Source organism: Panthera pardus, unplaced genomic scaffold (genome assembly GCF_024362965.1).
Source record: "Panthera pardus isolate Hobbes unplaced genomic scaffold, ASM2436296v1 HiC_scaffold_11, whole genome shotgun sequence".
NCBI lineage: Eukaryota > Metazoa > Chordata > Mammalia > Carnivora > Felidae > Panthera > Panthera pardus.
Genome location: NW_026526666.1, coordinates 69932710 through 70152478, shown reverse-complemented (window position 1 = coordinate 70152478; position 219769 = coordinate 69932710). Strand labels below are relative to the sequence as shown.

Here is a 219769-nt window from a genome sequence, read left to right as displayed (position 1 = left end):
CAGCTCAGAGCTGCTTCAGTTCTTTTATTCCCCCCTATCTACCTCTCCCTTGCTCATGCTTTCTCAAAGATAAACATTAAAAAATAAGAAGAAACGGGGGTGCCTGGGTGGCTCAGTTGGTTAAGCATCTGACTTCAGCTCAGGTCATGATTTTATGGTTCATGAGTTCGAGTCCCACATCGGGCTCTGTGCTGACAGCTCAGAGCCTGGAGCCTGCAGCCTGCTTCAGATTCTGTGTCTCCCTCTCTCTGTCCCTCCCCCACTTATGCTCTCTCTCTCTCCCAAAAATAAACATTAAAAAAAAATTTTTTAAGAAGAAATTGATAGCTTTTCTCCAGAAAAATTTATAGATATGGAATCTGCTTACAAAGTACCCAAAGGGGGGCGCCTGGGTGGCTCAGTTTGTTAAGTGTCTGACTTTGGCTCAGGTCATGATCTTGCAGTTCATGAGTCTGAGCCTTACATCAGGCACTCTGCTATCAATGCAGAGCCTGCTTATGATACTCTGTCTCCATCTCTCTCTGCCCCTCTCCCACTTGCTTGCTCTCGCTCTCTCTCAAAAATAAACAAACATTAAAGGGTGCCTGGGTGGCTCAGTTAGTTAAATGTCTGATTTCAGCTCAGGTCATGATCTTGCGGTTCATGGGTTTGAGCCCCGTGTCGGGCTCTGTGCTGACAGCTCAGTGCCTGGAGCCTGTTTCAGATTCTATGTCTCCCTCTCCCTCTGCCCCTCCCCTGCTCATGCGCGCTCTCTCTCTCTCTCTCTCTCTCAAAAATAAATAAAACATAAAAAAATTTAAAATAATAAACATTAAAAAAAAAAAGTACCCTAAGGACCACAGATCCTTGTTCCTACAACTCCATCTTCAGCCCAGTCATAGCCTCCTGAATGATGCCACCCCAGTTCTGTTTCACTCACTTCCTTTCCAACCCCCTTAGACTCACCTGCTCTCCCATCACCTCCCCTAACGCCAAGTATCCCTTTTGCTCTGTTGCTTCATCTCTGGAGACCGGTACCTAAACAGACAAGCTAGGCAGGTTAACTGCCTGATGGGAAGAGGCTTGGGGTGGCTTCTGTAAGCTCAGCCCCAAGTACAGTGAGGCTAAGGTCAGGCTCAGCTGTCCTAAGGTGGAGCTTAGGGAAAAACCTTGGTGTTTGAGACTGGGGCATCCCCTGGTGGCCAAATGGTGCCAAATGGAAGCTAAACTCTGTGGAGGACAGTAAGGAAAACTCATTATCCATCATGACCATTCTCTCTCCTACCCATCTCTCTCTCTTCCCCCTCCCTCCCCCCCCCCCCCCCCCCAGTCACACCATCATAAAACACATCCCCAGAGGTTTTCTTCTTTTTTAATCAATGACCACCTTATCCAGCTTTGGAAACCTGGACAAAGAGGAGGCTGAGAAGAGGCCTGGTTCAGTGTCTGAGGGTCTCTGAGTGAGTCTGCATCAGCAGGTGGGCCCCAGAGGGCCTGTCCATGGGTTGGGCACAGCAGTTTCCTGAGTAAGAGCCAGCCCCACCCTCAGGGCAGCACCCAGCCAAGAAAGGAATCAAGGCCCTCCAGGCTTCAGCCTTTTCCCAAGGTCCTCAGGACAGTCAATAAATAGGTTAGATTCTGAGCCAGGCTTGGGAGGAGGGAGTGTGCAAAGGGCAGGATCAGCTGCCCAGGGACCCCGATGATTTCCAGGTACTATCCTGCCCCTTCCCACAAGGAAGTAAATAAATAGACCTCCAACTCAAGAACAGGGGCGTTGGAGCAGGGGAAGCCTCCCCTTGAGTTAGTAATTAAGTCTCATGTTAAAAACAAACCAGCCCCAATCCCTGCCAGTGTCTACAAAATCCTACAGGATGGGGTGAAGGGCTAGCCTGCCTGGGGGTACACAGTACCCAGCCCTGCAGGGTCCTGGAAGAGGTCTCATGTCTGTTCTGCAGCTCCTGGGGCTCCCTCTTCCTTTGGGGGTGGCTCCAGGAAAATTGGGATGATGGATGGTGGCTTCTTCACCCTGGAAAGATAATTTGAAAATGTATAGGGAAAAGGTAATTAGCTATGCCTGCTAATCCCACTAGACTCTCATGTCCCAGGGCAGAAAAGAGTCACTCACGAGTAGGGGGAGGCTGGGACGCCCACCACCAGGAAGTGATTCTTCTTCCGAAACAATCTCCACAGGCCCCGGTGGTTGCCACGCACATCCAGGTCCCAGATATGGAGGCACTGGTAGGAGTGGGACAGAGTGAGAGGCAAGGGTCAGAGAGCTGTGGGGAGGGGCCACTGAGGACCCTTGGCTCAGCCTCCAGCCCCTCAACAGTCTCAATTTGTAAGAGGTAGCATCTTCTAGAATATGGAATTGGACAAAGGGTTTGAAAGAGGGGTTCCCAGAGGATGAAGAGAAGGTTCTGAGGTAGAAGATTCCAGAACAAAGGCTCCCTGTATCTGGTGGGGAGGAGTAAGCCTGGGGTGGGTATGTTAGTGGGGCACCTTGGCAAGCTGGGTCCAGGTGATAAAGTCATCATCTTTCTCCATTCGGATGAAGGCCACATAGGTGTGGCCCTCTGTGTCTGGCAGGAAAGAGTCTTCACAAGGGTTCTTGCTGTGGTCCAGAACCTCAGCTTCGCTGCAGCAGAGGGTAGGGGAGAAAGGCCACGACAGAGCCTGCTTCATTGGTGTGTTTTACAAGGCCCTGTGCTTATTTTAAAGCTCTGCTATTGCTGTCTTGAAATTCTTAATTTTTCAACAAGGTGTCCTGCTTTTCATTTTGCAGCAGGACCCAAAAATAATGGGGCCAAGACCCCCAGTATTTGCCTCCTCACTCCCTGCCATATATCCCTACTGCCATAGGCCATACCTGAGCAGCCTGTGAATTTCTGCTTCATAAGCTTCCTTCTTCAGACTGAAGGAGAAGGAAAAATGGGTCAGGGGAAGGGGTAACCCCTCAGGTTCCAGGGGCAAGGCAAGGGATTACATGGGAATTGGGTGGCAGCAAGCCTGGGGTAAACAGCAGGCCCCAGGGTTGGAGGGGAATATTGGGGATTGGTCATCAAGGCTCCTAGATATCCTCTCCTCTGCTCTGTCCCCATCCCTGACCTGTCCACGTTCCTGAGCTGGACACCTGGAACCGTGTTGAACTTGTGCTTCTTGAAGTAGGCCTCCTAAAGTGGGTGTGAAGGTGAACATCAGGGCATTACACTGTCAGGCCCACACCCGCCCATTGACCCACCACATAGCTACAAGGCCCACAGATGAAGTCCTGGACCCACAGAGGTCCCCCTAATTTCCCTCCATCTTCCCTATCCTCCTCTTTGTAGCATCCTTGGCCGGCTCTCATAGCCTTTTTTTTTTTTTTTTTTTTTAAGTTTATTTATTTATTTTGAGAGAGAGAAAGACTGTGAACAGGGGAGGGGCAGAGAAAGAGGGAGAATCTCAAGCAGGCTCTGCACTGTGAGTGCAGAGCCCAATGCAGGGCTCAAAGAAACTGTGAGATCATGACTTGAGCCAAAATCAAGAGTCAGATGCTTAACTGATGGAGCCACTCAGGCGCTCCTGCTCTTACTAGCTTTAATTTCAGCTCCCCCATTGCTAGAGACCTCATGCCCACACCAGCAGCTCATGCTCCTGACCCCTGGGTTAGTCCCTATTCCCAGTGGTTCTCCCCGGGTCTGCTGTTGTAGAGCCACAGAAGCCAGAAGCAGGCCCTGTGGGGACCAGAGGGCAAAAGGCCAGGCTGAGCTGAGACGGAGGAAAGTGCTAAGACCAAGGTACTGAAAGTGTCAATGCCTGCCCCTCTCTGGGAGATGAGCAGGGTCTTGTATAAGCCAATCTTTCAGGGTCCTTCTGGAATCTAGGAGGTTCTAAGCTGACCATATGTTCCTTTGGGCTGGCCTGTCTCAATGCATACTCTTGCTTAACCCTAACCCTTTGGACACAGCCTTGTAAAGCATGGAGGCCTGGGGACCTCCCTGTTCACTTTGGGCTGAGGCTTGGGCCCCTCCACTTGCAAGGACAGGAGAGGGCAAAGCTTCCAGGGCTGCATAAGCGCCTGGTGGCAGAAATCCCCTCCCCACACCCACAGTCGGGTGCTAAGAATAGTAATAATAAAAAATATACGAGCTAACCCTTATATAATGCTTGCAGTTCAAAGCATTTTACATATATTAACTCATTTAAGCCTCGTAACCTGGAACCCTTGTGATAGGTAGTATCTTTATCCTCATTTTACAAATAAGGAAACTGAGGCCAATGAAGATAAGGAATTTTCCCCAAAGTTAATAAGTGGCAGAGCTGGGACTGCTCTAGAGTCCATGTTCTTGCTCTATCTACTATTCTGTGCCCACCTCCACAATATCCCTGCCTCCCACTCACATGGAAGTAGCCATTCATGTTGAGGCCAACAATGCCGAAGTGATAGGATCTGGAAACATCAGGGATGATGCACTCTCGGCCTCGGCGTTGTTCAGGCATCCGCATCCACATGTCCCAGTCCCAGAGCTGGGGGCATGGAAGATTATAATGGTTAAGAGGTTTGGAGCTGGGAGGGGACTCCAGCCCACTCACCCTACCCTGCCAGGGCACCTTTTCCGGTGTGGGCCACTTGGGCTCAAGCTCCTCCTTATACAGGGACTTCCTGAGCACCCAGCCCAGGCCAGGCATGGTCTCCACACGGTACAGCAGTGCTGGGTCCTCAGCTGTGTGTTCATATCCCTGGGGACAGGGGTGTCATGGTGGGAGGTATCAGCTTGGTGCTTGTGCTGTACCAACACCCCAGCGGACCCCTGGCCACTTGGCTTACCTGGTCGTTCCAGGCAGAGATACAGTACAGGCTGTCATCCTCTTCTAGTAGGTGGATGGACTGGCTCAGGAAACTGAGACAGGCAGGGTCCAAGGGTTCAGGGAAGGACAAGGACAAACCCAGTCACACAGTGATGCTGGAGGAGCTAGAGATGGGACTCAGGAGTCATGCCTGCTTGTCCCTTTCCCCAAATCCCCACTGTCTCTACCCATCCTTCTACTCTCTACTCCAACCCCAACACCTGCTGTCCTACCTTTGCAGGCTTTCCCCCCACTTTTAAGCTTATTTCCCTCAGAAAGCTCTCCCAGACACCCCACTGTCTTCTTCCCTGGAGACCCAGTTAAGCAAAGAGGCCCAAGGAAGCCTATAGGAGCTGAGTGGAGAGGTACTTATGGAAGGGCACTCCCCTCACCTGAAAAAGTCCACAGCAATGTCCAGGTCCTCTTCCAGAACCACGGCAAACCTGGCTTCCTGCAGGGGGAGGGGGACAGCATGACCCCAAGGGGGCCTTTCCCATCCTGTGCCTCCTCCACCCCCATCTTATTTCTCAAGCAGCACTACCCCTGTTTTCCAGATCAGGAAGCTGAGGTCCAGAGAGGAGAAGAGCTTGCTATATAATAAGACCAGACCTTATACCCATGTTTCTCCTCCCTAGGTCCAAGGACTTTGTCCTTACTACTCACCGGAAACAGGTTGAAAGTGGCAGTGAGGCTGGCTTTGTAGTGCTGGGTGGGGAGCGGAAAGAGGGCACGTGAGCTTTGGGGTGGATGGCAGGGTCAGGTGTCTGCCCCTTCCATCCTTGCCTAGGCAGTACCTGAGACACACGGGCATTCTTGATGCTGATAGGAGTGTGCTGGATGCCCCTTAGACCAAACAGGGCCACCACATCCATTGGCTCCTAGAAGGCATGGCCACTGGTCACCATGTGAGCCACCTCCCCCTGCCCACCTTGCAGGCTCCGCCATGCCAAACCATTCACATTTCACAGCCCTTGCCTCGGCCGTCTCTTGTGATCATTGCTACTCAGCACCCACGGCCCTGAGCTCTGCTCTTCCCATAGCCCCCAAACCCCACTCACCTCATAGTAGCCATCGATGAAAACTGTTATCATCTGGGGAGACACCCCCTGGGCTGAGAGTAGAGAGCGCAGCATCCTGGGGAGCCCAGGGATGGGTTAGGTCTCTGTCACCCAACTCTGGGTTCCCCTGTGCTTATAGATGGGTCCACATCCCCCTGTTCACCCACATGGGTGAATGGGCCTAGAATCTGTTGCCTTTCTGCCCACCTCAAGAGTTCCTCCTGCAGGCAGATAAGCTTGAGGGTCCCACTTGCTAAGCACCCTCCTGTTCAGTGCTGGATACAGCCCACTCCCAGGCTCACCTGTACAAGTAATTGGGCCGGTTCCCTGCAATCACAGCCACAGGCACATTAAGGACCTTGTTGTCTGGGAGCTGAGGGAGAAACAGCTTTTAGTTCTTGCCTCACTCCCTCTTCACATTGGGATGCCCACCTAGGGAAGAGTTCTTTGGGGAGAAGGCGACTCCAGAGTAGAGAGGGAAAAGGCAGAGGGTCTCCCTGTCCTGGCCCTCCCATACACTCAACCCACATCCAACTCCAGGCCTTTGTTCACATGGCCTACTCTTCCCCCCAACAGGATGCCCCCCCGTCTTTCAGAGCTCAGCACAGATCCTCAGGTCCTGGTTCCCTCTCAGACTGAGGTAGGGAAAGTCCAACCTGGCTCTTTCCTAGGGCCTCTGGCCAAGTTGAGAAGGAGTCCAAGCCTCACTGTCTAAGGCTGCACTCACTGGGTCAGGGCTGAACTCGATGGGTGTGGGGTCCTTGCAGCTGCACACACTCCCATAGCCTTCAACTTTGCTGCAGAAGCGCCGGCGGCGACGGTTCAGCTCTGTGTCTGCCCAGTGGCACTCAGCCTCTGAGGGAGGGATGGGGTCAACAGGATGAGGCATGTAGGGGCAGAAGACCAGTGTGGTTTACAAAACCCCAGGCACTCAGTCAAGAGAATAAAGCTCCATTAAGAGGACCCAAATCCCCACCTCCAGCCCAGGCACTGCCCTGGAGCCCAGACCCCACTAACCCCACCTTCAGCTGAGCTCAGCGGCACATCTGTCTTCAGCAGGACTGGGTCCCCCCAGGAGGAGAGGGCAGGTGACTTAGAATGTTTCTCCCCAAGGACAGGACCTAGCAGGGGGCAGGAATGAGGGGCAATGGGGGCCCAGGCTCCAGTTTGAAAGCTTCTTCCCAACTCTCTGCCCACTTTCATCCAGCCCACCACTTCTGGCTCTTATTTGCCCCCAACCCCACCCCATCTCTTGGTGTTCTGTTCCTTCCAGACCTGTGATACTTTAGGGTGGATGGCCCATGGTGCCGGTACCTCCTTTCCGTCCCACGAAGGCCCAAGTGTCCCTCCAGCCCAGGGCAGGGCCAGCCTGACTGCCCAGGCTCCTCAGCAGAGCCTTGGCCGTGTCCTTGAGGTGGAAGGAGCCCTCGTCCTGGGAGACCAGAGAAAGTGGTCAGCCTGCCTGCCATGGTTCTGGGTGACCTGGCTTCATGGAGCACTCGCTATGTGTCAAGCATCACACAAAACCTTTTATTTAAATTAGCTCGTTAAATTATCCCAACAACCCTCTGAGGATAGTAACCACAGTTAAGAAAACTGAAGGTTTAGAGAGATTCTGAGAATTATCCAAGACGGCCATGCTAGTAAATCCTTACCATGATCCCATACAATCTGCATCTCTCCGCTCTTTTCCCACCACTCCCCTCCCCTCCCTTAGTTTGCTCCAGCTCCACTGGCATCCCTCCAATTCCTCAAGCATGCTAAGCACCTTCCCACTTCAGGGCCTTTGCACTCATCAATCTTCTTCTCTAGAACACTCTTCCTCCAGATAGCCACCTGGCCCTCTCCTTACTTCCTCCAGCTTTCTGTTCACATGTCACTTAACAGACACCTTCCCTTTCTAAAATGCATCACCCATTATTCTGTCTTCCCTGCTTCACTATCTTCAGTAAGTTATCATTTCCTGACATCACACGTTTATCTGGCTTTTTTGTTGTTGATCTTGCCCCGCAGAATGTAAGCTCCATAAAGGTTGCTTCTGATTGTAGCTCTAGCACCCAGATCAGTGCCTGGCATGCAGTAGTTGCTCAATAACTATTTGCTAAATAAAAATGACAAGGCTAAGATTGGAACCTGTATTACCTTCCTCCAGAGGTTCTTCCCACTATGCTTTATGAGGGGTATAGAACCCAGGGCCATGAGCAAAGTTGGAATTGGGGGCATTGGGAGAAGGACCAGGGCAGAGTCACTGACCTTGACAGTGCAGATGAGCACTCGGCCAGGTGCCACCATGTTGAGGAACAGCACCATGGCCTCATCCTCATGAGGTGAGTATGTGTCAAACACACGCTTTGCCATCACATGGCCCTGGCAGGGACATACCTCTCATGAGTTAATGTCACCAGCAAGGTGGGCTCAGCTTCAGCCCTCCAGGTCCCCCACCCCTAGAACCTCACCGTGGCCTGGTTGAGAACGATGACATGGATGCCCCGGCCTTGCTCCCGAGCCTCGTCCTCCAGCACCTACAGAGTGGCAGAGACAAAATCCAACTCTTCATGGTGGCATTCAAGGTCTCTCTGTCTTATGGGAATTTAAAAAATCAGCTGCATGAAACCTCTCCTCCTGCCTATGCCTCTGTTAACAGTTCTTTTCTGACCCAGCCTGAATGCCACCTCTTCCAGAAAACCTCCTTAAGTTATCCATTAGAGAGATCAGATCTTTCTAGAAACCCTCCTCTCTACGGCTTTCAGACTCTTAGAGCCCTAACGTCTCTTCCTCGTGCTGGAGATATTATAATCCATCAGATTAAGCCCCTCGAACTGGGGACAGCTCTGATTACCTCTAGGTCCCCAATGCCTGGAACTAGGCTGAGGTCAAAGAAGGGACCAGAAAGCAGTTATGGGATAAGTCAATGAATTATCTACCTACTGATACTAACGATCACTTTGCATAATATTCCACTACATGCAACACATTTCACATACTTTTCTTTTAATCCTGACAAGGAGAAATCATTAGTCCCAGCCTTTAGATAAGGAACTGAGGCCTCCAGAGCCACATAGTTTGAAAGTGGCAGAGATGCAGTACCCACTTAGGCAGTGGATCCCAGAGCCACGGACCCACACCCTGAGTAGAATACAATGACTGTACACCTGACACTGGCCCACTTACCGTAGTGCCATCCACAGCTACATATACTTTGCTGCGGCTTGAGTACACCTCCACATCCAGAACCCGTCGGGGACCACTGCCCCTGCGCCGTGACGGCTCTAATCGGCCCAGGGCCTCATCTGTAGAGGTGCAAAGGTCAGGGAGATGGTCTTTCCAGCAGCATCTCATCCCTTGGGATCTGCCTACCATTTCAGCTGTGAGATCCCGGGGGACCCCTCCCCCACCACCACTCCACCTCAACAGCCAATCCCATCCTCAGCCTGGCCCCACCATAGTCTTGTTCTGGCTCCGAGTCTCCATTGGCCTCACTGATTGCTCGACGCGTGTCCAGGATCAACTTGATGTTGACAATGACGGTCACCAGTAGGAAAAGCACTGCCCCTGTCTGAGAGGAGTGGTAGGGATGACTAAAGAGGGGCACCCCCTCCAGATCATTGAGGGTCTTCCTGAAAGGAGGGCCCTGGCTGCAGTGAGGACACAGGGAGATCCTGGGGCCTCTTGTCCCTCTGTCCACCCAGTTCTACTCCCCCCAGCCAGGGTCCAGTTTCACAACCACCTCCTCCTGGGAACCACCCCTGACCCTTCTCTCTTCATCAGGGCCCTTCCTACCCAGAGCTCCTGTATTCTTCCATTTGAGGCCCTGATTTCCTTGGTCCCCTCCACAATTAGTTCCTAGAGATGGAGCCAGTCCCAGAGAACCAAGCTGGGGATCAGAAGACCTGGGTCTTAGCTCTGACTGCCTGACAGGTGTGTGTACCCCTGGGCAAAGCCTTCCTGATTAGACTTCAGGTTTTTGTCAGAAGCGTAGGAGGTTGTACTTGGGTTCTGATTCTAGAACTCTGGGCCCATACCACCACCTCGTAGCGACGTGACACAAAGAGGTTTCCTCTCTAGGAACCTGCCGCCCCTTTCCAGGGTTGGGGGTAGCCAAGGTAAGTCCCAGTGCCAATAGTCTAGGCTAGGGTAAAGCTGGGAGGGAGCCCCTAGGAGGTTTGGTACATTTCTATACCTGACAGAATCTCCGCAGGGCCCGCTGGTTGGTCAGTTTATACTTCCAGGTAAGATACCAGCTCCGCTTCTTCCGAGCCCCAAAGGGCTTGATGAGGGAGCTGGGCTTCCAGTCGTCCATGCCGGATTGGGGAGTCACCACTGTCCTGGCCAACCCATGCCTTCAGGAATCTGAGAAGACCAGAGGGTCACATGGAGTAAGGTGTTCCTCCCAAAGTCTGATGCCTTCTAGGGAGACCAGGGAGGACCTCCCAGCAACGCTTCCCTGAAGACATCCACGCTGTGTGACCTGAGAAAAGTGGCTCAACTTCTCTGGAGAGGAAACCTTCAGAGGGGTCAGATCACCTGGAAACTCCCCCTGGGGCTGGGGTAACTGACACAGCTGCTCGGGGACCTTCCCCCCCCGCCCCCCCCCGCCCCCCCCCCCCCGCCCCCCGCGCCGGAGAAGGGGCCAAATAATCGGCTCTCGAGGTTTATCAGCTCCTAAAAGGGCCAAGCTCCAGGTCTTCCTAGTCCTGTTGTGGGCAAAGGGCGGAGACAACCCCCTTCCCCAGCCCCCAATCCTCCACCCCTTTGCGCCCTCGCCCTCTCCTATCTGGCCCCATTCTTCTCCTCCCAGGGCTCGGGCCGCCTGAGGACTCGGGAGACCTGCCCCGGCCGCGCCACCCCTCCCGGACTCTCGCCCAGAGGCACTCACGGCTCAGGGGGCCCGGGCCCCACTCGGGCCCCTCTCGGGCCCGCACTGCTCGGCCCGGCGCGCCGCGGCCTCCACCTCCTCCATGCCGTTCGCGGCCCCGCCCCGGCCCGGCCCGGCCCGCCTCCCCGCTTCCGCCGCCGCCGCCGCGGGGTGAGAGGGCGGCGGGCGGCGCTTAGGGCGGCGGCGACGAGTGTCAGCAGCCCGCGAGTGCCGCGAATACTCAGCAGCCCCCGGCTCGCAACCAGCGGGCGGGGTGGCTGCTGGGGGAGAGCAGATCCGCCCCCCCCCCCCCTCCCGATGTCTTGGTCCCCAGCATCGCCGATGGCAAACTGGATTAAAGTCGGAGTCCTAGAGCTTTGGACTAGACCACTCGGGATTCCAGGGTCATAGGGCCTACAGGCCTCGGACACAGCTACCTGCTCCCCTTGCTTGGCCAAGGCTGCATGCACCTAGGTCTAGGGTATGCAGGCCTAGGGTATGCGTTTGGAGGCTGAGGGGAATTAAAAACCTGCTTCTACCACGACCCTAGACCTTGGGCAAGTCACTGCAAGTTTCAGCCTAGGTTCCCTCATCTGTGAAATGCTTACTCTATATGATGCTTACTCTATGCCAGTCACTGTTCAAGTACTTTACTTCCATCAACTCATTGAATTCCACAACCCCATGAGTTAGGTGCTATTACTAATGAGGCCCAATGTCACAAAGCTGGGAGAGCTAGAATTCAAACCTAGGCATCCCAGCTCCGGATTTTACTCACAACCCCTGCCCTATACTGACAAGAAAAATACAGAGTTGTTGTGAAGGTTTAATGAGATAATACATATAAAGCACTTAGCTTAACATAGTAATTCTCAAACTTTACCTTGCATCAGAATCACTTGGAGGGTGTCTTAAAACACAAATTGCTGGGCCCCATTCTAAGAGTTTTTGATTCATAGTCTGGGGTAGAGCAGAATACTGCATTTCTAACAAGTTTCTAGGTGATGGAGATGCTTATTTGAAGTGAATGGGTAGCTATGCAAGTTGTAAGCAGAGGAGCAATATAGTCCCATTTAAGAGAAGCTTTACTGTTTTGTGAAGACTGTTTTATTTTTTATTTTTTATTTTTTTTTAAATTTATTTTATTTTTGAGACAGAGGGAGACAGAGCATGAACGGGGGAGGGTCAGAGAGAGGGAGACACAGAACCTGAAACAGGCTCCAGGCTCTGAGCTGTCAGCACAGAGCCCGACGCGGGGCTCGAACTCACGGACCGTGAGATCATGACCTGAGCCGAAGTCGGACACTTAACCGACTGAGCCACCCAGGCGCCCCTTGTGAAGACTGTTTTAAAAGGAAACAGAGGAAGCCAGACCAGTTAGATTTTTTTTTTTTGAGCTCTCCATATTCCACCTGCTCCCTACGTGGTGGGATGGTATCCCCCCCCCACACACACCAAATGTTAACAGTTCTTATCTTAGAAGCTAAGATAATAGGTGATTTTTCCTAATAAGTATGTATTAGAGAACAGAAGAAAATGCAACACATTTTATTAGCATTTGAAAAAGATGTCCCTCAGGGCTCCTTCCTGATCTTCACTCCTCAATCTCACTTTCTATGGAAGATCATATCCACTCTCTTGACCTCTGTAACCACCTAGATTCTTACACTCATATCTGCAGTCCTAATATTTCCTGAGCTCCAGGCTGACCTGTATCTAATTGCCTGCTGGACATCTTCACAGGCCCCTCCAACTCAATGTGACCCCTGCTGTAATCATCTCTTCCCACTCTTAGATCTCTTTTGGGGTTCCCTTCCTTGGTGAATGACAGCAGGAACAGCTGAAATCATCCTTGACTCCTCATCTCCAACAACCAGCCGAGGTGTCTTTACTCACCAGCATACTCTCTGCACCACGCGCAGTGGCTAGCAAATGGTAGATGCTCCATAATATTTATTGAAATCACTCGTTTCCTGAGCAAATACTCATGAATGCCACTATAAACAAATAAATGTAACCAGTCACCAACTCTTGTCAGTCTTACCTCCTTAAGAGTCCTCCATTGTGGTCTAACTGTTCTCCAATCTCACAACCTGCCCCTCCCTGGTCCAGGACATTTCAGTTTCTTCCCTTCCAACCAGGTTCCTTGACTCCAGATTTGTACCCCTCCAATCCTTTCTCCTTGCAAAATCCAGAGCAGTTTTCCAAAAAGGTAAATCTGGTTTTTAACCTCTGATTTAAAACTCTTCTGTGGATCAAGAGATATCAAGGAAAAACACATTACTTAAGGTTACAAGGTAACCATTAGATGACCTAAAAATAGTGATAGAAATATTTAGGGTCAGTGGAAGAAGGGAAGTACAGAGTGTGAGATAAATCTATATTTATCATAATAGAAGTCAGTAGATGATATTTAAAATTAATAAATAGTAGTACTATATAAGCATATGTAGAGTTATGTGTATAAACACCAGAAAAAAAAAAAAAGCTGAACATCATTGTCTTTGGGGTGTGGGTATAGAGGTGGGAAAAGATAAAGCAGGGTTTGCATTGTAAATCCTTCTGTGACTATGGGCTGAAATAATTTGTATTAAAAACCCAAATCAAGCCAAAACAACAACAAAAAAAGTTTTTCATGGCTCCTCATTGCTTATAAAACATAATCCAAGCACTATAGAACTATCTTCTACAGTTCTACAGCAGCATGGCCATCGCCTGGGAGCTTGTTAGAAAAGAAGAATCTCAGACCCCATCCCAGATCTACAGAATTACAATCTGCATTTTAACAAGATGTGCAGATAATTCATATGCACAGTCAAGCTTAAGAAGCATCAGTCTACAGGATCTGATCTGGCTGGCCCATGTGGACCTTTCATCTTTCATACTGATTTCTTCTCAGTGGCCAGAAGAACGTTACTTTCTTTCTTGTTTGTTTGTTTGTTTGTTTGTTTGTTTAGAGCGAGCAGGGGAGGGACAGACAGAAAGGGAGAGAGAGAATCCCAAGCAGGTTCTACACTGTCATTACAGAGCCAGATACGGGGCTTGAACCAACAAAACGTGAGATCATGACCTGAGTCTAAACCAAGAGTCCCTTGCATAACCAACTGAGCCACAAGGCACAGAATGTTACTTTCTATTTCTTTAATCTAAACTCAGTGGCTGGGAGGGGTGGTGGTGGTGCCTGACTGACTCCCTCTTGATCCCCGGTTGTGAGTCTGAACTCCACCTTGGATGAAGAGATTACTTACAAACAAACAAACAAACTTAAAAAAATAAATTCAGTGGCTACACTGAAAGTGGTGTGTGTGTGTGTGTGTGTGTGTGTGTGTGTGTGTGTGTGTAGGTAGCTAAATTCTGACCACTGTTTTAGACCCAGCCCTTCTACTCCAGGAAGTCTTTCAAAAACCTCTGCAGATCTCTTAATTTCCCAAATTCCTGAGGATGCTTATTTTGCCTTTGTTCTGCAACACTTACGGGGCGCCTGCTGTGTGCCTGGCTAGATTTAGTTGGAAGAGTGGGCAGAAGGCACTGAACTCTCCTAGCGCCCCTTCAAGTACAAATCCAAGTACAAATCGCCGACCCCCACCCATTCCAGGGCCAGACGTTCAGACGTGTGCACAGCCCTCGATCGACACACACACATACACACGCACACGCACACGCGCGCGCGGCTCTGCGCTGCTTTTCTGAGTGTTACGGCGCCCTTCGACCGCCCCCGCGCGGCGCGGGCGGGGACCCACCGGTTCCGCTCGGCGCTAGCCGCGGAGAAAGGAGGACCCCTGGGAACAAGATCCCGCCGTCCGGTCTCCCAGCACTTTTAAGCGGTAGGCCGGCATGGAGGGGACTGCGGAGTCCCAATCGCCTGACCTTCGAGATGTGGAGGGCAAGGTGGGCAGGAAGACCCCTGAAGGGCTGCTCCGCGGGCTGCGAGGCGAATGGGAGCCAGGAACCTCTGGCGCCCTGCTGCTCCCGGGGGCGCCCAACACGGGCCACGGCCTGGGGGACAAGATCATGGCGCTGAGGATGGAGCTGGTGAGTGTGGGCTCCATGGGCCAGGGGATGGAATCCCCAGCTAGGGCTGAGGGACAGACTTATGCCCCCAGAGTTGGACAGGAGAGGAGAACATTAAAATTCCCCACCTTACTCTTCAGGGTCCCTTCCAGATCAATCCTTAAACCCTGGGGTCCATTAATTGCCCCTCCCAAGGGTAAGTGGGGTGTTGATGGGTCCTGAAGACTTGAGGTGGGAGGCATGGGCTCTAGGAAGTTTTTACTGCCAAATAATTGGGAGGGGAGAGGTGAGGATTGGGAAACACTGAGAACCTAGCACAGCCCAAATCTCCTCCACCCCACCCCTCCACCAGGTGCCGTCTATCCCCCGGCCACCATTAAAGGGCAACCAGTTTCTTCTCTTCCTGCAAACTGGGTTGCTCCTCTGAGGCCTCAGTGTTCATGACAGGATTTAGCACAGAAGAGATCTGGGTGAAAACCTCCTGGACTAGGGCCACTAAAGACATCCTCCCTTCCTGCAATGTTCTCCCACCCCCACTTAAAATATTTGGAAGTTCCTAGAACCTGAGCAGTCAGAGTAGCAGCACCATCAGCATTGGCTCCATCATCTCCGAGCCCCCCAAGGATATTTATATTTTATCTGTAACTTCTTGGGGAGAAGAGAAGGAAACAGGCACCCTCCCCCTCCCCTGTTGCTGCTGGTCTAGATGCAGAGCCAGAAGGGCATCTGGGGCTGCCTAGGCTCCCCAAGGCCCTGGTTCCGGTGAAGGGGGTGATTCACACCTGCCACCACTTTGCAGCCAGTTCTGGGGATCCGAAGAATTTTCTCTGGCTTAGAACCAGGAGGCCATGGTGAGTGTGTCAGTTAATAGGTTTTCCTGGAGCCCTACTGTCTGCCCAGTTCTGTGCCAGGCTGGGCTGTGAGAGAGCAGAGAAGGAGGGCATGGGAGCTCCTAGACAGCCTGCAAGTCTGAGAGGAGAGCCTTGTGGGCAGAGTAATCAGGGAAGGCTCGTGGGGGAAGGATTCGAATGCCATGTGTGCACTTGGCCCTGAAGGTTGGAGGTGAGTGCCAGATTCTTCAGGGCAGGGCTGTGACTGCCCACCTAAGGGAGGGGCTCGAATTTGCCTCATTGTACAGAGTGGTGCCAGGTATCATGTTGAGCACTTTACAAAATATTCGCTTAATACTCACAGCAACCCTATTTGGCAAGTGATCTTTTATAGATAAAGAAACTGAGGCACAGAGAGGTTAAATAACTACTCAAGGTCATATAAAAAGTAAAATGCAGAGCCAGGCTTTGAATCCAGATGATCTGCCTGCACTTTACATTTTTACCGTTGAGATCTGCTTTGTGCCAGACACTTTAAAGACATTTTACGTCATTGAAGTGAGAAGAGCAGTCATCATTCCTCCATAGGATGAAGCATGCTTGCAGGTGTTCAGGGGCTTGCCTGGGCTCACTCAGGAGCTCCGTGGTGGAGCCATGCCTCCTCTCTGGCTCAGAACTCTTCTGCCTTTGATGGAGATTTTCTGGTTGTAAACTTTAAGGGGGTGCATTTAACTTCTGATCAGGTCTCTGCATTCTGTTTTTTAAATTTTTTAATGTTTATTTTTGAGACAGAGAGAGAGAGAGAGAGACAGGGTGTGAGTGGGGGAGGGGCAGAGAGAGAGGGAGACGCAGAATCTGAAGCAGGCTCCAGCCCCAGCTGTTGGGCACAGAGCCAGACCCTGGTAATGACCTGAGCCTAAATTGGAGCTTAACTGACTGAGCCACCCAGGAGCCCCACGTCTCTTGCATTCTTGACCCAGCCTGGTCTAGGACCCTAGGCTGCCCATTAAAGGCACAAAGGAGGGCGCTTGCTTGGGGGCCCAAACAGTGAAAGGTCACTACCTACCCCATTCCTTTCTCTCCTTGGTCAAGGTGTCATTGATATATTTGCGTACTCTGCCCTGCCCACTGGGTTGCACCTAGGGAGGACAGGACAGGGCAAGGGGTTTCCCTTGGAGCAACTGGTGGCAGTACTGGTCCAAGCCCTCTAAGCACTGTCTTTCAACTGTCCCTCTCCCAGCAATCCTGCAGGGAGGGGACAGGCCTGCTCTTGAGGCCAAGGTTATTCCTGCTTCTAGGCTCTTTTCCTCTTGGTTCCCTCCCCCTCTCACACGTTGAGTGAACCAGTCAGAGTCTGGGGTATGTAGGAAAGGAAAACAATAGCAACCTTCCCTACTTAATCCACCCAAAGAACTGTTGCCCCCACAGAGCCCCCACAGAGCAGCTTGAGAAAAAGCTTCAGGCAAGAAGGGGGAGAAGACCTGGGTTCAAGTCCTGGCTCAGCTCCTGAATCATTTTGAGATCTTGAGCAGGGCCCTGACTTTCTTTTGGCCTCAGTTTTTCTGCCTCTTGGAAGATGAGAGGACAGGAGCTTGTGGGACCAGATAGTCCTAGTAAGAATAATCTGAGAATCTCAATCTGTGGCCGGGGAGCTGGGCCTGGAATCTCCGGGCTTTACCCCAGGGCCTGATTTGTATTGAGTGATGAGGGAGCCATACTTGTGACCCCAGGGCTGGGCCGAGAGTCTAATATGTATGTGTTAAGTGGGGGAGTGGGGAACCTGAATCCCCCTGGGAAGAGAATTGGATTGTGGTGGCCTTTAAGGCTGCATCTCTCTGAGCTATTTATACCTTTCTGTTTCCAAAGAGACGGTGTGGAATGAGTGTTTCTTTTTCTGGCAAGAAAAGCCTTGCTTTTTTCTATTCTGGGGAGTGATGCTGTCACAGTCAGGGAATCCCACTGTCACAGAACTCATTTTTCATCAGCATGGTAAAACCCAACCCCCTGAATCCTGGAGACCTCCAGAGGGGCCAAGGATGGTAAAGGCAATAGAATCACAAAGTCTAATATGACCTAGGCTAAGCACCATAAATGAACTGTGCAGGACCTACTCTCGGGGAGCTCACAGTCTGAATTCACAGGAAGGAGGGAGAGAGACTAATAACTCTGGTACAGGACCATAAGTGTTATTGGAACACAGCATGGGCTTCCTGGAAGAGTTTTCATTAAGGAGTGACATGGTCAGATTTGTACTCTGGAAAGGCTACTTTTTTTTTTTTATGATTTACTTTTTAAGTAATGTCTGCATCTATCATGGGGTTTGAACCCTCAACCCTGAGATCAAGATCCTTACACTCTACTGACTGAGCCAGCCAGGCACCCCTGGAAAGGCCACTTTGAATTGGAGGGGTTACATGCTGTTTACTCTGGTTGGAATGTCTCTCTCCACCGCTTAGTCTGGCTAAGTCCTACTTAACCTTCATGCCTCGGCTGATGTACCTTATTCTAGGAAGCATTTTCTTACCTCCCTTTGTTGGGTTAGGGCCCTCTAGGTACCTGTGACCCTCTATATAGCAGTTGTTTCCCCTAGCATTTACTACATTGAATTTTTAGTGCTTGTGTCATTGTCTTATCTTACCCATAGATTGTGAACTCCCTGAAGCTAAGAAATGGTATCTTTTCTTCCTTTAACACAATGCAATGCCTATAAGAAACACCCAGTAAATATTGTTTCATAACTGAATGGATTAATTACATCGTGAGGAAGAGCAGGGAAGACTTCCTAGAGGAGGTGGCATTTGAGGCTGGGGCTTGAAAAATGAATAAAGTCAGTGGGAATTCCAATTCAAGATGGCAGATTGAACACATGCATTTACCTTCATTTCCTTCTGAAACTTCACTAAAAAGCCAATAGAAGGATTATTTTAAAGGCCATGAAACCATTATGACAACAAAAATAGGAGAGAAGATGATAGGAATAAAATTTTGGAAGCTAAAGATCAGAAGGAAGACTTGTAACTTAGTAGACCTGAAAAAAAAAGCTGAATTTCAAGCTAGCAGCAAGGAAAGCTGAAAAGCAACACATTTTGCACTACAGAAACCCTCAAAGGTCACAGGAGTTGGAAGCACTGGGTATTTCTAGAACTGAGGGGCACAAGTGAAGCTGAAAACAGAAGGGTTTGTGAATGTCTGTTTAAGAATCATATTCTAAGATGGGGCGCCTGGGTGGCTCAGTTGGTTGAGCGTCCGACTTCAGCTCAGGTCATGATCTCACAGCTCGTGAGTTTGAGTCCTGCGTCGGGCTCTGTGCTGACGGCCTGGAGCCTTCTTCAGATTCTGTGTCTCCCTCTCTCTCTGCCCCAACCCACTCACATTCTGTCTCTGTCTCTCTCAAAAATAAATAAACATTAAAAAAAATTTTTAATAAAAATTAAAAAAAAAGAATCATATTCTAAGATCTCCTCCCTAACTGGGCAACCAGGTGCCAGCCACTTCTTTATCCTAACAGAAGATTGGAGATGTAAGTTTTGGAAAAGAATAGTACAGAAGGAAGGGAAGAAGGGGAAGGAAGGAGAGAAGAAAGGAAGAAAGGAGGAATTATAGCAGGAGAAGCATTTTTAGTATGAGAAGTTTTATTTAATACATCTAGTTTGGTTTTGGACTAGGGCTGTTGGTTTCACTGTTAACTTATTTGTCCCCAGTATGAAACAATTGAAGATAATCTTCTTTATCATATGTCAATAATCTGTATAGTCTGTGGCATTTCAGTTGTTCATGTTTATATCTCTTTATTTAAAAAAAATTTTTTTTAATGTTTATTTATTTTTGAGAGACAGAGACAGAGCATGTGCAGGGGAGGGGCAGAGAGAGAGGGAGACACAGAAGCTGAAGCACGCTCCAGGCTCTGAGCTGTCAGCACAGAGCCCGATGTGAGGTTCGAACTCACAGACTGCAAGATCATGCATGACCTGAGCAGAAGTTGGATGCTTAACCAATTGAGCCACCCAGTTGCCCCTGTTCATATCTCTTTATTGAAACTGCAAGTTTCTGTTAAGTAGGGACAGTTTCTCCATTATCTTTGTAATCATTAGACAACTCAGGAACCAAATAACCATCTGTTTCATTGAATTAGAGTTGTGATATTATTTCAAAGTCACAAATAATTTCAGGTACAGAATTTTGTTCTGTGCTTATGCCATGGTAATTAGGTTTACCATAGTAATATGTAAAGTTAAATAGCTACCATTTATGAACTAATACTTGTCAGGCAGTATCTTGTGCATGTTAATGCATTCCTTCCATTTATTTTTATTTTTTAAATGTTTATTTATTTATAATGAAGGAGAGAGAGCAAGAGGGGGAGGGGCAGAGAGAGAGGAAGAGAAAAATCCCAATCAGGCTCTATGCTCAGCACAGAGCCCAACACAGGGCCATCTCATGAACCATGAGATCATGACCTGGGCCGAAATCAAGAGTCAGACGCTTAACTAACTGAGCCACCTAGGGACAACCTTCCGTTTTTTAAAATAAACTTTTTAATTAGGTAGTGTCCTCGGTGCACCTGGCTGGCTCAGTTGGTAGGGCATGTGACTCTTAATCTCAGGGTTGTGAGTTCAAGCCCCATGTTGGGTGTGGAGACTTTTTAATTAAAAATAAATAAGTTAATTAATTAAATAAAAATTTAAAAAAATAGTATCCTCATTTTACAATGAAGAAATGAAGGTTTAAAGGGGAATAAAAATTCCAAAATCATATGGTTCATTAATGGCATAACTGGAGTTTGAATCCAGATCTGTTTAATTCCAGTGCCTATATTTTTCTCAGTGTACAAATACTTGGTTATATTCTGGTTTATCATTCTAGATGTAAAACAATCATTTACTGAATAATTCAATAAACATTTATAAATTGTTATTAAAAAAAAAACACCTAGAACCAAAGGTCTCCAGATTGAGAGACAACAAAGTTGAAGGCAAGAGGGATTAAGTAAAAATGTATTAAATGTTATGATATACCCTTCTAGCATTTCCCCCTACTTGGCAGCTTTCCTTATATTCTCAAGATGGGTATAATATGGTGAATATGGTGAACCTGAGAGAAAGTAACCATAAGAGATACTGACTCAGGGCTAACCCAAATAGCCCAGCCAGATAATTGCCAGTTTGCGACCAGCTTTTTAGAGACCACTCTGAAGTATGAGCAGCTACTAAACACTGTAAGAGACCTGATGAGACCCTCTAACTGTACAGATGTAGATAAACAGAAAAAAACAACTTGAATGAAGTGGAGATAATATTGGAAGATGAGAACTTATAAAAAAATCATTAACTATATCCCTAAAAAGATAAGATAATATTGCAGCCATATCAGGAAGCTCTAAACAGGAAAACATTCAGAGAACTAGAACAACTCTTAGAAATAAAAACATGATAGGAAAATATGAAAAACTCAGTAGAAGGGTTGATAATGTTGAAATATTTCAGAAACTAGAACAAATATAGAAAAAGATGGAAGAGGATTAAAAAAAAAAAAAAAAGAGAGGATCCGTCCAGGACACCCTCTATTCAAATAATAGGATTTCCAGAAAGATCATAGAAATAGTGGAGGAGAAATCAAGAAAGAAATAAAGAAAATCTCTCAGAACTGAAGGATATGAGCCTCCAGATTAAAAGGATCCATCAAGTGGCCAATTCAATGTATGAAAATAGACCCACGCCATGGCAAATTATTGGGATAATTTAGAACACTGGGAACAGGGTGCCTGGGTGGCTCAGTTGGTTAAGCGTACAACTCTTGATTTCAGCTCAGGTCATGATCTCACAGTTCATGGGATCAAGCCCCACTTTGCTAGCACAGAGCCTACTTGGGATTCTCTCTCTCCCTATCTCTCTGCCCCTCCCTCACTCATACTCTCTTTCTTTCAAAATCAATAAATAAACTTAAAAACAACAATTAAAAAAAAAAAACATTGGGAACAAAGAGAAGATCCTAAAAACTTCCAGAAAGAAAAGGAAGATGGATACATACAAACAATCAGGAATCATAATGGCATCATACTTTTAAGTTTAACGCTGGAAACTAAAAGACAATGGAACAATGCCTTAAATCCTGAGGAAAATTTATTTTCAACCTGGAATTCTATACCCATCAACTGTCTATGAGGGGAGGGGAGGAAAACAGCATTTTAAACATGTGAAGCTTCAACAAATGTACCTCCTATGTAGATTGTTGCAGGAAGCTACTGAAGGAAAAGCACCACACACACAATAAAGGAGTGAATCAAGAAAGAAGAAGACATAGGATCAGGAAACAAGGGATCCAACTCAGGAAAGAGGCAAAGGGAGTCCCTAGGATGAGAGTGAAGGGGTATCCCTGGAGGATAGTTGTGCAGCAGGTACAGATTGGGGCAGATCAGAAGGCTCCTGGGGCGCCTGGGCAGCTCAGGTCATGATCTCATGGTGCATGAATTCCATCCCCACTTGGGATTCTCTGTCTCCCTCTCTCTCTGCCCCTCCCCTACTTGCTCGTGCTCTCTCTTTCTCAAAAATAAATAGATAAGGGCGTCCTAGTGGCTCAGTAGGTTAAACATCCAACTTCAGCTCAGGTCATCATCTCACAGTTCATGGGTTTGAGCTTCAGATTCTGTCTCTCCCTCTCTCTCTGCCCCTCCTCCACTCACACGCTGTCTCTCTCTTTCAAAAATAAATAAACATTAAAAGTTTTTTAAAAATAATAAATATTAGAAATTTTATATATAAAAAAGAAGGCTCCTGAAGAGCTGTCTCTAAGAACATGGAATAGATGGAAGATGTGATATGTTTAAAAGCCTTGAGAGGAAAATTCAGACAATTGGGAGAGGGTTTGAGGCTGACTTACTGATGATTATATAGCAAACTAAGCAAAAGAGTAGTAGTAGTGTATGTAGTAGTAATAATATGATAATAACGTAATAATTATGTAAGATGATATATATCATTTATTATTATTCTAAGGCATAATTACAATAATATTATTATTCTAAGGAAAACATGAAGTAAGAAATGAAAAGTAGCCATAGTAAACTGTACAACTTGGCCGCGAATAGCATTTCCAAATCCTAATAAGGTAAATACTGAATAATTCATTTTATCGCGTATGTTGGAATACAGAGAGAAAGGTGTCTGTATGGCAGAGGATCGGGGAGTAGGATGAAAAAGTTAAATCCTTAACCTTCTATCGTATGGGAAGGCAGTAGAAAACACCTAAAACTTAAAAGTCAGTAAGTGGAATGTTATTTGGAGATTAGAATCTAAGTACCAAAATAAGCAGATAAAAAATGAATAATGGTTGTTTCTGGGAAGAAAGATTTAGGATTAGGATGGGGGACTATTACTTTCATGATAAATCTCACAGAACTCTTTGTGTCTTTAATCTATGTGCATCCATTACTTTGCCTAAAAGGAAAATTAAATAAATATGAAATCAGAAAGTCATGTGTGACGGGACTGGGGGGCTTCCAGGGAAGTATGCTAAAAGTGAAGCTGGAGAGACAGGCAGGGGATGTATTATGACAGCTTTTGAATGCCTGCTGCTAAAATATTTAGATTTTATTCTCTAAGAGCTGTGCAAAGCCCAGAAAGTTTCTTGAGCAAGGGAGGGACAGATTCAGATTGGTATTTGCGGAAGATAACTTAGGGGATCTGAGGTGGGAGGGACCTAAAGATTACCTGGTAAGTCAGATTTACTCCCAGTACAGACACCCTAGACTAGTGTGTGGTGAAGAGAAGCCCTGCATCTGTAGCCAACAGGATTCTGACCCTTTGAACAACTGCTACCCACACCCTGAAGGGACTGTGGGGCCAGGTGAGCTCCCTCTTTATTCCCCAGCTCCTGCCTCCTTTTGGCTCAGTCTACTTCCTAATTAACACCAGACTCCCTATCAGGTTATTCTTTGATTCTGGACTGGTTCAATAGTTAATGCCCTATTCTATGAAGTTCAAATCTCAGTGGGATCGGATTTCGATACTAAACATTTACTGAGACCTAACTGTGTGTCACGCACTGTGTTGAATACTTAAATTTTTTTTTAACGTTTATTTTTGAAAGAGAAAGAGAGAGACAGAGTGTGAATGGGGGAGGGACAGAGAGAGAGGGAGACACAGAATCTGAAGCAGGCTCCAGGCTCTGAGCTGTCAGCACAGAGCCTGATGCGGGGCTTGAACTCATGAACTGTGTGATCATGAAGTCAGATGCTTAATGGACTGAGCCACCCAGGTGTCCCCAGAACTGAGATTTTAAACTGCAATCTGCGGCGTCTGGGTGGCTCAGTCTGTTGAGCATCCGACTTCGGCTCAGGTCATGATCTCACGGTTCATGAGTTCGAGCCCCGCATCGGGCTCTGTGCTGACAGCTTGGAGCCTGGAGCCTGCTTCTGATTCTGTGTCTCCCTCTCTCTCTTTGCCCCTCCCCTGCTCACGCTCTGTCTCTCTGTCTCTCAATAGTAAATAAACGTTAAAAAAAATTTTTAAAACAACAATTGCAATCTGTCTGCTTCTAAAGCCCACACTCTAAATCAACCATACTTCTATTCCCATGCTTCTTAAAATTGAGGCATGGTTGGTTGGACCACAAAGTGGGGTCTCTAGAAACATTTGGGAAACCCATGGCTCTGAAGCTCAGACTGATTCCTTCTCCTACTCCCCCAGGCTTACCTGCGAGCCATCGATGTGAAGATCCTGCAGCAGCTGGTGACTTTGAATGAGGGCATCGAGGCTGTGCGCTGGCTGTTGGAGGAGCGGGGGACATTGACCAGCCACTGCAGCAGCCTCACCAGCAGCCAATATAGTCTGACAGGCGGGAGTCCAGGCCGCTCAAGGCGAGGCAGCTGGGACAGCCTGCCAGACACCAGCTCCACTGACCGGCTGGACAGTGTCTCCATCGGCAGTTTCCTAGACACGGTGGCCCCCAGCGAGATGGATGAACAGGGCCCCCCTGGGGCTCCCCGTCCTGAGATGGACTGGGCAAAGGTTATACCCAGTGGGGACAGGGCCAGGACTGAGGTGGACCTGACAGCCACCAGGCTAGGGAACTTGAGGGCTGTATGGAAGCCCCCAGGGGAGGGGCTCCAAGGTGGACCTCCTGAACCACTAGAGGATGAAAGTGTTACGCTTGGCTTTGAGGCCCACTGGTATTGGGGGCAGTGCCAGGATGATGTGACCTTCTTGTAATAACTTTCCCGTCCTTTCATATTTCTATAACTCTTTCATCACTAGGTCCTGGTCTCCCTAGAAATTTATTCTCCCTTATTCTGGGTCTAGGAGGAGGCTGCATTGAAATCCAGTTACCGTGGAAACCTGGCCTTACCATCTTTCTGGCCCCTAAGGAGGCTCTGCCTTTATCCTTCAATTATTGGGACCCTAGAGCTATTTACATAGATACAATGACTCTAGAGGCTTGACCTGTAGCTTCTGGTGTGATAGTATCTCTTCCCCTTCCCCCTGCAACTACGTAAGGATTTGAGGGATTTAGGACCCATAGGAGATCACTGATGAAGAGATGGGGGTGTAATTACCTCACCCAACATCTAGGAGTCTTGGCCCCCCTCTTGGCCAAGATGGAGAATTGTGGAGGGACATGGACATTCAGGGCCAACCTTCCATGGATTGGCCCTCCTAGAAGCCTCTGGGGTTGGTAGAACCATCCCTTCCTGTCTGGTGAGTGATGTCATTTCCTGCCAGGATGGAATAGACTTTCCTCTGTACCAGTCTTTTAGTGGTGATAGGGCAGTATAGGGTTGTCTGAGCCCCTGCTGCTAAGTGAGACCACACCATTTATTCTCCATACCGTTACTTCTTGCTAGGGGGATCATATCACCCCTCCTGGTAGGAAAGCTTCTCACTGTCAGATGTTTGTGTTCCTTTTCAGAAAGGTTCTTACTTTTTAAATTGGGTGTTCTCATTTTGTTCTAGGGGGTCTCACTTCCTCTGTGACCACATCCGTATCTGATGCCAGTATTCCTACATCTGTGCTTTTAGGGAGGGAAATTCAGGGGCCTCTACCCACGGCTCAAAAGTTTGTTTGGCCTGCCCTGCCAGTCCCCTGTCTTACCCCTTCCCTGGGTTGCCCCCATTTTTGTATTCTGGCTCCAAAACTGTCTGCCAGGAGGTTTAGCCTTTGTGTCTCCACACCTTCTCAGTTTCCACTTCCACTTCTTCAGGGCCTCTGGCCTTTTATATGCAGATGAGTCCCCCATCTACCCCCCTCTCTCCCCATTGCTGATGGGAATCAGAGGGAGAAGAAGCTTGAAGAGCTCTGGGGGTGTATCATAATTTCCAAAGAGGGGAGGTATCTTCTCTGATCCTGTGATTTCCCTTCCCCCATCCTGCCCCGGACCTTCTACCATTTGGTCACAAGGATGCCTGCCAGAGGCTGAGACACAAGAAATCTCCTTGTCTGGATTACAATGGGAGTGTGGGGGTGTGGCAGGGAAAGACAGAGGCTCTTTGGTCCTAAGCCCCACATCCTATGAGGGGCAGAGATAGAGGGGAAGGCTGCTTTCCTTCCTCCCTTAGAGCAAGCCCTAGACCCCTGGGACCTGAGGTGGGAGCAGGGAACTGGCTCTGAGCCTAGGTCCTAAGGCCCTAGTGAATTACAGCAAAGAAGGAATTCAAGGAGGCTGCCAACCTGGGGCCCAAGGAGAGGACAAGTGGGGGTAGTGGGGGGGGGTGCAGTTGTGAAAGAAGGGCTGTGGCTGATGTCAGAGAATGAATTCTTGGAGATTAACCCTTTGAACCCCAGCTAACTGCCTATATGTTGGTCTTTGTTTTTCCTGGGGCCTGAAACTAATCATTGGAAGGCAAAAAAGAGAGAAAAGGATGTCAGGTGATCCTTGCCTATTTGCTGTGCCTTCCACCGTGGAGGAGGAGCTTCCCCAAGTGCTATAATAACTCCTGCAATTTCTCTACCTTTTGTTCTATGCTGGAGAAGGGAAAGAAGACAAGTTAATCTCCACTTTCCCTAAATTTCTCAAGTTTTGTTCTGCAACTCCCACCCCAGTCCTTTTGGGGCAATGTGTTCATTCCATAGCTCCCCCCTAAGGACTCGCTCTTCTCCCATCCCCTCAAAGTGATCAAAATCTCTAAAGCATATTCTTAGCCTTTCCTCCTTTGCTACTTACCAGCCCTCTCCTTAACACCTCTTCTGGTCTTGGGGCTCCTGACTTCCCCTTAGGGTGGCAGTTCAAATGCCCTTCTCCAGTTCCTACTCTGTTGCCATTTTGTAGCATGCCTGGGGTAAACTACCTTTTCACTTAGAAGCTTTGTGTTCTTTTTTGAAGCTTACTTGTTTGGTTAGGCTACAAACTTCTGAGCTGAAGAGGATGTGCGCCATCTTGTGGCCATTGTGTGCCATAGCCGGGGTAGCTGCCTAGAATCTCAAAGCTCAAGTATAGCCTTACAGAACACTGGACCTTCAGTGCACAGACAAGCTAGAGAGACAGGCCTAGAGAGGGCAGAGATTTGCCCAGTGTCACCCATTGTAGATCCAAGGCAAGACTCTAGAGAACCCAGATTTCTTGCCTGTCTGCCCACAGTGCCGTCACTTGGCTAGACTGTTCCCCCATTCCACCCAGTTAACACCACCCAAAGGACAGAAAGCAATTTTTCCTTGTGTTAATATTTAGGTTCTTAATCCTACTCTAGAGAGGCAGCTCAGGGTTTAGAGAAAGTGCTATAGGCTCTGAGGAAAGAGAACCTTGGACCTCGACTAGGTAAAAGCTGCATGAATCTGGACTGCAGATATAAGAAAAATCATCCTGGACAAACCCTTTTCCTAGGGAGGGCCAGTAGGCCCAGACATTATGGAGGAAGAGCTCAGCATTTCAGACCTGGAGGTTAGAAGTAAGGTGGGGGTGGGGAGCTTTGAAATTAGGAAATCCGGATGGATCCTGTGGAGTTGGGGAGCTCCGCAGGTCTAGGGAGTACAGCACAGTTGGATAGGTACAACTGGGTAAAGGCAGAGATGAGACTGCTCCTGGAAGCTGCAAAAACAATGCCTGGGAGGGTAAAGGGTGGTGCTGACAGGATGAGCCCATCGAGGAGATATGAGACCTTGGGAGTGGGCAAGTGTAAGAGCCTGCATTTAGGATGGAGCAGTAAGGTTGAGTATTGGACTGATTGGAAGCTCGGTGGCAGCTTAGATGAGAAATGCTTGGAGCTTGTAGCAGAGAGGCTCACTGTGTGTATGGGTTCCAGGCACTACTTGGTGTTCAGTGACACCTGTTGAATGAATGGAAGAACGAATGTGTGTAAACCCACAAGGAGATATGACTTGTTTTTTAAAAAGTAGCTAATTAGGTCATAGTAGGTAATATAAATATTATTCTATTTAATTCTTAGCAACCCTCTAAATAATGCATTATTAATCATGTATTGTTGCTTAGATATATGTCCATGGTGAGATAGGTAATAAATCAACTATAATAGGAACCTGGGTCAGTCTGGCTGCAGGGGCTTCCCAGAAGTCTTTGATTCCCCACTCCCTACTGTCACAGACCTTACTCCCCTAGGAGAACAGGTTATGCTGCCTAGCAGCAGGGCTAGTATGCTAGTTTCCTCCTGCTGCTATCATGAATTACCACAAACTTATTGGCTTAAAACGACATAAATTTATGGGAATGCAAGCTGGTGCAGCCACTCTGGAAAACAGTATGGAGGTTCCTCAAAAAACTAAAAATAGAACTACCCTACAATCCAGCAATTGCACTACTAGGCATTTATCCACGGGATACAGGTGTGCTGTTTCAAAGGGACACATGCACCCCCATGTTTATAGCAGCACTATCAACAATAGCCAAAGTATGGAAAGAGCCCAAATGTCCATCGATGGATGAATGGATAAAGAAAATGTGGTATATATACACAACGGAGTATTACTCGGCAATCAAAGAGAATGAAATCTTGCCATTTGCAACCATGTGGATGGAACTGGAGGGTATTATGCTAAGTGAAATTAGTCAGAGTAAGACAAATATCATATGACTTCACTCATATGAGGACTTTAAGAGACAAAACAGATGAACATAAGGGAAGGGAAACAAAAATAGTATAAAAACAGGGAGGGGGACAAAACAGAAGAGACTCATAAATATGGAGAACAAACAGAGTTACCGGAGGGGTTGTGGGAGGGGGATGGGCTAAATGGGTAAGGGGCATTAAGGAATCTACTCCTGAAATCATTGTTGCACTATATGCTAACTTGAATGTAAATTTTAAAAAATAAAAAATAAAATTTAAAAATAAATAAATAAACACTAACAAAAAACAAACAAACAAAAAAATGACACAAATTTAGCATCTTACAGTTCTGGAGGTCAGAAGTCTGAAATCAGTTTCACCGGGCTAAATTAAAGTCTGTATTCCTTCTGGAGACGCCAGGGGAGAATCCATTTCTTTGCCTTTTCTAGTTTCTAGAGGCTGCTTGCATTCCTTGGTTCATGGTCCCTTCCTCTATCTTCAAGGTAACAGGATAGCATCTTCTCTCGTGTTAATATTTAGGTTCTGACCTCTTCTTCCATTCTTTCATCTTCTTTAATTCTGTCTTTTGAGGATTATATTGTGATTACATATGCTTGTGATTATATTGGGCCCACTGGGATGATCTAGGATCATCTCCTCACGTCAAAATCCTTAATTTAACCTCTTCAAAGTCCCTTTTGTCACAAAAGGTAAAATATTCACGGGTATTGAGGATCAGAAAATGAACATCTTTGGAGTAAGAACCATTATTCAGCCTACCAAAGGCAGAGATGGAAGGTGGGCAGATGGATGCACCCAGGCCCAGAATGAGCCTGTATGCTTTGTCCAGCCTCCCTCAGCCTGGAGTGAAGGGTGGTGGGAAAGTGGTGGCCAAGGGGAAGGTGGCCAGGTCCAGGCCCCATGTCTGGAGAATGGCAAGTGCCTCTTGCATCATCACTACCAGGCAGAGCTGAGATTAAAGGGAGAAATTCTCAGTTTAGGGAATTTTCAGGCTTGACACTCTCCTAGTGAACATGGTGGAGGGTTCCAGCAAGCTCTGTCTTCAACACTGCCTCCTCTCCAGAACCATTCTGTGCAAGGCGGAAGGTAATTACCAGCGAACTAGGCTGGGCTCTCTTTAGAAAGGGTAGATTTGTTCTCTCCTTTTTAAATTAGTTTTTATTCCTTAATAAGTTAAGCCATGCTCCTCATAGTGTGATGAACTCTCATCCTCAGTTGATATTAGGCCCCTTTATTGCTTTATTTTCTTCTTTTGATCCCTGATCCCTGTTCTCATTCCTCTTCCTGACCTAGGCATATACTCTGATGTGTTTAGTATGTGTTCGGATATGTTTGTATCTTTAAAAAAATAGATAATTGTGCGCTTATATGTTGAGATATATATATATATATATGTATATATATATATACATATATATATATATAAATGGTATTATTTTACAATAAGCTAACTTCCATAACACATTGCCCCATATTTCAGTGATTTAATACAATAAACATTTCCTTTTCACTTACACAGGAGCACAGGTATTCCCGCTTGGACGGCTCTCTTCCCCTGGCCATTTCAGGTTTGAAATGGCTCCTTCCATTTTCAGGTGGTGATAGCCTGATTCTGTGTCATAAAATTCCTGTCAACTTTTTGGCAAATTGTTTTAACATCTATTAATGACCATTTTATAAATTGGTTATTTTATTAGAGATTACAAAATGATGCCTTTTCTAGTAATATTATTCCCTCTGTTATTCTAATTCTACACATAAAACCTTTTTCACATCCTCTAGGACCATTACATCGTCTAGGACCATTTGGTTAACCTAAAATAAAGTTTATACTAGAATAGCAAGATGAATGCTTAAATCTCTTCCCTTATCTATCCTTTTAAAGTAGTGAATTGATCCCCTAGCAACTTAGAGTTCGATGATTTTGTTTTGTTTTGCTCTCACTTTGTTATTATTGTGAATTTGTAGTTTTTAACATATTTAATGTCTTTTAATCACTTGCAGTTACTTTTTGTTTTATATCACATAAAATTTAAAACATAGACACAAGTAGAGAAAATAGTACAGTTGAACCTTGAATAATGGCATAGGTTAGGGGCACTGACCCCCAGCGCAATTGAAAATCCACATGTAACTTTTGACTAAAACTTAACTGTTAATAGCATACTGTTGACTGGAAGCCTTAGCAATAATATAAGCAATTGATTAATACATATTTTGTATGTTATATATTTTTCTTACAATAAAGCAAGCTAGAGAAAAAAATGTTATTAAGAAAATCATAAGGAAGAGAAAATATAATTACAGCACTGTACTGTATTTGTAAAGACAAAATCCGGGTATAGGTGGACCTGCATAGTTCAAACCTGTGTTTTTCAAGGGTCAACTGTATACTGTATACACCCACGCACATACACATACATATATACATGTACGCACAAACATACATATGGTGAAATACCTCATGAGTACATATTGATACTTTCGCTTCAAATTCAAGATTAAAGAGCTTTTACTCAATTTCTTGTCTAGCTTCTTTTTTCTGTACCAAGAATCCTGGTTTTCAAGGACATAGGTGATAACAGAATTAGAATAATCCATAATTACTCATTTCTTTTATCTCCTATACAAAGCACTCTCAGAATAACAATATTTTTAATTTTATTTTTTATTTTTTAAAATTTACATCCAAATTAGTTAGCATATAGTGCAACAATGATTTCAGGAATAGATTCCTTAGTGCCCGTTACCCATTTAACCCCTCCAGTCACCCTCTGTTTGTTCTCCATACTTATGAGTCTCTTCTGTTTTGTCTCCCTCCCTGTTTTTATATTATTGTTTCCCTTCCCTTATGTTCATCTGTTTTGTCTCTTAAAGTTCTCATATGAGTGAAGTCATATGATTTTTGTCTTTCTCTAATTTCACTTAGCATAATACCCTCCAGTTCCATCCACGTAGTTGCAAATGGCAAGATTTCTCAGAATAACAATATTAATACTACCACTGATATGATTACTGAAAACATTAAGGAAGTATTTTGCAAATGCGTTTCCCATTCTCTACATTAAAAAACTTTGTAGTAAGTCTGTATTTTCTTCTTCTTAGCCCTTATATAGTTTTAGTTCCACAAGTAATCTTATAATTAATACTCATCTCTAGTCTTTGAGTCATTCTACTCACTTTGGTTGTCTGAAGCTGATTTTCTTTTTCTTCTTCTTTTTTTAAAAAGTGCGTGTGTGTGTGTATGTGTGTGTGTGTGTGTGAGAGAGAGAGAGAGAGAGAGAAGAAGAGAGAGAGAGAGAGAGAGAGAGAGAGAGAGAGAGAGAAGAGAGAGCACAAAGTGGGTAGGGGCAGAGAGAGGGAGAGAGAGAATCCCAAGCAGGCTCTGTGTTGTCAGTGGGGCTTGAACTCATGAACCATCATGAGTCATGACCTGAATGGAAATCAAGAGTCAGACACTCAACCAACTAAGCCACCCAAGTGCCCTTGTAGCTAATTTCTGGTCAGATTCCTCAGGTAGGGCACTTGACAACAGTATTCTTTGAGATCTTTCATGTTGATATGTTTGTGCCCTTTATACTTATAAAGTCTGTTTTGCTAGGTTCACACTTTTCTATCTTGAGTCTCTTAAATGTTCATTTTCTTCTGGCATAAAGTGTTACTATTGAAGTCTAATGATCATTTAATTTTTTGTGTGTATGGGGTGCGTGTATTCAGATGCCCAAAGGATTTTTTTCATTTTCTTTACAGTTCAATCATTTTAGGGGTGCCTGGCTGCTCAGTTGGAGGGCATACAACCTTTTTTAAAATTTTATGTATTTATGTATTTATTTATTTAATTTGAGAGAGAGAGAGAGAGAGAGAGTATGTGCGCACAAGTGTTGTCCCCATCCTAATACATTTTGATTCAACTCCAAGCAACTTCTCCTCAGTGTGGGGCAGGGTACTAGAAGGCAGCCCTGGTGGGTCAGTTTTGACAGTTCATAGGAGCCAGACCTGCCCCAGCCCCTTAGAGCTTCTCACTGCAGGCCCTCTGCACTCACCTGCTATCTTAGACAGCAGATCCCTCCTCATTTCATTTACTGTTCTCAAATGGCCTGTCTTGATTTCAGTGAGTACCTATAGGCTTGTTCAGGTTCTCCTGTTCTTATTCTGTCAGAGGCCATTCCTTTATTTTCTTCTTTCTCTTGCAGATGCTGATCCTGTATAGGTCTGGTGGCTGTTGGTGGTTTGCTCCTACTTGCTTATATTTGGGGGCTGTGGAGATAGCTTGGTCCCCAAATTTTGTTGTAAATGTTGTCCATGTTTTTTTCTTTCTAATTTTACTCTCTAGTCCCTGCATTGATTTTTATGTGGGGATCTGAAGAGATAGAAAAACTATGGTGTCACCGTTGCCATCATCTTCCCAGAATCCTCTCCCTATTATCCTTTGATGTCTGTAAAATCTGTAGTCACATCCTCTCTTTCATACTTGATATAAATAATTTGTGCTTCCCTGTTTTACTCTTGATCAATGTTGCTTGGCGTTTACCCATTTTATTAATATTTTTAAAGAACCAACTTTTGGCCTTGTTAATTTTCTCTATTGTTTGTTTTGTACTTCATCAAATGTTACTCTAATCTTTATTTCCCTTATTTTATTTTGGGTTTAATTTGTTCATCTTTCTCTAGTTTTTTAGGTGAAAACTTAGATAATTGATTTTTTAAGCCTGCCTTTATAATATAAGCTATAAATTTCTAAGCACTGATTTACTTACATACCACACATTTTTTATATATTTTATTATCATTCAGTTAAAAGTGTTTTGTGATTTCCTTTGCTATTTCTTCTTTGGCCTATGAGTTAATTAGAAGTATAATGCTTACCAAATACTTGGGGCTTTTTATTAAAAAAAATTTTTTTTATAATCTTTATTTATTTTTGTGAGAAAGAGAGAGAGACAGAGCCTGAGTGGGGAGGAACAGAGATAGAGGGAGACACAGAATTGGAAGCAGGCTCCAGGCTCTGAGCTGTCAGCACAGAACTTAATGTGGGGCTTGAACTCATGAACCGCGAGATCATCAGTCAAATGCTTAACCACTGAGCAACCCAGGTGCCCCACTTGGGGCTTTCTAGAAAGCTTATTGTTATTGATTTCTAATTTAAGTCCAGAAAATATACTCTGTAAGGTATCAATTTTTCAAAATTTATTGGGACTTTTTTATGTCCGGAATATGACCTTTCTGGGTGAATTTCCATAGCCCCTTGAAAAGAATGTGCATTTTGCAATTGTTGTGTATGATGTTATGTAAATGTCAATTAAGTCAAAGTATTTGATAGTATTGGTTTAGTATATCCTTGATGAATTTTTATCTGCTTGTTCCATCAACAGATTAGACAAATAGAAAACAAATAGCAAATGGCAGTCTTACAGTGTAAGTGCATTTATAATTGCACTGCAATTTAAAAACAGAGAATGGGGGGTGCCTGGGTGGCTCAGTTGGTTAAGCGGCCGACTTCGGCTCAGGTCATGATCTCGCGGTCCGTGAGTTCGAGCCCCACGTCGGGCTCTGTGCTGACAGCTCAGAGCCTGGAGCCTGTTTCAGATTCTGTGTCTCCCTCTCTCTGACCCTCCCCCGTTCATGCTCTGTCTCTCTCTGTCTCAAAAATAAATAAACGTTAAAAAAAATTTTTTTAAAAAACAGAGAATAGGGGCGCCTGGGTGGCTCAGTCGGTTAAGCGGCTGACTTTGGCTCAGGTCATGATCTCGTGGGTCCGTGAGTTCGAGCCCCGCATCGGGCTCTGTGCTGACAGCTCAGAGCCTGGAGCCTGTTTCGGATTCTGTGTCTCCCCCTCTCTCTGACCCTCCCCCGTTCATGCTCTCTCTCTGTTTCAAAAATAAATAAACGTTAAAAAAAATAAAAAAAAAAACAGAGACTATAAGTCTGAATAAAAAAGCAACATCCAAATATATGCTGTCTACACGAGATGCATTTTAAATACAAAGATGTAAATAACTTGAAAGTAAAACTATGGGAAAAAATATCCCATGCAAACGCTGATCCAAGGAAATGTCAGGCAAAATAAATTTAAGACAAGGAGAATTACTAGAGAAAGAGAGAGACATCTCACAATGATAAAAGGATCAATACATACGTGGTTTACATGTAAGCCACGTATGCACCTAATAAAAGAGCTTGCAAATTATGTGAAGAGAAGAATCGGCAGAAGTAAAAGGAGAAAAACCAAATTCACAATCCTATTTGGAGTTTTGTTTTTTAAGTTTGTTTATTTACTTATTTACTTATTTATAAGTAATCTCTACACCCAACGTGGGGCTCAACCTCATGACCCTGAGGTCAAGATTCACATGCTCTTCCTACTGAGCCAGCCAGGTGCCCCCCCTATTTAGAGATTTTAACACCCCTCCCTCACTGATTGATAGAATAAGTATTCTACTCCTTTACAAAACATAGAAATCTTGCAGCAGTGTGGGTTCATTTTCCAACTTTGGTCCCGTCTTTTGAGCTACTATAGTCAGATGTACTATATCTGCATGTGTTGTTAACTGCAGAATATGGCTTATAGTGATCATTTTAACATGTAATAAGCATTTTAAAGAGATTAACAGAAGAAAAAAAATTTAAGCCAGACTTTTATATTAAACCACAGTATTAGTTTCCTATGTCTGCTGTAACAAATTACCACAAACTTAGTGGTATAAAACAATGCAGACTTACTACTTTACAGTTCGGGAGGTCAGACAGTTTTGGAGGTCAGAAGTATGAAATGAGTCTCAGGCTAAAATCAAGGTGCCAGCCAGGTTGCGTTCTTTCTGGATGCTCTAGGGGAGAAACTGTTTCCTTTCCTTTGCCAGGTTCTAGAGGGTATCTGCTCTTTGACACAGACTCTTCTGCCTCCCACTTCCATTTATAAGGATACCTGTGATTTCTTTGGACCAGATAATCCAGATGATCTCTCCATCTCAAGGGTCATCTGATTAGCAACCTTAATTCCCTCTGCAACCTTAGTTTTCCTTTGCCAGGTCACCTATCATATTCACAGATTCTGGAGATGAAGCCAAGGACATCTTTGATAGGCCATTATTCTTCCTACCACACCCACCTATTTGTCATTTCTGGTGATCTTCATTCCTTCCTACAGATTATTTGGTGTAATTTTCCTTTAGTCTAAGGAAATTTCCTTAGCATTTTTTGTAGCACAAGTCTGGTGGTGGTGATTCTCTGTTTTTGCTGACCTGAACTTGTATTTATTTCGCCTTCATATTATTTTTAAAAAATTAAAATTTATTGAGGTATAATTTACATATAAGAAAATGAACCTACTTTAAGTATATAGTTTGATGAGTTTTGACAATGTATACATGCACGTAATCATTATTACAATCAATACATAGAACATTTTTATCCTTTCCAAAATGTATCACCTGCCCCTTTGCAGTTAGGCTCTCTCCTACCCTGGTTCCAAGCAACCACAGATCTGCTTTGTGTCAATCAAGATTAGTTGCTTCTTGTTTCAAAATTTCATATAAGTAGAATAATAAATTTTTAATCTTTCATGTCTGTATTTTTTTGTTCAGCATCATGTTTTTAAGATTCATACATGTTGTATTTATCAAGAGTTTGTTACTTGGTACTGCTGAGAAGTATTCCATTGTGTGAATATACCACTATTTGTTAATCCATTCACCTATTGATGGATATTTTAGTTGTTTCCAGTGTGTTTGGGTTTTTTTTTGCTCTGAATTAAGATTATGTGAACATTTATGTACAAGACTTTTTGTCAACTTTTTTTTAAAGCATGTGTTTCTTGAATAAATATCTCTCTTGAAGAAATACCTAGGAGTGTAATGGATAAGTTATATAGCAAGTATAAATTTGTAAGACACTGCCAGTGCTTTACCATTTTACGTTCCAAAAGCAATGTATGTGAGTTTCAGTTGCTCTGCATCCTCAGCAACCCTTAATATTGTCAGTCTTTTTTAATTTGAGCTCTTTTAATAGGTATGTAGAGGTATCTAATGTGCATACATTTTCCTTTTTGTCTTTGAAACTATTAATAACAGCTGCATTAAAATTCATGTCTGCTAATTTTAATACCTGTGTCATCTGGGGGGAAGTTTTTATTTTTATTTTTATTTTTTAAGTTTATTTATTTGGAGAGAGAGAGAGCACATGTGCCTGCTCACAACTGGGGGAGGGGCAGAGAGAACGGAGAGAGGATCCCAAGCGGGCTCTGCACTGTCAGCTTGGAGCCTGATGCAGGGATTGAACTCACAAACCATGAGATCCTAAGCCAAAATCCAGAGTCAGACACTTAACTGACTGAGCCACCCAGGCACCCCTTGGGGAGGTTTTTATTAACTGACTTGTGAGTCACATTTCCTGTTTCTTTATATGTTTACTATTTTTTGTTGGATGCTGGGCACTAGGAATGATATGTTTTAGAATTCTGAATTCTGTTATGTTCCTTTGAAGAATGGTTTTTGTTTTATCAGGAAGCTAACGTGGCTAGACTTTGACTCCAAATTTTGTCTCCAGCAGTGGACAAAAGCTGAAATCCTCACCCCGTCTGAAATGTTGAGAGAATTAAAAACATGTGACAGACATGAAGTGAGCAAATGCTGTTGGAAAGGTGGTACTGATAGACTTGCTTGACACAGGATTGCAAGAAACCTTCAATTTGTAAAAAACCCAGTATTTACCAAGTGCAGTAAAGTGTAGCTCAATAAAATGAGGTATGCCTATGTAGTTGGAGACTTTAACACCATTCTCTAACAGAACTAGACAGAAAATGGGCAAAAATATTAGAAATAATAATATTGTCAACTAACAGGATCTAATGGACATGGCATAACAATCCACCAAACAACATTGAAATATACGTTATTTTAGGGCACACACTGAACATATACCAAGACATGTCCTGGGCCATAAAACAAATATCAATAACAAAAAAAAATTGAAATCATATTGAGTGTACTCTCTAGTCATGGTGGAATCACTAGAAATCAGTAACAGATAACAAAATTTATTAATACTTGGAACTAAACACATTTCTAAATAATCTATTGGTCAAAGAGGAAGTTTCAAGGAAAAAAATATATTGAATGGAATGAAAATGAAAATACAAAATATCAAAATTTGTGGGACACGGCTACAGCAGTGTGGAGAGGGAAAGTTATGGTATACATTAAAATGTTTTTTAAGTAGGCTCCATGCCCAATGTGGGGCTTGAACTCGTGACCCCTAGATCAAGAGTCACATGCTTTACTGCCTGAGCCATCCAGGCACTCCTGGATACATTAGAAAAGAGGAAAAGTCTCAAATCAATACATTTCTACCTCAAGCATCTAGAAAAAGAAGAGCAAAATAACCCAATGAAGGCAGAAGTAAGAAATAATAAAGACAAGAACAGAAAACAGTATAGTTGAAAACTGATTAACAGGTCTTAATTTATAAAGGTGACTGATAATACAGAGAAGTCAATGCCACTAAAAGAAAAGTTTAATGTTACTATTCATAATTCCCATAGAACAAGAAGCACAGCTCATCATTTAGGACCATGGGGGGAAGCACCAGTGTCAATCAGAGGCAGAAAGGAGCAAAGGGAAGGAATAGGCCATAGTCTTCACTGGAGTTTCCATGGAAATGTAGGGCATGTTGGGGTAAATAGTTAAGGATTGGTTAATTTGAATAATTCTGGTGGGCTCTAGGGCATAAGAGCTGCCTCTGGTTGTCTGGTACCTGGCCCCAGTTGATTTAGGGTAGGGCAAATATTGGTTTGATGTGTGGTTAAATAAAGGAAGTGGTTGGGGGTATAGACTTGGGATTACGGTTTGTAATATGATTTTCACATGTCTGTGAAAGCTGGATTGCAGAGGCGATGTAAACTTTGGTCATTAGTTTGGCCCTGTGATTAAAGGGTGCCAAAAAAACAAATGCAGAATCTAAGTAAACACAGAACAAAAACAGAAATAGAGAAAATCAATTAAACAAAGAGTTGGTTCTTTGAAAAGATCAATAAAATTGATAAATCTCCAGCAAGACTTATGAAGAACAAAAAGAGAAGACACAAATTAATAATATTAGGGATGAAACAGGGAATATCACTATACACCCTGTAGACATAAAAAACACAGTAAGGGTATACCACAAACAACTCTACACACATAAAGTCAACAACTTAAACAAAATGGACCAATTCCTCGAAAAATACAAACTACCACAATTTATTCAATGTGAAATAGAGAATTTGAATAGTCCCTGGTGCGCCTGAGTGGTTCAGTTGGTTGAGCATCCAACTTCGGCTCAGGTCATGATTTCACAGTCCGTGGGTTCAAGCTCCCCATTGGGCTTTGCACTGATAGTACAGAGCCTGCTTCAGATTCTCTGTGTCCCTCTCTCTCTGCTCTTCCCCTGCTCATGCTCTCTCTCTCTCTCTCTCTCTCAAAAATAAACATTAAAAAAATTAATTGAGTAATCCAATAACTATTAAGGAAATTTCGTTCATAACTTAAAAACTCGCGTAAAAGAAATCCCCAGGTACAGATGGTTTCACTGAAGAATTCCACCAAACATTTAAAGAAGAATTAACACCAATTCTACACAATTTCTTCTACAAAATAGAAGAGAAGGGAACAGTTCTCAATTCATTTTATAAAGTTAGTATTACCCTTATACCAAAACCAGACAAAAACAGTACAAAAAAAGACACACCACAGACTAATATCCTTCATGAATGTAGATGTAAAAGTCCTTAAGAAAATATTAGCAAATAGAATTCAATAATATATAAAAAGAATTTTACATTATGACAGAATTGATTTCAGGGATGCAAGTCCAGTTCAATATTCGAAAATCACCATATTAACAGTTTAAAAAGAAAAATCACGATTGTATTAATTAACACAGAAAAAGAACTTGACAAAGTTCAAAAGCCATTCATTATAAAACCTCAAATAGGAATAGAGGGGTACTCTTCAACTTGTTAAAAAGCATCAACAAAAACATAATGGTCAAAGATTGTTTTAAGTTGGGAACAAGACAAGGATGTCTTCTTTGACCACTCTTACTCAACATGGTGCTGGAAGTTCTAAGCCAGTGCAATAAGGCAAGAAAAGGAACTAAAAGGCATACACACTAGAAAGAGAAATAAAACTGTCCCTGTGTGTAGATGACAAGATTGTCCATGTGAAAATCCCAAGGAATCTACAAAAAACCTAGAACAAGTAAGTTCATCAAGGTCACAGAATATAAAATAAACATAAAAAACCAATTGCATTTTGGGGCACCTGGCTGGCTCAACTGGTAGAGAATGCAACTCTTGATCTTGGGGTTGTGAGTTTGAGCCCCACATTGGGTGTAGAGATTACTTTTAAAAAAGTTAGGGTGCCTGGGTGGTTCAATTGGTTGAGTGTCCAACTCTGGATCTCAGCTCAGGTCTTGATCTCAGAGTCATGAGTTTAAAGTCCATGCTGGGCATGGAACCTACTTAAAAAAAAAAAAAAAAAGAAAAAAGTCAATATCCTAGCTATGCCCACATGGCTACTGAAAATAAAAATATAATATTGTTTATAATTAAGAGAAAAAAGAAAGAAATACTTAGGTGTAAATGTGAAAAAACATGTACAAGGTGTGTGTATACTGAAAATGACACAATGCTGATGAATGAAAAAAAGAACATCTGTATAAATGGAGAGATATACCTTGTTTGTGGATTAGTAGCTTCAACCCAGTAAAGATGTCAATTCTCCACAAACTGATACATGGATTTAATTAAATTCCTATCAAAATCATAGCAAGATTTTTTTGTAAACATTGACAAGACTATTTTCAAATTTATATGGAAAGGCAAAGGAACTAGAATAGCCGACATAGCTTTGAAAAAGAAAATAAAATGAGAGGAAGAAATCTACTCAGTTTCAATACTTACATACACCTACAGTAATGAAGACTGTGAAGGGGTACCTGGGTGGCTTAGTCAGTTGAGCGTCCGACTTCGGCTCAGGTCATGATCTTGCACTTGGTGAGTTTGAGCCCTGTGTCGGGCTCTGTGTTGACAGCTTGGAGCCTGGAGCCTGCTTCAGATTATGTGTCTCCCTCTCTGTCTGCCCCTCCCCCGCTCATACTCTGTCTCTCAAAAATGAATAAACGTTAAAAAAAAAATTAAAAAAAAAAAAAGACTGTGCAGTGTTGGTGGAGGGTTAGACACATAGATCAATGGAATGGAATAAAGATCCCAGAAACATACCACACAAATATCCACAATTGATTTGTGGCAAAGGGGCAAAAGCAACTCAGTGGAGGAAAGATAGACTTTTCTTTTTTTTTTTTTTAATTTTTAAATGTTTATTATTTTTGAGAGACAGAGAGCAAGCAGGGAAGGGGCAGAGAAAGAGGGAGACATAGAATCGGAAGCAGGCTCCATCCAGGCTCTGAGCTGCCATCACAGAGCCCGATGTGCCCCAGACTTTTCTTTCTTTAAAAAAAAAAAGGGGGCGCCTGGGTGGCTCAGTCGGTTAAGCAGCCGACTTCGGCTCAGGTCATGATTTCACGGTCCGTGAGTTCGAGCCTCGCTTCAAGCTCTGTGCTGACAGATCAGAGCATGGAGCCTGTTTCGGATTCTGTGTCTCCCTCTCTCTGACCCTCCCCTGTTCATGCTCTGTCTCTCTCTCTCAAAAATAAATAAACGTTAAAAAAATTAATTAATTAAAAAAATGTTTTTTAATGCTTATTTATTTTTGAGAGAGATAGAGCGCGAGCAGGGGAGGGCAGAGAGAGAGGGAGACACAGAATCCGAAGCAGGTTCCGGGCTCTGAGCCATGTGCACAGAGCCCAACATGGGGCCTGAACACAGGAATCACGAGACATGATCAGAGCTGAAGTCAGATGCTTAACCGACTGAACCACCCAGGCACCCCAAGACAGACTTTTTAACAAATGGTTATTGAAGTAAATTTCTAGGCCCAAGTTGGAGCCAATCCTGCCCAGGGTGCCAGATCAGCAAACAGAAACTTAGATAACTTTCACGTCCCTGTAAATGCTCTGCTTGACCAGAAACACAGTACATCCACTCAGCCAATCTCTAAACACCAAGCCAACTCTGGGCTCTATACTTATTTTCTTGTTCCTTCCCACCCCAAATAAGTTTCACTATGTTACCCCAGCCAATCAGATATTTTATATTTTTCTCTTCCTTGTTCTTTAGTCTTTATCCTATAAATGCTTCCTGCCTTCTGTCCCATTTCACAGTTCTCCAAATGGAGACTGTCCACTTCATGAAGTATTAAATTAAGTTTGTTTGTATCACCTAAATCGTCTTCTTTAATGATTTTTTTTTTTTTTAACATGGTACTGGAGCAATTGAACATCCATAGGCAAAACAGTGGATTTGTACCTAAATGTTACGTTATAAAAAAGCAATTCAAAGTGGATTACATATTTGAATGTAAAATATAAAACTATAAAACCTTTAGGAAAAACATAGGAGAAAAATCTATGGTTAGATCTAGGGTTAGACAAAATGTTCTCAGACTTAACACCAAAATCATGATCCATAAAAGGAAAAATTGATAAATTATACTGTGTCAAAGTTAAAAATGCTTGTTCTGTGATAGATTCTGTTAAGAGGATTAAAAAAAAAAGCTACAGAATGGGAGAAAATACTTGCAAACCACATATCTGACAAAGGACTAGAACATATAAAACATGCTCAAAACACAACATTAAAAAACAAAGAATCCAATTAGAAAATGGGCAAAACATATGAGATATTTCACTGAAGAGGATATACGGATGTCAAATAAGCCCATGTAAAGATGTTCAATGTTATGAGCAATTAGGAAAATGCAAATTAAAATCACAAGATATTACTTCACACCTATCAGAATCGCTAAAGTAAAAAATAATAACAGGGTGCCTGGATGGCTCAGTCGCTTAAGCCACCCACTCTTGATTTCTGTCCAGGTCATGATCTCATGGTTAGTGGGTTTAAGCCCCTCATTGGGGGTCTGTTGACAGCGTGGAACCCTCTTGGGATCTTGGGATCTTGAGATTCCCTTTCTCTCTCAAAATAAATAAATAAATTTAAAACAAATCAGTAAAGGGGTACCTGGGTGACCGAATCGGTTGAGCTTCCAACTCTTCTGCTGGAGTAATGATCTCTTAGTTCATGGGTTTGAACCCCAGATCTGGCTCTGTGCTAATGGTGCAGAGCCTGCTTGGGATTCTCTCTCTCTCTCCCTCTCTCTGCCCCTCTCCCATGTGCGTGCGTTCCCTCTCAAAATAAATAAATAAACTTTAAAAAATCAGTGAGTAAAACATTATTGCCCTCCACCGCCCAAATAGTAAAATTATCATCAGAGGCAGATTTACCATCAAGCTAAAGGTAAGCTTAGACCCTTAGACTCCTGTCTGCATAGCCTCTGGGAGTGCTGGAAGTTACTAGAGATTTGTAACCAGTGTTCTAACTAGGAAGAAACCAGACTGCAACAGGAAGCATTTCTAATTGCCTAAAGAGGTTTCAGAAGAAAGGGACCCACATTTCCAAGATTCCATAATTGGGTATTTTTTCCTTTATTCTCAGTAAATATTAATATGTGTACCTAATTTTAACGTGTGCCTAATTTTAGAGGGTCTCAACAAGTACTTACAAAAGCTTTAGGCCCCACAAAACCTGGCTCTGACCCTCCTTAGCATGGTGGCTAAGAACAATGACTCTGGAGCCACACACTACGTATGTGGCTTTAGACAAGTTACTGGTTTCTCCGCACCTGTTTTCTTCACCTATAAAATGGGGGCAATAATAAACCTATCTCATAGTAACGAGCATTAAATGAATTATATGTAAGAAGCTTGGAAGTGCTTGTAGTAAATGTTATGTATACCCTTATTATAATTAGTGAGTACCTAGGTTGTGCCTGGCACTGTGTTTTTATTTAAAGATGTTATTTTATTTATTTTTAAAGTAGGCTCCACACCCACCCACACTCCGGGGATCGAACTGAACCCGGAGATGGAGTCTCACACTCCACCAAAAGAGACAGCTAGGCGCCCTCTGTGTTGAGTACTTTCAACACTAATTTACTTAATTCTCAGAATAAGATACAGAACATAGTATCTTCTCAGGGGAAGATACTAATAGAAAAAAAAAAAAAAAGATACTAATAGAATGCACATTTTAGATGTGCAGAAACTGAAGTTTTGAGAGATTGAATCATTAAGTCTCTGGGATCAGGCCTGATTCCAAGAACCACACTTCCACCAACTTGATTTTGCCTAGCAAAGAAACAGCTTCCTTCAAGAAACCCCGGACCAAACAAATTACTTCCCCTGAGGGCTCTATCACTGCGGAGTAGACCTGGTGATAGGTAGTCCCGGCCGAGTGACTATCCCCATCCAGAGAGTGGGCGAGATCTGATTCCGACCCTGGACCACAACTCCAGGTCCAGCACAGGGGAAGTGCAGACACGTGCCGTCTTTCATAATACCCAGCCTTCCGCCGACAGGGGGCAACTCCTCCGCAGTCCAGTCTGATGCAAATGTCACTTTATTTGCCTGCAAGCCCCGCTTGCTCCGCCCACCTCGCCCAACTGCGCACTTCACTGTTGGCCCCGCCCGTCATCCCTAAGTCCCACCTCCTAGCAGGTCGGTTTAGTCGGCTCTCCGGAGGAGTCTCGGCCCATCGGTGACCACAGCACTAGGCCCACCCCCTTCCTGGGGCCGCGAGCGCCGAACTCCTCGAACGCAGCCAATGGGTGATGCGGCGGCAGCACCGCGGGAGGTTCGATTCACTGGGCCTGGCGCGTCCGGAGAGTCCCGGCGGCTGTTAAGGCGCGCTTTGCGAAGAGGAAAGTTAAGCCGGACTCCCTGGGCCCGGATTTACTTCTGCGGCTCTTTCCAGCTCTTCCTGGGATTCCCCTCCCAAGCCTGGGTGTTTTACTTGTTCTGCCTGGACCCCTGCTCGACCTCCCCTAGTCCTGGCCTGGCTTCCGCGCTCCAGACCTGGGAAAAACCCCTCCGCACTCTAGCGCCTAGCCCTCCCCAGGCCTCAGCTTTTCACCCCAGCCCCTTTCCCCTGGCCTGTGATTACTTTTCCCCCTCAACTACTGCCTGCCATCACGTCCGCTTGGACCATTATCCCAACTCTGCCGAATCTGGCACTCCATCTGCCTCCTCCCTCTATCCCAGACTTTTGCTCACCTTTCCTTGGATACTTCCTCTTTGGCCTGCTCTCCCGCCTTGGCTAACTGGCGACCGACACTCTCACAGTTTGGGCTCAAACTCCAGCCCCTGGCTGGATTCCCTCCATCCACACGCCCTCTTTAATTAGCTCATGCTTTCAATAATACAGCAGCCCGCTTTAATCCGCCCTGCTTCTGCATTCTCAGCTGTTGGGTGCCTTTGATATTTGGCTGATGGGTACTTGACATTTTATGATCCTGAGCCCAGGATGGTAAGTATGGGCATAAGGGAGACTGTGGGGAGCCTTGTGTCTGGGTCTAGTGGACTCAGGCTGCAGGATCTCTGGAGATGCTCAGTTTGCATTTTCCCCTTACAGAGGAAGAGCTTAGCTCCTAGCCAGTTGGCCAAGAGAAAACCGGAAGGCAGACCTGGTGATGAGGAAGATTGGCAGCCTAGGACAGTGGTGAGTACTCTACCCCACAGGGGTATAGGACAGGTGGGATGCAGGACTCTTTGGACAGAAAGGAATCCTGGACTTGGTTTCTGGGGTTACACGGAATGAAGCTGGTCACCTCCAGAAACCTCTTTGGTAAACTTTTAATGAGTGCTTACTTTGCATCATGAGGCATTGAACAAGATAAAATCTTTGTTCTCAAGGTGCTTACTAAAAGCTAACATAGCCTCAATTTTTCTGATAGAAAAGGATATTTCAAAGCCAAAGAGTTGGGCTTGGGTTGGGCCTTTTGGCTTCCTTGGGGGAAAAAATGGCTCCCCAATAGCAACTAGCTGCCTGCTTTTTTTCCTCTTTGTCCCCTGCCCAATATCACAGAATAGTAGAATACTATAGGGCCTGCCTTAGGGTCCTGAGCTCACTTGGGCTTAGATCAGAGGAGTGGTGCCCTTCTGGTCCCTCCTAATACTCAAGTACAGTTTGATTTTGATCTGGGTCCTGTGCTCTGTTGCCTGCTTTTGAGGCTTTCTGGGGTTGGCTGTGGGCAGGACCTATATAAATAAAAATCAACAGGATAATGTAGCATGTATTTCAGAGATAGAGAGGAGTTAAAGAAGGGCTTGGCCACTGGAACTTTGGAGGAAGGGATTAGCTAAGGAAGGTCTAGAAGACAATTTTGGGCAGGGGCTGTATGTGAGAGGGGAAGAGACCCGGTGTTTGTTTCAGGTGTGTCTCGTAGGATCATTGAAAGTTCAAGTACTTTTGGCAAGCTGCTACAGGCTTGCCTGATAGTTCCATGGGGTCTTGCTCTGTAGTTGCACCATTGCTGGTGTGTAGGAGGCTCCTCTACCTGTGAGGGACAAGGCTGCCCCTTGTTACTCACATGGGTCTCAGACTTGAATTTGGGGCGGCACTTCGTTGCAGCTGGGTCATAAATGTTTGCGGCTGGTTGCTACTAAAAAATGCTTTCAGTGCTAGTGTCCTCACTGCCTTGGTGTGGGCTGACTGGCTCACTTCATTCACTTCATCCAGTACCCTTCTTCAGATTGGACAAGTTCTGTAACCTCATTAACCTAAGGTTTTCTCACCTGCTAAATGAGTATAATAAATATTTATCATAGGATTACTGTGAAGATGATACACGATAATACATGTAAAGAGTTTAGCACAGTGCCTGGCATTTAATAAGTGTGTTAAATGTAGTTGTCATTTTGGTAAACTCTGTGGTCTTCCAGATTTCACCTTTCCCAATACTCTTCTAGACTCCCAAGAAACAGAAATCCAACAGTGGGACCCAGAGCAAAGAGTGTTTCCTGTCGCCTTTTCGGAAACCTTTGACTCAACTAACGAATCGACCACCCAGTCTGGACAGTAGTCAACATGTAAGTCAGAATTGCTACCTGCTGGTAAATGTGTGTGCCCTGTGGGGGCACCTTTCTTGCTTTGTCTAGGGAGGCTTCTACTGTGGGTCCACCCACAGCCTCGAGGGCCTGGAAGAGTCCTGGCCTCTTGCCTTCTGAGATATGTTCCTGACTTGGAATTTCCCCTTGTTTAGAGCTATTTGGGCACCAGATCTCAGGTGGCTCAGATTCCTGAGGAAAGGGAAGGCCATGGCAGGGTATTGGAACCACGATCCCCATGCCAGCTCAGTCTCTCACTCAGCCTAACTTACAGGTTTCACGTGTTTCCTATAGTAAAATCAAATGTAATCTTTACTATGACAGGTTCTGGACATTATCTCATGTAACTCATTTTTTAAGATGAGGAAACAGTCTCAGAGGGATTAAATAATGTGTCCCAAATTACAATTGCAGAATAGTCAGAGCTGCTTAGTTTCACCAAAGCTTTTTCCACCAAACTTTCTGAGGACTGTTGTATTGAGCTCTGGCCTGGACCTCCAAAAATGTTTGGAATTTCTTAAGTGAATAAGTAATAAAGGTGTCTTTTATTATTCATAAAAAACCCTTTCAGCTACACCTGAGTTTATGTTAATGAGATTTCATTTGTAAAGTGCCTAACCTTGATGGCTGCTTGCTAGGGGAACCAACCCACCAGTGGCCAATGTTTAATCAGTCATGCCTATGTAATGAAGCCTCCATAAAACCCCAAACGGTCATGGTTTGGAGAGCTTACGAATAGGTGAACAGGAACTCATCCATGTGCCAGGAAGTGGCACATCCCAAACTCCAGAGGGACAGAAGCTCCTGTGCGCAGGACCCTTCCAGACCTTGCTCTATATCTTCTGGCTGTTCATATCCTTTATTTTATTAAAAACATTTTTTTTAATGTTTGCTTATTTTTGAGAGAGTGTGCTCACGCGAGCCGTGGAGGGGCAGAGAGAGAGAGGGAGACACAGAATCCAAAGCAGGCTCCAGGCTCTGAGCTGTCAGCACAGAGCTCGTCTCGGGGCTCAAACTCACGAACTGAACCATGAGACCATGACCTGAGCGGAAGTTGGATGCTTAACCAACTGAGCCACCCAGACGCCCCTGTTCATGTCCTTTAATAGCCTTTGTGATAAACTGGTAATCTAATGGGTAAACTTAGTTCCTGAGTTCTGTGAGCCACTCTAGAAAATGAATTAAACCCCAGGAGGGGGCTGGGACCCTCTGATCTAGAGCTTGTTGGTCAGAAGCACAGGGAGCAACCTGGGTTTCAGATTGGTGTCTAAAGTGGTGGGGAGAGGCAGGCTTGTGAGACTGAGCCCTAACATGTGGGATCTGATGCTATCTCCAGGTAGGTAGTGTCAGAAATGAGTTAAATTATAGGACACCCAGGTGGTGCTGAATAATTTCTTGTATATAGAAAACACATCTGGTGTCAAGTGAAGTACTGTGGTAGAATGGGGGAGACATATAGGAGTGTGTTTTTCCTTTACAGGGACGTTTTGGAGGAAAAATGGGAATATATAGTGGACATTAGTTATTTGTGCGTTCAGCAAACATTTTAAAACATTTTTATGTAATACTTGATAAATACAAAGGAATATGCATATAACATGTGAGATAAAAAACACCTGTGAACCCGCCATCCTTCACTAAAACATCAAAGTCATAATCCCTTTTCCCATCCTGAGAGGTAACCCCTATCCTGAATTATCTTCATCATCCCTTGCTTTTGTGATAGTTATGTGTATATAATTCACTAAATAATACATTGTTTAATGGTTTACTGAGCCGTTAAAAATGGTGTGTAGTTCTCTGGGACTTTTTTTTTTCTTTTAATTTTTAAAAATTTTAAAATATTTTTTTTTAATTTAGATTCAAGTTAGTTAACGTATAGTATTGGTTTCAGGAGTAGAATTTAGTGATTCATCACTTACATGCAACACCCAGTGCTCGTCCCAAAAAGTGCCCTCTTTAATGCCCATCACCCATTTAGTCCATCCCCCCACCCAGCACCCAGCCAGCAACCCTCAGTTCTCTAGTTTTAAGAGTCTCTTATGGTTTGCCTCCCTGTCTGTTTTAATCTTATTTTTCCTTCCCTTCCTATGGGACTCTTCATTCAGGATTCATTCAAGTTGTCCTATGTAAGCATATGACATAAGTGCAGGTGTAGTGGGAGTATACAACAGGCGTCTAACCACCTGGAGGTTGGTGAAGACTTGAATCTGAGGGGTAGGACGATTAGGTTGAGTCCTCAAGGATATGAGGAGTCAGCCAGGTGAAGAGAGTGGGGAGTGTTCTAGGTGTGTTCTAAAGGCAAAAGTGCCTCAGGCCCAGAAAAATCTTACAGTGCAGCCCTGGGGATGAGCACTTAGATGTGATGTGTTTTGAAGTCTGGTAGGATATCTAGGTTTGGGGATAGTTGCAAGTATAGGTAGGTGTGGAGCCTAAGAGGAAGCTGGGGACTGGGAATAGATTTGGGATCCTTAGCATAGAGATGATATTTGACACCTCCAAAGTGTATTGGAGTGTCACAGTGAGTGTGCATTCAGGAGCTGAGAGACAAACCCTGAGCCCTGAGAAACACTGACTTTTAAGGGGGTTAAGCAGAGAAAGAAGAGCTCATTAGGGGGCTGAGCATGAGGTTTTAGGTCCTGACCTAGAGGTCAGAATAGTAGGAGAGTGGTGTCATGGAATTCAAAGGCAGAGAATATTTGAGAAGAAGGAGTGGCCAGCTTTGTCTTCTACCAACATAAGGATAGGGACATGTCCACTGGAATTAAGGTCATGTAGGCCATTGGTGATCTTGGCCAGTCATTTCAGAGGAGTAGAAATGGCAGAAGATACGAAGAGTGGAAGATTAGAAAAGGGAGGCAGACAATTTGTAGCAGTTTGAAAGGGAGGAGATAAGAGGTCAAAGGAATTTTTGTTTTTAAGATAGTTAAGCATGTTTTGAACGCTGGTGTGAAAGTGGTAGTAGAGAGGGAGAGGCTGAGATACAGGAAAGATCTAGCAGAACTGATTGAGTGAATCTCTCTGGAAGAGGGAAGCTTTGACCTTGGTGGGAAGGAGGGATACTCTTCCTCTTCTATCAGAAGGAAGGGATGGTATGAATTTTCAGTAACTAAACAAAGTGAGAGCATGCTCTCTCCCCTGCCTCTGTCAGTCTTACCAGACCAGATTTTCTGAAGCAGGCCATTGCAAGTCTTACAGGCTGTGCCCTCGTGTTTTTGGCCAGGGATGCTCATGCTAGTTGTACAAACTTGCAGTTCTCCCTGCGGACTCTATGGTTACTGGGTTTTATTGAAAGTCTTGCTTTTCAAATCTGTGCATAAGTTTTTGGCTACCCTGAGCCTCAAATCTAGCCTTCTGTATTGAACATATTGAAAAGAAGATTTCAGTTTTTTGGGGGTGCCTGGCTGGCCCAGTCAGTGGAGTGTGAGAATCTTAATATTGGGGTTGTAGTTTCATGCCCCACATTGGGACATTGAGTGTAGAGATTACTTTTAAAAAATCTTTTTTATTTCATTTCATGTCATGTCATGTCATGTCATGTCATGTCATGTCATGTCATGTCATTTCTTCTTAGGGGGAGGTGCAAGTGAGTGAGGGGCAGAAAGAGAGAATCCCACAAGGGGCAGAGAGAGGGAGAGAAGCAGGGCTTGTGCTCACCCAAAGTGGGGCTCATGCTCACCCGAAGCGGGGCTTGAGCTCACCCAATGTGGGACTTAAAAAAAATCTTAGGGGAGTCTGGGTGGCTCAGTTGGTTAAGCATCCAACTTCGACTCAGGTCATGATCTCGCAGTTTGTGGGTTCAAGCCCCATGTTAGGTTCTGTGCTGACAGCTCAGAGCCTAGAGCCTGCTTTGGATTCTGTGTCTCTCCTTCTCTCTCTGCCCCTCCCCTGCTTGCACTCTGGCTCTCAAAAATAAATGTAAAAAAAAATAAATAATTTTTAAAAAATCTTTGAAAAAATTCAGTTTTAGAATTGAAGCTAAATTAGAAAGGAAAGTAGAGTCCATCTCCTTTCTTTTCCTCTCCTTTGAAGAGTAACTTTTTGATAGCATTGCTCATATGTTTCTCATTATCATTGCTATTCATAATTATAATAAGCATAGTCAATATGCTTATTATAGTCAATAAAAGATTTTATTCAGCTGCAAAGAAATATGCAATTAACAGAGAATTTGGGCCTTCCTCCAACCTTCCCTTGTCATGTTATTTAATGTGATGAAGTTCAGTTCTCCACATTCTTTTTCTGTCTTCCAGTAGATTGTCAAATGTGTTCATTACATTTTTCCTATTTAAAGTACACTGAGTTTCTAGAAATTTATGATCAGTATAGCAGTGGGTCAGAATAAAAAGGTAAAAAATTTCAGGGCAAGACAGGTGTGCTTTTTTCCCTATTAAACCTTTTTGTTTGAGGGGAGTATTTTTCATTATTTCTTTTTCCACTAATGTATTACCCATTAAAACTACTGTGAGGAGTTCTGTTTTTTCTCTTTGCTATCTTGGGTTTTAGCTCTTGTTTTGTTGAGGTTCACAGGCCATTGTAATTCCCCAGAGGGCTCAGGGACATTACACACACACACACACACACACACACACACACACACACACACACACACCAACCCCAAAACTTTAATGGGAGTTGTCAGAGTTGGCTCAGGGGCTGGTGCTATGGACTCCCCTACCTTCTCTCCTGCCCCAGCCTGACGTGGGTCTTGAACTCATGAACTGTGAGATCACCACCTCAGCCTAAACCAAGAGTTGGATGCTTAACCAACTGAGCCACCCAGGCACCCCTCTGGTATTTTCTCCTTAAGGTGCTGCACCCTAGGGAATATTTAATTGTCCTCACTGACATGGCCTTTCATGAGCGGATGGGTCTAAGCCTTGTGGTTGATTGAGGTTGGTTACTTGCCAGTGGCACTCTCCTCTCCCTGAGTATTTGTGGAATCTTATGTAAAGCCTCAAAGATGAAAGCTGTTGTATAAAACCTAATAACCTAATAAGGAACACATGTCCTTATGTTTTTTTTTTCTTTTAAGTTTTTATTTATTTTGAGAGAGAACACATGCATGTAATCTGGGTAGAGACAGACAGAAAATCCCAAGCAGGCCCTGTGCTGACCAGGGGTAGGGTGGGGTGGGGGAGCTCAGTCTTATGGACCATGAGATCATGACTTGAGCCGAAATCCAGAGTCGGACGCTTAGGTGCTCAGGTGCCTAGGTGGCTCAGTTGGTTAAGCTTCAGACTTCAGCTTAGGTCATGATCTCCTGGTCCTTGAGTTCCAGCCCGCATCAGGCTCTCTGCTGACAACTCAGAGCCTGGAGCCTGCTTTGGATTCTGTGTCTCTCTCTCTGCCCTTTCCCCATGTGCACTGTCTCTCAAAATAAATAAGCACTAAAAAAGTCAGACGCTTAACTAATATGCCCCTCCTTATGTTCTAAATGCATCTGAGTGAGATGTAATCAAAATATAATACTCTGAATGTATTTATTATCTTTAAATTTTAGACTGCATTTGTAGAAATATTATCCCCAAACCTCACCAATCAGTCCTGAATCCCTGTTTCTTTTTCTTTTTAGGAAGCCTTTATTCGAAGCATTTTGTCAAAACCTTTTAAAATTCCCATTCCAAATTATCAAGGTAAAAATAGAGACTTTTCTATCTTTTGAATCAATCATGTGCAAATGTATGATGAAATGAATAGAGGAAAACCTCTCCTTCTGTAATACATGCTTACTTTGGAATTGAAGATGCCAGCCCAGTGGTGTCTGTGTATGGAATGGCTACAGAGGCTTGCATGAAGGCTGTATTTGATAGTTTGAGCAAGGGCTGCCACACCTGACTGCCCCTCATCTCCTTGGTGGGGATGTGCCTGTGCTCAGGAATCTCCTGGTGGGCCCAGGTGGTTGACGGGCCCAGGCTTCATTCAGTCTGAGTAATTTCAGTAGCATCTTGTGTCTGAGGTTGGCTGTGTCTGAGACCTGGGTTCTACAGCGTTTTCCCTGACCTTTGTAGAGCATATTATTGTGCTAAAACTGGGACTGGAGAGGGAGGAGGCCAACTTTCAAGAGCCCTCCATCTTGAAAGGCCCTTTGGGTTCCACACCTTTCTAGGATTGACTTGAGATGAACAAGACCCAACCCTCCAGAAGTTTATAGTTAAATGGAAGAAACAAAATGGGGAAAAACTGATCTGAAGCAGGTTGGGATAATGGTTAGGTAGAGGTGCCCCGCTGGGTTTGGAGAGGTTCTGGGAGAGAGAAGGTCATATGCAAGCTTAAAGGTCATATGAAAGATAAGTATTTAAGCTAGGCGTGCTGATCTCAATATAGAGCCCCAGGTGACAGATTGTTGGTTTCTAGGTCCTCTGGGCTCTCGTGCATTGGGCCTCAAAAGGGCTGGGGTCCGCCGGGCCCTCCATGACCCCTTGGAAGAAGGTGCCTTGGTTCTGTATGAGCCTCCCCCTCTGAGCGCCCACGACCAGCTGAAGCTTGACAAGTATGTGCATTGGTATTTCTTGAACAGGTTTGGTTTTCTGTTAAGTGCACATACCTGGGAGGGCAGAGGGAATTTTGGTGTGACTTTTTTTTTCCCCCCTTGGGATTGGCATGCTTTCAGAGTGCTGTCATGACCACTGCATCATCTAGAGAGTGGGTAGGTGGGGAAGGAGAGTGTGTGGGGAAGAGCTTGTGGGCATGTCCAGTTGGTGGGGGTTCCTCACCCTTCCTGCCAAGCTTGCTCAAGGGAGCAGGAGGGATTGATGACACAGGGAGCCCTCTCCTCACCTTCTAACTCCTGGAGCAAAATTTTGCTATGGTTTGATTATCAGGCTAAGAAGGTCTTCTCTTAGGCAGCTGCCTCTGGCCTCTGGATCAGCAGGACACAACTTCCTGAGGGTGTGGCCTTGCACATGTCTGAGCACTATATTTTCTTTGCTGTGTTTTCTCAGGGAAAAACTCCCTGTCCATGTGGTTGTTGATCCCATTCTCAGTAAGGTCTTACGGCCCCATCAGAGAGAGGTAAGGGGAGCTGGGGTAAAGAGGTATGGGATGGGAGGCTGTCATCCCTGGGGCTGCAGCAGTGTGGATCAAAGTGGCCTGAATGCTGTTGTTCCCCAGGGAGTAAAGTTTCTGTGGGAGTGTGTCACCAGTCGGCGCATCCCTGGCAGCCACGGCTGTATCATGGCTGATGAGATGGGTCTGGGCAAGACGCTGCAGTGCATCACGTTGATGTGGACGCTTTTGCGCCAGAGTCCAGAGTGCAAACCGGAAATTGACAAGGCAGTGGTGGTGTCACCCTCCAGCCTAGTGAAGAACTGGTACAATGAAGTTGGGAAATGGCTTGCAGGGAGGATCCAACCTCTGGCCATTGATGGAGGCTCTAAGGACGAGATAGACCAAAAACTGGGTATGGAGCCTAACTCTTCCATAGAGCTTGCTTGCTTCTTGTGTGTATGCTCACTGATGGCCAGCAGGTTGAGGGCACTGAGGGGGTGGAAGAGAATTCCATGGAAAATAATTGAAGTAGTTTCAGGCTAAATTAAAGAACCGTGAAACTTTTTTTGTTTAAGGTATTCTAAGATTTGTTCCCTTGACCTGTTTTCTGTTGTAGAAGGATTCATGAACCAGCGTGGAGCCCGAGTGCCTTCTCCCATCCTTATCATTTCCTATGAGACATTCCGCCTTCATGTTGGAATCCTCCAGAAAGGGAGTGTTGGACTGGTCATCTGTGATGAGGTACTTGCCTCTCAGCAGTCTGGGTGGTAGGAGGAAGTGTTGAAATCTCCTAATAACTGCCATCCAAAGGCTGTGCCAGTCACCAGGGAATATTAAGGACAGAGCTTGTTGCCTTAGAGGACGCAAGTGCGAGGGAGAGCCTTTGATACCAGCCTGCCAAAAGGGATTAAGCAGTGCTTGGAACTTGAGGAGGGTGAGGTACTGTGGGCTGTTTGATTGCTTCCAGTCAGTATTCTTAGACTGAAGAAGGACTTTGAAGGATGAGAGGGATTTGGATAGGTGGAGACAGACTGTAAGTGTTTAAGGGAACAGGTTCTGGAGTCAGACTAGTTTTGTTTGTTTGTTTGTTTGTTTTTTAATATTTATTTTTGAGAGAGAGAGAGACATGGAGTGTGAGTGGGGGAGGGGCAGAGAGAGAGAGGGAGACACAGAATCTGAAGTGGGCTCCAGACTCTGAGGGGTCAGCACAGAGCCTGATGTGGGGCTCCAGCCCACAAGCTGTGAGATCATGACCTGAGCCAAAGTCAGACACTTAACCGGCTGAGCCATCCAGGCACCCCAAGAGTCAGACTTGTTTTCAAATTCTAGCTCTTCTGCTTACCAGTAAAATGACGTCGGACAAGTTACTTAACCACCCGAGCCTCTATTTTCACGTCAGTAAAATGGGCTTATAATATTTGTTTCATGGGTTATTGTGAGGGTTAAATGAGGTAAATGAGGGAAAGCTCTTACCAAGTGCCTGGTATGTCCTAAGACTTTGGTAAAGGTCATAGAACTCTGTTTTTTATTCTAGGCTGGGGGAATGCATATGAACAGAAGCACAGAGGTAGGAAAGTCCAGTGTGGACAGTCCATACACCTTACACCAGTCCGTATTGACTCGCTGGGACAGAGGGAAATATGGCAGTAGTTACTTACTAGCCTTTTCCACCACTATGCATGAATGGTGGTAATGATGCTACTACTTAGAAAGGAATGAGGGTGGTGGGAGCTTCCCAGTATAAAGAATTTTCCAGGGGCACCTGGGTAGCTCATTCAGTTAAGAGTCCAACTCTTGGTTTCCGCTCAGGTCATGATCTCATGGTTTGTGGGTTTGAGCCCCACGTTGGGCTCTGCGCTGACAGTGCAGAGCCTGCTTAAGATTCTCTCTCTCCCTCTCTCTGCCCCTCCCCCCTGCTCGCGCTTTCAAGGTCTCTCTCAAAATAAATAAACTTAAAATATGAATTTTCCAGGTTTTCAGGGTGCTTGGCTACCCTGAGGCTGCTACCATTATTTGTACCTCTTGGGAAGAATTAAGGCCACCTTGCACACCCCTGGGTCTTTAGTGGAGATGTGGCTGAAAGACTTGGCCCCCATTTGTCAACTGATTGGGAAGCTTGACTGTGCTCTGGGAATTGTAGGTTATTAGCTCAGTATCCGAGGGACTTTTGGGACAGGACAGAGAAGAAAGGCTTACTTTTGGGATGCCATGCTTGCTACTTATAAGCTCTTTCCCAATTAGGCTTTTTCCTTAATAAAGAGTTAGTCATTGTTGGGCAAGTGTGCCAACTTCTGATACCTTGATGGGCTGTTCTTGTAAGAGTAAAGGATATAGGAGGTTGAGGTAGGGTATATGTGTGATAAACCCTATGAAGCTCAGGGTCCTAGCCCATCTGGATTTTATTCTGCTCTGTAGTGTTTCTTTTCTTTCTCATTCTCTCTTGTTTTCTGAGCTGACTCTGCAGGGCAGAAGGGACCAGGCTGCTGCTTGTCACACTTAGCATCCTGGCCTGCCTTTTTACTCATCTACCTTTTATTTGTCAGCAGTTTGTCAATTGTCAGAGACCTGAGGAAGCCAGTCCTGGAAGACTGCCTACTCTAGGAGGAGTTTGTCCTGTTCATACCCACAACTTCCTTCTAGCTGATGGGTCTTTCTGGAACACAGAAGTGCTGCGTAATAACTCTGTGTACAAAATCTTTGATCCCTCACAGTAACCTGAGCTAGGCAGGGCAAGTCAGAAGACATGGGGTCAGCCTTGGTGTTGCCACTTGTAAGCACAATGCAGAAGAGACTGCTCAGAGACTCAGTGACTTCTGTACAGTGGATGGCACAGGGTATACCTGAAAGGGACACGATCCTGATCAAGAGAGATCTATGGAAGCATTTTGGAAAGTGTATGAATAGGTGAGGGATTGACATCATTGTCATCTCCGTTTTGGAGGTTAGGAGTGCAGTGACTTGCCTAGGGTTTCCCCTGTGAGGACCTAGTGAGCTGGGACTTGAATTCAGTCCTGGGGTTTTAAGACCGGGCTCTTATCCCTTACTGCCTTGGATATAATCCAAAACGTGGTATAGGAAGCTTGGCTTAGGTATGGAAAGACTGGCCCTTTTGTCTTTAAAAAGGATAAACGGAGAACTCTGCCAGAATAGAAATTCAGCAGCAGCTTATTAATAAGAGCTCTGACAGCTTTTCATCTGGCCAAATATTTGATTTGCTGAGATGCCAGAGTTTGGGTCTTATTTTTATTATTTTTTTAAAATTTTATTTTTAAGCAATCTCTAACACGGGAGCTCAAACTGAGGACTCTGAGATCAAGAGTAGCATACTCTTCTGACTGAGCCAGCCAGGCAACCCAGAGAGTTTGGGTTTTAAATCTGTGGGTGATGGTGGGAGGAGCTGGGTCTGGAGCTGGGGTGTTCCCATAGGGAGCTGGTATTGGCTTTCACTTCCACAGAGACCCACAGGGATAGTGTGTCAGCCCAGTTCATTTGTTGGATTATTTATTAAGTGCCTGTCATGCATCAGGCCCTGGGAATCCCATTGATATCTGCCCTCAGGGAGCTTCAGTTTAGAGGGACCCAATTGTTGACCCCTATTTCCCTAGGGTATTTTTTGGGTTTTTCTGTTTGTTAAAAAAATTTTTTTTCTAATGTTTATTTTTGAGAGAGAGAGAGACAGAGCACAAGCAGGAGAAGGGCAGAGAGAGAGGGAGACAAGAATCCAACGCAGGCTCCAGGCTCTGAGCTGTCAGCACAGAGCCCTACGTGGGGCTTGAACCCAAGAACAGCAAGATCATGACATAAGCCAAAGTTGAACGTTTAACTGACTGAGCCACCCAGGTGCCCTTCCCTGGGGTCTTTTGGGGAATTTCCTCACAAGCTTCAAGTTTTATTTCCCTCTTTGACTCCAAAGTCTCAGCCTTCTGTTTTCAGGACTAGTGCTTGGAGCCTCTAATCATTTTTTATTTTTTTGTTTTGGATGTCTTAAAAATTATTTTAATTGAAATGTAATTGACATGACATTGTATTAGTCTTAGGTATACAACATCCAGTCATTTTTTTTTTTTTTAACGTTTATTTTTATTTTTGAGATAGAGAGAGAGACGGAGCATGAATGGGGGAGGGTCAGAGAGAGGGAGACACAGAATCCGAAACAGGCTCCAGGCTCTGAGCTGTCAGCACAGAGCCCGACGCGGGGCTCGAACTCACGGACCGCGAGATCATGACCTGAGCCTAAGTCGGCCGCTTAACCGACTAAGCCACCCAGGCGCCCCCATCCAGTCGTTTTTAAAGATTAAAATTCTATGTCTAATTCTTCTTTAATAGCAACGTTGGTTATTCTTTCATTTAACAAACATTTACTGAGCAGTTCTCTGTGGGGGACTCTGTCATGTACACCAAGTTATATAAAGGCAAATCTGACATGGTCTCTGTTTTAAGAAGTTCCTGTCTAGGTGAGGAGATTGAGTACATACAGTAGAGTATGATTAGTACTCTGTGTAGCAGTAGACGAGAGGCAGAGTAGTACAGTGCCCAGATTTTGGAATCACACAGACCTGAGTTCAAATCCTAGTTCTGCTACTTCCTTAAAAAAAATTTTTTTTTATGTTTATTCATTTTTGAAAGACAGAGAGCACAAGCAAGGGTGGGGCAGAGAGGGAGGGGGCACAGAATCCGAAGCAGGCTGCAGGCTCCGAGCTGCCAGCACAGAGCCCGACGTGGGGCTCGAACTTATGAACCGCGAGATCATGACCTGAGCCGAAGTCAGACACTCCACCGACTGAGCCACCCAGGCACCCCCTAGTTCTGCTACTTTTTACCAGTGTGGGATTTTGGTGTGTTCACCTTTCTGAACTTCATTTTCTCTAAAATAGGTATTACAATTCCCACTCATCTAATTGTTATCTGGATTATAGAAGAGAATATACAGGAAGTGCTGCTTATTAGTCCAGTGCCTGGCACTTGGAAAAGATTTAGTAAACAGCTATTATGTACAGAGTGCCATAGGAGCATGGAAGTGGGAGACACCAACAGCTTGGGGTCAGTGAGGAGGGCTTTGCCTCGGAGGTGACATTGAGGAATTTGCCTGTGGGAGAGAATTCTGGGCAGAGGAATGGCATGGGCAAAGAGACCTAAGGAACTCCAACATTAGGAGTGAGGAGGAGTTATGGCTTCCTGGACTAAGACGAGCTGTGAAGACTTGTCACAGAAGTTAGCTGGGGTCTTACTGAGAAGTGCTAAACTAATGAGCTTGGACTTGATCCTAGACACAGGAGGGTCAGTAGAAGGTCTGTGTTTAATTTCATCGTACAAGGCTATCCAGAGGGAGCATGCTGACTTGTTTGTCCATTCTTTCATTGGTGGTTGCATTTGGGGCTGAAATGGGGACTGTGGATAGAACAGGCGCAGGCTTGATCTTGCCCATGTGGTTCTTGGGGAAAGAGGGAAGATGATAGGGTCCTTTACCACTTCCTTGAAAAGGGCTTAAAAGAGAGAAGTAACAGGGTGTGTATGAAGGATGGGTGACGAATTGGGGACGAGATACAAAGGGAGGAAGAGAGGCTCTTAGGATTCTGCAGGGAGCAGGAAGGAGGAGCCTGGGCCAAGTCCAGAGGGACTTGGACTCTGACAACCCACACATGGCCTGTAAACCAATCCAGAAAGCATCTGGCTCAGGAGGTGTTCTGGGTTGGTTTGGCTAGTGGGAAGGGAGGATTCCCTGAAAGCATGGGTCACTAATGTGGCTGAATGTCTCTGAAGAGGATAGGCAGGCTGCTAGGGCTCTGGAGGTTAGGGCAGGGAAAAGGAGGTGAGGTAATAATCCAGGGAATAGTTCTTTTATGGATGGATGTAACACGAGTGGTCTGGAAACTGAAGGTCTATCTCTTGAACATGACATTTCTCCGTAAGCAAGCAGGTAGGTTCTCATTCTTGCTGTGCCCTGCCCAGTTCCTAAGGCCCCAGAACCTGTAATGTTTGATTCCTCTTTCCTCTTTTCCTGTCTACACAAGACTTTGCTATCATTAGGGATGCCTTATCATGCCCAGGCCTGAATGAGAATTAATTTCCTTGCAGGGACACAGACTTAAGAACTCTGAGAATCAGACTTACCAGGCCCTGGACAGCTTGAACACCAGCCGGCGGGTGCTTATCTCTGGGACCCCCATCCAGAATGATCTCCTTGAGTATTTCAGCTTGGTACATTTTGTTAATTCGGGCATTCTAGGTAAGATTCCAGCCTTGTCTGCTACATTGGAGAGGAGCCTTGCCTTGGCCTTGGGAGTATAACTCTAGCTGAAGGGAGAAAGGAGAGAATGCTAGTTATAACATGTGGGTCACTAGTCACTCTTGTAGGAAGGCTTCTCTTGTCAGGGAGTAGCAAAGCCATTGGGAGACCGTGGTTCTGCTGAACAGCTCAGCAAGGACCACTGTAGCCATTTTTCCAGTACAGAGGTAGCAGGGGCTGTGCACAGTATGGTGTCACTATGAGCTGGGGGTGGAAACACTACCCCTAGGCATTTTTGCTCACTGCATTGTAGCTGCCTCATGAGAGCTTTGGCCTCAGAACAGACTGTCTTAGGCTGTTTTGTTTTGTTTTAAACTACTTTTTAGTGTACAGTTCAGTGTCCTGAAATATACTTACATTGTTGTGCAAATATCACCACCATCCATCTCCAGAACTTTTTTCATCTTTCAGAACTGAAACTCTACCCATTAAATAATAACTCCCCATGTCCCATCCTCCCTCACCTCCCAGCCTCTGGAAACCACAGGTGGACAGTTCTTGCGCTTAAATATCTATGGGAGGATGTCTTAGTGCCACCTCAACTTGCTGTTGCTCAGGAAGATGGCTTTAGGCAAGAACCAGCTAAGCAGTAGAATTTTCATGTGAACACATTTGTGTAACCACTATCAGATCAATTACTGCCACCATCTCAGCGGCACCCCCTTCTAATCATTATTCTCACCTTTTCCCCCAGAAATCTCTTCTGACTCAAGATTGGTTTGTTCTATTTTTGAACTTTTGTAAATGGAATAATACAGTCTTCCTTGGCATCTAGTTTCTTTTTGTTCATTATGTTTGTGAGATCAATCCATGTTGTGCAGTAGTTTGTTTTCTTGTTTGTGTATTTCATTTTCATGAATATACCAGGCTTTATCTGTTCTGTTGGACAGTTGAGTTTCCAGTTTTTTATTCTTTTGAATAATGATGTAAACATTTTTGTACATGTCTTTACCTGAGCATAGTATGCATTTCTGTTGTGTACATATGCATTCTCTGTCCTATGAGTGGAATTTCTGGGGTATGCATGTGTTTAGTTCATGTGTTATGCATGTATTCAGCTCTAGTAGATACTCTGGCTTTCTTTCCAAAGTGTGCCAGAAGTGTATGAGAATTCTAGTGTCTCTACATGAGGGGTCAGTAAATTTTTTCTTAAAGGGATAGGTAGTATTTTAGGTTTGCAGGCCTGTCTCTGTTACAACTACTCAATTCATACTGTAGTATGAAAGCAGCCATAAAGTATAAATGAATGGGCATGGTTGTGTTCTAATAAAACTTTATTTACAGAAACATGTGGCTGACCCATGGCTGTAGTTAGCTCACCTCTACTCTATGCCATGACTAATATTTATCTTAAGAAAAATTATTTCTGCCCTCCCTGCCCTCACCATGGTCTTGTCAGGGCACTGATGAGCCGAACTTCAGGGCCACATGGGGGCCAGTCTGTGATGCACTCTGAGGGGAGGGGCCTCTTGCCTGCATTGAACCCGGTGAGGGCCCTGGCGGCTGACGTTTGTCTCCTGTTTGTAAAGCTCAGGTGTCTCTCGAGTCCTTGCACCAGGCAAGGAGAAAAATTAAAGATTTGGGGTCCCCCCCCAATTTTTTTTTTAATTTTAGTAATTCTAGTGGGTGTTTAGTGATACCTTATTGTGTTTACCTGATGTTTAATAAAGTTGAGTACCTTTTAATATGTTTATTGGCCATTTAGAGATCTCATATGTGAGATAACCTGCCCTTTTTATTCCTGGCCAAAAGAAAACTCTTTACCCATTAAACAAGTATTCCCTATCTCTCCTTAACCTCAAACTCTGGCAACCACCAATCTTCTTTCTATCTCTATGAATTTGTCTATTCTGGACAGTTCATATAAATGGAATTCTACAATATGTTACCTTTTGTGTTGGTTTCTTTTACTTAGTATAATATTTCAGCTGCATTGTAGCACGTATCATACATGCTACTTCATCTCTTATGAGCAGCATATAGATGGGCTTTAAAAAAAAAAAAAAAAGCCCGGTCTGACAATTGTATGGTCTTTTAATTGGATTATTTGGTCCATTTATATATAATGTAATTAGTTATATATTTGAGTTTTAACCTATTTGGCCTTTCAAGTCTCCACTGCTTTGGTTAGCTTTCTGATCCATTCAAACAGAAATTGCCTATAATTTGTTCAGCTTTGTTCTTGGCAGGAAGGTGGTCTGTAACAAAGCAGTCTGTCATTATTGGCAGTGGGATAATCATTCTGTTTTTGTTTTGTTTTGTTTTGAATTAAAAATTTTAATACAGTTCTAATCAGTGTGCCAGGTTCATTTCAGCTCCTTCACTGCCAGACCTGGGGGTAGGGATTGCTTCAGTTTCTCTGCCTTTTTTTTTTTTTTTGTGATGACCAAGCTGCATGAAACTTTCACCTTCACATTATCCTTATGTTTTCCTTATGTTTTCAATTTTTTTAAGAAGGAAGTTGATATAGTATTTTTTTTTGTTTATTTTTGAGAGAGTGCCAGAGGGGCAAAGAGGGAGACACGGACTCTGAAGGAGGCTCCAGGCTCTGAGCTGTCCACACAGAGTCCCATGAAGGGCTTGAACCCCTGAACCATGAGATCATGACCTGAGCTGAAGTTGGAAGCTTAACCAACTGAGCCATCCAGGCACCCTTTTTTTTTTTTTTTTTTCCCTTGAGAAAGAGAATCCCATGAGGGGCAGAGAGGGAGAGAGAGAGAAGCAGGGTTTGAGCTCACCCAAAGTGGCACTCGAGTTCACCTAATGTAGAACTCAAACTCACAAACTGTGACATCATGACCTGAGCTGAAGTCAGGTGCTTAATGACTGAGCCACCCAAGCGCCCTTACGTTTCTTGATCTTGGCAGATTTGGCATCCTTTCATTTGGCTGTGAGCAAAAAGTCCTTGATTTCTTCAATTTTGTGAGGCCTGGCTAGGAGGGGTGCAGGGGAACACATGGCAAAAAGAGCAAGTGGCTAGAAGTGGGATGTAAAAGAGCGAGACTCCCCCACTTTTTTTTTTTTTTTTTTTTTTTTTTTTTTTTTTTATATGTAGTACTTTATTTTTCCCTTCTCTCTTGTCTTAGGAACTGCCCATGAGTTCAAGAAGCATTTTGAGTTGCCAATTTTGAAGAGTCGAGATGCAGCTGCCAGTGAGGCTGACAGGCAGCTAGGAGAAGAGCGGCTACGGGAGCTCACCAGCATTGTGAATAGGTAATGGCGGGGTGGGTGCTGGGCTAGGCAGCAGCACCTTTTTTTTTTTTTTTAAAGTGTTTATTTTGAGAGAGAGAGAGAGGGAGAGACAGAATCCCAGGCAGGTTCTGCACTGTCAGCACAGAGCCCAACTCGGGGCTCAGACTCATGAACCATGAGATCATGACCTGGGCCAAGACCGAGAGTTGGACACTTAACCGACTGAGCCACCCAGGTGCCCCAACAGCACCTTTCTTTGGGATTTTCCCCCAAGTTAGGTCATCAGAATTGCCTACTAAACTATCCAAGTCCAATCCTTTGGTGCTTTGGCCCATGAGGCTGGGAAGGGAGTGGGATCTGTGCCCTGACTATAGCCACTGAATAAATGGAGAGGTCTTGCAAGCCAAGTTCCTGCTTTCTTCCTGGCCTGGGCCCTGTGGTCTGGCTTTGGGCTGCTTAGCATCCTGCTGAGGAAGCTCTTCTCTCATGCTGGTCTCCCTGAACAGAATATCCCTTGGAGCATTGTTAATACTTCACAAGCTTCCTGTCAGTCAGTCTTAGACCTAAAGCACCAGGCTTCCCTTCTCAGACCCCATAGTCTTCTGTGACAGGTAGAAATAGATCTGACTGATGGGTGTGGCTCCCAGACTAAGAGGGCTTTTCCATAGGGTCCACATAATCCAAAAGGCAAGTACATTCTAGATTCCCTGTTGTAGGTAATACACTTGATTTATATCCTGGAGTCCCGCCCTCTCTCCCTCCCAATTTTCGATGGCAGGAAGGAGAGTCACTATATTCTTAGGAGCTGTTCCTTAGGTGTCTGATCCCTGTCCTTCCTGGTTGGCCAGGAGGTATGGGCTTAATTTCATTGAACCTTGGGCCATGTGGTATTTGGGCAAGTGCAAGTAGAAACTCCTCTAAGGACTTGGTGGTTTGCAGCTTCCTTCTCCTGTCTGAGCACCAGGCTTAATGGGAGATCTTGGCCTTCTCTTGAAGACTAACTAAACTTTTGAAGAGGAAGAGTTGTCACTGTAAGCTAGACTGTTCGAAAGAGTCTCTGTTCCCATGACTGAGACCCTGATAAAGATTTCTTTGCCATAGAGCTGATGTGTCTCTGACATTTGATTCTACAAAAGAGACAGTCTTTTGGGTTCTTTGGGTGGTAGCTTTTATTCTAGTAGTTAGCAGGGCATTTTTACCAGCCTCTTGCCTTTTTATCTTCTCTCCCCAGGTGCCTGATACGGAGGACCTCTGATATCCTTTCTAAATATCTGCCTGTGAAAATTGAGCAGGTGGTTTGTTGTAGGTACTGAACTCAACTGAGGGATGTAGAGTGTGTAAAAACTCAGCCCTTGAGGCATGGTTGGGCTCTCACAATATTCTTAGGGCAGAGGTGTCGTCCAGCCTTTCCCACTAACCCAGCTACCCTTTTTTCAGGCTGACATCCCTTCAGACTGAGTTATACAAGAAGTTTCTGAGACAGGCCAAGCCAGCAGAAGAGTTGCGTGAGGGCAAGATGAGTGTGTCTTCCCTTTCTTCCATCACCTTGCTAAAGAAGCTTTGTAATCGTGAGTTGGGTCCATGTCCTGGGGTCCCCTGAGAGAGTAAGCAAGGAAGGCTAGGCTCCTGTAAGGTCCAGCCACCTTGACCAAAACTTGTCTAGAGTCCTCATAAAGGCCACCTGTGATTCCAGCCCTCCCCAAGGCATGAACCCTACATTTTGTACTCCGTACCAGACCCTTTGCTTTGGAAAATTTTGCTTACCCTTTGCCCAGCCCATGCTTGATGCTTGGGAGTATATGGGACTTGTGAGTATATGGGAGTATGCACGCACACCTGTGCATATAAAATGTTGGACAGGAGGAAAAATAACAAATCTTGCCCTCTGTGGTATAGTTCCCTTCTTGCTGGGAGAACACACTAGTAAGCAAGGTGGTCCTAGATGGAACTGACTGCAAACTGGGAATTGGGACCTGGTAAGTCTGGCGCTGAGGAAGGTCTGCTGGGTAGGCTTCTAGAGGAGATTCCAATGAGCATCGAAGTGGAAACTGGAAAGCACTGTAGCTGGCATTTTGGGTTTTGTTTTTGTTGTTGTTTTCAGATCCAGCTCTAATCTATGACAAGTGTGTGGAAGAGGAGGGTGGCTTTGAAGGTGCCTTGGAAATATTCCCCCCTGGTTATAGCTCCAAGGCTCTAGAGCCCCAGCTATCAGGTAAGTCAGTGTTTGGGCTCCTCTGGGAGGAAAGGTGGGAAATTGTCTCTTTGTGCTAGATGTATCCTTGCCTCAAGGCATGATATCAAAAGTAAGAATCCTGGGCCATGGGGATGGCCTGTTGGGAGCTAATGGTTGATGATTTCCCCAGGTAAGATGCTGGTCCTTGATTACATTCTGGCAGTGACCCGAAGCCGCAGCAGTGACAAAGTAGTGCTGGTGTCCAATTACACTCAGACATTGGACCTCTTTGAGAAGCTCTGCCGGGCCCGAAGGTAGGGAAGAGTCAAATCAGTTTGCCAAAGGAGTGCCTCCCCTACCATCCCCCTAGGAAGAGTAGATGGTAGGTGTTCTGATTGGTGGATATGGGCAATAAATGGGTGCAGGGGGGACTTCCCAGAAAATATGTTCTTTTACTGTGATGATCCTGACTCCATCTCCAAGCAGACTAGCCCCTGGCCCTTCAGGTACTTCCAGAGGACAGAGTCCTAGCCCTTAGTCCCCTGCCTCTCCCTTTGGGAGTTTAGGCCCTCAGGCTCTACATGAGTAGCCTCAAGCCTGGTTAGTTCAAGTCCTTCAGTAGCAAGCCTCTGCTTCCTTCTTGGGTTTTGATGTTTGAATTCCCCTTCAGGTACTTGTATGTCCGCTTGGATGGCACAATGTCCATTAAGAAGCGAGCCAAGATTGTAGAGCGCTTCAACAATCCATTGGTAAATGTACAGCCCCTGTTTCCATACTACCAATGCAGTAACATCAGAATCACTGGTTGATAGAGAAACTAGATGGGTGCTCTGCTTTAGGGTCTCTCTCTCTCTCTCTGTCTCCCTCCGCCCTTGGTGGGTGTGGTGGAGTTAGCCTGGTTGGTGATGGTGGGGCTGGGAAATTGGTAGGCAAATTGGTGGTCCTCACAGCATAAGAGTACAGATGTATGAGAGAGAGAACTGTTGGCTGGACTGAATAGGATTCCAGTTCAGGCTGCAAGAGGTTCTTTTCTCCTTCCTTTCTTTCCAGAGCCCTGACTTTGTCTTCATGCTGAGCAGCAAAGCTGGGGGTTGTGGCCTCAATCTCATTGGAGCAAACCGACTGGTCATGTTTGACCCTGACTGGAACCCGGCTAATGATGAACAAGCCATGGCCCGGGTCTGGCGTGATGGTCAAAAGAAGACCTGCTACATCTATCGCCTGCTGTCTGTAAGGATGGTGACAGTGGTCAGAGTAGGGGTGGGTCATGAAAAAGACCTTTAGGACCATCTTGGGTTTTTTCTCAGTACCTGTTTTGCCTCTGCCTCTAGCAGTGGCCAATCTATGGGCTTAGCCAGACCCCTGTATTTTTCTGTTCTTTCTCCCTCTCTCCACCCCATTCCTTCAAAACCTATGCCTCCTGATACCTGTTCAGTGGTTGACAAACTCCCCTGTGGCCTCATCTCTTCACAGGACACCTGCTTTCCCTCATACCTTGATTTCTACTGTGCACTTGACTTGTAATCTTCTCATACTCCATGTGTCCCCTGGGACTAAGAAGTAGTATTGGCATTCTCCCAAGTTCTCAGTGATCAATCATACAGACTGTAGTTCTCTTTTAAAGCTCATGTTCTCTGACTTGACTACTCTCTTTTCTTCCTTGTCACTGTCATCTACCCTATGCTAGTTTCCTAATTCATTGATGACTTTGGATACCAGCCTAGTCTAGTCCTTCATTTCTTCCCCAAATTCAGTTATCATCTTGACTTCAAGGACTATGCAGTTATCTAGCACTCCGGCTTCCATGTTTCCTTGACCTCATCTCTAATGACCAGTTCAACTCCTTCCCATTTAGTTACTCCCAAGGCCACACTCTGGAACTTTAGTAATACCAAAACTATACACAGTACCCAAAACTATCATTCTATTCTCAACTTCCTGTCCTTCCAGTTTTCTCATATCTCCTATATCTGCTTTAGCCTAAATGTCCCTAGTACCTCACCTTTCCCCCAGTCTGGCTTCACTTCTCTTTGTTTGGCCTGATTCCTACTGTGCATCCTTTCAGTCACTCTTTCTGTAATACTCCAGTTGGATCACTACAACTGTTCTCAAGTTCTGCACCAGATAAAATTTGCGGGTGTAGATTAGCACTACCACAAATTCACATATTCCATTTTGGGCTGGGCTGTATCTCGTTTCTTTCAACAGCCACTTCAAGCCTTCACCACTTCCCTCAAGTTTCTTACCTAACCCTGTCTCTCATTCTTTTTGCAGAGACCTTGTCTTCTGCTTCACAGAAAAAAATGTAGGCTACCAGGCTTGAGTTCTCTTACCTGTCTTTTTTGTATCTCTAGACCTGCTCTTCCCTTCCCATCTCAGAGGAAGATAATTTCCTTCTTTGAGCTTCATCATTCCAGCTCTGCCCTGGATTGTTTTCCTTCTTTCTTAGTTGATTAAGGTCTCTCTTATTTACCTAAGTCTATAAACATGCTGAGGTAGCTCTCACCATTTAACTCTCTGTCCTACTGTAGCCACTACCTTGGGTTACTTTCCATGCGTTCACCGTCACATTTTTCCAAAGCCTACAGATTAACTTCACTTCCTCATCTTCTATTCACTCTTCAGACTGCTTTTGAACTTGCTTTTGAATGTAATATTGGCTTCCTAATTGCCAGAACAAGAAACTCTTGATTTTTCCTCTGTGTATCTGACACTGTTGACTACTAGTCTTTAAAATTCTATTCTCTTTGGAAATTCCACTCTGGTTTTCCTATCTCTGTGATTACCTACACTCATTATATTGACAAATCTCTAAATGTTTAGCCAAGATCTCTTACCTGAGTTTTAGACCTATATTTCCATCACCTATTGTACATTTCCACTTGTATGTCTCATGAACACTTTAGATGCAAGGTGACTAAATTCATTTCCTTTCTGAATTTTGTCATTTAATGGCTCCATTATCCAACCAACCCAAATCTGGGTATCATCCTACTGGACCATTCCCTGTCTCCTAACAACAAATCACTATTTGTCTTCTGGCAATTTCCTTATCTAACCTTCCTCTTTACCCTGTGCTAAAGTCACAGTTCTCTTTCACTTGGATACTGCAGCAGCTTCCTAATGCTTTACCTTTGGTCTTAACCTGTTCTTCACATATTGCTTCCAGAATGAACTTTCCAAAAATCCTGATTTTGCTTTTCATCACTTGCAGGATAAGGCCAAGCTCTTTCAGCCTGGCATCCATATTTCTCCGGTATGGCCTCTGCTGACTTACTCAGTCCCAGCTCTTACTATACTCCCACCATCCTCAAGACAGGCTCAACTCCTCAGTCCTCCAGTAGGCCAGGCTTATGCCTTTGTCCTATGTGGGGCCTACGAGCTTTCCTTCTCTCTTCCCTTGTAAACCATCTATTCATTTTTTATGATTCAACTCAAGGATCATCTTTACTTCAAGCTTTTCATCACTTTCCCCCTCTACTACCCCTCTTGTGGGCCCTTGGGAATCCTATGCAGGTTTCTGTTATTGTGCCAATTAGTTTATGTGTCTCTCCCAGAAGCCTAGGAGTTCAGGAATAAGGATCATATTTAATTCTTCTTTGTATCCTAGTGTTGGCACAGAGCCAGGCATAGGATATCCAAATGATACTTGTTGAGTGTGAGAGGCCTGGGCTTGGTGTGGAGGTCTGGTGAAGCTGCTGCAAACCTCAGCTCACTCTGAAAGAATTTAGCCAAGACATGAAACCCTCCATTCGTACAGAAAATATCCTGGGTGAGCAGTGGCTACAAGTCATGTTCCCAAGAGACAGATTGGGAAAATGGGCTCAGCTGAGCAGATGTGTTGCTATAGGACTTTTACTTCTCATTCATTTCCCCTTCTCTTGGGTGGCTATAGTTTCAACCCCTGGGTATTCCTGCCCCCTATGTTTGGGAATGACTTAGCTGTACATCCTTGGGCACCCCCACCCCAGGCAGGAACCATTGAGGAGAAGATCTTTCAGCGCCAGAGCCACAAGAAGGCACTGAGCAGCTGTGTGGTGGATGAGGAACAGGATGTGGAGCGGCACTTCTCTCTCGGCGAGTTGAAGGAGCTGTTTACCCTGGATGAGGCTAGCCTCAGTGACACACATGACAGGTGGGTGGGGTGCCCTTGCTGGCCATTACTTCTGAACTCCCTGCACAGCATGGAGACGGGCTCTATAGTTACCACGGCTCTGTCCTCTGCCCCCAGGTTGCGCTGCTGCCGCTGTGTCAACAATCACCAGGTCCGGCCACCCCCTGATGGTTCTGACTGCACCTCAGACCTGGCTCAGTGGAACCATAACACTGATAAACGGGGGCTTAAGGATGAGGTACTCCAGGCCGCCTGGGATGCTGCCTCCACAGCCATCACGTTCGTCTTCCACCAGCAGTCTCATGAGGAGCAGCGGGGTCTCCACTGATAACCAGCTGGTCTGGGTGTAGCTGTTAGAGGAAGGAGACAGGGAAAGGGGGCTCCTTGCCCCATAGGACCCTACTGAATTTTGTTCTCTGGGACAAAAATCATCAAGGAGGGCTGCATGATGTTTGCCCAAAGTTTATTTTATAAGAAAAACTTTTTTTGGTTAAAAAAAAGAAAGGAATAAAGGTATGAAAGGGACTGAGGCTTGGGAGCAGCATGGTGAGCCCAGCAGAGAAGAGGCCTGGTAGTGGACACTCCTGTACTTCTCTAAAGCCTGGGTACCTGCTTGAGGAAGGAAAGCAGGAACCTCAGGCAGGGGGAGAGGAGCTGTCCTCAGTGACTGATGAGCACTGTAACCTGGCCCAGGGTTCCAAGAGTAGTGGGTAAGGGGCCCAAAGGCTCTAAACCCAGTTGTGAGAGTGCCTTTGCTGAGCCCAGCAAGACCTCCAGGACCTCAGTGCAAGGGAAGAAGGAAAAAGAGGAAAAAAGGTTGCAGAAAGAGAAAGACAGAATTGGTGTTTGGGAGTTCTGGGCAGCCCATGTCTCAGCCCCTGCAAGCTGATGGTGCTGAGCATGGGCCTGTGAAGCATGGGCCCCATCACATGGTGCTGACATAATCTGCGAAGGCCTGGGATGAGTCCCACGAGTCGCTAACCACGTGACAAGTGGCCCGGAGCCGCCGAATGGCTTCCCTGGCTGTGACTGCATCCTGGTCCAGCCAGTTCTGGAAGAGGCGCAGGTGACCAAAGGCTCCACGGCCCCAGCGCTCCAGCCGCTTGGCGAACTCCAGAAGACCATCTGGCTTGATGCAGTTGGAACTGGTAGGGGTGAGATGATTAGACACCCAGGAAACAATCCCTAGTCTATATCCTTAGAGCTCCATCCCTTGTCCCTTCCTCCTCCCCATGTACCTGATGTCCAGCTGACACAGAGAGGAGGATGAATCCTCTGAGAAAACATCTGCCAGGGCCAGCAAGCCAGCATTCCCTGGGGAGAAGGGGAGAAATGTCTAATCACCCAAGAACAGGGAACAAGGGTATCCCAACCCGTTTCTGGTGGGGAGAAGCCCAGCCTCCAAAAGTCCCAGCACACAACTATATTCCAACCCCCATGTTCCCAGTGGAGAGGCCTATGCCTTCCTCCACTGAATTTTGAGGTCAAAGGACTGGCTCCTTCACCCCTGTCCCTTCCCAGGGCCCTGCCCCCACCCAGGCGGTTCCCTGGCAGCCGGAGGCCCTTCAGTGTGGAGTTGCCCTTCATAGCAGCAACCATCTCAGGCAGAAACTGGGCTGGGCGCTTCTCAAACAGACGGCAGAAGGAGAAGGTAATCTCTGTCAAGAGAAATTAGAATGAATTCTGATGGCTAACATTAGGACTTGTTGCTGCCCCTCCTGCCCCAGTTGTCCTTAGCAAGGGGTCTGAACATTTTATAGAGGCCCAGAAAGAGAAAGGAATTTGTCCAAGACCCCAAGCAAGACTGGAACTAAATCAGATTTAAACCAGAGACTGAACCCAGAGGTTCACCCTAGAGAGGTCCTCTGTGTGGACAGTTCTCCATTCACTTCTTTTCCCTCTATCCATTGCTTGCCCTCTATGCAGGGGTGGGGATTAGGGACAAGAGTATGAGGGGAACCTGACAGCATATTTATCCTTCCCCACCACCATTATTTCTGTTGGCCACTGAAAGGTAAGAAAAACTTGAGTAATTTTCCCATGTTAAGTATAGGAGGAGTTGAATTTGGGTCCTTTTAGAAGGAAGATGATACAGTTTCTATAACTTATAGTTGAGGATATAAGGCCAAGAAAAGAACAGTGGCAGAGCCACAATGAGGACCCAGCAATGCCCCAGGTTCTGAATGATGAATTTACCTTGAAGAGTCAGATTCTGTAGCAAAAAGAGCACCTCACTCTGACAGTCAGCCAGATTCATGTCGTGGAAGCTCAGCCTCTTCAGGGCTAGGTTGTACTCTGCATGGGGGTAGAGGCCATGGGCCTTAGCTTTCCCAAAGAATAACAGGGTCTCCTACCCTCCCTTTATCATTCTAGCTGGGTCCTACCTTTGAGTGTCTGTAACACAAGCCCAAAATCTTGGGGAGAGGCAAAGGTAGCACTATCCAGAGACAGCTGCTGCAGAGAACCTGAGGCCTTCAGTACAGAGCAGAGCAGTGGGGCTGGTTGGGCTCCCCGTGGAAATCCCATCTCCAGCTGTTCCAGGCAGTTTTCTGGATATGATAGGGAGAAAAGATTCCAGTGGGCCATCTCTCTTCTATTCTCAGAGCAGGTCCCATCCTGTCCTTTAGAGGCTCACTGAAAAATCTTGTTTACTTGTCATTAAGTGCCTGCTATAACACTAGGTTCTGGGAAGAGAGAACTAGGAGATTTAGTCCTTGTTCTCCTGGAGCTTTTAGTCCAGGAAGACTAGACTATTCAGACAAGCAAACAGGAGTGTGCAAGAGTGGTGAGCTAGGAAACAGGATCCAAGGGGACATACAGAAGGGGGACCTAGACCCCTTTTCTGGAGACTTATCTGCCATGGTCACTTTCTATTGGGCTTGTAGTGGTCTGGGCCCTGTCCAGCCCATGGTCATCTTTAACAGCAGGCTCTAAAGAGGGAATGGATTTCAGATAAGCCAGGAATGAGTGTTGCTAGGTCTGGATTAGGTCTTCCCACCTTTTCCACACAAATGCACCTGCACATTTGTGTGAACACATGCACACGCACACGCACAGTGCTTCACCTGGTATCTCCTCATCCCCAATTATGTGGCTAGGGGGCCCTGCATTCCCTGGCACGGCAGGGTTGTCCCTCTGGCTGGGGTGGTCAACACGAATAGAAAGGACCCGCAGCAGGGGCAGGGCTCGCACAATGGCACGTGTCAGCTCCAGGATGGGCAGTGGTGAGAACAGATCACTGAGATGCAGGGCACGGAGGCGGCATCCAGCCTGGCCTGACAGGGCCCGCAGACTGTCCAGCAGGCGGAAGATGTTAGAGCCCAGGCCTATGGCAGGAAAGAGGTTAGGTCAGTCATGTGGGAGTGTCAGCAAGAATAACATTCAGAGACCACTCCAGATATTTCTGTTGGTGACCATCAATTTTCTTGAGCTTCCGATCAGATTACTTAAAAATCATTTGTCTCAACTATTCATCGTCTTGCTTTTTTCCTCAGGTAACCAGCAAACTGATGTCTACTGTACTGGGCCATGCCCTCAAGCATCAGTCAGGGCAGTCACAAAATAAGAGGATGTGGTGGGGCATACTGTGCTGCCAGCTAAATGACAGGCCCAGAGGGCAGCAGAAATCTCTGGACTTTTCTTATAGGTCACGTGGAACATTTGAAATCTAAGGGGAGTGGCAATGACTCAATAGGGAATACTTTAAAAGATTAATTAGGTGGGAATAGAGCAGAAAAGGATAACCACATCCCACAAAAGGGAACAGGATGCAGAAGGGTTAGAGCAGATGCTTAATGCCACAAAGCAAATAATTTCTTGGAACCTACTTATCTCCCCTTGGACTGAGAAGGCCCCTGTTGATCCATTTCAACTAAACCTCACCCAGCACCTAGTAAATACTTTTTTTGTGTGTTTTTGCTAGACAGTAGCCAGCAACAGCTCTTGCTCCTGCCTATGTAGGCTGATTAACAACAAAAATGTGTGAGGGGAACTGGAGAAGTTGAGTATTGTAGAAGCACAAAGGATGGGTACTTAGCACCCAGTCCAGCTTCCCTCAGTAAAAACTTTACAGCTGAGTTGTAAAGAACACAAAGGAGACAGGCTAAAAGGAGGGACGGGAGGGACTGGCAGGGAGAACTCAGTATATATAAAAGCCTGAAGGAGGAAGAGTGGCAGCTTCCAAGAACTGAAAATATTCACTATGGCTGCTGTGTAAAGTATGGGGGGGGGGGGGGAGGGTTCAAGATGCCACTATGAAGGTAAGCAGGAGTGAGAACACAAATGACCTGTAAGTAAATTAAGTATGGTGACAGGAAACCATTCAAGGGTTTTTAAATGACCTTTTCATTAAAAAAAAAAAAAAAGAAAAAAAAAAACTTGGGCTGCAGTGTAGACTGTGAATTGTATGGTGAGTATGAAGTCAGGAGGAACTACTGAAATGATGAATCCAGGTGAGAAGTAATCATGGCTCAAATTAAGGATGTGGAGATAGAGAAGTAAGTGGATTTGAGAGATCATAAAGATATGTGGTGCAAAAGAACCCAGCTTTCTTTTGGGCAGCTGAGTCAGCTGTGAGGTCACTGACAGAACAGAGCTATCAGGGGAGAAGATGCATTCAGGCTGCGGGGCTTGTGGTTTATGAAGTGACATCTAGTAGTCGGCTGGCTAAATAGTTCTGGAGTTTAGGAGAAGGATCTGGGCCAGTGTCCTAGATTGGGGAATCTTCAGCATAGTTGGCCTTTCAAACTACAAGAATGGACAGAATTGTTCAGGAAGCATGTATAAAGTGGCAGAGCTCTGAGAAACTCTGGACATTAAGATATGAGAGGTAATGTTCAGAGAGGGAGAAGAGAAAAATAGATTTTGAGATAGTGGAAATGAGAATATTTGATGAAGACTACTTCATAGCAGCAAATGCTGCCGAAAATTAATGTGAGAGGAGGACTAAAACATATGTATTGGACTTAGCAACAGGGAGGACGTTGGAGAAGGAAGGCAGCATTAAGGAGTGGTGAAAACCTTGGATTCGGGAAGCCGGTTGCCTCCTGGCTCAGTGAGGTTATCCTGGGCAAGCCACTTGACCTCATAGGGTTGGTGTAAGGATTCAATTCATATAGTGCTTAAATTATGCCAGATACATACTAAGCAATATATAAAAGTTCCTATTACTAAGGCATCTGAGAAACAAGCTTTCCTAAGAAGGCAAGAAGGTATGGATCCAGAAAACAGGTAAAAGAGTTAGTCTTAGATAGGATGGCCATCTCTTCCATTGTGATGGAGAAAAGGATGAGTGTAGATGTAGGAGAGTTTATAGGTTGGTTAACAATAAGTTGAAGTTCATGTGTGATGGCTTCTATTTTCTCTGAAGGAGGTGAAGTCATCTGCTAAGAAAGGAAAAGGGAGGATTTGGAAGTAGGAATGGGAGCTAATGTTACAAACACAGGATTCGTATAAGGATGATGACTGAATATACAGTAGCACTGGTCTGCACAGTTGTGATTTTCTCCATCAAGTGCTCAGCATCCTAAGTAGATTGATGGATTTACCCAGAGTTGAAGTTTGGCTCGCTGGGCACAGCCAGGTGGGTAAGAACTGAGGACTGCTTTACAGGTTGCTGGTCTGATAAAAATGTGGTCTACACCTTGTCTGTATAGCTGCTTTGATATGAGTGGTGGGACCCAACCTTAGACTTGGGGTGGGCCTGCATACACTATACTGTTCCCACAATATGGGAATTGCCTACCATATCTAAAATGTACCCATTCTTAAGGTTCTCACTGCCTCTCAGGAACTCCTTCCAACTCTAAAGCCTATAAACCTCATGTTCTTCCCTAGCATTGAAAGTCTGCCACTGTTTCATGTATGTGCCTTCTGCCCCACTCTGACGCAGGCTGGGCCACATCTCCAGCTCCTCGATCGCATTCCCTATTCCCCTCTGCAGGATTGGGCACACGGATGGTGCTGCTGTGAGACCCATCTCTGCCCCTGCAGGGCACTCACCATTATAGGAGAGTGTGAGGCTCTCCAGAGACACCCAGGAGCTCAGCAGGTGGCACAGTGTCAGAGCCGCCTCTGTGGAGAGTGGAACTGTGAATAGCTCCAAGGTGGAAATGCTTCGGAATCGCTGGGAGGCCTCCAGTGCTGGAAGCCCCAGGCAGCTGGGATCTGATCCATCCAAAGCTCCACAAGCCACTTCCCCGATCTCCATCTCTTCCCCATCCTCCTTCTCACCAGCCACAATGAAAACAAAGTCATACAGGTCTTCAGACTCTGCTCCAGACCCCTGACGGGTGCGAGCACCCTTCTTCCCTGCAGCTCGCTTAAAACGCTTTAGGGGCTTAGGCTGTGGGGCTGAGCTAGCTGGAGCCCGTTTGGATGAGGATGTGGAAGAGGAAGCAGAGGCAGAGGAGGTGGTGGCTGGAGCAGAGGGTGGCCGCTTGGTGCCAGGAGCCTCGTAGGAGGTTGCTGGAGGGTGCAGATCCCTCTTAGGGTCTGTCCCACCTGCTATCAGGCTCTCCTGTGTGCTCCGGCGTGTTACCCGGGTAGCAGGTGCAGCTCTGGCCGTCTGCTTGGCTTCATTCTTCCGCCGGGAGGCCATCAGGGCTGCAGCACATCGCTCAGCAGCATCCCTGCGAGGCCGGCGTGAGCCCAACAGGAGGGACCCTTCATCTCGGGATGGGGCCCGGCCTCGGGAGGCTTCTCCACAGAGGCGGCAAGGTGGACCACCAGGGCCTGGCTGCCAGAAGCCAGCACTCATGGTGAGGATGAGGATGAAAAGGGCTGACTCAGGCACAGGCCAGGAGTACAGCGACACCTGGCTGACAGCCCCATGGTGAATAAGCTGATGCAACAGCTGCCGAAGAGACTGCTGAGCAGCCACATCAGAGAACAGCAGGTGGCGGAACTTGAGGGTGTGCAGGGAACTAGCCAGGGTCTCCAGAACCCTGCGGTTGGGCTCAGCCACCAGCTCAGTCGCACCCTGCAGCATATTGCAGATGGTCAGCTGTCGGACGTGGCGGGAGCTATGCAGAAGAGGTGAGAAGCGCTGGTCACAGAGACGCCTGTCAGAAGATACATCAATGGTCCCACGTAGAACATGGGAAAAAAAGGCCTCCATAAACTTGGCTCGCCAACAGGTCACACTCTGAAAGCAGAGAACATGCCAGACAGCTGTGATACTAAGGGCTACCCACTGAACCATCATTTCCCCAAGTTCCTCTGTTCCAATAGCTATTTGATGAGTCAGGCAACATTCTAAATAATTTATACAAACTAATCTTCACATCTTTGAGGCATATATTAGTTATCCCCATTTTACAGGTAGGAAAAATAAGGCACAAAAGTTGTTACTGCCTGTGGTTACACAGGTAAATAGTAGAATCAAGATCTGAACCCAGGAAATTTGGTTCCAGAGATTATTTTGTTATAGTGACTGCCATTCAAGTGAAACATTCACTCCTGTAGTTTCTTCCATGTTTGTTTCTAGAACCTGACCCCAACTTTCCACTCTTACCACTTACCACATTTGTTCAGACCCTTACCCCCTCACACCTGACCATTAGCTTCCTGATTACTTCCCCATCTCATTTTCTCCTTCCCAAACTTTTATACACAAGTCCACTGGATTCGTCTTTGTAAAACATGCCTGACTACATTCTGCCTTAAAACCCTCAGAATCTTTCCATTGCTCAGAGTTAATCTGAAGTTCCTTAGCCTGGGAGGGAAAGCCCTGTACAATGTGGCCTCTAAGATTTATCTCTCACATCTTGCTCACGTGAATGTTTTGTTCTGGACAAACTGATCACCTTATTGACCGAGACCTGCCTTCTACGTGCTTTTCCTACATCTACCAGAAATGCTCTTCATTGCCAGACCAAATAGGCTTCCTGAGAAGACCTACTAACATTTCACTTTTTTTAAAAAATAATTTTTTAAATGTTTATTTTTGAGAGAGAGGGAGGGAGACACAGAATCTGAAGCAGGTTCCAGGCTCTGAGTGGTCAGCAGAGCCCAATGCAGGGCTTGAACCCACAGACTATGAGATCATGACCTGAGCCAAAGTCGGATGCTTAACTGACTGAGCCAATCAGGTGCCCCAACATTTTACTCTTCTTGAGGTTATTCATCTCAGTGTCTCTGTGTGCCCCCTTTTACCCCTCCCCTGCCTCTCTTGTGGGACTCTTCTGATAATCTGACTACTCAGGTGTTAGACATTGGTAACCTTGTCTCATGGTGTTGTCTCTGCACATGTTTTATCCCAACCAGATGAAAAATTCCTGGAGATCAAGGTCCAAATCCTAGATTTGGATTCTCCAAGGCAATAGTTACTGGCTTTGATGCACATGAGATTTTATCAGACTATTCTGGTACATTTAGAAGATCTCTGAATGCAGGTGTTTCTTAACCTTTGGTGCACAGCAAGATTTACTGTGGAGCTTTTGTTTCTCCAAAATTCATGTCAGCTACCCAGACTTGGTGATCCTCTTATGTTATATCTGCAGTAAGGCCCATAAAAAAATTTTTTTAATATTTATTTTTGAGAGAGAGGGAGGGAGGGAGAAAGACAATCTAAAGGAGGCACCAGGCTCTGAGCTGTCAGGCACAGAGCCTGATGCAGGGTTCGAATTTACAAACCACGAGATGGTGACCTGAGCCGAAGTCAGACGCTTAACTGACTGAGCCACCAAGGCCTGTGCATCTTTATTTTTTAAACTTCCCCCAGATGATTCTGATATATATCAGAGGTCAGCATTTACTGCTACCTACCCTCCCCACCCCCAAAAGGGCACACAGCCTTCCTTAAGTTCCCATTCTCTCCTAAGGTGCAGTAGAAAGTCTGCTGACTTTGATACAAGTGTTATCTCTGCCACTATACTCTGGACCTCTTGAATCTCTTCATCTGTAAAAGGTGGATAATATCACTTGTTTCACAGGTTTGTTGTGAAGATCAAATGAGACCATGCAAGTCAAAGCACTTTGTAAACTGTAAAATACAAAATGTTACTTCTGTTACTGCTAATGATAATAGCCCAGATGGGCAATGTGAAATGAACTTGATGGAGGCAGAGCCTGTTAAGCAGGGTGCTTATTCAGCCTGAAGCAAAGGCAGTAGGGGCCTGAGGTTTCCCAAGACTAAAAAGGCACTTCTCTTTGGTATTTGCCCTGCCTCTATGCATTCGCTCATACCACAGTCACCCTCAACTTATATCTGAGGTTCTTGGCAGGAGTTGGGCCCCTATTCTTAGGCAAAAGTGTCATTCCCTTTGCCCTGGCCATTCCCTATGACACTGCCTGCTGTGGTAATAATTGGGAATGACTTCTTCGTGTTTGAGCTAATTGCATGGCAGCAACAAGGGGGAAGGACCTCTCACCAGCAATAATGTAGGGGCATTATGGGACCAGGAAAAAATACCTGACAACCAAATCTCCACTCAGCCTACAGTAGAAGCAGAGCGGGTATTCCTGAATCCTATCTCTAACACTTTTCCTACACATTTGCTGGCCTATGCTCACAGCCTTGGAAAACACCTGCAGGTAACCTAGCAAGGCTTCAACTTCACAAGTGAGACAGTCAAGGCCTAAAATATGGACAAAAATGTGAACCAAGATATTGTGGCTGTTTCTGACCAGGAGGCACATGTAATATGTAGTTTTGGTAACTAAATATTAGTGTTCCCCTCTCCCCACATTTTATTGGTTGATGAAGACAGTGGGAGAATATTTGAAACTGGAACACCCAGACATGTGGTAACTGCTGTGAGAACAGCATGACATAGTGAATAGGAGCAGGCACTCCAGAGCCAAATTGCCTCAACTTGAATCCTAGGTCTGCCATTCACTAACTATAACCTCAGACAGTAACTTCACCTCTATCTGCCTCAGTTTCATCATCTATAAAGTGAGGAAGGTAACTAAACCTACCTACATCATAGAGTTGTGAGGATTAGATGAGTAAAGTTAGTTATGACAATTATGTCAATTAATTATGAGCAGACAGCAGTTCACTGCGTTTTATTCCATCACCACCTTTTAGAAGAATCTCTGCTAAAATTTCAAAGTTGAGGGGTGCCTGGGTGGCTCAGTTGGTTAAGCATGACTTCAGCTCAGGTCATGATCTCATGGTTCATGGGTTTGAGCCCCGCATCAAGCTCTGTGCTGACAGCTCAAGGCCTGGAGCCTGCCTTGGATTCTGTGTCTCCCTCCCTCTCTCTGCCCCTCCCCTGTTCACTTTCTGTCTCTCAAAAATAAACATTAATTTTTTTAATTTCAAAACTGAAAACAAGCTAAGAGATCTAGTTCAAGCCATTCATTGTGTGAACTTATACATTATCGAATACAAAATGATTTAAACACATTCTTTTGGGGGTGCCTGGGTGGCTCAGTTGGTTAAGTTTACGACACTTGATCACAGCTCAGGTCATTATCTCAAGGTTGTGGGATGGAGCCCTGCATTGGGTTTCATGCCGGGTGTGGAACCTGCTTAAGATTCTCTCTCCCTCTGCCCCCGTCCCTCACCACTTGTGCATGTGTGCACACAGTCTATCAAAAAATAAAATAAATAAAATTGGGGCGCCTGACTGGTTCAGTCGGTTAAGCGTGGGACTTGATTTTGGCTCAGGTCATGATCTCATGGTTCATGAGTTTGAGCCCTGCATTGCGTTCTGCACTGGCGGTGCGGAGCCTGCTTGGGAGTCTTTCTCTCCTCTCTGAGCCTTCCCTGCTCATGTTCTCTCTTTCAAAATAAACTCAATAAATTTAAAGATAAAAGATTGTTTTTTAAATTTTTTTTAATGTTTATTCACTTTTGAGAGACAGAGAGTGAGAGTGGGGGAGGGGCAGAGAGAGAGGGAAACACAGGATCCGAAGCAGGCTCCAGGCTCTGAGCTGTCAGCCCAGAGCCCGCCTGATGTGGGGCTCGAACTTACAAGCTATGAGATCATGACCTGAGCCGAAGTTGGATGCCCAACCGACTGAGCCACCCAGGCACCCCAAAAATAAAAGATTTAAACACATTCTTTTGGAGGCACCTAGGTGGCTCAGTCAAGGTTAAGTGATAAGACTCTTGTTTTCAGCTCAGGTCATGATCTCACAGTTCATGAGTTTGAGCCTCACGCTATCAGTGCAGAGCCTGCTTGGGATTCTCTGTCTCAAAAATAAATAAACATTAAAAAAAAAAAACCACACACATTCTTTCAGGCAAGAGCAGGGGAAATAAGGCACCACCAAAGAGGTAAAATAACATTTGTCTACCAACACAGTCCTTGGCCCATCCACAGGCTGGTGGCTTAGGCACCAGTTGGGGAGGAAGAAGTGTGTGTACAAACTAGAGAAGGCTAAATATTTTCTTGTACTAAACAGAGCCAGCAAATGTTCACAAACTATTGTCCGCTATTTTTCTGACAACAGAAATATTATTTGCGGAGAGATAAAATCTGTAAACCAACTCTTTGGAATGTATATGTAAATGTGAATAGCTATAATTGTTTTTTTTTTTTTTTTTTAATTTTTAAACATTTATTATTTTCTTTTTTTTGAGAGAGTGCAAGTGGGGAGGGGCAGAGAGGGAGACACAGAATCTAAAGCAGGCTCCAGGCTCCAAGCTGTCAGCACAGAGCCCGATGCGGGACTCGAACCCACAAACCGCAAGATCATTACCTGAGCTGAAGTTGGACACTTAACCGACTGAGCCACCCAGGGGCCCCATATAGCTATAATTGTTTTTATAACATTGAGACAATTTTGAACAATTTCAAATTCTGGGCTTTTTAAACATTATACCACCGTGTCATTACATTTTACCACCATGTATTTAAATGTTTTTAGAACATGACTTTGTTAATATTTTGAAAATTTGGATATACTACATTCAATAATTCATGCATTATTGAAGAAATTATTTCCAGGTTTTGATATTAAGTTGCTGCGATGAACATCTTGAAATAAATCTTCATGAGTATCTCAACTTTTATGTACTATAAATTCTAAGAAATAGAATTTCTAGTCTAAGAATATTTTAAAGACTCTTGACAATTATCACCAGATTGCCCACCAAGACAGTTATGTAACATTTCTGCTCCCACCAATACCATATTAAAATGCAAGTTTCACCCACCCCTGGAATTATCTTTTAAAACAAACCAAAACAAGACTTCACTAATTTAAGAGTTATAAGTTTATTTTCCCATTTTTTATTATTGAGATTGAATAGTTTTCACTTTATTGGAGATTTTTGTATATTTTGTGACTTGTCCCAATCTTTACGTACTCTACTGGAATAGCTTGTCTTTGTCTTATTCTCTGTATCTTCTTGTTTTACAAATGTTGTTGCAAACATTCTTTCCTAGTTTATGTACCTTTAAATTGTGTTTATTGTATTGGCATTTATTGTCCATACTTTTTTTTTTGGTTCTGCCCATTTAATAATTAACACTCTCCATCCTGAGATTAGATAACCAGTCACCTTTATTCTTGTTTAGTTGTTTTATGCTTTTACTTTTTACAGTTTAATCTTTAGTTCCATATAGAAATTATTTGAGTATATTGTAAAATGAGGCTCTAACTTGATTTTTTCCAAATAGTGAACCAGTAACTAGACAATCATTTACTGAATAATCCTTCATTTCCCCATTGCCTTGTCTCCAGAATATCAGATCTCTTAATACACATAAAGTACTGCACAATTTGAAATTCTATTTCTTTATAAGCAATCAGGGATCATGGCTATCTTGTTCACCACTGTATACTTAGAACCTAGTATAGTGCCTGGAATTGAGCAGGCACTTATTAAGTGTTTCTAAATTATGAGGTTAAGGTTACTGTCATGCAAAACTGGGAAACAAAAAGAGGCACCCTTTGGAATGGATATGATCCAAGTCAGGACCTCTGTCTAGGTGACTGTTAGGCCACCAAGCCTGGGGTTTCCTTAATGTTCTGAAATGCTCTGAGACAAGAAAAGATAACAAACATATATTCTTTACCAGGAAGCTTGAGATAATGTTGGGAAAAAAAGCGTATTCTAAGTGAAAGATATTACAATCTCCATCAACTGCTAGTCAACCATACTGCTTGGGAAACACTAGGCCACAGTGACTCTCATGCTTCTTTAAAGGTTTCAGGAAGCTGTTACTGTTTTCAAATCTTGCATCTACTTCTCCTCATGAGGCCTAATTCCTGTATATAGTGCCTGAAGATTTTGTTGGGCCTTAGCATTGTCTCACTGAACTTCAAGAGTTGCATCCAGATCTGGAAGTAGAAAAGCTGAAGGATATGGAGCTGAATGTTACTGAACCCAGTGCATCCCCAGAAATTAAATCTCCAATTCCTGATAAGAGCTTGTTTTCTTATCACTTGGCCTCACCCACCAGTTCAAATACTACTTCCCAAGAAACACTTTCATGCTCCCTTCTCCCTCAACCTTCTTGTTACTATCACACCACTTATCCTCCCATGCATAATGTATTTCTTTGCAGACTTCCTGCTAAACATGAAGTTCCTGAAGATTAGGGACTGTGTCTGTACTTCCAATATCTAACATAAGACCTGGCATGTGGGAAGTTTTAGTAATGTTTATTGAACTCAATCTGTTCTGTCACCTAGTTATGGAGCAGCAAAAGAAATTCTGCTTAAAAGAGAGATCCAGTGAGTTATATCTGAACCAACACATAATAGAACTGCAGGGCTACAAGAAGCCCTAAAAGTCATCTTGTCCAACCTCTCTTACAATGCTGAATTTCTTCTACAATATCTTTGTGTCAGGTAGTTATCTAGACTCTATTTGAACACTTAGTGATGGAAAGCTTATTACCTCTGGAATTAGCTTGTTTCATCACCAATAAGTTCAGGGTTTAAAAGTTCTACAATCACTTTGGCAAAAATTTATCCTCCTTTAGCTTCTACCCATACAAGTCTATTAATTCCTCTTTTATATAATAATCATTCAAATATTTCAAGACAGTTCATGTTCCCCAAGTCTTCTTTTTTTCAGGAAAAACATCTCCAGTGTTCCAAGTGTGACTCACATGATGTGGCCTTGACTTCTTTCTCCATACTCCAAGGGTAGCCTGACCACTGCAAAGCCAGGCAGGTCTATCATCCCCCTTGTCCTTTAGCATATGTTATAGTTACATTAATTCACACAGCTCAGGGTATAGTCATTGTATGAATTACTTTAGCACACTGTTGACCAAACCCCCTTACTCATTTTTATACAAGTTGCTAAGCCAGGCCCCTCCACCTCTTTCCCTGAGGTCAAGCAATTGGAATTTTTTAGATTCAAGTGAGGAATTGGTTTATTCTGTTAAATTTTATCTTGTTAGGTTTGACCACTGCTCCAGCCCTGTCAAGACCTCTACGAATCTGGGTTCTGCCTTCCATTATGATCACTACCTTCCTCTGTTTTGTGTTAACCTATAAACACGGTGAGCAATCAAGTCAGTGACAAATGCCAAATGGAAAGAACCTTGTGACAAGACATCAGAGCCCTCCTCCCAAATTCATTCCAACCCTGTGTCTGCACTTTACCAGTACCCAGCTTGTGTTTGTAAGCTATTCCTGCTTTCAATGTGCAAAGTCAGGCCAGAGTTCTACCTGGTGCTAACTTACTTCCAAACTGGAAGGCCTTGTCTTCATTAGCTCATCCCATAGTCGGCGCCAGATGGCTTGAGTGGAGAGGCCTGTGGGGAGAAATATCACTTTTATTTGGCTGCTCTTTGGCCACCATGAGTGAAGTACATCAGCCTTTATTGTTGCCTTCTCTAGATTCACAGGAGCAATATGGCAGACTAGTATAGAGCACTGGCTCTAAAGACAGACTGCCTGGGTTTAAATATCAGCCAACCACACTCTAGCTGTGTGACTTTGGGCAAGTTTACTTCATTTTTCTGTACCTCAGTTACCTTATCTGTAAAACATAGTTAATAATAGTTATTTCATAGAGTTGTTGAAAAGATTAAATGTGTTTCTCCAAGTAAAGTGCCTAGGAGAGTGCTTGGCACATCAGGATTAGATAAATGCTGGCTATTAAAAGATCTGTCTAGGGGCGCCTGGGTGGCTCAGTCGGTTAAGCGGCCGACTTCAGCTCAGGTCATGATCTCACGGTCTGTGAGTTCAAGCCCTACGTCGGGCTCTGTGCTGACAGCTCAGAGCCTGGAGCCTGTTTCGGATTCTGTGTCTCCCTCTATCTCTGACCCTCCCCTGTCCATGCTCTGTCTCTCTCTGTCTCAAAAATAAATAAACGTTAAAAAAAAAAAAAAATTAAAAAAAAAAAAGATCTGTCTAATGAGTGGTTTGGGAAACAGCAAGGTAAAATAGAAAAATTAAGATTCAGAAGATCTGGGTTTTAGTCTGACTTAGCTATTAATTGTGGTGTGCCTATGGTTTCACTTTCATTAGTATAATTGGGATCATTTATTTGCTTTGTGTTTCACTGGACACTGTAAGGAATCTGGTAAGAAAGCAGGTGTGAGGGTACTTTTGAAAAGCGTGAGTTCTACACAGGTATCAGGTGTAATATTTACCAGAACATTATGGTGCCTGGCTTATAATCACTGAATGAGAGAGAAAGACACTCACCTTTCTTGAGGGCAGTTTCCTCAATCCTCTCCAAGTAATATATATTGAGCAGAGGTAAGATGCTTTGAAGTATTGGGCCTGGGAGAGCTACAAAAAAAAACCACAAAATTTATTTTTTTCTCCTAGGGTTCCAAGCATTATTTATCCTATTGGAAAGGAAAACAGAAGGACAGACTTCTCATTTGGCAAATGGAACCTCCAGTAGCTAACCTAAGTCTAATTCAAACTCTAATCCACTTATCTTTAGCCACTTAGTTAGCACCTGGAATTTCAGGGACATGCACATCTTCAAGGGTGAGATAATAAAGCAAGCTGATATACTCATTTAGGAGCTGGTCAGTTCATTTCTGCCCAAGCATAATGAAGCATTCTGCATTTGAAAGGTCCTATTGAGGGGCACCAGGGTGACCTAGTTGGTTAGGTAACTGAGTCTTGATTTCAGCTAGGGTCATGATCTCACAATTTGTGGGTATGAGCCCTGCATCGGGTTCTGTGCTGGCGGCTCGGAGCCTGCTTGGGATTCTCTCTCCCTCTCTCCCTCTCTCTCTCTGTCCCTCCTCTGCTCTCTCTCACAAAAAATAAACTCAAAAAAAAAAAAAAAAGATAAAAAGGGGTGCCTGGGTGGCTCAGTCGATTAAGTGTCCGACTCTTGATTTTAGCTCAGGTTATGATCTAGCAGTTTGTGAGGTCGAGCCCCGCATCAGGCTCTGCACTGACAGTGTGGAGCCTGCTTAGGATTCTCTCTCTCTCCACCCTTCCTCTGATCTCGCTTTCTCAAAATGCTAAATTACTTTTACATTTATTTAACGTGTCACACTATTTTTTGTCTCTGTGCCTTTTTCATGCTGCTCTCTACTAGGAATGTCCTTGCCATTTTCATCATATTAACTATTCATCTTCCAAGTATCATGTGCCTTTTATCAAGCCTTTTCTGAATCCCCTTCCCACTCTTCCAGGTTGGTGATTCCCATCCTTTGGGCCCCTACTATATTCTGAACTAGTACTTTCCGGTGAACAATAGAAATAATCCAGCCCTAACTCTAAATTCAACATATCATAAAAACAAAACTTGCTCTTGCTGATGTCTAGAGCCGAAAGGCTTTACAGTATTATGGCTAAACAGTTTAGTCTCTAGAGTTGGACCAAACTGAGTGAAATTCTGATTCTATTACTTAGGAATCCTTGGGCAAATTAACATCTTTAAGACTCAGTTTTCTCAATTTTAAAATGGAAGTAATAATAACTACCTCATAATATTGCTATAAAAATTAAAGAAGATCATACCTGTAATCTTTTTAAGACCATTCCTGGCCATAATAAGCTCACTAAATGTTGTCTATTTTTATCCTTATCCTGTCAATACCATCTCTGTCCTGCCAAGAACAGTCTAAGATCTTAGGGTATACCATATCTAAGTAAAATCTTTCAAAACTTCTAGGATCTCCCTTTATCTTTACTTGTGGAATAAGTGAATCTTGATGTCTACAGTCTAGTACAATTCTTTGTACATAGTACTCAGTGTACTTGCTGAATGAAAGTATTAATTCCCTAAGCTATTACATTAACGTAAGTTCTCTATTGCATTCAAGCTCCATATCCTGGCATTCAAGGTATAACATACCTATTCTACTTGTTTCCTCACTGTATCCTTTCCTGCTGCCTCTACTCACTTTACCCTTCTCTCTCCCTACACAAAGCAACGCTAGTCCACTGCCTCCAGGAAGCCTTTCTTGGCTGTTAGCCCACACTGAGACCTTCCTCCAAAGCAGCACTTCTTCCCAGGCCTCTTACTTGGCCCTCCTAAGAGGCCTAACCTGATTCAGCTTTTTCTGTGTGACTATTTACCTAGGCTAGGCCCATAGGAGCTCGTCCTCCTCTGTCTCTCCAATCTGCTCTGTTTAGCCATCCCCTCTCACAGCCATAGGGATTCTCATCCCCTATTATCCACAAACTCCTCTCTTCCTTTCTCCATTCTTCTTAAGCCAGGCTCTTCCTTGCTTCTTTCCAGCCTCTACCTTTACTGCCTCCTCTTCCCAACTTGGGGCCTCTATACCCAGTCCTCTTCCCTCCTAGCCAAGTTTAGCATTCTAGAAGCTCCAGGCTGATAGAGCCAATCCTCTCTCTGCCTTCTTCCAGGCAGACTCTTCAGGACTCTTCTGAGCCCCCTGCCCAGCTCCACTGAGACTTCACCTATTCCCCATGGGTCAGCCTGACCCTTCTCCTCTCATCTGTTGGCACAGGGCCTCCACAACCCCTCCCCCCATCAGCTTGAGGACTCTAACAGTCTTCCCCACTACAGGAAGACACTTGGGCCTCCTCAGGATCGCTGCCCCACCCCCACCTCACCAAGGGCCTTCCCACATCCCTAGGCCTTCTTTAACCACGCTCCACAGCCTTGGGCCTTATTCCTGGAGGCCCAACCCGTCAAACTCCAGGGCCCTTTCTTCACAGCCATCTCCTCAAAGTGCAACTCAAACTCAGAATCCCAGGACCTCAAGCCTTCACTTCTGACCTTACCAGGGCCTTCCTCCTGGCAAAGGCACTACCACCACTCCCGAGGCCTTCTCCAGAACCTCACCCCCCCCACCCCTTCAAGGCCTGGGGGCCTCCTCTTCTCTCCTGCCACTCCCTCCGGGTTCCCTGGGCCCTGGGCCTGGCCTGGATCTCCTCACCCAGCTTCGGCCGGGCCTCTGGACCCCACCCCCTCACACCACCAGTCTGTCAGGCCCAAGGCCTCCCTCATCCCCGTGCGGCCAGGCCTAACCTCCCCCCCCCCCCCCCCCCCCCCCCCCCCGGCCCTCACTCTGCTGTCTATCACTCTCACCATCAGTGTTCGCCAGGCCGACCCGAGTTTTTCCTCACCAGCTGCCAGGCTGGGGCCGGCGGGGCCCACCCCAAAGCCCGGCCTCCGCGTGCGCATCCGGCTGCGGGCCTTCTCTCCTGCGTTACCTGACCCGCGCCGGGCCGCCCTACTCCCAGGCCCACCAGCCCGGCTGGCCGGTTTGCCCTTCCCGGCCCCTCGGCCCAGGGCCGCGGGCCGCCCGCCTTGGCCGCTCAGCCTGGGCACCCTCAGCCCGGAGCCCGGCCGTCGGTCCCGGCAGCTTTCGAGCTTTCAGGCCCGGTGCCTCCTTTGGCTCCGACTCAGCCCAAGGCCTCCTAGCTGCGACGCGCCCCCTCCCAGCCGGGATCCCCGGGCCGTCGCCCCGCCTGGGGCCTCCCTGGCCCTTCCCGCCTGTCCGTCATTCGAGCCTCCCTAGATTGCTGACCCGCTCCCGGCCTCCCTTCACCCGCTCGGGCCCTTCCTCCGCTCAGGCCAGTCCGAGTGGCCTCCGGCGTTCCCTGCCCTGCCCGTCAGTCAGTCAGTCCTGCGCGGAAGCAATTGGGCACCCGAGGCCCTGGTCGTCAGTGCGCTCCCCTCAGCCCTGGGTCGTCGGACAGGCCTCGGCGCCCCAAGCCTTCGGCATCTCCCCCAGCCCCTCGCTCTCCATTCCACTGGGCTGCCCTGGCCCGTCAGCCTGGCCTCGGGAGTCTCAGCACCCGCGGTCCGTCAAGCAGACACCGGAGGCCCCGCGCGTCAGTCAGGTTAGGTGGCCCCGGGCCTGGCCTCCTTGCCTTAGGCCGGGCCTCCCAACCTCGGCCCCCGCCCCCAAGCGGCAGGGCCATCTCTGCCCGTCGGTTCGACATCCGAGACTCCCCAGCCCGGCCCGTCTCGAGCGTCAGTTCGGTGCCCACGGCCGGTCCGTCACTCCAGCCTCTGTCGTCTGGGCCCTGCCTGCTTGGCCCCAGACCGGGCCTCCTGCCCTCGCCCCCCGCGCCCCCCTAGCCAGGCCGCGGTGCAGGTCCACCTGCCGATTTGGTCCCTGCTTTTACTCTGCCTAGTCCAGTCAGTCACGGAATTCGTGTTCCGACCCGACGGTGCGGCTTCCAGTACCCCGGGCCGGGCCTTGCCCCAGGCCTCCCGGCCTCGCCCCCCGCGCCCCCCGGCCGCTGGGCCGCCTCCGCTCGTTGCCAGAGGTAGCCCCTCACCCCGCGACTTACCCCACACCCCGCTCTCCAGAACCCCCATATGGGCGCTCACCGCCCGCCCGCACAGCTCGAACAGGGCGGGGGGAGCGCTGGGGCCCGAGGCCGAGCTCTTCGCTGGCGCCGCCTCCCGGGACGTGGCCTCCATGGTCGTTGCCGCCGCTACCTCACAGAACCAGCAACTCCGGGCGCGCCAGGCCTCGGGCGCCGCCATCTTGGGGAGGTGCGCGATCCCGAGAGTGGCACCCTCGCGCCGCCATCTTGAAAAGGTCAGCAGTTAGGACGGTTTCATCAGCGATGTGGGGAAGACTGGGAACTGCGCTAAAGGAACGTCGAGTCAATGCGCATTCTTACCAAGTCTCTTAGAAGCCAATACTTTACATAAATTCGTATATCAATGTATTTGGCTCTGGCGCGATCAAGGGGATATTTCTTAGCAAATCCTCCTTAGGCACGAATACTAACTCCCCCTGTCCCCTGCCTGTGGACGGTAGTATATGCCAATCCGAGCGTGTGTTCGCGACTACGACGAGTCTGCCGCACTTCCGGCCAGATCGCCGGATATCCGCTGAGTGACCCTTACAAGTCCTTCTTGATCCTGAAGTGGAATAGGTGCCGCTGTTGCTGCTGGTGTTGAATTCAGGACCGTAGCGGAACATGGGGCTGGAGGACGAGCGAAAGATGCTGACTGGGTCCGGAGATCCCAAAGAGGTAAGGCAAGGCGACCGACTCGGGCCTCTTCACTGCCCTGAGGCTCAAGACCAAGCCCGCCAAAATACACGCGGGGCCCTGTTGGCCTTGGATTCGCCCCTGGAGTTTGCACGGTCGGGATTTACTGGTTCCCTCGACCCAGCCCCCAGAATTCGTCGATTCATCTTGGGCTAGTAGATGACTAGCTTTTCTCTGGACCTTGGTTTCCCCATCTTGTGAAAGCGGTGACGGTTTAACGAGAGCGAAAATGCTGTGTCGCCTAAACTTTTGTAAAAATAGTATCTGTGTTTTTAGTCAATCAGGTGTTCTGAGATCCTGGTTTGACAAGGTCAGGGAGCAAGCAGACCAACCCTAGCGCTTCCGCTCAGGTCAGGAATCCTGCTACATCTTCTGTTGAGGTTCCGGAGATCTGGCCTTATGCTAGTTTCTGTGAAGAAGGGGTTTCTTTTTCTTTGGTGGGGGTGGGAGTGGGAGGTATATTTGGGGACGGTGTAGGAGTGTGCAGTATAATTCTGTGAGGATGGAAGAGGGAGCTCTTTCCCAGAGGAAGAATTCCAACCTAGTAATAATTTATTGACAGCTTACTGTTCCATTCCAAGTTCTTTATATGTACTCATTCCTTTAAGCCACCCCATAGTCCTATGAGGTAAGTATTAGGTACTATTCCTGTTGTCATTTTACAGGTGAGGAAGCTAGCATAGAGAGGTTACACATCTTTTCTAAGGACCACACCTAAGAAATCATGGAGCGAGGAATTGAACCCAAGCCACATGGTTCCAGAGCCAAGACTTAGCCACAGTGCTGTACAGCTTTAGAGAAGCCAGCTAACTTTTGGTTTTCAGTCACATTTCCTATCCTTTGCTTTGTTCTCTAGTCACTTCTGGGCAGCTGTTCTGTGTTTATGGATTCAGAGTAGTTGGAAACTAGTTGATCCCATGATTTTTCTTAGTCTTATTTTCAGAAAGAGGACCAGAAAGAAATGGAGCTTGCCTCAGGAAGTTCAGCAGGAAGTATACCAGAAAGTTCAGTAGAGCTCACCACAGCAGCAGATGAGAAAAAGAAAGTAGTCAGTTTTTTTTTTTTTTTTTTTTTTTTGTTTTAATTATGAAAACTGAGGTCTTTTATGAAGAACCTATCTATACCTTTTGGACAATAAATCTTTTTATCTAGTGTGACCTTGGTTTTTGTCATTGACTGGAAATTTTATATGAAGTAGTCCCATTTTCAGACTTGTATTTGGATTTGTTTTTCCAAAACATGCTGTGATACTTCTGCTACAAAATCATCAAAATGGTCAACGTAGTAGCATTGCTAATAGGGAAACGATACAAAGGTCTTGCTTCTGGGATACAAATTTCAGGTTTCTAACTCCGGCAGGTTAGGATTTCAATTTGGTGGGTGGGAGGATTTTTTTGTTTTTTTTGTTTTTGTTTTTTTTTTTTTAATTTTTTTTTTAACGTTTATTTATTTTTGAGACAGAGAGAGACAGAGCATGAACGGGGGAGGGTCAGAGAGAGAGGGAGACACAAAATCTGAAACAGGCTCCAGGTACTGAGCTGTCAGCACAGAGCCCGACGCGGGGCTCGAACTCACGGACCGCGAGATCATGACCTGAGCCAAAGTCGGCCGCTTAACCGACTGAGCCACCCAGGCACTCCTTGTTTTTGTTTTTGAGAGAATAAGTGAGTGAGCTGGGGAGGGGCAGAGAAAGAGGGAGAGAGAGAATCCCAAGCAGGCTCTGCACTGTCAGCACAGAGCCTGTCATGAGGCTCAAGCCCAAAAACAGTGAGATCATGACCTGAGCTGAAACCAAGAGTTGGGATGTTCAACCGACTGAGTCACCCAGGTGCCCCTGGAAAAACTTTTTCAGTATGAATCTTTTTTAAAGAGCAAGGTTAAGAAACCTTAATGAAAAACTGGAATTTGACATCCTAAAAATCATCTTCATGTTTAGAAGAGATCTTTGCTAATTGTGAGAATAAATAGCCTGTGTTGAACCTGCCTTACCCTTCCCAGCTTTCATTAGAATGAAGCCAATTGTGTTGGAATTTTGAAAACATAATGAAGGATTGCCAAGCTAATTTGTTGTGGGTTTTTGTTTTTTTTTTTTTAATCTTCGTATATACCTTTTCTTTCCCTTCCCCAAATGTGGACATGTGCATTCACAGGAAGGCAAACACCTTAATTTAGACAGGTTGAGATACTGCAGTTCAGACTCTGCTATGCCTGAGATTTAAGCCTATGCTGATGCTCCCACAGGGAATCTTTTACATTATTTGTAAAAGTTTACATTATTTGTAAATTTGAGGTTGTGTCCCTGAATCAGAAGTAAATAGGTTAGGGCGTGGTTCCAAGTTTGTGAATGGACTACTCTAGACTTTTGATGCACTTAACACTGATAGTTTACTTAGAGTCCTGAGGGTTCAGCAAGCCAAATGCAGTAACTGGAAAGCATTGGCTATAGAAGAGTTTAGGTTTGGCCATTTTCATATTCCCAGTTCAAGTTCAGTGTCTAGAAAAAATGTTTTCCTCCTAATTTCATTTGGGATGTAAGGATGAAATTAAGCTATTTTTGGTGCTAGTAGGACCAAACAAACCAGAATTCCAAACAAAATACTTTAAGTTATATAGGTTCCATGTGAACATCAGCTTGAATCTGTATCAGAAAATGTCTAATTAGGGGTGTCTGCCTGGCTCAGGCTGTAGAGCATGCGACTTTTTTTTAAATCTTGGGGTGGTGAGTTTAAGCCCCACTGGGTGTAGAGCTCACTTAAAAAAATGTCTAATTAGTGTTTGTTATTTCTAAACTGGGAGCCCTTTAAGGGGCTGTTGTAATTAATCAGATTACAGATAAGTACTTTAGAGGCTTTAGAGTGTCCTGCATACTTTAGGTTGTTGCTAATTAAAGTGAGATAGTGTGTCCTTGTTGCAATGTACTCAGGGTTTGTTTTAATTAGGTATGGTAAGGTTACAGGCATGGAGACAACTGTTTTTGAAAGAAGAGTTTGTATGGGTTCCAAGAGAAGGGGGGAAGGCCATACCACCCAGGGCCATATGGGAAAGTGCCTGGACCAGCGGAGAGAGCAAGGGAAACCAGACTTTTGGTTTCTGAGGGAAAGAATGGGTGAGGCAAGATAGTCAAGCTCTGGCAAGGTTAGGATTAGATAGTTTGAATAATTTCCTTGGGTTCTGGGCTATAGAGGTGGTCTCCAGTTGTTTGGTACTTGACTCTAAGGTGATTAGGGCAGGGGCAATAACAGGATTAGTGTAGGAGAGTTAGATAAAGGAGGTAGTTGGTAATAAGGGTTTTGGATTGGTTGGTTTACATATGAAAGATGTGTCCGTAAAGCAAGTTGCTGCATAGAAATTAGCCAGCCCTGGGAGGGGCTTTCTCTCCTGGATTAGTAACGTAGCAATGCCCTACAATGTCAAAGCATCATAAAATATAGAAAATTTAAAAAAACACAATTAATACAATGCTTATCCTCAGTAATTACAACAATCGGTATGATTGGGAATATGTATTTCCTAAATTGCTGCTGACATTAATTTTGTTTTCCTTTTTTAGGAGGAAGAGGAGGAGGAGGAATTAGTGGTAAGAGCCGTCTCAGGTTTGGAACTACCTCAGTAAAAGAAAGTTTGAGCTTCGTGAAACTCTTAAGGGCATTTTAAGGCGTCTTTACTTGACACCTTGGAAAAGATGGAAGTGGAAAAGGCCTTTAATCCTTCCTGTGCTGTGGAGTGTTTGGGGGGTGGTGTGGGCCTGGGAAACAGTCTTTTCTGGGTTTGTTGCTTTAGTCATGGCGTCAGGGAGCAGAGCAGCATGTTGAGGACCTAGTACTCAATTACCTGCTATTTGTGGTTTAATAAAGAATTCTGGAAGGAACTCTTCTTATATAGTCCTTCTCCATGTTAACATTGCCTATCTAGCTGGACAGCTGGGGTTGCATAGGCCTGGCTGTCAGATGAGGAGAATTCAAATTCACAGACATTACATATCCCAAAATGCTATGTTAACAAGTAAGGCCTCCTATAGATCTACTTCAAGTTTGGCTAGGTTTCCTTTACCACCTTGTTTTTCAGATAGGACTGAGGCTTTCAGTGCATACTGGCAACCTTGGAAGGCAGGAATGTGAAACTTTCCCCTACTACTTAGCATCAGAATTGAATGGGAGACCCCATTCTGCCATTTCTGGAGGCAGTGTGGCTCTGCCAGCTGGCCTTCTGCACGGTAATTCAGAGGCAGCACCTTGGTTTGGTGGTTGTATTAATCAAAGCGGATGGTTGTGGGTCTCCTCCTATAACCCCATTTTGGTTCCCTCTGTGTTTCTCCTTCAGGATCCTCTAACAACGGTGAGAGAGCAATGCGAGCAGCTGGAGAAATGTGTAAAGGCTCGGGAGCGGCTAGAGCTCTGTGATGAGCGCGTATCCTCCAGGTCAAAGACAGAGGAGGATTGCACAGAGGAGCTCTTTGACTTCCTGCATGCAAGGGACCATTGTGTAAGTCATCCTAAAGTCAGGAAGGGGGAAACTTATAGTGGCCAGGCAGACTTGGTGCTGACAGCCTTTCCATGCTAGGACAGTTCCGTCAATAAGCATTTACTTATTGGCCCAATATATGTCAGATCCAGTTCTGAGCACTTTACATAAATATAAATAGTCTTATCTAATTCTGTTTTCACTGGAGATAAGGGGTCGTTATCCCCATTTTGCAGATAAGAAACTGAGGCTTAAAGAAGAGAAATGATGTCCCCACTTGGATTGGGAATCCAGTGAGAAAGCTGGATTTTGTATCTTTAAGTAACAGGCTATTTGAAAATAATTGATACCCTTGGGGCGCCTGGGTAGCTCAATCACTTAAGCGTCAGCTTTGGCTCATGTCATGATCTCATGGTTCGTGAGTTTGAGCCCTGTATCGGGCTCTCTGCTGTTGGCACAGAGCCCGCTTCAGATCCTCTGTCCCCTTCTCTCTCTGCCCCTCTTCCACTCAGTGCCTGTGTGCATGCATGGGTGTATGTGCGCGCATGCGCGCAGTCTCTCTCTCAAAAATAAACATTAAAAAAATTTTTTTTAAATAATAATTTATATCCTTCAGTGTGTCTTATCCATAGCAGTTGGTCCAAAAAGTTTTCTTTCTTTTTATTTATTTGTTTATTTTTAAGTTTATTTATTCTGAGAGAGAGAAGGGTGGGGGGAGGGGGCAGAGAGAGACAGAATCCCAGGCAGGAGATCATGAGCCAAAATCAAGAGTCAGGCACTCAACAGACTGAGCCATCCAGGTGCCCCTTACTTTTTTTTTAAATTTTTAAAATTTGTATTTGACTCTTTTACATGTAAGAGTAAGGTATTTTAAATAAATTACAGAGGAGGCAAAAGTTGGATATGATTGGTTACATTAAAACTGATTGGTTAATAAGTATATGAAAAGGTGCTTAATACTTTTGCCCCTCAGAGAAATACAGATCAAAACCAGGAGATACCAGTTCATACCTACTAGGATGGCTAAAATCAAAAAGATAGGGAGAAATGGGTGAAGGGGGTCAAAAAGTAAAAAGGAGAAAATAAATGACATTTGCCCCCATGAAAAAGTTAATGATCTCCATTCAACCAATTTTATGCTTCAACAATCCAATATTTGTGTTTTAATTCTGTAATATACACTGGAAATACACAAATGTACACATGTACCCCCATTAAACACATTGTGATAATCAAGGAAGGTATTTTATGAATACATAAAAATCTAACTGAAATCATACTGGCTAGAGATAACCATGTTTTGTATATACTATCAGATTTTTAAATAAAAATGACATCATAGATACATTTACATATAAAATATGAATAGAGGCATTTCTTTTTCAACATAATTTTAGTGGAAAGAAGCAAAATTTATATATAAAATATGTGTCTGTAATTCTCCATATCATGAAAGAAATAGATTGGTGTTGGTGAAATGTGGAGAAATTGGAAACCTCATACACTAGTAATGGGGATATAGATTGGTATAGCCCTATAGATAAATGGTCTGGCAGTTCTTCAAAAAGTTAGAGTTAATATGACCCAGTAATTCCACTCTTACCTATATACTCAAGAGAAATGAAAACATGTCTATATAAAAGGTTGTACGCGAATACTCACAGAAGCGTTATTCATAATAGGCAGAAAGTAGAAACAATATATATCAACTGATACATAGATAAATAAAATGTAATATATCTGTATAATGGGATATTATTTGACAGTAAAAAGAAATCACGTACTTTACTCAAAAATGTAAATTCTACCATATGATCTAGCAGTTCCACTTCTGGTTGTATACCCTAAAGAATTGAGACTGTTCAAGGACTCAAACAGATTAGTACATGAATGGTCACAGCACTCATAGTAGCTAAAAGGTGGATGCAGCCCAAATGTCCATTGTGGTATATGCATACAATGAAATTGTTCAGTCCTAAAAAGGAAAGAAACTCTGACATGCTACAACATATATGAACCTTGAAGACATGCTAAGTAAAATATACCTATCACAAAAAGACAAATAGGTCATTCCACTTACTAGGTACCTAGAGTAGTCAAATTCATAGAAAGTAGAATGGTGGTTGTCGGGGGAAATGGGGAATTCCTTAATAGGTACATAGTTTCAGTTTGGGAAATTGAAAAAAAAAATTGGAGATTGATAATTGCTAGACAGTAAATTACTTAAGGCCACAGAAATGTAGAGTTAAAAATCATTAAAATGGGGGTGCTTGGCTGGCTCATTCAGTGGAGTGTGCAACTCTTGGTCTCGGGGGTTGTGATTTCAAGCTCCATGACTTTAAAAAAAAATAGTTAAAATGGTAAATTGTATATTATTTAAATACTTTTATGAGCCAAGCACTGGGCTGAGATCTGGGGATGAGATAGGCATGGTCCTTTCCTTCACCAAATTGAGCCAGCATAGAAGACAAGTAGAGTAGTAAACTCTCTTGGGTGTAGCCTTTTCAGGATGGCCTTCACTGATCCTCCTGTTTAAAGCTGCTAGCCCTCCCTGCCTTTTTATTTTCCTCAGAGCATTCCTATCAGAAGTTAATCTTATATGTATTTTATAATTCTGTCATTGTGTAAGTTCCTTAAGAGACAGAGGTATTACCTGGTTTACCATTGTAGCTTACTCAGCATCTAGAACAGTACCTGGCATATAGTAGATATTATATATAAACATTTGTTGAGTTAATAAACACTGTGATATGGGACGTATAAGTTTCTGTGGGGAAGACAGAGGAGAGACACATTTGTGTGGGGATAGGAGTTTGTTTAGAGAAGGCTTACAAGAAATTACATGTAAACTTAAGTTCTAAAGGAAAAATAAAGGATGAAAAAAGTGGGAAAGAGTTCCAGGTAGAAGGGAGATAGTATTCAAGTAACTAGGGAGTTCACTAGGGCTCAAGAGGGGTGTGGGTGTATGGAACGCTGTGGAGAGACAAGAAGCAGTATTGTTCCAGGTCATGAAGGACCTTGTAAGCCAGGATATTAAAGCTGCCGTTTGATGACATCCTTTTCTTTCCCCCATGTAGGTGGCCCACAAACTCTTTAACAGCTTGAAATAAATGTGCAGACTTCACCCCAGCCTTCATGACCTGGTCATCAGGATACTTTCTTATGGTTTTGACCATGCCATTTGTTTATTTGTGTAACTGTAAGTTCATGTGAACCTCATGGATTTTAGCTAGGCAGGTAGCTTCTATGTAATTAGCAGTGATTCCTCTTAATAAAGGCCAGTGATCTGCAGACCTGCTGCCTCTTGTACTTTTTTTAAATTTAATTTGAAAATTTCAAACACAAGACTAGGTAGAACAATAATCAACTCCCGTGTACCCATCGCCTAGCAAGTATGCATCTCTTAATGATACAGAATTTACCTTGATGCCATTATCACAGTTAACATGAACAGGGATGGCTCAATTTCATCGAATGCTGAGTCCATGTGAAATTCTCTCTTACAAGTGTCTTTTGACAGTTTTTGGTCTCAGTATTCAACAAGGTTGCTTTTTTTTTTTTTTTCTCAACGTTTTTTATTTATTTTTGGGACAGAGAGAGACAGAGCATGAACGGGGGAGGGGCAGAGAGAGAGGGAGGGAGACACAGAATCGGAAACAGGCTCCAGGCTCCGAGCCATCAACCCAGAGCCTGACGCGGGGCTCGAACTCACGGACCGCGAGATCGTGACCTGGCTGAAGTCGGACGCTTAACCGACTGCGCCACCCAGGCGCCCCCAAGGTTGCTTTTTTAAAATACACAAATTATGGGGCCCCTGGGTGGCCTAATCAGTTAAGCATCTGACTCTTGATCTCAGCTTGGGTCTTGATTTCAGGGTCATGAGTTCAAGCCCTGCATTGGGCTCCACGCTGAGCATGGAGCCTACTTAAGAAATAACATACATACACACATATTTTAAAAAGGAGTGAGGAGATAATAAGTTTGTGAGGGGAAAGGTAGTGGATTCCAAGAAGGATGAAAAAAGGGCACCTGGGTAGGCAGTGCTGGCAATGGGAAATTGGTTACATACATATGAGTAGAAGACATCTAGTAAGTTAGTATATTGAAGGTAATAAGTGCTAGCAGAGAATGAGTTACAAATAGGAAGAAACCAGAAGGAATTGAACAGTGTTGAGGTATTTATGATCTAAATAAATACAGATTTCAATGTAAGTAAATACAGATGCCAGTGTATAAACATGTAGGGGATATATATTTCTTTAGCTCAGCCCACAAAGAGGGCTTTATTCCCCAATAAAAGGAACCAGGGTTCCTTGGAGGAATGGGTGATTCCAGAGTTGGGAAAGTACAAGACATTTGTTTGTTCCAGAAAGAAGGAAATGCTCAAAGAACAATAGGGACGTGTCAAGTACACAAAAGCAACTAGCCAAATCCAGAACAATTTGAGCATCAAAATATATAATGATAGTACTGGGTTGTAACTCAATTGAATAAAATAATACAGGAATCCAAGCTAATAAAAATAAGTGAATCAATTAAAGGTTAGGTGAGGAGGGCACCTGGGTGGCTCAGATAGTTAAGTGTCTGACTTTGGCTTAGGTCATGAGCCAAACAGCCTGCCTGGGATTCTCTCTCCTCTCTTTCTGCTCTTCCCCCACCTGCATGTGTGCTCTCTCCCTTTCAAAATGAATAAATAAACCTAAAAAAAAAAAAAAAAAGGTAAGGAAGGTGATACATATTACAAAAGGAGAATGTACAAACTGTAGCTTAAATGAAAGCTGGTATCCCCACTAAGGAGACACATGGCTGTAGGCAGCAATGAGAAGAACACAGCATCACTGATTCCTGAAAAAAATAGATAAGCTGAATCTAACCAGATAAATAAAACTGAGGGACATTCTATAAAACTAGACATCGTACAAAGTAATCCTCATTTGTATCAAGATGGTAAAAGTCAAGGAAAAACTGAAGAACTGCTCCAGATAAAAGGAAACTAAAGAGACAAGACAATTGAGTGCAACATGTGATTTCAAACTGGATCCTTTTGTTATTAAGGACATTATTGGGGCAACTGGTATCTATTCTGTATTGTCCAATATGGTAGCCACTAGCCATAGATGGCTACTGAACACTTGAAATGTGGTTGAGGTATTGAGGTTTTAAATTTATTATTATTTTTTTTAAATTTCTTTTTAATATTTTTGAGAGAGAGAGAGCATGAGCAGGGGAGGAACAGAGAGAGAGGGAGACACAGAATCCGAAGCAGGCTCCAGGCTCTGAGCTGTCAGCACAGAGCCCAACATGGGGCTCGAACCCCTGAACGGTGAAATCAGACCTGAACCAAAGTCGGATGCCCAACCAACTGAGCCACCCAGGTGCCTCTAAATTTATTTAATTGCAATTAAATTTGAATTAATTTATGTTCAAATTGCCACGTGTGTCTAGTGGTTACCATATTAGACAGCAGAGGTCTAGGCATTGCAAATTGAACCACCTGAGTGCTGAGGGAAGCTGGCGCTGTAGATGTTGGAAAACTGCTCCAACTGCATAAGCTGTTGCTATGTGGGAATACACAGCCAGTGTTGCCAGACCACTTGGTAAGGAGCCAGAAATCCAAGTTTTATGTTAGCTCTCCCAATTTTTTTTTTCCTGTCCCCATCTCCCAATTTTTAAATGTGGACAACTAACTTTTTAAAAGCATTAGGCCAAATAACACACATCTATGGGCTGGCTTTGGCTCACTAGTTTGCAACCTCTGGTTGCAAATGAAAAAGACAATATGCAGATAGTTATATATGGATAGAAAGTGAACCATGGCAAAAATGAGTACCTTGTGCTTCAGAAGTAATTGATACTCAGTATAGCCAGCAAGGCTGCAGAAAGCTTCATAGATGAAAATATGGCAGTGGAGCTTCTGAGAATCTGAAGGATTATGTTTGCAAAAATGGGGCAAAGGGCCACTTGAACCTAGAAGCTCTTTCAACCTGTTGTCCTAGCTACAGGGACGGCCAGCATTTCCCAGCCATTTCTGACTTAGAACCCATTTCATGGTGATGTATAATCTCACAAAATACCTTTAAAAATAGTGGGATTGTATTTGTTGTATGTAATCTGATTATTTTCAAACAGCTCATTAAAATTCAAACATATAGGAAAGCTGAAGTTTTACAGGGAACATTTCCAAACTCATCACTCAGATTTCAGTGAATGGTTAGTAATGTGTTATTAGTTTTATCATAGAGAGGAGGAATTACCCAGAGAAAAAGCTCCAGAATTCTGCCTAGAGGATTCTTGAGTCTGTTGCTGAATATTAAGCTGCAATTGAATAGGGCAACACTCTGTGTAGCCAGGCTAAGAACTACTGGGTACCTATAAATTGACTCCCAAAGTTAACAGAAGGCTGGGAGTTGTTTGAGTTTTGGCGAGCTAATGTGGGGAATTCCTATTAAACTTGTTGAACACCTGGAGCATTGACTCCGGAAGTGGACGCTTCAGCAGTAGGGCTAAAGCTAGCCCTAGAAAGAGGATACTGAAGATAGGCTATACCACATCTTAAAAAGAAGCCTTGAAAGGATTAGACTGATTCACAAAAAACCTGACTGCCTGCTGGAACAAAGTCCAAGACATTTTAAAAGAAGACAACAAAATCTAGCATTCAACAATGTAAATTTTGCAATACCAAGCATTCAATAAAAAATTGCTAGACATGCACAAAAACAGGCAAATGTGACCAGGAGAAAGATAGTCAATAAAAACAGACACATGATGATAAGATGAGAAAATAGTAGACAAGGACTTTGAAAGAGCTACAGATATGCCCAAGAATTTAAGGGAAATGAACATAATGAGAGAAGTGCAACATATAAAATAAATCAAATAGAATTTCTGGAGCTTATAAGTGTAATATCTGAAATTTAAACTTCACTGGACAAGACTGACACAAGATTATACAGTGAAGAAAAAAAAGTGTATGTGTACTGGTATGCTCTTGAAGACCCAGCAACTGAAACTATAAAAACTGAAGCACAAGAGGAAAAAAAACACTAAAAATAAATGAACAAGGAAAAAGTAAACTGAGACAACATCACATGGTCAGAAGAGAGAGAAAGTGAGAGATGGGAAGGAAGAGAGAAAAACAAATTTTGGGGGGTGGTGGGGAATACCATATTATTTTATTTGAAGGAATGTTATAAATGAAAAAACTTAAGTAGATGTTTTGGAACAGAAAAAAAATGGAAACAATAATGGTTGAAATTTTACAAATTTAATGAAAATTATAAATTCATAGTTCCCAGAAGCTCAACAGACTCTAATCAGTATAAACAGAAAGGAAATCACACCAAGTCACCTATTCTCAAATTGCTGAAAACCAGTGATAAAGTGAAAATATCAAAAAGAAAACATGCATTACATACAGAGGCACAATGGTAAGAATTACTACCCACTTCTCCTAAGAAAAATCATCTTTAAAGCTTTGAAAGGGGCGCCTGGTGGCTCAGTTGGTTTCAGCTCAGGTCATGACCCCAGGGTTGTGGGATTGAGCCCCACATCGGGCTTTGCACTGACTGTGGAGCCTGCTTGATATTCTTTCTCTCTTCCTCTGCCCCTCTCCCTGCTCCCCCACTCACATGTTCTCTCTCTCTAAAAAATAAAGTGTTGAAAGAAAGAGATGTTTATCCTTAAATTCTGTATCAAGTGAAAATATCCTTAAATGAAAACAAAATAAGGATGTTTTAAACAAACAAAACAGAATTCATTGTCAGCAGACTTGGATTCTACAAGAAATATTAAAGATAGTTCAGGAAAAATAAAATGCTAAATGGAAACTTTGATCTACACAAAGAAACAAACAGTCCCAGAAATGGTAAATAAATATTAAATAGAATAGATATTCTATCTCATTTAAAAAATTTATTTAAAAGATAGCTTACAGGGGTGCCTGGGTGGCTCAGTCGATTAAGTGTCCAACTTAGCTCAGGTCATGATCTCACAGTTTGTGAGTTCAAGCCCCGTATCGGGCTTCCTGCTGTCAGCACTGAACCTGCTTTGGATCCTCTGTCTCTGCTCCCCTCCACCCCCACCCCACTTTCTCTTTCTCAAAAATAAACATTAAAAAAAATTTTTTTTAAAGATAGCTTACAATGAAAAGAACACATTAAGTAGAAAGAAATTATAAAGACTAGAAATCTATGAAATAGAAAAGAAAGGAGGGGTGCCTGGGTGCCTCAGTTGGTTAAGCATCCAACTCTTGATTATGGCTCAGGTCATGATCTCACATTTGTGAGTTCAAAGCCTGAAATAGGCTCTGCACTGACAATACAGAGCCTACTGGGATTCTGTCTCCCTTTCTCTCTGCCCCTCCCCTGCTCTCTCTCTCTCTCTCTCTCTCTCTCTCAAAAATAAAGAAATAAACTTTTAAAAAAAAAGAGAGAAAAGAAAGGAGAAAACCCATAAAACCAAAACCTGGTTCTTTGTAAAATTCAACAAAATAAACCTGTAGTTAGGCTGACAAAAGTACCCAAGAGAGAAGACACAAATTACCAGTATCAGTGATGAGAGAGGGGACATTACTATAGATCCTACAAACCGGGTCAGCAGCCTTTTTCTGTAAACATTCAGACAGTAAATATTTTTGGATTTGTGGGACATATGATCTCTTGAGCAACCATTCATCTCTATTAGAGCCACAGTAAATGAAAGGTGGCTGTGTAAAAATAAAACAGTATTTGAAAAATTGGCTGAGGCTGAGTTTGGTTTGTGGCTATAGTTGATGCCCCTTGCTACAAACACTAAAAGGGTAATAAGCGGATATTCTGAACAACTTTATGTGAAGAAAACTGGCAACCTATGTGAAACAAATTCTTTAAAAAACTCAAATTGTTAAAACTGCTACTGGAAAATTCAAATAGCCCTATATCAGGGTTTCTCAAATTTTAGTAGTACTTACGTTTTGGACTAGATAATTTTTTGTGTGGGGGATAAGGTTTTCAGCAGTATCCCTGGCTTCTGCCCACTAGATGCCAGAAGCACCATATAGTTATAATAACCCCAAATATCTCCAGATGTTACCAAATGTTCCCTGGGGAAGGGATATCATCTCTGGTTGAATATAACTGCCCTATGTCAATGAAAGAAACTGAATTCACAATTAAAAACCTTCCTTTCCACCTTACCCTATACACCCTCCCCCCCAAAAAAAAACAAACAACAACAACAACAAAAAAAAACAAAAACAAAGCCACCCAAACACCCAACTCTACGTGGCTTCACTGGTGAATTCTATCCATAATTTAAGGAAGAAATAATACCAATCCTATAAAAATTCTTTCAGAAAATAGGAGTGAAGGGAAAAAAATAGGAGTAAAGGATGCTTTCCAAATTCATTTTATGAATCCAGCATTACCTGGATATCAAAATCAAGCAAAGATATTACAGAAAGAGAAAATTTCAGGCCAATATTCTCTGTGAACACAGATGTAAAAATATAACAATATATAAAAAGAATAATGATACATCATGAACTAGTATGTTTTTTTACAGGAATCCAAAGTTGGTTCATCATTTGATAATCAGGCAATATAACTCATCATATTAACAATACAGCAGAAAAATCATATGATCATCTCAATAGATACAGGAAAAGCATTTGAAGAAAATCAACAACCATTCATAATTTAAAAAAAAAAAATCTCAGCAAACTAAGAAAGAGAAATTTCTCAATCTAGTAAACGACATCTGTTTTTTTTAAAAAAAACCTATATAACATCATATATAATGATGAAATACTGAGTGATTTTCCCCAAGAATGGAAACAAGGCAATCTACTACTACCACCTGTATTCAATGGTGTGCTGTAAGTCATAAACAGTAAAATAAGGCAAAGGGAAACAAAAGGCATACAGATTGGAAACAAGTAAAAATGTCTTTATAAAAAACATGACCTCGTGCACAGAAAAAGTGGAAATAGTTCCAAAAAGTTACCGAAACATAATTTAATTTAGCAAGGTCTCAGGATGTAAGATCAACAAACAAAAATCAATTGTATTTTAATAACTAGCATTCTCTTGAAAAATGAACAAAGTAAGCCTGTCACTGTCAATTCAAACAATTGATAGTACCAGTCGCCAAAGATAAAAATTGAACTAATTTTAGGGACACCCGGGATGGCTCAGTCAGTTAAGTATCTGACTCAGCTCAGGTTATGATCTTGTGCTTCATGAGTTCGGGCCCTGCATCGGGATCTGATGTCAGCAGGGAACCTGCTTCAGATCCTCTGTCCCTCTCTCTCTCTGCCACTCCCCCCTCACACTCTCTCTCTCTCTCAAAAAAAAAAAAAAAAAAACCAAAAAACAAAACATTAAAAAGAAAAAAGAGAGAGACAGAGAACGAGCAGGGAAGGGGCAGAGAGATAGACACAGAATCTGAAGTGGGCTCCAGGCTCCAAGCTGACAGCACAGAGCCTGATGCGGGGCTTGAACTCACAAACTGCGAGATCATGACCTGAGCTGAAGTTGGAATCCTAACCGACTGAGCCACCCAGGTGCCCCCAAAAAACATTTAAAAAAAAATTTTGCCTTCAAGCAAAATTAGCATTTTGAGAGGCACCTGGCTGGCTCAGTCGGTGGAGTGTGACTCTTGATCTCAGGGTTGTGGGTTTGCAAACCATGCCGGGTGTAGAGATGAAAGAAAGAAAAAGAAAAAGGAAAAGGAAAAGGAAAAGAAAAAGAAAAGAAAAAAGAAAAGAAAAAGAAAAAGGAAAAGAAAAAAAAAGAAAAGAAAAGAAAAAGAAAAGAAAAAGAAAAAGAAAAAAAAAAAGAAAAGAAAAGAAAAAAAAGAAAGAAAGAAAGAAAGAGGTGTCTGGCTGGCTCAGTTGGTTAAGCATCGGACTTCGGCCCAGGTCATGATCTCATGGTTTGTGAATTCAAGCCCTGCATCAGGCTCTGCTGACAGCTGATAGTGCACAGCCTGCTTTGGATCCTCTCCATCCCTCTCTCTGCCCCTTCCTCACTCTATCTCAAAAATAAATAAACATTTATAACTAACTAATTAACTAAATAACTAAATAAATAAAATTAGGATTTTGAAAAAAACTGGTACCCATTATTGTGAGCTTAAAAGTTTTCCTAACATTTAAAGTTTTCGATGAGATCAGTAGTGATATTAACAAATATGATTTTTGATGTTGTATAATGAATGTGAAAGCATTTGTAAGATCTGCATAACTCAGTGACCCTGATAATTTCCAAATAACCACTGTATGATGTGACAAATCACGCTTAGGCAAAAGAGTCATTTTAACTACAAGATAGATCAATGGATCTCAATGTAACAGAGTATGAAAAGTTCTAGATATGGTTTCAGATTCCACACTGCTATCAACTTTTTTTTTTTAATATTCATTTAGTTTTGGGAGAGTGTAAGCTGTGGAGGGGCAGAGAGAGGGGGACAGAGGATCCAAAGCAGGATCTGCACTGACAGGCTGAGAGCAGCCAGCCCAGTGTGGGGCTTGAACTCACCAACCCTGAGATCACCACCTGAGTGGAAGTCGGATGTTCAACCAACCAACTGAGCCACCCAGGTGCCCCTGCTACTGACTTTTTTTCCCCTGCTACTAACTTTTAAGAAAACTACCACTTGTCCAATTTTGAGATAGTACCAAAGAACATCCAGTATATATGTCCTATATATATATATACATATATATATGTAATTAAATATTAAAATACTCCTCTTTTCTAACCACCTATCTGTGTGAGACTGGATTTTCTATATATACTTAAACAACATATAACTATTTTTTCATAAAGATACCTATATTATCATGCAATGGGTTTATTGTTATTTTTAATGAGTAAATATTTAAAATATTTTGTTTTAATTTCTAATCTGGCAAATATTGATAGCAAATAAAAAGCTTAATAATTCTTAAGTTTTAAGAGTGTAAAGTGTCTCAAGACCCAAAGGTTTGAGAATCATTGATCTACTCCAACCCTCTCTCTCTTGATTCCCTATTTTATAGATGGGTAAACTGAGGCTTAGAGTTGGAAAGGACCCATCACAGGGAGACTGTGGTTGTGGTCCTGACACTCCACATTCGGTTTAAATCTGTGAGAAGAGGTGTGCTGGGATAACTCCTATTTAGTGTATTCAATCTCTCTTCACTGGATCCTTATCTGGATTTAAATGTCATGAGATTTTTTTTTTTTAAAGACTTTTCTCTGGGCACCTGGGTGGCTAAGTCAGTTAAGCATCCAACTTCGGCTCAGGTCATCTCGAGGTTCATGAGTTCGAGCCCTGCATTGGGTTCTGTGCTGATAGACCAGAGCCTGGAGTCTGCTTTGGATTTTGTGTCTCCCTCTCTCTCTGCCCCTCCACCACTCTCTCTCAAGAATAAATAAACATTAAAAAAAAATTTTTTTAATAAAACAAAAAAGGCTTTTCTCTATGCACACATCTCCCTCCATCTTACAACTGCTAGGTCCCTGTTACAAACTTCTTTCTCATCTTTCACTCACTCATTCAATGACTATTTACTGAGCGCCAACTATGTACCATATACAGCTCTAGGTGCTGATAATCTAACAATGAATTAAACAAAATCCTTGATTTGATTTTTAAAATCTTACATTCTGGTGAAGGGTCAGAAAATTGGTCCAGAACTTGTAAATGGGCAGAAGAGAATTACTGGGTGCTCTTTCATTGTAGTGCTAGAGTATACCTTTGATTGACTTTATATTGACTAGGCTATTGCACAATTTTGTAGGGGTAAAGGTTAGCTTGTAAGAAACCAATGGCAAATGCAAATTACTCCTATCCATAGTAATGCAAATGGATTTTGATCAGTAGAGATGGAATTGATTTCCATCTGGTATAAGTGATAATCCCAAACATTATAGTTTATTACTGAAGATTTTAATGTTTTTGCAACTATCAGCAAATTCATTTCAGCATTCCTTTGACTGATAATCTAAATATCTGAAACTCAAATTCTCATTTGCACAAGTCTTACCATCTAACTGGTTTCCCTCATTATTTAGGATAATAATGGAGGAGTAGTTTATTATGATGAATAAAATCTTTGGCCTGCGCTCACTTTATCTTTGTGTAAGAATTATGTTTCCCACCTTTTGCAAATTGTAATTTAGCAGACTATATGAAAAAATACATGTTATAAGAATAAAGGCAGGTTAAGAGGACAGTTATTAACTGGTGGTGTAGCATGTACTAGTTTAGATAGATAGGGCCAATCAATCAATTCTCTCTTAATTGCAAGTGGAATCAATCCTTTTCCTTTTTAAAAAAATGTTTATTTATTTTACTTGTGTGTGTGTGTGTGTGTGTGAGAGAGAGAGAGAGAGAGAGAGAGAGAGAGAGAGAGATCACCAGCGGGGGAGGAGAAGAGAGAGGAAGACAGAGAATCCCAAGGGGGCTCCACACTGCCAGCGCAGAGCCAGATGTGGGGCTCGAACGCACAAACCGTGAGATCAAGACCTGAGCCAAAATCAAGACTCAGGCACTTAACTGAGCTACCCAGGCGCCCGGGAATCCTTTTCTATCTTCCTTGGCACCACACTAATCCAGAACTGTCTTCTCTCATCTGATCTACCTCTCATAATCCTACCTACTCCGGTCATCAACTGTCAGATGATTTTTCTTTTTTTGGTGATAAACACAAGATTCTATTTGTGATATTTAAAGTTTTGGTAACTCCTCCTGCCCTGTAAATGTGGAAATAAAGGTGTATGTTTCTCAGTGGAATTTTACAACCCACATCAAGAAGAATATAGTTTGAGCAAAGGTCAAAAATTCCCTCATTCATACGTAGCCTTGGCAGTTCACAATCCATAAAATACTGGAAAAGCTCAAAGTGCTACAAGGTTCTTCACTACTTCTAATTTTCTATGGTAGTGAAGAGATAGTTTGTTGTCTTAAAATTCACACTTGCTTCATCATTCCTGTAACTTCAGTAAAAATGTACCCAAACTTCCTGCCTTCTGACAGTGATAGGACTTTTTGATGGGAGTTTGAAATGGTGGCTGATTACTTTTGAATACTTAAGCTCCACTGGCTGACAGCTCACATCTGTACTTCTGATCCACTGCCTAGAGATCAGAGGTCCCCACCAGCCCCTCCTTGGCTCTGTTAACTTGCTGGAGCAGCTCACATATTTCGGGAAACCCATTACTCACTAGATCACTGGCCTATTATAAAAGTATGTAACTCAGGTACGGTCAGATGGAGATGCACATAGGGAAAGACAGGGCGCTTCCGTGCTCTCTCCCAGCACCTCCGTGTATTCACCAACCAGTAAGCTCCCAGATGATCATTTTAAAAACACTTATCTGAGGGGACACCTGGGTGGCTCAGTCGGTTAAGCGACTGTCTCTTGGTCTCTTGATTTCGGCTCACGGCTCACGGTTGCTGAGATCTCAAGCCCCGTGTGGGGCTTCACGCTGTCAGCGCCAGAGCCTACTTGGGATTCTCTTTTTGTCCCTCTCTCTGCCCCTCCCTCATGCTCTCTCTTTCAAAATAAATAAACTTTTAAAAACAAAACAAAACAAAACCCACCTATCTGATCACGTCCTTCCCTTCTACCGTCTCCCTATGAGGGGGTCAAGTTTTGTGGGACCTACAGCTTACAGAATCCGAGAGGTCCTCTTCAAGAAAAACAATACAAAATTAGGTACAGGGTCTTGCAAGGGGCACTGCAAACGGCAAGTTCTGAAATTTCAAGCTTGGTTACCTTCAGTATAAATCTGCCTCTGCCCACAAATCTGACCTCATTTTTCTCTACCTCAGGATCTTTCCTCGTGCAACTTCTGCCTAGAAGGCCCTTCCCGCCCCCATTTGCCTACTGCCACCTCCCGGTTTTCTCTGATCCCCCAGCTCGGTTAGGAGCCTTTACGGAATCTCTCCCAATGCTCCAAGCACCCAGGCAGAGACGCCATTCCGTGCGAATGGTTGCTCTTTCCCAGAACCCACAGAAAATCCCTGGAGGAGCGGGGCTCGGTTTGCACCTGGGCTGTAAAGGTGTGCTGAGCCCCGAACCCGAGGCCGCCGGAATTCCCTCCTGTTCTCGTCCAGAGTGGCGCCCCCACCTCCCCGGAACCCGCGGGTCGGCCCTTGCGGTTCCGGGCGGAATGACTCGGCGGTGCACGCTGATATGGCTGCGCTGGTAGTGAGGGGTGTGCCCGGCGTGCTGAAGCGTGCGCACTTCGCGACCATCCCGCGGAGACATCGACATAAGAAGAAATGGGTAAGTTCCAGCCGCTGGCCCACGAGGAAACAGTGACAGCGGCCTTTTGCTGCCGCCCCTCGGGAAACTTCTCTAGCCCCGCCACCTCCCGTCACTGTCGGATAGGTTCACTACTCCAGCCCCTCGGGAAGGCCCTTAGCCTCTTTTCCCCGCCCCTCAGGGGCCGTCTCTAGGCTCCTCCCTCTCGCATCTGTTACGTCATCGCCTCTATCTGCCCTGTTGTTTCGTCACAAATCTTCGGCTGTTTTAGTATGTCCGCTGTACCCCGACTCCGCCCCCCTAAGTTACGCCATCACCTCCGCCCTCATTCTTTCAGTTATGTCACCACCACGTGTTCCCCTGCTGTTGGTTACTTTCCCCTTGGCGCCCACTATCCCTTACACTTCCCTTCCTCCCTCTTCCCCGCCCTCCCCTTCTTTCCTACCCCGCCCCCCTTCATCCCTCCCTGCATGACCTCGTCTCCGCCTTTCCTCCTAGAACTTTCGGCCCGGCCGCCCTCACCCCTCGAAAAATGTCTTAGCGACAACCCCTTCCTTCCTGGGTCTCCGCCGCCCACTGGGAAAGGATTCAACCCTGTCCTCACCCTCGAGGTGCCTCTGGCGTCCAGGCAAGGTTACAGCGATCACCCTGCCCACACTTCTGGCCTTTCCCCAGACCCAGGCAAAGGATGCAGCGACTCTCCTCACCCCCTGGAATCTCCTCACCTCTCCAGAGACCTTTTCTCTGGCCTCAGCTGTAGCCCTGGAATTTCTTCCATAACCGCCACGCCCGCCTCCCTACCCCCTCCGGTTCCCTCCCCGCCCCCACCGCCCCCACCGCCCCCTTCCCCACCTCCACAGCCTCCCCTGCGCCCTGGGAGATGTTCTTTTGAACCCTGTTATCCACTCTTTGGAAGGCCTTACTGCCGTGAGCCTATTATCTCGGGTTCGCCCCCTTCGAGCCCTTGTTTTGACCGGCGCAGCCTTCTGGGGTCACCCTCTGTTCGTCCACGGAGCCCTTATTGCAGCTGGATCAGTCCCCTGAGAACACCGCGTCCCTGTCCCCGAAGCCCTTACACTGACCAGCAGACTTACCTGTGTTACTGTGGATACCCTTCAGCCCTGGTAACCAGTCCTGTGACTTCCCCTCCTCTTCCTCATCGGCCCTCAGGAACCAGCCCAGTGACTTCTCCCACCCTCCCTCATGCGCCATTGGAAACTGGCCCAGTGACTCCACCTTCTGTCACTCATCAGCACCCAGGAACAGATCCCATGATTTCACCTTCCATCGGTCCTGGGTCCCAGGGAACTTGCCCCATCATGTCACCTTCTCTTACTCATAGGCCCCTGAGAACTACCCTCATTATGTCACCTCCTCTTGCTCACCGGCCCATGGAAACTAGACTTATAGCTTCCCCACTCCTTTCTCACAAGGTTTTGGAAACTGGGATCTCCCCTCTGCTCTCTCCCTGGTCCTCAGGGAGAAGTTATAATGACCCTCCTCTTTCTCCAGCATCTTCCCCACCCACTGGCAGCTTTTACCATGTCCACCTTAAGCCTCCAGACTCTTGTGAGCCTAAACCACAGCTTGACCTGCCCCTTAGGAAAAATTTCTGTGGCTCCCCACTTTCTTCTCAGGCAGGTACATCTGGCTCTCCCAGCTCACCTCAGGAGAGCTCTTATCACTGTTCTCATTTTTCTCCAGAGGCCCATGTACCTGCCCCCGGTAGCCCTTATTGTGCCATCCGCCTATCCCCTAAGAGTACTGGTTCTCTTTGCTCACCCCCGTCCCAGGCTCCCATAAAGCCTTGCTTGGAGTCAATTTTAACCTGGGAGACTAGTGGGAACTCTTACCTCTTGGTAGAGTCAGGCACCCCGATTTCTTGTGCCCCCTGTGCTCCCTGTCCTCCCTGTCCTCCTTGTCCTCCTTGTTCCCCTTGTCCCCCTTGTCCCCCTTGTCCCCCCTGTCCCCAGGAACCACCTCTTCCCCTCTCCTCTTGCTGTCCTTATACTGTCGTCTCCTTCCCTTCACCCCTGGGCAACCAGTTTATATCTCCATCCCAGTCACCCCCCTGCGGAAGCTGTAATGAACCCCCTCTCCCTACCCCAGTTTGCCCCCAAGTGAAGTCCCCCAAATCCTCAGAGTTAAAACAACCATGTGCTCTCCACAGATGTCGCTCCCTGGTCATCCCTCTCCAGCACACTCCTTTTGACCAGCCCAGGGCCCCTAAGGCCAGCGCCTCCCCTCCACCACCGTCCCGCCCTTCTGGTCCTTCTTGTATGGTGACATCCATTACCACTTGCTCAAATCCCTGCCCCAAAGAAATTCCCCAAGGAACTACCTTACCTACTGTGATCCCTAGGACCCTCAAACCTGTTATCCCCACTTGTCTTTCCCTTCGCCTTCCTTTTGGTACTGTCTCACCCAATAGTTATGCTCAGAGCAGCGCCCATGGATTCTCCATAGGACCCCCATGCAGTACCCATATATATCCTGTGGTTTCCTCGACCCCTGATCCCTGCCCACTCCTTGCTTCCCTCAATCAATCCATTTGCCCCTCTCAGTGTCATAAACTGCCCATGGTGCCCCCCTGTGGCATCTATAGCACTTCCAGGGGCCCAGCCCAACCTTATCGCCAGCCTGTGGCACCTCCTTGTTCCACCCACATCTATTCTTTTATCCCTTTGAGAACACCCTTTGATCCTCAAAGTTTACCCATTGGCCCCCAAACCCGGTGCCACCCTGATACTATGCCCTGTGGCTTCCACGTCTACTCTGTGGCTCCTCGAGTCTCCTGCAAAGAGTGCCCCCAGGTACCCTTCGGCTGTCCTTTGCCTTCATCCAAGACTTCCAGCTGTAGCACTAATGTCAGCCGTAGCTTAACCGTTATTAGTGAATGCCAGAGCAGTGCCAGCCAGAGCAAGAGTTCCCGCCAAAGCAGAAGTCAGAGCCAGAATGAGAATACCCACCACCCCTGCAGAAGTCGAAGTCAGAGCAAGAGTCTCCATCCTCACAGAAGTCAGAGTCGGAACAAGAGTCCTAGTCGAAAGAGAAGTCGGAGCCGGAGCAATAGTTCCCACCAAAGCATAAATCAGGATAAGAGCGAGTGTCATAGCAGAAATCAGGGCCAGAGTGAGAGCTCTCCATGTAGCAAAAGTCAGGGCCAAATCAAGAGTGGCCTCCATGGCAAAAGTCGGAGCCGAAGCAAGAGTTCCTGCCATGGCAAAAGGCAAGGCAAGAGCAAGAGTCCCTCCCACAGCAGGAGCCGGAGCAAGAGTCCCTGTCCCAGCAAAAGTCGAGGCCAGAGTGAGAGTCCCCACCATAGCAGAAGTCATGGTGGGAGCAAGAGTCCTGGCCATAGCAAGAAATGAGGGCCAGAGGAAGAGTTCTGACCAAATCAAAAATGCAGACCAGAGCAAAATTCATAGACAATAACAGGACTGCCAGCCATAGCAAGCGCCCAGCTGTGGCAACGCGGATAGACCTGAGGACTCCTCAGCTGAGGTCTTCATTTTCCTCGTAATCTGTGTTTATGCTCTGCAAGGTTGACTCATGTCTCTCTCTGCTACCCCCATAGAAGTCCCCATTTTGGCTCACACCTCAAGGTTTCTGTGAGCTCCCTTTATCCCATGTTCCTGGGGTATAAGAACTCCCCGAATGACCCTCAACCCTGTGATTCTGAGCATTATGGTGTCAGCCACTGCATGCCATTAGGTATGTTACCTTATACCTGTCCATCGAATGTGGAGGGTTGATATTTTTTTGTATCCCATCGAGCTATCTGTTGTGGTGCTCACATAAGCTAGGAGACCAGAAAATGCTTTAGAAGATGGAAGGACTGTTCAGAGAGAAAGCGTCTTTTGTTTTTAAGGCTGAAGCTTCCCGGGGCCTTCATAGATTCTTCCAACCTTCGGTAGGCCCCCCTCAAGAGTCCTATCCTGAGCTGCCATTTTCTTAAGTTCTTCTTACTCCCAGGCCTGAGGGAGTGCCCTGCACCTTTCTTGGTGACCCCACCTACTGTTGTGAGAGCTACAGCTTGCTTTCTCTCACAACACTGAGATAGAAGGGCCGACTTCCTACTACTTTTCTCTCTCACACTTCTCTTCTGGCTGGCAGAGGTAGGATGCAAAGGCAGGAGTGGGCACTAGCTGGAACCATATTGGCTGCAGGGCTCTGAGGTATTGGTGAGGTTAGGTGGGAGGGGAGAGGCAAGGCTGGAAGACCAATAAGGCTGTTCTTTTCCTTTTAGGCTGCCACAGATCCCAAATTTCCTGCCACCCAACTGGCTCTGCAGAATTTTGACATGACCTACAGTGTGCAATTTGGTGATCTTTGGCCATCCATCCGGGTCAGTCTCCTTTCAGAGCAGAAGTATGGTGCACTGGTCAATAACTTTGCTGCCTGGGATCATGTGAGTGGAAAGCTGGAGAAGCTGAGTGCCAGGGACTTTGTGAATGACTCCATCTCCCATGGGGAACTGGAGCCTGAGAGTGGCCAAACTGCAACTCCATCCCTAGCCTCTGGGACCTGCAGCCTGAACCTTCGATGCTTCACTTTCGCCAGAGGGGATGTCAGCCGGTTCCCCCCTGCCAGGTAGGATCTGGAGTCATGGCTAGGGCCATCCTGAGTGTCTACAGGAAGTAGACAGCAGGAGACCCAGCTTTTGTCCCATTTAATGAGGATCCTAATATTGCTAATATTTACTGAGTGCTTATACATGCTAAGCGTTTTTCTAAGTGTTGTGTGTGCATTATCCATGATCTTTTGTTCTGTCAACAGCACTCTGAGGTAGGTAATATTATTGTTCCTCTTTTATATTTGAGGAGACTGAGGTGCAGAGAAGTTACTTGCTTGCTTTAGGTTCCTTGGATAGCAGGTGATGCAGCTAGGACTTAGACCCAGGCAGTTTGACCCCAAAATCTGCACTTTGAACCTGCTCTTCTCCGCTACCTCCCATCGAAGAGTGCTCTAACTTGAGCACTTAACACCCTCCACAGTTAAAGTGTGTATTATTTATAAGGGCTTTCTCATTTTGCCCTCACAGCCACCCATCCAAGTGAGTGGGACAGGTAAGCTCATGGTACCAAAGAACAAGTGGGACTTGCTAGGGACACCAAGTACCAGAGGGGCGTGGTGGTGAGGGGACTCCTGGTCTTCTGATCCAGTGCTCAGATTTATATAAAGTTGGATGAAAAAGACTCTTGCGATCAAATGCTGTGTTGTGCTTTAGAAACTGAGAAAACGAGAGCTCAATGTTAGTTGTAGGATATGGGAATTGATCTTTGAGGGACTGATTCACTCATTCAGTAAATAATTATTGTCTACCAAATGCCAGGCCTTCTTAAGTGCCTGGGTTACAGGTGCAAAAGCCCTCATTGACCTTACAGTCTAGTGAGGAAGATAAGTATTGAGAAACTATTTACAATTGTGACAAGTGCCACAAAAGAAAAGTACAAGGTGCTATGAGGTATTATAACTAGGAGATCTAACGCAGTCTTTTCTGAGGAAGTGAAATTTAAGCTTAGACCTGAAAATGAGTAGAAATTACAGCTGGTGGCATGCGGGTAGTGACAGGCCAAAAAAGCTGGCAGGAGCCAAATTTTGAAAGTCTAAGCCATGAGGGATTTTGGACTTTTTCTCTAAAAGGAAGAGGGAGCCATGAAAAGTGTTAAGGTGGGGAATGACATAACCAGGTTTGAATTTTTGAGATATTTTTCTGGCTGCTGTGTGGAAAACAAATTGAAGAGGGGCGAGGCTATGTATCAAATATGAAATAGGGAAGTAAATTAGGAAGCTTTTGCAATAGCTCTGGCTGCTGGCTTGAGGGAGGGCTACATGCTTAGTAAAGCTAGAAGGTAAGGCTGGAAGAGTATGTGGGGGGCCATGTTTGGGAATCTTGAATGCCAGGAGCTTATAGGTTGGGAGAAGGGGATTTTTCTGATGGCCCAGGGTTGCTTATAAATGGTTGGACCTGCCAGGGCTGAATGGCTTCAGACGATGCACTCTTTAGTACATATTGCTGTAAATTGCCAAGATCTGTTCTAGAGAACTGGTGGAAAGGGTTTCTAAGTAGGGGAAAGGCAATAATGCACAGTGGTTATAAGCATGGGCTTTGGAGTCAAGAAAACCTAGATTTGGATTCTAGCTTCATTACTTATTGGACATTAGCTTTGAATAACTGACTCTTGGTTTCCTTTCCTGGAAAATAATATGGAAAATGATGGTACTGATACTATAGCTCATTGTGTGGCAGCTGCTATTCTAAGCACTTGACTTCTATTAATTCCTTTCATTTTCACAATAATCCTATATGGCATGTACTCTTATTGCAGATGAGGAAACTGATGCACAGAGAAATTGAGTCATTTGCTAAAGGCACACAATTGTTGAGCACCTGGGCTGGATTTGAGATGCAGCCAGTGTGACTCTGGATCCTGGGTTCTGCTGCATCACAGGGCTGTGGTGAGGCCTGAATGGAGTGATGTATACGAGACACCTAGTGTAGTACCTGTGGTAGAGCACTCCTAAACAGTATCTCTTACTGTCTGTGTCATTCTCATCGAAGTTATGCTTCAGGAGGATCACTGTAATAAATTGGGGTGGGAGGAAGATAGATTGGGGCAGGATTAGAGACCGGTTTGGAGGCATTGGTCTTAGGCAGAACCATAGACTAAGCAGGGTTTCCTAAGTTGCCTACGGTGCTTGGCTTCTATTCAGTGAGGTTTGGGTTTCCTTCTCATCTTGATAGGCTTCCTATAAATCAAGGGAATCTTAACCTCTCAGGAGGACAAGGATGTATTTAGGGAGTCCAGGAACCTCCTGAAATTGTCTGAAAAACTGTTGTGCTTTTTGTTGTTGTTGTTGTTGAAAAGAGGGACTGTAGCTTTCAGCAGATTCTCAAAACTGTCTGAACCAAAAAAAGGTTAAGTGACACTTCCAAAGGAAGGAACTGGATGAGAATGAGTTTTGTAGACCAGTGCTGGTTGATTCTCTTTTGCAGGGGCAATGGGAACACAGCTTCAGGGACAATCCAGGCATGATTCGATTTTGAAAGTATCCTATTATAGTCTGAGCCTATCTGCGAAGGTGTTACAACCTCAAGACCGGGATTATAGCTTTTGTAGCAAACCCTCAGTGCTGCTATGTCTCATGTCTCATCACATTTTTCTCCCAGAGCCTTCCTGTCAGGGCAGCAAAGGTCAGCTTTCTGTCTTCTTGAGTCTGTCCCCAATGGCTGAGCTGTGTCTCAGGCAGGGGAATGGCTTATGACAACTGGCCTGGGAGTGACCATTAGGTTGTTGTCTGTCGTCCCTCTCTCTACCCACATGGATCCTGCCTGTCTTCATGCCTCATTGGCTCTCACTTGGACTTTCATCACAGCCTCATCACTGGTGTCTGTTTCTAATGTGTTATTTCTAGCCTACCTAGCTTTCTAAAACTCTATTTAGGTGATCATGTCATTTTCTTTACAAACTGGTAACTGCCTCCAGGTTACAGTCCAAACTCCTTAGCATAGGGTCCTAGGCTTTCTACAACCTGGCCTCTACCTGCTTTTCAACCTCAATCTCCTCCACTTTGTATTTCTGCTGCTGAAGATTTCTCATTGTTTCTGAAAGGAGGTATGAATTTGCATGCTTCTGTGCCTTTGCTTGGTCTTTTCTCTTCTCTTGGAATGCTCCTGTTTCTTCCTCCATCCCTCCCTTTTTTCACCTAATAGGGCCTGTTTCTTCATCAGGCCTGACTCAGGTAACTGTGAGAGGGACAAGTGATGGCGCTCTTCTCTGAACCCAGAAAGCATTTTGTATCTTAATATGTAACCCAATAAGACTGAGCTCCTATTGTATGCAAGGTGGTGTTTCAGGTGCTGAGGTTATTCCAGTGAACAAACAAAGTCTCTGTCTTTATTCTAAAGAGGGAGGAGGAGGAGAGTACACACACACACACACACACACACACACCTGTACATATAAAGTGAACAATAAGTGCCTTAAAGAAAAGTAGTGTCACACAGAGAGATAGGAAGTGATGGGAGTGGGGGAGGGGTACTGTTTTATTTTTATTTATTTTTTAAGTTTTATTTTATTCTTTTAAAATTTATTTTGAGAGAGATAGGGAGCAAGTGGGGGAGGGACAGAGAGAGAGAGAATCCCAAGCAGGCTCCTCACTGACAGCGCAGAGCCCGATGTGGGGCTCAAACCCACAGATGGTGAGATCGTGACCTGAGCTGAAGAGTCAGACGCTTAACCAACTGAGCTACCCAAGTACCCCTATGTATTTTTTAAATGTTTATTTATTTTTGAGAGAGAGAGAGAGAGCATGCGTGTGCCCATACGTGAGTGAGCAGGGGAGGGGCAGAGAGAGGGGGACAGAATCTGAAGCAGGCTCTGGGCTGACAGCAGTGAGCCTGATGCTGGGCTCAAACTCAGGAACCGTGAGATCATGACCTGAGCGGAAGTTGGTTGCTTAACCGACTAAGCCATCCAGGCGCCCCTGAAGATTTTAATTTTAAGTAATCTCTGCACCCAATGTGGGGCTCAAACCAACAACCCTGTGATCAAGCATTGCATGCTCCACCAGCTGAGCCAGTCAGGTGCCCCTTGATCTGTGTTTTAAATGGGTCACTCTGCCTGCTGTGTGGATGAATGAGTGAGTGAATAAGTGAGTGTGGGTCTGAGAAATGAGTTTTTGGTGAGTAGAACTCAGTAACCCCCGAGGGCATGGACTTGGTGGCCTTGACTTCCAGTGGGTCTCCTGACTTGGAGTTGGACTATAAGGTGGTCTCCTCTCTTGTAGGCTTGGCAGCCTGGGTGTCATGGACTACTACCTGATGGATGCTGCTTCCTTGCTGCCTGTCTTGGCCCTTGGCCTGCAGTCTGGTGACACTGTGCTTGACTTATGTGCGGCCCCTGGGGGAAAGACACTAGCACTGCTTCAGACTGGCTGTTGCCGTAAGTCAGAGGGCTGGTGTCTTGGGCAGTGAGGGCTCCCTACCTCACCCAGTCAGGGGCATACCGAATCTGATGGGATTTCAGGTCTCAAGGTCAGAGGGAGTATAGTGCTTGCTTGCTAAGGTGGAGTATTTGTGTTTGCAGCTGTCTCTCCTCTCTCTCTGTGTCAGTTGGCCAAAGAAGATTGCTGAGCAGAGCAAGGTCTCTGGAGGCAGACTAAAGTGGGGCCCTGACCAATCTATACCTGACACTTTTACCGCTCTGTATCTGTTTACTTTGTCTCTAAGTTCCATTTCCTTAGTCTGCCAGCTAAAGCAATAAGATCTGGCTGCAGCCACCCTTTATAGCTTTATGTCATTCTTCCTCAGACTTTATATGCTTCAGCCACATCCTGCTACTCTCTGTTTCTTGAATAAGCCTCCATCTTTTGCTCATGTTCCATTTTCTCTCTAGAATACCCTCCATCCTATCCTAGCTGGCCTGCTTATATCCTTTTAGCTTTCAAGTCCCAGCTCAAGTGTGCCACCTCCTGGAAAGTCTTCCCTCATGACCTCTAGGGGCTGGTTGCAAAGTGACGCCTCTGTCTCCTATGCTCCCTTACCATGGGCAGTATCCTAGCAACTGTTAGCACATTAGCCTTGCATCAGAGCTTTACCGGGTATGCATCTTCTCCCTCTTCAAGATTATGAATTCCCTGGGGATAGGCCCAAGTCTAATCGCAGTAGTGCAGCCACCAGCCTGGGCTATGTGTACCATAAGAGTTCACTTCAGCCATCTACTGGCTGACATCCTGCCTTAAAATAGGCAACACTTTTGCCTTGGGGATTTGAGAAATACCCAGAGCAGGACTGTGGTTTTTCCACTCACCCTGCCAGTTTTCTCTTGCCTTGTGCCCTAGCCTTTTTGTTGGACCTGGGCCCTTCTCTTCAGTTCTTGTCAGCCAACTTGCATAGTTTGGGTTAGCTTCCAGTCGTGTTGTAGACCCTATGGGTGATTGAGCAAGGTTGCACATTTGATCTTACCTCCTGGAAGTGCAGAGGGAGAGGAGAAAAAGTGTTGATATGGTTTAATGACTCCAGTGCAGGAGATCCCAGCCTCTGTGCTGGGCTGTGCTGATCTGACTGACTGCTGTAGGAATCCATCAGAAAGGGGATGAATGAGGTAGGGTTACTTGGAAGAAGAGGAACTTGAACTAAGAGGAGGGAGAAGGGCCAAGGAGAAGTAACTGAGAGTTGCTTTTCTAAGGTGTACTAAATTACCAGCACCTTACCCCCATCCTGGCCCCTCACCAAAGTGAGTCCTTGATTCCAGTCAACAAAGGCAATTTCGAGTTTACCTAGTCTAGCCCTCATATTTTACAGAGGAGGAAATTGAGTCCTGAAGAGATGAAATAACTTAACTTTTACCTGAGTTGGAGATAGAGCCAGAACTGGAACCCAGCTTTTTCTGTTCTTAGTTCCTGGCCTTCTGCAAATTTCTCCTGAGCAGAGAATCCAATTTTTACTTCTTTGAGTGCCCTCAAAAATTGGGACTCTATGTGTTTGTGGGAACACTAAGCTTGTTCATGGGAGTGACCAGTCCCAGTGGATAAGGTATGTACTCTCTAGTTCTTCACCGCAGCTCCTGCCTCCTTTTCATTCCTTGACTCTGAGGCCAGGTATCAGTCATCATTTGTTATCAAGCTTACAGTAATATTTTTTCTTATAGGAGATCTAAGAACAAAGTAATTAAGCTCTTTCTTTTTCTTTTTTAATTTTATTTATTTATTTTGAGAAAGAGAGAAAGAGCACGAGCGGGGAGGGGCAGAGAGAGAGGGAGAGACAGGATCCCAAGCAGGCTCCGTGGTGTCAGCACAGAGCCCGACATGGGGCTTGAACTCACGAACCATGAGATCATGACCTCAGCTGAAACCAAGAGTTGGACGCTTAACCGACTGAGCCACCCAGCTGCCCCAAAGTGAGCTCTTTTTTGTTTTGTTTTGTTTTAATTTTTTTTTTAACTTTTATTTATTTTTGAGACAGAGAGAGACAGAGCATGAACGGGGGAGGGTCAGAGAGAGAGGGAGACACAGAATCCGAAACAGGCTCCAGGCTCTGAGCTGTCAGCACAGAGCCCGACGTGGGGCTCGAACTCACGGACCGCGAGATCATGACCTGAGCCGAAGTTGGCCGCTTAACCGACTGGGCCACCCAGGTGCCCCAGTGAGCTCTTTTTTGAATTCACACCTGTCACAAAAGGGAAAGTGAAAGACAGATGGTAAGTTAATTAGGATTAGGTTTGGTCATATAAAACAGAAAATCAACAAATTGGCTTAAAGAAGTTTATTTCTGTCTTACATAAGAGAACTGGGATATCAGCAGTCCGGGGCTGGTATGGAGTCTACACAGTCTTAGGGAGTTGGGCTCCTTTTTTCTTTTTGCAACCTATTTTATTTCTGGCTTCCATCGTCAGGATTGCCTCATGGCTCAAGATGGCTCCTAGAACTCCAGTTATCACATTCAAGTTCAAGACAGGAAGAAAAGATTGGGTAAAAGGGGCACATCTAATTGCATTAACTTCTTTTGAACATCTCCCCAGAAATCCCACATGATAATTATGCCTATAACTCATTGACCAAAACTTAGCCATATAGTCATACTTAATTATAAAAGGAGGCTGGGAAATGGGGCACATCGCTCCCCTCTACCTCAAATAAAACTGGAGTTCTATTAATAAGGAATGGGAAGAGAATATATTTTTGGTAAATAATGTATAGCATCTGCCAAAGATGTAGAGAGAGACACGTGATTCAAGAAAAGTAGGAGAGAGCATATTTGTTTAGAAATATTCATACTTGGTCTGCTTTATTTATTTACATATCCTTTCTGGCTGGTGTAGGTGTTTGCCTTTGCAACTCCTGCTCTCGAGTGTCTAGGACTGTGCCATGCACATAGTAAACGTTTCTTCTCCACTTGCCCCTGCCCCTGCCCCTGGGGCCTGCATTGATTGGCTGTGCCTGAGAATTGGTCTGATTCTCCATCAGCACCATTGCTGGTGTGATGTTTTGTTGGGCGATGGGTTTGAAGTTTCTTTATTCTCACAGGCATTTTAATGTCCAGACTACCCACAGCCATCTATAGATTAGTGCAATCCCTATCAAGTTTCTGATGGTATTTGTTTTTCAGAATTAGAAAAACAATGCTAAAATTTATATTCCCACAGGCAATCTCGCTGCCAATGATCTGTCCACTTCTCGAACAGTCAGACTACAGAAGGTTCTTCACAGCTATGTGCCTCAAGATATCAGGGATAGGAATCGAGTTCGAGTCACCTCATGGGATGGCAGGAAGTGGGGAGAACTGGAGGGGGACACCTATGACCGGGTAAGTGATTCCTGACCTGAGACATCGAGCTAGTCGAATCTGGCCTTCCCATCTCAGCTGCAGACCCTGAGTGAGTAAGATCCAGCCCTCCATATTTGGGGATGTAGGGCCATTTCTGGACCTCGCCAGCTCTCCGTGGGTGATTGAGAGAACACAGCCTTCTTCACAGTCATCAGTAGTGTCTTCATTGGAGACAATTAACAGGAAAGAGTTTGAACCTGACTGAGTGGGAAAAGGGTTATTTCTCAAGTAAAATTCACAGCTCTCTTCCATAGATGAATTTTTTTTTTTTGGAAACATAATTATAGGACTTTTTCTTTTGTTTTAATTTTTGTTTTTGTGTCTTGTGCCTAGCACAGAGTATAGGCTCTTAGTAAATGAATGGATGATTTTATATTTCTTACTTTAAAACTTTCCATATTGGATATGATGTTTCAGCATAAAATAATTTTGAATCCTGATCCTGTTATTCAGTATATTAGCTACCTTCTGGGCATTGTATCATTTTGTAAATTGGATATTTCATTCAAATAGCCAAGGACAGAGTCCTAAACCATGAAGGGCACCTGGCTGGCTCAGTCAGTAGAGCATACAACTCTCTAATGTTTTTGGTTTTTTTTTTTTTTAATTTATTTTTGAGACAGAGAGAGCAGGAGCATGAGAGGGGCAGAGAGAGAGGGAGACATAGAATCTGAAACAGGCTCCAGGCTCTGTGCTGACAGCACAGAGCCCAACACGGGGCTCGAACTCACGAACTGTGAGATCATGACTTGAGCCGAAGTCAGATGCTTAAGCAACTGAGCCACCCAGGCACCCCAAGAGCATGCAACTCTTGATCTCAGGGTTGTAGGTATGAGCCCCATGTTGGATGTAGTTATTACTTAAAATCTCTAAAAAAAGGGAAAGCCTTCTTTCTAGGTTGATATCAATTATTTAATTATGGTTACTTAGGTATTGGCTTTGGTTTTTTGACTAGCCATGAGTATACCTAAATATACTCTTTTCCCACTCATTATTTCCCAGTTGTCTACCCGGTTAAAGTGAGAAGCTTTGTCAGGTACTCTGCAATGGAAGGATGGGCAGAGGGAGCACTGAGTGAAACCTCTCAGGGCAAGGGCCTAAGGGAGAGGAGCCAGTAAGGAGCTCTAACACAGTACCCTTTAACACTTGTGGGTAGGTGCTGGTGGATGTGCCCTGTACCACAGACCGCCACTCCCTTCATGAGGAGGAGAACAACATCTTTCAGCGGTCGAGGAAGAAGGAGCGGCAGATGTTGCCTATGCTTCAGATGCAGCTGCTCGCGTGAGTAACAGATTTACAAAAACTGAGGACTTTGTGCCACAGTGCTCCAGGGGACCAGTCACTTGGGGAACTGCGAGCTCTTGCCAACACCATCACCCACAGAAGGGTCTTCTGATTGAGGAACTTCCAGATATGATAGGATGGCCTTTCTCTGGAACACACAAACCCTATGTGGTAGGACACACATAGCAGGGTGGGCGGCACAGATTCATTTACGTTATCTTACCTCCACGCTAGTCTCAGTCCCAGTGAGTGGCACAAGTTTGAAAGCTTGAAAAAAGTTACTGAAGTCAAGGCTCGGTAGGGCTGGTAAGGATTCAGTGCACAGCTAGCACCAGGGTTTGGCCCATAACCAGAGTCAGAGTTCAGGGGATTGCTTCCAGAGGAGAGCCCATGGAGTAAGGTTGGGTTGCTGCTCTCTTTCGAGAACGACTTTTCTGGTGGTATCTTTGGGGGAGAGACTTCAGAAGCTAACACAGCTGCGCAGCCCACAGTAGACTCCACTGTGCATGCTTCTAGCTCCTCCTGTTGTCCTTCTGCTTCTGGGAAGCTCAGTAGTCACTGATTTTCTCTCTTTCTGGTTTCAGGGCTGGACTCCTTGCCACCAAACCAGGAGGCCACGTTGTCTATTCCACCTGCTCACTCTCGCATTTACAGAATGAGTATGTGGTGCAAGGCACCATCGAGTTCCTGGCCAATCAATACAGCATCAAGGTTCAGGTGGAAGACCTGAGTCACTTCCGAAAGCTTTTCATGGACACATTTTCTTTCTTCCCATCCTGCCAGGTTGGGGAACTGGTAATCCCAAACCTCTTGGCCAATTTTGGGCCTATGTACTTTTGCAAAATGTGTAGGCTGACATAGCATCACCCGGTTCCCAAAGTCCTGGGGTAGGAAGGTAAAGGGTATACTTCCATAGAGGCACCAGAAACCAAGACCAGTGGCAAAGATGCACTCTGGGTCCTATCTCCATCATGTTGAAGTCTTTGTGTAGACAATTCTCAGCATTAGAAAGTAGGAGTTTTTCTGTCCTACTGTCCAATTATGGAGCATCAGCAGGTTTCTCACTCACTTATTGTACCCCCTTCCCCCATTTCTAAGCCTGTGCTAAAGGTTCCTGCCCGATTAGGGGCTTAGGAGGAAGAGGAGCCAGTGAGCAGGCCCACACTTTAAGCTGTAAACTTGGGGAGAAGCATTTAGCCAATAAAATTATTGAAGTTCCATAGAGCTGGGGCTGTAGTTGGGGCCTCATGTCAGTCCAAGTACTGTTAGTTCCATTTTTACCAGCTGCTGCTACTGAGCACTAGCTCCTAGGGGTCCAAAGCCCAGGAACTCAGCCTGGTTACAGACCTCTGGTTACAGAGCACCTCTCCCATTTGAAGTGAGTTCTGTGTGATCAGTCTTCAGCAGCCAATGGGCCCAAACAAGCCTCCCTAATTTCTTCAGATGGCCCATGATCTAATTTAAGGAACAAGCAACTAAAAACGTTAAGCCAATGCATGATAATCTGCTTACTTATACCGAGAAAGCTCTCCCGAGCTGCACAATGGAAGCCACTCCTCCTGCTGTCCACAGCACTGCTGCCCAAGGTGGCTGGGGAAGCTGCTTCTGCCACAGGGCTGTGCTCCTCTTCTGTGTGTTTCTCCCATTGTTCATTCATCTAGCAAGTGTTCCTTGAGCTCCTGTGTGACAGCTCAGCCAGGGAGCTGTTGGAGGTGTAGCAGTTGGGACTGTGGGAGGTGAGACCTCCTCATCCTTCTTCATGCAGCTCTCCTTTTGCTTTCTGAGCACCTCAGCAGCTCCTAGTATCTTCTTCTGTTATGCTTTTGGTTTTGTTTTTCTTGTTCCTGGTCTGTGGCCAAGCTCTGGTTTCCATTGTTCGGCCCACCCCCAAATCCCTGAGCTCTTCCCCAGTGTCACAGGGCCTCATCTTCCAGAGTGTATGAAGTTTGGGTCGATATTACATCACTGCTGACTGCATGCTAGTTATGTTGTTTTTGTAACTTTAACGTAAAGAAGGTAATCCTTTAATGGCATGGATATTAAAAATTGCTTGGTCACTTGCAAAATATTGCTGTTTTTAATTAAAATTTTTTTTTCCTGAAAAACTGGTTCTTGTGCAGAAAAGGGAGCATAATTTCAGAATACTTATGTTCCTGGTCCTTCCCACTTTCGTTATCCCTCTTCTTCCTCTTTTTGTCACTCATTTTGTTCTTTATGCCTTTCCTGCTAATTCTTGTTTGGGTATTAGAGGTGTCAGCTGAGAAGGATTTTAGATAAGGTTAAGCCCTCTCTTTTCTTGGGATTTGCATTGTAACTGAGGGCCCTGGAAGATCTTCCAGACTCAAAATCAAGTGAAGCTAGGAAGACGGAGCTCGAGGGAGTAGGACCTTAATTAGTCTCCATATATGGTATGTGGTCCCTGTCTGCTGTTTACTCTGCACTCAGTATTGGCTGAGCCTGGGAGGCCTCAGGTGCCTAGGCTTCTGCCCTGCCTCCTGGGTATCCAGCCTGGTGCTAACTAAATGCTAAGCAGTGATAATTCAAGAAGAGAGGGTCTCTTGCTCCGGGAGTCCCAATCAAATTGATGATAGACTGACCCAAATAGAAAAAGCAGAGAACTACTTTGGAAAAAAGTTTGATTATCTCCTATAATTGAATATTTACTTGCCCTCCAGCCCAGTTATCTCAATACTAGGATAAATCAAGAGAAATTCATACATGAATAATAGCAGACTTGTATAAGAATGTTTATAGCAATCCCAAAAGGAAACCCAAATGCCCATGAGCAATGGAGTGGAAAAATAAATTAGAATATTCACACAATGGAATATTATATGGCTGTCAAAACATGAACCACAGTGACACATAACAATATGAACGAATCTTTACAATAAAATATTAAATGAAAATGTTTAGTCCCAAAAGATTAAATGTAGCATCATGCCCTTTTTAAAAAAAAGAAAACTGAGGGGCTTCAGTTTGATTTAGTTGATTCGGTCAGTTGAGCATCTGACTTGATTTTGGCTCAGGTCATGATCCCAGGGTTGTGGGATCGAGCTCTGCATCAGGCTCCGTGCTGAGGGTGGAGTCTGCTTGGGATTCTTTCTCTCCCCCTCTGTCCCTCTCTCTGGCTCGTGTTCTCTCTCTTCCTCTTTCAAAAATAAAATTAAAAAATTAAAAATAAATTTAAAAACTTATAAAAATTTGTTATAATTTACATACAATATAATTGATCAATTTTCAATGTACTATTTAATGAATTTTGATAATCATATAATATAATCACCATCACCATCAAAATAGAGAAAATAATTCTATCTTCTAAAAAGTTTGCTTGTGCTCCTTTGCACTCAATCCCCTCCCCCTTCCTTGGCCCCAGGAAATCACTGATCTGCTTTTGTCACTATCTGCAAAACATATAGTTTTGTCTATTCTAGAATTTCCAATGTGGCATTTAAATGCTGAAGCTCCCCTGATGATTCCCAGGGTCACTTTCTTTACTGATGGTTTACAATTGGCCTAACTGGTTACATGTATCTGGCTTGATTACATGGCCAGAGTAGTATAAAAACCCTTCCTGTGAACTTCTCATTTGAGCTCTCCCAAAGGCAAGGTTCCTTACACAGATCATGGTGATTCAAACATCCTTGTTAGTACTTGGTATTATAAGTTTTAAACTGTATTCTAGTGGGTTTGTCTGAGTATCTCACTGTGGTTTTAATTTGCATCTCTCCCATGTTATTAGAGTTAAATACAACTAAGAATTTAAGAACATTTTTAAAGAACATATATACAATAAAACTATGTAAAAAGAAGTACAGAATGGTTCTCACTGTGGGATTCAAGATAATGATTCCCACAGGTAAGGTGGATACGATAGAGCTGGAGGGACCATATAGTTCCATTATTGTCAACTAAATTGGTTAAAAGCTATGCATAAAAGTGTTGTGTGGGGCACCTGGGTGGCTCAGTCGGTTAAGTGTCCAACTTCAGCTCAGGTCATGATCTTGCAGTCCGTGAGTTCAAGCCTCGTGTCAGGCTCTGTGCTGACAGCTCGGAGCCCAGAGCTTGCTTCAGATTCTCCCTATCTCTCTGCCCCTACCCTGCTCATACTCTGTCTCTCTCTCTCTCAAAATAAATAAATGTTAAAAAAAAGTGTGTTGTACATGATAAAAATGATAAAAGCAGTCATGCAAAAGGATTATGATTAATCCAATGTTGTGCACAAGATGGCCAAAAATAGGAGGGGGTACAGAACCAAGCTCGCAAACTATAAGAGTGCCAAATGTGACTTGATATGGGTTGTGGGAGATATCTAGAGACCAAGAAGCTTAGTGATGTTGCCTCAGTCTTGCTTGTGAGTTCTTTCTGTGTGACATAAAACAGCCCATCCTTGTCAGGGGGCCATAAATGTTGGGGCAGCCGTAGGTTACATTAGAGAGATAGCTTGGGTCTGTGGTTTTCAGCTTGTTGGGGGCAGGGGTCATAAATCTATCTGAGAGACTGGTAAAAACTTTGGCATTCTCAGGGGAAACATACATTTTGCACATAATCCCAGGGGGTTGGGCATTCCCCAAAGACCATCCATAAACCCTAAGTTAAAAACTTAGTTTTTAAGTTAAAAGTTAAAAACCTTTGAGAAAAAAAAGTTAAAAACCAAAATCCAATTTTGGATTAGAAGGTCTCAGGATTTGATGGGGCACCTGGGTGGCTCAGTTGGTTAAGCATCCCAACTTCAGCTTAGGTCATGATCTCACAGTTTGTGGGTTCAAGCTCTCCATCAGGCCCTGTGCTGACAGCTCAGAGCCTGGAGACTGCTTCGGATTCTGTGTCTCCCTCTCTCTCTCTCTCCATCCCTCCCCAACTTGTGCCCTCTCTCCCTCTCTCTCAACAGGAAATAAATAAGCATTAAAAAATTATTTTAAAAAAAGAAGGTCTCAGAACTTGAGGGTTTTTAGAAGAGGATGGGGGGGGTGGGAGGTGGGGGGTGGCAAGCAGAGCCCCAGTGGCTAACTCAAATCACTCTTTCTCCCGCCAACCTGCTTTTCTTCCCATCTGCATTCCTCATCTCCAAACATAGCACCACCATGGGCCCTGCTGCCCAAGCCAGGAACTGCAGTTACCCTTGATGCCTAATTCATAATAGCAGTGACAGTAATCACTTTTGCATTTCGAACAGTTATCTGTCCCAGGCTGATGCTAAGCATTGTTTTATAGGCATCATTGTTTCTTATCCTCACAAACCCCCTGAGAGGTACTCTTTTTAGTTCCATTTTATAGATAAGGAAACAAGCTTAGACCACTTAAGAAACTTTCCAAAAATTACACATAATCTAAAGTTTCTTTCCTGATCCCTCTATAGCAGACTGAGTTGCTCCTTCCTCTCTGCTTTCCCAGCCCTCTATATATACTATGAATGTAGTTCCTCCCATGTTTGCTTTCTCTCCTCAACCCATCCCTTAGGATGGAATTACTTGGGGTAGGAAGCCAGTATGCATCTTTGCATCCCTAATCCAGAATGCTTGATATATAATTAGGTAGCACACATCGAGTATCTGTTGGGTGCTAGGCCCAATCCTAGATACTAGAGAGAGTGGTGAACAAAACAAGGTCCTTTTTCTCATGGAATATATAATCTACTGGGCAAGCTAGGCAAGTAATTACAAATGAATTTCAACTGAATGATAAGTGAGCAAAGTACTGAGAGAAGTGTAGAGTATCTTCACCCAGGAGACCCAACCTAGCCTGGAGGAAGAGAGGTTTAAACAGACCCGAGGATGAGGAGGAGTGAGCTAGGCAGCGGGGATGTGGGGCATGAGCAAGAGAACAGGTCATGTGACTGTGAAGCTCCTGAGGCAAGAGAGGGTGTATTCCAGGACATGAAAGAGGTCTAGTGTGCTGAAATCTAGTAGGAGGGGATGGCTGTGAAATACGAGGTCAGAGAAGCAGGTGTAAGCCAACTGCACCAGGGCCTTGCAGGCCACTTGAAGGAGTGGGTATTTTATCCTGAGGAATTGGAAGCCGTTGCAGGATTTTTAAGCCAGAAAATGATCTGATCAAATTTCCATGGGCCTCCTGCTGGGAATTTGATTATCAGTAGTATTTGCAGAATGAGGAAATTAGATAACTGGCTTAAAAAAAAAAAAAACTCTTCTGAAGGTCAGTCCCATCCTTAAGCTTACTCAGCCTTCATGTCTCAGAGTAATGGGAATTGTTGAATGTCAAGCTGCTCAGACCACATTTTGAGGTGACATGTTAGGAGGTACACTGGCAAATGGGTAGAGCCTGAGGAGGGTGGCCAGGATAGAGAGGAAACTGAAAGTCTCAGCCTGGGAAGAGGAATTGAGGGAATTGAGGGTATTAAGCCAGGAGAGGGGAAGGCCGAGGGAGGAGAGATGCCATTTCTAAATAGGACTGTTCTGAAGCAGAGTGTGCAGAGGTGTTTTGAGTATCCCCAGGGGGCTGAGCTGGGACCAGTGGAAGGAATCTGTAGTGGGCCAGGTTGCAGATCAACATAAGAAACCTTTAAACTAGTGTTTTCTGAACTACGGTTCACAACACTGATTCATTAATGGTCATGAAGTCAGTTCTGTGGGTGTGGTGGGACTTTTCATAGACGCCCTTGGAGGAGTTGCCTTCCCCACTCCTTCTGCAAGTAGGCATGGCCATGTGACTTGCTTTACGAAATATTAGCAGAAATGGTGTTTTTCTTCCACATTTCTGGATGGAAGCTTTGTTTTTTTTTTTTTAATTTTTTTTTCAACGTTTTTAATTTATTTTTGGGACAGAGAGAGACAGAGCATGAACGGGGGAGGGGCAGAGAGAGAGGGAGACACAGAATCGGAAACAGGCTCCAGGCTCCGAGCCATCAGCCCAGAGCCCGACGCGGGGCTCGAACTCACGGACCGCGAGATCGTGACCTGGCTGAAGTCGGACGCTTAACCGACTGCGCCACCCAGGCGCCCCGACTGGATGGAAGCTTTGAATGTGAGCATCTGATCTGCCATGTCATTCCTGCTACAGTGGTCGTGGGAACATTTGTTGAGATGGAACCTGCATCAGCTTGAGTGCCCAAGCGACTGTGTTGAACAGAGCCCCCCATGGACCTGAATTAGACATGTGGTGAGAGTGAAAAATAGCTGTGGTTGTGTTAAGCCACTGAGAGTTTGTGTTGTTCCTGAAGTATAACTTAGTCTATCTTGACTATGGCCATAGGTATAGGCCAGCTTTTATTATTTATTATTTTTTAAAATATGCTGGGCATGGAGCCCAACATGGGCCTTGAACTCACGACCCCTGAGATCAAGACCTGAGCTGTGATCAAGAGTCAGACACTTAACCAACTGAGCCACCCAGGTATGCCAACCAGCTCCTCATTTTTAATGAAAGAGAATACAGTAGAAAATATCAAATTCACAGCAATCTATAGTGACAGCAGATCAGTGGTTGCCTGGGTGGGTTAGGAGGAGAATAAGATTGGGGAGCAAAGATAGAAAGAATAGATAAAATATGAGAGGGACTTGGAAGGATCAATGATGATAATGTGCTCTAAACTGGGGAGTGTGGTGAACTCAATCATCTGTACCTGTGGGAATGAATGAAAGACTAAACATTAGTTACTAAAGGTGCTGGTGGTGTGCATTTCCTACTGAGTTGGGTAGGATTGCCTGCCAGGAGGCCTTTCCCCTGATCCAGAGGGCTGACTGGTCAGGAGAAGGAGTATGACCAAGAAGTGGGCAGGTAATTTAGGACTCCTACAAAATCACTGTCCTCTTCTCTCCCCAACCCCCTTTTTGTCTGTTTAGGGGATCAGAGTCACTCAGTCCCTTTCTGTTCTGTTCCTTTCAAACCCTGATGCCCTTTATGGTTGCCCTTCCCAGACCGGGCCACTTTATTTATAGAGTATTTCACCACACTTGAACCTGGACTGTTACGTTATTGAGGGGGCAGGGGGCAGGAAAAGCCCCAGAGTTGCAGCAGTTCCAAGCAGTACTCTGTGTATTCCCATGACTGTCGTCAGGGCCATTCCTGCTTGGATCTTCCCCAGAGCTCCCTCTGGTGTCTTTAACAGCTTCTCCTTTTCCTTCAGTTTGATATCACCTGCTTTCTATCTTCTAAGAATTTTACTTTTTTTTTCCTGGTTTGCCAAAAGCTCATGTTTATCTTTTAAAAGAATTTTTCTTCTGTTATTTTAATGGAGAAGGTAAATGCATGTACTTTATGTGCCATCTGGAACCCGAGGCCTCTGAATTGGGTCTTGAAGGATGAACAGAAGTTTGTGAGGCATTGTGTGTTGCAGGGTGTGGGTGGTTAGAGGAAGAGTATGGAGGAACACTGAGCATTAGAAGACAAGGGAATAGCATGTTCAAAGGCACAGGACATCACTGGGGCCTAAGGTGTCTGAGGAAGGCTAAGAAGTTAGTTAGGACCTTCCTTCATACTTGTGCTTATTCCAACAGCCTGGCAGAACCATCAGATACTGAGTTTTACCCTATCCATATGTTCATCCAGCTCACAGAACCAAATGTGGGCATCTGCTAAAACTGTGGGTTCTCTCTCTCGTAGATGCCCCTGTTTGTGAAGGAAGCTCTAAGCAGGTTGTTGCCTTAGGCAAGAAGCCAGGGAGTTGATAGCTACATGTCTAGGCTGCCAGCATAGTGACATCAGAGTCATTGCAGACAACAGCCCCGTACCTTCTGATTTCAAGGGCATTCACTTTGGTAGACTCAGGAATTGCACAGGTTCCCACAAGAGCCAAGAGCAAGAGCCAAGTGAGAGGAAGTAAGAGACCTCTTGGCATTGTTCTGAGGTTCAGCGCAGCCAGCCCTGGAAACTGGGTGGGGGGGGGGGTATCCTGGGAAGAGAGAAGGACCAGAGTCCTCTGAGGGAAACCCAGGTGGACACATTTGTTTTAGACACAAGGAAATTCAATCCATCTTTAGTCAAAATTTTGAATGTCCCTTAAAGGGCTCCCGATCTGCTTTACAAAAGCTATCTTCACGGGGTGCCTATGTGGCTCAGTTGGTTAAGTGTTGGATTTTGGCTCAGGTCATGATCTCATGGTTTGTAGGTTTGAGCCCCACATTGAGCTCTCTGCTGTCAGCACAGAGCCCACTTTGGATCTGCTGTCTTCCTTTCTCTCTGCCCCTCCCCCGCTCATTCTGTCTGTCTGTCTCTCTCTCTCAAGATAAACTTGAAAAAAAAAAAAAGCCATCTTCACTTTGCAGAATGATTCCCCAGATGAGCTTTAACATAGATTTATGTTAGGATTTGATTTACATGCAACCTACCAAGAATATGCCCTCTGTGAAATAAGAGGTAAATGTATAATAATGGCCTACCAGTGCTTCTCAAGAAGGGACTCATGTGCTTTTCTGCATGCCTGGTTTTCAAAAACTGGTTTGTCATCCTCGAGATGTCTCCCACACTATCTTGGAGAGAAAGCTTATGGCATGTGGGCTGACTCCACACTCATGCTGATGTCACCAGACACAAGTGAAAAATATGCAGCTTTCAGGATCAAAATAAAACGTTCCCCTAGGAAAATTGCTACTGCTGTGGCTCATTTCTAGTCACATTCTTTTATTATTTTATTTTATACAGCCTTTGCTAGATGTCAGGCACTGTTCTGAACACGTGACTAACATGAACTCATTTAATCCTCCTAACCAATGAGGTAGTCCAATATCCCCATTTTACAGATGGGGAAACTCAAATGCACAATGGTAAAGAAACTTACCCCACAGTTTCCAATAAATTTAGGAGGGAGAAAGCATAGCGTTTTGTGTATATCCAAAGAGTGCATGGGTTAAAACAAGTTGACAAAAACAGAAATAAGATGATGTGTGGTTGATGTGTTTCCAAGCTAATGAATGGGAACTTTTAATAACAGTTCTAAAGTCTAGATGTCTGTGTCCATATTACAGAGGCAGCAGTGAGTCTCAAAGATCCAGGTTTGATTCACAGTTGGGACCCCCCAATGGTTATGCAGCACTGAGCAAGTCACTGGTTGTGGGCCTCGGTTATCCATCTGGGCAATGGGGATCAGGAGGTGTATCAGTCAGCTATTGCTATGTGATGAATTGCCCTCAAAATTAGTGGTTAAACAGCATTTGTTGTTCTGAGTCTACCAGTTGGTTGGTGGCTCCGCTGAGCTAAGCTGGGCTTGGCTAGGCTCATGCATGTATCTGCATGTAGGTGACCCTGCTTATCTTGGCTGGGTGTTCTCCCCTGTGTGAGGGCCTGAGCAGGCACAACTGGCCTGAGTAGGTTCCCCCGCACATGGCCTTATCCTCTAGCCTGGACTTGTTCTCTTGGCAGTGGCGGGATACCAGAAAAGAGAGAAAATTCTCTTGCAGCCTAGGCTCAGACTAGCACAGCATTCCTTGCACAAAGGTAAACCCAGGTTTACGAGGGTAAGGAAAGAGATTCCACCTACTGAAGGGAGGAGGTACAAAGTTATTTTGCAAAAAGCACAGATCTAGAAAGGGGTGTAGTACTGGGATCATTTATGTAGTAAGCTTACCACAGGAGATGGACTCCTCTAACTTAGAAGAGAGTGTAGGGGTAGTGGGGGTCTTTAAAGTGGTAGGGAGGCCCAGACAACTAATGTCAAAGACCTGACAGTGCTTTGAGAATTATAAAGCACCCCATGATTAGTACGTCTGAGATTGGTATCCTACCTCACCTGTGGGAGTGGGAGTTCCTTGAAGCAGGGTTGCGTCCCTCTCTTGCCCACCCCTTCAGTACTGAGGCAAGTTTCACAAGTGAAAGCAAACGGAGAAGCAGAGAAGTTACTGGCAACCGGGGCACACTCTGTTCTCACCCTCAGAACCAAAGACAGACTTCAAACCTTCTGGAATCTGAGAAGCTCCCTTCACTTTTGCAAGCTCTCCTTCCCCTTCTTGCAACCCTGCCCCCACCTCCAAGGGAGTGAGGCAGGGAATTACCTGTCTTCCTGACAACTGAGCACACACAAGGGTGAGTTGCTCAAGGTCGCCAACTAATGGGGGAGGGACACACTGACCCTGCTTCAGGGAACCCACCTGAGGGACCAAGGGACTGACACTGACAGCTGAGTGCAGGTACTTGCTGTTCTGGCTCACGGATGGTATGGTGTTGACTGACTTACAGATGCCTTTTGGATAACACAGCTGGAGCCTTGGAAACCCATCCCCCACTTGGGATCCTCGAATCTCCCTGCTCTTCCATTCCATGGCCTCCGCCTCCCGCTCCTCCACACTGCCTTTCCCAAACACTGATAGGACTGCATCACATTTCTGCTTACTAATGAACTAATGTTTATTGAACTCTTACAATGGGCGATGGGCTGGGTGCTGTTCTAAGCTCTTTCCTTGATTTAACTCATTTAATCTGCTCAATTCTGTAAGGTGGTCACTATTTTTATTCCCCATTTTGTAGATGAGGCAACTAAGGCACAAGAGGTTAAAGTGACTTATTCAAGGTGATATCGTAAGCAAGTGGCAAACAGGATTTGAACTCAAGCAGTCTGGTTCCTGAGCTTGGGCTTCTCAGGCCAGAAAACCCCTCTCTCTCTCTTTTTAAATAAATAGTAACAATAATATAATGATTAACATGCATGGAATCCTTACTATATGCTAGGTCCTGTTCTGTTACATGCATTAACTCATTTGATTCGTATAATAGTACTAGAGAATGGGGGGTACCTTTATTGTCCTCATTTTACAGGTGAGGAAACTGGGGCACAGTCACACCACAAGGATGGGTTGCCAGACACTCTAGCTCCAGAGCCAAGCTTTATATACCTCTGAACTATCTGATTCCCCAAGGGCTGTTCAGCACAAGGGCCCAGCATCCAAAGGCTCTTTGGGTTTATGCAGTATGATCTCTGCTTTTTCCACCAAAGTATATCTTTCGTCTCTTGGCCTATGCATGTTTTTTCCTTCCCAACCAAACCTTGAGCCCCACAAGGCCAGATCTGAGGTCTGGTAGTTGCCTCACTTTCTCCAGCTCACCTCAAGAGGCCTATCATATAAGTAGCAGGGGCTGGTGGCAGTCTGTTGAACTGAACCACAGAATGTCAGAAGGTGAAGGGATGATCTCTCAGAGGAATGAAGTGGTCACCCACCATGACCTATGCATTCGACTTGGTCCAGAACTTACTGCCGTGGCTTCCAGACCCCACCAGATCCTTCAGATCCTTTCTGTAAATTAAATCCTGCTTAATATGCCCCCAGGAGGCTAGTACTTAGAGAAACCAACATCACAGCAAAGAAATACAAATGAAGATTTTGTTAATGGAGTTCCTAAATTAACACATTTTAGCTTGGGGTACCTGGGTGGCTCAGTCAGTTAAGTGTCCCACTCTTGATTTCAGCTCAAGTCATGATCTTGAGGTTTGTGAGTTGGAGCCCTGCATCAGGCTCCATGTTGACAGTGTGGAGCCTGCTTGGGATTTTCTCTCTCTCTCTCTCTCTCTCTCTCTCTCTCTCTCTCACAAATAACTTAAAAAATGAAACAAAGAAGCCCTGCAAATTTTGGTCCAACTCCCAGCAGGTTATAAACTTGGTGATTAAACCTCAGAATGGCCTTAGTTTCCCCATAACTATAGTCTTTTTTTATAATTAAAATTTTTTTTAATATTCAGTTATTTTTGAGAGAGAGAGCGCACGCGCGAACGTGAGTGGGGGAGGGGCAGAAAGTGAGGGGAACAGAGGATCCAAAGCGGGCCATTCACTGACAGCAGACAGCCAGACGTGGGGCTCCAACCAATGAACCATGAGATCATAACCTGAGCTAAAGTCTGACACCCAACCAACTGAGCCACCCAGTCGCCCTCCTGCCATAACTATAATCTTAATTTCTCCTTTGTGAGAGGGAGTGTATGTCGGAAAGAATGCTTCTCACCTTACAAAAGGGAAAGAAACTTGAGTTACCCGAGGTCACCCAGAAAGCGAAGGGTTGAGTCAAGGAATAGAATCCCTTTATTCCATCAGGAGATGGGGTGAGATGACCTTGCAAGACCTATTTCAGATTGGGGTTTCCATCATCCTGCATTGTCAGCTCTCTTAGGGAAACTGAGGTCCAGGAAAACTTACAAAAAGGGCCATGAGTGCTAAGTAAGAACTCAGCAGCACTCAACTGGGATTGAAGACCTAGAAACACAAGGCTTTGAATGCCTCCAGAATATGCTCAAGAGCCTGACAGTGATTTACAAGACCCTCAGGTCCGGATTCTTCCAATATCATTTGTGAAAACTAATAAAAGGAAACTTCATTTATTATTTTATTTTTAAGTAAACTCTACACCAAATAAGGGGCTCAAATTCACAACCCCTAAGATCAAGAGTCCCACGCTGTAGCAACTGAGCCAGCTAGGTGGCCCAGGAAACCTCATTTAAAGTGGAGTCAAAGGGGTGGCTGGGTGGCTCAGTTCATTAAGCATCTGACTCTTGATTTCAGCTCAGGTCATGATCTCATGGTTCATGAGTTTGAGCCCTAAGTTGGGCTCCATGCTGACAGTGCAAAGGGGGTTGTGGTGCCACTGCTTGGGATTCTCTCTCTGCCCCTCCCCCCACTCATGCTGTCTGTTGCTATCTCTCAAAATAAATGAATAAACTTAAAAAAAAAAAGTGGAGTCAGAAGGAAGAGTTCTCATGCCCTATCACTCCCCAACTGCAGACCCAACAGGAAGGGACACACCTTATAAAATTTTATTACCCAGCTGGAGGAAAAAGGGTTTTTTTCTCCCTAGCAGCTGCCCAGCCAATGAGACAATGCCACAATTCAGCCAATGAAAAGCCACTATACTTCAAACTCTCAGTTTTCTTCAATGGACTTTTTGTTTCTAATAGCCCCTCCTAACTTCCTCCTTTCCTCTGTAAAAGAACTTCCTCTCCTTTGTTTCCTAGACTTGCCTGTGGTTTTTGCCAGGCTTAGTTGTCAGGAGTTGCAACTCTCTGCTATTCCAGAATACACCACTTTGCTGTTAAAATAACTGATAGTTTTCATTTTAAGGTTAACACATCTAGGCTTTTTACAGGTGGGCCTTTCATTCAGTCAGACATTTCCGCAGGGCCGACTACGTGCTAGGCACCAATCATAAAGGACCTCACACACTGCTCACAATTATGTGAGGTAGGCATTATAACCACCACCCCCCCCTTTTACAGGTTAAGGCAGCATTATAACCACCCCCCTTTTACAGGTTAAGGCACAGGTTCAGAGAAGTAAACACAGAACTGGAGTAACAGCGGAGTGTTTCAGCAGGCGCCATTTCCAGCCACAAAGCACTTTCCCACACCACATCCCACAGAGTTTCACTTCCAGGGGCAGTAATGGTAGTACTGCTTGATGGTTAAGAGCAATGGTTTGAGATTAGAGCTGAGTTTGAGTCCCCACTCAGCCATGTGTGTGACCACAGAAGTCACTTAACCCCTCTTGTCCTCAGTTACCTGACCTAGAAAATAAGGTTAATAAAAATGCCTTCCTCATAGGTCTGTTGGGAGGACAAATGACATAAAACACATAAACAGAAAGTCCTATGATAGAGGCCTGGATGGGAGTATTTTGTTTGTGTATCTAACCCCCCACCCCATCCCCTCTTTGGAAGAGTGCCAGGTCCCCAGACTCCTGGTCAGGTGTTCCTTCTGCTCTCTGGATGTAAAATCCAGGAGGGCCCATGACTGGAGAAGGGGAGGTGGTCGAGCAAAAGGACAAGTGATCAATGATCTGGCCATGAAGAGCCTTGAGTGAGAGACATGTGGTCCCTGATTTGGGGAAAGGGATTTGGGGAAAGGGAGGGGGCGGCAGGTGGGCTCCCCAGGGAAACTTCCTGTGCCCCTGGAAGCTCTGAGGGTGGGAGAGGTGAGCATCCTGGGAGGGTCTCCAAGAAAGATGCAACTGAACTGTTTGCGGGGGGGGGGCGTTTATCAGGTCCTCGAGTCCAATCGGTCGCTGCTCTCGTCCTCTTGGCCGGCTTTTCCCCGCAGAGGGCTCTTGCCGGCCGCGTCTTCCGGGAAGCTGGGGCTGTGAGGTGCGCTGGGAGTAGGCTTACCGAGGGCGCGCGCGGAACACGGTTGCCGCTCGCGCCCTTCCCGGCCGGGTGCGGGAGAACGCGAGGAGTGACCCTAAACCTGTCGCCGGGCTTCACCTTGACGGTTGCGCACCATCCGCCTCTGGCCCGTGGGCCAGCGGCCGCGCGTCCTCCAACCCCCTTTCCCGCAGAGGGGGAGCGGGATCCTAGGCCGATCCAGGCCGGGTTTTGCGGCGGCATGCGCGTGTGCTGATCCCTCGTCTGCCGTTCTCCGCACAGTTGGCGGCGGGAGATCATGGTGCTGGACGAACTGTGGGCCGAGTTCCCTGGCGCCTCTGTGGCTGCCCTGGCCTGCTGCTTCGTTGCAGCGGCCGTGGCCCTGCGCTGGTCAAGTCGTCGGCCGGCGCGGGACGCGGGGGCCAGGGCACGACGCAAACAGCGGGCGGCTCTGGAGACCATGGATAAGTCGGCGCAGCGCTTCCGCCTCCAGGTGACCGCTGGGGTCCCGTGGTGTGTGTGGGGAGGCACAGGGTGGGGTATCCCTAGCAGCATTTTCAGCCGCACTGGCGCGCGGAGGGGCAGGTGGCGGGCCGCGCAGGTTTTACGTTCGGAACCTCTCTTTGCCCTAATACATTCCATACTCTTTCTGAGGTAGAGCCGAGGGGAGGCTGGGAGACCAAAGGCCATCGCCGCACTGGGTCAAAGAGAGAGGAACTTTGCTCGGTGCCAAAGAATTTCAAGACTTTCATTTATTTATTTTTTAAAAAATGTTTATTATTGAGAGACAGAGAGAGCATGAACATGGGAGGGGCAGAGAGAGGGGGAGACACCGAATCTGAAGCAGGCTCCAGGCTCTGAGCTGTCAGCACAGAGCCCCAAGCGGGGTTTGAACTCACAAACTGAGCCCAAGTCGGACGCCCAACCGACTGAACCACCCAGGTGCCCCTCAAGACTTTTAGAAAGCTAAAATGCAAGCATGAGAACCAATATGATGCTCAGGTTAAGACTTTGTAATCACAGAGTTATGGCCAAGGGAATCCGGAAAGCTCATAGTTTAAAGTCATTGATTTGTGCGTGATGATACTAAGAGAGAGCCAGGAAAGGACTTGCCCAAGTGCAAAGGGGGCTGGGCTGGAATAGAAGTCTCCCCAGCTCCTGCTCTAACCCCTTACAGGCCCCTTTCCTTAAGCAAGTGTAATTCCAGCCCTTCCCTGGGTGATCTGTCAACAAGGTTTTCTCATTCTGGTTCAGCTCAGTGTGTGCATAGGTGCTGGGGAGGGGCCTAGAAGACGAGGCTTTCGCTCAAGGTGTTTGAGACGCTGGACCCAGTTAGAAGTCAAAATGATAAATTCTGGGAGAAGTTCTTATGTACTGTGAGAGGAAAAACTTGCCACGATTGTTTGTGAGGCTTTGTGTTTGATAGGATTCAGATCTGGCAGGTGGGAAAGCATTCCAGGTGACTGGGGACACAGCAGGTGTCAGGAGGATGTGCCTAGGTGGGAGTCAGGGAGGGAGTCACAGAAAATTGCTTTTAGCAGATGCTGTGATTTTAGAGTTGGGTGCAGAGCTGGAACTAGAACCTACACACCCAGTGGTACTCTCCAGCCTCATTCCAGTGGAGGAGAGCAGGGAGGGGATATTAAGTAGGGAGACCAGGCCTTAGGATGCCGGGCCCAGGGTGCAGCCTTGATCATGGTGTCTTTTAGCCGGTATGGATTTACTCCACACCATTTCTGGGCCAGGATATATCATATTTATTTATTTGTTGAAATAAATATGTATCTGGTTCCAGCCTCTATTCCTCAAGCTTGCTGAAAAGCCCACCATCAGTCAGTTTTTAGATGTTCAGTCCACACTGGCCACTGACCCTACTACCTGAGCACAAGTTCTTCACTGAAGTCCTCCTTCTCTGGCTGAGTTCCAAGGTGCCCCACTCAGGGATCCTTGCAGTGACACCCGGCTCACCCTGGAGACCCTCAGCTGCTCCTGAGGCCCGAGTTCTTTAGCAATAGCCCGAACTGCAGCCAGCCGGCAAGAACTGTGCGGGGGCAGCTTCAGCAGTCTGCCCACTGTTCCTGCCTACTGAACTCCCCTCCCAGTCACAAGACACCCACCTGCTGGCAGGGGTGCGACGTGGTAGAAGGGTAGGTCTTCCTCACTTCAGCTCCAAACACCAGCATCTATACAGGTCCCCTCTGGAGCAACCGCCTTTCATTATTTTTTTAGAACCAGATCTTCCAGGGGCACCTGGGTGGCTCAGTCAGTTAAGGGTCAGACTCTTGATTTCAGCTCAGGTCATGATCTCCTGGTTTGTGGGATTGAGCCCCGCATCGGCCTCTGTGCTGATAGTGCGGAGCCTGCTTGGGACTCTCTCCTTCTCTCTATGCTCCTCCCCTGCTTGTTCTCTGTCTCTCGAAATAAATAAATAAACATTAAAAAAAAGAGAGAATAACCAAAATTTCCAGGGTAGAGGTTATGGGCCTGAAATACAAAAAGCTGTTTACATACCCTTGCCGGGGCAAGAGAGCCTGGCTCTTCCAGGTGGGTAAACAGCGAAATGTTTTTCCAGTGACTGTGGAGGAGAAAAGGAGAAGTATCTCAGGAGTCTCATTTGAGCAGTCAGCAAGGGTCTTGATAACAGTAACTCTGAAAGGCCTTGGGGGCAGTTAAGAAGTAGGTGGTTTAGCTGAACTCAATCCCTTGGAACCTTGGGACGAGCTCCTTCCTCTCTCCTGCCCCTAAGGTGCCTTTCTGCTTGGCTCTGGAGTCTCTGGATGATGGGAATGTGGGTTTTGAGGCTGTATAAGCAGCCTTTCTTCTGGGGCTTTTTCAGGCCTGCCCCGAATAGTAAGGGGCAGTGAGGTAAGCAGGGCCCTGGGCAGGCCCCAGGGGAATACAGCAGCAGGTAGTACAGCTCCAGCCTGATAGACTCCTGACAAAGCTAGCTGGGAGCCTAGATACCACCAGTGTTCCCAGGCATTGCTGGAGGAGGGGGAATCCTAATCACCTCCAGAATCATCACAAAATGGTTCACCTCTCTCGACTATAGAGCAACTGGGGAGGGAGGCCGTTTCTGGTAACTCTCTGTTGACCACGTGAGGCTTAACCTGTAACGACTCTTTGCCCACTTTTTTCCCACCCTGCCCCCTGAATGAGTGTCAATATCCTTTCTAGACTGAATAGAAGAACTACCATCAATAGAATCTCATGGCTGGAAAAGATAAGCCAGAACACCTGCTCATGCCTCTGTGCCTTTGCACTTGTGGTCTTACCTCAAAACAAATTTCTTAACAACCCCTTTTGCCAGAATTCCACTGGTCTTAACAAATGCCACTTCCTTCAACTGGATCTGATGTGTGGTTCCATCTCCTGGCCTTCTCCAAGCCCAGCTTGAAACCTGACTTTAAAACAAAATGATTCAGTAGATGAGTTGAGGGTGAATGTAGTTTTTGTTGAGACCACTATCGGTGGCCTGTGTGACCAAATGGAAAAGATATCTTGAAATAAAACAAAGGTGATAAAAACCATGAGGGAAACTAAAAAAGACATGGAGGATAATGTAGGACAGCTGAAATTAGGACAGTCGGGGACTCAAGGAGAGACAGCTGGAGGAGGGGCAGTGATTCAATGATAGCTATAGTATCCCTCCCTTGAGAAAGAATATGCTACTAGGTGGCCGAATGCTTAGTTACAACTTATTTGTACACTTCCCTGCATTCTCCGTACAAATTTAATTTCCCCTGTGTTTGTAGACTGGCCTCCTGGAGGTGCAGACTTTCTCTGGTGTCTTGTGAAAGAAAAAATGTCTCAGCTGCCTGATAACTAGTTGAAGATTTAAAAATAGCTGTTAGCGGTGCTGTCATCAGCTGTCAACATGGAAGAACATAGGACAGAATTAAAATTTGTGCTAATTTTTTTAAAAATGGAGAGAACCTGCTGATAGCTTCAAGCTGAGGCTCACAGGGACTTCGTGGCACCTTGTAGCAAGGTGGGAAATGGTGGTGACCACACTCTCAGTGGCAAGTCTCCTAGTGTGGTGGGCTCTCAGCTAATTTTTACTTTCTTCCCCATACTCTTAGGCATTTTCTTTTTCATAATGAGCACACTTATGTAATCAGAAAAAAAAAATAAAGCAATCTTGCTATTTTCAACTCGAAGCGAGAAAGGCAAGGTGTAGTAAGTACTGTGTATATAGCATAGTCCTTTTGTACAAAAATAGAATATATGAAAACAATTACATACATGGTGAGCTTTTCATAAACTTTTTTTTCCCTGTGAGTTTTCATTAGAAACCATTAACTATGGTTTCCTTTTCAGAGAGGGACTGGGCAGGGTGGTCCCAGGGGTAGGGTGAATGTTCATTTTCATTTTGTGTATGTATGTATATATATATATATTTTTTTTTTTTTTTCTGGCTGAAAGAGAACTTTTTGTTACTTTTAAATGTACAGAAAACTACAGCGTCTACTTAGCCCAGTTTGGTGGCCAGTGCTTTAGCCTTTGTCTTTTCTAGCCTGGCAATGCGAGCCACCGACTCTGGACCCGGGACGTTGCCTCCCAAGTGGCAGTGGATCTCATCATATCTGTCATTGTAATTGGTCCCGATGGCTTCCACCAGCTTAGTCAGAGCTCCTCTGTCTTCCAAGTTAACCTGTGTGAGGGTGACAGTGGTGCAGGTCTTCCTGTGGACCAGATGCCCCACCTGGCCTTCCCCTTGATGATGCAGTGGGGAACTCCCATCTTACAACACAGGGCAGGCAGGAAGACAACCAGCTGAATGGGATCCACATCATGTGCCATCACTACCAGCTGAGTCTTCTTGTTTTCCGCCAAGATGGTGACACATGAACCCCTGCTCGAAGGACAGGCGGCCTCTTAGTGGGGACATCCCCTTTGCCGGCAGCTTTCTTCTCAGCCTGGACCAACAATCTCTGCTTCTTTTCTTGCTTTGTCTCTGGTCTGTACCTGTGGGCCAGCTTGAGCATCTGAGGAGCTGTTTGGCAGTCTATAAGGCCTGGGTGAACTGGTTAATTGCAGGGGGCAATTTTAGATGCTTGTAGAGTAGTCTTTTGCCACTACAGCTGGATGTAGTGGGGCCATTTGACAAAGCAGGTGAGGTCCCTTTTGGACTGGATGTCCTGTCTGATCCCAAAATTCTTGGGCTTTTTCTCAAACGGGATTGACCACCTTCTCAGCCTCCTGCTTCTTCAGAACAGTAGGGGCTGGGGCCACCTTCTTCCCCTTGGCCTTTTTTCCTTTTGGTATCTTGGATGGCTGGAAGAGAGAGAGCGCTTTCATTTTGTATATGTTTTTAAAACGTGTATCACCAGGGATTATCTAGTGTATGTGGGGAGAGATCACAGCAGTTTGCACATGCTGTTCTTACTGTCTGGAGCATTCTTTGTCCTCACCCCTCTTTGCCAGGCCAACTATACTCTACCTTTCACCTGAGTATCACTTTTCAATAAAGCCTTCCCAATCCCCCAAGGCAGGGTCAGGTGGCCTTTCTTTCTGCTATTTTTTTCTGCTTTGTGGCTCCCTGTATTATATATATATATATATATATACACACACACACACACACACATTACATTATATGTTTTATATATACATTATATTTATGTATATATACAATATATATATTATATAAACATTATATTTATGTATATATACAATATATATATTATATATACATTATATTTATGTATATATATACTATATATATTATATTTACATTATATAATATATATAATTATATATATACATAAATATATATAAAATCCCAAGTGAGTATTATATCTGTTTAACAAATTAAGAGAAGCGGGTAGAGCAGTGCCTGGGTGGCTCAGTCAGTTAAGCATCCGACTTCAGCTCAGGTCATGATCTCACGCTTTGTGGGTTCAAGCCCCTCATTGGTCTCTGTGCTGACAGCTCAGAGCCTGGAGCCTGCTTCGGATTCTGTGTCTCCCTCTCTCTGTGCCCCTCCCCTGCTCATGCTCTGTCTCTCTCTGATTCTCAAAAATGAATAAACGTTAAAAAAATTTTTTTAATAAAAAATAAATTAAGAAAAAGAGAAGGGGGTAGAGTGTTCCTGCTGTTAACTCCTGGGTACAAAGGCTCTGTGGTGGGTGTGTGTGGAGGGTGTGAGTAGGTGGTATCTCATGGAAGGATGTGGAGGAGTCTGACAGGAACACAGCCTGGAAGCACTTCCTGGAACACCTCTGGAACTTGTGGTGTGACAGAGACCTTAAGGAGCAGCCAGTCCTGCTTTGCACTGGCTGGCCTGGCAGGAAGGGTGGGTAGATGGCTTGGGCTTGATAATCGCTAAGGTGGCCCTGTGTGATCCAGGAAAGAAAGGATGGACAGGATGACTAATTGGATCTGGATGCGGGGGAGAGGGGGAGGGAAGGGCCCTGGCCTGTTCTTGCACTCTAACACCTGGATGGACTCAGCGCTTCCCTGCACAAAGGTACGTGGAACAGGAGATGGTGGAAAGTGGGGGAGCAGCGAGCTCAGGGAGAAGGACACAAGGGTGGGCGGCAATGGGAATAGCCCCTGAGCACCAGAGCTCAGTTGGGTCAGGCTGGGTGGAGGGTCAGGAGGCCGTGGGTTAGGTGGAGAACCTGGAGTGGAAGCCACGAGAAGGATTCACTTCTCCCAGCATTAGGGAGGGAAGAAGAGGTACCCAGAAGAACGTGTCTCTTCCCACATCTGGCTCCTTCTCATCCTTCAAATCACACAAAGAAATGTCACCTCCTCAGAGAGGCCTGACCATCCCATCTGAGTCAGTCATCTCTTATTTCCATCACAGCAGCTGTTCTTGTGTTCTCATACTTCCCATGATCTGTCCATTATTTGTTAACTTGTTTGTTTTCTTGAATGTAGGCTCTGAAAGCAGGGACTTGTCTGTCTTGGTTAAGTCTAAATTCATAGCCCTTAACATAGTCCCTGGCACATAGTAGGTACTCAGAACATGTTTGTTGACTAACTGAATAAATGGATGACAAGTAGCAGAGAAACAGGAGAAAAACCAGGGAGGGTAGTATCTCCATGCCCAGGAGGCAATTGAAGAGAGCTGGTATGTGGTCTCAATAGCTTTGAATACCTCAGTGAGACATGGAGCAAATATCAGAGTGGAGTATCTCTTGGATTTGTCACCAGGAGGTCCCTGGTGACCTTGGCAAGAGCAGAGGAGAGTGGGGGTGGAAAGTGGTGGCTGTGATTCAGAGTCCCTCTCTCTGACCGTGTTTACTAATTGCCTCAATACCTTTGAGGAGGGAGCAAGCTGGGTTTTCAGGCAACGGCTGACCCCAGAGACTGGGAGCCTTCAAGGTCTGGCAGTCAGGTGTGCGATCAAATGTCCCTCCTCCTTGAGAGATCTTCTCTGACCACCCTCTACCTACCTGTGTGCCACCCACTCACCACACCAGTTTTTATTTTCTTCAAGTTATTTCTTACTATCTCAAATTCTTGTTTACTTATTAATTACATGCTTGCTTCCCAAAGCATGGACGTGCCTCTTTTGTTCACTGTTGGATCCCCAGGCCTAGTATGGTGCTTGGTAATATGTATCTGGAATGAATGAAAAACTCCTCTCTTTTAGGTGTGAGCCTCTAGCTACAGCCCCAACCACCCAGGATAGTGTCTTCTTTTTCTCATCTCCCTTGCCAGGGATTGAGTGGTTAGGTGCAGGTGGACAGCCAGTGGACAGCCTATGCTGAGTGGGCGGAGAACTATAGTTTACCTGTATGGTCCTAGGTGATGCACTTAGCCACTTGGTGCCTTAATTCCTTCCTTCCTTCCTTCCTTCCTTCCTTCCTTCCTTCCTTCCTTCCTCCCTTTTTTTTTTTTTAAGTTTATTTATTATTTATTTTGGGAGAGACAGAGACAGAGTGAGGGAGGGACAGAGAGGGAGGGAGACAGAGAATCCCAAGTAGGCTCCACCCTGCCAGCATGGAGCCTGACACAGGGCTGGAACTCATGGAACTCACAAAACCATGAGATCAGGACCTGAGCCGAAACCAAGAGTCAGACGCTTATACTGACTGAGCCACTTAGGCGCTCCGGTGCCTCAGTTTCTTTATCTGTGCGATGGGAATGGTAGCAAGATTTAGTCAGAACAGAGTGCAGCAGCATGGTGCAGTTGGCAGCTGTCAGTGGTGGTAGTTCGTAATGGTTTAATAATCATACTGGGCATGGCCTCTCCCAGGGCACCCCGTCTGATAACCTCCTAGAAGAGGTATATCTGTCCTGTCCATAGGTGACAAGTGCCTGCCTAGGCTGGGCCACAGTTTCTGGTCTCAGAGCTGCAGGTGGGCATGTCTGTCGTGGATTGGCATGTGACAGTTAGCATCTGCTTTGGCAGGTGTGGGGACTTAGGGGCATGGGCCGGAAGTGTCAGCTGTAGGCACTTGAGGCCTGTGGGGTAAGGGGGTACTTATCTGAGGTGTCTCCCCAGAACCCCGACCTGGACTCAGAGGCACTGCTGGCCCTGCCCCTGACTCAGCTGGTGCAGAAGTTACAACGAGGGGAGCTGTCCCCGGAGGCTGCACTCTTCACCTACGTAGGAAAGGTAAGGCCCTAGTAGGAAAGGTAAGGCCCTAGGCTGGGGATTGCCTGGATCCTTCCTCTCTCTGCAAAGGCTGGGGGGAAAACCTGGCCTGGAGTTACTCTCTCTGGGGACCAGGGTGGGGCCACAGTGCCAGGGGCTGCCAGGAGCTGTGTGCATGAGAAAAAGAGAGAGAGAGAGAGAGAGAGATTGAGAGAGAGGGAGAGGCAGGCTGACTTTGTGTGTGTGTTGGTGAGAGGGCAACACTGAGCATCTTGTCTTAGCTAAAAGCCTGGCTTTCAGCCCAGACTTCCCTCTTGCTCCCGCCTCCACCCCATCCGTCACCAAATGTGGTCTGTTCTCTTTCTATAGCTCTCTCTGGCCCATCCCCTTGTCCCCATTCTCCCGTCCCCCACAGCCACCCTGGTCTGCCACCACCATCTCCCTCCAGGGTGGGGCCCCAGCCTCCTGGCCAGATTCCCTCTCAGGTCTCCAGTTCTTTAGATTCTGCTCTTCTGCTCCTTTTCAGTCTCTGGCATCCTGTCTGGTCAAGGCCTTCTGGAGTGTGGGCATCAATAGCTCAGCTGCCTACGGTTCCCTGGCACCCAGAGCCTGCCACACTGTGCACTGTGGGATTCCCTTTACCTGGAAGCCTCTTCTCCCTCTTCTCTTCTCCCTCTTCTTTGCCCCTCTTGGGGCAACAGGCACTGCTGGCTGAACCTTCAGGGCTCAGAGAAAGAGGCTGTCTTCCAGGGAGCCTCTCCTGACCCTCCCCAGCCTGAGTTAGGGTTCCCTCTTCAGTGGTCTTTCTTTCTTTTCTTTTTTAAAATGTTTATTTATTTATTTTGAGAGAGAGAGAAAGAAGGAGGAGGAGGAGGAGGAGGAGGAGGAGGAGGAGGAGGAGGAGGAGAAGAAGAAGAAGAAGAAGAAGAAGAAGAAGAAGAAGAAGAAGAAGAAGAAGAAGAAGAAGGGAAGAGGGGCAGAGAGAGAGGGAGAGAGAATCCCAAGCAGGCTCCATGCTCAGCACGGAGCTTGATGTGGGGTTTGATCCCATGACTGTGAGATCATGACCTGAGCTGAAATCAAGAGTTGGATACTTAACCGACTGAGCCACCCGGGTGCCTCTCTTTCTAACATTCTAACACATTTTCTCATGGCATCCTAGGGCTTGTCTTATCCTTTGCTTTCCCCTGTGGCTCCTTGTGGGCAGAGCTTGTCTCATTTGTCTTTGTACTTGGTGCTGAATACTTACTGGCTTTCATACAGTAAGTGTTCAAGGAATGTGTTTGAAATGAAATGAAAGAAAAAGAATTGTGCTTTGTGAGTTGACTTGTGTGTAATTTCTTGAAACAGAGTGTGTGACAGTGGGTATGACCACTAGGCAGGTGGACATGCATGCCGGGTGACTGATGGGTGTGTGACAGTGGTGTGAGTGCAGCAGAGAGTGAGGGAGATTGGCTGTATGGGGAGAGAGGACTGTATGCAGACCCCCGCACTGGCTGTGCCGGGGGGACACAGGCAGTCTTGACAGACTGTGCTGCGTCTCCTCTGTCAATGCCCCTGAAAAGTTGCTGCCCTTCGTAATCACCCACAAGTGAGCATTCTCGTCACAGATTGGCCTCTTCCCTGCCTGCCTTGGGTAGCCTGGAGACCGATTTCATGTGCCAAGTTGTGGCAATGGGACCCACACCCATTTTCCTCAGATGTTTCACAGGGACAGGAGTATTTACTGAAAGCTGTGTATCATTTTGCCCTGGTCTATCCCTCCCATAGGGCCTTGTGGAATGTGGTTTGAGGGCTATGGAAAGACCCCATGGCAGATGGCTACTGTTAGTGCATTGTTCCTTTTAGGCAGGCTGCCATCCCTTTAAGTGATTGGTATTAGTCAGTCACTCCTCTATGTGACTTCATGATCAGATTCAAGAGTTTCTGGGAAAGGGGAGGGTTAGCTGGGGCAGGTGTGGGCCAGGCCTGGGGCAGGAGAGAACATGCTGGCCTCTGGGAGGCTGGAACCTGGCTCTAGTCCCGCTCTGTGCTGACTCCCGGTGTGGGCTGAGATGGGGATCTGCCCCTATCTGGTTCCTCCTGACTGCTTCACAGGCAGAGATGTACCTTAGGGGAGGAGGTGGAGCGGCCAGAGGTCATCTTCCTCCCAGCTCATCCCCTCTGGGGAGCATCTGAGGCCAGTGTCTTTCTCCTTTGCGTGCCTTGTTTGTGCCCTGGCCCTGGAGTTACTCTCTCTGTCTTTGGGTTGAGGCCAGAGACTGCCAGGGTGAGGTTGGGACTAGAGGTCCCCAGTGAGATGGGTGGTGGGCCCTAAGTTATTCTCTGCCCTCCTGGCTCCGGGCCATGTTGCTGGTTTTTCCCTGGGTATACTTTAAAAGGCCAATTTCATGTATGTATATTCTACCACAATTTTTCTTTTTTTTTTTTAAAAAAAGGCCAATCTCACTTTGCCTTGTGTCCATTTCTCCCTCTTCCAGGCCTGGGAAGTAAACAAAGAGACCAACTGTGTGACCACCTACCTGGCAGACTGTGAGACTCAGCTGTCCCAGGCCCCAAAGCGGGGCCTGCTCTATGGAGTCCCTGTGAGCCTCAAGGAGTGCTTCAGCTACAAGGTATGCCCTTGCCTCACATCAGGCTTCAATCCCCACCCCTGCCCCTGCCAGCCATGTCTGCATCCTGGGTTACCCTGGGCCCTCAGAGGAAGTATCAGGTCCAGAGGCCTTGAGAGGGACCATGGGTGTGCTCTGCCTTGGCCTGTGAGATGGCAGTAAGAGTGGACCCTCTGCTGAAGGGCCCCTGATCCATCAGCTGTACACCTCTTGGCGCCTATCCTTCCCTCTAGGGCCAGGATTCAACACTGGGCTTGAGCCTGAACGAGAGCATGCCTGCAGAGTGTGACAGTGTGGTGGTGCAGGTGCTGAAGCTACAGGGCGCTGTGCCCTTCGTGCACACCAACATCCCTCAGTCCATGTTCAGGTTGGATTGGGTGCCGGGTGGGGGCAGGGGCATTGGCACCAGTGTGACCTGAGCTGACCCTTTCTTGCTTCCCCCAGCTATGACTGCAGTAATCCCCTCTTTGGCCAGACCTTGAACCCACTGAAGTCCTCTAAGAGCCCAGGTGGCTCCTCTGGGGGTGAAGGGGCCCTCATTGCGGGTGGAGGCTCCCCCCTGGGCTTAGGTACTGACATCGGAGGCAGTATCCGCTTTCCCTCCTCCTTCTGTGGCATCTGTGGCCTCAAGCCCACGGGAAACCGCATCAGGTATGGTGTGGGTGGTGGGTGGAGGGAGCTCCTGGATCTCTTGCTCTATGATCTTGGCCTAGCTCTCAACCTCTCTAGGCCCCAGGCAAGGATTTCCTCACTCTGGGGTTTTCCTGGGAGGGAATGTCACAGCACCATTGGTGTTGGTTCCTACTTTCTAAAGTGGTGAGAGTTCTAAGCTGCTGTATGGGTTTGAGGTTGGGCAGAGGGTGACCATTTCCTGTTTCCAACATTTTGTGTTTCTTATCCAGCAAGAGTGGCCTGAAGGGCTGTGTCTATGGACAGGTAGCAGGTGAGGTCTGGGGTTCCCTCAGTGCCCTGGTGGAGGGGGGTCTGCCTGATCCAGTTCTACCCTGCATCTCCTGGGGGCAGTGTTTGGCTCCCAGCCTGGTCTAGGTGGGAGTTCCTACTTCCATGTCTCTGCTCACACTCCTAGGCCATGTCCCAGCCCTTGCTTGTGCCCCAGAGCCCATTAGGGTAGGGTGATCTTTTTCCTTCCCCTCCCTGCCCCACAGTGCAAATGTCAGTTGGCCCCATGGCCCGGGATGTGGAAAGCCTAGCACTGTGCCTGCGAGCGCTACTGTGTGAGGACATGTTCCGCTTGGACGCTGCCGTGCCCCCGCTGCCCTTCAAGGAGGAGGTGAGCAGGGTTGGGGGGCATGGGGTTGAATTTGGTTATCACTGGTGCTCCTGAGCCCAGAGAGCAGCCCCTTGGCATTGTGGATAGGGCTTGGAGGTTCTGTTTCCTGAAACCCACCCTCAAGGGTCTGCAGCCAGGGTCAACTTCTCTGCAGTCAGCCACCAGATGGAGCTCTTGCCTGCATGTGGAGACCCTGAAGCTTCCAAACTGGCCTGGTGGGGTGGGGCCTCTGCTGAGGAAAGGCCCCCCCTTCTGACCCCAGCCTCTTCTGCAGTCATCGAGAAACAGGAGACGCATCTCAGAGAACAACTTGAGGGAGAACTTGGGTGTTTCTTGGTAGGCAGAATATCTGGACTTGGTGGGGTGAGTTCCTGCTCCTTGACAGAAGATATTCTAACAACCCAGTGGTTCATGAACCCCTTTCTGAAAGGGAGGAAAGGAGGAGGTGAGGTCCCTTTTATGAGGTCTGGAACAAATTATCATGGGAGCCAGGACTTGCATTCTTGAAACAGGCAGTGGAGGGCCTTGGCTCAGGATGCCTGGGTTCTGGACCTAGTGTTGTCAGTATGTACTGGGCCTGTTTGCCCGTCTTCCTATCAACACCTAAAGCCTCAGTTTCATCATATGACCAGTGGGAACCCTCATCCTTGCTGGGCCCCTCCTGCAGAGTCATTGTGAAGGTGTTTTGTGAAAGGGTCAGAGGCAGAAAGGGCTGGCCTCTCAGACAGTCATTTTCCGGGGATCCAGGCTGCAGCTTCTCAGCTGTGTTTGGGGCTGAGTAGCTTCTAAGATCCCTAGGAGCCCTACTTTGGGCTGCCCTCTCTTGACCTGATTCTGACTCCTGTGTTTGCCCCCAGGTCTACACAAGCTCTCGGCCCCTGCGTGTGGGGTATTATGAGACCGACAACTATACCACACCAACCCCGGCCATGAAGCGGGCCCTGCTGGAGACGAAGCAGAGCCTGGAGGCTGCTGGCCACACGGTATGGCTGTGGGAACCTGGAAGTCCTGGTGTGGCCCCTCCTTCGGGAAACGTTCCTGGTACCCATGGCTGCCGCCTGTCCCTGGCATCCTCTCACCCTGATTATTCTGTGGTTGGGATGGGAACTGTGTTCCTGTGGGACCATAGATAGAGGGCTGATCGTATTAATTAGGTTAAGTGATTGGTGATGAACTCAGCCCTGTGCTGGGGATGTGTGAGTGCTATATGGGAGGCTCTCATCAACTACAAACAGTGGTGCACAACTGTCCAGAGATTCCCACCATCCCAGGGTGGTGAGCCAATGGGCTCTACTCTGCTTATCTGAGACAAGTTAGTTCATGTATGGCTTGGCTTGACTTCTCTCATGGTAATGCATTTTAAGGGAGTTTTCATGGGTCAGTAAGGCTGCCTTTGTGGCTCCAGGGGGTGCTACCATGCAGGCAGGATTGGTCCAGTCCATCCTCAGGGCCTCCTGGGAAGCATGGGGGTTGTGGCAGTCAAGGGTTTTTAGGTGTGGGGGCCTTATACTCCTTAATCTTGCAGCTGATCCCCTTCCTGCCAAGCAATATACCCCATGCTCTGGAGATCCTCTCAACAGGTGGGCTGTTCAGTGATGGTGGCCACAGCTTCCTACAGAACTTGTGAGTGATGTGGACTTTGGGGTCTGGGGTGGGGACATTAGACCCAGAGAGAGCAATGGGTTCTGTTACTCCCAGTGTGGGCCAATCTGGCAGAAAATGGGAGACAGGCCTCAGCTGAACACAAAGAAGCTCTGAGAATTCTGGGCAGGGACCTCTCTGCCCCTCTAATTGTGCAGACTGAGCCTGGAGATCCTTTGCCAGGGAGACTTTAGAAAGGTACTGGCTCAAGGGGAGGCTGGATTGAGCAGAGCTTAATTGATGGGAGCTCATTGGGAGGTAGGAGGTGGTCAGGGGAGTTGCTTGTCTATTTGGGGAAGATTGGGAGACAAGGGCAGGATGAAACAGGAAGAGAGACATCTAGACATCATGCTGTGACTCCAGGCTCTTCTGACTTGAGCCAAGTCTGCCTTTTCAGTAGTTTTCTCTTCTGTAGAGTAGGAGTGGGTGGGTTGGGCCAGGCCTACTTTAAGGGACTTTATTTTTTATTTTTTATTTATTTTTGAGACAGAGACAGAGCATGAATGGGGGAGGGTCAGAGAGAGAGGGAGACATAGAATCCGAAGCAGGCTCCAGGCTCTGGGCTGTTAGCACAGAGCCCGACTTGGGACTCGAAGTCATGGACCATGAGATCATGACCTGAGCTGAAGTCGGACGCTTAACTGACTGAGCCACCCAGGTACCCCACTACTTTAAGGGACTTTAAAGAGCTCATGTTTAGAGAAGCTTTTGGTCCTTAAGGGTTGATAGGAGTGGAAGATAGATCTGTGAAGGTGCCTCCTGGTCATGTGCCTGGGCTGACTTGACTTCCTCTCGTAGCTGAGTATGGTCCAGTCTTCAGCAGAAGGGGCTGCTCCTCACTCTGGCCCTGGGAATGAACCCTTAGGATCAGCCTCCTGAGACCTTTCCCTGAACTCTAGAGCTAGAGACAGCCTCAGAAACAAGAGTCATGACGGCTCCGCTTGTACCTCTAGGCTGGCATCAGCATTTACAGGGGATACTCTCAGTGCCAAGCCCTGGCCAGGAAGCTATTGCCCTCATTGAGTCCTTATTGCTTTAAGCTGAGTTTGCCAGGGAGGGAGACACAGAGTCCTGCCTTGGGGAACTCCAGTGTGGAGTGGAGTCCAGGCATCCCAGTGATCAGCAGAAACAAGTCACGTGTTTAAAAGGAGGCAGATAAGGGTGTCTGGCTGGCTCAGTCTGTAGAGCATCTCGGGGTTGCCTGATCTCAGGGTTGTGGTTCTGAGCCCCATGTTGAGTGTAGAGATTAAAGAAAAAAAAAAGAAAGAAAAATCTTTTAAAAAATAAATAAAAGGAGGCAGGTGAAGGGGTTGGAGACCAGTGGTTACCAGAGTCTGTTGAAGAGGGAGTCTAGAGGGTATCACCGAAGAGATGACACTGAGTAGGGAGTGCTGGACTGGACCCAAGCCAGGAGGGAGGCCTGGGGAGGAAATGCTGAACTGGACCCTTTGTCTCCCAGCAAAGGTGATTTTGTGGACCCCTGCTTGGGAGACCTGATCTCAGTTCTGAAGATACCCAGGTGTTTGAAAGGACTGCTGGCTTTCCTGCTAAAGCCTCTGGTGAGGGCACAAGGAGTGGAGGGTTGGGGTGGGCTGGCAGGGGGCCTCTGGGGCTCTTCCCCTCTCGCCTTAGCCTCTCTTGGTTTGGGTGAGCATGGCCTCCTCTTCTCTCCAACCCCCACCTATACTCCTCACCCCATGCCCTGCAATCTTCAGCCAGCCTGTGTGCTAAAAGAGGTGCTGACCTGGGACCTGGGGGAAGGGACAGAAGGAAAAGAGGCACAGGTGGCTTGGCTGCACTCAGCCCAAAGCTGAGTCACTAACACTGTGTTTGTCCTTTGGCAGTTCCCGAGGATGGCAGCCTTTCTTGGCAGTATGAAGTCCCGGTAAGGACATTTCCTATGCCTAGATCCCACCCCCCTCTTCCCCTGACCTGGGGTTAAGTGGTTTCTGACAGGAAGAGATGAGGGAAGTAGCTTCTGAGGTGGAAGTGGCCCAGCCAGGGTGGCAACCTCTGTGGCTTTCAGATGGGACCTTGAAGTTTGCCTTCTCAGGGTCCAGGTCTGGCTAGAGAGGAGGAGCCTGAAAGGGATCACGGAAGGATGGGTTGGAGAGGAGAAGACCTGGCTATGCATGGGTAGAAAGGACCAGGAAAGGAAGCATGTTGAGGCACAGGGGAGAGGGGGCTACTTGGGAACCTGTGAGAGACGCTGCTCTTGGAGGTCTGACATGAACTGAGCTTCACTGGGTCCTGCCTGCCCCTTAGTGCCTCGGGTGGGAAAAGGGCATAAATGGCCTTATTTTTAGGCCCTGACATCCTCTGGACTTGCCCCTTCTCTCACTGCCAGGCATTTAGGACCTTTGGCAGCTCTGGCCTCTCTTGTGTACTAAGGGTAGTTGGGAATCAGGCCTGATATGGTCCTGGCTGTGCTGTGAAGTCACTAAGTGGCATAGCCTAAGTCCCTCTTGGGGCCTGATTTTCTCAGCAGGACATGAACTTAGGGATTTGAAATTCTCCCTTGTATTGCATCTGCCTCAGAGCTCCCATAGTTGAGAAGCGCCCATGGAGGATTGAGATCTGGGGGGGGGGGGTGTTAGGAGTAGGAGTCTGATGTTGCATATCCCCATGGCCAGTGACCTCGTTCCCTCTGCCTAGGTCGGCTGGAAAGCTCTGGGAACTGCAGTACGAGATTGAGGTGAGGTCAGAGCCCCTAGAGTGGAGTAGGGTGGGGGATGGGGTAGAGTTAGACAGGACACCTACCAGTGGGCTCTCTTGGCCACTGATCCCTCTGGTCCCCTGGAGTAGCCTGTCATTCCCCCTTTTGCTCCCTGGACTGGTCTGTGATCCTCACTTGCCTAGGTGCTCATCCTTAGGGACTGGGTCAGTCAGCTCCTGTCCTGGCTGCCTCTTTGCCCCCACTGGTGCTGTCTGGCACTACGTGGCCCCACCCTGGCAGGAAAAATGATGTTTCTGATTCGTGTGGGAGGTGGAGCAACTGATGCTGCCTGAGAGTGGCCATGCCTGTGTGCCCCAAGGACCTCCATCCCTTCCAGGCTTAGTCCAGATCCAGGGGCAGGTGCTGGGGCCCGAGCCACCCTGGCCACAGTCCCTTCATTAGAGAGTCTCTGTGATGGGCTGGGTCCAAGGGCTCCTGCTGGCATCCTCCCCAGGTGTACCGCAACTCTGTGATTGCCCAGTGGAGAGCACTGGACCTGGATGTGTTGCTCACCCCCATGCTGGGCCCTGCTCTGAACCTGAATGCTCCCGGCAGGGCCACAGGTGAGGCCTGCTGCCCCACCACACCCCTGACACTCCCACCTGCCTTTCCTCCTCTGGAAGTTCGGCCCAGTGTCCAGAAGGCTGCTGGGAAGTAGAAGAGGAGCCTTAGGGGAGGGCTACACCCCTTGGGGAGGGCCCTGCCCTTGGGGAGCTCACAGTCTGGCTGGAGAGATGGGAGTCATGTGGGATGTCCTGGGTGGGAATGAGCTCCCTGTTCACAGCACTACTGAAGTTGGTGATCTTGAGTTACAGAGTCTATGGTTTGGGGAGGTGGCGTTTAAAGTCCAGGTGGGATTTAGATAAGCCAAGAAAATAGGGACAACATTCCAGGTGGGGAAGCTTCATGGGCAAGGGCACAGGGCAAGCCCCAGCAGGTTCTCCAGCCTACCTTGAATCTGGATTCCTGAGCTTTGTCACTCACCTGAATCTCTGTGGCCCTGGGAGAGAGCCCCTCTCTGTCTGTGGAGGCAGGGTGCCATTTCCCGGGATGAAAGGCTGGGGTACAGAGAAGACGGTTGGCATTGAAGGTCGCCTGGCCTGCTGTAGCCGCTTGTGTTGTGTTTCAGCGGCTGTCAGCTACACTCTGCTCTACAACTGCCTGGACTTCCCAGCGGGGGTGGTGCCTGTCACCACAGTGACCGCTGAGGACGAGGCTCAGATGGAACATTACAGGGGCTACTTTGGAGATATCTGGGACAAGGCGCTACAGAAGGTGAGGCCACAGGGCCTGGCTTGGCCCCCAGGGTCCCCCTTCCCCTGGACTCCCACCCGCACCCCAATGCTGGCTGCTGTGAAGGAAGCAGCATAAGTGCATGTAGTCCTTGCCTGCATTTTTTTTCCTTTTCTTTTTTAAGTAAGCTCTACATCCAATCTGGGGCTCGAACTCATGACCCCAGGATCAAGAGTCACATACTCTACTGACTGAGCCAGCCAGGCACCCCCTCGCTCACCTTTCTTCATGAGAGAACCTGAAGGACAGCAGCCCGGCCCTGCCATGCTGCCCCTCCTCTCCAGCTGGGGTGCTTTCTGGTCCATCGCGGGGTCTTGCCTCCTCTACCTCCCATCCTGATACCTGTGTCCCTCACAGGCCGTGAAGAAGAGCGTGGGGCTGCCCGTGGCCGTGCAGTGTGTGGCTCTGCCCTGGCAAGAAGAGTTGTGTCTGCGGTTCATGCGGGAGGTGGAGCGACTGATGACCCCTGAAAAGCAGCCATCCTGACTGCCACCCACTGGGCTCTGGGGACCTGAGATCCACTCGATCTATGCCCAGCCTAGTCTGGGCACAGCTGCCACCCTGTGAGGAAATGTTCAGCCTGGGCCAGAGGCTTCCATGTACCCCTCCCCTGATCTTCTACAAGAAGCACAGACGCCCTGAGTCTGGACCTTGCCCTGCCTTCTGATCCCTCCCTCTGCCCTGACATGCCCACCACATGGCAGGCAGTGGGTGTGACATGGGCAAAAGCCCACTAACAGTCAAGAAATGTTTCTAGTCTGTATGCTCTCTGGCCATCATTGTCAGGGCATTGGGGGTTGAGCCCTACTCCAGCCTCGGCAATCTCATGGTTCCCATCCCCCACAGGAGGGACATAGCCTTCTCACCTCACCCATCCCCCTGTCCCCTCACTTAGACAAAGCCCTACTTTGCTAAGCATTGCCCTTCTCTTCTTCTTTCCTTTGCTCCTTCCCTCTCCAAGGATGCCCTTTCTGCTCCTCTACCATTAAATCCTTCGAGGCCCAGCTCAGATCCCTCTTTCCCAAGAAGGCCTTCCCTCCTTCCTCTGAGCCCTGGACTAGGTGGACTGTTTCTTCCCAGTCTGTTCTCTGTGGTGAGCATCTGTGGGTGGGTTTGCTTCCCTTAGTACGCTGGTTCTCCTTGACAGGAGGGACCCTAATGCTGTATCTTTGTCCTCGGCGGCCAGCAAAGGGCTGGGCATAGGGCAGCAGGGAGTCTGGAGGGCTGGCCCTGAGCTGGCTCTGTTGTGGGGAGGGGGCCCATAGGCCTCGAGAAGAGAGCATGAGACAAGGCGATCTGGTAGCACTCACAGGGCTGGCCAAGGACTGGATTGTTCTAGGAAGGCTTCCTGAAGGAGGAAGACATGTATTGAGTGTAGAAGGTTTCCAGAAGCTGAGATGGGGATGAGGACATCCGAGGGATAAGGAGCCACACACCCAAAAGACCACGATGAGTTTGGTAGATGGAGGTATTGAATGGGTACAGGAGAGGCAGCAGAGATACAGGTGGGGGCCAGATCAAGGTGGACTTTGGGGGTTAGTTCAGGAATTTGACTTCTGTCTCAAGGGCAATGGGGAGCTCTTAAAGGATCACACAGATGCAGCAAAGAGCACAGACTTGGGGGACAGAGCCTGGAGAGGGATAAGGAGGCTGCTTCATGATCCTAATCTGAGGAAGGGGGCCTGAGGCCTGAGCTAGGGCTGTGGCCTAGGGGTAGGCAGAGAGGTGGTTTGGGAATTGACAGTTGGGTTAGAAGTGAGCTGTCTCAGCTCAGTCTCACCTCTGCCCAATCTGCCAGCCCACCTTTTACAGGACTGCATTGCCTGGCGGGTGGGCAACTAGTCTATGACTAGTCTGGGGACTTCCTGGCCCTGCTAAGCAGAGCTCACTCTTCCCTGGCCCCAGCTCTAACTCCCCTACTTACTGCAGAAGATGTTTCTGAGCCTAAGCCCTCAGGCCAGGCGGGTCCTAACCCTATCTGGCCCACTTCAGATTCTTTTCAGGGTAAGCTGCCTTCCCAAGGCTTCCTTCTCCACCCTGATTTTCCTACTTCTTTGGAGGGACTTTGCCTTCCAGGTTACATGGCCAGGGGCACCTCCACTGTCTGACAGTGGTATCCCTGCTCGGCCTGAGGCCTCACACTTCAAGACCAAAATCACATGGACATCCAGATTGGGACAGCCAGATACTTGCTGCACTTTGCCCAGATTCCTTGTAACTGCTGTGTCATTTTGCCTCATATCATTCCATAGAATCATCTGTGCCCTGGCCTGTACCCCTCCCTTGGCTTCTTCCTGCCCCATTTCTCTTTGGTTACTGATAAACTTGTGCTTTTAGACACAAGGCCACAGGGCGAGGGTGCCTGTCCTTGCCTTCACTGCTTCATTGATTTGCCCTTGGAGGCCAGTGTGGGTGGCCCTGCCTAGCCCTGTGCTCAGTTCAAGCTTGGCTCCCATCCTCCAGAGGCTCCAGGGCTTCTGGGGGTGGTTGGACATTAACACAAACACATCAGCAACCTGGGTGATCACTGCCTGGGGAAAGGTTAGACAAGGGTCAAATGCTGCTGAGGGGTGGGGGAGGTGGTCACCGCAGCCAGTGAATGTCCAGAGGTCCCAACCCACATAGACAGCTAGGTCGAGACAGTTAGGTAGTGCTGCATTTTCCCCCAATTCCGTGTAACTGCAGTGTCAGTTTGTCTCATATCGTTCCATAAAACCACCTGCCTCCACTTTTCTCCTCTTGCCCCGCTTTTCTCTTTGGTTACTGATATCCTTGTGCTTTTAGACCTGAGGCTGCAGGGAGGAGGCACCTGTCCTTCTATCCTTCACTGCTTCGTTGATTCACCCTTTGAGCCCCAGTGTGGACCTTCCCAGCCTGTGCTCAGTGGTGTTGGAGCTCTACCAAGCTTGACTTCCATCCTCAAGAGGCTCCCGGGCTTGTGGGACATTAACTCTGGGGGTTGGACATTAACTCTGGGGGTTGGACATTAACTCAAACATCCGCTCCTGGGTGATTAGGGCTCAGAGAAAGGTTAGACAAGGGGTAAATGCTGCCAAGGAGTGGGGAAGGTGGTGCCCGGGGCCAGTGAGTAGCCACTGTGTTCCATCTTCACTGCTACACTAGCTCTCTAGTCCATGCCACCTGCCTCTCATCTGGCAGTGCAGTAACCGAATGGGGCTTCCCTGCTTCCATCTGCACCTGGTCCCCAGTCCACTTTCCATGCAATCACCAGCGGGAATGCTTTGAAAGTGTAAATCCGATTGAGTCACTTGCTTCAAGCCTTCTCATGGCTTCCCATCACACCCAGAATCAGAATGAAATCCAGTCTCCTCGTTGTGTCTTACAAGGCTCTGTGGGATAGGGCCCTTGCTTACCTCTCTAGCCTCATCTCCGGTGGCTCTTTCTCTCATCCATTGTGCTCCAGTCACGAGCACCTTTCTGTTTCTTGATCATCTCCAGCTGGTTCCTGTTGCAGAGCCTCTGTGTTATGCTGACTAGTTTCCCCTGCTTGGAACACTCAGCTCCAGTGTCACTTCCCTGATCACCCACTTGTAAAACAGCTTGTCTGACCCTGTCTAATGTGTTACCCTTTGTACTTTGTAGCACTGATGCTATCTGGAATTATATGGTGGTTTTTTGTCTCCTCCACTCAAACAAGCTTCCTGAGAGCTGCACGTTGTCTTGCTCACCATTATCTTCTTGGCATGTGGAGTGGCACTTATAAGGTGCTTAATTCAGTGACTATCAAGTGAGCGTCTCCTAGGGACCGAGCAGTGTACTGGGTGCTGGCACTGCAGGGACTAGTGAGACAGACTAGATTCTTGTCCTCCTAGAGCTCACATTCTGGAGGGTGTTTGTTGAAAGAAGGGAGGAAGAGAGGCAGATGGGTGTGGTGGTGAAGACCCTGAATATTTAATGCATGGAGTGCTATGGTGACTTTTGATCAGGAAAAAGAGAGAAGGGCAGTCTGAATGATACTTACCATATACCTACTATGAACCATCTACTTTCTGGGCACTTTATAGTCATCATGTCATTTAATCTTCCTATTAACCCTGTGGTGGGCATCTTTGTCCCCTTTTACAGAAAGGTCTACAGCTAGAAGTAAGGGAATTAGCATCAAAACCTGGGTTACTCTGTGTCAGAGCCTTGGCAGAGAGCTCTTTCTGATGCCCCATGATGCTGAGGCATGGAGGAGTGACAGCATAAGCCAGCCACCTCCTCCTTCCTATCTGACCACCAGTCCAGCAGCCTCAAGACCCTGGGCACCACATGGCTACTGTCTGTTCTCAGCCTTCTCCCCTCTCCCCAGGTCCACTACTATGCTTCTTGCCTGGTGCTCCCTGCCTCAGACTGGTCTTCTCCAATTGTCCTTCATATGGCAGTTGGGTGACCTTTCTTTCTTTCTTTCTTTCTTTCTTTCTTTCTTTCTTTCTTTCTTTCTTTTTAAAAAACTTTTTTTTAAAGTTTATTTCTTTAGAGAGAAAGAAAGAGAGAGTAAAGGCAGGGGATGGTCAGAGAGGAGAGACAGAATCCCAAGCAGGCTCCACACCATCAGTGCAGAGCCCAATATGGGGCTCGAACTCATGAACAGGGAGATCATGACCTGAGCCGAGATCAAGAGTTGGACGCTTAACCAACTGTGCCACCCAGATGCTCCTGGGTGACCTTTCTAAACACAAATCTTATTATGTCTGAAACCTTTAGTATCACTTGTGTTCAGTCAGACTTCTGGCCGTGACCTATATGGTCTTGCCTGACCTGGCAAGTCTCCTTCCCGTCCACATCCTAACCATGTAGGCCTCAGGTGGTGTTTGGGACACTGTGCACACCTCCACCTCCACCCCTTTTGCTCACTGTACTTGCTGTTCCTGGAATGCTCTACTTCACATTTCCACCTACAGGTCTCCCACTTATCTGAGGTGAGGGTAGACTTTACAACTGGCAGGCTGAGTGGGAAGGGCTTCTTTGTGCTCCTGTTCATACTCCGAAGCACTCCATGTCTTAATAGATTCCAACATCTGTTAGGCTGTGGAGTTGATAACCCATTATCCCATTGGAAAAAGATGGGAATTCTTACTTCCATTTTATAGGTGGAGTAACAAGTTTAGAAAGGGTTGCTACTTTGTCCAGGGCCAAAGACTTAGAGAGACTTGAAGCCACATGCCAACTCCAAACTTCATGTACTTTCTGCTTTTGTAACACAATTCCAAGAACATGGACAACGCACCCTCAGGGTGGCAAGTTCTGGGCTAGGTGACCACAAACACTGGAGACAGAAGCAAGGTCCATGCGCTGTGCTCCTCTGCTAAGGTAGATTGACAGGAGGTCTGTCATGTCCCTTTCCACCTTCCCTTCCTCTCCCTGGGGTTGTGATATTGGAGTTTAGAACACTTAGTATACCTGCTATTTGTCCCTGTTAAGGCATCATCTTTTAGGTCATCCCAGGGCTCCAGCCTATTGAGAGCCTTTGGGATTTTCTTTTTTTAAGTTTATTTATTTTGAGGCGGGGGAAAGGTCAGAGTGTGGGGGAGAGAGGCTCTGCACTGGCATGGGGCTTGAACGCAGGAACTGCGAGATCATGACCTGAGATGAAATCAAGAGTCAGAAGCTTAACCAGCTGAGCCACCCAGGTGCCCTGAGAGCCTTTGGGATTCTGTTGGTCACTCCTTCTGCTCTCTCAACTTGCCCATCCACAAGTCTGAGCACAAGACCTCCTTGACTTTTTTTTTTTTTTTTAATTTTTTTTTTCAACGTTTTTTTTTTTTTTTTTAATTTTATTTTTGGGACAGAGAGAGACAGAGCATGAACTGGGGAGGGGCAGAGAGAGAGGGAGACACAGAATCGGAAACAGGCTCCAGGCTCCGGGCCATCAGCCCAGAGCCCGACGCGGGGCTCGAACTCACGGACCGCTAGATCGTGACCTGGCTGAAGTCGGATGCTTAACCGACTGCGCCACCCAGGCGCCCCAAGACCTCCTTGACTTCTAAGTCACCAATAAATATATTGATCAGATCAGGGCTGAGGAAGGACTCTGGGGTATATCACTGCAGGCCACTTGCCAGGGCAATCCGACCTGCTGCACCCTTAAGAGACAGCCACATAATCAAGTCCTGAGCCTTCCAGCCAGCCTGGACCGCCCCCTGCTCCTTCCCCCAGTTTCCCACACATAAGTTTGGGAGTGGTGACCGGTGTGTCTTAGGTCGCTCGGGGTCAGGGCATGTGGGGTTTGCTCTTGTGTGTCCAGCACCCACCATGGTGCCTGGTACTCAGCAGGTACCTGGTAAAGGCTTGTTGAATGGAGGTTTGGATGACTCATTGTTAGTGAACCCATTTTGCCCACCTGACTACTTCCTTCTCTTGTCCCCAACAGGAAACCTCCCAGCCAGTCCCTGCCCTCAGGCTTTCTCCCTTCACATTCATCTTATCCACCACCATGACCTTCATTAGTGCTCATTAAGACAAATAACTCCCAGTCTATATTCCACATGTGGCTTTCTGCAAATCCTCCTCCATTCACTTCCCCCATCGGCCTACCCCTTCATCCTTCCCTCCACCCACTAAACATTTTGGATGCTTCCCACAGTATACTCAGGGTAAACAATCAGAAATGGTCACTGCCTGCATGGAGCTTTTGTTCTACCAGCAAAGAGACATCAAATGCATAATTACACAAAAACTCTTGTTAGAAGTGCAATAATGCAGAATCAATGCTTTATTATTTATTTAGAAACTTTTTAGTGTTTATTTTAAAAAATGTTTATTTTCGAGAGAGAGAGAGAGAGAGAGAGAGAGCATGAGCAGGGGAGGGGCAGAGAGAGAGGGAGACACAGAATCTGAAGGAGGCCCCAGGCTCCGAGCTGTTAGCACAGAGCTCAACACGGGGCTTGAACTCATGAACTGCGACCATGACCTGAGCTGAAGTTGGACACTTAACTGGCTAAGCCACCCAGGCGCCCCATTTTAATGTTTATTTTTGAGGGAGAGAGTGGGAGACACAGAATCTGAGGCAGGCCCCAGGCTGTCAGCACAGAGCTCAACACAGGGCTCGAACTCACAAACCGTGAGATCATGACTTGAGCTGAAGTCAGACGCTTAACGGGCTGAGCCACCCAGGTGCCCCTCTTATTATTTATTTTATGAGAGTAAACCAAGTGGGACCTGCTCTGGCCTGTGTGTGTGTGTGTGTGTGCGCACGCACCTGTACGAATGCTTCCTGCAGGAATTGACATTTAAGCCAAGAACTGCATTGTCACACAAGCCAAAGAATGACCGTATTTCAAGAAGTATGGGGCTGAGGACTTCAAATGCTGCTGATTCAACATCAAAGAGATGGTTAAGATGATTTGGGCATAAGCCAAGATGGGTTGGGCACAGGAGAACAAATGGTGAAGTAAAGGCAGCAAGGTGCAGAGGACTTGAGAAGCTTAGGTGGGAAGGGGAGGAAAGACATAAGAGCAGCAGCTGTGAAGGCTATAAATCAGAGAGAATCTTTTTTTTTTTAAAGATGGGAGAGACTTAAGCATGTTAAATTCTGCTAGGAAGGAGCCAGCAGAGACACATAGAGATAAAGGTGGGAATGGAGGGCTCAACCTGGCCATCATTTGTCCATTTAAGAAGTATTACAAAGCACCTACCCTGTGCCAGGCACTTTGAAAAGGGCTGACAAGGTCCTTGCTTTCATGGAACTTACTTTCTATGGAGGAAGGCAAGGAATAAGTAAACAAGATAATTTCAGCTAATGGTAAGTGCAATGAAGAAATAAAATGGGGTGATATGCTAATGAAGGGGTACAAGTTTAGAAAGTGTGATGTAGCAAGGTTCAGGGTGCTGTAAAGGGGTGCAGGTGTCAGATGGCCTGGGGGAGCTGAGCCATCTGCAGAGCCAGGGTTCAGTGAGGGAGGCCTGGTTATGGGGGAAGGAAATGGTCAGAAAAAAGGAGGAAGGACACGGGGAGTTTGCCAATGAGCGGGGCTAGTTCCAGAGACCTGTTGGAGCAGACGCAGAGTGTCAGAGGGCAGATGACCTTGGGGTTACCTTTTGGGTTGTGACAGGTCAGTTGCAAACTGCACATCTGGCTCTGGGCAGCCCCCAGGTGCTCAGACTCAACATTACTAACCACAAACCCATCTCCTTCCTGCCAATCCTTTTTTGTTTTTTTAATGTTTATTTTTGAGAGAGAGGGGCAGAGAAGGGGGACAGAGGATCCTGAAGCGGGCTCCACGCAGACAGCAGCGAGCCTGACACATCACAGCAGAGCAAGTGTGATGCCTGGTGTTGGAGGGAGCCTCGCATGGGGCTGGGGATCAGGACCTGAGCCAAAGTTGGCTGCTCAACATACTGAGCCACCCATGCACCCCCTCTGCTCTCCCCCTACCCCCCCCCCCCCACTGCCAATTCTGCTTCTAACTTCCTGGTCTTGTGGGTGGAGCTATCATTCTCCTAATCCCAAGGACTGGCAGCCTCAGTTGTGATGGATTGCTCCTGTCTCCCCTCTGAGACAGGACTGGGCCAAAACATCCAAGAAGAGCCAAAGGGCTCCCAAACCAATCCTTCCTGCTCTGGGGCCCCATATCTTCCCATCGTTTGCACCTCCTTGCCTCTCAGTCCTCCTCTCCACTGCTTCCTTTGCCTGTAGGGAGCTCCTGGAACAAAGAGAAGATGGGAGATGAGTCCAGGAGGGAGAACCATTTGCCTGGGGAGGCTGGAATCACAAGGAATGTGGCCTTGTGTTGGAGTCAGCAGTAAGAGCCCAGCTAGGGGAACAGAGGCAGAGGTGAGGCTACACCTGCCTGCCTCTGTCCTCACTTCCTTGCACCATCTCCCCTCAGGCTGATGCCTTTGGAGCCCTGCCTGCTCCCCCAGGGTTCCTCCTTTCTTCTCCGCCTGCTCCCCAGACACCCTCCAGAGTGAACCTGCTCAGTCCACTTCTATGTAGCCTGTAAACCACTTTAAGGGGGGTTGGCGGTTATCCTGGAAGCAGCAGGAAATCTCAGGGGCAACTCCATTAAGAACTGGCCTGGGTTAGACGATGGTTTTGGTGCCATGTTTGAGAGGTGGGATGGGGGAGAAGGATGTGAGGACATCTGACCAGAGTCTGGTCACCTGCCGACCTGCAGGCTTGGGCTCCTCTCCAGGCTTGTCTCTACCAAGGCCTATTCCTCTGCGTTGCCTGAGGCACAAGGGCTCTTGTCCCCAGGACAAAAGGTGGTGTAAGAACTAGGTGGGAGGAGTTTGGATTCTACCACCTGTAGGGCCCGGTGTGGCCCCTGCCCCCTGCCCCCTGTGGCCTCAGATGTGGGAGGGCGCTCTAGCATTTAGCTGGAGAATAAGCAGCTGGTGTTCTTGAGGAGGCAGTTGCTGTATCCACACAGGTTCCACGATGCCCGGGGTAGCTTGGCTGTTATACTCCATGCTGGTGCTGCTCCTGCTGGCCCTGCTGGGGGCTGCTCTGTTCTTCTGGCAGCATACTCCAGCAAGGAACAAGATCCCCAGGGCACAGAGGCGTAGAGTGGTAGCTTTGCAGCAGATGGAAGCACTGGCAAAGCGTCTCCGGCAGCAGGTGGGTGGATATCTATACATGAGGCCCCCAGCCCTCCATCCCAATAGGTGGATTCCACCTCCGGACCCTTACTCTGTCTCTTTCAGAAGACAAGGAGCCTGGGGCAATGGGGGAGGGAGGACAGTCCCCCACCCCTAGCTCTTCCCATGCTGGCTTTTTGTACTGCTGTCAGTTCCTACTCCATCCATGTCCTTTGAGCCCACTGAGGTTGGGGACAGTGTGTTTTCATTGTTCTCCCAGTGGCCACACAAGACTCAGTAACATGGTGGGTGTTCTCTTGAGCTATTTGTTGAAATAAGATAAACTGATGGAAGCAGTTGGAGGCAGGAGGTCTCCTTCAGGTCTCTTCCAGCCCCTGAGTACCCCCAAGCCCCACTGACACAGGAACCCTGGTCTACATAGTCTCTCTCCCATCCCCACCCCACTGAGTTCTGCAGATGTTTGAGAGCACCTGATAGATGCAAAGCGCAAGGTGGTCATTGGAGATGGGATCCTCCCAGGAAGCCATGTGTCTTTTTTTTTTTTTTTACAGTCTATTTCTTTGTTTGTTTTTTTTTTGAGAAAGAGACAGACAGCATGAGTGGGGGAGGGGCAGAGAGCAAGGGAAAGAGAGAGAATCCCAAGCAGGCTCCGCACTGCCAGCACAGAGCCTGGTGCAGGGCTCGAACTCACAGAACTGTGAGATCATGACCTGAGCTGAAACCAAGAGTTGGATGCCTAACTGAGCCACCCAGTTTCCCCAAAGCTATGTGTCTTAAAAGGGGCTTTTGACAGCTTAGGTGGTGACATTTCAAGGCACTGGTGCAGTCGTTGCGGCTAGGTGAAGGGACTGAGCTATGGGTGTTGCAGCAGAACCTGCCTAGGGCAGAAGAGAGCAGGGTGGGAAGGAGAGGCTGCTGACCTTGCACTGTTCCTGGGCTCTGCTGTGGGGCCTGGAGGATGTGACAGCCCCTTTCTGGGCTCCCCAACTGCCCTACAAGGGGTGGTATCTTAGGGTCCTCAACTTTGGTTGATGGTGGCTGACTCTCTGGGATCCCCGGGAGTGGGGGTTGTGGATAGTGCCTGAGGTGCCGTCCCCATGCTCTGGAGTTCCTGAGTGTCCTCTGCCGTCCCCTAGATGGTGATTGATGGCCCCAAGGGGCAGCTTCTCTGCCCGAGCTGCTGCAGTTCCTGAGAATGTGTATTAATATTAATTGGGGCTAATTAGTTGGATAAATCAATCTGCCCCCAGAGAGCAGCTGCCCCTCCCTGGTTGATGAGGAGGAAATCTGGGCTAATGGGGTTGCTGTGGTGAATCAGCATGATGGAGAGGATTCCTGTGTGTGTGTGTGTGTGTGTGTGTGTGTGTGCGTGTACCATCAGTGTGTGGTGGTGGGTTTGGGTTCCTTTATTGCACATACCAGAGCCTGCTTATGTGTGTCTCCTGCTGTGGTTTTATTGTGTACTGGTCAAGTGTATGCTTGGCTGTGTTGCTCCTTGTGTTTGGTTGTGCTGTGTGTGCCTGGCTTGGTGTGTATGAGTCGTGTTACTGGTTGGAGCATATACATCTAGATATGTGTGGCTGGTTTGGTTTTGAATGTTTGGTTGGGCATGTACATGGGTGTATGATGTGTGAGGACACCTGGTTCTGTGTGCGTCTGGGCATCTGGTTGGTATACAGGTGGGCATCTGGGATATGGGGCTACTGGGCCAGGTACCCGGGGGTGTGTGTGTCTGGTTGGCTGGAGGAGTGGAAGGGGTGTGGGGTGAGATCACCCATGGTGTCTCCAGCTTCCCCCCAAGGCTACAGGCCTCTTGGCTCACAGTACCTTATTCTCTCCCCAGCAAAGCAAACCCAGGGATACCCTCAAGGCCTCAGGCATCCAGCTTTATGTCCCAGGGAGGTGGGAGGCTGAAACATAATAGGTCGCACCCTGGCGGGGTTCAAACTAATGCAATTCAGTTCAGCTTAGCAAAATTTTACAGAGGGCTCCTCTGGGTCTTGCCTTTTGCTGGACCCTAGGGACAGATTCATAACAAAGATGAATTTGACATCTGACTTAGACTTGCCTTAAGGATGCTCCTGGTCTGAGTGTGGTGAAGGCCAGATGCCTGTGGAGCTGTGGGACTCGGCAGGAAGGGCTTTGCACCATCTGGACACGGCTGGGTGGGGAAGGCTTCCCAGAGAGGTGGTGTTGGAGCTGAGCCTTACAGAATGTGTAGGAGTTTTCCAAAAGCAGGAAGGACGAGAAAAGGCAGTACCGGAGAGAGAAAAGCCTGAGAGAAGACAGTGTTCGTGTAGACCACAGAGAAAAAATACTCCTAGTCAGCTGGAGTAGACAAGCTGCCCATGGCTGCTGGCTGCTGGCTAGGAAGTTCTGGTCACCTCAGGGGGAAATTAGCCACCCTAAGGGCTGAGGGTTTTTATGATATTAAACATACTTAACAACCATTTGGAAATATTAATACTATATCAATTTACTAACAACTTTATATTTTCTTTGATTTTCAAACCACAATAGGAGGCAGCAGCAGTTAAGTGTGGAGAAGGCCAGATGTCCATGGAGCTGTGTGACCTGGCAAGAGGGGGATTTGTTCTAAACCAAAGCATATGTTATAACAACTTGAAAATGATATAAGTTAAGACTCAGTTCTTTCATCAAATTATCCTAATAATTTCCAAGTAAATTATTAATTTTTAGAGAACTTGTGGGGATCTTTTGATGTAGCTATCATCTTTGGAAGATGTCCCTATCTTTCAAAGCTCTCCCAATAAACTGAGAGTCGTTAGGTGATTTGTAGTCTCCTTAAGCAGAGACTATCCATCAACATCAACAATGTTCCTTGGGTTGAGTCCTTGCTCAGCTTCTGCCAAACCAGTAGCAATTACACTCAAAATTGTCTAGCTCAGAGCCCAATGTGTGGCTCTATCCCATGAGCCTGGGATCATGACCTGAGGCCAAAATCAAGAGTAGGATGCTCAACCGACTGAGCCACCCAGGTGCCTGTTGTCTAGCTGTTCTAATTCTGAGATTCTTTAAAATCAAGCATTTCTGTTGCCAACTAAGTTGTAAATATTGTTATTAGAATGTCATAATAAACTTCAATGACTAATCTCACAGGCCTCATGAAAAGTTGTGTAACAGTATAGTTAGGAGTGTGGTAGTTAAGAGAGGGTGGACAGTCTGTGTTTGAATCCTGACTTTGACGCGTACATTAAAAAAACAATTTTAATGTTTATTCAGTTTTGGGAGAGAGAGAGACAGAGCACAAGCAGGGGAGGGGCAGAGAGAGAGGGAGACACAATCCGAAGTAGGCTCCAGGCTCTGAACTGTCAGCACAGAGCCCAACACATGGCTCGAACTCACAAGCTGTGTGATCATGACCTGGGCCATAGTCAGACTTAGCCACCCAGGTGCCCCCGATGTGTACACTTCAAATAATTCCTCTGTGCCTTAACATACTCATCTCCACAATGGGGTGATGATTATAGTTATAGTACTCAAGCAAGTTCATAAGTGTTTACAGTGGCACCTGGCACACAGGTTTTTAGAGAGAGAAAACTCACACAAGAGCCCAGGAGGGGCAGAGAAAGAGGGAGACAGAGGATCCGAAGGGGGGTCTGAGCTGACAGCAGAGAGCCTAATGTGGGGCTTGAACTCACGAACTGTGAGATCATGACCTGAGCTGAAGCTGGAGGCTTAACCGACTGAGCCACTCAGGCACCCCTAACAAGCACCATATAAATGAAAGCTCTCACTTGAGTAATAATAAAACTAATGTCCTTGCTGAGTGGGCGTTTAGTGAGTTTCAGTGAATTTGTTCTGTTAGGTGGAAGTGGCACTCAACCAAGTTGGTGAACATGTTGCTGGACCCTTGAGAGCCCCGCCCATCCCACCAAGTCATTGGAGCGTCTGCCATACTGGCAGAAGAGCAGTCCCAGCAGTCACCTCCAGTGGCCCCCATTAGTGCCCTCTGCCTGCTCTTCGCACCTCTCCCCAGCTCCCTGAGAGGCTGCCATTTTTACACGTGGCCATGTGGGGACAACTGCAGGGGAGCACTAGCCTCATGGGTCCAGATGGACATCGGGCACTTGCCGACCAGGGTGCCACCAAGGGGGCCACCTCTCCAGGTAGATATGTAGGAGTCAGGATGGGCATGCAGTTTTGGTGGGTGCCTGTGGGTCAGTGTGTGCTGCGATGGTCCTCGGTGGGCCCTACTGGGGCTCCTTAGGGCTGGGGGCCGCAGGGCAAGGGATGAGCACAGTCCTTGAGGGAATCAGAGACTATGCCTAGAGGGTCACTGCTGGGCTGGGCATTAACCTTTTACCTGCTGTACTGTGAAGAGAAGGTAGAATCCCATGGCAGGGGCTAGGGCAGCTGGGAGTGGTGGAGTACTCATGGGAGTGGCTTTTTGCTAAGTGACTCAGGAGGATTTCAGTATTTCAGCCACAATGCGGCTGTAGAGGTGCATTCTAGCCAAATGCCCACCCTATTCTAGAGGCATCCAGGTCTGGGCCCTTCTGAAGGTCTTTGTGGCATGCAGGCAGGGAATTCCAAGCTGAGGCACAAGATGACAAAATGGCACAGTGAGTGGAGGGAATGGGCAGTGTGGCTAGAGCAGCAGAATACAGAAGTAGGGCAGGGAAACAGGAGGCTGGTGAAATGGGCCTACAGGGATCCAGGCAGCGAAAGGGCCTCGTACAGTGCCTGGCACCCAGGATGTGCTTCATCATAAAAGCTTCCCTCCCCAGGAGCCATTAGGGGTGGTGTAGACCTTAAGTCTCTCCACTTTTATGACTTTGGGCCACAGAATTAACCTCTCTGTGTTGCCCTTGTTGGTGAAGTAGAAATATTGATAATGAAAGCACCTATCCAAGGGATTTTGTGAGGATTTAATGAAATGGTGCAAGCAAAGTGCTTAACATGGTTGCCAGCCACACAGTAAGCAGTCAGTACATGTGAATCTTGGTTTGTAACACACATTATACATTTATGGTGAAAGCCCTGTAAACCGTACTGAGGAGAATGGTTTTACAACTTTATACTGAGGGCAATTGGGAAATATGGTGTTACAGCATCTGAAAAGGATCACCTAGGCTGTAGTGAAGTGGTTGAGCTGCAGGGGTAAAGACTAGAGTCAGGGAGGCCAGTGAGGAGGCTGTTGAGAAAACTGAGAGACAGAGAAAGTTCTAGGCAAGGAGTCTGGTGAGTCAGAGGTGGAAGATATGAAGGAGGCAGAACCACCTATCGGCAGTACTTGTGGGTAAGAGAATGGTCACTGGGGCCAGACTGGTGTGGATCCAGGCTCTGCCACTTATGGCTTATGTGTCCTTGGCAAGTAGCTCTGTGCCTCAGTGTCTTTTCTACTGTAAAATGAAAAAATAATATGCCCTCCCTCCTTGGGTTGTTATAAGGAGCGACATGAGCTATTATATGTAAAATGCTTGGAATTTGGCCTAGAACATATTAAGTGTAATAACACATCTTCCATGTGATTGAAATTAGCTATTATGACTATCATCAGAACTGGGATGTAAGGGAGTGACCCGGGATGATTCTGAGGACTATTGCTCTGACATGAGCATCATCACTTGGGAATTTCATGATGAACAGATTTGGTCTTAAAACAATGAATCCTGGGGTGCCTATGGATATGTGGATCAGTAAATGGGTCTGAGGCATGGCAGGAAATAGGACTGGGCTGTAGTCACAGGGTAATCGGGGCATCCTTGGGACACATCTGGCTGCTGAAGTCACCCAGGGAGGGTGGGTAGGTAGGGAGAGAGGAGGCCAAGTCCTGAGGAGCACCAACATTTATTTACAGGAGGGAAGAGGGGCAGAGGGGACTGAGAAGGAGCCACCCAGGGGCAGGAGGAAGCCAGGAGAGTTGAGGGCACAGAGAATTTCCAGAAGGCAAGTGCCTAAGAGTCAGATGCTACTGAGGAGAGTAAGATGGGGACTAAGAAGAAACCAAGAGATTTAACAACCAAGAAGACTTGAGCACTAACCTCCGGGGAAATCCCCTTGTCTGCCACCTCCCCTCTCCAGGACCAAGAAAGGCCCACTGTGCTGTCTTCCCACCCAGCCCCCACTCCAGCTTGTAGGCATCAGGGTCTCAGCTGGGGGCCAGGAGGACAAATGAAGACTATTTCACCTTCTTGAGTGCCTGCTGTGCTCTAGGTCCTTGTCTTATCACACTTGCCTCTGATAAGAGTCCTGAGGGGCTGGTGTCACTCCTCCCCTCATACTCTGAGGGGAGTAGCTGGGTAAATCATGATTGGCTTCTAGTCCTTTCTTTTTTGGAGAGACCTGGGTCGTGGGAGGGGAAGGGATCAACCCTGGGTTACCCAGATGACCAGTCCTGTGTGTGGTCAAGGCTGGGTGCCAGATCTCCTGACACTCATGCTGGATCTTGCCCTTTCCCAGGTCAGATCACCAGAAGTGGGAGGGCTGGATAGGAAGGAAAGGTGGGATGCCAAGGTGCCCCATGAAGGCAAACCATACAGAGATGAGCCTCAGTTCCATAACCCCTGAGTTCCAAAACGTGCATATAGAGTCACTCTCACTGCACTTGTGCCCTTTTTGGGTAGCAAGATGAGGGGGCAGGCTCTCCTCTGTGCCAGGCCTCAAGATGGGCACTGGAGAGGCAGAGGCAGAGGAAACATCTGTGCCCTGTAGGGCTTTCATGCCAACCTGGAGACAGATCAGGAAATGTTCTTCATGCTAAAGGAGAAGCACAGGATCATGTGCTGAACACATGGCTGTGTGTGCAACTGTGTATCCAGTGGAGTGTGGGGATGTGATGCTGAGTGTGTAGGAGTGCACTGGAGTGGATCAGTCATTGACCTCTGTCCTCCCATCTCCACAGGAGCCATCCCTGGACCCCAAGCCCATCCTGGAGCTGCCCCTGGAGACACTGGTCCAGAAGCTGCAGGATGAAGAACTCAGTGTGGAGAGCGTCCTGTGTAGCTACTTAGAGGAGGTGGGGGTCTGGGTCAGGAGTGGGGTGGGGGCTAGCACCTGTTGTTGTCCTACTCAGAGGAGGTGGATGTCCGGTGTAACATCGTGGTGCTGCAGCTAGCTTGGGAAGGGGTGCATGCCACTGTCATCTGTCATTTCTATCCTGCTCTGAGTTGGGGTGGTGGGAGGGGCTGGGGTGACTAAGTGCCCCATCCCTGGCCTCACCCTGAGCCCCTTGTCTGGTCTCCCTCAATGTTGCTCAGGCACTGAAGGTACACCAGGAGGTGAATTGCCTGACGGATTTCCTGGGTGAGTGTGAGGAGCAACTACAGGCATTGAAGAAGCTTAAGAAGACTGAGAGAGGCCTTCTTTATGGGGTCCCTGTCAGCCTCAAGGACCCCTATGACTGCAAGGTGAGCCGGGAGGTGTACGTTCACATGTGTACATGTCTGTGTGTGTGCCTGTATGCCACTGAGCCTGTGAGCATCTGACTGTGTGACATTGGGCAAGCTACTTAATCAAGGATGCAGAACTAGAAAGTGGCCAGTTAGGATCTGAACCCAGCTCTTGCCCACCATATTCTTCTGCCACTTGTGAGCTCCCCTAAGGGTACAGCGTGCATGTCTGAGGCCATGACAACGTGTGTGAGTGGGAGCAGAGTAAGGAGGAGAATCTGTCCATTGGATGGTTTCATCCTGGCCCCTATGGGCTGGAGTTAATGTCACTTTCTTGCAGGGCCATGATTCTACATGTGGTCTGACCCAGTTCCTGGAGAAGCCAGCGGCCAAGGATGGGGTCATTGTGCAAGTGCTCAAGGCTCAAGGAGCTATTCCCTTTGTTAAGACCAACATCCCCCAGACAATGTACAGGTCTCTGAAGTGTGTAGGCAGGGGCTGGGTTTGGGGCTGGGCTCAGGACTGACAGCAACACAAAATCCCAATTCAGAGAAGAAGGTGAGGTGGGGGCCAGTCAAGCAGATCTCGAGGATCAAGGTTCTTGGGCAAGTCTTTTCTGCCCTCTGAGCCTCAGCTTCCTCATCTTATAATGTCTGGGTGGACTCCATAGTCTCTACAGGCCCTCAGACTCTGCGGTTCTGAAGAGTTTCATCTCTGTGTTTATCCCCGTTTCTCTCTCTAATTGTTTTTCTTATTCCCTGTTCTCTCTCCTCTCCCTCAGCACTTAGTGTACCTACTTTTGTGAGGAACCTGCTCCCAATTCTGACAGCAGGGCTGTGGGCTCCTGTCCTTAAGTTAGGAGTTGTGGTTGGTGTCCACTCTTGGTCTTTCCTGTGGCAGTAGGCCCTCACCTCAGCTGTAAGGGAGACTGGGAGACTCAGCCCCAGGGAGGAGTTTGGGAGCCAAAGAAGCCCTGGGGTTGATTCCTGGGGGGATCAGTCTCTACATGGGGGGGGGGGGTGTCTCCCCAGTTAAACTTTCACCTCCCAGCCCCTTTTCTTCTGCTTTCCTCAGTTTTTATTGCAGCAACCCCATCTATGGACAGACTCTGAACCCTCTGAACTTAAAGAAGACACCAGGGGGCTCCTCAGGGGGTGAGGGAGCCCTGCTGGCAAAAGGAGGTTCCATCCTGGGCATGGGTACTGACACTGCTGGCAGCATCCGCATACCAGCCAGCTTTTGTGGTATCTGTGGCCTCAGGACCACAGGATACCGCCTCAGGTACTTGGTGCTGGGGGCGGGGGGGAGGGGTAGACTCAGCTCAGTGTAGGGGAACAGAGGTGTGGGGGGAGTAGTGCCAAGCAGGCCCCTCACTCTTATTCACTTAGCTCAGTACTAGTGAAAGTGGCTAAAGACAGGAGGGCTTCAAATAACTCCTGCTTCAGCCCCAGATAAACACACCATGTTTGGTACAGGTGGCAGAATAGACCTTCCACTCACTCATTAATTCATTTGTTCATTAATTCATTCATCTTACATCTATCCATCTACCTCCCTGTTCCCTTAGTCATTCATTGATCCAACTGTTTTTCCATCTATCCATCCTTTGTCCATTCATCCACCTATGCAGTCATCATCCCATCAATCAACTTCACTATTCACCCACCATTTAATTTATCTAACAAATATATTGAGTGTTTCTTCCGTCACTGACACTGTACTAGTTATTTGGGCTATATCAGTAAGCAAAAGGACACCTATCTCAGCCCTTGAAAATCATATATACATCCTTCCTTCCCTTTGTTCATCCATCCATCCATCCATCCATTTATCTCCCCATCTATCCACTCATCTAGCTATCTGTTTATCCATCCATATCTGCCTCTGTTCATTCATCTACGTATCTCAGCCCCACCATGAGAACCTACACTGTGGTGGCCCCTGTACTGGGGACACAGAACACTCTCAGACCCAGTCCCTGTCCCCCCCCCCCCCACTGCTGTGCTCTTAAATATGCAGATGGATTAGTCAGAAAGTGATTGGAGCTCTAAGAGAGTGTCAAAGCTTGTCAGAACTCACAAGATGAAGCTGACATTTTCTTCAGCAGAGATTTATTGAAAGCCTAGACTTTAAATTTTCAGAGGCAGGGCAAGGGAAAGGAAGGCTTCCTGGAGGAGGCAGAATCTGAGCTTGGTTTTAAAGGATGGACATGCAGGGATGGTGTAGAACCTAGAAGGCTGTAAACTGTGAACAGCCTACTTTGCCTGGAGTAATATGTGTTTGTCGAAGGGCAAGAATGGGGAAGCTGTGAGTTGATACTCCAGAGCCTCGAAGTCAGTCAAAAAGATCAGACTTAATGCTGTGGGCAGCAGGGTCATGGGAGGGTTGAAGCAGCTCATCTTCCTGGGTGTTGGGCCCTGGGGGAGTGCTTGGCTGGGTGCTAAGGCCTGGGCACTCAGGCCCTTCCCTTCAAGTGCTGAGGTGGGCTCTGGGTGGGGGTTTTGCAGCTTCTCTGGAGTTTCCAGTGCTGTCAAAGGCAAGAAATCAGGTAAGCTCCTGTCTGTGCTTGTGTCCATACCCAAAGATAAACTTGCCAGCCTTCCTCCCAAGGACATTTCACTCAGCCCCTATCTGAGACAGATTAGCCCCACTTAATGATAAAGAATGGATCCCACCAGGCCTCCCCTAGTCCAATGAGAAGTGCTTCCTACTATCTAGCTTTAATATCTCCTACTGGTCTTTAGATGTTTGGCCCCAGATGAGATTCTTCTTTCAGGCATCAGAGCTACTTTGGCTGGTGTGCCAACGCTACCTGTCCTCAACCCCTGGCCCAGGTTGGCCCCAGGGCCCTTTAACACTGATCACGGTCCTGAGCTCCACCCTCTGAGGCCAGGCAGTGGGGGTCCCCAGAGCAGAAAGGGTGAGAGGAATCTGCCTCTTCTGTGTTCAGTGACTACAGTGGCTGGCCCCATGGCCCGGGATGTGGAGAGCCTGGCCCTGTGTCTGCGAGCCCTGCTAAGTGAAGACATGCACCGACTGGACCCTACTGTGCCTTTTATGCCCTTCAGGGAGGAGGTGAGCTGGGTTGGGGAACAGGCCACCTCTCCCCTCCCCCATTCCTCATTGACCTGTCTACCATCTGACCATCTTCTGTGGAGACCTCCTTTCCCAGCCCATGGTACAGTGACCAAGAAGCCTCTATGCTCAGTCATGTTTACATCCTACCCCTGCTCGACACCAGCTGCTTTGGCCTCTCAGCTACTTGGAGTCATAGCCAATACTGCCCCCAGAGAGGGACTTCATCATCACATACCCAACACACACAGACATACACTCAGCAGATATGGTTTAGAGAGTCTGGTATCTGGTTAAACGAGGCTGTTAGTCCCCTAGGTAACCTTAGCCAAGTCACATCTCTTCTCTGGGCCCCAGTCTCCTCAGTGGTATAATAAAGAGGTTGCACCTGAAGATTTCTCCAGGCTGGCAGCCTTCATTTATTCAGTAGTTCATTCAACAAAATTTATTGGTACCTACTATGTTCAGGCTCTTTGTAGTTCATCCTAATATTCACTATATAGAATGAGCATTGTGCTTCTCAATTTATGGGCGAGGAAACTGAGGGGAAATGAAATAACTTGCCTATGATCGCATAGACAGTAACTGGAAGAGGTAAGCTTTGACCCCAGCCCTGTCTGCTCCAGAACCCTCTCCATAGGGAGAATCTCTGTCTACCATTCATTCAATGTCTACTCATCTGATTCCCTACTCACATCCTAGTATAATTAACCTGTGATCATTTTCTGTCATCTATTATTTGTCTCTAGTGATCTTTCCATCTCCATTGTCTCCTGGCTGTTTTTTTTAGCTTAAAGATCTTTGTGTCTATTCATCTACTTACTTAACTGCCCACCCACTCAATTCCAATCATCCATTCTCCCACCCACCCATCTATCCATTCAACCCTCTGCCCACCCACCCATTCACCATCTCATACATACACCCTCCCACTCATTCATGAATCTATCTACCATCTATCTACCTATCCACTCCATCCACCCAATCATCATGTCGTCATCCATTTGTTCTTCCAGGAGTTTCTCCAGAGGACCTAGAGCCTGCAAAGTATGTAGAGAGTCTCCAGGGAGCTCTTGGGGAGCCTCTGTAGATTTCCCCTGGGTTGAAAACAGCTGTGTTCCAAGGTCCCAGCCTACAAGTCTTAAGTCTTAAAGAGGTGTAGTCTCTCCTGAGAGCCCCACCCAGCCCCTGTTGCCCCCAGGTATACTCCAGTAACCAGCGCCTTCGAATTGGCTTCTGTGAAACAGATGGCTTCACCCAGCCATCTCCTAGCATGGCCAGGGCTGTGAGGCTCACCTCCAGGCTGCTCCAGGATGCGGGACATCAGGTAGGCTTGCTTACCCCTGGATGGGGAGGGAAGCCAGACTGGCGAGGAGACTGGGCTGGGCCATTCTTGGAGAGAAAGGAAGTTATATCTGAGTTTGAGCTGCTAACATCACTGTGTTTCCCCTAGGCTTCCTGGAGAAGACTGATGGGTGCAGGTGGGGGCAGGGTGGGCCCCACCCTGTGAGGAAGGCATCAAGATTTTGCATCCTCCCCCTTCAGTGGTGGGGACCAGGGATTCATTCCTGTAATTCCTATAGATTTGGTTTCTCCATCAAATGGCTGTAAGGAGAACTATGTCCTCAAAATCATTTCCCTCCCCAGCCCCTGCCTCCCTCCAATGTCTTATCCTGGTCCTGTCTCCCCTTTGAGAACTGCTGGTTGGCCACATGTGTACTATGTGGTCTTGGGCCAGTCTCTTAACCACCTGGAGCCTCAGTTTTCTACCACATAGGGCAGCTGTGCAGATTAAATGAGCTCACATATGTAAAGCACTCAGCATGGGGCAGGATCCCAGTGAAGCAGGCACGGCTGCCTGAATGCCATGGCATCTCTGTGTAGGGTGAAGGGCTGGGCATGGCAGCAGAGGGGTTGGAGTGGATGGAGATGAGCGGCGATTTGGCATCCTCTCTTTAAATCCTGAAGGATGCAAAGAGAATACCAGGCTGGGTGGGAGGAGCCCCAGGCCCTGACTCAGCCTCTGTCTCTCAGGTCATCCCCTTCTCCATCCCCCATATAAAGTATGCTGTCAAACACCTGTTCGAGGGGGGTCTGTTTGCTGATGGAGGGGCCACCCTTCTGGAGAAGCTGTATGTTTGTCAGGATTCTGACATGGGGCATGGTGAAAACAGGGTTGGGGGTGGGGCTGGCAGCAACCTGTGCCTTAGGAAGGGGACTGCAGGCCTGGGTTGGTGGGGTGCCTCTGGTTAATTGTGTGACCTTAAATGGCAAGTCAGCTGTTTGGGCTCCATCTTCACCATGCATGGTTCCAGGGTGGTGGTGGTGGAAACAGAAGAGTTTCTTTGGGTCTGACCTCCTTCCATGGCCTGCCTCTGGAATGGGAGTTGGGTGGGTACGGGAGCCAGTCAATGGCTGAAAGGCTGTAACTGACTAGATATGTGTCTGTGGTTCCTCAGTGAGGGGGACATTGTGGACCCCTGCATAAAGGGAATGATCAACTGGCTCCGCCTGCCAGACCTACTCAAGTGTTTCTTGGCCTGGATCCTGAAGTACACAGTGAGTATGGGACCAAGGTGGGGAGGCATTCAGGAGGGGAGGAGCCCAGGGAGGAGAAGGACTCAGAGAGGAGGATGGGGCCCAAAGAGTAGTGGGGGCTTAGAGAAAAGGAACCAAAAGGGCAGATGGGGACCAAAAGAGAAGGGTGCTTTCAGAGAGAGGAGTGCATCTCAAAAAGAGGAAGGGTGGGGGCCAAGAGGGGGCTCAGGGCTTGTGGAGGAGTAGAAGCTTCCATGACAGTGTGCTGAGCAGAGTTGCTCTTCTTGGACCCCCATCCTGGGCAGGCTGGTGTTGCCCTGTGGTTTCTGAATGGGTTTCTTCCTCTAGGAACCCCGAGCTAGCCAGACTTGTGAAGAGATTCGTGGAGTGGGGTGAGTGCTAGTCTCCTCAGGTCAAGGTCACAAGCATCTTCCATGGGGTAGGGGAGTTGAGTGAGGGTCATGTGGCTAGAGTTGGCATCCACTGAGGGTGAGGGCTATTTAGACGTTGGGATCTAATTAGGTTTTTGGGTCATGTCTGACACTAGTTAAATTTAGACTTTTGAGTGGGGTTGGGATTGGGGCTACTTTGGGCCTGAGGTTTGATTTGGAGTTAAGCTCTGAGTTCTGGTTAGAATTAGCTTAGGGTAAAAGTTGGGCCTAATCTGAGGTTGGGTTTGGGCTGGGGTTGGGGTTGGGGTTAAGGTTGGAAATGGTCAGCCTGAGGGCTGACTGGGGGGCCTCACAGGTTAGGGGAAGAACCCGTGGTTCTGGGGGGGAGGCTGTAAGTCTCTGCGGCTGGTGACGGTGGCGGGGGGAGGGCATCAACCAGAGGGTGTGTACTCTTGGGAACGTTGGGTAGGCAAGGTATTTTGGTCAGCAAATAAGACAAGGGTCATCCCAGCCCATCAGCTGATTTGTAGCCTGCACTGAGACTAGGCTCTAGCTCTTGGCTGTAATGTCCCCATTTTGTATAAAAGGGGGTCCCCCCATGCTGACCTTTGGAATTCTGAATCTTCCTTATTCCCCCAGGACTCCCAAGAAACTGTGGGAGCAGCACGCAGCAGTGCAGGTGATGTGTGCCTGAAGAGACAAGGGACTGATGGAACAGGGGCAGCAGAGGCCTGGGATGTGACAGGAGTAGCCAGACAGGGAGTAGAGCTCTGTCCCAGCCTGCAGGGGAGGCCCGGCTAAACTCAAAAGGGGAGGCTTGGTGACCCAGGAGGTTAATTTAGTCCATTTCCTTGGGGGCCAGGATGATATGTTGTTCCCAAATGACTGCAGCTTGAGATTCCCCTTGCCATCCCTTTACCTCGGCCCCTGGGAAGGCCCTGACCCTCTCCAGATAGCTTAGTCTGTATCTTACAGCCTGGGGATTCTTCCTGATCTTTAACAGGACTTGGCCTGGCAGCCCCTGACCTTGTCCTGCAAATAGTGACCTCTGCTGGTCTTGCCCCTCCCATACCCCACTATCCCTGCAGGAATATCAGCAAAAGTTCATAGCCAAGTGGAGGTTCCTGGACCTGGATGTGCTGCTGCTGCCAGCTATGGACCCCGCCTTCCATATATGCTATTCTGAGATAGGAACAGGTGAGAAGACACCAGGTCTTAGTGAAGTTGAGACCCAGAGTCCAGGACTTCAGAGTCCTGCCACAGCCTCTGAGGCCTTGACCTCTGTCACCATTCAGTATTTAAAGCAACGTCTTAAATTGAGATAAAATTCAGATGACAAAAATTCACTATTTTACAGTGTACAATTCAGTGGTTTTTAGTATATTTAGTGTGTGGTGCAAACACCACCACTATCTAATTCCATTTCCATTACCCTGAAAGGAAACCCTGTACCTGTTAGCAGACACTCCCAATTTTTCCCATTACCTTTTATTTATTTGTATTTTTCATTTTTTTAAAGTTTATTTATTTTACCTTTTGAGAGAGAGAGAGAGAGAGCGCGCGTGAGCACATGCATGTGGGGGAGGGGCAGAGAGGGAGAGAGAAAAATCTGTGCTATCAGCACAGAGCCAAATGCAGAGCCAGACACAAGGGCTCAAACTAAGGAACAAACCATGAGATCATGACCTGAGCCAAAACCAAGAGTTCAGATGCTTAACCCACTGAGCCACCCAGGTGCCCCTCCCATTCACTTTTTTTTAAACATTTTTTTTTTAGTTTATCTATTTATTTTGAGAGAGAGAGTGCAAGCAATGGAAGGTCAGAGAGAGAGGGAGAGCAAGAATCCCAAGCCGGCTGCATGCTGTCAGCCCGACTCGGGGCTCAATCTCAGGAACTGAAACATGAAATCGTGTCCTGAGCCGAAATCAAGGGTCGGACGCTCAACTGACTGAGCCATCCGGGCGCCCCTGAAATACAATTTACATGCAATGAAACTCACCGATTTTCAGAGTGTAATTTGATAAATTTTAACAAATAAATATAGCTGTATGACCACCACCATGATAAAAGTATATTTTGGGGCGCCTGGGTGGCTCAGTCAGTTAAGTGTCCGACTTCAGCTCAGGTTGTGATCTTGCCATTTGGGAGTTCGAGCCCTGCGTCGGGCTCTGTGTTGACAGCTCAGAGCCTGGAGCCTGCTTTGGATTCTGTATCTCCCTCTTTCTCTGCCCCTCCCCTGCCCGTGCTCTGTCTCTCTCAAAAATAAACATTAAAAAAAATAAAAAAAAATAGAATGTTTTTATCACCCACCAAATTTCCCTGATGTCCCTTTGCAGTTCACTCTACCCTTACATCCTGCAACCACTGATCCGCTGTCACTATAATTTTGCCTTTTCTAGGATTTCACATAAATGGAATCCGAAGGAATAAGGCTTTTCTGTCTGGCTTCTTTCACTTAGCATATCCATTCACTCGTAACATGCTTTCTGCTGCCTCACTTCAAAAGGTGCCTTTGGCCTAGCCCCCCTGAGATGCAGCCTCAGCACAGGGCAGTGTCTGAGACACTGCTGGGGCCCCTGCCCAGCACAGGTACAGGTCTCAGAGGTGTTCTCAGTGCAGAATGAAAACCCACCTCAAGCCTGGACTGCTCTGCCCCGGGTCCCCCCACAGTGGCTGCCCAAAGGCACATCCCATACCTGGCCCTGCACTGATGTCCTCTGTTGTCACCGCTGCCTCTTTGACAGTCACTCCCTACATGCAGGTGGCTGTTGCAGAGGGGAGCTGCCTTTTAACTCAGGGTGGCCCTGCACACCTGGGCCATCTTGGAGCCCAGTGTACTGCAGGCATGAGCTGACTCCTCTGTCACCCACCAGCTGTGTGGCCTGTGGAAAACCACCTAACCTGTCTACCCCCTCGGGTTCCACATTTGAACACAGGAAAGAGTACTCTCCACTTCCCAGGGGTGGAGAGGACTCAAGGAATCAGCAGTGGAAAGAGGCCAGCACGGGGCCTGGCACTGAGTAAGGCCTCCGCAGCGTCCATCCTCTCTTTCCCTCCACCGCTGGGTGAGCGAGAGGCAGTTGTCAGGTGCACTCCCAGCGCCGCGCAAGCCCAGAGTGCTACAGTTCCAAGGAAGACCCTGAGGGGGCGCTCACCCAGGATTCTTCCCCACCTCAGTCTTGTTGGCTGATGATTTTCTGGGCTTGCCTGGACCTTCCTACAGATATTGCCTCCTACACGGGCCTGTACAACGTCCTGAACTTCCCTGCTGGTGTTGTGCCGGTCACCACTGTGACGCCGCAGGACGAGGAGGAACTGGCCTTCTACACGGGATACTATGGAGATAGTACCGACAAAAATTTCCAGAGGGTCAGTTTCCCTCCCCATGCCTCTCCCCCAGTGGCACAAGCCAGGACTGATTCTTGCCTCAATCCCAGTCGGGCAAATTGGGGCAGGTTGGGGCCAGTCATTCCTAGTGTTTATCCTTTATCACTTCTGCTACAGTGTTATCTCATCTTGGAGGACACACCGTTTTATCTCCAAGTCCGCCTCTGTCCTTGTCGTGGGAGAATACTTAACAAAACCACTGGTCTTCTTGACACTTCCCTAGGAAAAGTCAATCCCAGAGGCAGGAAGAGGGGGGCAAATGTCCCTGGTGAGGAGCTTAGTATGTAACTGGATTGGACACTGCTCCTCTCTGAGCCTCAGTTTCTTTGCCAGGAAAATAGGAATTAAAATATCTGCTTTGCAGGGTTGTCCTAAAGTTTCCACTGAAAAACAGTGAAGCAATTAGCATAAGTCTTTGTATACAGGATGTGTACAATACATGCTACTATATCACTGATTCCGAGGTAGCTTCACAGAAGGAAATATTTCCATGGGCCTATTTAATGCACGGTCTAAAATGACAAGCCTGTCTTGGGTGACAGGGAGAAAGAGGGAGAGAGAGACTGACTCTGAAAGGTATGCATGTGTCTGAGTCAGACATTAAGCAACTTACTTTTTTGGAAATTGATTTTATTGCTAGAGTTACCCAGTGGAACTGCTGACCTGAATTCTGAGAAAATAACAATAAGGATACTACCTGATGTGTCTTGAGCTCTTACTCTGTTCCAGGAGCTGTTTAAAAAGTGCTGTATATATAGTAAACCATTAAATCCCGTAACTGTCCCGTGAGGTTTTACAAATGAGGAAATGCAGGCACACACAGGTTAAGAGACTTGACCAGTGCCACACACAGCTGAAGTGGAGGAGCCAGGACTTGAAGCCAGTTGACCTGGCTCCAGAGCAAAGGCAAATAAGGGCTTTCATAAAACAATGAAAACACGTTTGAATTCCTATGTTTGAATTTCATGGCAGGACTTAGGCTCAGTCCCCATGTTCCTAAGTCTGTGTTTGAGGCCCAAGTACCCCCTTCACTGCAGAAGTATGACTAGGCTCTAGATCAGGGATTTGCACATTCTTCTTTCCTTTGCTGAGAACATTAGGTGGATACTCAGTTTTGTATTTTTTTAAAATTTTTAAATCTTTTTATTAAAAAAACTTAATGTTTATTTTTGAGAGAGAGAGAGAGAGAGAGAGAGAGAATTCAAGTGGGAGAGGGGTGGAGAGAGAGAGAGACACAGAATCTGAAGCAGGCTCCAGGCTCTGAACTGTCAGCACAGAGCCTGATGCGGGGCTTGAACTCACTAACCACAAGATCATCACCTGAGCTGAAGTTGGATGTTTAAGCAACTGAGCCACCCAGGTGGCCCCTTTAAAAAATTTTTTTTTTAATTAACAGTTTTATATTTTATGATTATAGTCAGTTCTGTGCATGGGGAGCAAGTTTTACATCTTAGCCCTGGTGAACTATAGACCGATACAGTCAGAATAGGTTTTCCAGGTTTCCCTGAGAGTTGAGGAAGCCTGGAACTCTGAGCTCCAGGGCATCTCTGCCTTAATATAGACTGGTGATGAGATGTTTGGACTAATGCATATGGGTGGTAAGGAAGGCTGGGCGAGGGACCTGTGAGCAGAAAGCAGGCTCTAAGTCCACTGACCCTCTCTCTGAGCAGGCGGTACAAGGATCTGTGGGACTTCCTGTGGCTGTGCAGTGCATTGCTCTTCCATGGGAAGAGGAGCTGTGTCTCCGGTTCATGAAAGAGGTGGAGACCTTGGCCAAGAACCACAGTGGACCCAAGTGACTGGCCACTCCTTCTCCCGGAGGCCTTCTTCATCCTCATCCAAGTCTGCTCCTGATGCCCCTTTTCATGAATACCATATCTGCCTCATGTCTCCTCCTCCCTGAGGCCCACCACATTCCTTTTCTTTGTCATTCCTCTGTGTGGGTACTCAATACACGGACTCCTCACATTGGCCCAAGATGGGGCACAGGGTGAAAGGGCCCAATAAACATTTCTGACTGCTTGACCTTGTGATCTCTGGTCTAGGTGGGGCTCTAGCCTCCTGGTGGCCTTCTGCCTCCAGCTATTCTCCTCCAGCTCAGTCCCCCAGATGATATCCCAGACTGCAGCAGAGGGGAAGGAGCTCCAAACAGAGAGGCTGGTGACCTGGGTTCAAGTCCTGGTTTTGCCACTGGCTTGCCGTGTGATGCTGGGCAAGTTGCTTCTCCTTTCTGGACTTCAGTTTTCTCATCTACAAATTGAAGGGGTTAGATGTGATGAGGTCCATGGTATACCTGTCAACTTGACTATTCTGTGAGTTGTGACTTCTAGGCACTTCCCTGATCTAGAACTTGCCATGGCTCCCATTGCTGTCTAGAGAAAGTTCCAAAGAGTAGGACCAAGGGAGTGAAACCCAGTCAGAACAGACCCAAGGTTGGGACCCAGACCCAGGCTCACAGTCCAGTGCTTAGCCTGCAAAGCTGCAATTTCTTGGCTTGACAGCCAGCAGCTCCCAAGACCCTCCACAGCTTCTTCTGCCAGGGCTCCACCACAGCACAGCCTCCCTCCCTTCCCTCAACCTGGAGCCTTCTTGCCACCACAAGCATGTTTTACATTTCTGCGTCTGTGCCTCTGTCATCCTGTTCCCACCACCCAAACACGTTCACTGTCTTCTCTGTCCTTCAAACCCTGCATCAAATGCCACCTCCTTCAGGAAGTCTTCTTTGATCCCTCCAACTCCCTCCATGACCTTCCATTCATCTCAACTCTCTTGAGGTCCTCCTGCATTAAGACTTACCCTTTCTGTATCTCACTCCACTTTACAGTCCTACTTCCAGTCAGCCAGGCAAGCTAATGGACACATTCCTTCCTGTGCTTGATAGCACAGACTTTCTGAAGATAATACCTCAATGCAGAGGAATAGATTTCATCCATCCACCCATCTGCCTATATCAATCCATCCTACATTTGTTGAGTGCCTCCTCTGGACACAAATGATGGAATTTCAGGCAGAAAAAGACCCGAGTTTAACTAAGAAGGAATCACACCAGGGGCACTTGGGTGGTTCAGTTGGTTAAGCATCTGACTCTTGATTTTGGCCCAGGTCGTGATCTCACAGTTCCTGAATTTGAGCCCTGCACCGGGCTTTACACTGGCAGTGCAGAGCCTTCTTGGGATTCTCTCTCTCTCCCTCTCCCCCACCACCCGGCACCCCACATGTGTGCTCCCTCCCCAAAATAAATACTTTAAAACAAACTAAAGAAAAGAAGGAACCACACTAGAAGGGAATCCCTGACTCTACCTATCACAGAAGGAACCATTTGGGATGTCCAGGTGCAGGTGAGACAGGGCTATTGCTGACCTCACTGTGGCCTCTACCTCTCTCCAGGCTCTATCAGAATCTGAGCCCTCTGCTGGAGAAGAAACCTCATGGTTTCTCCTCAGACAAGGCTAGCAGGGCTCCTGCTTTGTTCTCTCTCCCCCATAGATGGGAGGCCTAAGAGGCTGGGAGAAAATGGGGGTGGAAGAGCAGAGAGGTTTTCTACCTCAAGTGCCTCCTGCCTCCTCTCTCACTCCCACTGGCTGCAACAGTTTGGGCACCAGGGGGCAGCATTGAGCTTCACACAGCCCAGACAGTAGTTGGCCTTCAGCTTTCAGATCCACTGTCAGCAGGACTTTCCCAGTGTAAACTCCATTGCACAGATGGGAAAACTAGAGATGGGGAGACTGAGATAGGGGGACATAGGAATAAGCCAGTTGGTTTACACATTAGTAGATTATAAGAGATAGGGGGCAGAATTCTACTTTTGTCTGATATTAGCCTGGGGAAAGAGAGTGGCAGATACCTGGACAAAGGGCCAAATAAATGGGAAGCCCATCCTAAGGCCAGATTTCCCTCCAGGCTGGGCTTTCTCTTGTTTCTCCCGAGCTGATAACTGGGTCAACAACTGCCTTCCTCCCCAGTTCCAGCTCCAGCTCCAGCACTGACCTGTAGCCTCTCACTACCTGCCAGCACCATTTTCAGCTGCCTGGTCTGTGTGACTGTGGGCAGGTCATTGGCTTCCTTGGCACATTTTGCCATAGCAGCTGAGGCTGTGTCTGGTGCGGATGGGATGTCCAGGGACAGGACCTTGCCTTCCTTCTCCCCTTCCCTCTCCTGTTACACCCACTGTGGAATCCTTGATCTGGGTGCACATGTGCCCAACTTCTTCTCTGCCTCCTCTGCAGCCTTGGGCAAGCCTCCCAGCTTCTCTGAGCCTCAGTTTCTTTTGTGAGTTGGAAATGATTACAGCTGCAGGATGAGACCGATCCACAGTGGGTGAAGGCCGGGTGGGAGAGGACTTGGGGTCCCCTCCCCAGCCCGGGAGCCCCTGCTGGGGTGAGAGGCCACCTCAGGTCTGGTGTCAGGGTCCAGAATTCACCAGGAAGAGCCAGCTCCTCCTAGGGAAGCCTGAGAGCAACAGGGTGGTGGGTCACTCGGGGGGGGGGGGGGGGGGGGGGGGGGGGGAGGGAATTTACCTTCTATGTAGGAGAATTCTGGTGGGAGGGGGTGTCTACAAAGGCTGGCACTGAGGCCCCTGACTAGGACACTCTGGGAAGGGGGTGCCTTGAATTCTGGTCTTGTTTCTGCGCTGTGGGATACAGGTAAGAGCTATCCCCTTTCCGGGCCTCCGTTTGCACTGTGGCTGCACGGGGGAAGGGTGTCCGCGTGTCCCAACCCCTCCCCCTCTTTTCATTTCCAAGGCTATGGCAGTCAGCCCCGCGTCGTCTCACCGGCCCAGGGGCGACCCGGGCCTCTCCACCTTACCCATGGCACTCCAGTTCCGTCATCCGCGCGGTCTCGGGTGGCCGGGGCGGACAGACCCCGGCGGAGACCCCTCCTCTGGCGCACCCCGGCCGACAGAGTCCGGCTCCCTCCCCGGCCGCTGCGCCGCCCGCCGCGCGCGCTCTGGCCGCCCCGCCCGCCGCGCCTCCCCGGGCGCCCGCATTAAAGCGCATATGCAAGCCATGAATTATCAACTGAAAGGAGTCAATTACCGGCTCTAAAAACGAGTGTCTGCGCCCGGAGCGCCCGGGGCCATCCGCCTATTTACGGAGCGATTTCCCCCGCCCGGCCTCGGGAGGGATAGACGGGGAGAGATGGAGCCCGAGACCGGGAGGGAGAGAGCCACGGGGAGAGAGACTGGGAGAAAGAGACGGCCAGAGACCCGCAGACACGGGGAGAGATAGAAACTGGGACAGGAAGGAGAGACAGGTCTAGAGAAACACGCAGAGACTCAGAGGAGGCAAAGGCAACTTGGAGAGGTGGGAGAGGAGCGTCGGGGGGGAGCCCCAGGACCTCAAAGGCCGTTTCCCCTCCCCCAGTCTGTGTAGGGACCCTAGTCCTCCAGGGCTGGGGAAGGCTGGACTGTTGGGTGGAGAAAGATCTGGGGCTCAGGGAGTGACAGAGTGGGGAGCACAGTTCTGGCAGGAAACGGGGAGCTGGCTATGGCATTGTCCTGTGTGGAGGTGAATCTGACAGTGTGATCAGGAGAAGAGGGAGGAGGGGCCAGCAACAGGGACAAAGTGAGGATAGAACCCCAAGTGGGGGTGCCTGACAGCCCCAGCATTGAGAGAGAGAGGTGGTGAAACCAACCTGTCTGCCCCCCAGGCTCTCACCCAAGCTGCTCCCCTCCCTGGAAATGCGTTGCCTACTGGACTCCTACTCTTTGACTCCTGGCCTCTGCAGCCTCTGTGCCTTCCTTAATGTCAGCACATACCCCATTCTATTCCAAGATCCAGGCCTGACTTCTCCACCAGACAATGAGTGTGGCAGGGGCAGGGCCTCGCCCACCTAGGCCCTCTGGAGGGAGCTACAGGGAGCTACATAAGTATTTGTTGAATGAGTGAATGGAGGAGTGAGCTGGTCTAGAGGGGACCTTGGTTTGGACTGAGGCTTGGACCAGGCCCAGAGTTTGCAGGACAAGGCTGAGTGCAAAGCACTCTGTACAGATCATGTGGAAGGCTTCAAGCCACCTCAGTGCTTGGGTGAAGTCACCCAACTGAGTGTAACCCTTGCTATGCAGGGGATGGGGTGAGCAAGGGAGGAGCAGGGGCAGCAAAGGTAGGGGTAATGGTGGGTGGGGTGGGGGGAAGCTGAGCCCTAACTCACCAGCACCAGCAAGTTGCTGCTGGAGCCCCCAGGACTTGTACTTCCAGATCCCTGGAATCTTAGGCCACTGCTGGAGGAGGTGGGGGATAGGGACCCCCCAGGAACTCTGAAGGAGGAGTGGGGGTCTAAACTGGGACAGAGAGAAGAGGCTGGGCTTGGGTATCAAACAAAACCCTTCTCTTCTAGCTATGTGACCTGGGGCAAGCCCCTTAACTTCTCTGAGCCTCAGGGTCCTTAATCTAGAAAATGGGGACAATGCTATCCACTTTCTAAGAATGTTCTCACATGTGCATAGCACTTTCCCAAGAGGGAAAGTAAAGAGTGAGAACAGCTACTATTTATTGAGGCTTACAAGGTGCCAAGTGCTATGATTAGTGGATTATCCCTATCTGCCTCCCAACCACTTTCCCATGTTGTGAAATCACTTTGCAGACAGGGAAACATGAAGAGGGGCTGGGACTGGGAAGTGGTAGCATCGAGGGTTGAAGCCAGGTCTGACTCCAGAGCTTCCTTAACCCCTGCACTACAGGACCTCCCAGACTAGGCCCAGTGTGTCCCCTGCCCTTTTCCCTCGGGCCTGTCCAGCCTGACTGAGCCCAGATCTACTGAAAGAGCTGCTGCACGGTGGGCAGGAGAGCTCAGGTCCAGCAGAGGTGGCCCCTGGGGTCCTGTTCCCACCATGGCGTGGGCTGGGCCGAGGAGTCTGCGGCCCTACCATGCCATTATCAGGCAGCCAGAGGGGGTGTCTGCAAACACCAACGCTGGGGTTCCCGTGACCGCTCGCCTATTAGTGGCTGGTGGCTTCACAATGATTTATTGGGGCTTCTTCATTTCCCCTTGGTCTGCTATAAACATATTTATACCACCAGAGTGACCGATAAATTTCCCTTATGAATCCCGTTATCTCCCCCATTAACCATCCGTCACCTTTTATGCGGCCACAATGGGCAGGGCCAGGGCACAGGGGCTGGGTGGGAGGCCCGAGGCCAGCGCAGCCTGTGGGCCCAGTGAACTCTTCACCTCCCCCACTGTTCCCCAGACGGTGGCCGCTGCTGCCTTGGAGCTACCTCTAGGATGAGGATATGGGCCAGGAACAGACTGGATGAGGCCCTTTGAAATGCGGCTTCCTCCTAGTTCTCAGAATAGGGAATTGCCTCTCAGGGGCTCACCTGAGTCTCTCCCACACAGCTCTGGCTTTGTCTCCTCTAAGTGAGCAAGAGTCTTCTGAAGCTGCTGCCACCGCTCTTCCTCCTCTCCCTACCCCAAGCTCTCACTCTCATCCTTCCAAGTGCAGCAGAAAGCTAAGACACATCTAGCCAGAGGGCTAGATGCCAGCACCTTGGCGTTTGCCAAGCACCTCCTCTGTGCCAGGCATTTTAGATCCATGATTTCATGTGATCCTTACCATGGGTCACCATGGAACACCATGGAGTCCTGGAGCCAGGCCTTTACAGCTCCATTTGCCTGATGAGGAAGTAAGTCTCAGAGACATTAAATGAAGAGCCCAAGGTCACCTAGCCAAGGGGTAGAGCTGTGATTTTGGGCCTTTCTGGCCCTAAAGCTTGTGCTTTCAACTACTGCACTCTCCCATCTCTTCAGATGCCCTGGGCTAGGAGGGGTTAATCCAAGACATTTTTCAGTGGAGAGGGCTACTGAGCAGGGAGGAAGGAGAAGAGAGAGGGGAGGGGATGGGGCCTCAGTGGAAGGCTGGCAGGGAGAAGGGGGCAGGGCAGTGGAGTGGGGAGTGACCTTGGGCACCTGTTGAAGTCAAGCTGCTGGGAGTGGGGCAAGGTTTCTAAGAGCCCTAAGGTACCTGTCCTGCCCACATCTGGCAGGACAAGGGGCTTGGCACACAGTCTGGGCTAGTAGACCGGGGCTCAGACCTTCTCAGCTTATGACTAGGGTAAGGCCTCCCCTTCTCTAGGCATCAGCTCTTCTGCCAGAGCCTCAGCATGGAGGGTTCTGCCCTTCGAGTACCTGATATATCAGCTTCCTTGGGAGATGGCTGTGTGTGTGTGTATGTGGGGATACCTGAGACTCCTGTTTCTTCCACCTTCACCCACAAAGTCAGCCAGAATTGCTGAGAGCTCCTGGGGAGTTAAGATGACCCACATTCTCCAATGGAGAAGAATCTTGAGACTTAGGTGGACCAAAGTCCTGAGTCCTGGCATTGCTTCTCTGGCCCAAGGAGAATGTTATTATCCCCGCTTATAGATGAGGAAACTTAGGCCCAGAGGAGGAAGGTATCTGAGCAAAGAACAGAGCCCTGGGTTAAAATATGGTGACTAAGAGGGGACTCAGAGGCATTAGGGCCGGGAGGTAGCAGAATTAGGCTGAATAGGGGCGTGGAGTATAGTCTGCTGGGTAGGAGGTGGCCATGGGTCCGGATGGGGGTTTAGTTCTCTGAAGGATGTCTAATTACTCTTCTCTTCAGTAACATTCTGGGTGGCCTAGGGGTGACTAGGGTAGGGGGGGATTATGGGTTTAGTACCCCAAGGAAACAGATTCTCCTCTGACTTCATTTTATTTTTTGAGAGACAGAGAGAGACAGATCGTGAGCGGGGGGAGGAACAGAGAGAGAGGGAGACACAGAATCCAAAGCAGGCTCCAGGCTCTGAGCTGTCAGCACAGAGCCCGATGCGGGGCTCAAAGCCATGGACATGAGATCGTGACCTGAGCCGTAGATGGGCACTCAACCGACAGAGCCACCCAGGCGCCCCTCTCCTCTCACTTCAAGAGGAGGTCATTCTGGCCATTTCCCTGCCTCCTTTGGTCCAGAAGGAGGAGTTGTTGGGGGTTGTTGTAAGATCTAGTTGGTCTACTTCCTGGCTCCCCACACCCCAGAACCTTGGGGAAAACAGCCATGCTGGGAAGAAGAAGATCTGCTGTGCAACCCAGAGCATGTTCTTGCCCTTTCTGAGCATCATCCCTTAGACAACCTCCAGCTCAGATTCCAGACTCCCTGCTACCATACTCCAAGGGGACACTCCTCCCCTCAGACCAGAGCTCCTGAAGGGGCACCAGGACAGACACAAGCAGGCCCCACAGCCAGACACTCTCACCTCTCCCACGGTGGTTCTCAGCCTTGCTCTGTCTCCTTGTCTCACCTGCTCTTCTTCCCCTCCCCCCATTTGCCCTCTCTATCCTACCAACTGTCTGTCTGTCTGTCTGTGTGTCTTTCTCTCTCTGAGCTGGCAGCCCACTCCCCCACGTCCTGTCCTCTCCGCAAGGTTGGAGGGAGGGGGCGCAGGGCTGGGAGTGTGTAAGTGCAAGCCAGCGCTGGAGCTCCCTCCCTCTCCCTCTCCACCCTCTCCTGCCCCCCTTGCCACACACACACACACACACACACACTCTCTCTCTCTCTCTCTCAGCCATTTTCAATGTCATAAATTTCCCCGTCTCTCTCCTCCACTCGGCTATTACCTGCGCCTCCGTCACCGCCGTGCGCTCGCTCCCAGATGGGCTAGGCCATCTCCGCTCCGCAAATGACTCAGGGAGAGAGAGGCAGGGAAGGAGGGAGAGGAAGGAGCAGAGAGAGACGAAGAGAGATTGAGAGAGAGTGAGAGGGAAGGCAGCAAGCAGAAGACAGGAGATGGAAGCAGAGAGGGAGAGAGAAGCAGCCCCCAGGGGCTCGGCCTCCTCTTCCCACCTCCTCCAAACACAAAAGCCGCTGCCAAAGGGGTGCCTGCCGCCCAGGAAGTCCAGGTGCCAGGGCAGGAGGGGGTAGTGCCAGAGTCCGGGGGTGGAGTTGGGTCACCCAGCTCTGCCCTTCACCCAGTGAAGCTCCCTCTTCAAGCTTCCCACAGGCCTCTATGTGTGCTAGTGCTGGTGGCGAACCAGACATCTGGGATTCCTTCCTGGGTGACTCACAGCCAAAGGGGCAGACAGACAGGAAGGTGAGCCCCCTTACTATGTGCTAGCCCTCCATGGAGACACTGGCAGGAGAGGGGAGGTGTTCAGAGTTCCCACAACCCAGGGTAAGCTGCGCCTCTCCCTGCAGAATTGGAGGGGGTGGAGGCTCTCCCCTAGATCTGGCTTCTTGCCACCAGTGTGGAGCGCCCCCCTCCACTCCAAGCTTCAGAGGAGCTCTTAGTTTTCTCTACCGGTTCCTGGGATGAGAATAGGGCTGGGAAGACTCAGGCGGTCTGGGGGGGAGACAGCATGTCCAGGACCCCATAGGATGGAGAGTGAGGCAGAGGGGGGATCTAGGCGGGGCTGGGTGGGGCTGGGTGGACGTGGGCCTAGGCCCAGAGCTGCTACCAGAACCATCCCCGCCCCCTCCCCGAAAGGTTTCCTGCTTATATTCTCAACACCTCCAATTTCTTTTAAAAATGCAGAGATGACCATGTTGCTCTTTTAGTTCAATCCTCCCATGTCTCCACAGCCCACTGGAAGCAAAACCTGTACTCTTCACGCTGGCTTAGGAGGCCCAGTCCCTTCTGGCACCACCCCCTCCTGCTGCTGCCCTGACTTCTCTCTCCTGACGGGGCCTAGAATATGCCCAGAGCCTTTGCACTCACTGTTCTCCTCTTTCCACAGGGCTGGCTCCTCATCCCTCAGCTTGAATGTCACCTGCACGGAGGAGCTAACCCTGACCACTGCATCTAATGATGGGTCACCCCATTAACTCTATAGTGGCCTTCTGATTATTTATTTTGTGGCACTTTTTACCTTGTGTCAGTGTTTGCTTACTTCTCTGTTTACTCGTTCAGTGTCTGTCTCCTCTGATTGACGGACCTTGCATGAAGTAAGAACCATGTTTGTCCTGTTCATCGAAGATAGTAACTACCATATCGTGAACCCAATGAAGTATTTGTCAAATGAATGAATGAATGAATGAATGAATGAATGAATGAATGGAGTTGATGTAGGTGCATCCTCCTCACCTTGGTTTGGGTTGGGATGGATGTTGGGGCTCAGCTGATGGCCATAGGGTTGCTGTCCATCTGGCAATTTTGAAATCCCAGTGCACTAGATTCCATTCCAACAGGGAAAGGCATCTTGCCCTAATGTTGGGAATTTAACCTGTAAACAGGGTCAGGCCTCGTTGAAGGGTTTTCCTCTACTACAGTCCACACATCAGAGTCCCTCCGTCTGTGGGTAAACAACACACACCTTCGCAGATGCTCAGACACACACACACACACACACACACACACACACACACACACACACACTCACCACAGGCATCCCCATACCTCTGTACAGAGTAACCTAAGATAAGCCACCCTCACATGCATACGCAGAATCCCCCATAGATGTCTGAATACATCAAGGCATACGTACAGAGGGGAAGCCCAGTTACCCACATTCCTGCACGCACTAGACACAGCCCTACAGGTATATTTGTGAACAGATGCACACATAAACACACATACCTACAAATATGTACTTATGTGTGTAGTAGACACAATCACAAAAACCAACATAATTAAACACTAAAATGACATCAGTGGAAGCATGCCTGGGTGGCTCAGTTGGTAGAACGTGTGACTCTTGATCTCGGGAACATGAGTTCGAGCCCCACATTGGGGATAGAGATTATTTAAAAATAAAATATTAAAAAATGACATTAACGGAGAAGACACCTGTTCACTTGCTAATTGACTCAGGAGTCCACACCGTGGAGTTAACAGACTGGGCCGTGAGCTGCCCTCCAGCGTGGGATGCACTATGCTGAGTGATCCACACATTCCCACCTCATTCCTCACCTCCTCTGCCCTACTGCCCCAGCTCTCATGGTCTTGTGAGAGGCTCAGGCTCCAGCAGACTCAATCTGTGGCCAGAGGCAGGGCTCAGCTGGAACTGGGGTCAGGACTTGGTCTGTGGCCAAGGTCAAGGTTCACTGGGTGACTGGGGTCAGGCTCATCTGGGACCAAGGTCAAAGGTCAGTCAGAAGCTGAGATTTCCTTGATGTCCTGTGTCTCTGTTCACAGGTGTGTCCCCCACATGTGCTATCCCAAGGAGCTGCCTGTGGGAACGAGACGCAGGGTCCTTATCGTGCGTGGGCCTCCGTGGCTGGTGAAAGGGGGGGCAGGTGGGGGCCGGCCAGGCAGATAGCTGTGAGGTACGTTTCCATCTCCGCGGGTCGGGCGGGCGAAGCCATTTCCAATCTGCTCTCTATCATTTTCAATATCATTAATCCCAGACACTCTATTTTCCATGCCTGCGCAGCCAGGCCCCCGAGTGTGCGCCGTGTAAAGTGACACATATTCATCACCGGCTCGTGGCGCCGGCGCCGACGCTGATACAATATTAGTGTTGCCCCCCCGCTCGGGGCCCGCTCCGCCCGGCTCCCCGATGGCACGAATCCATCACCTGGAGCCCGTGTCACTTTCCCCAGCAGCCACATTTGTTTGGGCACTTAGGAGGTAATTGTGGCACATTAGCCAGGGCGGGGAAGGGCGCTGGGCCCTCAGGAGGAGGGGAAGCAGAGGCATCTTCTTCCACAGCCTGAGCCCACCCTGGTCTGGTGCTCTTGGCTCGGGCTGGGGTTCCAGAAACGTGGGCTCTTGCTCAGCCTTGGAGACGGTGCCTCAAGGAAGGTCCCACGTGAGGGAGGTCAACTTGGGCCCCATCAGGAAGTCTCAGCAGGGTTTCTCAGCTCCTCTGTGAGCCCCAACACTGGGGCTTGGTCTAGATGTTGTCCCAAGCTTGGAGGTGATGGCTTTGAAAGCTTTTCTTGCCAACCAGTCCATATCCCAGCACTGAGACTCAGGAAGTGCAGTTCTAGCCCTCCTGGCTCTATTTCAAGTCACAAATGGGAGAGGGCGGTGGGAGGGGGAGCAGGAAGGAGGAGACACTCCCTTGCCCTTGGGAACCCAACTGTGGTGGAAAACCTGGCCCTGCCCCCCACCCCAGAACCTGGGTCTGAGAGGGGAGGCTCTTGGTCTGAGAGGGGGTGGCATGGCCCAGCCCTCAGGAACCCTGTCTGAATCTAGGAGGAGGGGAATGTCACCAGCCTGAGCAACAGATGATGGCCCAGGGCCCAGAGTTTTTGGGAAGACTGCCTGGAGGCGGTGAGCCAGACATACACGGACAGCCTCTGGCCACTGGGAAGCCCAGAGTGGCTGCAGTGGAGGGAGGAGCAGCGGCCAGGGTCATTGATCTGGGCAGGGGCCAGGCTGTGCTGGGGCATGGGTTCTCCCTCCTCAGTCCGCAGGGCTAACACCCATTAACCTCGTCAGCAGACAAATTGCCCGTCTTGTCAAATTCCCATTTAAAATGCAAACTCGATTTGACAGAGTAAACGGAGCGGAGGTGGGAGCGGATAATCCAGTGGAAGCTCATTAACAGGGCCCAATGAGAGGGGCCTGCCAGTAGGCCCTAACACACCGGCCCTGATGAACCTCCTGGCCGTTTAACATCCCACCACCTGCTCAGCGCCCGATTTGCCTGCCCTACTGCCTAACGCCCCTCAAGGAGTCTAGGGACCCCAGGTGCCTGCCACTACCCAGGGGAAGGTACATCCAGGAAGCAAACAGAGCTGGGAATCAGCCTCTGCCTCTCTGCCTGTCTACTCAGTGGCCTTGGGCAGCAACGACAGCAACCATTTGGCCCCCAACCTGGGTTCCCATTGGAACCCTGTACGTATATTCTCCTACCTGGCCTCCCCCTCCCCTGCCTTCACTGTAGGGGTCCTGCGAGTTGGCATTATTAACCCAAAATGAGAAACCTGGGACTCCAGACGGTCGCCCAGTTAGCAATAGGCAGGCAGAGTGTGGGTTTGACTCCCGACCCATCAGTCATCAACAGTGACACTTGTAACCACTGCACCACTTGGCCTTCCTGCCTTGTGAATGGCTGTCCTCCCCTCTCTGCTTGCCTGGTTTCAGTGCTGTCACAAGCTGTGTGGGTCTAGGAAAAGTGACTTCCTTTGAGCCTCATTTTTCTCATCTGTAAAAAAATGGGCAAACGACAGCTGCCCAGCCCGAGGGGTAGGGTAAGGAGAATTTTAGTACATACCTGGTTTAATGAAGACATAACCACCCCTACAACATCTGCAGATAACTTAGCCCCAAATGGAGGTGTCTTGGGGCAGGTGACGGTTGTGCCCACCAGGCCACTCCTTCTGTCCTGTGCTGCAGCTAGGCTGCTGCAACCTGTTTCTGATAGTTGGAGCAAGGGTTGATTAAGAGGCCCTGGAAGGAAGCCTCCAACCAGCCAGAAGGCCACTGCCCCACCTCACCTCTGGGGCGCCCAGCCTGCTCCCCCACAGATACTCACAGAGCCCCCGAAACCAGACAGGGGCAGCACCTGTTCCAGCCACCACACGGAGTGCTGCACCATCTAGCTGTGCTGGGAGCCGAAGCTGGGTGACCTTGGGTGGGTGTCCTCATTGGGTCCCCTTGCCTGTTGCTGCCATCACAGCAAGAGCTTCCTCACCCTCAGTCTCTGTCCCCCACCCCATCAGTCCTTCGCAGGTACCAGAGCAATGGCTCTTAATCTCACCACTTTCCCACCACCACTCCCTACCACTCCCAACGTAAAGTCCAAATTCCTCAGTTGGCATTCAAGGTCCTACACAATCTGGCCCTAGTTTACCCTTCCAGTCTCTCTCATGGCACAGACTGCCCCGAGCCCTCCCATCTTTTTGCCTTTGCCAGGCTGTGAGTGACCCTTGTATCCTTGGCTGACACTACCTCTGGACTCAGCATCCACCCTAGGGGATCCTGTTCCTCTTCAGATCTTCTCCATCCCCCATCCTTGCCTGACTCCAGCAGTGAGCTGAAGAGACCCCTGTGAGGCTCTGGACCCTGTCTGGGGGTGGGGGTAGGGGTGGGCTGCAGAGGAAGAGGCTGCTGTGGTGGGGTGGGGGGCGGTGGTGTTCTCAGCCTCCCTCCAGTTGTCTGCAGAACCATCCTCTGAGGCTGGCCTAATTCCCTTCAGAGCCCGGCTTCCATCTTCAGGGTGGTGCTTAGGGAGCTGAGAGCCCAACGTTAATGCCTAAGAAAGTCGTGGGTGGATTAGAAAGCGAGGGGGATTAGGGCCAGAGCTGGTAGCTGATGCAGGAGCGGAGCCCCTCCCCCTGAGGAAGAGGAGGCTAATCCTGCTTAGTGACTGAGGAGCCCACAGTGCTGAGGAGGGGCCTTCTTTTCTATCTGGGCTGCCTAGACCTGCCCAGGAATAAGCCCTGGCCCAGCCCAGGCAGGGGCAACATGAAGACACTCTCACCACCTCTGTCTTCCCAACTTTTGGTCCACTGGTGTCCCCCCAAGCCACATCTGCCTGGTCCCTCACTCTACCCCAGCCCTCCATGTGGCCCCAAAACTTTTCATCCTGCGGTGCCCATCCAAACTGCCTTGTGTGGCTGCCCTCCCAACTTTTATAACACCCACAGCTTCACAGACTGAGCCATTCCACAGAGACTCCTGGTGCCCCGTCCGTCCATGTCGCCTAGCGCTCCGGGGAAGCTGCAGTGCTTCCCGGCCTCCTCATTCCTGCAGCTGCTGACTGTTGGCTACTCATGGGTCATGGTCAGCTTCTTCTCTGGGGAACAGCCTTCAGCTGCCTCACCCAAGGTGCACCCTTTCCCTGGGGGCGGTGCACAGGATGACTGGCCAGTGCAGGAGTACAAGGTCTGACCCCTTACCTCAAGCTTCCTGTGGGACTGGCTGAGGCCACTGTCGCAACTGAATCGTGCGGATGGACCTCTCCCTCTGTCTGGTCCTGCTGCCACTGCTTCAGAGGCTTGTTCCCCAGAGCACTGCTCAGCAAGCCCCCTGCACATTCTCTCCCTGATGGCTTTAGGAATTCTCCTCCTTTACTGGCTTTTTCAAGTTCCAAGGTCAAGGATGGAAGATTAGGTTGGTCACTGAAGGGCCTGGATTTAGGGGCTCCCAAACTAGATGCTCACAACTCAGCCAGGCGAGGACCAGCAGTCCCTTCCCTGAGAATTAATCCTGCGGGGCTTTGATTTCAATGGTTTAGGAAGTCCTGTGGACTGAGTAGAGAGGGAGGTCTTGCCCCGGAGCACAGCCTGGGATCTTGGCCTGAAAGAGGAGGCAGATTCTGTCTGGGGAGCTGACTGAGGAAAGAGAAAGACACTTGGTCTGAGAGTTTAATCTGAAGGGGGAGGCAGCTCACATCCTGTGAGCCTGGTCTGAGAGGACAAGTAGAACTCTGACTTGGGAGCCTCGTCTGAGGGGGAAGGAAGGAAGGACAATACGTGAAGAGCCGAGTTTGAGGAAGAAGAGCAGGCTCTGGACCAAGAGAAGAGGCAGGACTCTCCCCAGACTGCCTGCTCTCCACCACACTGTGCATCTAGGTCTTCCTTTGCCAGGCCTGGCTCGCCTTCCAAGAAGTCAGCCAGCTGGTGTGATGCCTGAATGTGGGAGGACTAAGTTTCTAAGTTAATGACCCAGGTGTGTGTGAGGAGAATAGGAAGGACGTCTACTACCTGGCTCCTTAGTTCCATGAGGCTTGAAGATGTGGCATGTGGGAATACAGAACATCCTGGATGCAGGGCCTCTGAGAAATTCTAGTCCTGGAGTAACTTGAGAGCCGGGGCAGGAATCTGGAACAGGACAGACTGACCTCTGAGAGTCAGTTTGCAAAGCGGGGGTCAGTCGGTGGGGGGGAGTACTCCTACTCTGTTCCCTACCTTTGATGGACAAATGCTAATGACATTACCAGCGATTGACCAGAAACGAATAAATAATTCAGTCTGGCCTGAAAATGGGAGAAAAGTACTTAAATGCTATTGACAAGCCAGTCCCTGGCCTCATTACCCATGCAGACTCAGGCCTCCACATCGACCCTGCCCCCCAATTTCTTCAAACCCCACTGTGGGCAGCCTCAGGCCTCCCTCCCACCAGCCTGGCCTAAGTTGAATGTGTGGAGAGCAACGTGAGGAGACCAGAGGAAGGGTTAGGGTTTATGGCTAGAGGCACCCCCAGAAAGAACCCCAAGCAACCCCCCAAGTCCTTCCCCTTTCCTCAAACCCTTGCAGCAGCTTCTGTTCCCAGGAAGGGTGGTCCAACCCAGCCCCAGGTGCACGTGCACAGGGAGCACAGGCGTGTGCTTACACGCACACGCGGAGCCCAGCAGCTGCCGCATCCTCTTCCAGGACAAGAGGAGTGGTGACCCCCGGGGCGGCTGTCAGTCACTGCGCTCTCGGGGGTACAAACTCATTAAACGTTTCCCTGCCTTGTCACAGGGGCCCAGTCCCGGAGTGAGGCCTGGGGAGGAGGAGGAGGAGGGGGAGGAAGAGGAGGAGGAGGAGGAAACAAATGTGCAGCTGATCCTTTAAAAGCACATCCTGTATTGTCTGACCCCTGGAGAAGAGAAGGGGATTGTGGAGGGTGGGGATTACCCGGGGAAGGGCCTCATCATGGGTTTCTCCCGAGTCTGGGATTTCCAGCTCCTGTAGCACAAGGAGCTCCCCCCAAGCAGTAACTTTGCAAAACAAAACCTTTTCATGTTCTCTAAGAGTCTCCCTCTCTCTTCCTTGGCTGCCTGGGCCTGACTCCCCTTCCTGGGGTCTCCTCTGGCATCATCAGGTCTCTTCAGGGGGACCTAGAGAGGCTACCTTCCTCTGGCCCCATCCCTGCTGCCCGCACGTTTATGCCAGTCAGAAGCCTCCTGAAGGCTCGACAGTCAGAAGCCAACGTCCAGTCCACAGAGAATGGGGAGCCTCAGAGCCCCTCTGGCGCAGCAGGCAAGCCACCTCCTAGCAGGACACAGTGATGGGGAATTTGGGAGGGAGGGCTGTGATGTAGGCCTGGAGGTGCTGGATGCCTCAGAAGGTATGAAGGGCCTGGGTCAGAAGGCACACTTCAGCACAGTCCAGGATGTAGTTCTTAAAGGGACCCTGTCCCTTTGTGAGCCCAATAATTTGCTCCTGGGTGTGGGCAGAAGCTCCAGTGGCTTCCTCCTTGCCTATCACAGGTAGCTTGACTCATCCCCTCACTTCCTTTGGAGACTGGAACCCCCACGCTGCAGTGTGTTCTGGCTGGGGTCACCAGTCCTGGCCTCCCTCCTGGGCTCCTCCCTCCTGGGCTCCTCCCTCCTGGGCTCCTCCCTCCTGGGCTCCTCCCTGCCGCTTGTCAGAACCCTGCCCTGACTAGGGCCTGAACTTCCCTGGACCAGCTTCTCCCTTCCAATTCCCCCTCTCCACAAAATCCAAGGGCTTCTCAGCTTTCCCAGGCACTGTACCCCCTCCCACACTCCTCTGGAGGGAGCTGAAAAACTCTGCTTCCTGCTTGTCATCCATAAGGCCCTTTCTCCTCAGTGTCTCTTCCCCCACTGGAGTCCCACAGGGAGTCATTTATCCGGATCGACTGGCTCTCCTCAGTGCAAACATTCGCAGGAGCATTAACAAGCCTAAAACCCAATTAGCCTTCAATTACTCAGGCCTCAGCCAGATTTTCTGTGATGGGGACAGGGGTAAGGAATGTGTTTGGGCACTTTGGGGGGCGCTGCTTGGCTGGTAGCCACCTTCCCCCCCCCCCCCCCCCCCCCGCACCTCCTGGAAGCCAAACACCCCCCACCTTGCACCACTACTGACCCAGCCGGCCTGCTTTCCACCGCTCTCCCTCTGGCCCTGCACCACCTTCTTTCCTTCCTTCTTCCTGCCCTCCTTTCCTTCCTCATCCCTCTTAGAAAGTTATTATTGTTAAGTATACGTAACTAATATATGGTTCAAAAAACTCATTCTAGGGGTGCCTGGGTGGCTTAGTCGGTTAAGCGTCTGACTTTGGCTCAGGCCATGATCTCCTGGTTCGTGAGTTTGAGCCCCGCGTTGGGCTCTGTGCTGACAGCTCAGAGCCTGGAGCCTGCTTCGGATTCTGCCCCTCCCCCATTCATGCTCTATCTCTCTCAAGAATAAACACATTAAAAAAATTCAAAAACCTCATTCTAAAAACATAATGCAAAAGAATACAAAGTGAAAAGATAATACTCCCCCATCCCTACCCCATAAATCTCACTGACAGTAATTGGGGGTTCTCCTTCCTTCCACATTTGATTCTATATATTTACACACACACATCTCTCATATAGGTTAAAATTTTTTTAAGTTTATTTATTTTGAGAGAGAGAGAGTGAGCACAAGCGGTGAAGCGGCAGAGAGAGGGAGAGACAGAATCCCAAGCAAGCTCACACCATCAATGCAGAGCCCCATGCGGGCACTTGCACTCACAAACTGTGAGGTCATGACCCAAGCCAAGAACAAAAGTCAGATGCTCAACCAACTGTACCACTCAGGTGCCTCCCCCAATATAGTTTTAAGTGTTTTTTCTTTCAACATTTCAAACTGGGACCATACTATTCATACTGCTTAATGACTTACTCTAGTCACTGAACAATACGTCTGCTGCATCTTTCCATGACAGCGTGGGCGGATCTAGCTTCTCCTTCTTCCTGGGTGCATAGTATGCCATGGGATGGCTGCAGTGATGTACTCAGTCCTTGCTCGTTGGACTGCATCATGGCTGCAAGTACCTCTGTCCTTACACTGCTGTGCACACAGGCCAGTGTTGCTGGGGGACAGATGCCTAGATGTGGAATTTTCGGCCTCCGGGGATGCATATTTAAAATTTTGATGGTTATTGCCAAAACGCCCTCCACCTCCAGAACCTCCAAGGTTGCGCCATTGTACCCCAAGCATCCATGTCCCTACTGCCATCAACACTGGGTATTAGCTTTATAAAATTTTATTTTTTTCTCAATCAAATAAGACTGTGACATCTCACTGAATCCATTCTTCTTTTTCCTCATCCACTTTTTATTTTCACCTTTACTTCCATGTCACTCCTTTCTCACTTCCATCCCTCCTTCTCCCCACCTTCTTCTCTCCCTCCTTCAGCGCCTGTCTTTCTTTGCCTCCTTCTCTTCCCCATTTTTCCTTTCTCTTCTCCACATCTTCTCATCCCTCACCTTCTCCCTCTCCTTCTCCCTCCTCCCCCTGAGTACTACAGTGGGGGGGGGGCATCCAGAGAAGCTATTAGCTCTGCCCCCCTAATACTCTGAGTCCCACTCGCCTCTTAACACCTCCCTGAGCCTCTAAGCCCCATCTCACTCTCGTCTCCCTCTAATCACTAAGGCTTATTTCTGATTTTCTGAAGTGACAAGAAGCTGGGTTTGGGGGAGGGGGGCTGTCAGCCAGCATCTCCCAGGATTGAGGGAGGGAAGCCTGGCTCCTCAGATGTGGCGGGTAGAGACTCCAGCGAGGTCCTCCTCACTGTGTATAGGCCCAAATTCCCCAGCCCTTTCTGCCTTGGTTTATGGCCTAATTTTCCCCCTCAGGGTGTTCTTTTAGGCTACTTTCTCTGGTCTCTCTTATAAAAAAGAACGTGACTCCCCACCTTCACCTAAGGGAGCTCCTGTGGCCAGGGCCTCAGTTTTCCAATGTTCACCTCTTCTCCCTTCCCTGCCATACCCCTGCTGCACCCACCTCCTTCTGCCCCACCCCTTTGATCCTGAAGGTGGGAAATGCCTCCGTGCTGCAAACCCCTTGTCTTCTGCTTCCTACCCCATGGAAATCGGGCTCTCTCCTCCCCTGTCCCAAATCCCTCTCTCCAAAAGCTCTGTGAATTGGCATAAATTTAATTAAGGACAGCAGCAAATCTCTTGTCGTTTTAAAGACATTTAAGGTTTAAAATATGTGCTGAGAGTAGAGGTCTCAAGAGAGGTGGGATGAGGGGGGCCAGAACTAATTTCGAGGAGTTACACTCGAGCCGCCCCAGTTCTAGCCCCTCTGTGTGACCCTGTATGCTCCCCTTGGTGTCTCTGAGCCTTCCTCATCAGCTCTCCCAGAACTCGTAGGAGGCTCAGCAGGAGGAACACCTCGCTCCTGCCTGGAAATGTTCTCCCTACGCTAATTTAATTACATGGCCTAACTGGGCCCAGGCTGGGGAGGTGGCTAATGGCAGCTGCAGAGACAGTGGGTAATCAAGAATTAATTAGGCGTTTCTGGGGATTCCTGAGTCTGGGCTAGGGAGTTCTGGGAGTCTGGCTATGGCTGGGCAGGGTACGTGGCCCCTCCAGCTCCGCCTCCTGCCCTGCCCCTGTCTCCTCTGGAGAGCAGCAAGTGGCAGCCCTAGCTCCAAAAAGGCTCTGGGTGCTGGGCTGTCGGCCAAGGCAGTCTCTGATCCATGGATTATGGAAGTGCCCGGGCTCCAGCACTGATAGGCCAATCCAGGAACCCGCAGTGAGCTGTGCAGAGACGGGTGCCTGTGCCAGTACGTCTGGACATTTGTGTTAGGGGCTTAGCCTGTGCTGAAGATGGTGCTTGGTCTAGGCTGGGCAAGGTGGAAAAGGAAATGGGATTCAGCCTCTGGGCTCTGGAGTTCAGCCCTGAGTTTTCTGCCTCAGCTCTACTACCTGCTAATGGCTGGTCCCTGCACAGGGGCCTTCCCACCTGTCTTTCCCTCTGCTCCAGTGTCTGCCCCACAGCTCCTCACCAAGCGGGTTCCTTCACTCCCAGCTTTCAGGTTGCAGCTGAAGCAGCCCCTCCTTCAAAAGAAGCCTTCCCTGGCCACTCAGTCTAATTTACCTCCCCAGGTGCTATCACAACATCACTTTGCCATGTTTTCTGTTCATGTATTTCTTTGTTTCTTGTGTGTCCACCTGCCTCTTTCCTTAGAATAAGATTCCATTTGGAGGCAGAGACAGGGTCAGTCTGGCTCCAGCTGGATCCCCAGAACCTTGCTGCCCATGGAAGGTGTTCCGAGAAGGAAGAGCGCTCTCTGAAGCTGTTTCCTCACCTGTAAAATGGGGATATTAATACACTGCAGGCTCTGAGGTTGGGAGGAGGATTAAAGCGTGGACTCAAGAAGCAGTGAGCACCGTACCTGGTCCAGACCTCGCCAACACGGGCGGTGACCACGCGATCCACACCATCGGACTCGTCGTATTGGTCACCAACATCACTGACGAATTTCGTGCTCCAGCTTCCCCGGCCCAAGGACGAGGCTGCGGGGTGGAAGGCGCCTGCCGGGCAGGGGCCTCGCCAGGCCCAGCCCGCCGACCCGCCGCGGGCCCCGCTCCTTCCCAGGCGCCCCCGCGCCGCCGGCGCTTTGAAGTCCCAATCCGGCAAATAGAGTCAATCAATTATGAAGGGAACAATCTGGCGGCCCCTCGGGGAGCGGCGGCCGAGCGATCCCGGGGGATTAGGCCGCAAATCGCGCTGAGCCTCCCTAAGTGACAGCGAGAGAATCGCGCGCGGCGGCGGCGGCGGCGAGAGCGGGAGGGAGCGCGGCCGCTAACCCGATTATGCAGATCCGCGGGGGGCGCGGATTAGGCCGCGGGGGCGGCTTCGCCCTAAGCGGCTCGGGGATTTGGGAAAAGTTTACTCGGGCGGAGGGGGCGGGGACTCCCCCCCGGCCGGCGGCCTCACTGCTCCCAGCTGGGTGAATGGAGGCGGGTCGGTTGGGCCGGGAGAGGAGCCAAGGTGGGGCGTGCGCCTACTGAGACGCAGCCACAGCCACACTTTTTCAGGCACACGCGCGCGCGCTCGCACGCACGCAAAGAGTTACACACCAGGGCCTGCAATAACCGTAAGTACACAAGCCCCCCCCCTCCCACCCACCGTCACCCTCCCCAGTGGAAAAACAGTTGAGAACACATGGAGGTGTGCGCACGTACACGCACAGGCTCAGCATCACACATAAACCAGGTCCACCATTGCTCACGCAGTCATGCAACACTGGCTCCTGGTCACACTCACAGACACAGGCAGACCCTCTACCACGCAGACACACAATCCTGCATTCAGATGCAGTGCCTCCGGTGATCCTAGTGGAAACCCCCATGACACAGCGCTATGATTTCAGCTACACTATGTATGGACCATGCAGGGACGTGGCCGGGTGCACAGCCCCCCACTTGCTCTCTCTCACAGACCTCCCCCCCTTTTCCCTTGGAAGGCCTCTAAAGACAAGTGTGTGCGTGTGCGTGTGCGTGTGTGTGTGTGTGTATGCTTGAATGTGAGCCTGCCAGGATAGCCCATATTTCTGCAGTTGAGCTTACTCTTGGGCTTTTGCAACGGGCCTTCTCAGGGCAGGCAGGAAGGAGGGAATGAGGAATGGCACTGGGCTGGGAAATAGACTGATTTGCCTTGATTACTCTGGCTGCTGGTGGTGGTGGTTTTGGGGGGGCGGGGGTTGGTGGCTGGGATTCTCTCTACAGGCTGGGGGTCCAAGACTCACTCTCCTTGCCAGTTCCTCTGGGCCTACTGCTTTCTTGAGGGGCAGTCAGGGAGGAAGTTGGAGAGAAAGGGTGGTAGCTTTCCCTTCCACATCTGGGAAAAAGACACAGAACCCAGCTATAAGCCAACCCAAGGCAGGAAGTCAGGAAAGCCTCAGCCTCTTTTTATCTGTAAAATATTCAGTGTATGTGATCAGTGTGCGTCTGGGGAACATACATGCTTTCATGCTCAGTGTATGTCCACGGTCTTTGTGTACATCCATGGTAATATGTGTGCTTTTGGACAGTGTGTGTTTCTGGTCACTGGTATGTATATCCCTAGCCTCCACTCCTCACACAAATATCACAGCCACACATAATAACTGTAGACACACATTGACCGTAGAAGGTACTCACCCTGCACACACGAAATGACCATGGGCACACACTTTCACACACACACATACAAACACACTGAGCCTCTGAGAGAGGCCAATCCTTTGTATGGACAGACAGTGAACACTAAATGGAGTCAAATTCTTAGGTCCCACAGCTGCTGGAGGGCACCCCATCCCATGCCCTAGGCAGTGATAGAGTGACCCTGTGGCTGGCTCAATCAGTGGGGAAGAGGGGCAGGGTTAATGAGTCCTTAGCAAGCAGGGCACTGGCTGCTGCCACTCACTCCTGTGCTGTATGTACATATGTGACTGTGTGTTGGTCACATGCACCATTGTTGTCACTGGGAAAAGTGTGTGTGTGTGTGTGTGTGTGTGTGCGCGCGCGTGCGAGGGTGGGGGAGAATATTATCCTCAGAATCTCAGAACCACCTTGAGGTGGTCTGGACTGACCCCTGGATCCTGCTCAGTTGGGGGAGAAGGGGTTCTATGGTAGGGTCAAGATGTGCTCTGGTATTTCAGGCTGCAGGGGATGGTAGGAGGCTAGTCCCCTTCCTGTGTAACCATAGCAAAGCCCTGACCCAGTCTGGGCCTGGTTCCCTCATTGGCCTTCCCTGATCCAGCCTTTCTGGTCCTGAATCCATTGGAGGAGAGGCTGGAGTAGTCAGACCCTCAAGAAGGAATTCTCCTGGGCATCCCTGACCCACTGGACAGGATCTGATAGTAGGCCTGGCCCCTCACCTCCATGAAGCATGTTCCATGGGGCAATCAGGCCCGATTTCAGGCTCAAGAAGGATTCCTCTGATCACCAATGGGGCAGATCCGATTCACTGGCTGCAGAGAGGGCTTGGTCAGAAATAATCAGCAACCAGGCTATGGAGAAGGGCCTCCCAGGCAGGATCCCATCTGAGGAGTACCAGGGGGGAGGCCTGTGGGACTAGAGGGGATGAGGATAGGAAAAAGCCTCCCTGTGTGCACACACCCAGGGGGCCTCCAGGTCAGGGCTCAGTGAGGGCTCAGTGCCACCTCAGTGGTCCTTAGCTGGGCTGGGCCTTCCTTCCCCCCAGCCTGCCCTGGCCCAAATCCTGATGCATTGCTTAATGGATGTGTACCCTTGAGTAAGGTATTTCACCTTTGTGTGCCTCAGGGCGCAAGTTTAATATGGGGATAAAATAATACCTTCTTCATAGAATCCATATAAAGAAAATGTAAAGCATGTAGCAAAGTGGCTGGCAGATAATAAGTGTCCAAGCTGTGGGCATCATGGTACTATTACTATTAGTTCAGAAGAGCAGAGTACAGAAGGAATCCGACAGCCAATGATATCTTGACACCCCCTCCCCCACAGGAGGGAGGCTAGGGAGAGGGGACACATGGGGATCCACTACAATTCCTCCCCCCCTCACTCAAGCTTATTACCTAGGAGAGCGCAGAGGGGATGGGAGACAGTCTGGGCAGCCTGCCCTGAGGGGAAGGGAGCCTGAACTACTCCCTTCTGGTCCAAGTACATGTCTACGAGGAGTGGATGGGGAGGGGAGAAGCCATCTGAAGTGGCTCAGCGGATCAGTTGTTTCAGGCCAGAAGCCATTACCTTCCCGGAGAGAGAAGCCCATGGCACATCTGAGGCTAGGGGCAGGGGCGAGTGGAGTACAGATTGGAATGAGACTCCAGGTCCGCCTGAGGCCTCCTTGCCTTCCCCCTTCCCTTTCTCTGACCAGAGGAAGAGGCAAAGTCCAACCTACTCTTCTCCACTTTGGGCACCAGAGGGGGTGGGGACTAGCAGAGAGAAAGTGGTCCCTGCCCACAGCACCTCCATAATTGATTGCACCTACTGTGTGCTAGCTGGGCCCCCAAGCATCTCCTGTTTACTTTGTGCCTTTGCCACAGCTGGAAACCAGCAGGAGCCTTTTCAAGAAAGTCATCCGATTATCTAGCCCGCAGGGCAAGACTTGGCAGTGGGAATCAGGATTTCCATATAGGGGGGCAAAGGCGTGGCTGACTGGAGGGAAGGGGGCTGAAGATCCTGCCTGCTGGGTTTGTATAGCAAACATGCTGTTTTATGAAGACTCCCTGCCTCTTTGGGGTGGCTTGGCATTGCTGGTGATGAAGGAGAGGGCTAAAGCCTCCAAGCCATCAAGGCACCACCCCTGGGGTCAAGCTCAGGGAAAGCATTTGTCTACCAAATTCCAGGCCCAGAAGCCACTAAAGTTCAAAGTGGTGATCTTCTGAGTCACCCCCAACGTGGGTGAAGAGGGACAAAGATGAGCCTAAACCCTGGGCTTGGGCTGTGTGTGCATCCTTACCCAGGACTGGGGTTGTATCCAGCAGATTCTTCAAACGCCTGCATTCAGAGCATCCTGGAAAGGACTTCTTTTCCCTCTTCCTTAAGAGCCTCACCTTTGCCAGGTGCTATGGACCCCCTGATTTGGGCCTGAACAGGTGCTCCTCTCAACTGATGCCACTGAGTCCTCTTCCACCTCATGCCCTCCTGGCTCCTACCCCCTTCCTCTGCTGCTCTTGGTCTGTCTGTGTCTCTGTTTGTACAGAGTCTCTCCATGTCTGACTCTATCTCTCTGTGGGCCTGTGAATCTGTGTCTCTGTCTGTCTGATTCTGTATCTTTCTCTATTTGTATCTGTGACTCTTTCTCTGGTTTTTGCTTGTCTCTCTTTGTCTCTGATTCCCTGTCTCTGAATCCTGGTGTTTCTCAGTCTGTGTCTCTCTGTCTCTGTCTCCTCTGTGTGGCTCTACGAGGTTTTCACAGTCAGGTTCGAAGGTCACTGTAGCTGAAGAACTGAATGGAGAGGGAAAGCTGGCTTGTCCCAAGGCTGGGAGACAGGGTGTCCTGGATACTCTGTGTTCCCTCTGAGGAGCTTTGTCCTCCAGAGTTTGCACTTGTACTCAGTCTGAGTCAGGCTAGAGGCACTCTGAAAGCTTTCAAAGCCTTAGCCTCCTGCTTTAGACTATTTCAAAGGCAGGGCTTTGTCTTTTTATTCAGACAGGTAGCCAATCTCTCAGTACCTCCCACTTCCATTTTCCTCCATTTTTACCCCATGAGAAGCTCTAGGAATGGCTTTTGGAATAAAACAAACAAACAAACAAACAAACAAAAATCCAGATTCAAATTCTGGACCTGCTATTAATAAGCTCTATGATAATGGGTAAATTATTTGATCTCTCCCAGTTATGGACATTCTTCTCACAAATGGGGATAGGAACAGTGCCTATCTCCCTGGATTGTGGTGAAGATAAAATGAGATCATGACTAAAGGACTTAACACAGAGCCTGACTCAAGAACTGGAAGTCACTTTTTATTGCATTTCCCCATTTGTTTAAAGAGCCTAACAGAGGCATTGGCCCATAGGAGTCTTGTTGAATGGATACAGATTTCCTCATTGTTCATTTCCTTTCTTTCCTTCTGTCTTTTGCTGTCTCTATGCTTGGAGAGGATGGGTGATAAGAGCCACTTGAGCACCCTCTATGTACTCAACCTTGATCCTGGCTCTGCAAGTGGGGTCAGGCTCTGTAAACCGTAATGAGATCCAAATGTGAAGTTTGCCTCTGCAACTTAGGATGGTCTTTGTGAAGTCTTAGGCTCTGAAAATTTATAAGATACTCTGAAAATTATAATGGGATCTGTAACAGTGATAGGCTCAGAAATCAGGGATGGGATGTGCTCTGCAGATGGTAATGGGCTCTGTAAATACTGATGAGTTTGGTATACAGTTTCAGGCTCTGCAAACAATAATGGGCCTTGCAAACAGAGACAGGCTCTGCAAATGGTAACGGGCTTTGCAATAGTGATGGGAGTGGCAAGTTGATGGAAGGACCTTGGAAAAATTGAAGACTAGTTCTTACCTGTAAAGGACAAGAGGGAACTTGTGGGTTCCTAAAGAGCAAGGCTCTGTCTCAGTACCATGGACAGCAGGATCCACCCCTTTCAGGTTCAACTAGGCTCATCTGTCCATTGTTTCATTGTGTGTTGGTGTGTTAGGGGTAGGGATCGGGGCTGGGGGTGTACTGGAAAAGAAATGGGACAAGGAAAGGAATGAGGCTGTGTCTCCACCCTCAAGGCTTTCAGTAGGTTGAGAAGACAGACTTCTAAGCCAAGTGGAGGGGATTGTGTCTGTGTTGACAAATCTGTTTTCAGCCAAGCTATTTGTGAGGTAGAAGGTGTCTTTCCACATCAGAGGCTCTTGGAATGCTAAAAGGGTGTTTAAACCACACTGGGCCTCCTGGGGGAACTGAGAAGTCAGCTTTGCAAAGAACATCTTGCAGGCTCCAGCTGACCTTAAATTCTAGCTGGCACCTGAATTGCTTTGTAGCAATTTAAATTTCTCTGTCTGTCTTTTCCAGGTCTGGCCATATTAACAGATCTGTATCACAGGGAACATTTAAACCTCTCAGAGCATGGGGCCTAGGGAGGGCAGAAGCAAGGCTCTGTTCTGGGTATGCTGTGAGTAACAGTGCCGAGGATCTGTTGGTGGCTGAGACTGGCATGGGGATGGTGATTATGGAGATGGAGACGGCCATGGACGTTGTGGTGGTGCTAATGTGCTAATGGCAGGGGTAGGGAGAACTGGAGTGTTGACAATGGTGGAGGTGATGAAGACGTGATGACAGTGGCTAAAAGGTGGCAGTAAGGTAGACAAAGAAGTAAGCCCTAATGGGAGAGAGCTTGACACAGTAGCTAAGAATTTGGCCTGGGTTTGACTTCTGACTCTGATATTTGCTAACTGGGTGACCTTAGGCAAGTTATTTAACTTCTCTGTGCCCCAACTTCCTTATCTGCAAAATAGGGATAATAATAGTGTCTACCTCATAAAGGGTTAAATGAGTTAACATGTGAAATATTTAGACAAGTTCCTGGCATGTGGTGAGTACTATGTGGGTGATAGCTGCTATTACTATTAAGGAAGGCAGTGAAGGTGGTAATGATGAGGACGGAGATGGTGGCAGTAAAGTTGATAATGGTGACAGCAGGGATGATAATAACAATGATACAATTTATGGAGTACTAAGATGTGCCCTGCACTATTGTAAACACTTGGTATGTAGCAACTTTTATAATCCTTTTAACCCTGTGAGGTAGCTAATGTTATCCCCATTTTAAAGCTGATAAAACATAGGCACAGAAGGGTTGAAATACGTGATCAAAGGCAACACAGCTAGTAATTGGAGGAGCTCCAGAGCTGTGCCCTTGACCATTTGCTGACTGGAGACCATGATAGAGTTGTGGTTGGCAAGAGTGAGTGCTGGGTGCTTGTGGAGGATGGTAATGGAGGGAGCCGGGCACTGGTAATGGCGACAAAAGAGGTGAAGAATGAGCACTGCTGGGGTTCCAGGGGGAGGTACAGGGGCAGTGAAGTCCTGCTCTAAGAACACCCACTAGCCAAGCTCCCAGCAGAGTGGGAGGCTCTGCCAGGTTTCTCTGGGCATTTTCTCTATAAAGTTCTGCTCTGCAAGCAGGTAGGAGAGCAAGGACCTCCCTTCTGTTCAGCAGCAGGAGGCTTTAGGTCCCAGGCAGTGAAGTGGGATGGAAATGGGCAGTTTTGGGCCACTGTGTGGCAAAGGGGTAGGCTGGGGCTTTCCATTTTTCCTTCACCCTCCTTCTGGGATTTGGCATCCTCTGACCACATAGCTACCCAGTCCTCTCTAGCTCCCTGCCAGTACCTGGTCTGCACTAATGGCAGAAGCAAGACATCCAGCCCATCATAGAACTCTCCCTGCCTCGTCTTCCCAGTGCCAGCTCTGGCCTGCCTTTCGCCTGCTGCTGTGCTGAGAGGGGGAAGCCTTAATAGAGAATCCGCCTCTGTGCCTCCTGCTCTCCGCCTGCCATCCTGTCCCTATTATCAGCACCATCAGCAGCGGCAAATGACACTCTCGGAATCTTGACTCCAATCTGATGCCTGGTCCCCGGGGCCTCAGAGAGGCGCAGGCCAGCCAGGCTGGGGGGCTGGGGAGGGGCTGTGCGGTAATAGGATGTGGCTGAGGATGGTCTATTAGTAGTATTGCTGATGAGCCCCCTTCCCGGCCCCGTGGCGTCCCCATCCCCACTCAGCCAGGCACAGCAAGAGGCCATAGTGGGGGAGCAGGGAGGGAGGCTGCTGGGGGTTTAGGCTGGGCAATCTTTAAGCCTAGACACCAGGCTCCCTTGGGAACTTGGGGGTAGGGGAAGGGATGTTGGAGAAATAAGGCCACCCAGATACTTCCTTAGACCATGTAACTGGGGAGAAGAGGAGTAGAGGGCAAGGAGTTGGAATGAAGGACCCTTGGAGCGTCCTAGGGTTCAAGGTCTGCAAGGAGCCTCAAGAAGCATCCCATGAGGTCTCCTTTCTACAGCCTCTTCTTAAACTCTCCCAGGCATGGTAAGCGCAGCATCTCCCCAGCCACTTTATTGCGTCGTGCTTCCTCATTTGGAATCCTGATTGGCCTTTCTTGGTACCAGGGCCCTGAGGCCCCCTTAGGAGCACTAACCCCATGACTAAGACAGGCTCATGGGATCTGGAGACAGAAGATCTGTATCAAGTCTGCTTACTTGGGTCCTCACCCCTCCTCATGGCCATAGATCTTCTGGCCTTTGTGTGCTGTGTGTGTGGAAAGGCTCTAAGAGGCTAGAAGGCAGGTGAATAGACCCACTCCAGGGCGCCCTGGAGAGCCAGGGGAGATAGTGGGCAGAGCCCTGGGTGAGTGCAAGACATCCAAGTCCTAGCCCAGCTTGTCTGCTGTGTGACCATGGGAGAATTACACGTTGCTCACTTAGCCTCCCTTCCCCACCTCCACCTCCAAGGGCCCTTGCTGAGAAAGACAAATAATGAAGCTTGCTTTTCTCAAAGGGGATGGGCAGATAAATGCTTTGGGGACAGAAATCATGAATTTGGGGCTGGACAATCTGAAAGTGTGGTCTAATTAATACTCCCTCAACCCACACATACACAGCACCAAGTGGGTGGAGGAAGATGAGACCAAGAGCAGAAAGTGAACTTGCCTCTTCTCTTCCTTGGGCCTGGCTATCTGTGCGGGGTGCACCATGAAGGGATTTGTTCTGCCCTGAAGGGTACCTGGCAGGCTAGAAGCCTGAGCACCCCTGATTCCAGCCCAGCTGGATAGGGCTCCCTTCTGGTCTTTGACATAACAGAAGGAGGCTGAACCTGCCTGGAGAAGGACCCTTGGGCCAAGCAGATGGTGAGGAGTAGGAAGGAGAGGAGCCCAAGTCCTGGCTCAAAACCACAGACCTTCCACCCCCATCCCCCAGGCTTGGGCTTCTGACCACAGCACTGAACTCAATGGGTTCTGCCCACACAGAATGAATTCTGTGTGTGCCCCACAGCCCAGACATCCCAGGTGTCTTCCTCTGCTGAGTGCCTGCCCTCAGTGCCCTACCAGGGGCCTGGCCATCAGTCACAGGGCTGGCTGGACACATAGGACTGGATGTGGCCCAGTAGATGGCAGGAGGCAGGGAGCAATGACTCCTGCTCATGAGCCCCTTGGTGGCCTCCATTCACTTTGCATCTTTTCTTCCCTCTTTGATCTTCTCCAGATCACCTGTGTCCTCACCTGTACATCTCCCTCTTTTTCCTATCACCTATGCCCACCTCACCTGTCCTGTTCACTGCCTTCTCTCCTGTGCCCCTCTAATCTGCCCCCTCTCTCCTCCCTCATCAGATTCCTCTCCCTTTGCCCCTCTTCCCCAGTCTCTGGGTCAGTCTTCTCCCTTCTTAGCCATTTTCCCATTAGTCCCCCTCAGTCCCTTAGGGACCAAAATGCCAAGAATCAGCCTGTGAAAATCCATCTCCCTAACAACCGCACCTACCACGGCCAGGCTATCCCCTTTTCCAGGCGGCTGCCAGTGGGAAATTGGGAGCCCAAGCAGGATAGTTTCTTTGACCCAGTCAAGGGCATCTGGAGGTGGGAGGTGAGAGGAAGAGGTCTTGTGTGATTGGGGTTGGGGTTACAGAAGGATCCTGGTTGGGGCGCCCTGGGGAAATGGTGCAGTTCTGAAGGTCAGACAGCAGGGGGCGCCCGATCCTTTCTCTATCCTCAGAAACCATCGCTGAAATTACTCATAGCTGGAATAATCCAAAGGGGTAAATGTTGAGTACACCAGTACACTGTGGGTGGGAACCCTCAGGAGGGAGCCAGCTTTACCCTGGTCTGAAGTTGGCCTTGTATTGTTAGCTTCTTAAAGAAACTCTTGCCTCTGGCTCAGAATAACTTTCTATTTGAAATCATGCAAGGGATGAATGAACTTGGGGCCTTCAACCTCTGAGGAGAGGGGGAAAGAGGTGCTGTCATTCCTCTGTGGAGAGCCACCTCCACTGTCCTCAGCCCCCAGGGAGGCTGGCAGCCCCTCCCCTCTAGCCCCTTGAAGAATGCTTCCCTCTAATCTACAGGCAGTGTCCTCCCTCTACTGCACTCACACCTACATCAGCTGGGGGAGGGAGCAAGCCCAAGCTAGGCCCACTGTGTCTGGTGTTCAGTGGTACAGAAGCAAGGGAGGGCCTGGGATGGGTGGACCTTCCCTGTGTGACAGTGTGCCTGTGTGTGTGTGTGTGTGTGTGTGTGTGTGTGAGAGAGAGAGAGAGAGAGAGAGAGAGAGAGAGAGAGAGACACACACACACACACACACACACACACACACACACACCAAGGTTTGTCAGGTTTTTTTCTCAGTGAAACCTGAGACAGGTGCTGCACCCCTCCCCCTTCAAGAAGGGCCTGAACCTGGGTGTGGGGTCAAAGCAAGTGTGAGTGACATTGACTCCAACTACATGGAACAGCCTCTTGGGGACTGCACCACCATCCTCTTTGTCCTCAGTGCCTAAAAACCCATACAAACTTAGGAAGGAAAGCACTGCCTCCAGACATGAATAATGTCATAATAATTGTGGCTCTGGGTGGGACAGCATGAAAGCCCAGAAATGGCTTGGAGAGGACCCAGGCATCTGACAGAGGGTGGCAGTGGAGACTTTCTGAAGAAGGCTAAACTTGATGGGGAAGGGTCTTTCAGACAGCCCTGGGACCAGGCAGGCAGGAGGGATGGCCTGGTGCAGTCATTTCAGGGGCCATAAACACCTTTCTGGGCCTCCCATTATGCTGAGAACTGGAAGGGAGATGGAGATCCTCGATCCTCCTCGGTGTAATACCCCCCTCCGCCCCAAGCAGACTATGGGAGGTTGGTAAATATCCTAATCAGATTAGCGGAGTGGAGACAGCAGAGGCTATGGTGGGAAAGTGCTTTGGGCTGGCCTGGCCCCCACCCCTCTCCTGGGAATTCAACCCTCTTGCCCTGTCCAATCCCTCCCTGTGGGCCCCAAAGTCATCTTGGCTCTTCAGTGGCCTCTGCTGGCCTGGGTGACCCCACCTGGCACCTGGCGTTCTCTAGATCTGGTGGAGATTTCTGCATCCTGGGTCTCCTCAGCTTAGGGGAGAGATGGGGCAGCAGACAGCCCAGCCCTGCTGACACCTTCTGCTCCAGGAAGCTAGCCCTCTGGGTCTCTTTTCTCAGCCTGCTGAGCCCACCATGCCCTTTCCTCTGGCCACCATGATGTGCTCACCTGTGAGCCTGGGATGAAGCATCAGGATTCCAGGGTGATCATGGTTGGAGGGAGTCTGGTGGGAGACATGGGTTTCATCAAGGTTGAGTCCGAATCACTTCCTTCCTCAGTCTTCTCTGTGGCCAAGCTGAGTATGGGTTAGATAGAATGGAATGAGGCAGAGACAGCCACACACACACACCCATGGAACAGCAGGGGCATCAGGTCAGGAGGGGTTGGGGAGGAGGGAGGAAAGGGCCGGGAGAGCAAGGGTTGGCAGCTCTCTGGAGGCGGGAGGTGGGGACTGGGGGACACCAAGAGCCAGAGGGCCATGAGACTGGAGAGTTAGGGGCTGGGGGAGAAGAGGTGGAGACTGGGAGTTAGGATTGGGGATAAGGAATTAGGGGACAAGGGATTGGGAGCTAAAGGATTTGGGTCTGGGATACTGAGAAACGGGATATTGGGGGCAATAGGCAAAGAGCCTGGTGTTGAGGGACTAGGGTACCAGGGACTGAAAAGAGGTTAAAGTATTTGGGGCTGAGGAAATAGGGGCCAGTGGAGCTGAGCAGGGAGAGAAAGGAACTACAGGAACGTATCTTCACAGACAGGGAGAGGGGTCCATGGGTGGACAGGAGGAAGTGCAGAGGCCAGGCCTCCCTCAGCCCCCGTGGCCAAGCTGGGGCCACTGGGGCGGTAGTGGGCCTCTCCTTTTCGGGCTGTCAGAGCGGGTTAGGCTCCAGGAATTGGTTCCCTGGATCATCTCCTGGGAGCCAGCCCCTCCTGGCAGCTTTGTTTGGCGAAAGCGCAGGGATTAGTGGGGCTGCCCCCACACCACCTCCCGGCCGCCAGCTCCTGGCGCTTTCATCCCTGAAGGTCGCTAAAGCCGCAGTGCTTTGAGATTAGGCCCCACAAAGGGGCCCCTTGTGCTCCAGCCAAGCCTTGGGGGCAGGGAGGGGAGGGGGGTCCCTCAGCCTAGACCAAGCCCCTGAGACAAATCCTTCTCTCCCTCCCTGGCGCATCACGGAGGGTCCCCCTGGCCAAAGGCCGAAGACCCCTCCCATCTCTCTGCCCCCAGCTCAGAGACTCCAGTGGAGCCTGGCAAAGGGGCATCAGGCCAGTGAGGGGTGACTCCCCTGCTCTGCAGCATGTCAGCGTCCACCTGTGGTCATCTTAGGTTGGAGGTGGAGGGAGGGAGTAGGGGCAGGGAGGGGTGGGGGTGCCCAGGGCAAAGGTCAGAGTGAGTCTAAGATCATAGACTGAGAGAGAACATCTGTCCAATAGCCCATAGAGAAGATGGGGAGACCAACCGGAGCTGGGGAGAGGAAGGGACTTGTCCTCAGTCAGTCCAAGTTGCTGGCAGAGCTGAGGCAGAAATGAGGTGGGCTCCCTCTTTCACCTGGTGTTGGAGCCCAAGTTAGGGGTCAGCAAGTGTTTGAGGAGGTGGGACAGTTTTGTGCCTCCTGCATTGAAGAGAGTGATATTTTAAAAATATGGGTTCCATGGGACATCTGGGTGGCTCAGTCTGTTAAGCCTACGACTTGGGCTCAGGTCCTGATCTCACGGTTCATGAGTTCAAGCCCAGAGCCTGCTTTGGATTCTGTGTCTCCTTCTCTCTCTGCCCCTCCCCCGCTTGCGATCGGTCTGTCTGTCTGTCTTTCTCAAAAATAAAAATAAAACATAAAAAATAAATTTAAAAAGATGTGGGTTCCAGCATAAAGTTGCCAGTTATTAATTTTGCCATATAAGGGCACTGAGGGAAAGCTACCAACTGCTCTCAGCTTCATTTCAGAAAAGAAAGGATATGTGAATGTCAAAAAAGTTGAAAAGACAATCTCAGAATGGAGAGGATAGAGGTTCACATTGAATAGATGTAGCTTTCTGCACAATTTTCTCCCCAAATTTTACTTTTCTCCTTTCTTGTTTGAGTGAACCATCTTGGGACTCCTAGACCAGGCGAGCTTGGAGAGGATGCCTGCCCCAAGGGACTGAGATCTCCTGGATCCAGGTCTGCCTACCCCTCTGTGCCAGCGATGGGAGGGGGCGCCAGCTGCTTCAGGTCCTGCCCTGGGGAGGTTGAGGGCAAGGGCACTGGGACTAGGCTGTTCCTTGGGGGTTCTGCTGTGAGGGCAGTCTTCACCTTGTCCCCCTCATCACCAAGGAGACCTATGAAGAGGAGGCGGAGGGAGCAGGCCTGACTGCGGTCGATAGAGGAAAATTTCTTCCTGTCTTCTTGCTCATAAAATGTTTGTGGCCAACATATTGCACAACATTCCCAGAGAGGCCACAAAAGGCAGTGCTGGGCTGGCAGGGTCAAATGGAGCTCATGGAGCCCAGCCTGTCTGCTTAGCCTTCCACCAGGCTGGCCTGAGGGGATGGGGGCAGGGAGGGGCCCAGAGTCACTGGGGTGGTGGGTGTATGGGCTTAGCTTGAGGAACATCAAAGGTGCTCAACAAATTCCTTGTGAAAAAGCGTTCACAGGGAGGGGGTCTGCCAATGAGAGGTAGGAACTGATGTATTAGCTGAAACTCACATGGCCTTTACAAAATAATCAGGTACTGTCATTTAACCTTTATAACAACCCTAGGAGGTAAGTACTGATATTTCCCCCATTTTATGAATAAGAAAACGGAGGCCCAGAGGTTGAGTGACTTGCCCAAGGTCACACAGCTAGTCATTGCCAGAGCCTGGATTTGAACCCAGGAAGTCTGGCTCCAGGGTCTATGGATTTAATTATTGTGCAATTATACTGTTACACTGTGGTCCTGAGCAAGGGTTACCTCTGAGTCTCCATCATCACCTGGCCATGCCTTCTCCTCTCAACTTCAGGATGCCCCAGAGTTTTCCTGGGGTTTGGAGTCACCAAGAGATGCTTGTCATTTTGCAGACACCAAGAGATGCTTGTCATTTTGTAGAGTGGAAGTGTCCCCTTGCCTAATTTGGTAGTTTAAAAAATGTGTCCACAAATTCTTTGGTACTTCTTCCTTTGAGTGGTGGAGTTTAATTGTCCTCTCCTTGAATGTGGGTTGGACTTAGTGACTTGCTTACAAGGACTAGAACATAGCAGAAGTGATGGGATGTCACTTTTGAGATTAGGTTTAAAAAATGACAGTCTGTATTTTGACCTTTCTCTCTTGGACTTTTTTTTCTCTCTCTCTGGCTTTCTCTCTCTCTCTTTCTCTCTCTCTCTCATCCCAGCTACCATATAAAGAAGTTCAGGTTATCATGCTGAAGAGGCTATGTGGAGTAGAACTGAGGTGCCCCAGCTGACAGCCAGCACCACCTGCCAGTCATGTGAATAAGCCTTCTTAGAAGAGTATCCCCCAGCCCCAGTCAAGACTTCAGAGAATGTAGCCCTAACCAATATAACTGCAATCTGTAAGAGACCCCCCCCCCCACAGGACAGAACCACCCAGCTAAGCTACTCCTGGATTCCTGCCCCTCCCAAACTGTGATATAATATACGCATACCTCATTTTATTGAGCTTTGCTTTATTGCACTTTGCAGATACCGTGTTCTTTTACAAATCGAAGGTTTGCCGCAACGCTGCATCAAGCAGGTCTGTTGGTGCCATTTTTTTCCCAACAGCATTTGCGCATTTCATGTCTGTGGCACATTTTGGTAATTCTCACAAGATTCCAAATCTTTTCATTATTATTATATTTGTTGTGGTGATATGTGATCAGTGAGTATGACTTGCTGAAAGCTCAGATGCATTTTTTTAGCAATAAAGTATTTTTAACAAAGATATATACATTGTTTTTTAGACACATGGCTATTGCACAATTAATAGACTACAGTATAGTGTAAACATAACTTTTATATGCCCTGGGAAACCAAAACATTCATTTGACTGGCTTTACTAAGATGTTCACTTTATTGCGGTGGTCTGGAACTGAACCTGCAATATCTCCTAGGTGTGCCTATAAATGTTTGTTTTAAGCCACTTGACGTTTAGGAGTAATCTGTTATACAACAATGGATAGCAGATACACTTAGCCAATCTCATGGTCTGGAATCTCCCCATTAGAGCTTCATCCATGGATTGGTTAAGTCACTGTCTCCTCCATGTTTCTCCCCAGCCCCGAGTTAAATAACAACGAGCTAATGCTGATTTGCTGAATCAGACAGTGGTCACAGTCCAGTCTGGTTAGGTGA

General features: G+C 47.6%; 8 protein-coding genes, 1 long non-coding RNA gene and 1 pseudogene across 16 annotated transcripts; 7 read left to right on the top strand and 3 right to left on the bottom strand.

Moving 5' to 3' along the window:
• Positions 1 to 1335: 1335 nt before the first annotated feature.
• Positions 1336 to 10853, bottom strand: POMGNT1 (protein O-linked mannose N-acetylglucosaminyltransferase 1 (beta 1,2-)). Of its 3 annotated transcripts, none has more exons than XM_019449443.2 (22): positions 10741 to 10853; positions 10045 to 10214; positions 9306 to 9420; positions 9036 to 9154; positions 8321 to 8386; positions 8118 to 8231; positions 7179 to 7296; positions 6887 to 6985; positions 6592 to 6719; positions 6167 to 6237; positions 5865 to 5940; positions 5601 to 5684; positions 5470 to 5511; positions 5199 to 5257; positions 4787 to 4859; positions 4570 to 4698; positions 4360 to 4485; positions 3085 to 3149; positions 2846 to 2890; positions 2479 to 2614; positions 2105 to 2214; positions 1336 to 2005 (listed from the first exon to the last, which is right to left on the bottom strand). In XM_019449443.2, the coding sequence occupies exons 2-22, from the start codon at positions 10162 to 10164 to the stop codon at positions 1918 to 1920; spliced, it is 1983 nt and encodes a 660-aa protein (XP_019304988.1). In that variant the 5' UTR covers positions 10165 to 10214; positions 10741 to 10853; the 3' UTR covers positions 1336 to 1917. The 3 variants fall into 3 exon arrangements, with proteins under 3 accessions (XP_019304988.1, XP_019304989.1, XP_019304990.1); XM_019449444.2 differs by having other exon boundaries at positions 9345 to 9420; XM_019449445.2 differs by lacking the exons at positions 10045 to 10214; positions 10741 to 10853 and adding an exon at positions 9645 to 9679.
• On the top strand, positions 9889 to 12747 carry LOC109266952 (uncharacterized). Its single transcript, XR_002079931.2, has 3 exons — positions 9889 to 9967; positions 10276 to 10412; positions 12515 to 12747. It is a non-coding gene; the product is annotated as an uncharacterized LOC109266952 (long non-coding RNA).
• Positions 12748 to 14341: 1594 nt separating this feature from the next.
• On the top strand, positions 14342 to 25089 carry LURAP1 (leucine rich adaptor protein 1). The gene is made up of 2 exons (XM_019449442.2): positions 14342 to 14751; positions 24245 to 25089. Exons 1-2 carry the CDS (start codon positions 14554 to 14556, stop codon positions 24764 to 24766), a joined length of 720 nt encoding a protein of 239 aa, XP_019304987.1. The 5' UTR covers positions 14342 to 14553; the 3' UTR covers positions 24767 to 25089.
• Positions 25090 to 44242: 19153 nt separating this feature from the next.
• Positions 44243 to 69889, top strand: RAD54L (RAD54 like). Of its 2 annotated transcripts, XM_019449439.2 has the most exons (18): positions 44243 to 45029; positions 45135 to 45221; positions 46472 to 46591; positions 52185 to 52245; positions 52967 to 53102; positions 53554 to 53623; positions 53723 to 54011; positions 54216 to 54340; positions 59675 to 59825; positions 62972 to 63098; positions 64309 to 64383; positions 64515 to 64645; positions 65179 to 65289; positions 65441 to 65564; positions 65921 to 65999; positions 66301 to 66480; positions 69222 to 69385; positions 69482 to 69889. In XM_019449439.2, the coding sequence occupies exons 1-18, from the start codon at positions 45027 to 45029 to the stop codon at positions 69690 to 69692; spliced, it is 2244 nt and encodes a 747-aa protein (XP_019304984.1). In that variant the 5' UTR covers positions 44243 to 45026; the 3' UTR covers positions 69693 to 69889. The 2 variants fall into 2 exon arrangements, with proteins under 2 accessions (XP_019304984.1, XP_053751802.1); XM_053895827.1 differs by lacking the exons at positions 44243 to 45029; positions 45135 to 45221; positions 52967 to 53102 and having other exon boundaries at positions 46573 to 46591.
• On the bottom strand, positions 61900 to 62886 carry LOC128775085 (60S ribosomal protein L38-like; annotated as a pseudogene).
• Positions 69811 to 89388, bottom strand: LRRC41 (leucine rich repeat containing 41). 2 transcript variants are annotated; one of them, XM_019449437.1, is made up of 10 exons: positions 88973 to 89388; positions 84935 to 85021; positions 83966 to 84036; positions 75365 to 76508; positions 72430 to 72690; positions 71749 to 71913; positions 71561 to 71659; positions 70900 to 71022; positions 70603 to 70678; positions 69811 to 70509 (listed from the first exon to the last, which is right to left on the bottom strand). In XM_019449437.1, the coding sequence occupies exons 1-10, from the start codon at positions 89169 to 89171 to the stop codon at positions 70290 to 70292; spliced, it is 2445 nt and encodes an 814-aa protein (XP_019304982.1). In that variant the 5' UTR covers positions 89172 to 89388; the 3' UTR covers positions 69811 to 70289. The 2 variants fall into 2 exon arrangements, with proteins under 2 accessions (XP_019304982.1, XP_019304983.1); XM_019449438.2 differs by lacking the exon at positions 88973 to 89388 and adding an exon at positions 87759 to 88564.
• A 124-nt stretch (positions 89389 to 89512) lies between these two features.
• On the top strand, positions 89513 to 97440 carry LOC109266948 (cytochrome b-c1 complex subunit 6, mitochondrial). Of its 2 annotated transcripts, XM_019449441.2 has the most exons (5): positions 89581 to 89668; positions 93237 to 93263; positions 93752 to 93899; positions 94007 to 94168; positions 97225 to 97440. In XM_019449441.2, exons 3-5 carry the CDS (start codon positions 93837 to 93839, stop codon positions 97255 to 97257), a joined length of 258 nt encoding a protein of 85 aa, XP_019304986.1. In that variant the 5' UTR covers positions 89581 to 89668; positions 93237 to 93263; positions 93752 to 93836; the 3' UTR covers positions 97258 to 97440. The 2 variants fall into 2 exon arrangements, with proteins under 2 accessions (XP_019304985.1, XP_019304986.1); XM_019449440.2 differs by lacking the exon at positions 93752 to 93899 and having other exon boundaries at positions 89513 to 89668.
• Positions 97441 to 109110: 11670 nt separating this feature from the next.
• On the top strand, positions 109111 to 125063 carry NSUN4 (NOP2/Sun RNA methyltransferase 4). 2 transcript variants are annotated; one of them, XM_019449435.2, is made up of 7 exons: positions 109292 to 109403; positions 112960 to 113096; positions 113632 to 113975; positions 118176 to 118330; positions 121532 to 121692; positions 122870 to 122994; positions 123582 to 125063. In XM_019449435.2, the coding sequence occupies exons 3-7, from the start codon at positions 113686 to 113688 to the stop codon at positions 123856 to 123858; spliced, it is 1008 nt and encodes a 335-aa protein (XP_019304980.1). In that variant the 5' UTR covers positions 109292 to 109403; positions 112960 to 113096; positions 113632 to 113685; the 3' UTR covers positions 123859 to 125063. The 2 variants fall into 2 exon arrangements, with proteins under 2 accessions (XP_019304978.2, XP_019304980.1); XM_019449433.2 differs by lacking the exon at positions 112960 to 113096 and having other exon boundaries at positions 109111 to 109403.
• A 12948-nt stretch (positions 125064 to 138011) lies between these two features.
• LOC109266943 (fatty-acid amide hydrolase 1) lies at positions 138012 to 158459 on the top strand. 2 transcript variants are annotated; one of them, XM_019449431.2, is made up of 15 exons: positions 138013 to 138502; positions 146471 to 146584; positions 149044 to 149178; positions 149409 to 149542; positions 149620 to 149826; positions 150078 to 150118; positions 150342 to 150466; positions 151324 to 151449; positions 151992 to 152089; positions 153567 to 153666; positions 153952 to 153992; positions 154763 to 154802; positions 155278 to 155386; positions 155953 to 156098; positions 156474 to 158459. In XM_019449431.2, exons 1-15 carry the CDS (start codon positions 138308 to 138310, stop codon positions 156600 to 156602), a joined length of 1740 nt encoding a protein of 579 aa, XP_019304976.1. In that variant the 5' UTR covers positions 138013 to 138307; the 3' UTR covers positions 156603 to 158459. The 2 variants fall into 2 exon arrangements, with proteins under 2 accessions (XP_053751771.1, XP_019304976.1); XM_053895796.1 differs by lacking the exon at positions 146471 to 146584 and having other exon boundaries at positions 138012 to 138502.
• Positions 158460 to 165498: 7039 nt separating this feature from the next.
• LOC109266621 (vitamin D3 hydroxylase-associated protein-like) lies at positions 165499 to 184205 on the top strand. The gene is made up of 15 exons (XM_053899162.1): positions 165499 to 165678; positions 172528 to 172641; positions 172883 to 173032; positions 173355 to 173488; positions 174089 to 174295; positions 175522 to 175562; positions 175965 to 176089; positions 177291 to 177416; positions 178124 to 178221; positions 178549 to 178648; positions 178976 to 179019; positions 179659 to 179698; positions 180108 to 180216; positions 182243 to 182388; positions 184077 to 184205. Exons 1-15 carry the CDS (start codon positions 165499 to 165501, stop codon positions 184203 to 184205), a joined length of 1743 nt encoding a protein of 580 aa, XP_053755137.1.
• The last annotated feature ends 35564 nt before the right edge of the window (positions 184206 to 219769 follow it).

Excerpts from the sequence above, each read along its gene's own strand:
- POMGNT1 (XM_019449443.2), bottom strand. The coding sequence starts at position 10,164 with ATGGACGACTGGAAGCCCAGCTCCCTCATCAAGCCCTTTGGGGCTCGG. Across the intron at positions 8,232-8,320 it reads TCGTTCTCAACCAGGCCACG|GGCCATGTGATGGCAAAGCG; the intron begins GTGAGGTTCTAG and ends TGTCCCTGCCAG. Across the intron at positions 5,941-6,166 it reads CGGCCCAATTACTTGTACAG|GATGCTGCGCTCTCTACTCT; the intron begins GTGAGCCTGGGA and ends TGGGCTCCCCAG.
- LURAP1 (XM_019449442.2), top strand. The coding sequence starts at position 14,554 with ATGGAGGGGACTGCGGAGTCCCAATCGCCTGACCTTCGAGATGTGGAG. Across the intron at positions 14,752-24,244 it reads TGGCGCTGAGGATGGAGCTG|GCTTACCTGCGAGCCATCGA; the intron begins GTGAGTGTGGGC and ends CTACTCCCCCAG.
- RAD54L (XM_019449439.2), top strand. Across the intron at positions 52,246-52,966 it reads TCCCATTCCAAATTATCAAG|GTCCTCTGGGCTCTCGTGCA; the intron begins GTAAAAATAGAG and ends GTTGGTTTCTAG. Across the intron at positions 66,000-66,300 it reads AGCGCTTCAACAATCCATTG|AGCCCTGACTTTGTCTTCAT; the intron begins GTAAATGTACAG and ends CTTTCTTTCCAG.
- LRRC41 (XM_019449437.1), bottom strand. The coding sequence starts at position 89,171 with ATGGCGGCGCCCGAGGCCTGGCGCGCCCGGAGTTGCTGGTTCTGTGAG. Across the intron at positions 85,022-88,972 it reads TCTGGAGAGCGGGGTGTGGG|CTCTCCCAGGCCCAATACTT; the intron begins GTAAGTCGCGGG and ends TTTTTTTTGTAG. Across the intron at positions 76,509-83,965 it reads CAAGGCCTTCCAGTTTGGAA|AGTGTGACCTGTTGGCGAGC; the intron begins GTAAGTTAGCAC and ends CTCTGCTTTCAG.
- LOC109266948 (XM_019449440.2), top strand. The coding sequence starts at position 89,615 with ATGGGGCTGGAGGACGAGCGAAAGATGCTGACTGGGTCCGGAGATCCC. Across the intron at positions 89,669-93,236 it reads GGTCCGGAGATCCCAAAGAG|GAGGAAGAGGAGGAGGAGGA; the intron begins GTAAGGCAAGGC and ends TTCCTTTTTTAG. Across the intron at positions 93,264-94,006 it reads AGGAGGAGGAGGAATTAGTG|GATCCTCTAACAACGGTGAG; the intron begins GTAAGAGCCGTC and ends TTTCTCCTTCAG.
- NSUN4 (XM_019449433.2), top strand. The coding sequence starts at position 109,311 with ATGGCTGCGCTGGTAGTGAGGGGTGTGCCCGGCGTGCTGAAGCGTGCG. Across the intron at positions 118,331-121,531 it reads GCTTCAGACTGGCTGTTGCC|GCAATCTCGCTGCCAATGAT; the intron begins GTAAGTCAGAGG and ends ATATTCCCACAG. Across the intron at positions 122,995-123,581 it reads CTTCAGATGCAGCTGCTCGC|GGCTGGACTCCTTGCCACCA; the intron begins GTGAGTAACAGA and ends TTCTGGTTTCAG.
- LOC109266943 (XM_019449431.2), top strand. The coding sequence starts at position 138,308 with ATGGTGCTGGACGAACTGTGGGCCGAGTTCCCTGGCGCCTCTGTGGCT. Across the intron at positions 149,543-149,619 it reads ATCCCTCAGTCCATGTTCAG|CTATGACTGCAGTAATCCCC; the intron begins GTTGGATTGGGT and ends TGCTTCCCCCAG. Across the intron at positions 149,827-150,077 it reads CCCACGGGAAACCGCATCAG|CAAGAGTGGCCTGAAGGGCT; the intron begins GTATGGTGTGGG and ends TTTCTTATCCAG.
- LOC109266621 (XM_053899162.1), top strand. The coding sequence starts at position 165,499 with ATGCCCGGGGTAGCTTGGCTGTTATACTCCATGCTGGTGCTGCTCCTG. Across the intron at positions 178,649-178,975 it reads CCTGGATCCTGAAGTACACA|GAACCCCGAGCTAGCCAGAC; the intron begins GTGAGTATGGGA and ends TTCTTCCTCTAG. Across the intron at positions 179,020-179,658 it reads GAAGAGATTCGTGGAGTGGG|GACTCCCAAGAAACTGTGGG; the intron begins GTGAGTGCTAGT and ends TTATTCCCCCAG.